General features: G+C 53.4%; 9 protein-coding genes, 1 long non-coding RNA gene and 1 other non-coding gene across 35 annotated transcripts; 5 read left to right on the top strand and 6 right to left on the bottom strand.

Moving 5' to 3' along the window:
- Positions 1-35,155: 35,155 nt before the first annotated feature.
- On the bottom strand, positions 35,156-36,813 carry LOC118658091. Its single transcript, XR_004968208.1, has 2 exons — positions 36,244-36,813; positions 35,156-35,366 (listed from the first exon to the last, which is right to left on the bottom strand). It is a non-coding gene; the product is annotated as an uncharacterized LOC118658091 (long non-coding RNA).
- Positions 36,814-36,819: 6 nt separating this feature from the next.
- PWWP3A (PWWP domain containing 3A, DNA repair factor) lies at positions 36,820-60,834 on the top strand. 8 transcript variants are annotated; one of them, XR_004968206.1, is made up of 15 exons: positions 36,820-36,975; positions 37,933-38,058; positions 39,215-39,297; positions 41,117-41,187; positions 42,305-42,958; positions 44,356-44,460; positions 47,028-47,098; positions 48,928-49,004; positions 49,637-49,697; positions 54,022-54,097; positions 54,557-54,607; positions 55,148-55,584; positions 56,520-56,667; positions 57,003-57,091; positions 60,484-60,535. XR_004968206.1 is itself a non-coding variant. In XM_036313046.1 (14 exons), the coding sequence occupies exons 2-14, from the start codon at positions 38,002-38,004 to the stop codon at positions 60,536-60,538; spliced, it is 1,887 nt and encodes a 628-aa protein (XP_036168939.1). In that variant the 5' UTR covers positions 36,821-36,843; positions 37,933-38,001; the 3' UTR covers positions 60,539-60,834. The 8 variants fall into 8 exon arrangements, 5 of the variants coding, with proteins under 5 accessions (XP_036168939.1, XP_036168937.1, XP_036168941.1 ...); XR_004968207.1 differs by lacking the exon at positions 60,484-60,535 and having other exon boundaries at positions 57,003-57,092; XR_004968205.1 differs by lacking the exon at positions 56,520-56,667 and having other exon boundaries at positions 36,821-36,975; positions 57,003-57,217; positions 60,484-60,834.
- Positions 60,835-67,064: 6,230 nt separating this feature from the next.
- TRNAN-GUU lies at positions 67,065-67,138 on the top strand. The gene has a single exon. It is a non-coding gene; the product is annotated as a tRNA-Asn (tRNA).
- A 170-nt stretch (positions 67,139-67,308) lies between these two features.
- Positions 67,309-76,199, top strand: NDUFS7 (NADH:ubiquinone oxidoreductase core subunit S7). The gene is made up of 8 exons (XM_036314190.1): positions 67,309-67,410; positions 68,579-68,612; positions 69,696-69,764; positions 70,290-70,407; positions 72,433-72,612; positions 72,686-72,732; positions 73,602-73,690; positions 76,027-76,199. Exons 1-8 carry the CDS (start codon positions 67,395-67,397, stop codon positions 76,122-76,124), a joined length of 651 nt encoding a protein of 216 aa, XP_036170083.1. The 5' UTR covers positions 67,309-67,394; the 3' UTR covers positions 76,125-76,199.
- A 750-nt stretch (positions 76,200-76,949) lies between these two features.
- GAMT (guanidinoacetate N-methyltransferase) lies at positions 76,950-80,192 on the bottom strand. Of its 2 annotated transcripts, XM_036314187.1 has the most exons (6): positions 79,924-80,189; positions 78,899-79,044; positions 78,669-78,732; positions 78,268-78,335; positions 78,018-78,128; positions 76,950-77,479 (listed from the first exon to the last, which is right to left on the bottom strand). In XM_036314187.1, exons 1-6 carry the CDS (start codon positions 80,102-80,104, stop codon positions 77,339-77,341), a joined length of 711 nt encoding a protein of 236 aa, XP_036170080.1. In that variant the 5' UTR covers positions 80,105-80,189; the 3' UTR covers positions 76,950-77,338. The 2 variants fall into 2 exon arrangements, with proteins under 2 accessions (XP_036170080.1, XP_036170081.1); XM_036314188.1 differs by lacking the exon at positions 78,018-78,128 and having other exon boundaries at positions 79,924-80,192.
- A 13,183-nt stretch (positions 80,193-93,375) lies between these two features.
- On the top strand, positions 93,376-148,346 carry SBNO2 (strawberry notch homolog 2). 11 transcript variants are annotated; one of them, XM_036315662.1, is made up of 32 exons: positions 93,376-93,521; positions 106,729-106,920; positions 114,305-114,366; positions 114,990-115,086; positions 130,687-130,848; positions 134,143-134,226; positions 134,523-134,619; positions 135,048-135,202; positions 135,386-135,519; positions 135,602-135,692; positions 135,781-135,923; positions 138,330-138,448; positions 138,815-138,920; positions 139,608-139,761; positions 140,616-140,792; positions 141,312-141,409; positions 142,072-142,154; positions 142,549-142,740; positions 142,998-143,167; positions 143,557-143,688; positions 144,165-144,300; positions 144,415-144,527; positions 144,644-144,715; positions 144,796-144,904; positions 145,085-145,159; positions 145,240-145,383; positions 145,760-145,854; positions 145,931-146,023; positions 146,203-146,334; positions 146,607-146,683; positions 146,942-147,132; positions 147,226-148,346. In XM_036315662.1, exons 2-32 carry the CDS (start codon positions 106,801-106,803, stop codon positions 147,693-147,695), a joined length of 4,083 nt encoding a protein of 1,360 aa, XP_036171555.1. In that variant the 5' UTR covers positions 93,376-93,521; positions 106,729-106,800; the 3' UTR covers positions 147,696-148,346. The 11 variants fall into 11 exon arrangements, 10 of the variants coding, with proteins under 10 accessions (XP_036171555.1, XP_036171554.1, XP_036171553.1 ...); XM_036315661.1 differs by having other exon boundaries at positions 134,101-134,226; XR_004968500.1 differs by lacking the exon at positions 146,607-146,683 and having other exon boundaries at positions 134,101-134,226; positions 147,226-147,368.
- A 1,154-nt stretch (positions 148,347-149,500) lies between these two features.
- On the bottom strand, positions 149,501-151,919 carry GPX4 (glutathione peroxidase 4). Its single transcript, XM_036315669.1, has 7 exons — positions 151,766-151,919; positions 150,702-150,796; positions 150,484-150,628; positions 150,201-150,352; positions 150,071-150,095; positions 149,828-149,887; positions 149,501-149,754 (listed from the first exon to the last, which is right to left on the bottom strand). The coding sequence occupies exons 1-7, from the start codon at positions 151,847-151,849 to the stop codon at positions 149,722-149,724; spliced, it is 594 nt and encodes a 197-aa protein (XP_036171562.1). The 5' UTR covers positions 151,850-151,919; the 3' UTR covers positions 149,501-149,721.
- Positions 151,920-160,901: 8,982 nt separating this feature from the next.
- Positions 160,902-168,146, top strand: POLR2E (RNA polymerase II, I and III subunit E). 3 transcript variants are annotated; one of them, XM_036313957.1, is made up of 8 exons: positions 160,909-161,125; positions 163,629-163,803; positions 165,596-165,711; positions 166,361-166,441; positions 166,772-166,830; positions 166,934-167,012; positions 167,242-167,326; positions 167,643-167,785. In XM_036313957.1, exons 1-7 carry the CDS (start codon positions 161,069-161,071, stop codon positions 167,305-167,307), a joined length of 633 nt encoding a protein of 210 aa, XP_036169850.1. In that variant the 5' UTR covers positions 160,909-161,068; the 3' UTR covers positions 167,308-167,326; positions 167,643-167,785. The 3 variants fall into 3 exon arrangements, with proteins under 3 accessions (XP_036169849.1, XP_036169848.1, XP_036169850.1); XM_036313955.1 differs by lacking the exon at positions 167,242-167,326 and having other exon boundaries at positions 160,905-161,125; positions 167,643-168,146; XM_036313956.1 differs by lacking the exons at positions 166,361-166,441; positions 167,242-167,326 and having other exon boundaries at positions 160,902-161,125; positions 167,643-168,146.
- A 9,063-nt stretch (positions 168,147-177,209) lies between these two features.
- ARHGAP45 (Rho GTPase activating protein 45) lies at positions 177,210-190,610 on the bottom strand. Of its 4 annotated transcripts, none has more exons than XM_036314211.1 (23): positions 190,197-190,319; positions 189,229-189,559; positions 185,794-185,937; positions 185,494-185,578; positions 185,341-185,413; positions 185,165-185,231; positions 184,907-185,044; positions 184,741-184,805; positions 184,462-184,572; positions 184,307-184,387; positions 182,624-182,812; positions 182,329-182,466; positions 182,042-182,232; positions 181,807-181,925; positions 181,614-181,697; positions 181,370-181,474; positions 181,090-181,262; positions 180,731-180,919; positions 180,500-180,637; positions 180,011-180,237; positions 179,720-179,927; positions 178,692-178,800; positions 177,210-178,600 (listed from the first exon to the last, which is right to left on the bottom strand). In XM_036314211.1, the coding sequence occupies exons 1-23, from the start codon at positions 190,296-190,298 to the stop codon at positions 178,278-178,280; spliced, it is 3,390 nt and encodes a 1,129-aa protein (XP_036170104.1). In that variant the 5' UTR covers positions 190,299-190,319; the 3' UTR covers positions 177,210-178,277. The 4 variants fall into 4 exon arrangements, with proteins under 4 accessions (XP_036170104.1, XP_036170103.1, XP_036170102.1 ...); XM_036314212.1 differs by lacking the exon at positions 190,197-190,319 and adding an exon at positions 190,384-190,610 and having other exon boundaries at positions 177,211-178,600; XM_036314210.1 differs by lacking the exon at positions 190,197-190,319 and adding an exon at positions 190,384-190,610 and having other exon boundaries at positions 184,907-185,231.
- Positions 190,611-192,116: 1,506 nt separating this feature from the next.
- On the bottom strand, positions 192,117-211,982 carry ABCA7 (ATP binding cassette subfamily A member 7). Of its 2 annotated transcripts, none has more exons than XM_036315027.1 (46): positions 211,787-211,982; positions 211,606-211,699; positions 211,288-211,429; positions 211,067-211,200; positions 210,873-210,949; positions 210,462-210,542; positions 210,023-210,227; positions 209,815-209,942; positions 209,528-209,644; positions 209,141-209,308; positions 208,767-208,984; positions 207,989-208,165; positions 207,417-207,639; positions 207,060-207,281; positions 206,778-206,979; positions 206,416-206,526; positions 206,031-206,202; positions 205,097-205,228; positions 204,858-204,997; positions 204,486-204,623; positions 202,832-203,016; positions 202,669-202,741; positions 202,150-202,352; positions 201,894-201,954; positions 201,625-201,729; positions 201,386-201,540; positions 201,072-201,196; positions 200,895-200,993; positions 200,422-200,709; positions 200,183-200,215; positions 199,886-200,063; positions 199,630-199,799; positions 199,180-199,357; positions 198,840-198,955; positions 198,394-198,538; positions 198,183-198,306; positions 197,700-197,829; positions 197,507-197,627; positions 197,370-197,432; positions 196,435-196,541; positions 196,107-196,248; positions 193,929-194,063; positions 193,736-193,839; positions 193,320-193,412; positions 192,500-192,740; positions 192,117-192,393 (listed from the first exon to the last, which is right to left on the bottom strand). In XM_036315027.1, the coding sequence occupies exons 1-46, from the start codon at positions 211,850-211,852 to the stop codon at positions 192,238-192,240; spliced, it is 6,477 nt and encodes a 2,158-aa protein (XP_036170920.1). In that variant the 5' UTR covers positions 211,853-211,982; the 3' UTR covers positions 192,117-192,237. The 2 variants fall into 2 exon arrangements, with proteins under 2 accessions (XP_036170920.1, XP_036170918.1); XM_036315025.1 differs by having other exon boundaries at positions 198,394-198,562; positions 211,787-211,852.
- A 3,278-nt stretch (positions 211,983-215,260) lies between these two features.
- On the bottom strand, positions 215,261-223,611 carry CNN2 (calponin 2). The gene is made up of 7 exons (XM_036314259.1): positions 223,456-223,611; positions 219,638-219,759; positions 219,033-219,099; positions 218,794-218,931; positions 216,986-217,102; positions 216,727-216,873; positions 215,261-216,239 (listed from the first exon to the last, which is right to left on the bottom strand). The coding sequence occupies exons 1-7, from the start codon at positions 223,516-223,518 to the stop codon at positions 215,964-215,966; spliced, it is 930 nt and encodes a 309-aa protein (XP_036170152.1). The 5' UTR covers positions 223,519-223,611; the 3' UTR covers positions 215,261-215,963.
- Positions 223,612-225,081: the final 1,470 nt, after the last annotated feature.

The following is a 225,081-nucleotide window of genomic DNA, read 5'->3' as shown; positions in this document are numbered from 1 at the left end:
CCGTGTGTTAATGACCCAGCACCACCCGGGGCCATTATTAGCATCATTCATCGTGCACAGCCCAGGCTTCAGCTCTGGACGCCCTGTGGCCTGGGTGGGAAAATGAGGCACAGAGAGGTTCCTTATGCTCTTGGCTGAGTTTCAGCACCCGCCTTCAGTGAGTGACGAATGACTGAAGTACGTTTTGGACATGGACTCCATATTAAGTGCTCTTTGTCACCAGCTAGGTAAGGCTGGAGGCACTGGCCTCATTCTCCAGCGCTCCCTCCTCAAGCAAGGCTGGGTTGTGGGGGTTGGTGGGGCACCCCACGAGTCAGTGTGCTGGCTGGCAGGTCTTTAAATTAAAATACATATATATTCCAGATAAATAAATGCGACGCCACATCCTGGTGACAGGCAGAATTAAGTCCCTTGGATGGGGACTGGCAATGAGGGGTATGGGGTGGAGATGTATCATTGGCTCTCAGCTCCCCATAGCCCCCCCCTTCTATCCATGACTGTCCAGCACCCCTGCAGCCTGGTGAGGGTGTGGGAAGGAGTATAGGGGGTCAGAGAGTGAGGTCTGGGATCCCAGGCCTGAATTGTGAGGCCCAGGGTCCCATGGCCCTGAGTTTAAGAGCAAATCCAGCCCTGGCCAGTCTGACTCAGTGGATAGAACATCGGCCCGAGAACTGAAGGGTCCCAGGTTCGATTCCAGTCAAGGGCACAGACCTTGGTTGCAGGCTCAATCCCTGGCCCAGGGGTGTATAGGAGGCCACCAAGTGATGTGTCTCCCTCACATTAGTGTTTCTCTCTCTGTCTGTCCCCCTCCCTTCCACTCTCTCTAAAAATCAACGGATAAATATCCTTGGGTGAAGATTAACAACAATAAAAAAAGAGCAAGTGCAGCTTTTTAGCGAGGTGCCCCTGAGAGTCAAGCGCCCCCCACCTGAACGAGGAGACCATGCTGCTCTCAGGGCTGTGGTGGCACTGGGCACTGGGCAGTGGGCATGGCGCAGAGCAGGCTGGAGTCCTGGCCCACCCCGGCTCCTCGCTGGCTGGGGTTAGCAGTGGATCTTTCTTGTGAGGTTCTGGCAGTCCCTGTCTTGTTGGACGCCAGGGAGACCCCATTCCAGCACATGGGAAGGCCCCATGGCCCATGCACAGCTGTGGAGTCCTCCCTGGCCCCTTCCCTCCACCGGAGCCCCAGTGGAGATGGGGGAAGGGGTTGGGAAGGGAGCTTTCAACTAAGGAGCAGCTAATCGCCTGGCGAGGACCTTTCTGGGGTCCAGTAAATCTATTATGAAAAGCCGCTAAATGTATGTAAAACCGGCCTCAGACAATCTGGGGATTAGGCCTTGGGGAGGGGAAACCGAGATGCGGGCTGGCTGGTAGATCTGTGGAACTGGGGCCCCTGGAGGGTCGGGGGAAGTGGCCCACAGGGCTTGGGGCAGAAGAAGAGAGGTCTTCCTCGGTAGAGGCCAGCACCTATTTTATTTTATTTGTAATTTTTATTTTAAAAATACTTTTATTGATTTCAGAGAGGAAGGGAGAGATAGAAACACCAATGATGAGAGGAAATCATTGATTGGCTGCCTCCTGCATGTGGGACCGAGCCCGCAACCCAGGCACGTGCCCTTGACCAGCATCGAACCTGGGACGCTTCTGTCCGCAGGCCGACACTTTATCCACCGAGCCAAACCGGCTAGGGCAACCAGCACCCCTTTTATAGTTGGGAAAACTGAGGCCTAGACCCAGAATAAAGGGGCCCCTCCCAGGGTACCCTCAGACCCCCACCCAAAGGTGAACAGGGGTGCTGTTCACTGCCATTCCTTCCCTCACATATGGTGGTGGATTTTCCCATGGCTTCAGTGGGTCTGAAAGATCGGGGGCCAGAGACGGGGGGTCTTTGTCCTGACAAAGGCGCTAGTGAGCCCAGATCCCAGCAGTGAGGAGGAGTCCCTCTGGGGAGGCGTAGGGTCCCAGGGCTATGATTTCAGGGTCCCAGTCGAAGTCACCATGGAGAGGCCCACACCCTTCACAGAGCAGACACGCCAGGTAGAGGCACTGCCTGAGCCAAGGCTTGGTGGTCAGAGGGAGAAGGCTGAGGCTGGGATGGGAGGAGGCTAGCAGAGGGGATTTTATTTTCTTCTGAGAGCAGCAGGGGCTCTGGGTGAGCTTTTAGCCCAAGTGGCCCTGGCTTCCCTCCCAGGACGCATTGAGGGAACGTTGACCCTAAGATCACCTTCCTCTGGAGCCTAGTTCCCCCAGCTCGGCCCCCACCCTGCTTCACGGGTCCTGCCACCGGGTCCTGCTTAAGCTGTTCCCTCCTTCTGGGAGGTCATGCCCCCACCCCCATCCCCTGTGGAAATCCTTCCATTGGCTCCAGTTAGGTGCCTGGGGAGGAGGGAGAAGACATGCCCTGCACCCCCCACTAGCGGAGCTCAGGGCTGCCCTGCGGTGGCCCTGACAGCAGAAAGACTGAGGCACCGGGCAGACAGCCGCTTCTACGGACTCAGGCATAGCTGGTGGGGCCTTTCCTGGGTCCCTGGCATGGTCTTGGTCCAGCACCTACGTGTACCTGCTGAGCACACCCAGATGCTGAGAAATGATCAGGCGGGTCATTCCCATGACTCAGCCGGGCCCAGCCTCCAAATTCCTTCAGGTCACAGGTGAGGTTGTGTGGCCGGGGCGGGGATCAGGGCCTTTGTAGGCTGCCAGGCCTCGCTGTGTATGTACCTTCAGGATGTGTGTACCTTCAAGTGACTGAACTCACTCATCATCATTCTCAACGATGGCTCGTGCTGTTCCCAGCATGGAGGGGAGTGATGGGGGCTCCAGGTGACCCCCCCACCCCCGCCTGTCTACCAGTCAGGCCTGCCGGGCCCCTTCAAGTCGTCACAGCCCAGCAGCTGTAGCAGGGGGCATCATTCTGGCCTGTCCAGGATGGACTCAAGTGGAACTGACGCTGACCAGTGGGATGCCCCCACCGGCCCAGCCTGCTCACCTTGGGCCACCGCTGGGGCCCCCACCCACTTGCCCTCATGGACACCACCTCCAGTGCTGTATTGTACAGCTTCCGTCCTGGTCACACAGCTATGGACCCTGCCTGGCCGAGACCGGCACAAAAAGCCATTGGACCCTCAGCAGAGATGCCCCCGTGCCCTGCCTCACTTTCCCCATCTGTAGCATGGGCATGCCTGTAGTGGCTGCCTGCTGGTCCTTTGAGGATTGAATGGGAGCTGTGTGAGCAGAGGTGGGAGGGTGGGCAGAGAAACTCCCAGGACTTTCCCAGGGGTGCTTGGCTGGTCCTCTGCCCATTCCCTCTGCTGAGCCTTTGTCCAGGAAATTCGATGTGGCAGGGAGAACGGATCTGCTCATGGCATGAAACAAGCAGAGGCAAATGCTGTTGACCCCTGACCTCGGCCCCCTAATCCCAGTTAAGACCCTCACTGGGAAGGGGCCCTGCGAGATGGCTGGGGTGTGGCCCCTGCCCCAGGCTCTGAGGGGGGGCTTCCAGGTCGGGGTTGCAGGGGCTTGGGGGAGCACAGCTGCCCCACCGGCCACGTGTCTATCACTGCCCTGAAGAGGCCCACAGGCAGCGCCCTCAGAAGCTCCCAGGCCTAGGGTAGAATTAGGCCCTGCCAGCTCTAGGCTGGGTGACTAGGGCCAGCTGCCAGCCTCTCTGAGCCTCAGAACAGGAAGTTCACAGGAGGTCTGGCCTGACGTGGAAGTCAGCCCACAGCCATGCAGGGTCTCTGCTTCTAACTGGCCTTGGGCCTCAGTGCACTCCTCTGGGTTGGGGGATGTCTAAGGGGATACATGGCCCAGGGGTCCCCTCGCCTGCACTGTGGGGACAGCTTTCTGACCTGACCGCCCTCCCCTGCTATAGACTCCTCCATAGCTCCCAGGTCTTTGAGGCAGTGTTTCTGACCTGGACAAGGGCCACAGCGATGGTGGTAACAGTTCTGACCACGGAGCTTCATGACCTGAATTCAAATCTCAGCGCCCCCTCCCTTGGGGGAGCCGTCTTTCCTCTGGGCCTTTCCCAGTGGACAAGGAGGATATTAACACCAGGGCTGTTTCAAATATAAAATGAGGGACCCCATTCATCAGGTTGAGCCCAGGGCCGGTCATATAGCAGGCTCTCAACACATGCAACTCAGGGTGGTGCTGGACTTCAGCCTGGTTCTGGCCCTAACCTTGGGCCGCCAGGAACAAGACTGCTGCCACCGACCCAGCAGGGCTAGCTGAGGAGCTGCTAAGACAGTTAATATCAGGGTTCGCACACGGTGATATTGCCCGAGAAATGCTCCAGGAAGAAAGCAGTGAGTGAGTGAATGAATGAATGAATGAATGAATGAATAAAGGGAGGGAGGAGGTGTTCTCACTTCTGCTAGCTGTGGTGACTTAGCCTCTTGCCTTCCAGCTCCTTGGAGGCTGCTGCTAGAAGCTTCCACTGAAGATTAAACTGTTCTCCCTCAATGGCTGGGATGTGTTCTCATGCTTGGGTACCCCTGGGTTCCCTGGAGGCCCTGTGTCTGTTCCACCCTGCTGAGCCGTTCCCCATGATCCGTTTCAATTTGGCCTGCTCTTTGCCTCTGCAGTGTGACCCTCCCTGGAGGCCGGGTTTGGGAGGGGGAGGCAGTGGCTTTCACAGCTGACCCCACCATGTCCTGAGACCTGCCTCTGGTAACAAGAGGGGCCTACTGTTGCTCCCCCTTTCTGGGCCTCAGTTTCCTCAGGGACGGGGTGAGGAGGGAAGGAAGGGAAGTCTGGGGCCAACCCTGTTTTCATCCAACCTCTAACTTTTCTTGAGAGCCAGCTGGATGCCTAGTCCTATGTTGGATGCCAGGGACGCAGTGGGAACCAAAGCAGACAAACCTGAGTTCAAGTTACTCAGGGGCAGGGGAAGGGTAGGGCGTTCCCGGCAGGGGGAGAGCAATGCAAAGGCCCTGAGGCAGCAGGGAGCGTCATGCTGTGGAGGAACGCAGGAGCCCTGCGTGGTGGGAGCAGAAACGGAGAAAGGACCAGGGTGGAGGGTGGCTGAGCCTTGGTAACAATATTGCTCAGTGTTAACTCTCAATATCTATTAGTGCCTACTCTGTACCGAACATCGACCTATGGGTTTTACCTGCCTCACCTTCCTGGAACCTTACAACTGCCCTATAAGTATACTCACCTTACAGACAAGGAAACTGAGGCCACGGAGGGGAGGTTGCTGGTCAAGGTTACTGAGCAGGTGGGCAGCAGAGCTGGGGTTTGGTCCTGGGGTTCCAGTGTGACACTGGTATGGATGGTCCCTTCCTCAGCAGTAGACCCTCAGCCACTGCCCTTACCACCCATGCCCCCCATCATCCCCCCAACTTCACTCCAGGACTCAGGCCCTGCTCCACTTTCGTGGGGTGAAGAGGAAGGACATCTATGGGTTCTGATGCCTGGAGTTTGGTTTGAACCCACCTGCCCTTCTCTGTGACCTTGGGGGCAGGCCTGTCCCTCTGGCCTCAGACTCCTAGCCTGTAACAGGGGCCTGTGGCGGACACTTCTCTCTCAGACAAGGTGAGCAGGGGCAGGGATGAGGCCTCACCTGTAATGGCTGGGAGCTCCCTGTGCCTCACACCCTCTCTGGGCCCAACCCTGCTGTGTACCCCCATAGCCCTATTCAGGCCCCAACTCTCACTATGCTGGCGGGGGGGGCGGGGTGTGAAGCGGGGGGGGATCTGCTGTGCTCCCTGTGGCCCTTTGCCTCCTCCTTGGGCCCAACCCAGCAGTGCGTTCCCGTGACCTTTCTGGGTCCTGATCCCCACTGTGTACTCCCTGTGCCCTGCACCCTCTCTGTGCCCCATCCCCTCTGTGTGCCCCTACACCCCAAGCCCTCTCTGGGCCTCAATCCCACTGTGCGTTTAGTGGGTCCCATGCTCTCCCCCCTCCACCCACCCCCACACACTCAGCTCCAGCCACCACTAGGTGGAGTGCGGAGGCCAGTGGAGACCCAGCACAGGCAGAGTCACGCTCTGAGTCTCCTGGGCGCTGCTAGGTGGATGCCTCAGACACCGGCAAGCTCAAGCCTCCTGCCTGACGGACAGTGGCCCTTGCAGGGAAGCACCAGTTGTGGCCAGACAGATGTGAACCAGATGCCCAAGGGCTGGTGTCCAAAGCACCTGAACTGCGCACAACTGTGACCTTGACCCCCAACCTCTGACCCTGCTGCTGCACCCGAGATGCCCATGTGGAGTTCAGAATCTCCACCTCCTGATGCCTATCCTTAGTCTGGCAGCCGGGCATATGGGCAGCTGGGGAAACTGAGGCTGGATGCCTGGCCAGGGGGTGTGAGCTGTGAGCACCCCTTGAGTTAGGGCGCGGTTGAGGCTAAGCGAGAGTTCTGAGTCTGAGGATAACCTCCCACCCACAGGCAAGGCCTCAGTGACCCGGGAGGCAGGTAGGCTTCTCTGAGGGGGTGATGGTCCAGCTTAAATCTGAAGTATGAGAAGTATCGGGCAGGGGTGAGCACTAAGGGACGGTTTGCTGTGGCCCCAAGGTAGGGTCCAGCATGTTTTGGGAAATGGCGACCAGGTAAAGGTGGGTCAGGGCCAGCTCCCACTCCCAGGCCTTTATAGGCCAATTGGGGGAACTTGAGCTTTTTGCAGAGGGTGCTGGGGAGCCATGGTGAGTGAGAGCAGGAGAGTGACATAATCTAAATTACTTTGTTCCACAGCTCCCTGAAGCTGCCTGGGACGGGCTCTGGGGCAGTCATGGAGGCTGGGGAGGACCAGGGAGTAGGCTGGGTGGGGGTCCAGGTGAGGTCTGTGTAGGAAGTGGCTGGGGCCCTGGTTCAGGAGGAGAGGAGGAAGCTCAGAGATGGGGGTGACCTGAGTGGGCTCAGGCGCCAGGCAAGCCCTCAGGCTGGGCCCATCAGTCCCAGGCTGTTCCCCAGCCCCCCAGAGTCTCCTCCTGTGTCTGCCAGCTTCTCATCAGCTGCCTGATGAATGGCTTCTGGCTTAATTTTCTTGGGTTACTCCATTTCCAGAAAAGAAAACGAAGGCACAGAGGGTTGGTCAGTCTAGCACATTTGGGGCCCCTTCTGTGTAATTAGCCCATCAGGGTCTCTCCCCCACCCCCATGTAATTAGCACATCTTCTATGTCTATGTAATTAGCACATCTGGGAGCTACTTCTGTGTAGTTAGCATATCTACCTCTGTTTCTGTATAATTAGCAATGTGCCCTGGGCCACAGAAAGACCACATGCTTTGGAACCCATTCTTGTTTTTTAAAAAAATCTCTTGTTGATAGTATTACAGATGTCCCCCATTTTCCACCATCCCCCACTTGCCCCCCTCCACCCAGCCACCCCCACCCAGGCCTTCCCGCAGTATTGTCTGTGTCCTTGTGCTATGCATACATGTTCTTTGGGTAATCTCCTCGAGCCCCACCCACCTCCTCCCCCATGAGATCTGTCCGTCTGTTCCATGCTTCCATGCCTCTGGACCTATTTTGTTCCACAGTCTATTTTGTTCATTAGGTTCCACATGTAAGTGAGGTCATGTGATATTTGTCTTTCTCTGACTGGCTTATTTTGCTTAGCATCATGCTCTCTAGGCCCATCTGTGCTGTCACAAAGGGTAAGCGATCCTTCTTTTTAGAGCTGCATAGCGTTCCATGGTGTGAATGTACCACAGCTTTTCTATCCACTCATCTGCTGATGGGCACCTGGCTGTTTCTAGATCTCAGCTACAGTAAATAATGCTGCTATGAGCGTAGGGATGCATCTATTTGTTCTGATTTGTGTTTCAGAATTTTTAGGATATATTCCCAGAAGTGGGATCACTGATTTCCATTTTTAGTTTTTTGAGGAAACTCCATACTGTTCTCCACAGTGGCTGCACCAGTCTGCATTCCCACCAGCAGTGCACGAGGGTTCCTTTTTCTCCACATCCTCGCCAGCACTTGTTGTTTTTTATTGATTTTTTAGAGAAAGAGGAATGAAGAGGGAGAGAGAGAGAGAAGCATTGATGTGAGAGAGAAACATCGATCAGTTGCCTCCCATACACATCCCAACCCGGGACTGAAACTGCAACCTGGGCGCGTGCTCTGACTGGGAATCAAAATGGCCACCCTACTGGCTGGTTTGGCTCAGTGGATAGAGCGTCGGCCTGTGGATTGAAGGGTCCCGGGTTCGATTCCGGTCAAGGGCACATACCTGGGTTGTGGGCTCGATCCCCAGTTGGGAGCGTGCAGGAGGCAGCCAATTGGTGATTCTCTCTCATCATTGATGTCTCTGTCTCTCTCTCCCTCTCTTTTCCTCTCTGAAATCAATAAAAATATATTTAAAACAAAACAAAACAAAACAAAATGTCCACCTTCGGTGCAAGGCACAGTGACCAACCAACTGAGCCACACCAGCCAAAGCCGTTGTTTGTTGATTTATTGATGACAGCCATTCTGATAGGTGTGAGACGATATCTCATTGTAGTTTTAATTTGCATCTCTCTGACGATTGGTGACCTTGAACATTTTGTCATATGTCTATTGGCCACCTGTATGTCCTCTTTGGACAAGTGTCTATTCAAGTCCTTTGCCCATTTTTTTTTATTGGATCATTTGTCTTCCTGGTGTTGAATTGTATGCATTCCTTATATTTTTTGGAAATTAACCCCTTATCAGATGTATCATTGGTGAATATGTTGTCCCATAGAGTGGGTTCCCTTTTCATTTTGTTGATGGTTTTGTGTGTGTGTGTGTGTTGCTGTGCAGAAGCTCTTTAGTTGATGTAGTCCCATTTATTTATATTTTCCTTTGTTTCTTTTGCCATAGGAGATGTATTGGCAAAAATACCACTATGTGAGATGTCTGAGATTTTACTGCTTACGTTTGCTTCTAGAATTTTTATGGTTTCGAGACTTACATTTAAGTGTTTTACCAATTTTGAGTTTATCTTGTAAATGGTGTAAGTTATTGGTCTAGTTTCTTTTTTTTTTTTTTGCATGTACCTGTCCAATTTTCCCAACACCATTTAAATCTCCATAAAAAGAAACTACTAGACTTAATAAATGAATTCAGTAATGTAGCAGGATACAAAATTAACACCCAGAAATCTATGGCTTTATTATACACCAATAATGAACTCAGAGAAACTAAAAAAAACAATCCCATTTACTATTGCACCAAAAAAATTAAGATACCTAGGAATAAACTTAACTAAGGAGGTAAAATGTATTCAGAAAATTACAGGACTTTGAAAAAAGAGATAGAGGAAGACATAAACAAATGGAAGAATATACCATGTTCATGGATTGGTAGAATCAACATCATTAAAATGTCCAAACTACCCAAAGCAATCTATAGATTCAATGCAATCCCCATTAAGATACCAACAGAATATTTCACAGACCCAGAACAAACTCTCCAATACCATTTTTTGAAGAGACTGTCTTTACTCCATTGTATGCTCTTGTCTCCTTTGTCAAATATTAATTGACCAGAATGACATGGGTTGATTTCTGGGGTCTTTGTTCTGTTCTATTGGTCTCTATGCCAGTTCTTGTGTCAATACCAGGCTATTTTGATTACAATGGCTTTGTAATATCCGGTATACTACAAATAGTTTGATATCTGGTATTGTGATGCCTCCAACTTTGTTCTTCTTTCTCAAGATTGTTGAGGATATTTGTCTTTTTTTGGTTCCATATAAATTTTGGAATAGTTGTTCTAGATCTTGAAATATACCGTTGGTATTTTAACAGGGATTGCATTGAATCTGTATATTGTTTTAAGTAGTATGGACGTTTTAATGATGTTAATTCCTCCAATCCATGAACATGGTATATGCTTGCACTTGTTTTGTGTCTTCCTCTATTTCTTTTTTCTATGTCCTATAGTTTTCCGAGTACAGGTGTTTTTTTTTTTTTTTTTTTTTTACCTCCTTGGATAAGTTTATTCCTAGGTAGCTTTGTTGTTGTTGTTGCAATGGTAAATGGGATTTTTTTTTAAAGTTTCTCTTTCTAAGAGTTCATTATTGGTGTATAAAAATGCCATTGAGCCCTGGCCAGTTTGTCTCAGTGTATAGAGCATCAGCCTGTGGACCGAAGGGTCCCAGGTTTGATTCTGGTCAAGGCCATGTACCTTGGTTGCAGGCTCCTCCCCAGCCTGGGCTCTGGTCAGGGCTCATACAGGAGGCAACCAATTGATGTGTTTCTCTCACATCACATCTGTCTTTCCCTCTTTCTTCCACTCTCTCTGAAAATCAATGGAAAAATATCCTCAGGAGAGGATTTTTTAAAAAAAAATTCCTATCACCTATAAAGTATAATTTTAAAAAATGCCATTGATTTCTGGATGTTAATTTTGTATCCTACTACTTTGCCAAATTCATTTATTAAATCTAGCAGTTTTCTGTGTGTGGAGTCTTTAGGGTTTTCTATGTACAATATCATATGATCTGTGAATAATGACAGTTTTACTTCCTCCTTTTCAATGGATGCCTTTTATTTTTTCTTCTTCTCTGATCACTGTGGCTAGGACTTCCAGTACTGTGTTGAATAAGAATGGTGAAAGTGGACATCCTTGTCTTGTTTCTGATCTTAAAGGAAAAGCTTTTAGTTTTTGCCCATTGAGTAATGATGTTGGCTATAGGTTTGTCACATATGGTCTTTATTATATTGAGATATGGTTCCTCTGTTTCCACTTTGCTGAGAGTTTTTATCATAGATGGGGGCTAGATTTTGTTGAATGCTTTTTCTGAGTCTATTGACATGATTATGTGATTTTTTTAATTCTTCATCTTATTTATGCGTTGTATCATGTTTATTGATTTGTGAATATTGTACCAGCCTTGCAGCCCCAAAATAAATTCCACTTGGTCATGGTGTATGATCTTTTTAATGTATTGCTGGATCTGATCTGCTAATATTTTGTTGAGGATTTTAGCACCTGTGTTCATCAGGGATATTGGCCTGTAAGTTTCTTTCTTCGTAGTGTCTTTGTCTGGTTTTGGAATTAGGATAATGCTAGGCTTATCAAAAGAGTTTGGAAGTCTTTCCCCATTTGGGTTCAAGGCACCAAGAGTCATGAATCTGGCCCTACATCTCCCCCTTGCTCCCTACAACCCAGTCACTTTGTTCTTCTTGGAAACAAACCAATCTTGTTCTTGCCACAGGGCCTGTGCACAGACCATTTTCTTCTCCCTTGATCGGCCAGGCAAAGAGTAGCACCGCCTACCTGCTGCCCACCTGTGATCACGCACCCCCCCCCCCCCCCCGCCTGCTGATACAGGCTTTTATTTTCAGGTCAACAATGTTTATCACAAACGGGTCAGGTATTGTGCACCTTGGGTGAAGGAGGCACCGTCCCTTCCCTCCGGAAAGTCACAACTGAGCACAGGAGGCAAATGCTCTAAAAAGGTGGAGTCTACACTAATAGAATAAGTCAGTTCTTACCCAGAGAGCAGTGGGTTTTTTATTTTATTTTTCAGATATAATTCAAGTACCATGAAGTTCACCCATTTAAAGTTTACAGTTCAGTGGTTTTTAGTACCTTCACAGAGAGTCATGCAACTACTATCTAACTCTAGAACATTCCATTACCCCAAAAGAAATCCCATCTCCACCAGCAGCCACTCCCTATCCTCCGCCCTAACCCTATGTCAGCCATGAATCTACTGTCTGTCTGTGGATGTGCCTGTTCTGGACATTTCACATACATGGAATTACACACCGTGTGGCCTTTTGTGTCTGGCTTCTCTCACTGAGCGTCCTGTGTTCAGGGTTCATTCATGCTCTAGTGGGTGTCGGTGCTTCGCTCCTTTTCGTGGCCGAGAAATATTCTGCTATGTGGATATTTCCACTGTTTGTTTCTTTCCTGTTCTTTTCTCCATATTGGTCAGGGCCAACATCAGGGTCCTGAGGAGATATGTGTGAACATTGTCTGTAGACAGCTGGATTTGCCCCTTCTTCCCTCTGGGCCAGCTCTGCCCTTGAACCGTGCCTCTGGCCACTTTTCCCATATGGGATCCACCTTCTCCCTGATTCCCCATCTGTCCCACCCTGAACAACACACATGGCATCTGCCACTCCCCTCACCCCAGCCTCTGCTCCGGGCCAGGCCTTGTTCACTGCTCCATGCTCCCTCCTTCCTGGAGCAACCAGTGGAAAATTTCAAAACCAAAATCAGACCAGGACCCGCCCCTGCCTAAACCCCCCTATGGCTCCCCGTCACCCTGAAGGTTAGTGTGAATTCCGGGGCATGGCCAGACCTCTCTGTGGGCTACATGGTGAGGCTGGAAGATTCTCAGAAGGTTGAAGAAAGGGGGTGCTCCTTCTCCCAGGGGTAGGAGCCACGAGAGTCGGGGAAGTGGGCAGTGGGATTGTCCCCATTTTCTGGGTAAGGAAACTGCGGCTCTGGGGATGAGATGTAGGTTGGGGCTGCAGTGAGTCCTGTTCTCAGCCACGTGAAGTGATGCCACAGCTGCCTGGCATTCCTGCCCAGAGGCCCTTTCTGGTGGCTCAGGGACTCGACTGTTGCTTCTGGGCTGTCAGTGAGTTGGGGAGGGTCATTGCCAGAGACCCTGAGACCTGCGGGAACCACACCAGCCCAATGAGGGTCCCCAGGGCCCCTGCCCAGCCTGGGTTGGGACTAAAGGCCACCTCTTCCTCGCCACTGCTCTGTCTCTGCTGTAATAGGATTGGGACTTTTGAAGTCAATAGGAAATGAAGAGGCTTCCAATAGAGAATACAGTGCAAAGGGCTCAGAGGGGCCTTTATGTGCCTAGCTGGCGATGATGAAAGTACCATGAAATCAACAGTGTCACCAGTGCCCCAAGACCATGACAGGCCCCTTTACTTGAAGAAAAGGAGGCGGAGGGGCGGGGGATCCCCAAACAGGGATATCGCTGCATGTGAACATACGTGTGTATGCAGGGCTCTGGCTGAGGCTGAGGCCCCCGGGTCCCTGAGGCTCCAGCCACAAGGTGCCATCTCAGGCAGGAGAGTCTGAGAAGCCAGAATGTTTTATCAGCAAAAAACGTTTCTGGCCCTGGCTGGGTAGCTCAGCCGGTTAGAGTGTCATCCCAATACACCAAGCGGGTCCGGTCCTCTGTCAGGGCACACACAAGAATCAGCCAATGAATGCACACACAAGTGGAACAACAAACCAGTGTTTCAATTTTTAAAAAGTTTCTGGATTTTCAGCACTGGGTCTAAGAATCAGAAGCCGGTTCTCACACAGGGCAGGGAGCCCCAGCCATGGCTTGGAGCTCTCTGCTTACATGCCTCCGGAGATGGGAAGCTCACTATCTTTTTATTTTTTTTTAATATATTTTATTGATTTTTTTTTTTTACAGAGAGGAAGCGAGAGGGATAGAGAGTTAGAAACATCGATGAGAGAGAAACATCGATCAGCTGCCTCCTGCACATCTCCTACTGGGGATGTGCCCACAACCAAGGTACATGCCCTTGACCGGAATCGAACCTGGGACCTTTCAGTCCGCAGGCCGACGCTCTATCCAGTGAGCCAAACCAGTTAGGGCAGGAAGCTCACTACCTTGCAAGGCTTCCAGACAAGGCTTCCTTGTGTGTGGCCCCAGATGAATGGGAAATTATAGCTTACCTGGGAGTGGACTTTAAAAGTCAAGGAGGAAAGCTGACCTAGATGGGAGGGACTGTCATGTTTTTATTTATTTATTTATTTATTTATTTTTTATTGATTTTTTACAGAGAAGAAGGGCGAGGGATAGAAAGTCAGAAACATCGATGAGAGAGATCGATCAGCTGCCTCCTGCACACCCCCTACTGGGGATGTGCCCGCAACCAACGTACATGCCCTTGGCCGGAATCGAACCTGGGACCCTTGAGTCCGCAGGCCGACGCTCTATCCACTGAGCCAAACCGGTTCGGCGATGTTTTTAAACAGCTTGACTGAGCTGTTCACATACCTTACAGTTTATTCACTTAAAGCGTACAATTCATTTGCTTTAGTATATTCACAGAGTTATGTGTCCATCAATATACTCGATTCTAGAATATTTTTCAGCCTCCTCAAAAGAAACTCTGTCCCCAGCAAATGTCATACCTCGCCTTTCCCAGCCCCGGTGACCATGAACCCACTTGCTGAGTGTGTGGGTGTGCCTGTTCTGGGCATTTCACATAAATGGAACCCCACCCTGTGTGGCCTTCTGTGCCCGGCTTCTCTCACTGACTGTCATGTGTTCAAGTACCATCCATGCTGGAGCAAGTGCCAGAGCTTCACGCCTTTTCCTGGCTGAGTCACATTCTACTGTGTGGACGGACATTGTGTGTGTCCATTCCTCCAGGGATGGGCAATTGGTTGTTTCCTCTCTTTTGGTGTTTACGAAGGGAATGATTCTAGAAGAAAACCTTTCATTGGACCTCCTGGTGGGCATTAAACCCTCACACAAGTTGAACGCCCACTGAAGCCCAAAGCAAAGGGCAGGTCCCCCTCCAATCCATCTGGGGCACCAGGGTGGGTGGAGGGAGGTGGCAGGTACAGGGTTGCTCCTTGGAAGCTGCCCTGCTCTGCCCGGGGAGGTCTGGGGAGGCCTGACCCTCCCAGGGCCCTAATCACCCATGTCCCCTCCGTTCCTCAGTGAGTAGGGGGATGTGTAGGTCCCGGCCTTTGCTCACCCCGAAATGGTTCCATCCCCTTCTTTCCTGAAGAAGTTCTATGAGACGGAGCAGAGGCGGCATTGGTTCAGCCCAAAGGTACTGGGGAGCCACAGCAAGGTTTATAGCAGGGGAGGGATGTGATGGAGGCATGTACCTATCAGGAGGACCAGGCCTGCCTGGAGTTAAGGAAGGGGCTCAGGGTGGAAACCCCACCAAAGAGAACTTGAAGGGAAATTCCTTCTCTTGTCCTCTTTTCCTTTGTTTCTGCCTCTGGTTGAGAAATTGGCAGGAAGGACTTAGACAGTGGATTCCCGTGCCCAGATGTCCAGGGTCCAGGTGCCCCAAATCCACCTCTCAATGGAGCTGTGCCCAGCTGAGCCAGCACCGTCATCCTGCCTGGCATTCCTTATCTGACCCCGAGAGACCACTCAGGCCCAGTGATGACCTCTGACCTGGACAGGTGTCCAGCCATGGGAGGCATGTCCTTGTAGGGCCCCCCAATTACTCCTTCCTGTCCCTGGGTGGGACAGTATAGTGTGGTTTCTACAGTGGGACAAGCAGGTCCCATGCCATAGTATGTCTATAACTCTGGTCTGGGGAACTGCCTGTCATGGCCCCAGCCTGGTCAGCTGGCCACTTCTTCCCATTAGGTCTTTGCAGCATCCCACCTTCCAAATGGGGAAACTGAGGCTGGGGCGCTGATGTTAGCCGACTGAGTCACGTTTGCTGATTCCCAGGCCCTTCCCCCCAATATGCCTGTCTGACACCCTCCCCTGACACTGTTACCTCCTCAAGTTTAAGAGAGGTTGAGGCACAGGATTAAAATTCTTGGGTCAGTGTCCCAGCATTCTGCCAACCACGGCATCTGTGGGCAGAGCCCAGGAGGAAGAGCTGGGGCCTGGGGGATGCGGGGTTCCATGCCCCTCCCCTGAGCCCACGCAGGGACCAGAAGCCCCTCTGGACCTGAACCAGACCTGAAGCTCAGATTTGCAAACCAAAGAGCCTTGATCCCCAAGGAGAAGGCCCGGGAGGGACGGGACTGGGTGGCCACTTCCTATTCTGCAGCATCTGAGGACCTTCACAGCCAGCCAGGGGTTGGACATGAGCTGACCTCAGCTTCGGTGACCATCCTTGTTGGCTGTCACTGCTTCCCTCAGTAGTCGCATAAAAACAGCGCTGTCCCCATGGACCTCGCTCCCTGAAGGAGACTTTGAACAGTGCATTCCTCACTGCAGGCTACTGTCTTTTATTGCTTTAGTTAACAGTGACCACGCCTGACTTTTGCAATATAAAGAAGGACGTTAGGAAGGTAACTTTGTCATTGAGATGAAATTTACACCGGCTAAAATCAGTAAACATATCCTCGGGTGAGGATTAAAAAACATGCATATGTTGCCCTGACCGGTTTGGCTCAGTGGATAGAGCATCGGCCTGCGAACTGAAGGGTCTCAGGTTCGATTCCGGTCAAGGGCATGTACCTTGGTTGCAGGCACATCCCCAGTAGGGGCTGTGCAGGAGGCAGCTGATTGATGTTTCTCTCTCATCGATGTTTCTAACTCTCTATCCCTCTCCCTTCCTCTCTGTAAAAAAAAAATCAATAAAATATATTAAAAACAAAACAAAAAAAACCCCACAAACAAACATACATATGTTTTAGGGTCATTCATAGAACCATAAAGTCCTAGAAGAAATTCTAGGTAAAATTTTTTTAAGTCTTGAGGTGAGGAAACCCTTTCTAAACACACTCTCAAATCCAGAAACTAAGAGAGAAAACCTGCACAGATGGGAGCTCTGAAAAGTTTTTGAAAATTACATTGTGTAAAAGTTGGGATAATTAATATCCTTAATATAAAAGCATTTGCCGCCGAAACCGGTTTGGCTCAGTGGATAGAGCGTCGGCCTGCGGACTGAAGGGTCCCAGGTTCGATTCCGGTCAAGGGCATGTACCTGGGTTGCGGGCACATCCCCAGTGGGGGGTGTGCAGGAGGCAGCTGATCGATGTTTCTCTCTCATCGATGTTTCTCTCTCATCGATGTTTCTAACTCTCTATCTCTCTCCCTTTCTCTCTGTAAAAAATCAATAAAATATATTAAAAAAAAAAAAAAAAAGCATTTGCCACTCACCAACAAAGACCAACAACCCAGGAGAAAAATGGGCAAAGTCGGTAAAAATGCAGTTGTAACGGACACGTGGAAGTGACAATCAGCACCAAAAAGCAGAGAATTCACCTGAGAGCAAATGCCTTTTTCTGGTCTTGGAGACCAGTACCTTCTTGCTGCTATGAAACAGGACATGGCATCACAGAAAATGTGCAAAACACAGAGAAGCACCCAAACCAAACCCCCAATCCTCACCCTGAGTCCCTCTGGCACCAAGAGGCGCCTCTCCAAGCCTCAGGCACATGCGTGTGTTCTGGCACATGTGTACGCTGATCTGTTGTTGCTTTGCTTGTTGGTTTGTGACCTGTTATCACTGGACAGTGTATCACTCCACGGCCCTCTTCCTGTGCAGATTCTTCTTCCGGGACAGAGTCTGTGATGCTTGCACTGTGCTTCCAGGCGGGGCCGTGGTTGTCATTCGCTGTGGCTTCTCCCAGGGGGCAGACCCCTCTGGGGCAGGCCCTGGACAGATGTGGCCTAACTGCCCCTCCAGGAGGGCCTGCTGGTGTCCACACATTAACCCACAGGAAGCAGACAGAGCCTTTCCCAACCGGGTGCTGCTCGGAGGGAGTCCCTGGAGGGGAGACAGGGGCTGAGGCCTGGAGGGTGGGGCGGAATGACCTGCTGGGGGGACCCACGGAAGCCGGTGGTGTGACACATGGGGAAGGCCGAGGCCTTCACACTGGATCCCGGGCACTCACTGTGGGGTCACTCTCTGCACCCCAACATGCCTTCCCATCTCTGGCCCTGTCCCAGCTGTGCCCAGGGGTCCTGGTGGGGGAGGCAGGGGCTGCACAGGCCAGCTGAACGCTCTCCTGGGAGCCCGTTGGTCACGGCTGCAGAGAGCTGAGGCCTCTTGTGGGGCAAGGCTTCGAGCACACAATGCTCCTGTCATCTGCGTTTTCTGCCGTCCCAGGGCCACTGTGGAAACTGGGGGCTGGGAGCCCTTCCAGAAAGGCTGTCTTTGTCGCTATTTTGTGGTCCCTTTGGGGAGACAATAGGGGGTACTTTCCTCTTTACCCTCTGGACAAGGCGGGCGATGGCTTTCGGCTGACGGCGGCACGGTCAGACCCTAATCCATCTGGGCACCTGAGGAACGGGGCCCGCGTCCCCTGCTCACACCCGCTCTTCCCATGGCAGGCTCCCCGGCGACCAGCCTCCTCCTGACCAGGGGCATTCTCACTGTGGCTGGTGTCTGACTCCTTGGGGGACACGGGGTGCCCCTCAATGCCAGGTGACTGAGGACAGTGTAGGCATAACCCAGCTAGAGAGGGGCCGAGGGGTGGGAGGCGAGCAGCCACTTGGCCTGCGAGGTGCCAGGTGGGAGAGGGGCTCAGGACCACCCCCGCAGAGCCACATGTGTTGTCATGGTTGGACGGGGGTGGGGATTTCGGGGAGGAGCCCCAGTCCAGGCCGTTTCTGGGAGTTCTTTCGTGAACGTGTGGGGTCACTCATCCTGCTCTTTTGGACTCAGATCCTGGGGGGCGATCTCAGGACCCCCAGCACCTCCTCCATATTCCCCATCATGGAACACTGGGCTGTTCCGTTTTCTAAAATTATTTCGTTTTGGAGTTTTGTGTGTTCTGCTCGTTTTATGACCTTTAAAAATTAAATTATACTACATGTTCTGTAATGTCTACTTCATCTTGCTTTTAAACTTTAAGTAAAGGAATCCTACTCTGGAAAAAGAACAAACTCAGCTCCCAGAATCTAAAACCAAAAGTAACAGTTTTGTGTGTGTGTTTTTTTTAAATACTCAACTGTTTTGGCTGTTTGCATTAAAAAAAAAATGTATGCCCTTTTCTGGATTTCAGAAGGAAATAATTCTTTGTTAAAAAATAAGATTTTTTATTGATTTCAGAGAGGAAGAGAGAGGGAGAGAGAGAGATAGAAACATCAATGATGAGAGAGAATCATCGATCAGCTGCCTCCTGCATGTCCCACACTGGGGATCGAGCCCACAACCTGACCAGGAATCAACCCACGGCCTCCTCCTGATTCACATGTCAATGCTCAACCACTGAGCAACTCTGGCTGGGCAGGAAGTAATTCGTTTAATAGCTGGTGGCTTCTCTCTAGGACCATATTTTAAAATTGTTCTTGCCCTGGCCAGTGTGGCTCAGTTGGTTGAGCATCATCCAGTGAACCAAAAGGTTGCAAGTTCAATTCCCGGTCAGGGCACAAGCCTGGGTTTCGGGCTTGATCCCCAATGCGGGGCGTGTAGGAGCCAGCCGATTGACTGATGTTTCTCTCTAAAAATCAATTTAAAAAAATTCTGTGTTCTTTTACCCGAAAAAGGCATAGAGATTTACACACAGCAGGGACTCTCTACTGGTTATCCTGTCCCCAGGGGACACTGGGCCATGTCTGGGGACTTCTGTGGTTATTACTTGTGGTTGTCAGGACTGCTGGCATCAAGTGGGTGGGGGCCAGGGATGCTGCTTAACACCCCCTGGTTCCCAGGATGGCCCCGCAGAGATACTCCACCCAGTGACCCCAGCATTCGAGGGGCACCCTGCCCTACACTGAGCATTCCCTTGTATGTGTGTCTGTGTTCAAATTTCTTTCTTTCTTTTTAAAAATAAGGTAAGGACTATGATTGCTCCCATTAAAAAAAATATATTGATTTCAGAGAGAAAGTGAGAGGGAGAGAAAGAGAAAAATTAATGATAAGAGAGAATCATTGATTGGCTGCCTCCTGCACACCCCCCACTGGGGATCAAGCTGCAACCCAGGCATGTGCCCTTGACCGGAATTGAACCTGGGACCCTTCAGTCAAAGGCTGACTCTCTATCCACTGAGCCGAACCAGCTAGGGCTTTTTTTTTTTTTTTTTTTTTTAATTTAAATAAGGACACTGTCTCATTGGATTAGGGGCCACCCTGCTCCATTATGACCTTATCTGAGTAAATAACACTGCTTCCAAATCAGGTCACATTCTAAGGTCCTGGGGGCTAGGACTCCAGCATGTGAACTGGAGGTCACAACTCAAGCCCCGGGCCCGCCTTCTCTTTATGCAAAGGAGTTTTAACTGATAACTTGTCAGGGTCATTTGAATTCTAGTCCTATCCTCCCGCGAGTCTTTGTGTTGGGACCGTTTGCTTCAGGAGGCAGGCACACTGCTTAAAATCGTCCTTTCAACTCATCCCCTCCATCCTGGGGACTGGCACTGTTTTCCACGCTGGGAAGGATTTTTGAGTTCCGAGGGCACCGTCCTGCCCTGGCCTGGGGACCAGTGGGCCTTTCATCCTTGGGGGAGCAGCCTGGAGTGGCTGCCTGTTTCCTGGTTTAGGGAGACAGTGTCATCGGATGCAACAGTCTCTTTTAGGGAGCCACCATAGCCCCACTGCTCTGCAGTTCCCAGGCCCCCCCACCCCACCCCAAATGAGCAGGGGTATGTGACAGCCATGGGGCCCTAGGGCTCCTGGGTTGCTGCAAGTTATTGGGAACTTTATTTTAAGCCACTGTACCACCCCCTTCTCTCCCCCGCCCCCGCCTTCCTGCCCCCCAGAGCACAGCAGTAGCCTCACTCCAGCCTGGGGATCCTGTGGATCCATTCTGTCCATGTTTTCCCAATCCTTCTGAAACGTTTGCTTATGCCGTGGAATATTAACACCCTCCTTCATTCTAACAAAGACACGTGCTGTCTGTCTCTCACGCAGGTGACGAGTTTGCAGAAACACCGTGTACTGTGGGTTTTTTTTTTTAATTAAATCTTTATTGTTCAGATTATTACATTTGTTCCTCTTTTTTCCCCCCCATAACTCCCCTCCTCCCAGTTCCCGCCCCACCCTCCGCCCTCACTCCCCACCCACTGTCCTCATCCATAGGTGCACGATTTTTGTCTAGTCTCTTCCCGCATCTCCCACACCCCTTTCCCCCCCAAGAATAGTCAGCCCATTCCCTTTCTATGTCCCTGATTCTATTATAATCACCAGTTCATTCTGTTCATCAGATTATTTATTCACTTGATTCTTAGATTCACTTGTTGATAGATGCATATTTGTTGTTCATAATTTGTATCTTTACCTTTTTCTTCCTCTTCCTCTTCTTAAAGGATACCTTTCAGCATTTCATATAATCCTGGTTTGGTGGTGATGAACTCCTTTAGCTTTTCCTTATCTGTGAAGCTCTTTATCTGACCTTCAATTCTGAATGATAGCTTTGCTGGATAAAGTAATCTTGGTTGTAGGTTCTTGGTATTCATCACTTTGAATATTTCTTGCCACTCCCTTCTGGCCTGCAAAGTTTCTGTTGAGAAATCAGCTGACAGTCGTATGGGTATTCCCTTGTAGGTAACTGAGTTTCTTTCTCTTGCTGCTTTTAAGATTCTCTCTTTATCTTTTGCTCTTGGCATTTTAATTATGATGTGTCTTGGTGTGGTCCTCTTTGGATTCCTTTTGTTTGGGGTTCTCCGCGCTTCTTGGACCTGTAAGTCCATTTCTTTCACCAGGTGGGGGAAGTTTTCTGTCATTATTTCTTCAAATAAGTTTTCAATATCTTGCTCTCTCTCATCTTCTGGCACCCCTATAATTCTGATGTTGGTACGCTTGAAGCTGTCCCAGAGGCTCCTTACACTATCCTCGCATTTTTGGATTCTTTTTTCATTTTGCTTTTCCGGTTGGGTGTTTTTTGCTTCCTCGCATTTCAAATCATTGACTTGATTCTTGCGCTCCTCTGGTCTGCTGTTGGGAGTCTGTATAATATTCTTTATTTCAGTCAGTGTATGCTTAATTTCTAGTTGGTTCCCCAATATAACATCGAGGGTCTCATTAGTTTTCTTGTAGATCTCATTAAGTTTATCGGCGGCTTCTAAACAGTTCTTGAGAGACCTTAAAAGTGTGGTTCTGAACTCTATATCTTCCATTGACAATTTTGTCCTGTTTCTTTGTCTCCACATTTTGTTATGCTTCCTTGGTGCACCCCCTAGTGGTCTTTGTGCGAAGTCTTATAGTTAAACCTTGATTGTTGTAGCTAATACCAGGGAGGGTTTGACCTCCAGGCCAAGTGGCTATGAGAATCAGCTGTGTCTGCAGTGAGAGAACTTCTGTCCTCTAGGGAGGTGCTAATCTGGCATTTGCCTGAGGCTATCCGGTAAATGCCTCTGTGCAGGGCTTGGGCGGGGCGGGTCGCACAGGATCAACAGGGTGGGCCGGAGAGAGCAGTTATGGCGACTCTCAGTCCTGTCCCCAGGGGCTCTGCCTCTCTGAGTCCCAGCACCCGCTGCAAAGCTCAGAGCGAAAGCTGCACTCGCTCTGACCGAAGCCAGACAGTCCCGCTTCTCCTGTTTGAGTCTGGGTCCCTAAAGACTCGCCCGTATCTGGAGCTCAGAGTCTGCGACTCCCTCCCGATTGAAAACGCCAACCGCGCCCTCCGCCGCCAGCCTGCTCCGCGCACTCCGCACCTCAGAATTTGACTTCAGCACTGCGCCTCCTCTGAGTGTCCGTATGCGTTTCTCTTTCCTCCTAGTTGTAGGACTTCCACTCAGCCAGCGTTCCTGTGGTTCTGGGTGATGTCCGTTCCGTTTTTTAGTTTCACTTTTGAAGTAGTTGTTCAAGGCAGCAAACTCCTGCGTTAACCTATGCCGCCATCTTGGTTCTCTCTCACACCTTCTTGACCCTGTGGGGTTTTTAAATACAGTGGGGCCTTGACTTATGAGTGTCCCCACTAACGAGTTTTTTGAGATACCAGCTGTCTCTCAGCCGATTTTTTTGCATTGAGTTGCTAGAGTAATTTGAGTTAATGAGCTCCTTAACGAGCTCCTTAACAAGCTCGGTCTCGGAACGAATTAAACTCGTAAGTCAAGGCCCCACTGTATATTGCAAGGCTTCTGTCCCTGCTGAGCTGGGGCCATCAGTGAACACACACAGTCCTCATCCCCCTGAGCTGGTCACTCCTGTGCCTGGGAATGGTGAGGTCAGCGAGTCTGCTGGACAGATGGGAATTCGTCCTCATCGAATGGGGTGTGTGTGGCAGGACACAGAATCCGGAAACAGGGCAGCTCTCCGAGTGGGAAGGACCTGCCTGCATCCCCATAGCCTCCCTCCACTCCCTGCCCCCTGAGGGGGCTCAGGGCTTGGTCTTCTACATGGTGTGAGGCCAGATAGGCACCACTTGTCTCTATCCACCGTGCAGCCCCACCAGCTTGGGGAGAGAACATGTTTCTAGAGCACTTCCTTTTTTGTGTTTTTAAATGTACTTTTACACACTTTATTTTTCAATTAGAGTCGCTGAAAAGTGCAAAAAAATATAAAGGGAGGTCCAGTGTACCTTTCACCCAGCCTCCTCCAGTGGTAACATCTTAACTAGAGTACCACGATGCCAGAGTACCTGGGTACCAGCTACAGTGCCTGGATACTAGAGTACCTGGATACCAGGGTGCCTGGATACCAGGGTGCCTGGATTCTAGCGTGTCTAGGCACCGGAGTGCCTGAACACTTGAGTGCCTAGATTCTAGAATGCCTGCATTCTAAAGAGCCTAGAAACCTGAGTATCAAGGTACCAGAGTGCCGGGATTCTAGACTGCCTAGATACCAGATACCAGAGTTCCTAGACACTAGAGTATCTGGATACCAGAGCACCTAGGAATTGGAGTATCTAGGTATTAGAGTTACAAAGCCACAGCACCGAGCCTATTGATATCATGCCAATCTTACACACGTGCATTTATCTGTTTCCATGCTATCCGATCACATACTCAGATACAAGTCACTGCTCCTGCAGTCAAGTTACTGAAGGGGCCCCAACCGGTGTTAACACGTATGTTTACAGCTATATTGCACCCAAGAAAGGATGATGGCAAGCGGTGACACTTGGGGCTCCGGCAGCCAGGCAGAGCCTAACAGGTGTTTGATGTGCTGAACTCCCTAACGAGGGGGAGGGGCCCTAATGATGGGAGGGGTGTTCTACAAACAGACCCCCAGCACACTGAGTGATCCCCATTGCACACGGGGAGACACACACAGCGGGAAACAGCGGGTTTCTCTTCTTGACATCCTCATCGTCATCTTGGAAACCTTCTGTGTCTCCAGCTTTTATCTCACTGACACAGGCTTGTGGGTTTTAGACATTTTTTTATCCATCAGTTTCACATGCAGAGAAAGATGTTCATGGCACCGACACCTCCTGGTGTCATGTTGCACTTCGTTTCAGTGAGATGGTAAAGTGAATTCATCTGGCCCTCATGAAAAGAATGAAAAAAAACCCCAAGACACCATGGTTCATATCATGAGCTGGTCCTGGAACTGCAGCAAATATAAAATACGAGTCAACTCAAAGAAATGCCTGTGGGGCCCTGGCCAGGTAGCTTAGTGGGTTAAAGTATCATCCCAATACGCTAGGGTTGCGGTTTCGATTCTCAGTTGGGGGCACATACAAGAAGCAACCAATGAATGCATAAATAAGTGGAATAACAAATCAATATTTCCTTCTCTCTCAAGTCAATTAAATAGATAGATAGATAGATGATAGATAGATAGATAGATAGATAGATAGATAAACAAATAAATAAGAGAAATTTCTTAGTCTGTGATGGGACTGCTCTGTCCATATGACAGATATGGGAGAACACAGAAAGTATAACTCAGCTTTCAAAACTGTCCCGTGTCTGGGGGAGGGAAGGGGAGTTAGTGTTTCATGTGGTCAGAGTTTTAGTTTGGGATGATGAGGAAGTCCTAGAGATGATGGTTGCACAACAACGTGAATATACTTAGTAACACTGAACTGTGCCTTTAAAAATGGTTAACATGGCCCTGCTGGTGTGGTTCAGTGATTGAGCATTGACCCATGAACCAAGCAGTCACCAGTTTGATTCTGGGTTGGGGCACATGCCCAAGTTTTGGGCTCGATCCCCAGTGGGGAGACGTGCAGGAGGCAGCTGATCAATGATTCTCTTTCATCACTGATGTTTCTATCTCTCTCTCCCTTCCTTTCTGAAATCAGTAAAAAAAAAAAAAATTTATATATATATATATATATATATATATATATATATATATATATGTATATATATTAAAAATGGTTAAGATGGGCCCTGGCCAGATGGCTCAGTTGATTGGAGTCCTGTACACCAAATGGTTGATTCGATTCCCAGTGGGTATACAGGTGTCTAGGAGGCAACCAATGCTTCCCTCTCACATCAATGTTTCTCTCTCTTTCCCTTCCTCTCTGTCTAAAAATAAATAAAAACAGAAGAAAACCCCCCCAAAAAATAAAAATAAATAAAAACATATCCTCTGATGATGATCAAAAGAAATAGTTAAAATGGTCAGTTTTATAATATGTGTCTTTTACCACAATTTTTAAAACTGCCCCTCTGTAAGAATGAGATAGGAATAAACAAGGTTCTTTGGAAACCGTTTCAAATCCAAACTGCTGAGCGGAGGCACGTCTTTCCCGGGTGGGATGGAGGTGACAGTCAATATGATTAAGGTCCAGGTGATTTGTCCTGGCTGGGGTGCAGCCTGCAGGGAAAAGCTGGACTGTGTGCGTACAGCCTCAGTGCTCTGGCGTGGGGCCCAGGTTCTGGAGGGCTTAACAACGCAGAATCCTTACTTCCATTCAGTGCGTTTTAGGTGGAACCGGAACAGGGTTATAGTGACCCTGAGAAATTCGAGTTCTTGATGGCAGGTGGGGTGAGGGAGGTGCTGGTTTGTATGCTGGTGGGGGACTGGGCGGGGTGGTTGTGTGGGGGTTGTCAGCTGTGTCCATGTGTAAAAGTTTCAGACAAAGAGGAAATGTATGCCTGGGAACAATGTGAGGTAATATGAGAGAGGACCTTGAAGAAAACAAATAAAAGATGGTTGTAGATTACCCTCAGTCTGGGAGAAGAAAGGAAAGGAAAAAAGGAAGAAAATAAATCCTTGTGAGGCGCTTTTTTGAAATGCAGATGACGTTGTGTAGCTTGCCCTGAAATGCCTAATAGTTAAAATGAAAGGCTTGCTTTAAAAAATCAAAGGCAAACAGGATGGAAACTCAGTGGGCCTAATCCTTGACTCTGTTGAAGAGACACTGCAGCGCTTGCCCTTTTCTGGTTGGGGAGGACACAGAGATAGGAAAACAATTTAGGAAGGGGGGTGCATGGGGGGGGGGTGTTCCTGGTGGGGTCACATTCCTGGCAGACTGCCTGTCACTCTCTGATCTGAACAGTGAACACCTTGGGAAACATCCCACATGGTGTGGGAAATGTTTGCTTGTATGAATGGGGTGTAAAACAATTTTTTAATGTGTCAAAATCAGTACAACATAAAATTTTAACCATTTGTTACCATTTTGAAGCGTACAGTTCAGTGGAATTAAGCACATTCACGTTGTTATGCAGCTGTCACCGCCACCCACCTCCAGAACTTTCTCATCTTCCCAAACTAAAACTCCATCCTCATTAAACATGAATCCCCCCCTTCCCCTCCCTCAGTCCCTGGTTCCTACCAGCTACTTTCTATCTCTATGAATCTGACTCCTCTAGGGACCTCCTGTGAGTGGGATCACACAGTATATGTCCTTCTGTGTCTGGCTTATTTCACTGAGCCCAGTGTCCTCCAGGTTCGTCCATGTTGTAGCAGGTGTCAGAATGACCTTCCTTTTCACGGCTGAATGATACTCCTTTATGTCGATGGGACCATGTTTCATTTGTCCGTTCATTTGTTGATGGACACTTGGGTTGTTTCCACCTTTGGGAGGTTATAAATTGTGCTGCTGTGAACATGGGTGTGCATGTATGGGTGTCTTGCTTTTATGCTCTGGGTATGGACCCAGCAGTGGAATTTCTGGGTCATATGGTGAACCGTGTCCAGCAGTGAAGGAGGGGTGATGAAGGATTAAAGAAGACAGACAAGAGAATACAGTTGGGACCACGTGGATCACTGTGCCTGGATGAGGAAACAGTGACACAGCCTGTAAGCGGAAGCCTTATTGTATAGTCAGAGCACACAAAGCAAAACAAGGGCAAGATGTTTACAATGTTCTTGCGAGTTTCAAATCTATTTTGCTACTCAAGCCTTGTTTTGGCAGCACTTGCTGCACCTCCCACAGCCCATTAGCTACCTAGGAACAAGGGAGGACTATGAGGTCAAGCTTAATTGTGCTAGGAGGGCTCTGCCCTCCAAGCTGGGACTTGTATGTAGCTCTGCCACAGGTCAGTCCAAGGCTTGACCCTATAGCCGCTCCCTACAATATGGTAATTCTGTGGTTCCTTTTTGGAGAACCCCCACACTGTTTTTCACACCCGTTGTCCTATTTTACCTCTGCGCCTGCCGGTCAGCCCCCAGCCGAGTCCAACAGAGGGTGGACTCCAGCACTGGAACGTGCATATAGCGTCCTCTAAAGATCAGGGGCATGTTGTCTGGAGAGCTCACTGGGAACAGCCTGGCAATGAGGACTCTGGGCACAGACAGGTCTGGTGGCAGCAGGGGCAACAGAAACAACCTGGTATTCGTTACCTAGGGCTCCGGTGTTGGTCTGCTCTGGCTGCCATAGGAAACACCACTGACAGGGCAACTTAAACTACAATTTATGGTTCCCAGAGCTGGAGGCGAGAATTACAAGACAAGTGTTGGTGGGGCTGGCTGCCCCTGAGGCCTCTCTCCTGGGCGTGTAGACAGCCGCCTTCTCCTGTGTCCTCACCTGCTGGTCCTGTGTGTTTTTGTGTCGTGTTCTTCTCTTCTTATAAGGATACCAATCTCCTTGAATGAGAGCCCACCCTAGTGACCTCATCTTAACCTAATCACCCCTTTAAAGACACCTTTCAAATACCGGACATTTCCAGGTCCTGGGGGTTAGGACTCCAACATATGGATTTTTGAAAAATAAATTTTTATTGATTACAGAGAGGAAGGGAGAAGGAGAAAGAAATAGAAACATCAATGATGAGATAGAAGCATTGATCGACTGTCTCCTGCACACTCCCTACCGGGGCTCAAGCCCACAACCTGGGCCTGTGCCCTGACCGGGAATTGAATCATGACCTCCTGGTTCATAGGTCAATGCGTAACCACTGAGCCATGCTGGCTGGGCCATATGGATTTTTGAGGAGACACTTTTGTAGCAGTTGCTGAAACAAATTACCACAAACTGGGTGATTAAAACAACCTAATTTGTTCTTTTTCACTTCTGGGACCAGATGACTGAGATCAATGTGTTGCAGGGCCCCCCTCCCACTGGAGGCTCCTGGAGGGGTCCTTCCCGCCTCTTTCCGCTTCAGGTTCTCCCAGCGTTCTTGGGCTTGTGGCCACATTACCCCAGTCCCCGCCTCTGTCTTCACGTGGCTTTTCCTCTTCTCTAAGTGTCTAATCTCCCCACCTCCCTCTTATAAGGACACTTGTGGCAGACAATCCAGGGTCATCTTTCATCTCAAGATCCTTAACTTAATCACATATGTAATTACTTTTTTTCCCCCCAAACAAGAAAACACTCACAGGTGCAGAGATTGGGATGTGGATATATATTCGGGCCCGTATTTAGCCTCCCACACCACAGAGTGAAACATTACTCAGCCATGGAAAGGGGTGAAGCATTGACACTCCCTATACAGTGGTTCTCAACCTGTGGGTCCAACCCCTTCGGCGGTCAAACGACCCTTTCACAGGGGTCGCCTAAGACCATCCTGCATATCAGATATTTACATTACGATTCGTAACAGTAGCAACATTACAGTTATGAAGTAGCAACGAAAATAATTTTATGGCTGGGTCACAACATGGGGAACTGTATTTAAAGGGCCAGAAGGTTGAGAACCACTGCGCTACAACATGGATGGACCTTGAACACATGACACTCAGTGAGAGAAGCCAGACACAAAAGGCCACACAGTGTGTAAGTCCATTTATGTGAAATGTTCAGACCAGGCAAACCCACAGAAACAGGAAGTGGATTAGTGGTTGTCAGGGTCTGAGGAGGGTGACTGACAGCTGATGGAGACGGGGTTTTATTTTGGATGATGGTAATGTCCTAGAGAAGATTATAATGATAGCTGTAACTTTGTGAACATACTGGAAGCCAGTGAATCGCACACTTTAAATGGGTGAATTGTATGGTATGTAAATTATAACAACACTAGAGGACCGGTGCATGAATTCGTGCATGGGTGGGGTCCCTCAGGGTGACCTGCAGAGATCAGGTCCCAGCTTATGCCCCCAGCCTCGAAGCCCCACATCCCTGCTTGGCACCCAGCCTTGGCCTGCCACTGCCTCCTCACCTGCTCCACCATCCCGCCTGCGGGGCGATCAGTCAGAGCCGGGCCCCTGCTCGCACCCGCCTTGGCCTGGTGCCACCCACTCACCTGCTCCACCACCCCGCCACGGTCCTGCTCTCATCGGGACCCATCAGGGTGGCAGTGGAGGCACTGCCAGCACTGTGTCGCTTTCACCTGCCATGCTCTGCGCCGCCCCCTGATGGCCAGCACACGTCATAACGGGCAGTGGAACTCCCGGTCTCCTGGTGGAACTCATGGTCGAACGACTGCCTGAGGGGAAAATTTGTATATTAGGCTTTTATTATATAGGATAAGCCTATTTAACAAATTTCAATAAACTTAGTTTTAAGTGTTTGGTAGAAAAAAAGAGCAGCCAACATCTGTGTTTTTTTGTTGCTGTTGGTGTTCTTTTTAATTCTTTATTAGTTAAGGTATTACAAATGTGTCCTTATCCCCCCAACATCTGTTTTTAAGAAATGTATCTCTTTACCAGTTTTCCTCAGTTTCTGGGACACACACACACACACACACACACGCACGCACACGCGCACACACACATTCACACATATTGTTGAAAACTTCTCTGTTTTTGACAAGACTCCAACTTTAGTGCCTGTCAAAGGTTCTTGCAGAACAGAAAAATCAACATTATGCTTCCAAGTTCCACTTGTACCTCTCCATATAAGTTCTCTATGGCCCCAGTGCTGGGGGGACAGACCCTGCTCTGAGGCGTTAAAGCAGGTCAGTGACAGGGTCAGTGGAGAGAAGGAGGTGCCTTCACAGCCATCATCAGAGCCATCGGTGAGCCCTGAAGGCCACACTAGGAGCCTGGGCTCCTGTGATGACCCATGTACAGCGTGGTTCAGGGTTCAGGCTCCGGAGAAGTGCTGTGCGCAAATGACTGACACAAGACAAGAAATAATAATATAGAAATTGGGGAGCCAAATTATTATTTCTTGCCCAACGCAAGAAGAAGGACTCCACTTGTGCTCAGGCCTTGCCATCCTTTTATTCAGTTTGGGATACACCTATAGCCCTTAGGCAGGCAATTCCCAGTAACAGACAGACTATCTTGTCAGTAAGGATTTACATGACTATCTGGTGGGGAAATTGCTTCAGTACCATTGTCTGGACTAAACAGTCAGCACATAGCTTTGACCTTTGCCAGGGCTCAAGGTTCACCAGCATTCCAGGCTCCTTGTCCACACCTCTCTGCTATTGAAGACAATGGGCGGCTTCCCACAGGCTCCTGAGACAGCTGGTGGTCAGGCAGCTGTGTGGGTAGGGGTCATACTGTGTGGCGAAGTGTGGTTAGTTTGGTGGCACTAGATGATCCCTCGAGACCAGAGGGAGGCAGTCCCAGATCAGAGAAGGGTTAGCATTCTGTAGATGGTTTTAAATTTAACGTTTTTGGTCTTGAAAAAACACACAGAAGTCATACAGATCCCAGATAACCAAAGGAAACTAAGGAACACGACAGAACCCTGCCTAACCCCTCCTCCAGGACAGCCCACACCCTCTGTCCGCCAATGTCAGCACAAAGTGGTCGTGACTGGGCCAGGTCTACAGCCTTGGTTCCTTGGTGACCTGAGCATGTTGGGGTTTTGTTTTAATTAGCAGCTTGGTTCTCCTTGGGTTTCTTGTGAATTGCAGGCATTTTCTGATAATCATGTTAGTTTTCATCCCTTTTGGCTGACACTGTCCATCCACTGGATGCTGGCTGGGCCCTGGGTGGCTGGCTCCCCCTGGCTGGCAGGCTCCGGGCTGTGGAGGCTTGTTCTCTGCTTTGGCTGAGTGTGTCCAGATCAGAGAGGATGTGGCCGAGCCTGCTTCATGGTGCAGAGGTCCTGAATGGGATGTCGTTCACCCTGGACTCCCACTTTACCCCCTGGGTTGTCTGTCTGTCTCTTGATCTCCACGCTCCCCTGTCTCACAGTGTCTCTCCCTCTCTTCCTAAACAGCAGTTACCTGTCATCAGGGCCTCCCTTACTGTTCCCTCATAGTAATTAAGGTATTTTCCTAAACAAGCTTTATAATGAGTCTCTAAAATGAGTTGTGGTGACAGCTGGTCAAAGTAATATTTCCCATCTTCTTATTATACAACTAGGGGCCCAGTGCATGAATTCATGCATCTTGAAAGGAACTGTGGGCCGAGAGACTGTGGTAGGCATAGGGGCAGGTCTTGGCCCATCCTCCGCACCCCCTGCCCAGCCCCTCTGGCTGCGGCCCCTGGTCCCCTGTCTGCGGGCAGCCCCACTCCCGCCGCTGCCACTCCCACACGCTGATGGTGCCAGCCCCGCTCACACCTGCTGATGGCACAAAGCGATTGGGGCAGGCGCCAGCAGTGGGTGCGAGCGGCAGCTGCTGCCCCGATCACCCCTCAGTAGCAGGGGGAGGTGGAGAAGCCCTCAGGGGCAATCGGGGCTGGCAGCTGCCACTTGCACCCGCTGACGGGATCTAGTGATTGGAACTGGCACCGGGCACCAGCAGCAGGTGTGAGTGGCGGCTCTGGCGCCAGCTGTGGGTGCGAGTGGGGCCGGCACCAGCAGCAGGTGCGAGTACTGGGTGGGACCGCAGTGTGTGGGAGCAAAGAATTTTCAGTAACCACCAGAGGCTTGCCCCGATGACAGCAACCGGCGCCTCGCCTTGGTCTGGCACTCCCGCTCACCTGCTCCACCATCCCGCCGCATCCAACACCCACCATGTTCTGCACATGCCCCTGGTGGTCATGCATGTCATAGCGACCGGTTGTTCAGTTGTTCTGCTGTTCGGTCTATTTGCATATCAGCCTTTTATTATATAGGATCGTGAATGATACACCATCTCTCATCAGCGTGAGGTCAGCATCTGGGGAAAGACAAGTGTGTAGACAAATAATTACATACAATGAAATTAACCCTACTTTCTGAGGCAAAGCTGCAGTGATTAAACACCCTAACCATCAGGATCATGACAAAAGAATATGCATGCTGGCCACAGCATTTTGGCCCAGGCAAGTGGAAGTAAATTCACCATATACTCCCACCTCCCAGGAGAGAGAACCAAACAGACAGGAACAGCTCCAGTGGCCACCATAATTTAGGTACAGTCTGGCCGTGGGCTCAGAAGGAGGCGTGCATGGAAGAGTGAAAACTTGAGCGTGGCCATGGAGCACAAAATGAAAACTGAGGAAAGCAGGAGAGGGAACTGGTAATCTCACCAGGGTGGACGAAGGCTCTCCCTAATATTTGTTTCCTACTGTGGGTGGGGCTGGGGCCTCTGTTCAGGGTCTCCAGGGTGAAAATCCATGTGTAGGCGAGGCTGTGTCTCCTCTGAGAGTAGGCTAGGGCCTCTCCTAAGCTCACAGGTTGTTGGCGGAATTCCCTTCCTGGCAGCTGCATAACCCATGGAATCCTGCTTCTCTGTGGCCCACAGGAGAGCTTCTGTGACCTTAGGAGGACCCCTGTCTCTCTTCTGAAGGTTTCCTTGACTAGGCCAGGCCTACTTTTGATTAACTAAAGGTCAATTCATTAGGGACTTTAATTTCATCCGGAAAGTCCCTTTGCCTTTGCCATGTAATCCTATATAATAAAAGCTTAATATGCTAAATGTCCAACCATTCAACCAGTTGCTATGATGCACACTGACCACCAGGGGGCAGACGCTCCGACCAGTAGGTTAGCTTGCTGCTGGTTCCAACTGATCGGGGACTGGGCAAGATGGGCCAGACACGCCCTGGAGCCCTCCCCTGGTCCCTCCCTGGCACCAATCATGCACCTGTAGGGTCCCTTGGCCTGGCCTGCGCCCACTCACAATCTGGGACCCCTTAGGTAATGTTGGAGAGCCAGTTTCGGCCCAATCCCCTCAGGCCAGGCTGAGAGACCCCACAGGTGCACAAATTCGTGCACCAGGCCTCTAGTATCATATAATCAGGGGTGCAACCCCCATCACATCACAGGTTCTACCCACACCCAAGGGAAGAAGAGTGAGCCCTAACCACACCTCTATTGTTGGATGTTCAGGTGACTTCTGATTTTTTACACAAATCATGTGCAGAAAACCTGCTGCCCACACATTTTGGGGCACGTTTGTCTGTGTCCTTATGATAAATCACTGGAAGTAGAAATGGCAAGGCTGGAGGGTGAAACATTTTCAAGGCATTTGACAGATAAGTTGCTTTTCAGAAAGTTACCAAGTCACATTTCCAAGCTGCCCTGTGTTACAAAGGCCCGCCTAACCCTGTGCTAGGGCCAGGTGTGATTATTCCTCTCCTCTTTGTTAATTTGATGGTGGGTGAAAAATGTATAAATCTGTTATTGAACCATGAACTGAATCAAAGATTAAAACCTACTCATTTATGCACACCTAGTGAGCCAGCCTGAACCAGAACTGAATCTGTATTTTCTAAAATGATTGAAATGTAACATCAAAATAGCCTCTGAACTGAGACTCTCCCCGTGTTTCAGTCCATTCAAATACCTAACTTCAATCCATTCCAGTACCTCATAAGGGGACCACACTGGAAACCTTGACCAAGCCTCGACCTTGTTAACACCGACTATAATCCAATCAGCAGCCAAAGCCCTACGGGAGCTTTACAGGTGATGATGACAGTCCCCTTTACAGCATCCAGGTTTAACACAAGAAATTCAGAAAACAAGAGGTGGGTTTGACACCCCAGGAGTCAGATGGGTGAGCAGACAAAGGCCTCAGGGTTCAGGCTCTGGGATACAGCTCCTTCCCTTCCCACTCACCCCCACAGTGCAGCCCTGGGGCCACATTAGGACCTGAAAGTCCCTAAACCCTGAACCCCCACTCACCAATTTTCGTTTTCCACCTGACGTAACACTTCCACACTGGGCCCTTGTTAGCACAAGATTAAAATATGTCAAGAAGTGACAGAAAATACATATATGTATTAAATCATTACATTGTACACCTGACACTAATATACAAGAGTCCCCCCTTGTGAGTGGTTTGTTACCCAAGGACAACTACAGTCTGAAAATATTACATAGAAAATTCCAGAAATAAACAATACATAAGTTTTAAATTGTGCGCCGTTTAAGTAGCAGGGTGAATTTTCTCGCTGCCTGTCCCATCCCCACCATCCCCTCCAGGTGAACCATCACATTGTTCTGCACACCCTCCACCCCAGTCACTTAGCAGCCATCTTGGTTGTCAGAGGGACTCAGTCGAATTGTGTTCAAGTCACACTTATTTTACTTAACAACAGCCATAATGGCTCTCACATAACTTTTATTACAGCCTATCGTTATCATTGTAACATTTCATTATTATTGTTGTTAGTCTCTTACTGTACCTAATTTCTAACTTAAACTTCATGTACTGCTGATGTTTGTAAGAGATAAAGCGAGCCCCAGATTCCGGGGTCCTGGGGGAACACAACACATCAAGGCAAACATCTTCACGTCTGCAGGCGGGTGCACACGCACATGGACTGGGAGCACGCTCACATCGCCCAGCTTTTTAATCCTTCCCAAGGTGACCGTCCCTTGCTCTTGATTGGAGCTCAGGTGCACAGTCTTTCGCGATTGGCTGATTTAAAGGGGGGGGGGGTTGGCCTTTGCCATTTCAAGATGGCGACCCCCGGGGGCGCTGCAAGGTATGCGGCCAAAATGGCGGCTGTCTAAACCTCCAGCATGCGGCCCACCAGCCGACAGTTTGACATGCTTGGCTTAAACCAGCGGTTCTCAACCTGTGGAAAGCACATACAGAAAACATATTGTTTTTGTGATTAACCACTATGCTTTAATTATGTTCAATTGGTAACAATGAAATTGGGTTCACCACAGAAAGATCAGACAGAGGCCAAAAACCAGGACTACAGGCTTTATTAGAGGAGAAGGACCCGCTGGGCTGTCTCGCAGGGGAGGACAGCCGCACTGCAGGGGTGGGCACGCCTTTTGAGGGGCGGAGTGGGAAGGGGTGGGGCTTAGTGTACTCCGCGCACGCTGATTGGTGGCTTACTGTATGGTCCATAAGGACAAGGGCTTAGGGTATTTGGCAGGTGAGGATTGGTGGTCCAATGTATAGTCCATATAGGGTACCTGCTTAGTCACTCAGGTATTTCCTGGCTGCGGTTACGTCGTACTCCGCCCACCAGTTGGGGGAAGGGAGGATCTATCAACCACAACATGAGGAACTGCATTAAAGGGTGTTTAACTGTATTAAACTGCATTAGGAAGGTTGAGAACCATTGGTTTAAACTGTTCTTTGACAGAAAAGATTACTTGTTTATTCTCACATCTTGAACAACATCAGTTTGGACTGCACAAGTCCATGTATTCATGGATTTTTTTCAATAAACACACTTGGCCTTCACGGATTTCACATCGGCGAATTCAGTCAACTGCAGATTGAAACCAGTATTTCCACATTCCCAACGGCAGATTTTTTTACTTTCTTCTGGCCAGCTTGCCCAAACTGTGGGGACAAAAAAATAATATTTCTCCTCTCACCCTGTAACCTCTTCCAGCTGTTATAGTAATCAAATTAATAGGGACAGATTAACAGGAGAAAATCAAATTTCAATACATACACGTGGGGAATTCACATAAGCAAGAAAATTCCAAAGACAGTGAGGCAGCATTGGGTATGTGACATTTTGGACAAAGGAGAAAAGCGGGGGATAGGGTCTCAGATTTTAGAAGTAATTGAGGAAGAGCAGAACACATGGCAGATAAATTCTTACAAACAACCCAGAAACAATGGGACAGGGGGTAGCAAACAGGTCCCCATCAGACACCTTCCCACCCACCACACTCAATGCAAATTAGGCTGCTAGGGCGACATCCTAAGATTTCCCCCCCATGGAGCTGGTCTTTGCCTCTTGAATCTCTGGGGCAGGAAGTGGGAGGGTCAAAGGTTCTTTCTGAGACTTGTTTCTTAATTAGCTTCACATTAATATCCCAAAAGGCAGCTTCAGGTGGCAAGTTTTGGTCCCCTTCAGTCCCAACCCCGGTTGTTGAATCCACAGATAGAAAGGGCCACAGGTGGAGCCAAAAGGTCTAGGAAGGAGCCCGGGCCAGCCTGGCTGAATGGTGAGAGCGTGAGGGTCCCGGCTTCGAGTCCCTTAAGGGCGGGGCGGGGGGGGGGGGGAATGAAGGTATAGGATCGGTGGCACAGGGTCTGCACACCTCACCCCCACCCGCCTGGGTCAAGGGCCAACCGCATGGGGGGAAAATATCTGTGTGGAGGGCTGGGCACTCCCGCGGTTTCAGGCCTCAGTGGGGGGTCTTGGCAGGCCAAGGATGAGGAGGGGCACGGACAAGGGGAGACCATCATGTTCTGAGTCGTTTACCTCCGTTTAACATCATCATAGGAAGAGGCAGGGGTCCTTTGGATCGACTGCACAGAGCGCCGGCCTCCCAGGCTCCGCGCAGGAGCCCTCCTTCCCAGGTACCGGACTAAGCAAGCAGGTGATTTGCAACAGGCGCGGCCCCCTTTTGTGGGTGTGCGCGGACGGGGGGTGGGGGGGTTCTGAACTTGAATGTTTCAGCAGAGGATCTTCAGGTATAAGAAGGCGCTGCAAGGTTCTGGAAAGTTCCCTCGGTCCGCTGAGGCTACGGGCGCCCCGAGGCGGGTTTACAAACTGCCTTGGTCCAAAGCCCCTCACAAACGGAGGCGGAGAAGTGGCCGGGAAAGATGGAGGCCGCCCGCCAGTCAGCCTCGTGCGCTCCTGCCCACCCGCGCCCGTCACTCACTCTGCGCCCGCCAGTCCCGCGCCCACCTGTCAGTCAAGCCAGCCTGGCGCGGGGCCTGGCGGAAGGGGCGGGGCGAAGACGCGGCCGCACACGATTCATTGGTCCGCTGGCGGGGAAACTCAGCGGCGCCGCGAAGCCGGCCCCGCCCCCGACCCGGGGGAACGGCGGCGGCGGCGGCGGCCCGGTCTGCGGAGGTGGTGAGCGCAGGCGTGGGCCGCGGCCGCGGCGGCGGCTGGGGCGGCGCGGGTGCGACCGCCGTTGGGCCGCCGCGGCCTTCTAGCTCTCCACGCCGGGCTGGGAGACGCCGCGCTCGCGAGGCCAGGGGTCCGGTGAGCCCCCGGCGGGCTGTACCTTTCGGGTCGGCAGGGACCGGGGATTGAGGCGGCCGTGCCTGGTGGGGGAGGAGCGAACCCCGAAAGAGGCTTCTCGGGGCGTTGACCCCGCGCTGCCGCGGGAATCCCCTCCCCCTGCTGCGTGAGCCTCTGTTCCCTACTACCCTCTGCAGCCTGAGCTTCCCTGCTGCCCGAACCCCTCTGCTGCGTGAGCCCCTCTCTGCTGACCGACACCCCCCACTCTGCTGCCTGCAACCCTTCCGTTGCTGCCCCCAAGCCCCTTCCTCTGTCGCCTGTACCCCTCCTCTGCTGCTCGAACCCGCTCCTTTACTGCCTGAATTCCTTCTGATCAAACCGCTTTCCTGCTGCCTTAAGCTCCGTCTCTGCCTGAACCCCCACCCTTGCTGACTGGCCGCCCGTCGCTGCTGTGGTGAACCTCCCTTTGCACAGACGATGCCCCCTCTTCCCCTTTCCGTTTGTGCTGACAGCCCAACCAGCGTTCCCATTGATGGAAGGAGCGTCTGCAGCTGTCCCATCCTTCAGGGACATGGCGGCTGAAAGAGCAGGCCTTTCCCTCCGATTTTATTTATTTATTGCTCTGCGGTCAACTGTTAGCATCCCAAATGGGGGAGGGTTGTGGATTTTGTTTGTTTAAAATGCTTCCCCTGCTGAAGTCCCGAGGCAGCCTTCAACATAGAGATGTTTTTCTTTAGGAGCCTTTAAAAAACAATCTAGACACAGCCTTTGGGGAGGGAATTTGGCTATTTTATTTGTGAAAACAAACAACAGGTGCCTTCCTGGGTGCCAGGGCCAGTCATCTCTTTTCGGTATCAAGTATCTCTGTGCAGGGTTACACGTGAGGATAAGCCCCTATAAAGTGGGCCTTAAGGGTTGTGTCTGTGTAAAAACCACCAGCAAACCACGTTAGAAACCACCCTGAAAATTCTGTTGCAGGGCCCTTTGCACCAGACCTTTAAGCACGTTGTGTCAAATCTTTACCACTTGCCACATGAGTCCCAAATCATGACGGACGCCAAGTATGTCCTCTGCAGATGGAAAGAGCGATTATGGCCTGCAAAGGTGACAGCATTATTTTCTAATTTCAGGAATAGAAATGACTTTTGGGTGACAAGCAAAATATTTATCAAGAGAGATTTAGGAGTTGCTTCAGTGGAGTAATTGAGCCTGAACAGTTGGCTGCTGTTTCTGTTGGCACCAGATCTCATTCCCCATTTAATGGGGTTTTGGTGGAGTGCTTACAAGGTTAAACTGCTGGAAATGTGTGGTGTTTTGTTTTTCACACTGAAAAAAAATTAACAGCTCTAAAAGGCATGTATGGCAGTAACTCAAGGAGATTTCTGGCAGGGAGTCCTGTGGTAGTAAATGATGGGAGGATCCGGGGAGGCCTTCCAGCCCAGCCGTAGGAAGAGAGGCAAACCTGAAGGTAGAAACCCATCCTTGTCAGGGTCTGCCACGGACCTCTAGTGCCTGTTTTCCCACCTGCAAAATAAGGAAGATTAGACAGATTATCTTTGAAGTTCTATGCTTTTATACTTTAAGAATTAATTATCTGCTACAACATAAACTGATGAACAAAAATTGGTCCAGAGACAAAGAAACACTGAACAGACCGTCTAACCTCAGAGAGAAGGCAGGGGAGGGGGCAAGGGGTAAGAGATCAACCAAAGGACTTGTATGCACGCATATTAGCATAACTAGTGGAAACGGACACTGGGGCGGTGGGGGTCAATTGGAAAAAGGACACATATGTAATACTTTAATCAATAAAAAAAAACCATAATAGAAACAAAAAAATGGATATGTAACATTATGTTAGAAGTCCATACATGTTATGGAAAAAGAAAAATAGAACAAGTAAGGGGATTGTGGTGATTGTTTTAGTAAATGGGAGAGTGGGGAAAGTGGGGTTATCAAGGAGAGATTCGAACAAAAACTTAAAAGAAGTGGAGTTAGCCAAGCCAATAAGTGGGAAAGAGGTTTCCAGCAGAAGAAGCAGCTATTAAGATCCTAGTGCAGGAATGGGTCTATTATGTTAATAAAACAGGAAGGAAATCAGTATGGTTGGGGTTGTGTGAGCAAAAGGAAAAGTATAGTAAAAAGTTAAACGTGCAAAAAAAATTTATCTGCTACATTTGTACCTGTTGTCACTGCTTCTTACTATGTGTCAATTGTTTGTTGTGTCTTAATAACAAGGATTTTTTTTTTTTAAACATAGGTTTTGGCCAGAACTGAGATGTCAACAACTAAGAAAAAAAAGAGATTTTTTCTAAATGTTCAAATACTCTCCTTAGACAAAAAGTTAAGTGTTACAGTTTTTTTAAGACTTTTATTTCCTTACCTGGCCCAGTGCAAGAACTCATGTACCTCAAAAGAAACTGTGGGCTGCGAGGCTGCAGTGGGCACAGGGGTGTCCCCACCTGGCCCCTCCTGCTGCGGTCCCTGGTCCCCTGTCTGCTGGCAGCTCCGCTCCCACCGCTGCCACTCTCATGCGCTGACAGCACCAACCACACTTGCATCCACTGACAGCACAGAGTGATTGGGGCTGGTGCCGTCAGTGGTGCAAGCGGTGGCTGCTTCCCCGATCGCCCCTCAGGAGTAGGGGGAGGTAGAGAAGCCCTCAGGGGTGATGGGACCAGCAGCCACAGCGTGCACTCGCTGATGGCACCGAGTGATCAAGACGCGCCAGGCACCAGCAGTGGGTGCGAGTGGCGGTGCCGGGAGTGGGTGCGAGTGGGGCTGGCACCGGGAGCAGGTATGAGTGCTGGGAGCAGGTGAGAGTGCCACGGCATGCGGGAGCAAAGAATTTTCAGTAACCACCAGAGGCTTGGCCCAATGACAGCGACTGGTGCCCTGCCTTGGTCTGGCGCCCCCACTACCTGCTCCACCATCCCAGCGCAGCCAACACCCGCCATGTTCCGCACATGCCCCCTGTGGTTGGCGCACCTCATAGTGACCGGTTGTTTGGTGTTTTGGTTCCGCTGTTTGGTCTATTTGCATATTAGCCTTTTATTATATAGGATAGGATGGGATTTCTGATTACCATGCCCCCAGAAAAGTGAAGTGCATGCCTAAAGGCTTATTATATTAACCCCCCCCCCCATTTGTGTAATAGACCCATCAGTTCTGAAATATTTGATTTTGAGTCAGTCCCTCTAATAAACTTTCTTTTCTTTTCTTTTTTTTTAAATATATTTTATTGATTTTTCACAGAGAGGAAGGGAGAGAGAGATAAAGAGTTAGAAACATCGACGGGAGAGAAACATCGATCAGCCGCCTCCTGCACATCTCCCACTGGGGATGTGCCCGCAACCCAGGTACATGCCCTTGACCGGAATCGAACCTGGGACTCTTCAGTCCGCAGGCCGACGCTCTAAGCACTGAGCCAAACCGGCTTCGGCTCTAATAAACTATTATTTAGAACTCAAGGCACACCCATGATTTTGGCAGCACATTACTGTTCTCTTGATTACCTGGAATGGAAGGACGTAAGATTATCTAGAAAGAAGATAAAAATACTCAGATCGAGTAGGACTGGCATCGTGTGTCTGGTGGAAGAATTCCCACTTCTAAATAGAGAATTAAAATAAAACCGAGGGGGCTCCCTTTGCAGCTCCCCACCCCTCTTTCTTCAGCGCCTCTAAGCTTGTTTAGTCCCCAGCTCACACTTTCCCTGCAGCTAGGGAGGTAATTGAATACTGGAATTTGAAAGGAGAGCACATCCTTTTAAACTAAAACACACCTGCCGAGCTGTAAACATCTATTAGTGACATTATCTGTACTCTGAAAATCTAACTGAAGGAGTTATTTGTGCAGTTGAAAGTAGGATGTGCTTTATTAAAGTCACAATTTGAATTCATTTTTACCCTTAAATCCAGCCAACCTTTTCTGTCTTTTTAAAAGGGGAAACAACCCCACATAAAATATTCACTAGGGTCCTTGCTGACTCAAACCTCAGGCACATGGATTCCTAGTTGGCTGTAGCTTGGTTTAAGTGTAAAGTTGAGAAGGAAGAAAACAAGCCTAATTCTTTTGTAATCTGAAGAAAACATGTTTGAAAGTATCTCCATGGCCTTGGTGGGTAGCAGGGAGTGTATAACAGTCATTTCTTTCCCTGCAGGGTGAGAGTGAAAAGCACAGAAGCCAAGATTCTGAGGAAGTCCCACATCGAGGACATCGCTGCCTTATTGGGTAAGGAACTGTGAGGCCTTAACAAAGGACACGTAGACACTCACCAGTTAGTCTTGTCATCCAGAATTCCTTACCATGGTGTTTATAAAATAGGGTCTGTGTTCCTGTACCTTTGGAAAAGCAGCTGTTTATTTTTCAAAGCAGGTTTCACCCTTGCACACCCTGGGCCTGTCAACCATCACCTCTCAGTTGCCACCATCTGTTTGCTCAGGTTGTGTTGGAGGCCAGTTGTTGGTGGGTGCTTTTATATGAAACACAGGAAGTCCTGTGTTGATGGAGGTTATACCCGCTGAGCTGGGAGATTGCATTTGTCACTAGTTTCCATGAATAGCATCAGGTCTGTGTGTTGGAATGAATAAATGACGCTGTTTCAGCAGAGAGGCCAGGCTAAACTCAATGCCCAGAGTGCTCTTTCCTGCCTTTGAGATACCCTTGCAGAAAAGTATGGAAAATTGACCTGCCAACAAGGAGTCCTTTCAGTCGGCTATTTCCCACCCTACCCTCCACCCCAGAATGCATTCCTCCCAAGTTCTCTTTTTAATATATTTTTGTTGATTACAGAGAGGAAGGGAGAGAGCGAGATAGAAACATCAGTGATGGGAGAGAATCGTTGATCGGCTGCCTCCTGCATGCCCTCCCACTGGTAATCGTGCCTGTGCTCTGACCAGGAATAGAACCGTTCATAGGTCGATGCTCAACCCCTGAGCCACACTGGCGGGGCCCTCCGAATTTTTTATTTCCTTGGAGTGGGTTCTCCTTGACCTTGATTGAATTGGAAGTTGTCAGACTACAAGAGGATTTGTGAAACATTTGAATATGTTTTGCTGGCAAGATTATTTTGTAATCTGGAGGAATTTATTTTTGTCACTCAATCAAGTTAGGGTTATTCAATTTGTTCTTTTAAAAAACTGAGCCCTGCAGCCCTGAATGCAGACCACAGCCAGTTATGGTTTTGCAGCTCTGTCCCTCTTTGGGGAAGACAGAGAGGAGAAGTGTCAGTTCTCCCTTGCGGTGGAAAACTAGCTATAGAATGAGACGGAGCCTGTAAAGTGATGCTCTGATGGCAGTGCCCGGGCACCTGGACGTCACCAGACTTTGTTTATTTACCATCCTTCAGCCTCACAGAACAAGGTTTCCGCCAAACCTGTGGAGGAGTTGACCTACAGACGGTCACTTAGAGTGGCTCTGGATATTTTGAATGAGAAAACCCATTCTCATCAAGAAAACTCTTCAAGGGAAGAAAGAACTGCTGTGTCTGCAGGAGAGAAGCACATGGAACTGGCATCCTCACTCTGTGATCCCAACCCTTCATCTCTTCTCCATGAGGGGGTGTTGGGCAGTTCCGGATCTGAGAGGAGGCTACGCGGACACCAGAAGCTGTCGGGCTCGTCCGCTAGTGAAAATGAGATCAAGTGCCAAATGGACAACAAGAAGGGGGTTGGGGAAAGTGAAAGCCCACTTATCCGGGTGGTCTCAGCTGGAGGTGGCTCTCGGGACCGGAGTAGGTCAAGAATACACCTCAAAAATGGGACGACCCTGAGTGAAAGGGGAAGGAATTTGGCACAGGAGCCCAGCAGGTGTCAGAATGGCTCTTCACTTTCAGTGGGAGAGCAGGAAAGAGAGAGTGAGGAAAAGACGGACAGCCCTGCAGTCCTGAGCTCACCTTCTGCAGCTACGGAGCAGGGTCTGTGTGCCAAAGGTCGCCACTCAGTTTCGCCATCAGGCAGCCCCACTGGGCACCCAGCCTGCCCGGATGCTCACGGCCCACCCGGTAAGCAGCTGTGCTCTGGCAGCCAGAGGTCAGGGCTAAGGGGATGCATGGCTCTGGGAAGCACCAGTAGACTTGGCCCTGCCATCCTCTTCACTCAGATAACACAGGTCTTCCTGTCCTGGAGGAAGGTAGGTCTGTTCCGGCGCTGGGACAGGGTGGGGCTCTGACCTTCCCTCAGCCAGAGCCAGAGCCAGGCCCCATGTATTTTTAACCAGATCTTAATGAGATCAGTACCAGAAGAGATCCAGAACAAAGATTTCCCAGTTCCTTTTTTGTCTGACTCTTGAACTGGGCTTTAATGACTCCACTTGTCCCCATATTTGTGTTGTTGTTTGTGTTTTGAAGGGAGGGAGGAGTTGGAGTGGGCCTGGGGCAGTGTGCCTGCAGACCTGTTGTGGGCGGCACTGTATTTGTGAGAATGCTCCCTTCCAGGATTGACTCCTTTTTTCTTAAAAGGTTGCAGAAGTGAGAACACAGGAATCTCTTAAGTCAGTGGTTCTCAACTTTCCTAATGCCGTGACCCTTTAATACAGTTCCTCGTGTTGTGGTGACCCCTAACCATAAAATTATTTTCGTTACTGTTATGAATCATAGTGTAAATATCTGATATGCAGGATGTATTTTCATTGTTACAAATTGAACATAATTAAAGCATAGTGATTAATCACAAAAACAATATGTAATTATATATGTGTTTTCCGATGGTCTTAGGCAACCCCTGTGAAAGGGTTGTTCGACCCCCAAAGGGGTCGCGACCCACAGGTTGAGAACCGCTGCTCTAAGTGATGAACTCACTATAGAGGTTCCTGACTTCCCGTGTAGACACATTTCTATGCAGCTGCAGTCAGGATCTATGATTTTTTCCATTTTCACATCGTAACGTCCCACTCATTTTTGAAACGCTAATTGAGAACTCTTCATTTCTGCTTGCTGGGGTGTCTCAAGTTCTCACTACCCACCTACTGCCCAGGGTTCTGCCCTGAGTCTAAACTTCCTTCATGAGGCCCATACCCTGGCATATTTGCAGGCTGCAGGGAACTGTTTGCAACTTCCCTGTGTTGTGACTACAGCCCTGCCTTGTCTCCCAGTTGTGTCACTGTCCCTGCATATCCACTGAGTGCTTCGCACCTGAAAGGGATCCTGCCCAGAATCCAGTCAATCTCTTGTGACTTCCATTGTTTTTTTGCCTTCTAACCTCGACATCCCCTCTCTGTCTCAGCCTCTGTCTCATGTGTTTGTCTTTTAAATGCCCTCTAATGGACATGTGCCCCACTCGAATCGGGCACTGTGGAAGTCTGTGTAACATGGATCTGTTTTCACTTATGGTCACAGATCACAAAGTGTTTCTTGGGGGATGAGTCATTCACCATGAAAGCCTAATCTGACATTTTTGGCAGACCATCAGTCTTCTGAAGAGTCAATGGAGTTTGATCCTGTTAATTCCATCCTGGAGGAGGATGAGGAGGAGGAGGAGGAGCCCCCAAGAATCCTTTTATATCACGGTAAGGCTTGAGAATGACCCAGGGGTGGGGGAACACCCTCGGATGTCTCAATCCTCTGGAAGGAAATATGAGTTCCTGGACCACTGACACCTTTGCCTGAAGGTCCATTGCTCTTTCATTTTTCTCCTACTGAGCCAACACCTTGGAAAGTGCCTAATTTTTGGTTCCCTGCCTTAAGCTTAACCACACAAAGGAAGGAGGGACTCTGTCAGCACGGGGCTTTCTTTCCTTGTCCCTCGTGGGAACAGGACAATCAAGTAAACAGGTGGGCTCCCCAGCCACCGTCGGAGTGTGGCCTGGCCCCTCATAGGCCTTTGGAGATGGCGCCTGTGTGTGTCGTTTAGAGGCGGGAGTTCTCTCCTCCCACACATGTTGCCTGCTCTCAACAGACCACCCTGGACAGATAAGAGCTGGGGACCCAGAATGTACACCACCACCACCAGGTCCTTTAGTTTTCTGAAATAATTGATTGAGAACCAGTTCCCTTGTTAGACTTGCCCATTACCCTCTCAGCTTAACAGAATCTAGTGTTTTTGTCTTTTTTTTTTTTTTAACCTTTTGATTTTGAAAGAATTGTAGATTCACAGGATATTGCAGAACTAGCACAGGAAAGGATGGAGACCTGCCCCCTAGCCTTCCAATGGCAACAGCTTGCAGGACAAGGAGGCCACGTGGGCACAGCCCCAGGGTGTCCCATGTCTCCCATGCCGCCTACATACCCTTGTGACGCAGTCTTTTCCCAGAAGTCACCAAGTGCTTTTCTCTCGCTGTCACTGTACTTATAGGTTTGCATTTTCCTTATTTTTACTTGATAACTCAGACTTTTTTATTAATCCTCCTCTGAGGATATTTTTTCCATTGATTTCTAGAGAGAGTGGAAGGGAGAGAGAGAAACATCAATTGGTTGCCTCCTGCCCATGCCTCAACTGGGGTTAAGGAACCTGCAACCAAGGTATGCGCCTTTGACCAGAAATGGAACTGTGACCCTTCAGTCTGTAGGCCAACGCTCTAACCTCTGAGCACTGGCCAGGGCATAATTCGGACATTTCTTACATTTCCACATGGTGCTCTGATTATTCTCAGTGGAAACTAGTTACTATTTACTAGGAGTGATGGGTGATCACATACTGAGCCTTCGCTACCGTCAGTGTCTAGATCAGGGGTGGGCAAACTTTTTGACTCGAGGGCCACAATGGGTTCTTAAACTGGACCAGAGGGCCGGAACAAAAGCATGGATGGAGTGTTTGTGTGAACTAATATAAATTCAAAGTAAACATCGTTACATAAAAGGGTACGGTCTTCTTTTTTTTTTTTTTTTTTTTTTTTAGTTTTATTCATTTCAAATGGCCGGATCCGGCCCGCGGTCCGTAGTTTGCCCACGGCTGGCCTAGATTGTCCCACAGCTCTGGGGCCACAGTGTCTGTGGCACATGCTTCTGGGAAATAACTCCGTAGCATCAGCTCCTGGAGCAGGGCTTCCTGGGCCACAGAAGGGACACTGCCTTCTTCCAGAGGAGCACGTCCATCCCCACAGCCACCAGCAGGGGGTCAGGTTGCCGTGGCCCCCAAACTTGGGTATTTGCTTTTTCTCCTGGTTTCTGCTTCCATTTGGTGGGGGTTGTTCCCTGTCACCATGATCGTCTGTCTGGATGTTTACTGTTGGTCTCTTAGTTGGCCGTCTGCACCTGGACCCATTGTCCTCTGAGAAAGGGAGGCTTCTCAGGGGAAGACAGCCCCTCACAGACCTGTGGAAGGTGGTTTCCAAGATTGCCTCTGTCCTCCCTCGGCCTCGCTTCTCACTCTGTAAACTTTAACTGTTAGATAGTTGGACAGCACGCCTTCCCTTCTACCACAGTAGTGTCAGACAAAGGATCTTGGCTCTTTGTCAGATACCAGCCTTTCTTCTCCAAGGTTTTGTTACCTGATTTTTTTTTTCTTTTTAAAACTGTTACCCGATTTTTTAAACATTTAAGTTATTTACTCATTTGGGAGTTTTTGGTGGAAAATAGTTTAATTTTGTTCAGAAATAACTTTATAGTTCTCTGATGGGTATTTAAATAATTCTCTTTCTTTTCCCTTAAAGTCTCCAGTTCCTCAGACAGATGAGCTTCTCAGAAACTGAGTTCTCACGTTGGGTCTTCATTGCGTGCTATTGGCTCCTTTCTGGTTTCTATCAACACTTTTAAAAAAAGTTTATTTTGGAGTAATTTGAGATTTACAGAGACGTTAACATGGTACAGAGTCCCTGCTACCAGCTTCCCCTGTTTCACAAACACTGTGTGACTATGGCATGTTGTCACCATTTGGAAACTAACATGGTGCCTCACTCTTAACTGCTCGGTGTGCTTGACCAAAATCGAACCCATGACCCTTCAGTTCTCGGGCTGACAGTCTATCCACTGAGCCAAACCAGCTAGGGCAGTCCTTAAGATCTTTTAAGTGAACTGTGGTAACATCATATTTAAACATTATCACAGTAACTGTTTTCTCAAGCTGATGCATTTGCTGCTTGCCGTGGGTCTGACTCATCTGTTCTGTCTTTTTGTTTATCTTTCTTTTTAATTCTAGAACCAAGTTCGTTTGAAGTAGGAATGCTGGTCTGGCTTAAATACCAGAAGTACCCCTTCTGGCCCGCAGTGGTAAGGACTCTATCTCCTAAGTGCAGTTACTTGGCCCCCTCAATGTTGAACCTGGCAAATGTTTTCACATTATTTCTAGGAGAAGTGTTGGGCGTAGAGGCAGGTTTTCTGAAGACATGTGTACCTGAATAAAGGGAGTGTAGTCATGGTGTCACCACTGATAACGTTTACCGGGCGGATTTTCACCACCAGGCTCAGAAAACCTGCTTGAAAAAAATATCCACCATTTGTTCATTTTAAGTGTGCATTTCAGAGTTTTTCCTCTGTAGGAGCTTTTTAATCTTTTAGATTTGGGGGTAGGAAGCCATTGTGCATATGAAAAAAGGCATTTGAGGTTCTGCCAAGTAGCTCATTTGGTTAGAGCATCAACCTGATAATGCCAAGGTTGCAGGTTCAATCCCCGATCAGGGCACATCTAAGTATCAACCAATAATGCATAAATAGTGGAACAACAAATCAATGTTTTGTGGGGTTTTTTTCCTCTCTCTTTTCCTCCTCCCTCTCTCTGTCTAAAATAAATCAAATCGGTAAATAATAAATAAATAAAAACAGGCATTTGAGATCCTGCCCAGTGCCCCACTGAGGTGAATAAGCTCAAATGTAGCCAAGTTTGAGGATTTGCTTTTAAGCTGGATGTTGCAAACAATCAGTTTATTGTTTAGGCAAAGGCACTGTCTTGGCTACTCTTTGTCCTTCTTCAGCTGAGACAGGATCTGCATAATTCTAGCCAGAGTTCTTTAATTTTTAGTGAGAGACAGTGGCCTTTAAGTTGGAAAGGTATTAGTCGTAGTCAGGAGCAGCTGTGTTGTCTGGATGAGTCTGACCTGCAGTCAGCTGGGCCTCCTTGCACAGGGCAGCAGCATGGCTTCAGGAAGGGCAGACCCTGCAGTGTTTGTGGATAGAATTTGTAGCTAGAACACATATCTGGTGAGTGGCGTTTCAGAAAGCCCCTGGCACAATTGTGGTAGCCTTTATCGGGGCCCCCTCCTCCCTCCAGTACCCCCTTCCCAAGAGATGCCACAGCCTGCTTATAGTAGGCACCCTTTTCTCTGCCCTTTCAGCCCTTTCCTCATTTCCACCAGTTCCCTGGGGGCCCTGCTGGTTAACGGGTTACCACCATGACATTCTTGGGGCATGGGTGTCCACACCCACCCTTGTCAGTGAACCTTGTGTGCAGTCTGTGAGGCAATACAGAAAGGGGCTCCTTGGCCTTTTGTCCAAGGACATGGGTTTGAGTCAGGCCCTGCCTCTATCTCGTGCCCTTGGCTGGTCCTGAACTAGCCCTGCTTGGCCACAGGTCAATCAGCCATGGCAGTTACATAGAGGTGACTGCTAACAGCAGAAGTAGTTGCTTTTATTTAAAATTTTAAGAAAACCCTGCCTGATTCTGCTCAGTTGTCAAACCCCTTAGAGCAGCGGTTCTCAACCTGTGGGTCGCGACCCTTTTGGTGGTCAAACGACCCTTTCACAGGGGTCGCCTAAGACCATCCTGCATATCAGATATTTACATTATGATTCATAAGAGTAGCAACATTACAGTTATGAAGTAGCAACGAAGACAATTTTATGGTTGGGTCACAACATGAGGAACTGTATTTAAAGGGCCAGAAGGTTGAGAACCACTGCCTTAGAGCCATGCATGCAGCAAAACTTGGGCAGTTCCTAAGCATGTTACCATGTGGACTTCACTTCAGTCCCCCAGCCAGCGGCATTCCCTGTCACAGGTGTCAGTTGGTCACCTCTTGCTCGGTGAGATGGTCAAAAAAGGATTTAAAACCCATGGCTTTTCCTGGGTTCTTGATGCTTTGTTTTCTTGGCTTTGCCCGTAGGTCAAGAACGTGAAGCGGAGAGAAAAGAAAGCGAGTGTGCTTTTCATTGAAGGACACATGGACCCGAAAGGGCGAGGGTGAGCCATCATCCCTGGCTCTTCACGGACGCTTCCCGGAATAGGAGCTGGGGAGCAGGCTTCCGGGGCCTGCCAGGTCACACAGCTCAGTTTTCCAACCTTTATTTGCGGGCTTTGAAAGGCCACCCAGCTAGACATGCACCAGACCCCCATTTCCCAGAAACTAGCAAAGGTGGCTCCCTCCATGCAGGTTGTGAACAGGGACCCTGCCTCAGTCTGAGTTTTGTCCTGTGGATAGTTGTCAGTCTTTCTCAACTCGCCCTTCGTCCTGGGATGAGAATACACACAATGTGTCACTCTGCTCCCCGCGAGCTCAGCAGGCACCACGCCACTCTGCACCGAGGCTACTGTAGAGCTTCCTGTCTGATCCTCTGGCACTTCGGTGCTGCCACCCCTCCTTTGGTCACCAGCAGTGTAGAGATTGGGCCCTGGCATCTCTGTCCCCTTAGGGACCCATGCAAGGGTACCTGTCACTCCAGGGCATGGCTCCAAGGGGCTTCCTTGGGCACCTGGGCACAGCAGTTGCCTTGGGTGACCTGGTCTGGCAGAGGCCTCTCCTAACTGTCAGAGGAAGACAATGTCTGTTCACGTGGTGCCTTATGTCTCTGTTACCTTGCCTCTGCTTTCTGCAGCATCACAGTGCCTCTCAAGAGGCTGAAGCACTTCGACTGTAAAGAGAAGCAGGCGCTTCTGGTAGGTTGCTTGTTATCTGTGCTTCACTAAATAGCTCCCTTATTCCTGTGTCCTTTGTGTAGCCTTTGAAACCACTATCATAGGGTACTACTAGCACCTGCCCTGCCTGCTTTGGCCACTACCCTCGGGTTCCTGCAGGGGCCCTCAACTACCCAGGAGCTTGCCACCTGTCTGTCTTGTGGTTCAGGGGTGGAAACAGGATGTGGCAGGGGAACTGTTTGTCCTAGGCTAGGGGCTAAGGTGGCAGAGAGGCTGGACATGAGGCCTGTTCCCTCTGGCTCCTTCTGAGGCCGCCCCTTGCGATGAGGCACAGGGCCTCTTGGAGTAAGGACCCTGCCCACCCGGTGCCTGAGCACAGCATGAGTTGGGGTCAGGACACTCCCCAGGCTACCTGCTCTGCTTCCAGTGGCCAAGTCCCCACAATTCTGTGATCAGCTTTGTTATACGTGAATCCATGAGCCATGAGGTGTTGCTCCTTCAAAACCCTGTCCAGTTTTGAAACACTGTTCTTTGTTATTCCAGCTTTCAAAAACACAAACCAAAACTGGGCAGGGAGGTGAGGCTTCTGCCTGCACCCCACTCGGGGGGTTCCCATGGCAGTTGCCTGGGTTTCCAGGTTGGGAAGCAGTCTGTGTCTGAGCTGTATCCTCAAGAGTGCTGGGATCTGGGAAGCCCGCTGCCCACTCCTGTGTTGTTTCCTGAGGCATCAGGCCTCAGGCTGCAGGGACAGGTGGGCGTTTGGAAGATTGGCACCCATACCAGACTCTTCCCTTCCTTTTCCCCCCTGATTTGCCCATCTCCACAATGTGAGCCTTGCTCCATCTGTTTTGTCTGCTACATCTAACCCACAACCAGCGCTGGGTGCCCGATCCCCATCAGAGTGCGTGTCGGTGGGGCCTGGTTCTAGTCTTTTTTTTTATTAAATCTTTATTGTTCAGATTATTACAGTTGTTCCTCTTTTTTCCCCCATAACTCCCCTCCACCCGGTTCCCACCCCACCCTCTGCCCTTACCCCTCCCACTGTCCTCATCCATAGGTGTACGATTTTTGTCCAGTCTCTTCCTGCACCCCCACACCTCTTTCCCCCCAAGAATTGTCAGTCTACTCCCTTTCCATGCCCCTGATTCTATTATATTCACCAGTTTATTCTGTTCATCAGATTATTTATTCACTTGATTTTTAGATTCACTTGTTGATAGATGTGTATTTGTTGTTCATAATTTGTATCTTTACCTTTGTCGTCTTCTTCCTCTTCTTAAAGGATACCTTTCAGCATTTCATATAATACTGGTTTGGTGGTGATGAACTCCTTTAGCTTTTTCTTATCTGTGAAGCTCTTTATCTGACCTTCAATTCTGAATGATAGCTTTGCTGGGTAAAGTAATCTTGGTTGTAGGTTCTTGCTATTCATCACTTTGAATATTTCTGGCCTGCATAGTTTCTGTTGAGAAATCAGCTAACAATCTTATGGGTACTCCCTTGTAGGTAACTGACTGCTTTTCTCTTGCTGCTTTTAAGATTCTCTCTTTGTCTTTTGCTCTTGGCATTTTAATGATGATGTGTCTTGGTGTGGGTCCTCTTTGGATTCCTTTTGTTTGGGGTTCTCTGTGCTTCCTGGACTTGTAAGTCTATTTCTTTCACCAGGTAGGGGAAGTTTTCTGTCACTATTTCTTCAAATAGGTTTTCAATATCTTGCTTTCTCTCTTCTTCTGGCACCCCCATAATTCGGATATTGGTATGTTTGAAGTTGTCCCAGAGGCTCCTTACACTCTCTTCATATTTTTGGATTCTTTTTTCATTTTGTTTTTCCGGTTGGGTGTTTTTTGCTTCTTCGTATTTCAAATCTTTAACTTGATTCTTGCGATCCTCTAGTCTGCTGTTGGGAGTCTGTATAATATTCTTTATTTCAGTCAGTGTATGCTTAATTTCTAGTTGGTTCTTTATCATAACCTCGAGGGTCTCATTAGATTTCTTGAGGGTCTCACTAAATTTATTGGCAGTTTCACTAGACTTATTGAGGGTCTCACTAAATTTATCGGCGGTTTCTAGAAAATTCTTGAAAAACCTTAAAAGTGTGGTTTTGAACTCTATATCCAGTAGTTTGCTTTTCTCCATTTCTGTCATTTGTGACCTGTTTCTTTGTCTCCGCATTTTTTATGCTTCCCTGTGTTGATAGAGTGGTTTTCTGTGCTAAGTGTCCTACAGGGCCCAGTGGCTCAGCCTCCCCAATTACCTGAGGAGGACACTCTTGGTGCACCCCTTTGTGGGCTTTGTGCACAGTCTTGTTGTAGTTAAGCCTTGATTGTTGTAGGTATCACTGGGAGGAATTGACCTCCAGGCCAATTGGCTGTGAGAATCAGCTGTGTCTGCAGTGGGAGAACTTCTGTGCTGGAGACACCCTTCTGGGGCAAGACTTGCTTCAATGGGGCTTTGGTGCTCACTGAGTCTGCCCCCTGAGTGTGTCCCTTATGGATCTGAGGAGTTGTAATCTGGATGGTCCCACTCTGACCACTGGGTACACTGGCTCTTGGATCTCTAAGGAGGTGCTAATTTAGCCTCTGCCTGAGGCTACCCAGCAGGAGCTATGGAGAGGTTCCCCTTCCTTGTTTGGGGTTTGGAGGTGCCCAGATGAGGCCCAGCTGTGAAGCAATGCAAGCTGCTGTGGGGCCTTGGGCCTTTTGGAAGTTCTGTGTCTCTCTGACCCAGCTGCAATTTGTTAGGTAATTTTCAGATTGCAAAGGGCCAGGCCTTTAATATGCAAAAAACTCTGCGCACAGCTTGGGTGGGGCAGAGTCTCAAGGGATCAACTGGGTGGAGCAAGCAGCTATGGCTGCTCCTCAGTCCTACCCTAAGAGGCCCTGGGTCTCAGTGTCCCGGTAATCGCTGCAAGCACCTCTGAGAGAAAGCCGCCCTCGCGTTCTGCCCGATGCCAGACAGTCCAGTTTCTCCCCATATGAGTCTGGGTCCCCAGAGACTCAGAACTGGAGTTCAGAGCAGTCGAGAGCTTGAGACTCCCTCCTGATTGAAAAAGACACCTGCGTCCTCAGTTGCCAGCCCTTGCTACGTGTACCTCCATACCTCTGCACTTCCTCACCTCCTCTGAGTCTCAGTGTGCTTTTCTCTTTCCTTCTGGTTGTAGAATTTCCACTCAGCCAGCCTTCCTGTGGTTCTGGATGATGTCCATTTTGTCTTTTAGTTGTATTTTTGAAGTGGTTGTGCGAGGCAGCAATTTCTGGTGTTTACCTATGCCGCCATCTTGGTTTCTCTCTGGTTCTAGTCTTATAGGGTTCTGTGCTCCCTGCATGCCAATCTGTAAGTACAGGGAGCCACTCACCTAGCCTTCAAGGCCACTGACTCCTCTAAGTGCTATGTGTATTCTTAGGGTCCTGGTAGCTTTCCCATGGTGGGGAGGAGGAGAGGCTGCCATGGTGCAGAAAGCAGAGTAGGAATCTTGCTTTAGGATCTGTTACAAGAAGATGATGTGTGAGCCTCTTGTGGTCTAGATTCCTGGAGGGCACCTGTGGCCAGCTTCCTGTTCCCCATATTCCCCTGTGAGATGAGTGTGTAGGGAAGCATGAAGTGGGTCCTCTGAGTAGCAGTGAGCAGCACAGCCAAGGGGTGGATGTGTCGCCTGTTCTAAATGTTGATGGATTGGCTCTCACGGTCTCTGCTGGCCCGTGGGTGACTATCACTGCTTGGTGGCATCTGTAGGCTCCTGTGTGTCTCCTTCCCTGGTGCTACACTGTCTGCCACCCCAGGTGCCAGTTAGTTTGGCCTTCTCCCGCTAGTGCTGCTTGCTGTGCTTGCATCCCTTGCCTGCTTCATGTGGTGACCACAGGAGGGTGGCCAGGCCAAGGCAGCAGTAACGCAGGACGTGGGTTCGTCTTGAGTCTGTGGACATTTCCTGGGAACTCGTCCCAGCTCAGGGAGCCTTGCCGGTTATATTGTTCTTGGTTTGGTGGTGGCCAGATGTCACTCTCTTTAGGCTTAGACTGCCCCTCTAAGTGCTGGGCACAAAGACGTCTCTTAAAAGGATTTATTTCTCACTTGAAGGTCCTCTCCCTATGATGGTCATGGCAACTGCAATTCGGGGTGTTTATCCACCTTCTCTTTGAGTCTTCAGGCCTCTGGCCTAGAGACAGGCTCACAAGGCACTATGTTCTGAGCAGCCTGGCCCCAGAGCTGGGCCTTGCCAGGCATTCCCTGCCAGCCTTGGGAGCCTGCCCGAGGGCATCTGCTGGGTGCCCTCCTAGATAAGGGGACTGAGCAGGCAAGAGGAGTCCCAGCAGACTCCTGTTGACACCTGCTGTCTCTCTTGTTGCAGAATGAGGCTAAGGAGGACTTCGACCAGGCTATTGGCTGGTGTGTCTCCCTGATCACTGATTACAGGGTCCGGCTCGGTAGGTGGGACCTCCACAGCTTGGACAGAGGGAGTGGGTGGGGGCAGCAGCATGGGGGCCTCCTCTGCAGACCCTCTGGTGGTCAGGGCTGAGCGCAGCCCATTCCCCATGGTAGTCTGGCCTAGCCCTTGACAGTTGTGTTCCAGTACAGGTGTACAAGCAGGCACCCAGGAAGAGGTGGTGATGTTGGACATGGGCAAAAGAAGGGGCCTCCTTTGAACCAGAGCTGGTTTCTGTCCACCCCAAGTTGGGCCGTTGGGAATTGGGAATCTGAATCAGGCTTGTTAGCAGAAACTCCTGGCCTTTTCGTGGCCTCGGGCTCCATGCTGCACCAGCCCTTCCACTAGAAGGGGTCTCATTGGGGCTGATGTGTTGTCAGAGCATCCAGACCCTACAACCTGAAAGGGGTTTCTAGAGCCTACCTCATGTGCACCTTCTCCCCTTCTCCCTCCTCTGCAGGCTGTGGTTCCTTCTCTGGCTCTTTCCTGGAATATTATGCAGCGAATATAAGTAAGTCCACCAGCTCCTCTTGAAAAGTGTGGCCTGCTTTTTAGTCTAAAAGTGACAGGTCCCCAGGCCTTCTCCTGGATTGTGGGATCGTTTAGCTAGCATGGTATCCACAGGGCACCCCCAGGTCTCCTTTCCCTCCCTGCCATAGGGGCCTGGACAGCAGGTCCACTTCTAAAACTGCCCTGTCAGTGATAACGCCCAAACGTTAAAATATATGAACAGTGCTTTTTGTCTTCCTTGTCTCTCTGTTTTCATTTAGTGACAGTCGCACATACATACTTTCCTCCCATCCTTAAAGAGGGAGGTAGATGAATTAATGCTGCTTTTGGGGACTGGAGGGGCTCTGCTCTTTCAAGTTAAACTTGGCTAAAGGGCAGAGTTGAGGGAATGATGAGGGCTTCTGCCAGAGGAAGAACCCTTTAGGAATGTGGCTGCCCCAGTGTCCGCATGGCCTGGGGTCTGCCCCATACCCCCAGGACATAGTGAAGGGATCCCACCTGGCCGGCAGGCCCACAGACGCATGCCTTGCCTTCTCTTTAGGCTATCCTGTCCGCAAGTCCATCCAGCAGGATGTCTTGGGGACCCGATTCCCTCGGCTCTGCCATGAGGATCCTGAGATGCCTCTGGCTGGGAGTCCCTGGGGCAGGAGGCAACCCTGCAGAAAAGTCTTGCCCGATCGATCACGAGCTGCCCGGGACCGGGCCAACCAAAAGCTGGTGGAGTACATCGTGAAGACGAGGGGCGCTGAGAACCACCTGCGGGCCATCTTGAAGAACAGGAAGCCATCCAGGTGGCTGCAGACGTTTCTGAACTCGGGGCAGTATGTGACGTGTGTAGAGACGTACCTGGAAGATGAGGAACAGCTGGACCTGGTGGTGAAATACTTGCAAGGGGTCTACCAGGAAACAGGCAGCAGGATGCTGACGCAGATCAATGGTGACCAAATCCGCTTCATCCTGGACGTCCTTCTGCCTGAAGTGAGTGGCCAGCAAGACATCCTGTGCATGAGGGTGGTGGGGGCCTGTGGTGCGGGCCCAACTATAGACCCAGCCCACTTTTGCCCAGGCATGGGCTGTACCAGGCATAGGGCATGGGGTGGTTTGATGCTAGAATGTCACCCTTCCAAAATCTGCCTGGAGGGTATTCATGGAGTCCCAGCCCTCCTGGCCATTCCGTGGGCAGTGGCACAGGGCTAGGGTGTTCTGATCTCATCGCCAGCCCTGGGGGAAGAAGATGCAGGCTTCATCTGCATGTACTGGTAGTGACTGTTCCAGAATTTACTCTGGAAACGGTAGTTTTAACTTCCCTCAGTACTGGGGCTGGGCTGGCTGGGCAAGGAGCAGACACAGCTCTAGGTTACTGTGAAATTCAGAGTGGTCACTGCTGGGTGTGTGTGCACAGTGTGGACAAGATACTGACAAATGGAAATATGTTGAACTTTACAATTGTCGCAAGTCCCAAATATATATATATTTTAAAGAATATCGTAAACCCTTATGTGCTCATCACCTGGCTGGAATGGTGACCTCAGTCCATATGTGCCTCCAGTCCTTCCCCCAAATTAGTTTTTTTTGGCGGAGGGGAACCCCAAACATGTAAAAAAAAATTGGGAGATACACACACACACACACACACACACACACACAAATTGAGTTTAGAGAGAGAGAGAGGAAAGGGGAAAGAGAGAGAAACATCAACTTGTTGTTACAACTATTTATGCATTTATTAGTTGATTCTTGTATGTGCCCTGACTGGGGATTGAACCTGCAACCTTAGCACATTGGGATGATGCTCTAACCAACTGAGCTACTTGGCCAGGGCCCAAATGTTTTTTATTAATAAATACTTCCTTGTGTATCTTTAAAATGGGATAATCCTGCTTCCTGGGAACATTTGGGGTTGTCACTCTAAGTGCTCCTGGCATCAAGAAGGTGGGGCCAAGATACTGCTCAGCAACCCAAGAAAGCCCCACAAAGAATGACCTGGCCCTGATGTCTTTTGATATAACCACAATGCTCTTCTTTCACCTAAAAAAATTGACAACGATTCCTTGATATCAGGTATCTATTATGTATTCAAATCATCACTATTGTACCTTTTTATTTTTAACAGTAAACTCAAAATTTTTCTAAAATGCACTTGTTGGTTTGGGTGCTGCCTTTTGTTATTATATGCTTTTAATGACAGGAACTCTCGTCTTTAGAAGATAATGTTACTGATTTAATTCATAAACTTTATTACAGCAGAGATGTCACGGGTTCCATACATATCTTTTAGACCATAAATGGGGACGTGTCTGGAGGCCAGCATGTGGTCGAACTGGCCCCTTGCTAATTCTTCATAGCTTGGCGCCGAGAGTGGCCTGACCTGGTGTTGACCTGTTCCCCTCTTGCAGGCCATCATCTGCGCGATTTCTGCGGTGGACGCGGTAGATTACAAGACGGCTGAGGAGAAGTACATCAGAGGACCTTTGCTGAGCTACCGGTAGGCTGCTCAGAGCCTTGCCCCAACCATTCTACAACGTACCTTCCAAGGCTTGTATTTGCACACATGCTAGCAGCTGGGACTGAGGCCCCTCTTCTTGATCTGTTGGACTAGATACCCACTCTGGTAAATGAGTCACATAAACTTGAAAGTATACATTAGCACTTGGCAGTTGCAATGCCAGACGAACCCGGTGAAGCCAGCAGTGGACATTCTTGTCCTCTGTCGAGTTTGGGCTATGGGCCCTGGGCACTGTACTGGATACATACCGAGGACCCATGTAGCACCCTAGAGGGGCAGCCAGGGTGACCCCGGACGTGTACTCGGCCTCTCTGCCTAATCTCTGGTTGCTGAGGGCTGATACTGTATTTTCAACTCTCCCCTGTGCTGCAATGGCATGGCTGTTTGAGAACAGAAGCACTCGTCCTGATGGGTATTCACCAGTCAGAGAAGGCTCTGATCAAGACGTTTCTCTCACATTGGTGTGGTGAGCTGCCCTTGGAATTCTGGCCCTGGAGCCCCTAATCCCTTCTGGGCTTGTTGCCAGGTCTTGCTGGAAACAGGCGTGGCTGCGTGCCAGTGACAAGCTGAAGACTCAACTAGAGTCACAGGCTAGGGGCTCCCTCCAGGGCTGACTGGGCACTGTCACAGGACACTTGGTGAAGGCGCTCGGCATCCTTCCCAGGCAGGGCCCCAGTGTGTGCAGGGAGGGTAGGAGGGCTGCCTGCCGGCCTCAGTGGATGACAGGCCTCCTGTGCAGCTGCCCACAGAAGAGTCAATTGGCTCTGCGTGCAGCTCACTTAACAGGACAAGAAGGGCCTTCGGAAACAAATTCGGCATCTCGGTTCCTGGATCTCAGGCCTGGCGCGATCCATATACAGTCAAGATAGTGTTCTTGGGGGAAGCTGGGCAGAGCAGCTATGTCTGGGAGCTCAAACTTCTGCTCCTGTGATCCTGTCTCCATCTCCACACTCTTCCCTCTGCTGGGCTGCCAGCATTTCTTCACAGCCTCTGCCTGCCCTGAACATGTCAAATGCCCACTGGAAATGAGGTTCACCGGCTAACATAACTGAATTAGGGTGAAAACACCGGCCCCATTTTATTCCTCAGGGATGTGGTCTAAGGAACACAATTAGTGATTAGCCTCTGTTTCTGTTCTTTTGCCCCAATTTTTAGCCACATGGTCTGTCTGTCATGATATACACCCGTGTCCCTCTTGTTTTATAAGTTAAGAGGTTGTGCACAAAATGGACTTTACTGTGCATCGCTAAGATGTGTGTGCTGTTTCTGTTGTGCTCATTTTCAGGCTGCCGTGTTTCTTGTTTTGAACTGACGTGTGCACATTTACCTCCAAGGTTCCTGTGTTTACCTGAGCCACCTCTGAGTTAATGTGTTTATTTATATCCTGAATGCAGTGGCCAACCAAGTGGTTGTTGACACAGTTTTTCTTAACTGGGAATCACTTAAAAAGGACAATTTGGCCCAGCCGGGTGTGGCACAGCGGTTGAGCTTCAACCTAGGAACCAGGAGGTCACCCGTTCGATCCCCGGTCAGGGCATATGCCCAGGTTGCAGGCTTGATCCCCAGTGGGGGGCGTGCGGGAGGCAGCCGATCCATGATTCTCTCTCATCATGGATGTTTCTATCTCTCTCTCCCTCTTCCTTCCTTCCTCTCTGAAATCAGTAAAAATATATATTAAAAAAAAGGACAATTTGATCCCTAAACGGTTTGGCTCAGTAGATAGAGTGTCAGCCTGCAGACCCAACGTCCCAGGTTCGATTCCTGTCAAGGGCAAATACCTTGGTTTTAGGGTCCTCCCCGGCTCAGGCCCTGGTAGGGGCTTGTGCAGGAGGCAACCAATCAATGTGTTTCTCTCTCATTGATAATTCTCTCTGTCTTTTTCTTCCACTCTCCCTAGGGATCAATGGAAAAATATCCTTGGGCCCTAACTGGTTTGGCTCAGTGGATAGAGCGTCGGCCTGCGGACTGAAGGGTCCCAGGTTCAAATCCAGTCAAGGGCATGTACCTTGGTTGTGGGCACATCCCCAGTAGGGGGTGTGCAGGAGGCAACTGACTGATGTTTCTCTCTCATCGATGTTTCTAACTCTCTAACCCTCTCCCTTCCTCTCTGTAAAAAAGTCAATAAAATATATTTTTTTAAAAATTAAAAGAAAAGGAAAGAAAAATATCCTCGGGTGAGGATTAACACCCTCTCCGACCGCTCAAAAAAGGACAATTTGATATTTCATACTTTTAAAAATTATTTTTTGCCCTGGCTGGGTTGTTTAGTGGTTAGAGTGTTGGCCTTCAGACCCAAGGGTTGTGGGTTTGATTCCCTGTCAAAGGCACATACCATACCTCGGATGCAGGTTCCTCAGCCCCGGTAGGAGTGCCTGTGGCAGGCAACCAATCAATATGTCTCTCTCCCCGCTCCCCTTCCACTCTCTAGAAATCAGTGGAAAAAATATCCTTGGGTGAGGATTAATTATTTTTTAAAATATATTTTATTGATTTCAAGAGGAAAGGAGAGGGAGAGAGAGAGAGAAACATCATTGATGAGAAAGAATCATTGATTGGCTACCTCCTGCATGCCTCCCACTGGAGATTGAGCCTGCAACCCGGGCATGTGCCCTGACCAGGAATCAAACTTTGACCTCCTGATTCATAGGTTGATGTTCAACCACTGAGCCATGCTGGTCGGGCAAGGATTAATTAATTTTTTAAAAATTTTCTTTATATAGTTGTGGTAAAATATGCATAATACAACTTTACCATCTTAAATCATTTAAACCTTTTTTTTTTTTTTTTTAATATATTTTATTGATTTTCTACAGAGAGGAAGGGAGAGAGACAGAGAGTCAGAAACATCGATGAGAGAGAAACATCAACCAGCTGCCTCTTGCACATCTCCCACTGGGGACGTGCCCGCAACCCAAGTACATGCCCTTGACCGGAATCGAACCCGGGACCTCTCAGTCCGCAGGCCGACGCTCTATCCACTGAGCCAAACCGGTTTCGGCTAAACCTTTTCTTTTACTATGATTTTAATGTGGAGAGGGGAAAGAGAGAAAACATCAGTTTATTTTTCCACTTATGTATGTATTCATTAGTTGACTCTTGTATATGCCCTGACTGAGGATAGAACCCACAACCTGGGGGTATCCGGACAAGGCTCTCACCAACTGCACTTTCTGGCCAGGGCCATCTTAACCATTTTTAAGTGGACAATTCAGCAGCATTGGACACATTCACATTGTCGTCCAAACCATCCCCACCATCCTCCAGGACTTTCCACACTGAAACTGCCCCCATCATACATCAACTCCTCTGTTTCATGCTTTTTAAACACAATTAATTACTAAAATGAAGCTGTCGTTTTTTATCTTCTGAAGGGAAAAAGAAATATTTGACAACCAGCTCCTAGAAGAAAGGAACCAGCGATGCTGATGGGGAGGCGCCCCCGTGTGTAGTGAGAGTTGCCGGAGGTCCCTGGGCTGTGGCACACGGGCTCTGAAGATGGAACTGGAGAGATGTGAACCTCAGATCTGTCCATGGGTTTTATTTTCCTGGCTTTTCAGGGAAGATACAGTTCCTGAAAGGTTTTTGAAAGGACAAAACTGACTCATTTTGCATTATTTCATTACTTGCGACTGTACAGAATAGTTTAATATAAGGTACACATTTGTCTTTTTATGTTAAAAAGCATTGTATCCGATATTAAACAGGAGTTGTTGTTTTTTAAAGAGTCTGATATGAATGTATAGCTCCAGATAATCATGTGTTTTTCCATTTCCCCCTCCTTTGTGTGGTTTCCTCTTAAGATGGTTCCTGAGTTTGCTGTGCCTCCTTATACATTTTTTAGGAAAACAGTATTTGTAAAAGGCAGAAACGTGCTTTAGCATTTGCTATGTTGCTCATGCAGGACAAGAGACAGACATAAATCTTTCTTAGCCTCTTTCTGCTCGGACTCAGGTCGGTGAGTCTCCGCTCCAGACGGATGTCGAGGCTGCCTGTCCCTGTGGATTTCCATGCATGTCCCAGCGCTGAGCATTGTCACAGCCCAGCCAGCCCTATTGTCTCAGTAACCTACGTGGGTAGCTGTGATGATGCCGTGTTTTCACTGCTCCCACATGGGCAACTAAGGCCATTGTGTACATGCCCTGTACCCAGCTCTTGGTCTGGGAGTCACAGGATTGGGCTTGTTCCTGTCCAAAGCATGAGACGGGTCCCAGGGCCTCTGGCTTGGAATTCTAGCTGTATACAAACCCATGCCCCATTTTTACTTGGCCAGGCCTTGAACACATACCAGTTAGAGCCCCACACCAATGAGTTATTTATTCTAAGCTGGTGCAACACTGTTACAGTAAACATTGGCGATGTTAACGTCAAGGTCCTGCCCCTTCATTATTACCCTGGCTTCGTTGTCACCCATGACGACACGCCCTCTCTCCTGGTTGTCCCCCTTACCCGATGGGGATTACTGCAGGGGACAGTCTGAAGGAGACTCCTGGCATGTGTGAGAGTGGGTGCCCTGGTGCCCTGAGATGTTGAACAGGAAGGAGCTACACAATCACTTCTGGTTGGTTAACAGGATGTGCTGGGGAGATGGCACAATATGTTGGGGGCCTCAAAACCCTGCCAGCGATCTTTGTCTCAGTTTATTTTGCTCAAATCTAAGAGCAGGAAATTGTTACATGTGGCTCTAACAGACCTGCTGTCATCCCTCCTGAGTTGGCCAGAGGGGTGACAGTATAGGGCCAAGCTTGGGGGAGAGGGATTGGTGGCCCAAAGCTACGACCATAGTGGGTGGGGGTCTGCATCTCATGGGGAAGGCTCCTGATGCCTAGTAGCTTGGCCCTGCACAGGTCACTCTTTCTGGACCGAGTCCTCTATCCTCACACTGGAGGGCCCCAGCAGCACTGCCAAATGGGCCTGGCTCCCTTCCAAAAGTTTGATGGCATTGACAGTGAACAAATACACAGGCTGTACTTTTTGGATAACAAATGTCCATGAGGCCCCATGGAAACCCTGTGGTCCACATGGGCCTATTCCACTATTGTTAAGCATTTTTAAATGTCTGTTTCTTTGCTCATCTTCACTGTGTTTCAAGGCTGTGCTGTAGACTTGAACCGTTCAGACCGGAAGTAAATGCCATTTTGGAGCTCTGACTGCTTTCCTGGGCTCCGCGTGCGTCTTCCTCAGGTCGTTTTGGAGCTTGTGGGGTCCAGCCCCAGCCCCATCTGGGGAGGCTTCTAACCACATCCTGGCCCCATGTCCCAACAGGTGTTTTCAGCACTTGCTGTGTTTTTGTGGATTCTGGGTGTTTGTCTGGAGGCAAGGTTGCAGTGGTGGCTAGTGGGATGGGTGGAGGTCTGTTCTCCCTCTAAATGGGTGGTGGTAGTCGTTCAGGAAGTCACAACCCGCTTACCTGCCAAGTGAGAAATTTCCTAGAAGGCCTGAGAGGTGGTCACTGCCCCTGGGGAAGCCAGTGCCACTCAGCTGCTTCTCAAGTATGAAGAAGATGGACTTCACCCAGCACAAGGCGGGGCTGCAGCTGGGCACCCCACCCACCCACACTCCCCTGCACCCATCAGTCAATGGCGATGGCATCCCTCCAGTGTTCCGGCAGCTAAGCCTGTATATCTCTTACAGCAGGCTCTCTCCTCTGTACTGTTGACATGGGGCGGGGGTGGGGGAACGTTCTGGGCACTGGAGGAGGGTTTTTGTTTCTGTTTTTTTAAAAATATTTTTTAGTTATTTTTTTTACAGAGAGGAAGGGGATAGAGAGTTAGGAACACTGATGAGAGAGAAACATCAATCAGCTGCCTCCTGCACACTCCCTGCTGGGGATGTGCCCGCAACCAAGGTACATGCCCTTGACCGGAATCAAACCTGGGACCCTTCAGTCTGCAGGCTGACACTCTATCCACTGAGCCAAACCGGTTAGGGTTGGAGGAGGGTTTTGAGCAGCATCCTTGGCCCCTGCCGCTTGCCAGGAGCACCCCCATAAACTGACGGGGATCTTGCTACCTTTCCCTGTCACCATACCTACAGAGGCAGTGACTCCTGCCTGCCTCCTCCACCCTTTCCCCATGGGCTTTGTGTAGCTAGTTGCTCTAAGCTGCCAGCACCTCTGCTGAGTTTTCTCTGCCCCCTTGTCCTCTCCCAGGACCTCCTGAGACACTTTCCTCCAGCCCAGCCCTCCACTGAACCTCATCCAGACCCTGGGACCCTGCAACCACACAGGTGCCTTCCCTATGGTCAGTTGACTCCCAGCACCATCCTCTACAGCAGAGCAGTCAACCTCACCCTCAGGGAAGTAGCCATTTTCTACAGAACCACTTCCTGGAAAGGAGATTTCATTGCATGTGTTGGCACCTTTGCAAGTCTGTTACTTTAGAAATGATTTTTTTTTTAAATATATTTTATTGATTGTTTACAGAGAGGAAGGGAGAGAGATAGAGAGCTAGAAACATCGATGAGAGAGAATCATCGATCAGCTGCCTCCTGCACATCCCCCACTGGGGATATGCCCGCAACCCAGGTACATGCCCTTGACCGGAATCGAACCCGGGACCTCTCAGTCCGCAGGCCGACGCTCTATCCACTGAGCCAAACCAGTTTTGGCTAGAAATGATTTTTTTTAAAGTAGCATATTCACAGGGTAAGAACCTCAAGCCACAGAGAAGCCTGTCTGCACAATGAACACGGGTCACTCTGGCACCAGGTTCACAGCCTGTACTGCCCCACATTTCCTGTGCTCCCTCTCTCCGCCCCCGTCCCATGTATCTCCTCTCCCTCCCCCCTCCCTTCTCTCCCCTCCCCTTTCCCAGAAGACCTGGGTTCCTGAGGCAGGCTCTTTCTTCCCCATTTATTGCTGTTTAACAAATTGCACCAGATACCCGGGAGTTGGAAACAACATTCTGATTTCTGTGGGTTAAAAATTCAGGAGCAGTTTGGCGGGGAGGCTCTGTGGTCCCCTGAGGTCTCTCTCAGTCAGGTGTGAGCCTAGGTCGGGGGCTCAGCTCCCAAGATGCCATGCTCACAGGGTGGGAACTTTGGGGGAAGGGAAACCCAATAAAGGCGGGTGTCCTTAATGTATCCATATTGGTTCAGGAGTTGTGATAATACATCAGATCAGTGTAACATGTTAACCACAGGTATGGGGCACATCCTATATAATAAAAGGCTAATATGCAAATTGACAGAATGGGGGAATGACCAGTCGCTATAACACATATTGACCACCAGGGGGCAGACGCTCAATGCAGGAGCTGCCACCTGGTGGTCAGTGAGCCAGGAGCCGGCTCATGGCTGGTGAGCATAGTGGTGGTGGCCGGAGCCTCTCCCGCCTCTGCAGCAGCATTAAGGGTGTCTGACTGCTGGCTTAGGCCTGCTCCCCAGGCATAAGCTGTCAGTCGGACATCCCTCGAGGGCTCCTGGACTGTGAGAGGGCCCAGGTCTGGCTGAGGACCACCCCCCTCCCCCCCGCCCAGTGCACAAATTTTGAATTTCATGTACCAGGCCTCTAGTTGGAACTATAATATCTTTGTAACTTTTCTATAAATCAAAACCTTGATGTGTCTAAGATACAAAGTCAATTTAAATATGAAAATGCAGCCCTGGCCAGTTTTGCTCAGGAGGCAGTGACCGTTTGCTCAGTGGGTAGAGTGTTGGCCCAAGGACTGAAGGGGCACGGGTTTGATTACTGGCCAACGGTTTATACCTTGGCTGTGGTTCAATCTCTGGCCCTGGTCAGGGTTTGTGCAGGAGGCAATCAAGCCATGTGCCTCTTACGTTGATGTTACTCTCTCCCCCTCTCTTCCCTTCCACTCTCTCTAAAAAAAAAGAAAAGAAAAAAAAAGAAAAGAAAAGAAAAAAAAAGAAAAGAAAAAAAAAAAAAAAAGAAAAAATATTCTCAGGTGAGGATAAAACAACAACAACAAAAATAAATACAAAAATCCAACTGTACATCATGGCCAGTTGTGGGAACTACAAGGAAAGGTTATTTGTGCATCTGCCAGAATTTTAGAGTCCTGTCAGAGTGGCCACGCTTTTATTATTATTGTTTTATTTTTTTTAATTTTTAAAATTTAAGACAGAAAAAAATTGACTTGTTCCACTTATTTATGTATTCATTGGTTGAGTCTTGTATGTGCCCTGACCGGGGATCGAACTTCACAACCTTGATATGTCAGAACAATGCTCTATCCAGATGAGCTACTCAGTTGGTTTGGCTGTGCCTCATCTACTCTTTCCCCACCTGTGTGTCATCCCTTTAGCAACAGGGTTTTGGCCTAACCCCACACCTCTCATTCCCAAGGGACCTTGAGCTCCTTAAGAACAGGGACCAGGCCTTGCTTTGCTCAGTACCAGCACAGACCAGGGAGTGGTCCTGCTAGGAGACCAGCTCTGTCACTTACCTGCCTTTGCCTGTTTGGGCCTCAGTTTCACTGTACATAAAATGGACAGAACAGCTACATAGCAGGATTGTCAAAATGAAATGATATACAAGGGGAAAGTGTTCTTGAAATCTATTTTGCCAGTTTTGATGTTCAGTAATGTTTGGTTTTACAATTAACACTGGTTCTAATGCTATCACTTTTTTTAAAAATTGGGTTGCCCTGGCCTGTTTGGCTCAGTGGATGGAGCGTCAGCCTGCGGACTGAAGGGTCCCGGGTTTCATTCCGGCCAAGGGCACATGCCTGGGTTGCGGGCTCGATCCCCAGTGGGGGGCGTGCAGGAGGCAGTCAACAATGATTCGCTCTCATCATTGATGTTTCTCTCTCTCCCTCTCCTTTCCTCTCTGAAATAAATAAAGAAATATATATTTTTTAAAAAAGAAAGAAAGAAAAAAATTGGGTTGCACCCTAGCCTGTTTGGCTCAGTGGCTAGAGCATCGGCCTGCAAACTGAAAGGTCCCAGGTTTGATGCTAGTCAAGGGCACATGCCCGGGGTTGTGGGCTGATCCTCAGTGGGGGACTTGCAGGAGATAGCTGATCAATGATTCTCATCATGGATGTTTCTATATCTCTCTCCCTCTTCCTTCCTCTTTATATTAAAAAAAAAAAAAAAATCGGGTTGCCCTGGCGGGTGTAGCCAGTTTATTGAGCATCATCAGCTCTTGCACCCAAGTTTCAGATTCCCGGTCAGGGCACATGCCAGGGTTTCAGGCTCAATCCCAGGTAGGGGGCGTGCAGGAGGCAGCCAATTGATGTTTTCAATCTCTCACATGTATGTTTCTCTCTCCCTTCCTCTCTCTCTAAAAATCAGTAAAAATATTTAAACAGAAAAAACCTAATCATTGATTTTTAAAAAATCGGGTTGATGAAAGGGAACGTTTAGGTTGGAATCATAGTCTTGGAGGTGGGGACAAGGGGTTTTGAGTGCGGGATTTGAGTTCCTTGCTCTGTCCTTCCCACGTTGGCATGAGTGGCAGCCCTGCTCTTCATCTGCAGAATGAAGACACATTCTGGTGAAAGGACAAACTGCACCAGCTGCGAAAAAGGGTAATGATGCCCCCTGGCGGCTGGCTGGCGGGGCTCAATGATTGAGCGGCGACCTATGAACCAGGAGATCACGGCTCGATTCCCAGTCGGGCCACATCCCGGGTTGCAGGCTCGATCCACAGTGTGGGGCATTCGGGAGGCAGCCGATCAATGATTCTCTCTCATCATTGATGTTTCTATCTATCTCTCCCTCTCCCTTCCTCTCTGAAATCAAAATATGTTAAAAACAAAAACAAAAACACACGATGCTCCGGGGCACTGAAACGCTCGCCGAAACTCGGGATTGAACCAGGGACCTTTAATCTGCCATCCAGCTCTTTTCCAACTGAGCTTTTCGTGGGCGTGGAAGGGTCCCTGTCATCTTCATTTCACTCCATTCAGCGGCGCACGCAGGCGTGGTTCGCCCTGCGCTTACCGACCGCGCATGCCTTGTAAGGCCCTGTCTGAAGCAGGGTTATAACTCAGTCTCTGTGGCGCAATCGGTTAGCGCGTTCGGCTGTTAACCGAAAGGTTGGTGGTTCGAGCCCACCCAGGGACGCAATCTTACTTTTGCCTCTCTGGTGAGGGGGGAAAAATGGTGCGGGCACCTGCTTTTTTGGAGGCGGACTCCCCTGTCCTTTTATCCCTCGTGGGGCGTTGGGGGCGCACAGTGTCGGGGACGTCCACACAGGCGGAACGTTCTGAGCCTGGGTTCCGTTTTCCCTCAGCAGCCGAACCGCTTTGGGTGACGGCCCCGGGCACTCGGAGAGCTAAAACGGACGGACTGCAGAGGTTATCTGAAGGCCGAGGCCAAGATGGCGGCGTTGGCGGGTGAGCGGTCCGGGGCGCCTGGGTCAGGGGCCCCTGGGGAAACTGAGGTCGGGGTAGCGACGCAGGACGCCCCCCCCCCGCAGCCTCGGGAGGGCCCCGGAACGGGCCCTGGAGGAGCCCAAGGGTCGGCCCGGGGAGCTGCCCTGCAAGTTCCCGAGAGAGAGGTGGCCTGAGATTGCAACCCGGACCGGCGGGGAAACTGAGGCCCGGACTTGCCTGCTCCCGGGACCTTCGTCCCGAGATTAGTGATTAAACGCATAGGATGAAACCCGCAGGGTTGCAAAGGAAAGCAGTTATCCCGAAATCCAGCGGCAGGTCCGAGTAGTGGTGTAGGGATGGGTGAGATGTGTGCAGCCCTGGTGACACCGTTGGGAAACGTCCGTGATTTCTGTTGGTGAAAACCAGGGGTCCTGCCAAAAGGGGCCCTGTGGTTTGTTGGCGACAGGATGGAAAGGAAGGCCAGTTTTCAGTAAGACGGCGACCAAGAGGGTATTTATTCTTTCCCGCGCAGGTTCACAGGTCTGCTGACCTGTGAAGGACATTTACTGGGCTCAGTGTATGCAAAGCCCTACGTTTTCAGGCGGGGAAACAGGCTCGGAGAGGGGCAGCTCCAGCAGGAGTCGGGCTGGGCAGTCAGCCCGCCTTCCGTGCTGGTGCCAGTAGGTTTGTTTACTCAACACACACCTCCCAAGGCCGAGGCTGTGGGGAACCTGGAGGCGCTCGCAGTGCCGAGGAGGCAGGCACCACAGCAGCAGGCACAGGTGGTGATCGGACCCGGTGCCAGGATCGAGGGGGCCTCGGGGGGCGGGTGCTGCTGTGAAACCGGCCCCTGAGGCGCTGGCCTGTGCACATGTGGGGCGCAGGGTGCTCCCCGCGGCCGGCATAGCCCGCGGCCGCACCGAGGCAGGGAAGGGGGCCTGGTGAGGAGCCTGGCTTGGCTTCCAGGGGCCGTGGGTTTAAGCAGGGGATTGGCACTACCCGGTTCATATTCTGAAAGACCCCTCTTCACCAAACGTTGGTTAAAGTAGAATTTAGAGAGACCGAGGGTCGAGGGGAGGCCACCAGGCAGGAGGCCTGAGGGGCAAAGACCTGGCGGGCCCAGGCCCCGGGGCGTGTGGCCTCTGGTGCTGTCCAAACTCACGCCTGCGCCCTGTGGTTCTTTCTGCAGCTCCCGGCCTGCTCCGCCCAGTCCTTGCGCTGCGGTGAGTGCCTGCGTCTGCGTCTCTGGCCCTGGCCTCCATGCAGAGGCCCTGGAAGGGAAGGGGGGTGGGACCAGAGTACCCCTGAGCTGGGAAGGGTGAGCAGCTCCGGTCGGGTCCTGCCTGCCGACGGTCACACGCGAGCGAGTTGGGGCAGCCCTGGGACTGGCAGCTGCCCTCCAGCAGGTGGTGGGCCGGCCCCTCTGTCCATGTTGTGGCAGAGCCTGGGTCCAGACCCTTGTCCACCTGCCCTACTGCCCTCAGGACTCACTTGCTGCCAAAAGTAATCAGTGTGTTTGCTCAGGTGACAGCCCCACGCAGGCGCCTTCAGGACAGGAAGGCTGGTAGCACGGGGGCCTCGTTAAGGGCAGAGCCTGGAAATCAAACCCCCAGGTCCACAGGATCCGGGACATGACAGATCCAAGGAGAGGGTTTTCCTAGGGGAGAGAAGTCGGGGGCTTTGTGGTGGGCACAGATTTGGGCTGAGTGTGGTTTGGTTTGATAAAGTCTTTTCCCTAAGGATAAACCACATATTCACCATAAAATGAAGGGAAAAGGGGAAAATGAAAACCAGGCACTTTGTCTCTGGAGGGCCAGATGGTTAATGTCTTTGGCTGTGCAAGCCAGGTGGTCTCTGCTGAGACTGATAGCTGTGATTTGTGAAAACAGCTGCAGACCACACAGAGACAGATGAGTGTGGCTGTGTCAGTAAAACTTTATTTACAAAAACAGGTGGCCCTGGCCAGTTTGGGTCAGTGGATAGCACGTTGGCCTGGGGACCGAAGGGTTCTGGATTCGATTCTGGACAAAGAATCGAATCCTTGGTCGCAGGCTCGATCCCCGGCCCTGGTCGGGGCGCATCCAGGAGGCAGTCAATTGATGCTGTCACATCGATGTTTCTCTATGTCTCACCCTCTTTCTTCCACTCTCTCTAAAATTCAGTGGGAAGATATCCTCGGGTGAGAACTAACAAACATAGGTGGAGGGCTGAATTTGGCCACTAGCCCCACCCCTGCTACGGTGCAGCCCCTGTAACAGCATCTCAGGTGCCCCAGGCTCCTCTTCATGTGTGCTCTCTCTCTGCAGCTCCTGCGTGGGTGCGGCTGTTCAGGGACGATGTGTCCATGCCAGTTTGGCTGCTGACAGCCCAAGCAGGTGAGGCCAGCCTTCCCAGTGGCCCGGACACCCTGAAGCACCCACCCCCTCCAGCACAGTGTACCCGCGGTTACTCCAGGGCCCCCCACAGCCAGCAGAGCTCTGAGGTCCCTGCCCTTGGAGCTCTGTCCAGACCAGTGGCTGCACATCCCCAATCCAGAAGGGCCTTTGCTTAAGAGTGGGTCAGTTGGCCCCTGTTTTCCACATGAGGACACTGAGTCCCTGAGAAAACAGAGGCCTCTTGGGGCCACAGCCAGGCAGGCTGAGGCACATCCATGCCATCTTTAATTCCTTTGTTTAGCAGACCCAGACCTGGGTACTGAGATGCTGCAGCCCCAGGGTAATCCCTGGCCCCGTGGCTCCTCCCATTACTGCCCTCAGGACCAGCTGTGACCATAGCTTTGACCTGTGCTCTGCGAGTTGCTCTGTGTTAGGTTACAGGGTAGAGGCTGTGGGGGTAGCCAGCATTCCTTTCTTGGGACTCCTGCCTGGCTAATACCTCCCTGTGCCATGTCCCATGCCCAGCACTCAGCCTGCCATGTCCAAGGCCGGAGCCGTGGTCTCCAAGCCCAGCTCACTTCCCAGCAGCCGGGGCGAGTATGTGGTGGCCAAGCTGGATGACCTGGTCAACTGGGCCCGCCGGGTGAGCCCCCAACCCTCCTCCGTCTCTCCAACCTCTGCTCTTTGCTTGCACACTGCACACGGACAGCACGCACGCTCACTGCCCCTTTGGTTCAGGGAGCCCAAGAGGCTGGTGATTATGTCAGGATTCATCCTCTGCACCTCCTGCCCCGCCAGCTCCTGGCTCTGACATCCCCTCAGTGTCTCTGTCCCATCCCCTTGTCTCTCCCCCAACCCTTGGTGAGGACTGCCACTTCCCTTCTATAGTTGTCTTCTGTTCGTGCCTCTTTTTTCTCTTAATGTAAAAGTAATCTTTTTAGCTAGAGAAGTAATGTGTGCTGAAAACAGTAACTCCTTCCTGGCAAAAATTTAAAAAGCCTGCCCTGCCCCTAGCATCAGCCACGAAACAGTTTTTGTCTTGTATCCATCCCTTAGGTCGTGTCCATGGCATGTCTCCCATTGGACATATGTCCTGTCTCCCAAGACAGAGGCTCCTTTCAGTGCCCACGGGGTGCTGGGCTGGCTAGGCCACCTGAACAATCTCTCATGGACGGCTCTGCACTCGCACAGTCTTTTGTGTGTCTGTGTGTCTCACACAGCACCACAGCAAACATCCTACTAGAGCAGTGATGGCGAACCTATGACACGCATGTCAGAGGTGACACGCGAACTCATTTTTTTGGTTGATTTTTCTTTGTTAAATGGCATTTAAATATATAAAATAAATATCAAAAATATAAATCTTTGTTTTACTATGGTTGCAAATATCAAAAAATTTCTATATGTGACACGGCACCAGAGTTAAGTTAGGGTTTTTCAAAATGCTGACACGCCGAGCTCAAAAGGTTCACCATCACTGGCCTAGAGCCTCCAGCTCCATGACAGAAATGTCCACTGCAGCCTTGTTTATGACCGAACACCCAGAAATGAGGTCAGGGTCAGGCAGCTCAGGTGCTTGGTCAGTCAGGTGGCCTAGCCATGTTGGGCAACACTTGGACTGTCCCCTGCACTCGCACATCAGTAGGGCAGTGGGGGGCCACTTCGTAGTCCCAGATTCGATGCAGAGCAGCAGAGAAAGGTCTAGCCAAGGAGCACGGCTGTGGGGAAATCAGACACCAAACAGATGAGGAGTCAGACGGTGCTCAAGGCCAACCAGGAGGACTTCCTGGAGGAATCGGCATTTGGAGATCTTAGACACCAGGGGTGTCCAGAACAAGATCCTCAGAGTTAGGCCTATGCCACATGTGGCTGCCAGGCACTCAGAGCAGCAAGTGCCCACATTGGAAGGATGGGGTTTAGGATGTACTAGGTTACATCAGTGGTATTAAAACTAATTTTACCTTTTAAAAAAATTTATTTGTTTTTTAAAGATTTTATTGACTTCAAAGAGGAAGGGAAAGGGGGAGAGAGAAACATCAATGATGAGAGAGAATTGTTGATCAGCTGCCTCCTGCATGCCCCCTACTGGGGATTGAGACCACAACCCAGGTACATGCCCTTGACCAGAATTGAACCTGGGACCATTCAGTACGCAGGACGACGCTCTATCCACTGAGCCAAACTGGCTGGGGCTGTTTTTTATTTTTTTTAGAGGGAGGAAGGGAGAAGGAGAGAGAAAGAGAAACATCGATGCAAGAGCTGAACATCTATCAGCTGCCTCCTGCATGTCCCCTACTGGGGATCAAGCCTGCAACTCAGGCATGAACTGGCAACCTTTCCTTGCTCGGGATGATGCCCAAGGAGCTGCCCACACTGGCTAGGACAACTTTTTTTTGTAACGTGGCTATTGGCAAGTGCTGACCCACAGGCCTAGCTCCCTTTACCTTCTTATCAGGCAGCCCTGGGCTGGGGCAGGCAGCAAGCTCAGGCTAGGACTGAGGGGCCTGGAGGACACGTGGTTGCTGTGTGGGGAAGGGGGTGGGGAATAGCTGATGTGTCGTTTTTCAAGAAAGGCTAGAAATCTGTTTTTCTCTGTGAAATTGCCCAGTTTCTTTAAACATGATGGGCCAACTGTCCACTCACGGGTTAACCACCCTGGCCCCCTCAGAGTTCCCTGTGGCCTATGACCTTTGGCCTGGCCTGCTGTGCAGTGGAGATGATGCATATGGCAGCACCCCGCTACGACATGGACCGCTTTGGCGTGGTCTTCCGAGCCAGCCCACGCCAGTCAGACGTCATGATTGTGGCCGGGACACTCACCAACAAGATGGCCCCTGCACTCCGCAAGGTAGGCCTGGCCCAGACCCCACCCCTCCACCGCCCAGGATTGAGCTGCACATAGACCCTGTCGTCTCTTCCAGGTCTATGACCAGATGCCAGAGCCTCGCTATGTTGTGTCCATGGGGAGGTGAGTTCCAGTGGGGCCGGGGGCCATAATCTGGCTCCAGGGACGAGACATACCTGTGACACACGGTTGTGTTTCCCCCCAGTGTTTTATCTGGGCTTCTGTCTGATCAAGGTCATGGAGGTATAATTTATACTCAGTAAAATCCCACACCTGCAGGGAGCCGAACAGTGACTCTGACACTCTGCTGTGTAGACTACCCCCTCCCCAGAATGTCCCTTCCTGTGGGTTATTATTGCTCTCCACCCCCACAGCCCCTCTGATTTGTCTGTTTCTTTTGAATACATAAATGATATCACCCTCTTAGACTGTACATTCTCCTTGCCTTTTTAACTTGTAGTCACTCTCTCCATTGTTAAAACCTGTTTCATCACTTACTTTTTTTGTTGAGATAGAATTCACATAACAGAAAGTTCACTCTTTTAAAGTGTGCGGTTCAGTGGGCTTTAATGCAGTCACAATGTGTAAAACTACCCAACTGTCTAGTTCCAGATGATTCCATTATCCCACAGTAAGCCCTGTCCCCCCCTCAGCACTCACCTCCCACCCTCTTTCCCAGCCCCTGGCAGCCACACCCGTTTCCTGTCCTGTGCCTGTTCTGGGCATTTCATATAAAGGTATCGCACACTGTGGCCTTTTGAGCCTGGCTCCTCACTGAGCCTCATGTTTTCAAGGTCCGTCCATTCATTCCTGCTCTGCCTGGTCTCGGGTGACTGTTGTCTTTCCTGTGACTTCATATCCCTTCTTGTCATTTTTGGCAGGCTAGGCACCTGCCTGCAGTTGAAGGCGGGTGTGGGTTAGGGAAAGGGCCCTGAGGAGGGAGCAAGGCCAGGATGGCCAGCGAGGCCCTCACACCACTCTTCCCACTCCAGCTGCGCCAACGGAGGAGGTTACTACCACTACTCGTACTCCGTCGTGAGGGGCTGTGACCGCATCGTGCCTGTGGACATCTACGTCCCAGGTAAGTCCACTGCCTTGACTCTGGGCAGCCAGGCCTTCAAGTCCCCACAAAGGAGTCCCAATACCCTATAGACATGGTGGGCTCTCCCTGTTTTAAGAATGAGCAGATTTGGCCTGGCTGACGTGGCTCAGTGGTTGAGCATTGACCTATGAACCAGGAGGTCACAGTTCGATTCCAGGTCAGGGCATGTAGGAGGCAGCCAATCAATGATTCTCTCTCATTGATGTTTCTATCTCTCTCTCCTCCTTACCTCTCTGAAATAAAAAAATATATGTTTTTGAAGAACAAAAAAGAGCAGATTTGGGTCTAAGAAGAGTGACACCCCATTCTCTCCTTTTTGTCGTTTCTTCATGGGCTCCCCAGTTTCATCCAGATGTTGGACCAGGCCAACATCAAAAGGGTCAGGGTGAGCTGTACAAAATTGCTGATATTTGGCCATTTTTAAGCTGCAGTTTTATATGATTCCACCTAATAGAAACCAAACCCAATAAATGCAATTAAAAAACAGAAAAAAGTTCCTGGAGGACATGAATAGCGTCTGCGAGGTCTCATACTCATGATGGGTGGTGAGACCCCACCCTGCTTAGACCCAGGATCATCAGGGTGTCCAAGTTCAGCAAATAAAAATGCAGGGATCCAGTTAAATTTGAATGTCAGAGAAACAATAATATCTTTTTCATTATAAAAATATCCCATGATATTTGGGATATAGTTATACTAAAACAAAGTATCAGTGGTTTGTCTGAAGTTTACATGTAACTGGGTGTCTATTGTATCAAACTATCCTGCAGAACTCCCTCCTCACCATGCCAATCAGCAGGGGGTGGCCTCCTGGGCATGTGCTGGCACCTCCCAGAGGCAGAGAAACAGGTTTCCACATTGGATTAGAGCTCATTGGAAAATGGCATTGATTTGTTTAACATTCTGCAAATATTTATTTTTAATCTTGAACATCAGATTCTTTTCTTTTTATTTAAATACTAGTAGCCCTGCGCACAAATCTGCGCCAGTAGCTTGCTGCCGCCCTCCAGTAGCTCTCCACCCGCTGCCCCACCCTCCTGTAGCTCCCCCTCCCCCCGCCCCCTCTCATAGCTTGCTGCCCTGCCCCCTCCTATAGCTCTCCGCTGCCTCGCTGCCCCACCCTCCTGCTGGCTGTGATCCAGTCTTTAAGCAGTTGGTTACTCTTCACAGGGTAACAGCCATTTGCATATTTCATCTTTATTATATAGGATATTTTTGTTGATTTCAGAGAGGAAGGGAGAAGGAGAGAGAGAGAGAAACATCAATGATGAGAAAGAATCATTGATTGGCTGCCTCTAGCACGCTCCACACTGGGGATTGAGCCCGCAACTGGGGCATGTGCCCTGACTGGGAATCGAACCACGATCTCCTGGTTCACAGGTCGATGCTCAATCACTGAGCCAGACCAGCTGGGCTGCAAATATTGAGGGCATTTTCTAGGCCTGGGCCTGGCTTGGGCAGCACTGGGCCCTAGAAAGGTCCCATCACCAGACCAGGCCCTGGGGAACCCCCAGGTTGGGGGGGATGGAGCCTGACACAGACATGCCCCACCCCACCTATTGTGTAAGACTTTGAAAGATGCATAGAAGTCTATCCTGCAGGCTTGTTAACCTTCACCAGGAGCCAGACCCTTGGTCAGTCACTGCTTGTTTGACCCATGACCTCAGGCAAATCTCTCCAAGCCTCAGTTTCCCCATCTATCAAATGGCCATTGTGATCCTACTGTCAGGCACTGAGCACCCCAGAGTCAGCTGGAAGTAAATGACTGACAGTTCTTCATCCAGCCTCCCGAGGTGGCGGGCCTGTCAGGTCCTGGCATGTCCTCCAGGTGGCAAAGTGTCTCTCTGCTTCTTCCACCTGAGACACTCGGGATGGAGACTGTGAGGACTATTTCTCTGGGAGTTTCCTTCTCAGTCTGTGAGCCGCCCCGCCCTGCCCACCTTGCTGGCTACTTCCAGTGATGGGCCAAGCTATCCACCTCCTTTGTGCATTCTTTGGATGCTGGGGTGAGGGTTCTCAGCCCTCCCCACCATGGGAAGGCGTCAGCCAGCCCTTAGCCCACCTGCAGCTCCCAGGTCACTCTTCCTAGGGCCTTGGGTAGCCCAGGCCTTTCTGCTCCATGTGGCCGGTAGTTGCTGCCCCCAGCCGGACCCTTTGACTTTCCTTCCGTTTCATGTGCCCTTTGCCAGGCAGCAGGGAGAGGGGTGGTGCCCCAGTAGGGCCCAGATCCAGTCACTGGTCAAGGGCTCCTGGCAGAGCCAGAGCTGTGGGCCCCCTCCCCATGGGCAGACACTGAGGCAAGGTCCCGCCCCCAGGCTGCCCACCTACCGCCGAGGCCCTACTCTATGGCATCCTGCAGCTGCAGAAGAAAATCAAGCGAGAGAAGAGACTCAAGATCTGGTACCGAAGGTAGTGCCACCCGACTGCCACCCTGTATCCTCTTCGTCATCCTGAGAGATGGTCAATAAACCTGAGAAACCCACTGGCATGGAAGCCTGCCCTCAGTGTGTGTGGGCAGGGGGTCCTGGAAAGTAGAGAGGTGCCCACAGGGCAGAGAGTACCCCTTGTGCTGGGTGTAGGTGGGCGAGTGCTTCCTTGGTCAGGGTCAGTCCTTAGAGATGCTGAGGCCCTGGAGGCAGGTGGCTCGGTCCACATCAGCCCCTCTTAGGGGCCCTACACCTCATCTCCTAAGACCCCACCGTGGGGAAGGAGAACCCAGAGCATCCCCTGGAGCCAGGTGGGGGCTGGGCTGCCTCTGCACTGACTGAAGGGGATGTTGAGTCAGAGGAAACGAGACAGTGGGAGAGTGTCAGGCCTCAGCAAATGACACTGCACTTCACGAGTGGCTGAGGGTCCTGAGTCCAGATGTAAAAATGTTGCTTTATTTTGAAGTTCAGCCTGACTTGGTGGGACCAGAAAATCCTCCTCAGTAGCCTGAGGACCTGGGCCTAGAGCTGCTACCCTCCTTGCAGTCCTGACCTAGTTCTGCACCCCCCCTGGACCCCAGGTGCCAAGCACAGGGAAGGGAGGGGCAACCGCCCTGGATGTCTGAGGGACTAGACCATAGGTGATTGATTGATTGGTGATGTCTCCTTTGGGCAGGATTGGGTTCACTGACTTGTACACAATGGAGCATATAGCTCACGGATCAGCAGATGCTCCTCATGTAGCTTGCCCACTGAAAGTCCAATAACAGATTGCTTTTTTAAAAATATGTTTTTATTGATTTTAGAGAGAGGGGGAGATAGAAATAGAAACATTGATGAGAAACACCCCTCCGCTGGCTTGCACACCCCCTACTGGGGTTTGAGCCCACAACCCAGGCATGTGTCCTAACCAGAAATCTTGGTGCATGGGACACTCCAATTGATTGACACAAGCCGTGCAACAGATTTTTCTTTTTGGAGGAGTGAGAGCACACTTTTGCAATGTGTGCTGATTGGCCAGCCTAGTGTTAGCATTTATTTCATCCCTGTGACCCCAGAAGAAGGCTGATACTGGTACTCTTGCAGAGGTTAGGGAAGGTAGCTGGGGTCTTACAGCTGGTGCTGCTTCAACTAGAAGCTGGGCTGAAGCCAGAGCCTGAGCTCCTGGCCACGAAGGCACTCAGAGGGTGGTGCGCCAGACCTAGTGCTTGGTGACCAGGGGTGTGATCATCTGTGGGAAGGCATAGTAGCGGCAGTCAGCAGGCGGGACCAGCTCCATCACCTGTGTGTGGATGTTCTCCCGGCGGAAGCCCGACTCCAGCAGCGCCGGTACTTGTGTCTCCTGAGACAGGGAAGCGCCAGGTTATGTCCAGGCTCTGAGGACTCACACACGCACACCCGGTGCCTACCCTTCCTTGCACAGCATTGTTAGTGCCAAGGCCCCAGGGCTGCAGGAACCTCTACCCCAGGCCCAAATGCTGAGACAACGTGGGAGCCCACGTCTGAGTGGCAGTCTCCAGGTGTCTAAACTCGGGCAGCAGCTTCCTGGCTGTCACAGGCCGTCACCAGGCTGCCCAACTGCTCCTCCTGGCAGGCAGAGGAAGAGTTTGGTCAAAGGCCCTGCACAACAGGGGCATCCTGGGTAGAGGAAAGCCTAGTGAGGAGTATGGGGCCTGTCAGCCAGGGGGAGAGCTTGGGTTGAGTCCTATGTCCCAAGGGCACTGGGGAGTACCTTGCCTGATTGCCACACAGAGCACACAATCCACCTAAGAGCAGTCCGGAAGCAAGGGACCTTCCCAGTCCAAGGTGACTGCAGCTGCCTCCCCAACCTGCCCGGGGTGAGTGGGGGAAGGGAGGCCCGGGGAGCTAGGCTGCTGCACCTCAAACATGGTACTGATGTTGGAGTACTTGGACTTCATCAGTTCCCCCCAGGAGGTGAGGTTGCAGTAGGTGAGGATGCCCCCAGGCTTCAGCAGGCGAAAAGCATGGCCCTGAGAGGGGGACAGAGGTGGGGAGGAAGATCAGAGAACCAAGTGGAAGGAGGGGTGCCCTGTGTGGGTGGCAGATGCCCCCACCCAGCTGAACTCCCATGCTGGTGGCTGCAGACCCTATCCCTCCGTGGGGTCCTACCCTGATGAAATTGAACTGGTGCGTGTGCCAGGTTTCCTCAGACAGTGGATACGTGTCGTACAGGATCCCTGCGTGGGAGGATGGAAGTCACATGGTCAGGGCCAGGGGCAGCCACACCAGGACAATGGCTCCACGCGAAGGTGGAACTTGAACATGGCCCAGGAACCCCAGCAGCCATACTCCAAGTTCACTATGCTGCCACCACCTCTAGGTATCATGTGCAATTCAGCGATTCCTTCAGGCATCCTGCTGAGTGTCAGGTCTGTGTGTCTGTGCCCCCTTCCCAGACTCCGTTGGCCCAGTGACATGTCAGCCCCTGTGTTCTTTACAAGGTCCCTCAGCAAGTGAGGAGGAGATTCAGGCAGAGGCTCCCCCTCACCCAGTACCGAGAGTCCCCTCACCATCAAAGTGACCATCTGGTAGGGTGGGTGCCACCTCTTCCCACAGGCCTTTCAGGGGAACCACCTTGAGGTAGGGGAGAAAAAGAAGGCTGAGGGTCAGAGGGATCCCCGGGACTTCTCCGCTGTAAGAAGGAGGGCAGAGGAACTCCCACGGAGGACACTTCCCCCATCCCATGCCCGAGACTGCCCCAGGAGTGGGAGGGGGCCTGCAGGCAGAGGTAGCACCTTACCTTGTGTGGCTGCCGCTGGGCCCAGTCCTGGAGCCGCTGGAAGACACCATCGTTGCACTCAATGATCCAGTGCTCGTCGATGGCAGCTTCCTGCACCTTGGTTGCTGCGATGGCCATGCCAAAGCCCACCTCCAGGACCCGGCCCCCTGGACACAGAAAAGGCGGGGGCTGGGGAGACTATCTAGACGAGGAGGCTCAGGGGCAGCGCCTCGGCACAGAGAAACTAGGACAGGAGGGCACAGCAGACATAGGGACACAGTGGCCCTGAGAGGGAACAGTGTGGGCCCTGGCCGGCGGCCAAAAAGGGATGACCTGCCAGGGAGGCAGCAGAGCAGCTTTTGGGTCGGGTATTTGCGGGGGGGAGGGGTCAAAACTTGGACTTTGAGCCTGATTCTGGCTGTGTGCACCAGTGGCACTGATGGCATGCCACTGGTGCAGCTTATCTTTTGGTTACTTTTCTCTCCCCCTCCCACGTCCCCACAATGAAGTTCACAAGAGAAGGGCAAGGGAGGACGAGGATCCCAGGCCAGGGCCTGGAACAATTGGGGTAGGGGTGGGGGGTGGTACCCACTGCACTACAGCCAGAGGCCTACAGGCCAGAAGCCCAGCCCTTGGGGGACCTGAGCACTCTTAGGGCCCTGACACCGGAGGGCAGGGTCACCCCGTCACAGCTGTCTCCCAGCCTCAGCTTTCCCAGAGCTATTCTTAGCTGGGGCGGGTGGGATGTCCAGCCAGGGAGGCTCCCCACGTGTGTCTGGGCAGCGACCTTCGCCAGGCCCCCTGTTCCCGATCTCAGGGGGGATGCGGGCGGCCGGCACCTCATTTCTCCTGGAGAGGAAGTTCTCGATACTTAGGGGGCGCCTACTGGGTACATGCCCCGTGCCTGTAGCACCCCTTTTAGTTCCCCATTGTCGTCCCCCAGTAGCAGCCCCATTCTCCAGGCTAGGAAAGAGGCTCCGATGCGCATCAGCCAGAGAGCTGGCTGGCATGGGCCTGGTCACCCTCGGGCCGGACGCAGAGCTAACCTCTGGAGGCGGCGGCGGCCGCCAACGCGTGCATGTAGGGAGTCTCCCAGCGCTCCATCACTGGCTTGCCCAGGATCTGCAGGTGCATGTCCGACGCGTCGTAGGACGCGGGCGCCGCCAGCCACTCAGGCCTGCAGTTCTCTCCAGGCGCGAAGATGGGGGTCGCGGCGGGGGCGCTCATATTGCAGGCGGACGGGCAATCCTGACTGTTCCCGAGGCGAAGGGTTGGTCCCTGCAGAGCCTTCTGGGCCGGAGGGTGTGACCATGACTGGCGGGGGCGTGGCCGAGGGCGTGAGGTGTTGAGGACCCGCCTGGAACCCGTGAGCGGACTGCACTGCGCGAAGACTCCAGTGCCCTCTAGCGGCCGTAGAGCAGAAGACGGCTCCACATGGGTCGGGCCCGCTCTTCGCTGAAACTTCAGCGCCTGCTGGCGAACTAGGCACAACAGCTGAGAGCCCTCAAGGTCTGTAGCCTCGCCTTTTCACTCTCCTGCCTCAATTTCCTCATCTGTCACTGCCGCAGAAAAGCCCCCTTTCCTTGCTGGGGTGGGAGGATCTAATGATTTTCCTGGCGCTGTTGGAAGTGCTTTAGGTATTTTAAAAAAATCATTCAGCCCTAGCCGGTTTGGCTCAGTGGATACAGTGTCGGCCTGCAGACTGAAGGGTCACAGGTTGGATTCCGGTCAAGGGCATGTACCTTGGTTGCAGGCACATCCCCAGCAGGGGGTGTGCAGGAGGCAGCCGATCGGTGTTTCTAATTATCCCTCTCCTTTCCTCTCCGTAAAAAATCAATAAAATATATTTTTTAAAAATCATTCAATCTTCAGAGATGTCGCAGTGGGTTTTTATTGTCCTCATGTCACAGATGGGTAAACTGAGGCACCAAGAGGCACAGCCAGCAGTCTCATGGCCATGGATGTGGGTGGGTGAGGACTCAGGATTAGAGCCCTGATAGTCCCCACTTCGACCACATGCCCAGCTGCCTCTCCTCTTTCAGGAGCTCACTTCACATCCCCATAAGCTGGTGGTCACCCAGGATCCTGATGGGGGTGATCACCATGCAGAGGCTTGCAGTCCTGGGGACCCAAATGTGATCCCAGCAGTCTGCTGTCCCTTACACCCAGGAAGTTGGATAGGGCAGCCCTGCCGGGACATGGGGTTGAGGCCTTGTCCCAGCCCAGGACAGCCCTTGAAGTCAGCTGCATCTTCTGCCTGCCTGCCTGCCTGGGACCTACCCACAAGCACTGGCCTCCAGGCTCTGTAATGTGACTTCCCTTTTCCAATTCTTTGCACATCAGGCCATGAGCCCTAAACATTCCATTCCTGCCTTCCCACTGAAAAACTGAGGCCCAGAGACGCTGTGGTCACAGGGTTTGAACCCAGGCAGCATCTTTTTTATTTTTTAAAATATATAAACATATCTTTATTTTTATTTTAGCAAGAGAGTAAGGGGAGAGACATCAGTTTGTTGTTCCACTTTTTTTGTTTGATTGTTTTTTGTTAATCCTCACCTGAGGATAGTTTCCCATTGATTTTTAGGGAAAGTGGAAGAGAGAGCAAAAGAAAGAGAGAAATATGGATGTGAGATAAACACATCGATTAGTTGCCTCCTGCATGCTCCCCAACCAGGGCCAGGGCCAGGGAGGAGCCTGCAACCAAGGTACGGGCCCTTGACCAGAATTGAACCCAGGACCCTTTGGTCCACAGGCCGACACTCTATCCACTGAACCAAACTGGCTAGGGCTGTTCCACTTATTTATCCATCCATTGGTTGATTCTTGTATGTGCCCTGACCGGGGATCAAACCTGCAACCTTTGAGACAGTGCTCTAACTAACCAACTGAACTACCCGACCAGGGCCCAGGCAGCCTCTTAAACAGTTCTCGAGTTTGGTCACTTCCCTGCATCTCTGTGACCATCTCTCGTAGTCCTGACTGACTGAGCTTCAGTCTACTCCCCACAACCCCTGCCCACCATCTGCAAAGTGCTCCTGTGTCACTCCTGCCCCCGGACCTTTGCACATGCTCTTCCCTTGACCTGGACAGCTTCTCCTTTCTCCTGACTTGGTGTGGGCATCATGCTTGAGCCCATACCTCCTCTGGAAGGCCCCCAAGTCCCCCCAGGCTCTCTTATCTCTGAGTACTTCTCCTTGGCATTTCTCTAGCTGAAGGTATTTATTTCTTCATGGCTCTATTGTCTGTCTGATGGGCTTGGTGCATAGAAAGTGCCTGCTTGATAAATCCTGAGGGCACATTGGGATCTAATATAGTCTAGATATAACAAGTCTGATTTCACAAGAATCTCAGGAGTAGGCGGGATGAGTAGATGCCATCAGACTTCTGAGTTGGTCTCATGCTGCTTTTTGCCTCACATGAGTCCTTTTGGTCTGGTTTCCCCATCACCAGCCACCACCATGGGCACCAGGATGGACACTTTGTGGGCCTATATTCCAACATCCTTGTGCTGCCCAAAGGGCATGTCCCAGGATGCTCCCTTGTGCATCCCATGTAAATAGGTGGCACTCGTTAAATGTCACCCAACTCAAAGAATACCCTGGAATGCCTGCCTGAGACAGGAGGAGGCTGTGTTCATTAGCACTTGCTATGTAACAAATCACCCCAAATGTAGCCGCTAAAACAAGGCACATTTATGAGCTCAGTTTCTATAGTCAGGAATCCAGGTGCAGCCCAGCTCAGTCTTCTGCTTCTCAACGTCTCACAGGCTGCAGTCAAGGTGCCACTGGTGCTGAGGACTCATGTGAAGGCTCAGCCAAGGAAGGGTCCTTTCCAAGCTCACTCACTGGTTATTGGCAGCATTCAGTTCCTTTTGGGCAATGGGCCCCCAGGCCTGAGTTCTTGGTCATGTGGGCCTCCCCTGTGTAACAATGGGCTTCATCAGAGCCAGAAAGAGAGAGCCTGCTAGCAACAAGAACTGGCACCCTTTTAAAAAAATATTTTTATTGATTTCAGAGAGGAAGGGATAGGGGGAGAGAGAGATAGAAACATCAATAATGAGAGAGAATCATTGATTGGCTGCCTCCTGCACACCCCCTACTGGGGATTGAGCCTGCAACCTGGACATGTGCCCTTGACCAGAATCAAACCTGGGACCCTTCAGTCTGTGGCCATTGCTCTATTCACTGAGCCAAACCAGCTAGGGCAAGAACTGGCACCCTTTATGAATTCATAAGCAGCAAACTCTAGCAGGTGTTAGGTGAAAAGGCAGGGTGGAGGGGAAATGTAGAGAGTGCCACACTGTGTGACAGGGGTGTGTGTGTGTGTGTGTGTGTGTGTTTGTATGTGTATAGACTGGAGCATTGTCTCACATAGATTACCCTGGAAGGACACTCAAGGATCTGGTCATCATTGATAGGGCACTGTGAGGGGAGATTTTAACCCAGGTACACATTTATTGTGGTAAAACACACGTAACATAAAATTCATCATCTTGCCCTTACTGGTGTGGCTCAGTTGGTTAAGCATCATTCCATGCACCAAGCAGTCACCAGTTTGATTCCAGGTCAGGGCACATGCCCAGGTTTCTGGCTTGATCCCCAGTAGGGGGCATGCAGGAGGCAGTTGATTGATGTTTCTCTCTCTCTCTCTCTCCCTCTCCCTCTCTCTCTAAAATCAATACAAACATATTTTTTAAAAAGTTTACCATTTTTAAAAAAATATATTTTATTGATTTTTTACAGAGAGGAAGGGAGAGAGATAGAGAGTTAGAAACATCGATGAGCCCTGGCCGGCTTGGCTCAGTGGATAGAGCGTCAGCCTGCGGACTGAAGGGTCCCAGGTTCGATTCTGGCCAAGGGCACATGCCTGAATCGATGGGAGAGAAACATTGATCAGCCGCCTCCTGCACATCTCCCACTGGGGATGTGCCCGCAACCCAGGTACATGCCCTTGACCGGAATCAAACCCGGGACCCCTCAGTCCACAGGCCGACGCTCTATCCACTGAGCCAAACCGGTTTCGGCGAAAAGTTTACCATCTTTTTAAAAAATATATTTTTATTGATTTCAGAGAGGAAGGGAGAGGGAGAGAGAGAGAGAAACATCAATGATGAGAGAGAATCATCAATTGGCTACTCCACACTGGGGATCAAGCCTGCAACCTGGACATGTGCCCTTGACAGGAATCAAACCTGGGACTCTTCAGTCCACAGACTGACGCTCTATCCACTGAGCCAAACCGGCTACTCACCATCTTAACCATTGTTTTGTTTGTTTGTTTGTTTTTTAAATATTTTTTTTTATTGAATGATTTTTTACAGAGAGGAAGGGAGAGGGATAGAGAGCTAGAAACATCAATGAGAGAGAAACATCAATCAGCTGCCTCCTGCACGCCCCCCACTGGGGATGTGCCCACAACCAAGGCACATGCCCTTGACTGGAATCGAACCCGGGATCCCTCAGTCCGCAGGCCAACGCTCTATCCACTGAGCCAAACTGGTTAGGGCCTTAACCATTGTTAAGTGCATGGCTCAGTGGTATTAAGTACACTCATTGTTGTGCAACCATCAGGATCATCCATTAAACACCAAGTCCCCATCCCCTACTCCAACCCCTGGTTCCCACTATTTTCTGTCTGTATGAACTTGACTCCTCTAGGGATCTCCTATGAGTGGAACCACACAGTATTTGTCTGGCTTACATCACTGAGCATCATGTTCATCCACATTGTAGCAAGTGTCAGATTGTCCTTCCTTTTATATTTTGTATTTTTTAAAATGTGTTTTTAATAGATAGAGAGGAAGGGAGAAAGATAGATAGAAGCATCGATGAGAAACATCATTGATCAGCTGCCTCCTGCATGCCCCCTACCAGGGATCGAGCCTGCAACCTGGGCATGTGCCCTTACCGGGAATCAAACCAGCAACCTCTTGGTGCATGCATGGGTTGATGCTTAACCACTGAGCAACACCGGCTGGGCAGAATGACCTTTTTATTTTTATTTATTTATTTACTTATTTACTACTTATTATTGATTTCAGAGAGGAAAGGAGAGGGAGAGAGAGATAGAAACATCAATAATGAGAGAGAATCATTGATTGGCTGCCTCCTGCACGCCCCACCCTGGGGCTCGAGCCCGCAACCCAGGCATGTGCCCTAACCAGAATCTAACGATGACTTCTGGTTCATAGGTCGATGCTCAACCACTGAGCCACCCCGGTTGGGCTGTCCTTCCTTTTAAAGGCTGACTAATATTCCAGTGTATGGATGGACCATGTTTTGTTTGTCCGTTCATTTGTCCATGGACTCACCTTTGGCTGTTGTGAATCGGGATGCTGTGAATAGTTAGTTATGTACAGGTAGGTATCCAAGTCCCTGCTTTTAGTTCTCTGAATTTGAAAGGAGTGGAGCTGTTGGATCATATGGTGATTCTATATTAACATTTTAACCAACCCAAATTTTCTGCCCAGGGTTACTCCTCATGCTTCCAATCCAGTCCAGAGGGTTCTCACGCTAATGGCTAACTGCATATTCCACATTGACTGACATCATAGGGTACTCACTCCATTGGCTAACTCCATATAACCATGTGACCTCCCACCTTATCCAATCAGAGCTTTCCATTGCTTGGTCACAACAATCGATTGAACAAGGACATGTGACCAAGGTTGGGCCAATCAGAACCTTCCCTTGAATTTTTGCTACCTCTTTTTGGGAAGAAGTGCTGACCTGCTGGGGCTGTTAAGCTAATGGAACTGATGGCTCCATCTTTGTCCCCACAAGAAGTGAGACTGTTGAGGTAAAAGCCAAGAGAGAGGATGACAGAGCCAAGAGATGGAGAGATGGATGAACCTTCATGCACTGTTTGAAGGTCCTGGATCCAGTCAAGCCTGAAACTAGTCAGCCAGTGTGTCTCAGCCAGGGATGATTCTACCCCCCAGGGAACACTGGGCAATATCTGGGGACATTTGTGGTTGTCACGACTGGGGGTTCTCCTGGCATTGAGCGGGTGTGGGTCAGGGGTGCTGCTTAACACAAAGAAATATCTGATCCTGCCCAGCTGGTGTGGCTCAGTGGTTTAGCATCAACCCATGAGCCAAGAGGTCTCTGGTTCAATTCCTAGTCAGGGCACATGCCCAGGTTGCAGGCTCCATCCCCAGCAGGGCGGGTGTAGACAGCAGCCAATTGATGATGTTTCTCTCATCAATGTTTCTATCCCTTTATCCCTCTCACTTCCTCTCTCTCTAAAATAAATAAAAATGTATTTTTTTTTAGAAAAAAAGAAAGTAACATCTAATCACAAATGTCAGCCACGCTGAGGGGAAAAACCCTGATTTACATCTATCCCTGGACCTTTCAGTTCTATGAGCAAAAAGTTCCCATTAAAGGAAAAAAAACAATAATACACTTTCAGTTTCTGTGAGATGCAACAAAAGATTCTAACCAAATTGGGAGGTAAGACACATGCAGGGGGTTTGTGAGATGGAAGCTGCAGACGGTTGGCCTGGGGCTTCACCTCCATAAGCAGAGCATCCTGGATGGGATCAAGAACCAGGTGGAAGGACATGGGTCAGGCCCTATACTTGGATTATTTTTTAACGTAGGCTTAGTTTCAGATTTATAGAAAAGTTGCAAAAAATATGGAGAAATGCCTGGTACCCACTTTCCTCTCTTAACATCTCATGTTAGTGTGGAACATCTGTCATTTATACATTATTATTACCAAAAGTTCTCAGTTTATTTGTGTGTGTTAAATATATTTTTATTGACTTCAGAGAGGATGGGAGAGGGAGAGAAAGATAGAAACATCAATGATGAGAGAGAATCATTGTTCTGCTGCCTCCTGTAAGCCCCCTACTGGGGATCAAGCCCCCAACCTGGGCATGTGCCCTGACCGGGACCTCCTGGTTCATAGGCCGATGCTGAACCATTGAGCCACGCTGGCCAGGCTGTTTTTTCAAGTTTCTTTAGTTTTCCCTTAATGTCCCATTTCTGACCCAGAACTGCACCTGACATTTAGTCGTCATGTTGCCTTAGGCCCCTCTGGGGCGTGACGGTTTCTCAGACTTTCCTTGTTTTTGATGATCTGGACAGACTTGAGGAGTGGTTGGTAGTTTATAGAATTTTCCTTCATTGGGGTTTGCCTGGTGTTTGTCTCAGGGTTAGTTAGACAATGTGATGGGTTTTGAGGGCAAGACCCCTTTCTCATTCCATCAGATCAAGAGTCCCTGCTGTCCAGACGGCTGATCGCAATCAATGGCCACGGAACCTCTCTGGTGTGTAGCCTGTCCATCAGAACCAGAGCCCTAATCTGAACATTAGCAGGTCTGCAGCATTAGTATCAGATGCCAGGAAAAGCCAGCTGTGACATTTATCACTCCTTTAATGGCCAGGGTTGATTACCTTCTTTTTTTATTTTGGTGAAATCACATACAATTAACCATTTTAAAGTGTACAGTTTAGTGGCATTTAGTACAGTCACAATGTTGTGCAGCCACCACCTCCCTCTAGTTCCAGATCATTCCACCACCCCAAAAAGAAGCCCCTTCCCCATCAGCAGTCATTCCCTTTCCCCTCCCCCAGGCCCTGACGACCACTAACTTGTGTCCCTGTGGATGTGCCTCTTCTGGACATTTCACATAAATGGAATCGCACACGGTGTGGCCTTTTGTGTCTGGCTTCTCTCCCTGAGCATCATGTGTTCAAGGTCCTTCACATTGTAGTGAGCGTCAGTGCTTTGCTCCTCTTCATGGTCGAGTGATATTCCAGTGTGTGGTAGGCACATTGTGTTTTTCTGTTCATCTGCTGAGGTACATTTGGGTTGTTTGCACTTCTTGACTGTTATGAGTACGGTTGCTATGAATTTGTCTCTTTAAACATTTTGCCATGAAGTCCTCACCACATCCCAAGTCTCACTCCAAACACTTAACACATACTGGTCCTCACCAAATTCTCACAAAAACTCTCCAAGAGAGCCCAGCTGGTATGGCATAGTGGTTGATCATCGACCTATGACCCAGGAGGTCATGGTTCGATTCCCAGTCAGGGCACATGCCTGAGTTGTGGGCTCAGTCCCTAGTGTGGGGCATGCAGGAGGCAGCTGATCAATGATTCTATCTCATCATTGATGTTTCTATGTCTCTCTCCCTCTCCCTTCCTCTCTGAGATCAATAAAATATATACATATATATTTTTAAAACCCTCCAAGTGAATTACTATGGTTGTCCTCATTTTGTAGATGGGAAAACTGCGGCACAGAGAGGTTAAGTAACTTGCCAGGGGTCACACAGCTACTGGGTGGCAGAGCTGGATTTTGAGCCCTCCAGGTCTTAACCCTGGTACTCTGCTGCTGAAGCTCCACTCTGCAGAGCATACTTGCAGCCCTGGGGACACAGAGATGACCAACAGGGGCGGAAAAACATTGTAAACCAGCTCCAATACTCATCCCCAATAGCTCCCCTGTTGGAACCCAGATTCTGGCCTTTGCTCTGTAGATTGTGATGGGGACGCCCTGACTGGGACTGGGGAGTCTGGCTTCTTTCCCGCCACTGGGACCTGATGTGAGTCACCCAGCCCGGCTGCCCTGGAATTTCCCGTGGGGCCAGGCAGATCCAAGGTGAAGGTTCAGGAAGTCCCAGTGCGGGCGACGTCAGTGCTCAGGGAAAAGGGGTGGGGGTGGGGTACAGCCTGGGAGAACAGGGAGGCTCCATTCACCTTCTCAGATCCTCACCTGGTACTCAGGTTACAGGGACTGGCCAACATATCAATGGAAGGACCAGGAAGGACCAACATATCAATGTCCTGTCCTGCAGGGCTGTTCCACTCCCTGTGGGCCAGGAACATCATGGGGTAGGCTCTGTTCTCCACTGTGTCCCTGGGGACTGGCCCCAAAAGGCACCCAGTAAATGCTTCTCAGATGGATGTGTGGCCTTCCCTACCTTTTGACCCACCTCTTCCTGTGATCATCTCCCCCTCTCCCCCCAACCTCTACACACACCCTAGCTCCATCTCCCCTGGTGCTCTAAATCCCCCCATAACTCCCCATTGTTCAGTTACAAAGCCAAGTCAATTCCCTCTCTGGCGTGGGGTTGGGGGTGAGGGGACATCCTGAGGGTCCTCCCTCCTCCCCCACCTCATCCTTTCAGTTCCAGCCTGGTTCACAATGGGCCCTTGATAGAAAGAAATCCAAAGTCTGACCGCTTCTCTTGGCTTCAGGCAGCAGGTCAACTTCCATGGCCTCAGTCTTGCCACCAGATGAGCTTCAGAGATGTGGCCCCTCAGTCCCACCCAGCCCAACCATGTGGGCAGATCCAGTGACCTCCAATCCCATCCTGACCATACCACTCCATTGCTCCATAACCTTCCGTGGCTCCCTACTGCCCTAAGGATAAAGGCCTCCTAGTTCTCTGGGCCCCCCCATGATCCCACCACTTCCTTCCCAGCCTTAATGCCCTACTCCCTGATGCATTTCCCCCTGAGGTACTGTGCCCTATTCTTAACAGTCCCCCTCCTCTGGGCTTGACTGGTGGACTGCTGATCTTTCTTCTTTCCCACCTGCTTCCCACCCTCAGGGCCCAGCCGTGACCCAACCTGGGGGGTGCCCTGTCAGGTGTCACCCTCCTGCAGCCTGGGTGTCCCAGCCTCAGGCAGAAGCAGTAAGGCCTGTCTGGGGTGGATCTCAAACCCAAACCCGTTGGACGGGTTAGCTGTTCCCTGAAGCTGCCCTGGCTCAGAGGCAGCCTTGGCCGGGCCTGGCAGGATCCTGCTAGGGGCTCAGGCTAGGCCAGAATGGTGTCAAGGGAGCTGCAACCTGCCAGCCAGAGCCACCTGAGGAAACCTCAGGGCAGGTGGCAGGCCAGGGTACAGGGACAGTGTGGTGGCTGAAACAGGTGGGGCAGACTTGGTTAGGAGAGGGGAGGGTGGCTAGCCAAAGACTGAGATCGAGGTTTGAACAAACTGACAGAGATGGTGAGAGAGAAAGAGGTGGGGAGGGAAAAAAGGCAAGTGAGGTCAGGGGACATAGAATAGCTTGTGCGACCTGGGCAGGCCCTGAAGCTCTTGCCTCAATCTCCTCTTCTGCACCATGGGAGGGGTGTGATTAAGGCTAGAGAAGGAGAAAAAAGAGGGCCATGGGAGAAGAGACTGGAAAGAAGGGGAGAAGAAGAAGGACTGGGAAGAGGCGGGCAGGAATGGAGCCACTGGCCAGGGTAGCGGGGTGGCAGTGAGGGGAAGTGGGTGTGGAAAGGAGAAGTGGTGAGGGAACCAGGCCTGGGAGCGGCTGGGAGGGAGGTGCTCCCACTGATCAGGAAGGCTTGGGGCTTTCCAGAATGTGGAGAAACAGGAAGTGGCTTTGTCCCCTCCCCCACTTGGGCCAGGCCCACCTGCCCTGCCTCACCTGCCCAGGTCTGAGAGTCTCGCCTCCCTAGACGGGCCCTCAGTTTGCCTCTATCTCCTTGACTGCAAGATGGGCATAGCCCCAGAGTGCTCCCCAGAAGAGAAACTGAGGCTGGGAGTGGGAGGAGCTCCAGGGTGGCACTTCTCAGAAGGGAAACTGAGGCTGGGGGTTTAGTCAGTGGCACCTCCCAGATGGGAAAACTGAGGCTAGCCCAAGAATCTTGTGGGTTCACAGGGAAGCCCCAGGGGACCTGACCTTCGGGTCTGTCTTAAGTTTTCCGCTGTTTGAAGTCATTAGAACAGCTGAGCTGCACTTCAAGCTCACTGCACACCCTCTCCTGTGTGTTGTGTCTTCTATGTCCCTTTAGCAGGGGTGACACTGAGGCTCAGAGAGAGGCAGCTGTTCCCCAAGCCTCCCTGTCCTGGCTCTGGGACTTTCTTTCTTTCTTTCTTTCTTTCTTTCTTTCTTTCTTTCTTTCTTTCTTTCTTTCTTCTTTCTTTCTTTCTCTCTTTCTTTCTTCTTTCTTTCTTTCTCTCTTTCTTTTTCTTTCTTTTCTTTCTTTCTCTTTCTTTTTTTCTTTCTTTCTTTCTCTCTTTCTTTCTTACTTTTTAAAATTGTTTAAAGTTTTACATATGTCTCCTTTTCCCCCAATTGACCCCCACCCCCCGGGCCCCATTTCTGTCTGTGATCTCCCCACATTGGGTCTCCCAGTTTCATCAATGAAAATACAGCACTCCTGGGTAGATGTGAATTTAGATATACGAAGGCTGCTTCTTTAATGTAACTATGTTCCAAACATTGACCGGGACATGCTTACACTAAAAAAGTATTCTTCGTGCACCTGCAATTCAAATGTAACCGGGCATCTTGTGTTTCATCTGGCAACCCTACTTCCACGAGCCTGGTCACAGTGTCTAGGGGCACCTCTGGCCTGTGTGAGCACTGTCCCCCCTGCTGATGGGGCCCTGGGCACACATGATCCGTGAATGTTCACTTCGGTGACCCTGTGGTCCAGAGGCGTCACATGCAGACACTCTAATGGCATACTAGACACTGTTCACTTAGCTGTTTAAACAACTTAAAAGGCAACTACTGTTATCATCATCATCCCCACTTTACCGGTGGGGAGACAGAGGCACAGAGAGATTAAGTAACTTTCTAGGGCCTCATAGCATGAAAACATAGCTGCACCGGTGCTGGGGCTAGAGCTCCAGAACTGTGCCCCTTCTGCTCTCTCATGCGATTCCCTGGAAATCCCCGAATCTGACTAATTCTCTAGACATCCCCAGACTTGGCAGATTCCTCCATGAGATGGCTGGACCCACCCTGGCTTGGGCAAATTGCCCCCACTTCAGGCGAAATTACCGGTAAAGACGGTAAAGACCTCATGGTTTCCCAAGGTAGACATGGCAGAGTTCAAGTCCACGCCTGCTTGCCACTCAGTTCTGCACTTCAGTTTCCCCACTAGCGAAATGTAGGTAACACCAGTCCCTGCCTCTGAGGGACTTGAATTTCACTCAGGCCCTGCACTCAGGGGTCAGGAGCCTTGGTTCAGTTTAATCTCTGCTGCCACCACCTTAAAATTCTGAACCCTTTTTGAACAAGGGGCCCCACATTGTCATTCTTCATTGGTCCCTGAAAATTGTGTGGTTGGTGTTGTGTAGGAGGAACTGGGAAAATGCAGCTGGGCACCCTCCATCCCCCAAATCTGCTTGTTCACCCTTTTGAATCTTCAGTGCCTGTTGCTCAGTTGGATTTTTTTTGATTAGTTCTGAAAAACAGTTCCAAAGTCAGGGTTAGAACCCAGATTGCCAAAGCAATACTCACTCTGGATAAATCACTTCTATCTGGGTCTCAGTTTCCCCATCTGCTCTCCTGTGCTTGTGGGCTTGGACACAGTGGGTCTTTGGCCTGAGTTTTGTAGGGCAAACAGGTTTTAAACATACTCTTCTCCCTTACCAGACCAGTCATTTGAACAGCTTTTATACTTTGCCTGGACTACCCTTCCTATTCTTGTGTGTCTAACAAACTCCTACTTAAACTTCAAAGCCCTAGCATCAATATCCCCTCCTCCCTGCAGCCCTCCATGATGCCTTAGGCAGAGACATCACACCTCCCTGGGCCCCAGGCCTGATCTTGCAGATGAGTGTCTGGCTCTGTCTCCCCTAATCTGGGGGCTTCCTGAGGCCAGGGCTGAGAACTGCATTCTCTCGGGCCCCAGCTTTGCTTAGCTCAAGGCCAGGCACAAAGTAGCATCCAGTAGAGTTCACTGAATAAATAAACAAATACATGGAGAGGTGACCTGTCATTTCAGGGGGTTGGAATGGGTTCAAGAGGCACTGGCTGGTGGTAAGGTGGGTCCAGGGAAAGAGTTGTAGCCCCTTCATTGCTGATAACCTACCTGGGGAGGGAGTTGTGCCTTCTGCACTGAATCTGCCTGAACCAGCCAGCCCTCCCCACAGTGAGGCAGGTGGGCTCAAGTCACAGGAAAACTGCTTTCTGTGCCAAAGCCTGGCCCCACCCTCTTCTTGGCAGTGCCCAAATCTCATGTTTCAGCCCCTGGAAGCCCTAATGGGAAGGGAGCCACTCAGAACCCTCAGGTCCCGCACAAGAGGATTCTGCTCTCTCTCCGCGGGCCCCTGAGACACCTCCCCCACACACACAACAGACACCCAAGTGACAGGCTCCGTGTGGGGTGTCGAGGGCGGGTCCTAGAACTCCTATTGGGATGGGAAACAGATCAATGAGCCGACTACTATTGATGGGGAGGCGGTCAAGGGAGGGAGCATGACTGGGTGGTCAGGGGCCACTTCAGATGGTTGCAAGGAAGTCTCTGAGGAGGGGCTTTCCAGGCAAGATCTGGGCTGTACAAGAACTCCAGTGGCTTACGGTCAGGGGTGAGAGTGCTGAGGGCACCGTCCGCACAAACGGCCAGGAAGTCGGAGTGGTTGGTCCTAAACTCATGTTATAGAGGAGGAAACCGAGGTTCGCAAGGGTAAGCTCCGCGCCAGGGTCTCAACAGCAGGTGGCGGGGTCGGAATTGAAATTCAGAGCCTACGGAGCGTGCCAGCCCCTCCTCAGGCTCGGGAGCCAGGAGCCGCGCCACGCCCGCAAGGCCCCGCCCCCCAGGCCCCGCCCCCCCGGCATCACCGGAAGTGCGCGGTCCCCAAGATGGCGCCCGGGGAACCAGGAAGTGAGCCAGGCCGCGGCGAAGCTCAGAGAACCGGAGGCGGCCGGACCCGGCTATGAGGTGAGGTGCGTCCAGCCGGACCCCCGGTCCTACCCCGCCGCCCCTGCTTGGCCCGAGTCTCGCTCCCCGGCCCGCGTTGGCCCGGGCTCGCCGGGCCGGGGTTTCCGGGATTCCGGGAGTCGCGGGCCGGGCGGGGGGAGCGCGGCGGCTTGTCCCCGCCCTTTCCCGCGACCCCCGACCCTGCGCTGCTCTCTGACCCCAGCCCGACGCGCCGGAGCGGCGAGCCCCTCCCCAGCTCGGCGGTGATTCCCTGACCCCTTCCTTCTTGATGACCCGCTATCCCGTGCTTTTTGCTGACCCCGAACTTTACTTCTTTGGTGACTCCTACATCGCGGTGACATCCCAGAACCTGTGGCCCTCACTGCCTAATCTCCTCCGCGACTCCCTTCTGGTGGCCCTCAACCTCCGGGACCCCAGCCCCTCCCTTTCGGAGGGGCCCCGATCTCACCCATCTTGGTGACTCCTGACCCCAGACTCCTTGGAGTTTCCCTGGACCCTCCAGCGCTCCAAGAAGGGCAGACACCCTCGCTCTGGGATAGGGCCTTGCTGGTACCAGCTGACCTGGCAGAGCATGTGGGGTGGGAGTGTCACCCAGAGTTGGTAATGAAACCCGGCAGACAAGGACAGGGCGGGGGTGGGGGTGGGGGTGCAAAGGTGGCCCCCACCCCACAGGTGAGCGGAGGAGCAGCCTGTGTGGGTGGATGGGGAAGGCAAGACTGCCAGGCGGGTCCTGCCCACCAGAGCTTCCCAGCAACTCAGAACCCCAGAGCAGGAGGCTGGTGGGGCCTGGAGGGACTGGGCGTGGACAGCCAGGCAGGCAGGAGCCAGCGAGGCGGTGGGGTGTCTCCCTGCATAACATTATGAAGATTCTACAAAGGGAAAAAGAATTGAGTAAAAGGTGTGTCTAGTCTAGGGCAAACCCAGCGTCTGCTTCCCTGAATTTGCCTTGGACCCACCTGCCCTGCTGCCCTTTCTCCCTGTGCACTAGCCTCCCAGGCTGGGTTTAGGGCCATCTGCTTGCACGGAGTACGGGAGAGCTCCTGGTTGGAAGCTGACTGTGATGAAGCTTGCTGGCAGTTTGGGGGTGGTGGTGAGTGTTTCAGGGTGTAACAAGGGAGCTGGTGTTGGACTGAATGTAGCCGGGAACCTGCTTACCTGCTGCCGGGCATGGTGAGTCTGTCCCAGTAGGCGCTTCAGAAAGGTTCAAGGCAGATGGGGCTGGGCCTGGGGGCTGGGGGGCCAGGCTCCACAGCCCCTGGAGGGCAGAAAGGCTGCCTGTCACAGGCATTGAAACCCCAGAGGCGGGTTGGAGGCCGGCCTCAGCCAGCAGCTGTGAGGCTGGCCCCTTCTCCAGGCCAGGCAGTACCCTGCAGTGGCTTTCTCTGCTGGGGGCGATGTGCCCTTTCGGACCCTGTGAGCAGAGGAGTGGCGCTTTCTTTGTGACTGAGACCTGGGACCCCATTGGTCAGCCAATTTGTGTCCTTTCTTCCAAGCACCCTGGATTTTCCCAGGGGAGGCCCCAGGAGTGGTGGTGGTTGCTGTCTGGTTGGTGCCACTGGCCTTGTAGTGCCTTCTGCCTTGAGTCCCTGTGGAGAACACTGTGAAATCTGGGCTGATGGGTGGGTGAGACCAGGGGAGGGGGGCCCAGGGTTCTCCATGGTGGGGGAGACACATGCAGGTGCCCATCGGACCCTGAGGAGCCGTGTGAGTGCTGTCCACAGGGGAAAACCAGTGCTGGTACCTGGGGGAAGGTGCTCCGGAGTTTTAGAAGACATGAGGTGCTTTTGTTTAGCTGAGTGTCTTAGCAGACATCTGCTCACACCTGCCTGGAGTGAGGACCCGAGTGAGGACCTGCCCAGTGTGTGTGTGTGTGTGTGTGTGTGTGTGTGTGTGTGTGAGAGACATCTATGTTCTCACAGAGGGTGGGAAGTCCTGGAGTCAGACAAGGGTCTGGGTTTCTAGGGAAGGCCATTGGTTTTCAAGTTGGGGCTGGCAAAGCAGGCTGCAGGGGGCAGCCCAGGATTAGTGCTCTCCAGGCTGTGTGATCTTGGGCCAGTCACTGCCCCCACCTGGGCAAAACCACAACCAGACCTTTGCAGCTCATACCCCTGTCCCACCCCAGGGGTTTGACCAATCCGGGCAGGCCCAGCTCTGTTTTAGCAGTCTCAGATGCCCCTCCAGCCAGGGCTGGCTAGAACTGCTGACCCAGCTCAGGACTCTGGCCGCATGAGCGAGCTTGGTCGGGAATAAAGAGGCAACTGTGTTCAGGTCCCCGGAGGCGGCCACCCCCCAGGATGGCCTCTGCCTTTACTGCCAGCATGGGGGGGGGGGGGGGGGAGTAACGTAATCTCAAAGTGTAAACACAGCACGAGGCTGACATGGTTGAGTTAGGACGGCAGTTTCCCATGGTGCCAATACAATCCCAGGGTCTGAATATGTATGCAGGTGCAGGTTTTATATGAAAATGTATGTCACACTGCATGTTGTATGTGGTCATGTGTGTGTTTTGTGCTGAGTACATGCATGTTTGTGTCCATGTCTGTTGTATGCATGTATGCATGAGTGGGCTCTCGTGTGTATGAGTGTGCAGGTTTGGGTGTGCAGGTGGGTTGCATGTGTACACTTGAGATTGGACGCAAGCATATGTGTCATACATGAGTGCACATATGTGTGCATGTGTGTGTGTGCGGTTCATTGTGGACAGGTTTGGCACATCTCCATCACTTTTTCCCCAGCATAGGACAGCGTGGTCACACTTCAGGAAGGCTGCTGGGTGTAGCCAGAGAATGCAGTCACCCAGACCCCGTCTAGGCCTGGTCTGAATACTGCTCACCCAGCTTTGGCCTCAAGTGCTGGTGTCCCTGAGTGCCTAGCAAGTGTAGGTCACCTCTCCCCTGAGTGGGATCTCCAGTCCTTGTCCTTTGGAACTACCCTCTCCCTTCTCCTGCCACTGGCAGGTCAGTCCCACATGAGTGGCCTGAGCAGAGCTAAGACAGAAAGCAAACTTCCTTTATCGTCCTGCCATCCTGCCGATGGTGACAACTGCTCTGAGGTCTCCTGCTTTTCTCACTGGGAGGGTTGGCTGCCCTGCTAGCAGGCGGGTGACTCAAGTGAGGGCCTGAACTGTGGTTTCTGATGCTGGGGCTCCATCACCTGTTGCCCTGGGCTTGACAGTGGTGGCCGAGACAAGACCTGTTGTTTGTATTCTAAAACAATAGATGAATAGATGAATCTTCAAAATTATGTTCATTGATAAGCCAGACACAAAAGGCCACACAGTGTGTGATCCCATTTATGTAAAATGTTGAGAACAGGCAAATCCACAGATTTAGGAAGTGAGTTTTTGGTATTCAGGGACTGGGAGGGTGATGGAGGTGACTGTAGATGGGAATGGGGCTTCTTTTAGGGTGATGGAATGTTCTGGAACTACATAGTGATACTGGTTTCACAACCCTGTGAATGTACTAGAAACCACTGAGATGTGCATTGTAATGGATGAAGTATGTGGCATGTGAATTGTGTCTCTACAAAACAAAGTGTTAAAAAAGGAAAAGAAAGAAAGTCCAGCCTGTCCTTCCTCCTCCGATGCCCACATGCTGTGGCCTGGGGTGGGTGCAGGTATACATGGGTGGGCTGAGCCTGCCTTCCGCTGCCAGCTCATACATGGGTACTGGATGGTTTGCCAGGCATCTTCTCTGTGCCCCACACGGGGATGGCAGAGGAGGTGCTATCTGTTTTATGGAAGGTGAACAGAGCTCCCCAGGGGCCCCTCACTAAGCCCCTACTCTGTCCCGAACCAGTGCATCCTGCAAGACGTGGTCCTAGGGGATCTGGACTCCTGGTACAGGGGCGTGGGGTGGGATGCGAGTGGGTGGGGTTGGGGGGCTCAGAGAGCACCTCCTCCCCGAAGGTTACTCAGTGGGAGGTGGTGGGTTGAGGGCTGGCACTTCTGTGAGCCTCCTGTAGGTTTCCCTGATTGGCTGGCTGGGACCCTCCCGCCACTGAGGCCAGGTGACAGCAGGGAGGAGAGTGATCCCAGAGAGTCAGTGCTGAGCGCCCCTCCCTCCCCAAGTCACCCATTTACATGTAACTCTTCCTGGGTCAGTCGCTGGGGGAGAGGGTCCCCTCCTCTGCTACACACAGGGCAGAAGGAGTGCCCATGGTGTCGATGGCAGGGACACAGCCCACGGAGGCCAGCGAGGTTGTGAAGGAAAGGTTCGCTTATGGTCTCTGATGTTCTGACACCTCTGAGCATGTCACCTGCAGCAGGAAACCTTCCCAGGCTGTGCTTAGGCAGAGTTCCCTTAACTTCCAGAACATGCTCCAGAGGTAACCTCTAGCCACATTGTGCCTCTCAGTGGGCGTGTAGACCAGACCCCCAGTTTCCGGTCAGATTGGCCTCAGTCCTCTTAGGATAAATACCAAGTGAAACTGAAAGAGGCCTCAATCCTTTTGCTCCAAGGTCTTGGAAGCGAAGTGTCCACACCCACCAGGAAGGCTGTCTGTCCCCCATTTCCTGGGAGTCCACCCTGAGGGTGAAAGGTCGCTGACACAGGAAGCGTCCATGGTGGGAAGGAGGGGTCCGGCTGGGGTCCTAGCGGGCAGTAAACTTTTATGGCCCTGACTCATCTGCAGCAGAGATGGCCCACAGGCACTGGGAGTGTCTGCTGTCCTTGCCACCCAGGGCTCTGAGTCTGGCCGTAGCGAGAAGGCATCTTCCGCCCCACACGAGGTAAACCGAGGAATGGCTCCCTCCCGGGCACTGGGACAGCACAGGCGTCGGTGGGGAAGTTGTGCTCAGGCTCCCTCATGCCCTTGGCTGCTCCTGTGGCCAAGTCTGTGTGGCCAGAGCTCAGCAGGGCTGCTCCAGGGCCTGGGATGGTCTTGGCATTTTGGAAGGTGCCCTGGAGGCTGTAAAGTGGGGGTGTAGGGCCCCTTCCTGCCCCCACCCAGTCTAGGGTGGGTGCTGGTGACACAGGGTGTGGGAGCCTCTCCTGGTGTCCAAGCATATATGTGAGCTGGCCCGCGGGGGGGAAGGGGGGGCGTTGTTCATTAGATTCTGGTCCTCCAGGAACTTGACCCACTAATTTTGGGGGACTCAGGGTGAATGAGATCCCAAGTAGATATGGGGGGCTGTAAGGGACAGCCCTGGAGGAGTAACAGAGGGTCTGGGAAGCTCCGCTCTTAGCACCATGGGAACTTGGAGGAAGGTGCCCCACAGGGAGGGTTGGGCATGATGGCTGGACTTTCAGTTTTGAGAAATCAGACTTGATTTCTCCAAATCCAGACTTGCCGCTTCTCTTGAAAAACCAGCCCTTCTGGAAGCCTGGACCACATTCCTGCGCCAGCCGGCCCCCCACTGCCCGGCCCCTCCAAGGGCCCTGGGGGGGCTTCCGGGAGAAGGGGCCACGTGGGCTTTGCGTCTATGGGGAGCAAGACCTTCATCCCCAGAGCCTGTCACTGGGGGGGGGAGGGGCGGGGGGGGGTGCTTGCTGCCTGCTGGTCTACTCTTGAGCTGTGTCCTATCTCAGTAACACCCCACACCTGTCCCCATCCTGGTCCTGGGACCTGCGGACATGTCACCTCATGTGGCAGAGGGGTTTTGCAGATGGAATCAAGTTGAAGATCCTGAGATGGGGGTGACTGTGGATTCCTGGGAGGCCCAGTGTCATCACAGGGTCCTCATAAGCGGAGAACTTTCTCCACTGGAGGCTGAAGAGAAGTGAGAGACTTGAAGTTTGAGGGGACACATGTGCTGCTGCTGCTGACTATGAAAATGGGGGCAGAACATCTCGGGGGAGGGGACATGGGCAGACGGCCTTCCAAAGCCAAGACCCAGCCCTGCTGGCAGCTACGTGAGCTCAGAAACAGCTTTTCCCCAGAGGACGCAGCATAGAGCCTGGCCTGGGAGCCCCAGGGCTGAGGTGGCGGTCTGGCCTGGACTTTCAGCCCACAGAACCGTGGGAGGGCCTACTGTGCCATTTTAAGCTGCCAAGTTTGTGGTCACTCGTCATGGCAAGAGTAACGGATCCAGCCCTAGCCAGTTTGGCTCAGTGGATAGAGTGTTGGCCTGCATACCAAAGGCTTCCGGGTTTGATTCCGGTTAAGGGCAAGTACCTTGGTTGCAGGCTCCTCCCTGGCCTGGGCGCTGGTCAGGGCTCCTGCAGGAAGCAACCAATCGATGTGTTTCTCTCACATTGATGTTTCTCTGTCTTTTCCTCTCCCTAAAAATCAACGGAAAGATATCCTCAGGTGAGGATAAACAAACAAACAAAATCAATGGGAAAATATCCTTGGGTAAGGATAAAAAAAGAAGAGAGAAATGGGCCCAGGTTCTGTTGATAGGTCTTGGGATTCTTGCTACTGTGATTTGGAGGCCTCTGCCTTTTCCCCAAAGAGGGCACAGGGTCTAACCCAGCCCAAAGCCAGGAAGGACCTCCTCTTCCTGTAGGACACCGATGCCCTTCAGGCTGGGACAAAGGCCCTAATGATGTTCTTGGCACCAAGATGGACAGAAGGAGCCCAAGGAGAGTGCTGACTGCTCAGACCACTCACCTAGGATTAGTGTGAGTAGTAGCTGCTCGGGGCTCTCTGAGGAATTGGGTAGAAAGACCTGGCATGCTGGCCAGACCAAGGAATGCCCAACATCAAATAGGGACAGCAGCAAGTGGCAGAAGGGACAGTCACTCTCTGCATGGACTCCAGAAGACTGCTCAAGTAGGTGTCAAAGGACAACCAGGGGGGATTTGGCTTAACATTTATTCAGGAGAAGAAGACCTGAGGTCAGAGGAGACCACAAGCTCAGCGTGTCTAAAACTTCCTAAAGACCACAAGCAAGCACAAGACCTCAGTAGGCATTTACCAGAAGAGGATGCCCGCACGAAGATGCTAGGCCTCCTGAAGGCTGCACAACTCTGCTGTGTCCTTATAAACTCAGAGGCTGCCCTGGAATCTAAGTTGCTTTATAAAGCACCCACCTCACCAAACAGCTGTCAGAACATCATCATTCTGCCCTGCCCTACACGGGACCATCACAGTGGCCAGCTGGTCTGTCCTGGACAAGTGGATGGGTCTGTGGGCCCACAGTTGGCAGACGCATTGGCTGGAGACAGCCAGCCACGGTTAGCCCTAATAGGTGCCCCTGGAACCTAGTCTGAGGGTCTCCTTTTCTGCATAAGTGTCTGTTTCACCAAATACCAATGGCTGGGTTCTGCTTCCCCAGGTGCAGTTTCTCCTAATAGGCCTTCTTTCCCTTCTGGCTCTTTGCCTTTCAGAGGTGTGTGTGTAGGGGGAGCATCAACACTCGCCACGTGCTTTGCCAGTTGGGTCTATCCTTAGGCATGTACCTGTCCACTGTCCCGGGCTCCTATGCCAATAGCATTGTCCCTGGGGTGGCATGTGGAGTCACAGTGAGTGTCCCCCCCCCCTTGCTTGTCCCACATGGTCCAGCTCTGCAGCTTTCACTCTTGGGAGTGAAGGCTGGGGTAACAGGCTGTGCGGTCGCCCCCCCCACCTGAGTCTCCTCCATTCATTGTTTGCTTACCGGTCCTCTGTTCAGCCAGGTGTTCAGGGCCAGGGTATCAGTTGAACAATCTCCCTCCTCAGCCTGGAGAGGAGCTGTGGGGTCCCTGTCCTGCTGGGTGGCCACCTGGTGTCTTGAACTGGAGCATGGGGGACTGGGGCTTCATGTCTAACGGGTTGGGAGGTTTTGCAAAAGATGGTTGCATTAGTTCAGACACCCTCTGTGGGTGAAGTGTGTGAGCTCCACCCAGGTGGGGGCCGGAGGGGAGTCCTGGGGTCCTGTAGGCTACCTTTTACCACATTGAGTGCAGAACTGGAAGTTCAGTCTGTCTTCCTGCACTCTTAGATGGGGCTTCCTTGTGGCCCACCTTGTTCTCCTTGTTCCAGAGGGATGGGCTCCCCACTCCCGCCCGCCCAGCATGTGCCTGGGGCTGGCGCCCCTGCCATCTTTGGCATCCCAGAGCTGCCATGTTCCAGACACCTCTTGGGGCTTTGTAGAAATTTGAGGTCATATGCTTGGTGCCAACCTGGCCCCAGTCAGTGGAGGTTCTGGTCCCCAGGCATCACAGGGATTTGGGCCAGGGGTCAGGGTGGCTCCAGCTGGGGTTTGCCTCCTGGTACAGCTTTACTGACCACACATTGGGTGGCTGAAATCACAGAGATTTGTGCTCTCCCAGTTCTAGAGGCCAGAAGTCTAAGATGTAGGTGCCACAGAGCCATGCTCGCTCTGAAGGCCTTATGAGAGTCTTTCCTGCCTCTTCCAGCTTCTGGGTGCTCCAGGTGTCACTTAGCTTGTTGCTCCATCTTGACATGGCTTTACTTCCGCGTGTCTGTGTCCAAATCTGGGGGTCGGGGGTGGGGGGTGGGGGGTGGGGGGTGGGGGAGGAGCAAGATATCAGTTTGTATTAGGCTCACTCTGATCCAGCGTGACCCCAGCTTAACTAATTTCACCTACAAATTTCCTAATAAGGATCCATTCAAAGGTTCCCAGTGGATGTGAGTTTGGTGGACACTGATTGCCCCAGTACACCTCCTCTGCCCGCCCCCCCCCCCCCCCCTTGCTCCTGAACCACTTCTCTTCCCAAGTCCCAAATCCCCTATTATTCCCAGCTGGTGTCCATCCCTTTGTTGGCCCTTGAGCCTTGGGGTCTCACCCTGGTCTTGTGTCCTCCCTTTGCTGCCTTGTCCCCATGCATCTGACCCAAGTATTCCTCAGTGGTCAGTAGCTAAGGAATGGGCTCCCGAGGCTTTTGGTGAGGAAAGAGCCACAGCTGTCACATCCCTCAGGACCCTCCCCTCACAATCTCCTTTTGTCCTTGGGTCTAGCCCATCCATGGAGGTGGCTGTCCAGGTGCGAGTGCCCCATTGGAGGTCTTGGAAGAGCAAATGCCCCATTGGGGGTCCTGGAAGAGCTGAGCTGAGCCCAGGCAGGACCTTAGTACAGAGCTGGTGCCCCCAAGTCAGGCTGCTGGGTCTCACCCCACGCTGATCTCTGCTGGCTTGACCCCTCTGCCTGCAGCTGCCCATTTCTCCCCCTGACTCCAGCATGCCCTATTTCAGCCCAGCACCTCCATCTAGGAGCAGGGCAACCTCTTCAGGATGCCCCCACTCTTTTTCCTTTCTGGGTCTCTCATTAAGGACTGACCCCAGACTGGGCCTGAATAGTGAGGCAAGGAGAGGGCTCCCTACACCCAGCTGTCAACTTCATTGACGGCCCTCCCCCCAGACAGTCCTGGTCTGCCAAGTCAGGCCCAGCCAGGCTTCAGGAACCACTGGGGCCTCTGTCCTAATAGCTGAGCCTCGTGGAGCCCTGGCAGCCCTGCTCCGCTGTGTCTGGATCTCAGGGCCCTCACTTGGAGCCTGAGGAGGGATGGCTGGAATGGCTACTGTCCTATATCCAGCATGTCCCTGCCAGCCACAGATGTTGTTCCAGGGGGACAGCCTCGCCCTGGCCTGGGAGGACACAGAATAGGTAACGAGTGGCCAGCAGGGTCCAGGTGCCAGTTGGAGAGTCTGGGCAGATGGAGTGTGTTTGGGGGCTGAACCAACACAACAGCTCAGTATGAGGTGAGACCCTTGGCCTGTCCTGGGGCTCAGGCTTTCGCAAACCTTCCACCGCGAATGGTCGTGTGCAGGCCACTGATTCCTTGATCTTTGTCTTCTGTGATGATTCATGAAAACCTGATCTCAAAAGGAAATCCTGTGAACATAAATCATGATGGCGACTGCAGGCCCCTACCTGCCGAGAGCACTGACGCTTCTGTAATGAGACTTGCATCTAAAAATACTCACCAGGACCACTGCACACTGGCTCTGATCTTTGTGCTCCAAGATCCCACACTGTGCCCCCTGGGGTGGGTGCCCTTTGAGACGTGACATGTTCACACTCAGGGGCTGGGGGCAGGGTCCAGAGCTCAGGACTAAGGAGTGGGGCAGTGGCAGTTAACAGAGGCCAGAAAGTGAGGGGATGGTACAGCCTGTGTTTGGGGGGACAGGGGAGCAGGAAGCCTGAGGCTGTGGAGGCGCCAGGGCACTGAGAGGTGATGTTGGACCTGGGCACTGTAGGAAGGGGCACCATAGGGATGGCTCCTGGGGGCTTGTGGATGGTAGTGGGCACAGTGTCCCTCCTTCCTTCCCAGCCTCCTCTCCCACACCTGGCACCCACTCATCCACTTCCTGTCTCTGTGGGTCTCCCTGTTCTGGACATTTCACATAAATGGAATCACACACTCTAGCCTTTTGTGTCTGGCTTCTCTCATCAACTCTCATGTTCCAGGTTCATCCGCGTTACAGTGAGTGTCAGTGCGCCACTCCTTTTCATGGCTGAGCAATATCCCTAGTGCAGTGATTTTTGCCCTTTTCATCTCGTGGCACACATAAACTAATGGCTAAAATTCTGTGGCACACCAAAACATCTATTTCTTGCCGATCTGACAAAATTAATTATAATTTTGATTCATTCATACCGGACGGCTGCTGTTGTGTTGGCTGTTGTAATTATTTTTATTTGACATTCTAAGGGAAAAGAGGTCGGTGCCCCTGACTAAACAGTCAGGTATTGCATGTTTTAAGAAATCTTGTGGCACACCAGTTGAAAATCGGTGTTCTAGTGTGTTTGTCTATTTATTAGCTGTGGACACTTTGGTTGTTTCTGCTTTTTGGCTGTTGTGAATCACGTCACTATGGACATCTAGGTCCAGGTTTTATGTGGACAGGAGTCTTCCTTTCTCCTGGGTGGACACCTAGGAACAGAATTGCTTATTCTGTGGCGACTAGGTTTAACTGTTTGCGGAACTGCTGATGTCTAAGCAGCCATACCCGCCTGCTCTGTGTTCCAGGGAACCCTAACTCTGTCTGCGAAAGGAGAGGATGCACATGCTCCCCAGGATCTTAGCTCCCTGGGTCTCAGTCCTTTGGGTCCTGGCTCCCAGTGGAGCCTGGAGCCCTCCACACAGGTGACAAACCTCTTTCTCTGAAGGAATGTGATGGCTGGACCATGGGTGAAGGAGGACATAGTGCTTGAGCCTTCTAGGGCTGCCACACAGGTTCCCTGAGGGGTTTGTGGACACGACTGATTCTGGTTCCTGGGACAGGGGCTTCTGGGGCTCTGGAGGGGCAGGAGGAGCCATGCAGGCCAGTTGGACATGGATGAGGAGTGAGCGTGGGGAGGGGGGGATATGCTGCGGGTGAGTCCCTTGGGCACAGTGCAACCTGAGGGCCAGCCGTGGTGACACCCCCACCCCACATGCTCATTGGCTGCAGGCTTTGGACAGTGCTTTCCAAGGAAGCAGCCGAGCCCTGTGGTCACAGCCCAGAAGCACCCTGTGTAGATTGGGGTCTGCTTTGTTCGGGGATGTGGCTGCTGTAAGGGGGAGCCGTGGTGGGGAGAGTCTTGGGCCAGGGACATGTCCTGTCCTGAGTGTTTGCTGCAGAGACGGGACAAGAGTGTGCCAGCCAGTGCCTTTGGTCAGCTTTGTGAGCTTTCTCTGTTGAGTAGAAGTGGTTTCCACCTGCCTGCTGTCCCAGGTGCTGAGAGCACACTTTTCCTTAAGGTATGTCCCCTGAAGCAAGGCAATTCCTGGGGCCACCAGATTGCAGAGGCCTCTGGCTCTGCTAAGGGCCTGATGAGCCTTGTCCACAGAGCCCTGACCAACCAACCCATTCTCCAGATAAGCAGGTGGAGGCTTCAGGAGCTGGGGTGCCCCGAGGTGCCCAATTATCCAACCATTCAAATCTTCAACTTGTCTGCCTGACCCCAGAACTTTTATAAATACCAGCCAAGACCACAATCAGAGTAGGTGTGTGTTCATCGCAGGCAATCCCAGGGCTTCCCACTTGCAGCGTCCAAGCCTGTGTCCCACCAGGTCTTGTCTGCGGGAACCTAGAGGGTGCATTCTGGAGGTGACTGGCATCTCCCAGGGTCCAGGCCTCTGGGGGGTGTGGGAAAGGTTATCCTGCCAGCAGACATGAGCCTGAGAGCCTGAGGGCGGAGGCTGGAGCAGGGCCGAAGGATGAGGGGTGCATGGCCAGCAGGATACAGAGTAACCCCCCCCCCCCACCCCCCAGGATTGCACAAGCTGCTCTTTCGACTGTGATTACTGGAAGTCCTTAGGATTTCTTCACTCAGGGCTTGGCTGGGAGTGGCGGCTGCCTCCCCTTCCTGCCTGCCTCCCTGAGTGATTAATGTCCTGAGGTGGCCTCTTTCCTGAGGAGCATGCTGGCCCGCTTAGGGTCCCTGCTCATAGTGAGGGGTGGGGCCCAGGGTGGGGGTGCTCTGTCACAGGGAAGGTGGAAGTCATGGGGAGCTAGGGTCACTCCTGTGCCTTTTCCTGGCCGGTATGCCTGCCCTAAAGAATGGGGACATTCTTAGTGGGAACACTGTGTGTCCTTAATCCGAACCAGGTCTGGGGAACTCTTCCTGGCTCAGCTTGGCCCTGACTCCCCAGAGACCCTCTGGGAAGCCTCTCATGGCTACAGAGGGGCAGGGCTGGCCCATGGGCCTGGTAGGCATCCCCAACTCAGAGGTGCCAGCTGGTTGGACTCTGCCTCCCAGGCATACGTGCTGGTCACAAAGCCAGGTCCTCAGGGGTCACCCCTCATATCAGGGGTCCCAGAGCTCATGGCTCTCTATGTGGGTATCAGGAGTGCTCTTTAGAGCCCACATATTTGTTATTTAGGGGGCCTGGCTGCCTGAGATGGTGCTGTGACCAGCAGGGAGGGAATGAAGCGGGGTCAGCTGGCCTTGCTGAAGAGGCTGCCCTCATCCCCCCAGAGGTCCAGACCCAGTTGGCCCCAGGAGGGGGCCCAGGGTAGTGGGTGGGGCCCCCTATAGGCTTTGAGCATGGAGGCCAAGTGGGGGTTCTGCCCTGAATTCTAAGGGGCCCCCTCCCCAGAATAGCTGCTGGGGAGAGGCTGGGGACTGAGGGGCATCCCCGGCAGCACTGTGGTGTTTGGGGAGCCTCCGCTCACATCCTCCCATTGAGGTGGGGTAGTCAGGTGGGTGAGGGTGTGGTGCATGGCCCATGGGGCTCTGTGGCTGAGACAGAGCCAGGGGAGAGGGAGGGCTGATCCCTCTGTGTAAGCCCTGCCTAGCTGTCCCTCACCCACTGTCCCTTGTCCCTAGGGAAGGGGTCTTTGCCCACTGAGGTTAGAGGCTGACCTCAGGACATGTCGTGTCTCTCCCCAGCTCATGATGCCTCCACCTTGGAGCAAGAAGCCCAGATAGACGCCCCCGTGGCCCAGGTCGAGGAGCTGCCTGATGCTGGCAGTGGGGTCCACCATGGACAGGGAGTTCCCACAGCATGAAGCCCAGCCAGCTGGCAACATGATGTGCAGCCTGTCACCTCTGCAGAGCCCACGGTGTGGGCCCAGCGTCCAGGTGAGCCCCTCCCCCCAGGATTGGCCTTGGGGTGGGACGCTGCCTTCAGCGGGGAATCCTGTCTGCCACCAAGTTCCTCACTGTGAGCTACTCGGTTTCTTCTGCAAAGATCATGACTGGCCCTCGGGGAGCTACCTGGGCCTAGTGGCTACCTTCACCTGTGGGACTGGGGCCCCTGCAGTGGGTCATGGTTGTTTATTTTTCTTCAATATTTGTTCTTTGTAATTCAATAGACTATATTTTTTTTAAATATATTTTTATTGATTTCAGAGAGGAAGGGAGAGAGAAGAGAGAGGGAAACATCAATGATGAGAGAGAATCATTGATCGGCTGCCTCCTGCACACCCCCTACTGGGGATTGAGCCCGCGACTTGGGCATGTGCCCTTGACCAGAATCGAACCTGAGACCCTTCAGTCTGCAGGCCGATGCTCTAGCCATTGAGCCAAACCAGCTAGGGCTAGACTTTTTTTTTTTATTGTTACATTTTTTAACATATTTTTATTTTATTTTATTTTTTAAAATATATTTTATTGAATTTTTACAGAGAGGAAGGAAGAGGGTAGAGAGTTAGAAACATCAATGAGAGAGAGACATCGATCAGCTGCCTCCTGCACACCCCCTGCTGGGGATGTGCCCGCAACCAAGGTACATGCCCTTGACCAGAATCGAACCTGGGACCCTTCAGTCAGCAGGCCGACGCTCTATCCACTGAGCCAGACCGGTTAGAGCTAATATATTTTTATTGATTTCAGAGAGGAAGGGAGAGGGAGGGAGAGAGATAGAAACATCATCGATGAGAGAGAATCATGGATCGGCTGCTTCCTGCTCGCCCCCTAGTGGGGATCGAGCCTGCGACCTGGGCATGTCCCCTTGACTGGAATCGAACCCAGGGCCCTTCAGTCCACAGGCCAATGCTCTATCCACTGAGCCAAACTGGCTAGGCCAGAGAAGCCAATATTGACACACATTGTGATCCACAGTGGACATCACGGTTCTCTCTTGGACACTCTATATGTTTGTTCCAATGTACAATGAACCACCATTACAGCATCATTCAGAGTAGTGTCACTGCCCTAAAACCCTCTGTGCTCTGCCGGGGTATCCCTCTCCAATCCTGGCATCCTTCTTAGAAGAATGACAAGTCTGTGCTCGTAGCCTGAGGGTTTTTTTTTGTTGGTTTTTTCAGAATATCCCAGAGTTGGGACCATATAGTATGCAGGCTTTTCAGATTGGCTTCCTTCACTCAATAATATGCATTTCAGGATCTTCCATGCCTTTTCATGGCTCCATAGCTCATTCTTTTTAGTGCTGAGTAATGTCCCGTAGTCTGGATGGACCACAATTTTATCCATCACCTCCTGAAGGTTGCTCCCAGGTTTTAACAACTGCAATCTAAATATATAAAAGCCTAATATGCAAATTGTTTGACTGGGCGTTTGATTGGGAATTCAACTGCTTGCTATGACATGTGCTGACCACTATGGGACGGTGTGGAACATGGCGGGCAATGCGGCGCTGGCAGCAGGCAGCAGTGGAGGCACTGCCAGTCCCAATGGGCCCTGACAAGAGTGGGACCACGGTGGGATGGTGGAGCAGGTGAGCGGGCCGTGCCAGTCCAAGGCGGGTGCAAGCAAGGGCTCGATTGCCTAGCCCAATGGTCGGCAAACTCATTAGTCAACAGAGCCAAATATCAACAGTACTTCAAAATAGACTCGCCCAGGCCAAAAACCGACTTCTGCACATGGGCCATGAAGTTTCAATCGCACTATATGTGTGCCCACACGTGGTATTTTGTGGAAGAGCCACACTCAAGGGACCAAAGAGCTGTATGTGGCTTGCGAGCCGCAGTTTGCCGACCACAGGCCTAGCCGATTGCCCCACAGATGGCGGCCAGCAGCAGCGGGCGGAGCCATTGCCCAGCTCCCAGGCTCTGAAGGAGCCAGGCAGGGAGCCCAGCCCTGATCGACTGCCCTGCAGGTGGGATGATGGAGCAGGTGAGGGGCAGCGCCAGGCCACAGTGAGGTGCCAGGTAGGGCTGCGAGGCTAGGGGCGCGAGCTGGGGCTCAATCTCTACAGGCCACCCTGAGGGACCCCACCTGTGCATGAATTCGTGCACCAGGCCTCTAGTAAGTAACATAAGTAACAAAACCACTACAGGTGCCAGCCTAAGTAACAAAGCCATCACAGGTGTTGGGCTCTCATGTCACAGAGGCACAAGTGGCCCCAGGAGAAGGGTCCAGAATTCTCCAGAAAGTCAGGCCTGGCATCTCTTTCCTGGGTGGAAGCAGAGCTCCTCTTCCACTGTAGAGAGAAAAACTGCATTTTTCGCCCTAACTGGTTTGGCTCAGTGGATAGAGTGTTAGTCTGCGGACTGAAGGGTCCCAGGTTTGATTCTGGTCAAGGGCACATGCCTGGGTTGCGGGCTTGATCCCCAATGGGGGTTGTGCAGGAGGCAGCTGATCAATGGTTTTCTTTCATCACTGATGTTCCTATCTCTTTCCCCCTCTCCCTTCCTCTCTGAAATCAATAAAAATTGTATTTAAAAAACAACAACAACAAAACTGCATTTCTCAGTGGGGAGACTGGTGAGGAGAGCAGGTGTGGTGCTGAGTGGCAGAGAACAGCCTGAGAAGCAGCAGGGATGGGCAGAAGGCTAGGTGGGCAGAGGGAGCAAGATTCAACCTCAGGGTTAAGAGGAGCTGGGAAATGGGCCACAGATCAGGTGGAGGTTCTAGTGCTAGAAACCACCGAGAGGCATCAGGCCTATAACCGGAGCATCAGAAAGGGCTGGGAGGACTCGGACCCTGAATTCCCTCCAAACTCAGCTGTGCCCACATGATGTCTTAATATGACAGGGCATGGAATCCAAACTTACTCAGAGTTGGCCTTGAATACTGGCAGGCAGTGAGTTGATATACCACCTGCAGCTCAAAGCCTAGCTGAGGTCCAGCAGGGCCTCTCCAAGGTCCAGGTCGCGCCATGAGCTGGTGTAATCTCTCTCCTTTTTTTTTTTTTTTTTTTTTTTAATATATTTTATTGATCTTCCACAGAGAGGAAGGGAGAGAGACAGAGAGTCAGAAATATCGGTCAGCTGCCTCCCACACATCTCCTGCTGGGGATGTGCCCGCAACCCAGGCACATGCCCCCGGCCGGAATCGAACCTGGGACCTTTCAGTCCGCAGGCCGACGCTCTATCCACTGAGCCAAGCGGTTTCAGCCTGTCTCCTTCTTATTGAAGCTGTGTCCACATGTCCCCTGACCCTCTTGAGCCTCTGCTCATGTTGTCATAGCTCATACCTTCCTGTTCCTCCTCTGACCCCCTTCATTGTCCCTTCATGCCACCCCTTGAGTGGCATCGTGTCTGTTTCTGGGGATCCATTGTGCCTGTTTCATAGGCTCAGCACAGGCTTGCCATTCTTCTAACACACAGGATTCTTCCTTCTCAGTGTCTCATAATTTGCTTAATTATTTCCGTAGTGTTGGGCCTTGGAAGCGGTTCCAATTTTCTGTTAGTATATATAGCGCCCTGTGTTTTCCTTCCCCTCCTTGATTTGTCCCACAGCTGTTTCTGGAATACAGTTCCTGGGTCAGAATGTGCACTGACTGGGTAGCCGAGGACAGAAATGTGGGTTCTTGCCACGTCCCCTTTATGGTGACTCAGGAAGCCAGCAGAAGGCCAGGATGTGAGCTTTGCCTGAACAGCCTGTGAGGACCTGAGGGGTTCAGAAACTGGCATATAGGGCAGCCATAGGGACCGTGGTGCAAGGAAGGCTTTGGATCTGGGTTCCCCTCTGGGCAGTCAGATCTATCTGACCAAGACTGGGCCACCCCTCCCCAGGCTGTGCACTCAGCCTGTTCCTCTTGGGCCACCAATTGTGGGGGTTGCTCCTCAGGCCACATCAGGTCTGGCCAGGGAGCTACTGACCTGTACAGTCTTCAGGTTTGCAAGAGTCGGTGTGGGTAACATGCTTCTTTCTTCTGCCTCCTAGCTGGGTGGAACCAAGCTCAGGACAGGGAAGCAGAGTGGACCAGGTGAGAGGTGGAGCTGGCCCCAGGATATTCAGTGTCACTAAAGTAGCCAGATTTAGCAAATAAAACCACAGCTGTCCAGTGAAATTTATGTTTCACATAAACACACATAATTTTTATTGTGTGTGTCTCATGTAATACTTCACACTAAAAATCACTTACTTGTTGCTTATCAGAAATTCCAATTTCACTAGATGTTCTGTATTTTATCTGCCTCCCTGGCAGGAGTTTTATCTTCCTAGTCAGATTACAGGTGGCCTGGGCAGCCAGGGCTAATGACCCAAGGCCTGCCCCTCCCCAGGAAGAGGGCTAGCTTCTGTCCACAGATGGAGAATCCCAGGCAGGCTCTGAATGGCTGGCTAGAGTCAGGTGCTTGTCTCTGGACCAGTCATATCCCAGGGGCCTGCCCTCAGAAGGCAGAGCCACCATTTCTGGCTGCACTGGAAAATCCCAAGGAAGACTCTGATTGGCTGATTTATGGTGCCACCTCTGGGGGGCGGGTGTTTGAAACTGGGTTCCCCCTTTTTTTCATTTATTTATTTATTTTAAATCCTCGCCTAAGGATATGTTTTGTGTATATCTTGTTTTTTAATCCTCACCTGAGGATATTTTTTCCATTGATTTCTAGAGAGAGCGAAGGAAGGGAGGGAGGGGGGAGAGAGAGAGAGAGAGAAAGAGACAGAAAAATTCTGAGAGAGACATATCGATTGGTTGCCTCCTGCATGGGCCCCTACCAGGGCTGGGGAACCTGCAGCCGAGGTACGTGCCCCTGACCAGGAATTGAACCAGAGACATCTTTGATCCGAGGGCCAGCGCTCTAACGACTGAGCAAACTAGCCAGGGCAGTTTTGTATGTTCTTTAATTGATTTTTTTAGAGAGAGAGGAAGAGAGAAAAAAAAATCCATGTGAGACAGAAACATCCATTGGTTGCCTCCCATATGTGTCCTGACTGGGGGGATTGAACCTGCAACCTAGGTATGTGCCCTGATCGGGAATCGAACCCCCAACCTTTTGGTGTATGGGACGACATTCCAATCAATTGAGCCACCCGACCTGGGCCAAACTGGGTTGTTCTTAATTGGCAGCCTTACTAGAGCGGAGTACTGGGGAGGAGGTTGGGGTTACTGGGTAGACAAAACCAGGAGTGACCCCCACCACTCTGCCTCCCCTGCTGAGGCCTTGAGTACCTCGAGAACCTAGGGGTCCCCTGGCCTAGGACCTCCACCAGGCTCCCCAGACCTGATCTAGGTGTAGGCAGAGCGGGTTGGGGAATGAACAACCCCCTTGGTCCTCCCCACCCCAGACACCCACAGCCCCCAGGCCAGCTGTGCCCCTTGTGAGCCCATAGTATAGGCACCCACTCCCTGAACTGGCCTGGCTGAGGTGCTATCCACACGCCCTGTTTATGCTAGTTCATCTAAGGAGGCCGAGCTTGGTCTAGAGTAGAATGTTCCAGAAGTGGTGGTGACCTTGGGAAGTTCATGTCCCTCTGGAGCTGTATTTCTCTTTTCAAATAGGGCCACAGGGGTTAAGTGACCTTGGACCAGGGCCTTAGGGAGAAATGGGGTTCCTGGAGACCCCATCTTCTCCAGGCCACAGCATGGCTTCCTTCTGGAGGCTTCCACAGCGGATTCATTGTAAGAGTGTTTGTGCTGCTGGTATTCATGCTGGGGAGAGGCCTTGTGCTTCTTCTTCCCCAAATTTTTTATTTATTTATTTATTTATTTTTATTGATTTCAGATAGAGGAAGGGAGAGGGAGAGAGAGATAGAAACATCAATGATGAGAGAAAATCATCGATTGGCTGCCTCTTGCATGCCCCCTACTGGGGATAGAGCCTGAAACTTGAGCATGTGCCCTGACTGGGAATCGAACCAGTGACCTCCTGGTTCCTAGGTTGATGCTCAACCACTGAGCCACACCGGCTGGGCCAAATTTTTTATTTTTATTATATTTTTAAATTTTGCAGCCTGTGCAAAAACAGAACGGGCAGACCACCCTAGGCCTCTGCCAGTCAATAATGTCTCGATGTGTCTCTCTCCTCTTCTTCCTTGCATTGATTCTCTGGGACTGGACATCTGAACACTGGAAGGCCCCTTAGGGGTCAGGGGTGGGGCATAGTGCTGGGAATTCATGGCTGGCTCCCCCCTTGGCATGGAGGGGACACAGAAGAATAGCGCTGTGGTGGTTTCAGACATCTGGGCTGGTTCTGTGCCAGATTTGGGTCAGGGTCTCAGAGAGGGAGGGCACGGTGGCCTAGGGAGTTGCATCCAGCCACTTTACCAAGGACCAGGACCTGTGTGGGCCAAGTGGTGGGAGGCTGCCGTCTGCTGGGCTCCTGCCTTGGACTTGCCATCCAGCTGGGCCAGCTGGGACCACTGGAGACCCTGACTGCAGCCAGTAGGCCTCTCCCCAGGGGCAGCCTTCCTGATGGGGTCCTATGTGGGCTTCATTGCTGGTGAGGCTGTGGCTTGTTTTAGGGGAGGGGACTCCTGCCCAACTGACCTGTGTGTCATTGTAGGACATGCCACTTCCTTGTACAGAGGGGCTGGCGTGTTCACGGTCCCACACTTTCAAGCTAGTCCTGTCAAATCCCAGTGCAAGGCCTCTTGTATACCCACTGACCTCAGGCTCACTCTTCCTGCCACCCATTGGTGTTTCCCAAAGCAGGTTCCTTGGAACCCCTACCCATACACTCTTGGACCAGACAGAGTTGGCTGATGCTGGTAGCTCCCTTGGCCCATGGGAGCTCTGATAAGTGTGACCCCCCGCCCCAACTTGACTAGGAGGGGTTTGACCATGAGGGTTTTGCTATGGCAGGGGCCAGTTCATGGTGCTGGAGGAAGCCCCTTGCCCTGGCCTTTGCCCCCACCCCTCTGAGAAGTTCTATCTCCCTGGGTAAGCCACACATCTTCCCCATGGGGCCTGGCCCTGCAGGGACTTGCGCTATCTCGCTTTGCGTCTGGTCTTATCCTTCACTTTGTAGAATGGGGGTGGGGAGCCTCCAAGCATGGTCTTGGATCACCAACGCGCAGGCTGTTAAATACAGTTTCCCAGGCCTCTGGGATTCTGGGACCACACCCACCCATCCCCACCCGGTCCTGTACGTGTATTGATCAATACCTTCATCTTTGCTGCAACCGTCTCAGTGGGTTCTCCCATGCACGTGGAGAAACTGAGACACACAGCGGTTCAGTGAGTCCCAGGTGACCCAGCTAGGGGCCAAGGGTGGGCTTGTACCCTGACCTTGGAGGCCCTAACTCTGGACCACTGGAACCCTACCCAGTGAGTGAGGCAGGTTCCCTCTTCTCCTATCCCCTCGAGTCCCCTTATGATGCACTTGCTCTTTTGCAGAACGCCATGCTACACTACCCGTGGTGGAACACCCAATATCCAGTCTTCTCCAGTGAAAGCCAGTAAGTGCCTCAGCCCGGGTCTCAGCCAGCCCCACCACATTCCATAGCCCCATCTCGCTCAGGGCTTCACTCTGCCTTCCTGTTCTGTAGTCATGAATTAAATAAAATTCAAACTCGCACCTGGAGGGCTTCAACCTCCTGCCAAGTGGGCCATGGGCTTGGTCTTGGCTGCTTAGAAGCAGTTGAGATCAACCAGCTATGATTTGTCTTAGTGAGAACCCACTAGGGAAAAGGGCAGAGGTGGTGGGATGAGCTAGGGGGGCTCCACTGTGGGAGGTGACAATAGGTGGGAGAGGGTGAGAAACTTTGGGGGCAAAAAGAACCAGGCATGCATCTTCTTCCAGAGGGCATCAGGAGCTGGGTTTTGTAGGGCAAATAGGAGTTTGCAGGGGAGCATGCCTGGAACCAGGTCAAGGAATAGCGTATGGAAAGCCTTGAAGCACATGTAGCTTGACCCTCTTTTTCTGGGGCATGGGTGCTTGGGCCCCTCTCTGAACCGAGTTTCCCAGAGACCCGAGTTCTTCCTGTTGGTGGGTGTCCCCACTCCTGTTCTGCACTCAAAGTGGGGAGCACAGTGGCCCTACTACACCCAAAAGCTCACCTTCTTTCCTGTCTCTCTCCAGCCCTTATATGAACATTGTGGGCCAATCCTGCACAGACACCAGCTACAGCCCCACGGCCACCACTCCCAGCTTCCTGCCAAAGAGTGACTTTCCTCAGGTAGGAGACTCAAGTTCGAGCAGCCCCTCAATCCCAGTGTCTACCCACGGGATCCCTGCTGCATCTCAGGTTGGCGCCAATAATCTCTGTTGAGCCGTGTGCCATGTGGAAATATGGCTTATTTGGGGGGAATAGCAATGCTCCTGGCCCTGCCAGCCTGAACTACAGCCTCACTGTTCTGATCTGTCAGAGGCAATTTCACCAAGTGGAGAGCTGGGTCAGAGGTCATGTAACAAAGGATGGGGGCTGTCCCCATCGCTCCTTTGCTTACATCCCGTGTATGGGTGGTGTGGCAGCCTTTTAGAGCTGCTCCTGATTTGCTTTCCCCAAACCTCGCTGCCTTCTTCCTTCTCCTAGCGTAGGCCCTGTGTTCACCTTAGTGTCTAGGAGAGGATCCTCCGTCCCTGTGCCCCCAGGCAAAGCGGTGCCCATCAGGTGCAAACACCACAGTGAGTGTCTGTGGCCTCAAACCTAGCGGCCATTTGAAAACATGACACACACCAGTCAAAGGAAGATAATGTTTGATTTATTCTCTTGGGGTACATGGGGCAGCTTAGCTCCCAAGGAATCAGGCAGACCCTGCCTTCCTGGCCTCACCATCAGAATTCTTGCGTAGCGCCCCATCTCTTCATGGCAGCTCTGGAAAACTGAGCTCCATGGAGATGATTTTCAGGAAGAAGCCCACCTTCAGTCTAATGTTGGCACCTTTGCTCGAACGTGATTACGTGGGACCGCCGGAGCCACGGCACTGCATTTCCCTGGGAAACTTTTTTTTTTAAATATATTTTATTGATTTTTCAGAGAGGAAGGGAGAGGGATAGAGAGTTAGAAACATCAATGAGAGAGGAACATCGATCAGCTGCCTCCTGCACACCTCCTACTGGGGATGTGCCCGCAACCAAGGTACATGCCCTTGGCCGGAATCGAACCTGGGACCTTTCAGTCCACAGGCCGACGCTCTATCCACTGAGCCAAACCGGTTAGGGCTCCCTGGGAAACTTCAAATACTCCCTGAGCCTGTTCTTTGTGGCAGGGGACGTGGAGGCCTTGGCATATGGTTTGGGAACCACCCAGGTGTAAGGGGGCAGCAGCTGCTCAGCTCCCAGCCTCAGTCTCCCCCTGTGAAGTGGGGGATGTGAGGCCTGCAAGAGGACAGGCTGTGGCGGGATGCAGCATAAATCAGTCAGTTCAAAACCACTGGACTTGCTTGGATCCAGACAGGCCATTCATCCGCCTCATACCCACTGGAGCCAGCCATTCTCCACACTCAGGGCTTCAGCTGGACCGGGGGGGGGGTCTGTACTGTGATAGGCAGTGCCCCCCCTCAAATCCACATCCACCTGGATCCTCAAAATGGGTCCTTCTTCAGAACTAGGGTCTTGGCAGGAATAATTAGCTGAAAGTGGAGTTGAGAGGATGCTGGTTATCTCAGCTGGCCCTAAACCCGGCGAGTCCTTAGACAGAAGAGGAGACACAGAGGACAAAAGCATGTGACCCTAGAGGCAGAGACTGGACCATGTGGCCAAGGACATTGGGAGTAGGAGAGGCAGGATGGACCCTCCTGGGATGTTTGCCCTCCACAGCTGTAGGAGCAAGTGTCTGTTCTTTAAGCTGCCCCTTCGTGACCCTTGTGGCCACCCAGGAAAAGACGAGGCTGGGCCTCGTGGAGATGGGAGCCTGTGGCTTACCTGCCCCTCGGGGGCCTGCAGAAGAAATTTGGGCCCCCAGGTGTCCCAGGATAAAGGCAGTGATGCTAGAGACGAGAGGCCCTATGGACACGGCCCGCCACTCTTTCCAAGTGGGTTCGAAGTTTCTTCCTTCAGCTCTGGAGCATGAGGACACCCTGGGCCCCTGGTTTAGCAGGTGCCATTGCACAACCTTGGGAGGTGCCATGGTCCGGAGAGGAAGGTCCAGTGGGGGTCAACCTCTCAGGGTGCTCTGGCTGTCAGCTTAAGACCCTCCCCCATTTTCTGCGTCTCTGGGTATTGGCCTGTCCTACAGGGCTGGTGACCTTCTCAGAGCTCTGATTAAGTTCCTCTCCACTCGTCTCGGACATGCCTCCTTGTTAGTTCCTGACGCTGTTTCCCCAGTTGGGGTATCACCTGACATGTGAATGAGGAAACTGAGGCATGGGGTGTGCAGAGTCCACAGCCCTTGGAAGCCTCCCAACCCTTGTGGCCACCCACCTGGCCTTACTCCCCCATCTCTCTCTCTCTAATGCATTCAGCTCCCACCACCTCCCCTGCTCTGCCAAGAAATGGTGCGGTTTCTCAGCCTAGAACCCCTTGGGACACCACCGCCGCCTTTCCTAGCACTCAGAGTTCATGTATCCATCCCACAGATGTTTATTGAGCGCCTGCTGAACACGTAGCGCCCTGCCCCTACTCTAGTCTCCTTGTTAGGGCACTTGGACCCAGTTCTCCCTTTTAAAGCAGCAGAACTGCCCTGGCCCGATGGCTCAGTTGGTTGGAGCATCGTCCAGTGCATCAAAAGATTGCGTGTTCAATTCCTGGTCAGGGCACATTCCCAGGTTGCAGATTCTATCCCCGATTGGAGTGCCTACAGGAAGCAACCGATCATGGGAGGTAGCCGATCAATGTTTCTCTCTCCCATCAATGTTTCTGTCTGTCTCTCTCTCTCCCTTCCTGTCTCTAAAATCAATTAAAACAAACACACACATTGCCCTAACCAGTTTGGCTCAGTGGGTAGAGTGTCGGCGTGCGGACTCAAGGGTCCCGGGTTCGATTCCGGTCAAGGGCATGTACCTTGGTTGCGGGCACATCCCCAGTAGGGGGTGTGCAGGAGGCAGCTGATCGATGTTTCTTTCTCATCGATGTGTCTAACTATCCTTCTCCCTTCCTCTTTGTAAAAAATCAATAAAAATATATATTTTAAAAACACACACCAAAACAAACAAACAAAAAAACCACCGTATCCCCCAGCCAGCGTGGTGGCTTAGTGGTTGAGCATTGACCTATGAACCAGGAGGGTTTCAGGCTCGATCCCCAGTGGGGGGCATGCAGGAGGCAGTCAACCATGATTCGCTCTCATCATTGATGTATCTAGCTCTCTCTCCCTCTCCCTTCCTCTCTGAAATAAATAAAAAAATATTTTAAGCCCTAGCTGGTTTGGATCAGTGGATAGAGTGTTGCCCTGCAGACTGAAGGGTCCCAGGTTGGATTCCGGGCAAGGGCACATGCTAGAGTTGCAGGCTCAATCCCCGGCAGGGGGCGTGTAGGAGGCAGCTCATTGATGTTTCTCTCTCATCATTGATGTTTCTGTCTCTCTCCCTCTCCCTTCCTCTCTGAAATCAATTAAAAAAAAATACACACACACACACACCAGATCCTTGGGTGAGGTTTTAAATAAATAAATAAGTAAGTAAGTAAGTAAGTAAGTAAATAAAGCAGACCCTTCCTCCAGCAAAATCTCACCCCAGTGCTGAGTGTGGGATCAGACAAACATGAAACCTTTGCTCAGGGTAAGGGGTCCTGAGGCCCTGTTGGTCAACCTCAGGTACCTCCCACATGAGTCCCATGAGCCCTAGGCCTGTGATCCAAGCCAAGAAGAAGTCCAGACAGAGCTTAGTATTCGAGACCCTTTATAGCCTGCCCCTTCCCACTGGGCCCACCACAAGCACCCTCTGCTCCTGATTCAGGCTGTGACATCAGCATGGTGGCTGGCTTGAAGACAGCTCCAAAGATGTCCCCATCCTGGTCCTGGGGCTATGGACATGCCTCCTCATATGGCAGAGGGACTTTGCAGGTGAGATTAAGTCAAGGATCCTGACATAGGATTGAGCCTGGGTTACCCAAGGAGCCCAGGACCCTCCCTTCTGAGGCACCTGGGCCTCTGTCTGGGCCCCTGGAGGAAGCTTAGTGCTGGAAAGCTTCTCTGTGTCTTGCCCCATGGCCAAGCCAAGTGCTCCTCAGACCCTTCTGACCCTCTGACACCCAGCTCTCTTCTTTATTTTATTTATTTTTAAAATATATTTTATTGATTTTTTTACAGAGAGGAAGGGAAAGGGATAGAGAGTTAGAAAGATCGATGAGAGAGAAACATCGATCAGCTGCCTCCTGCACACTCCCTACTGGGGATGTGCCCGCACCAAGGTACATGCCCTTGACCGGAATTGAACCTGGCCCCGTGAGTCCGCAGGCTGACGCTCTATCCACTGAGCGAAACTGGTTAGGGCAAGCTCTCTCTTTTTTAAAGATTTTGAAATTGAATTGATTTTTAGAGAGAGAGAAAGAGAAACATGGATATGAAAGCAAAACATCGATCCGCTGCCTCCTGTATGCCCTATACTAAGGATTGAGCCCACAACCAGCCATGTGCCCTGACAGGGAATTGAACTGGTAGCCTTGTGGAGCTTGGGATGACCCCCAACCAACTGAGCAACAATGGCAGGGCAGAGACACCTGGCCTCTAAAACCCTGTGTATACAGTTTGTTTTAGAGTCCCTGACAAGGGAGCTGGGGGGAGCCCAAAAGAAAGAAAGAATGCATTTCACTGAGCGGGTGTTAGAACGCAAGCCCAAAGATGTCCCCATCATGGTCCCTGCACCTGTGGATATTACTTTGCAGATGGGATTAAGTCTAGGACCCTGAGATGGAGACAACCCTGGATTCCCCATGGGGCCCAGTGTCCTTATACTAGTTGGGTCCTCATAAGAGGAAGGCAAGAGGGTCAGAGTCAGAGAGATGGAAGAGGCTGTGCTGCTGGCTGTGAAGATGGAGGAAGGGGCCAGGGGTGCGGTGCCTCTAGAAGCTAGAAAAGGTCAGAAAGTATTCTCTCCGGAGCCTCCAGAAGGACCAGCCCTGCCACATCTGTGTTTAGATCCGTGAGACCCATGTCGAACTCTTAACCTCTAGAACCATGAGGTAATAAACTTGTGTTGTTTTAAGCTAGGAAGTTTGTGGTAATTTATTACAGCAGTGAAAGGAGACCGATACACCAGGCAGAGCCCTCCTGAGGCCCAGGGCACACTCTAGAAATGTTCCCCACTGTTGTGTAAGTCAGAAGGAATTGGGATGGAAAATCTAGAGAGGGATTGGGGTGAAGAGTAAATATAAACCCATAGGCCTTGATGTGCTTCCTAGTAACTAAACTTGATTCCCAAGTTTCCTGGCAGCCAAAGCAAAAAAAGCAAGATGAACTCTGATTCCTGTTACCTACAAGGAGAAAGCTTCTTCCACTTTCCCTTTAGGGCACAGAGCAATTCCCCGGGGTCAGCATTCTGCCCACACCTCCGCAGGGAATACATCCAGACCTGTGGTTCTCCAGCCTGTGGTTGGTCTCGGCCTGGCTTTGCTGTCTGAGGTCTTTGCTCTTCTCTTGTCTCCTGGCATGGAATCCCAGGGGTATTGGGTCCCTCTCTTGATTCCAAACAGGAGCCAATCCAGGCCCAGGAACAATGGAGGCAGGGCGGCCATGCCTCTGTGGGCTGCCACTTCACAGATACCAGGGGTCCTCCCGCCTGGGGGATTCTGCAGTTCATATGCCTCCCGGTGGTAGCTGTGCTGGGTATCACCCTTCCCTGCCCTGCCCAGGGCCTGAGACCCAGGTCTCTGAAAATTTAAGCTCTGACACCTTTTTTTTTTTTTAATGTTTGAATGTTTTCACAACAAAACAAATTTTAAAATATTTTATATTTACAGAAAAGTTGCAAAAACAGTACTGAGAATTCCTGGCCACCCTCATTCACCTAGCTTCTGTGCATGTCATCATCTTGTATAACCTTGGCCTATGTGTCACAGGTCAGAAATGAGCTTGATTCAGTGCTGGTGACAGACCCGAGTGCCAGGTGGACACAGGCCTCTGAAGAGTTTGCCTGGGCACCTCTTGCTGAGACTGGGGCTCTGTGCTTATGGCAGGAGTCGCACAGACGAGACCCTGTGTCTCCTCATTGCTTTGTCTCTGAGACCCTGGTATTGATGTATCTCATTGCCATTGGGATTGACCTTGACCCCTGTTGGGGCGGGCTCCACCGGGTCCCTCCACTGCCCACTGTCAGGCTGCTGCTTGTCCCTCATCCTGTGAGAGAGACACAAGGCTGTGCAGGTATCCTGGCCCCGTGTGGTGGCGGTGGGAATGACCTTGTCATCTGTCGGGATTGTCGGCTACAGCAATTGTAACCGAGGTGTCCATCTAACAGAGATTGTTGTCTTTCCTGCTGTAATGATAGCTAGCATTCTGTAGGGACAGCTGCCCCCTCCCCTTAGCTATTCATTCATTCATTTGTATCAATGTGGGCTATAATCAGGAGTGTCTACTCGGGATTTCCTGTGTCCCCATTGGAGCACTTCCTCCCTTGTAGCCACTCAGGCTGGCCCAGGCTCATGCTGTGCCTTCCCTGCCTTGGCCCTTGCATCACCCACCTCCTGGAGGAAGGGCCTCCTGGCCTTCCAACTCCTATTGGCAGGAAGCCACTCAGGTCCCAAGTCCCTGGTTGGTGACCTGAATAGCTCAAGGGGCCCCACATGAGGTCTCACACCGGGGTGTGCTGAGCACTGGGGGATGTGAACATGCAGCTTTTCTTTCATCATTTTATTTATATTTTTTATTGATTTCAGAGAGGAAGGGAGAGGGAGAGAAAGATAGAAACATCCATGATGAAAGAGAATCATTGGTTAGCTGCCACCTGCACACCCCTAACTGGGGATCCAGCCTGCAAGCTGGGCATGTGCCCTGATCAGAATCGAACCTTGACCTCCTGGTTCATAGGTTCGAAGCTCAATCACTGAGCCACGCCAGCCGGGCTATTTTTAAATTGAGATACAATTTGCATATCATACGATTCAGTGGCTTTTAGTACACTCATTATGTTGTGCACCCATTACCTCTGACTTCTATCAGAACATTCCATCACCACAAAAAGAAACCCCATCCCCATCAGCAGTTATCCCCCCATTCCCATCCCCCAGCCCCTGACAACCACAAATCCACTTCCTGGATTTGCCTGTTCTGGACATTTCACATAAATGGAATCACACTGCGTGGCCTTTTGTGTCTGAATCACACTGTGTGGCCTTTTGTGTCTGGCTTCTCTCACTGAGCGTCATGTTTTCAGTGTTCGTCCACGCTGTCGGGAGTATCAGCACTTCACTCCTTTTCATGGCTGGGTACTATTTTACTGTGTGAATGGACCATGTCGTGTTTATTCATCCATTGGAGCTGTGTCTACCTTTTGGCTGTTGTGAATCCTGCTGCTGTGAACGTCGTGTACAGGCCTTTGTGTGGACATGTGTTCCAGATGTAGCTGAATCTGATTGGGGACATGTCAGAAATGGATTGGGGGCGAGAGGCTTCGCATTCCATCCCCCTGCCGTCCCACATGCTCATTTTCTGGAGTAGATGCTGCCCTGACACCTCCTCCCAAGACCACCTGGACCTTGGCCAGGCTCTAGAGACGTCTCTTTCCCACATGCTAAACACACACACACACACACAGGAAGCATTGCATCTCGGGGCTTCTGGGAAGCCAAGATGAGGTCATGGCTCAGAAAATACTTCGAAAACTCTCGGCAGCTCCCTATTTGGGGAGGGGCGAGTGGCCTCAACTGACTGGCAAATGGATTTCATGGGGTCAGAGGTCTTGGCTTACAGCGTGTTCTTAGCAGTTACCAGCATTGACAAAAAGAGAGTGTAAGGGTTTTTTTCACAAGAGCCTGTTGGTTTACACTCGGCCATGGCCAGAAACCCCTCCAAGGTCTGTGCTGAGGGCCAGGACCCTGTGGGAGCAGGAGCGTGCGTGGTATCTCTAGAGGGTCTCTGTGTGGAAGTCGGGGTACACAGACACCAGGGAACAAAGAGGTGAGGGAGGTTTGGGAGTCCAGGGGCTGTCCCACAGATTCTTAGAGGGTCCAGCCCCTCCTGATTGCACTGCTGGAAAGCAGTCAAGGGTGGCGTGCTGGTGAGGCCACTGGGCCCACTCCAGGCAGCCGTTCCTTTGATGGGCTGACAGAGCAGAGCTTTCTATAGGGTTGTAGGGGTGAGTGTCCTGGGCTATCCCACCAAAGTACCACAAACCTGGCAGCTTAAAACCATAGAGATTTACACCCTCCCATTTCTGCGGCCAGATGTCTGAGAAGGAGGTGTCGCAGGGCTACTTTCCCCGCTGAGGCTTCAGAGAAGGGTGCTTCCTGCCCCTCCCAGCTTCTGGGGGCTCCAGGCATCCTGGGCTGTGGTTGCATCACGGTAGTGTCTGCCTCTGTCTTCATGTTGCCTCTCCCTGTGTGTCTGTGTCCAAATTTCCCTATTCTTGTAAGTCATTGCGTTAGGGCCACCCTAATCCAGTGTGACCCCATCTTAGCTAATTACATCTGCAGAGACCCTATTTCCAAATAAGGACCAGTTCACAGGTTAGGACTCAAACCTGTCATTTTGGGGGACACAATTGAGCCCTCAACAGGAATATTCTAGCAGTGAGGTGTGCTGCTCACTCGCCAGCCTCAACTGAACTTCCTGTAACTCGGGGACAGACAGACCATCTGTGGCCCAGGCATGTGGTCGCCCAAGCACTTGAGTGTATGTAAAGAAACTGGTGGCATAGGTGGAGAAGGTAAGGAGTGAGACCTCAAAAACAGATGGGGGTGGGAGGATTCTCAGGAAACCTGGGGCAGTTGGGCCACGCCTACCCTTCTGTACTCAGCCATGTGATGGAGGGTCAACCTAGGGAACACTAGCTGGGCAACCCCACAGCTCAGAGAGACACTAGACAGGAACCAGCCACACTCATGGGGCTGGATCCACAGCCATCCATGTCCTCAAGCGTGACTGGCACCCAGGTCACCCGTTTCACCTTCACAGGACCTCTGCTCTGACCTGACTCAGCACCCTCCCCCCTATGCCCCTTTCCAGTCCCATCCAAGACCCACAGCCCTTGGTGGCCAGGGTGGTAGGGCCATTGGCAGGCCAGACTGAGGGGTGGATGAGGTGGCCAGGAACCCAGTGGGTGATGACTTCCCTAGAGAGGGGCCCTTCCTTGTCCTGGGACGCCCAGCTACAGCCTGGGCTTCCCTGTCTCCTTCAGGTCACCTTTGCCAGTTGGTCAGCCATCTGGTGACGAGATAATGAGAGGCAGAGGTTACAAACTTTGCTAGCAACTTGACAAATTTTATGCCCATTAAATCTAGTAATAAAAAGTTTGGTGTGGGTTTTTTATTTTGTTTATAATTATGTTTCCCTTTCATTCCAGATTCCAAATAATTCTGTTTAAAATTGAGACAGAATTCACATACCTTAAGACTCACCCTTTTAGCCAAAACCGGTTTGGCTCAGTGGATAGAGCGTCGGCCTGCGGACTGAAAGGTCCCAGGTTCGATTCCGGTCAAGGGCATGTACCTGGGTTGCGGGCACATCCCCAGTGGGGGATGTGCAGGAGGCGGCTGATCGATGTTTCTCTCTCATCGATGTTTCTGACTCTCTATCTCTCTCCCTTCCTCTCTGTCAAAAATCAATAAAATATATTAAAAAAAAAAAAAAGACTCACCCTTTTAAAGTATATTCACAATGTTTGTGCAACCATCACCTCTCTTTTTTAATATAAATATATTTTAATGATTTCAGAGAGGAAGGGAGAGAGGGGGAGAGATAGAACATCAATAATGAGAGAGAATCATTGATTAGCTGCCTCCTGTACGCCCAGGCATATACCCTGACTGGGAATCAAACCGTGACCTCCCGGTTCATAGGTTGACACTCAACCACTGAGCCACGATGGCCAGGCCCATTACCTCTCTCCCATCACCTCTCTCCCATCACCTCTCTCTTGTAGAACATTTCTTCGCCTCATCCCCCTTAACAGTCATCCCCAGCCCCTGACAACCACTAACCCACTTCCTGTCCCTGTGGATTTGCCTGTTCTGGACATTTCACATAAATGGAATCACACATTGTGTGGCCTTTTGTGTCTGGCTTCTCTCACTGAGCATCATGTTTTCAAGGTCCATCCAAGTTGTAGCAAGTGTCAGTGCTTTACTCTTTTGTTCTTTTAATTGATTTTAAAGAGAGAGGAAAGGTGAGAAGGAGAGAGGAACATCATGTGAGAGAGAAACACTGGTTGCCTCCTGCACACAACCCAACCGGGGATCGAACCCACAACATGGGTATGTGCCCTGACTGGGACTCAAACTCGCCACCTTTTGGTGTATGGGACAACACTCCAACCAACTAAGACACACCAACCAGGGCACTTCACTCCTTTTGACGGCTGAGTAATATTGCAGCGTGTGCTTGGGTCGCATTCATCTGTTGCTGGACATTTGGGTTGTTTCCAGCTTGTGGCTGTTGTGACTGGCCTCAGTGGATGTGTGTACAGGTTCTGTTGGCATGCTTGCATTTCTTTTGGATGGACACCTAACAGTGGCATTGCCGGGTCATGTGGTGACTGTGATCTTTGGAGGAACTGGGCGTTGTTTTACAGAGAGATGCTTATTGCATATTCTCACCAGTTTGTTGGAGGTTCCGACTCTGCTGCGTCTTCACCAGCACTGTCACTGTCGTTTGTTTGAGTTGAGCAGTCCCTTGGATGTGCAGTGTATCTCATCTCACTTGTGACCTCCCTTTCCCTGTTGCCCTGTGGTGTTGAGTATCTTCTCATGAACTTACTGCCATATGTACCCTTTCCTCCCACCCATGGCAGCCAGGGCCTGATGGGGCATCCCACAACTTGCTCTGTTGTTGGGGTCTGTGTTGCCCTCTGGCTGTATGGGGAGACAGGATAGGGGCTGCTGTGGGGGCCTCATTGGACTGCAGGGTTGGACCCTGTGACTGTTCATTCTCCCTGACTCGGTGGGAGGCCCAGGGTCCCTCTTCTCAGCCTGTGAGGAGTGATCTAAACAATCATTCCCCCTGGGTGGGTACCTGTGCCTAGGCTCTGAGCCCACAGGGTATGATGGTTTTGCATACCCTGCCCACCAGCCCTTCCTGGTCCTACTGTGCTGGACTGAGGGAGGCAGGGGTAGGTGGCATGGGGAGGAATGGAGCTTCGGGGGCAGGCAGAGCCCTTGGCAAGTCTGGAGGGTAAGGAGCAGGGTGGGCCTGGGTGCCAAAAGGAGGAGCTCTAGGCAGAGTCCTAGCATGGAAAAGGCCTTGGGGTGCCCAGGAGGCACTGGTGATGGCTCCGGGGTGGCAGGTGAAGGCCATGGACCTGGGTCCAGGCTGAAGAACTGGGGTGCTGGGCCTGCGAGGGTGTGGGGGGATGTGTAAGAGTGGGATGGACCTGTCTCCTCCCCGTGTTCTGGGGACCTATGCCCCTTAGGATCACTGCCGTGGGCATCTCAGGAGCAGCAGAGGGTCCCTACCAGGCCCAACTGTCAAGGGGAGGAGGCCAGGTAGAACAGAACCCAGTACACCACCAGTGTGGGAAAACTGAGGGAGTTGGGGAGGGTCTGCCTGGGGGTCCCAGCTGTGCCCCCCAACATCCCATCTGAACCCTGAGTCCCTGCAGAGGAGCCTGGCCACAGTGGATGGGGCACCCGGGACCAGCAGGGCGCAACCTGGCGGGCTGGTGCATTGTTGTTAGCGTCTGTGGCTAGATTCCGCCCTGTACAGTAATTGTCCCTGCACTGCCAGTAATCGCCCTGACTTACCAGGCAGGCATCATTTCCTGAAAGTCAGCAGGCCTTAGGGGAAGTAGGCGCTGGTGGTGACTAAACCAACATGCAAATGCAGCCGGGCTGAGGGCTGAGAGCAGAGCCATCTGCGGGCCCAGCACCGAAGGTCATGAGGGAGTGCTCCTTCCAGGGGACCCACCGGTGGCCAAGCCATGTCCCAGCTGCAGTTCTGGCTGCAGTTTGCAGCACTCAACAAGGTAACCCTCCCGCTTTGCCTCAGGGGTCAATCGGTCCCCTCCCACCTGGCAGGCAGGTCAGGCCACTGTGAGGACTGACTGGATCCACCAGACCTGGGGCGTCCCCTCCCCCTGGTTCTCCTGGCTCCCTTTGGCTTTTTTGGCAGGGGCAGTGGATCTGCAGGAGTTTTCTGAGAACTGTGGGTTGGGACGAGGGGAGGGATCAGGGAGGCGCTGCAAAATGAAAGTGCTTGTGGCCAGCGGGGGAGGTGGGAAGGGCTGTGTCTGTGTGCCTGCTCTGATCTGGGTGTTCCTGGCGTTGGACCTTGAGAGTTTTGTGGGCTCTGGGATGTCCTGGGGCAGCCATCAGAGTCTCTGCCAGCAGCAGCGGACACGGTTTGGGATGGGGTCTGACTGGACAGGTAGGAATGGGTATCTAACTCCTCCTCTCCCTATGACCCAGGCAAGTGGTTAGTCCCTGCGGGGGGGGGGGGGGGTGGGGGAGGGGCCGGGGGAGACAGTGAAAGAACCCATTTGAAGATCATTTCCTAGAGGAGGCCCACAGCCCGGTCAGGTGGAGGGGCCGTCCTGTCCCATCCAGCTGGGCTGGGAGGAGGGTTCCTGTCTAGACAGCTCCTCACCTGGTCCAGGGGACCCCCAAAATGCTGCAGATATGGTAACCACAGCGAGTGACCCCACACTCTCCTGGGTAACCAGCCGGCTCCCTCTCCATTCAGGGGCTGCAGCAGGAAGAACAGTCTGGGGTCTGGGGAGCAGGTGTTCCAGGTGGGGACCCAGGGAGGGCGGTTCTGGGTTTGAGTGGTCTTGGGGGTCTGCTGGTAGCTGCTGGGAATCAGGTCCCCACACAAGCTGGTGGGCAGGCAGCCCACCAGGGAGAGGTCCCTTCTCACCCCCATCCAGCTGCCCACCCTGCACAGGGAGTGGAGCTTACCTCCCCCTGATCTGTGGTGACCTGCATGAGGCCCCTCCTCACTTTGCCTGAGAATCTGGGAGCCCCCACATTGCTAGCTGTTGGTCTGGGCATCTGGAGGTGGTGTCCACAGAGTGGGGCAAAAGCACCCACTTAACAGATATTTTTAAAACAGTTTTAGATTCACAGAATTATTACAGATGGTGTATATTCCAGTGTGCGCTGCCCAGTCCCCCTGCCCACACTGATGTCACTGCAGTACCTTTGTCACAGCTAATGAGCCAGGACTGAGACATCATTAATAACCAAAGTCTATATTTAGTAGATTGTCTCAGTTTCCCCTGATGGCCTCTCTCTGCCCCAGAACCCCATCAGGATCCCCTGTGATAACTCAATCATCGTGTCCCCTTAGCCCCCCGCCCCCCAACTGAGTCGGTTTCTCCTCTTTCCTATGTGGATGCCCTGGGCTGTTGTGTCCTACAGGATGTCCCCGTCAGGGTTTTCTGGTCTTTCTCATGTTTGCACTGAGGGATGTGCCCTACTCATTTGCCACATCAGGGTTCCTGTGTCCCCATGGCTCCTCATGGCTAACTAACATTGATCCTCATCTCCTGGCTGGGGCACTAATCAGGCTTTTCCACTGGGAAGTCCCCTCCCCTTCCACTGTCCGCTCAGGAGGGGATCTCTGCACACCCACATTTTGCCAGGACCAGTCTTCCTTCTCTGACCCCCAGCCTTGCCCACTGCTCAGGGACCCTTTACCTTCAGAAAGCAGGGCCACCTCTCAGGGTCTCAGGAGCTAGCATCACTCTGACCAGGCTCAGGCAGTACCCATCATGGACCTGCTCAGATGTGGCCCCAGAGGGATTTCAGCCAAGATATCTGGCCACCTCACCTGCACCCAGACCCCATCCTGTCCAGCCTGCTGGAGTCTCTGGCCCTGTCACTTATAGAGACCAGGTTGAAAGACTTACAGCCTGGCTCTCCTTGGCATTGGCCACCAGGCTTGGGCTGGGCCATCTCTGACCACCCCTGACCTGGGAGGGGTAGAGCCCAAGGGAGGTCCAGCCTGAGGGTTGTAGGGCCAGGCTCACCCATAGTTGTCTCCATTTCCCCTGAGACAGCTGTGCTGGTCTGAGTTGCTAGGCTCTTGCATGAGTGGGCTAGACACCCCAGGAGCCTCAAAGTGCACCCCCTTCGGTTCCTGCCTCTGTCCTGGAACTTGGAGCTTTTATTAACCTACCCACGCCACCATCTGTGGTGCCTGAGCAGGTCCTGCCTTCTATGGGGCAGCCGAAGGCCCCGCCTCTTCCTCTGTCCAGGTCATAGTCCTGCCAGCTGGAGGGGGGCAGAGGGGGGGGCTGGATCTTCACTGCCTCCTGCTCCCACCCCCACATGGATCCAGGCTGCTTGCAGCTGGGGGGCAGGCAGGGGTGAGGAATGGCCTGGTTGGTGGTCTGAGCTCTCTCCTTGCACACCATGGGTATGTGTGGCTGGCCCCTATGGCTCCCTGTGTGCACAGATGGCCAGGGCTCTGAAGGGTAGGTAGCAGGAGGCTCATTCAGGGCCCCCTGACTCCTGGTTGGCACCAGGACCGATCTTGTCCAGCAGATGGGTAAGACTGAGCCCTTGCGTCCAGCCATCTCAGGGGAGACTGCTGGGTGGAACCCAGTTCTATCCCCTCCCCACCCATTCCCTTGGAGCTGCCTCTTCCTGGGACTGTATATACACTGGTGTCAGAGTCAGAACTTCTGGGAAGCTGATGAGGTTGCCTGCAGATCCCCCCAACCCCCACCCCCCGGAATAGGAATCTGATTCAGATTGCTGAGAGGGGAGCCAGGAAAATAGGCCTCACAGGGGCATGGGTTAGGCCTGGGCACTGGCTGAGACCCAGACCAGTTAATTGTGGCATCACAGGTGCGTTAGGGTAGGTTCCAGGGTCCCCTTCCTCCCTGGAGTCCATCAAACTGAGCCCTGAGTCCCCCCACACATCAGCCATTCTTCTGTCTTCACCCATGTATCCCAGCACACCTGGCCATAGCTCTTCAGTGCCTCCAATGTGTAAGTGGTGCACAGGGTCTGGGGCTCCAGGAGGGCAGCCCTGCCTGGATCCTCACTGTGGCCTCTACCAAGGCCACTGGCCCTGCCTGCTCGGGAAATGCTCCCACAGACTGACTGAAATGCTTAGGGCCTGATGTCAGTGTGCCTGGCCCTCTATGGCTTCGGCTGAGCAGGCTGGAGGGGAGGTGCGCATCTGGGAGGTGCTTGTAGGGCTTTCTCCTGGTAGTGCTGGCTGAGGGCTGCTCGCCTGCACCCTCCCCAGCTCCTGGTCTTTCCAGGTCCCTGTCTGCAAAACAGATACCCACTGCAGGGAAGTCTGGTTGGGGGCTTGCTCCCTGCCTGTCCAGGACCCCTGAGGGCTGGTCTCCACATGTCCCGATGTCCAGTGCAAGCCAGGCACTTGGTGCCTCTGACTGAGGGATGGGGGTGTGGGGCAGCACGAATGCCTGACATTCCTGTTTTTCTTTAAATTTACATTTATAAACTGTGTGTAAACTCCATGCAGCAGGCTTCTCCCAAAGGTGCAGGGCCCCTTAGTCCTGACAAATCCCTACATTAGTGTCACCCACACAGGAATGGTCCAGAGAAGGCATGAAGCGGGTGTCACCTTCTAGTGTCACTCAGTGGGGTCAGTGCACAGCTCATGGGGTCTGGCTTCTCTCATAAGTGTCGTGTTTTCAGGATTCATCCACGTTGTGGCCAGTGTCAGAGCCTTGTTCCTCTCGTGGCTGAGCAGCATCTGCCCCTTGGCTAACCCCTCCTGCACCTGTCATGGGGCTGCTCTGGCTGTGCCCTCACCCAGCCTGTCTTCCAGGAATCCTCGTACCTCGATGACCTCTCTAACGCCTCCATCTTCTCTTCATCTGTGGACTCCCTCTCGGACATCGCAGATACCCCTGACTTCCTGCCCGCCGACAGCCTCAGCCAGGTGCCCACCATCTGGGACGTGAGCACCGGCCCCTCCGCCCAAGACAAGGTCAGTTCACCCTAAGGCCTCCATGCCAGTAGACAGGTCAGGGCTGTTCAGACGCTGATGAGGCTGTTGGTCCAGGGTCCTCACGTTTCCTGTACAGCCCAGAAAATGCAAGTGTTTGTGGAGGAAGCTCCTATGTTGGGCACCTTGCCCCTCCTTCTGTGTAGGTGCTGTCATAGCCAGGCACCACCCCTCCTGTGCCTCCAGTGGCTCAGTCTCCACGCTCTGCTCTGTGTTGGGCCTGCTAGGGAGATGGGGGTCCCCAGGATATGAGCAAAACATCATTTCTCATGGTTCTTACCCAGGATGGTCCTGCCCCCAGGGAATACTGGGCCATGTCTGGGGACATCTGTTGTTGTCACAACTGGGGGTGCTCCTGGCACCAAGAGGGTGGGGGCCAGGGATGCTGCTCTATCCTCCATAGTACTTGGATCAGCCCCCTACAGAGAATGACTCAGCCCCAATTTCAGCTGTGCTGAGGGGGAAAGATCCTGGGCTTGCTAAACATAAAGTCACATGATGGGATAGAAAGGTGGTGGGAATCCCTCTATAGAGGCCATTTGGGGCTGCGGGCTGGAGGAGTCATTGGCCAGGACAGGTGGCAGGAACAGCTCCTGCAAGGACCCTGTGATGCCCAGCCGGTGTAACATGCTCAGTGGTTGAGTGTCGACCTATGAACCAGGAGGTCACGGTTCAATTCCTGGTCAGGGCACATGCCCAGGTTTCTGGCTAGGTCCCCAGTAGGGGGTGTGCAGGAGGCAGGCAGCCAATCAATGATTCTCATCATTGATGTTTCTATCTTTCTCCCCCTCTCCCTTCCTCTCTGAAATCAATAAAAATGTATTTTATATATATAGTAGAGGCCCGATGCACGAAATCCATGCAAGCGTAGGCTTTTGCAGCCCTGGCTGCTGGGGCCCTCACAGCCTATGGCACTGCCCATGTCCGCCACCACACACCCCCGATTTCCTGGTTTTGCGGAGCCCCCCCTGATCAGTCATCCCCCAGCCAGTGACCTGGGCCTCCCTCTTTGGGGCGATTGTGGAGCCCCCTAGTTGATTGCCCCACTGGCTGGTGGCCTGGGCGATGGTGGGCCCCCTGACCAATCACATCGCACCTGCCTTGGCTGGCCTGGTCCCAGTGCGTGTCATAGCATGGTCGTCTGGACAGTCGTTCTGCTGTTCGGCCATTCGGTCAATTTGCATATTACACTTTTTTTTATTATAAATATATATTTTAAAAAAACAGACCCTATGATAGGAACTAGCCTGATGGACCCCAAGGTCAGTAGTGGGCCCTGTGCGTGGCCAGGTGGGAACCAGGAGATGAGGCCAGCCCAGAGCTGTCACAGGTGAGCAGGGTCCCCAGGTATGCCAGGCCCAGACTCCAGCATATGCCCAGGACCAGGCAGTGGGGGCACCAAGCATGGAGCCTGCAGGGGGACAGGGAGTGCCCAGAGCAGCCCAGGGAGGTCCCTGTCGTTGGCAGCTTTGGTAGACAATTCAGGCCCATCTCTGTCTGGGTGAAAGGGCCCAGCAGGACAGGGGCATTACTCATGCCTTCCAGGGCCCTTGGGTGGCTTCCTGCTCCTGGGAAGAGGGTGTGAGGGCAGCCGAAACCCAACACTCACACCATGCAGCGAGCCAGCCCACCCTCCCGGAACCCTGACTCAGCCTTCTGGGAACCTGGCTGAGGTTGTTTGTTTTGTTAGTTTAAAGAAAAAAAATGGAGAGGGACTTGAGCAAAGGTTTCTAACTTCCCTGAGGACACTTTCACTGATTTTTAGAGAGGTGAGGGGAGAGGGAGTGGGAGAAAGAGAGATAAACATTGATGTGAGAGAGAAACATGGGCCGGCTGTCTCCTGAATGTGCCCCAACCAGGGCCAGGAATCCAACCCACAACCGAAGCACATAGCCTTTCAGTGCACAGGACCACACTCCCACCAACTGAGCCAGGGCATTTTAGTTTCTTAAAAAGAAAATTTTTTTGAGAAACAGCAATCAGGCCGAAACCGGTTTGGCTCAGTGGATAGAGCGTCAGCCTGCGGACTGAAGGGTCCCGGGTTCGATTCCGGTCAAGGGCATGTACCTGGGTTGCGGGCATATCCCCAGTGGGAGATGTGCAGGAGGCAGCTGATCGATTCTTCTCTCTCATCGATGTTTCTAACTCTCTATCTCTCTCCCTTCCTCTCTGTAAAAAATCAATAAAATATATTTAAAAAAAGAAACAGCGATCAGGCTATCAATCCCCAGAAGGAAAGTAGGGGAGGGCGGGGGTAAGGGGAAGAGATCAACCGAAGGACTTGTATACATGTATATAAGCCAAACCAATGGACATGGACAACAGGGGGATGGGAGCATGAGTGTGCGGGGCGGGGGCGAGGGGGGAGGTTGGGGTTAATGGGGGGGATGAGGACACATTTGTAATACCTTAACTAATAATAAAAAAAAAAAGAAAATTTTTGCCCTAGCTGGTTTGGCTCAGTGGATAGAGTGTCGGCCTATGGACTGAAAGGTCCCAGGTTCGATTCCAGTCAAGGGCATGTACCTTGGTTGCAGGCATATCCCCAGTGGGGGGTGTGCAGGAGGCAGCTGATCGATGTTTCTAACTCTCTATTCCTCTCCCTTCCTTTCTGTAAAAAATCAATAAAATATATTTTTTTAAAAAAAGAAAAGAAAATTTTGGCCGTAGCCAGTTTGGCTCAGTGGATAGAGTGTTGGCCTGCAGACAGAAGGGTCCCGAATTCAATTCTGGTCAAGGGCATATGCCTGGGTTGTGGGCTTAATCCCCAGTAAGGGGCATGCAGGAGGCAGCCAATCAATGATTTTCTCTCATTGATGTTTCCGTCTCTCTCCCTCTCCTTTCCTCTAATATATATATATGAAAACTTTGGCCATGTTCTTAGCCTTTGGAAAAAACTGGAATCATAAAATCAAGTTGGTTATCACATTACTGAATCCCCTGGTGACCCTTGTCCCTCTGAGACTGTAAATGACACTCGTGGTCCAGGGCATCCAGCACTCACAGTCATCGGTCTTGAGATGGTGGGGGTCTGTGTGGGGCTGGGGAGGATGGCCCATGTTACTTCCATGAAGCATGTTTTGTAGCCACATAGTAGGTCTTGGCCACCAGAACTAGCTGGCAGGCAGCAGGAAGGAGGCAGACAGCGAGTCCTGGGCAGAGGGCATGAGGATGGCATGGAAAACCTGAGTCTAGGCCAGTGGTCCTATCCAGGTGTTTCCTTGGCATGTCCAGCCTGCAGGCGCATGTCCACTCTCCCCTTCATCTCTCCTCCAGTTGTTCCTGCCCGGTGGGCCATTCACCGGCCTTGAGGACCCTGTGTCCTCCCTCTCCAGCACCCCACTTCTCGTCAGCTACCAGGTGAGCTGGGCCCTTCCCCAACCCTGCCCACCCCTCCTGGGACTAGGGAGGGCCATTCACACTCAGGCACCTACTATGTGTCAGACCCTGGGCTGGCTTAGAAGCAAGGTCTGCCCATTTCACAGGTGGGAAAACTGAGGTCCTGGGAGGTACCATATTGGGGCAGGAGACAGGTGGGCTCTCTCCCCACCACCCCCGTCACTGGTCTGGCTGGTGGACCAGGCCCCTGCCCCTTGGGGGAGGCTGGCCATGCTGGGCGACAGGACTGTCCCCACTATGACGACACCGGCCTTCAGTCTCAGAGTCAGCCAGAGGAGGAGGAGGAGGCGGAGGAGGAGGAGGCAGAGGAGCTGGGCCACACGGAGATCTATGCAGACTATGTGCCATCTAAGTGTGAGTGCACGGCCTCCCCTAGCCCCTGGCATGTGGGAGGAGACCCCTGGAGGACACCCCTAGCAGGCACCACAGGTCTACACAGACCCACTGAGCCTCATGGCTCCTGCAGGGAGGTGCCCAGTTCCAGGGTCCCTGAAGCAGCGAAGGTGGGCCTGTTAGGGGTGGAGGGAGGGGTGGTTCTATAATTGTGGTAATCTGAACCTTGCCTGAAACTGAGAAGGCTCAGAGGTTGCGATGGAAAGTAAGCCCACCTCCTCCCAGCCCAGCATCCCCCCTGCCCAGCCAGAGTGTTATGGGTCTGCCCCCTTCTCCTTTGTGCAAAACTCTGATGGGCCCCCTTCCCCCACCCTGCTCTGCTGGCCCCCATCCCGGTCCCTCCCACATCCTGGTCCAGCCCAGCTAAGACCCTGACCACACCCTTCCAGCCAAGGTCGGGAAGCAGCATCCAGACCGTGTTGTGGAGACCAGCACACTGTCCAGCGTCCCACCACCAGACATCACCTACACCCTTGCCCTGCCTACCTCGGACAGCGGGGTCCTGTCTGCCTTGCAACTGGAGGCCATCACCTATGCCTGCCAGGTGACTCCAGAGTCTCCCACCGACCCATCCCTAGTTGGATGGTGTCAATGCCCCACCTGACTCTGTACCCCATGGGGGGTTTTTGGTGCCTACCCAATCCATCCCATAGGGCGGGGGTGTCTTGGTGCCCACCTGACTCCGTCCTGTGGGGGGGGTCCTGATCATTGCCCCACACACCTACAGCAACACGAGGTCCTGCTCCCCAGTGGGCAGCGTGCAGGCTTCCTCATCGGCGATGGTGCTGGAGTGGGCAAAGGGCGCACTGTGGCTGGCATCATCCTTGAGAACTACCTTCGGGGCCGCAAGAAGTCCCTGTGGTAAGTGTCCCCCCTGTACATGGGGTGGACGGGACCAGGGGGTGTGGGGGATAGCTGACACCCACCAGCCTGCACCCTCCAGGTTCAGCGTCTCCAACGATCTGAAGTACGATGCTGAGCGTGACCTGCGTGACATCAATGCCCCTGACATTTCGGTGCACGCGCTGAGCAAGGTGGGTGGGTGGCCCTCTCCCCCATCTCCTGGCGAGGGGTGGGTCCTGGTGACCTTGCAAACGTGCCTATACCCACCCCTCTCCCCAGATCAAGTACGGTGACAACACTACCTCAGAGGGTGTCCTGTTCGCTACCTACTCCGCCCTGATTGGGGAGAGCCAGGCTGGTGGGCAGCATCGCACTCGAATCAGGCAGATCCTAGAATGGTGTGGGGCGGCCTTTGATGGCGTGGTATCCTAGCCCACTGAGGGGTGGGAAGGAAGGAGGGGGCAGAGGGGCACCGGAGGGTGGGAGGGGGTTGGAGGGAACAGGTACAGTAGAGGAGGGGGCAAGGTGGGCACCAAGGGGGGGAGGAGGAGGGGACTGGAGTGGTCAAAGGAGGGGGAGGAATGAGGGTGGGACTGGGCTGGAGGGGGCAGGGCCTAGGGGCGAGGAGGGTGGGGGTAAGGGGAGGGAGGTGTGGCTGCAGGGGTAGGGTTTAGGGTAGGGGCCTGTGAGTAGGAGGAGCAGGGTTGAGGGAGGCGCTGGAGGGGCTCCGGGAGTCCTGGAGGCCAGGGCGTGAAGCTGGTGGGGGAGGAATTCCTGTGAGAGGACCCTGTGCCTGGGAGACTCGTCCCCAGGGGAGGCTCCCTCTCAGTGACCTCTGCTGTCTGCCCCTCACCATCTGGCTGGGCCCCCTGGTTCCAGCCCACAGGACTGTGACCACAGGCTCTGGGTGGTGTTTGGTAGTGGGAAGGTGCCACCTGGGCAGGCGTGTGGAGTGCGGACCTCTTCCTCCTGTCCCCACCCCAAGATTTGGGGGTCTGTAACTTTCCCTCCTTCGCTCTCAAAACTTGGATACTCAGATAACTTCATCTTCCACTCCTACCGACTAGAAGAGCAAAGAATAGGAAAGTGGCAGCAAGAGCACAGACAGTTTAACATGTCTTCGTTAACTTTTGCAAACCCCAGCCCCCAGGTTCACCCCGTAAGTGGGGCACCAGGTGGGAGGCCCTCAGTTCTGGGGATTTGTGCAAACCACCCCCCCACCCCTCCCCAAACTCCCCTGTACTCACAGGATCTGCCCCTGGCATGGAGGCTGCTTCCCATGTCCCTTCTGTGCAGCCCTGGGCTGGCTTGGTGCTATGGGCATCCTGTGGGTGCTCATCCTCCATCGTGCCACCTTCCCAGGTTGTCCTCTGTGTGCCATCTCATGTTGCTGTTCTCCCCACCTTAGCCGGGGCAGGTTTGCTTGTCACTGTGCAGCATGCTGCTCTGTTCTGTCCTTGCTCAGCCATTTCCCTGTCACAGGGGCATTCTGGGGGTTTCCAGCTTCTGTGTTATATGCAGCCCTGTGTGAGCCCCATCACCCCTTCTCATTGTGTCTTGGGTCATTCAGAAGGGGGGTGACCAGCTCTGGTGCTCCTGGTCCCAGTCAGAGATAAGAAGGGAGACGTGGGCCCTGTGTGTCCTTTCTGGTCACGTGGGCAAGTGTATGGATTTACTGGTTAAGTAATGCAGAACAGCTGGGTGCCCAAAGAAGAAACAAGGTTATTGGTGCGTCCTGGGCACCCAGATGACACCTTGCACAGCCTGGGGGAGAGGATAGTGTAAAAAAATGTGTTCGACCCCAGGGGCTGCATGCTTAGCCCCAAACTCACCTTTTCATTTGGATTTCACAAATCCTCTGTCCCCCCTTTACATGCACTTCACGTGTACATGTGCACCTGTGTAAACCTTGTTTTTAAAATAGGCTCAGTATAGGCATACTTGTCTGTAACTTTTGGTTTTCAAATTGTAAGTGAAAGTTTAGAAAGTTACAGAGGCAGGAGAAGTGAGCCAGCTGGGCTGCATAGGCTCAAGAAAGAGGTTTCAGAAGCAAAAGAAGGGCCCTTGTAGCTTAGGAGAGGGAAGGGCAAAGGTAATGTGCTGGGGGCTGGGGGAGGGTGGAGAAGAGGGAGGTGGGACAGGTGAGGGCATGCTCCTGAGAGGGAGAGGGCCTGCCTGTAACTTTTTCCCCCTTAAAATATTAAGAACTTTCTACATCGTATGATAATTTGTTTCTTCAATATATATTTTTTAATATATTTTTATTGATTTCAGAGAGGGAGGGAGAGGGAGGGAGAGAGATAGAAACATCATCGATTAGAGGGAATCATGGATCGACTGCCTCCTGCACACCCCCTAGTGGGGATTGAGCCTGTGACCCAGGCATATGCCCTTGATCGGAATTGAACCCAGGACCCTTCAGTCCGCAGGCTGACACTATCCACTGAGCCCAACCAGCCAGGGCTGTTTCTTCAATATATTTTTTTTAAATGGGATTAGTGTAGATTTGTGAGAAGTCATAGAGACCCCAGCTTCTGGTGGGAAGTCATGGCCCCCCTCTCTTTTCCAGAGGCTCCTGTGATTGGTGCCCGTATGTGTCAGTGTCATCTGTAAGCTCTTCAAAAGGCTGTCACACTCATTTCCGTCAGTAGTTGTGTAGGGGCCAAGAGGCTGCTTCTCACTTATTCTGGTGGCTTCACATACTCCAAGGCCCCCATCTGTGGTCAGACACACATATACCCCGGGCACCTTGCGGAGCTCCCTGAACCAGGAGGGGGCAGGCTGGGATGATCACCTTCCAGAACAGCCCTTAACTCGCACCTACCAACGATCGTGTTTGATGAGTGCCACAAAGCCAAGAATGCCAGCTCCACCAAGATGGGCAAGGCCGTGCTGGACCTACAGAACAAGCTGCCCCTGGCCAGGGTGGTCTATGCCAGTGCCACAGGTGAGGGGGCAGCTGCCAGGGGCAAGGAGGAAGCCTGATCACGTACACACTCAGTGCTGTCTGGCCTGGTGTAGCCATAGTGGGGGTATCACAAGTGCCATCCACACATTGACCTCGAAGCCTGGCCCAAAGGTGGAGCTCACTCTCCCTGGGCCAGTGGTAACTTCCACATCTTCGTGGATGCCAGCCCCTATCAGGGACTCCCCTCTGCCAACTGGCTCCAGCTCCTTGGCTGTGGGTGCTTTCTTGGGACCTTCAGGTCCCTGTACCTGGTCCCTGGGTCATTTCCGGTGCCATGTCCCTTATCCCCCCCAAACCTTGCTGGGTTGGAGGAGCTGATGGTGACTCCCACCTCCAACTCCCCAGGCGCCTCTGAACCCCGAAACATGATCTACATGAGCCGTCTGGGCATCTGGGGTGAGGGTACACCTTTCCGGACCTTTGAGGACTTTCTGCACGCCATTGAGAAGAGGTGAGTGCCCCTCCCTGCCTGTGTCAGGGGCAGCTAAGAGGCCCACAAGGGGACTCATCACATGCAGAGGCCTGGCATCAGTGTGCTCAGTCCACATCCGGGCCCACACTCCTCCAGCAACCAGAGTGAACTTAAAACACAAATCCTGCCCTTTCTCTGTCTACACTTTCCATCGTTCTGGGACAGGGGTGGGCAAACTTTTTGACTCGAGGGCCACAATGGGTTCTTAAACTGGACCGGAGGGCCGGAACAAAAGCATGGATGGAGTGTTTGTGTGAACTAATACATGTTAATACTGCTGCTGGCGAAGGAGCGGAGGGGAGAGCAAGAGAACCCTCCGCTCTTTCGGCTCCGCGGGCTGGATAGAAGAGCCGAACAGGCCGGATCCGGCCCGCGGGCCGTAGTTTGCCCACGGCTGTTCTAGGAGAAAGGGCCCCTCCCTGCTTTTCCCCCCGCAAACCCTCCCCCCCCAACCCCTCCTCAGCCCAGGAGGGTCAGGAAGATGGGAGCAAAGGGCCTTTGCACCTGCTGTCTGCATTCCCTCTGTGCACCTGTCCCTTCCTTGCCCTCCAGGGCTCAGCTCCAGATGTCAGCCCTTCCACAGAACAGCTCCACCACTTGATGGGACTCAGCATGTGGTCAGGCAGGTCCCTGCCAATGCTCAGGCAACCTTGTCTCCATCCACAGGGGCGTGGGTGCCATGGAGATCGTGGCCATGGACATGAAGGTCAGTGGCATGTACATTGCTCGCCAGCTCAGCTTCAGTGGTGTTACTTTTCGAATTGAGGAGATCCCGCTGGACCCGACCTTCGAGCGGGTCTATAACCGTGCAGCCCTATTGGTGAGCAGTGTGCCCAGGGGTCTCTAACTGCATAGACACACATTCATTTCCTCTTGGAATTACATCCCTGTCACCTTCAGCATCTGTCTTTAAAAACACTACAGTGATTTGTCAGGTTACAGAAAGGAGGAAGCAGCCAGCCCTCCTGTCAAGGTCTGTGGCTGGAGCCTAGCGACTCAGTTCTGTTCAAGGCGGGGATTCTTATGTGACTGTGGTGATGTGGGCATGCAGCTGGGCCTCACCAACCTCCCCATGATGTCATGAGTACTTTCTAAGCTGTTTCCAGTGTCCACATCTCTGTACACTGTGGCCTGGCCCTCATCTTCACCATCTTCTCCATGTGTGGAGGGTTCCTGTGTCCTCACTGTCAGAACACACCTACATGAGACAACCCTGAACACTGGCTCTGCCTGTGCTGTATCCTTACCTCCAACCAAGACAGGGTCTCCCCCTCAGCACTGCTGACATCAGAACCAGGTCATCCTATGTGGGCGTCCGTCCTGGGTGCTGAGCAGCATGACTGGCTCCCACCCACTTGATGCCAGGAGAACCCCAGCTCCCAGTCATGACAACTACAGATGTCGCAGACATGGCCCAGTGTCTCCTGGGAGCAGGATCTCTGATAACTGCCGCAAGAGTCACCGCAGATGCCCTTTCCCTTTGTGAAATCATGGCCCACAGGCGGAACCACATGTTTTGTTTTTTTAACATTTCTGACTGTTCAGGTATCGGCAGAGCCTTTGTGTTGCTCTGCACACAAGCCTCCCCCACCCTGGCCCCACATTCCAGCAGGGTGGGGCCTAGGGGACAGTCGGACAGTAGTGAGTTGGGCCGCGTGTGGTGTGTCGTTGCAGTGGGCCGAGGCCCTGAGCGTGTTCCAGCAGGCAGCTGACTGGATTGGCCTGGAGTCCCGCAAGTCCCTGTGGGGTCAGTTCTGGTCGGCCCACCAGCGCTTCTTCAAGTATCTGTGCATTGCCGCCAAGGTGCGCCGGCTGGTGGAGCTGGCCCGGGAGGAACTGGCCCAGGACAAGGTGAGTGGGCGGCAGTGGTAGCTGGGCCTCATGGCTGCACCCCAGATGCCTACACTGGTGCCTGAGGGAGTGAGTTGGTGGGACAGGCACCAATATCCATCTCACAATTGCAGACAAGCCCTAATGTAGCTGGACTGAGTCCAGGAGAACAAAGGTGAGCTGAGGTCCGAAAGGTTCTGGTCCCACCTGACCCCAGCTCCCTGCAGCAGCGGGCAGGAGTGGCCTTGCCCTGGGCTCTCCATGTCCAGAACGGGCAGGTCCCCAGAAGAAACAAGACATAGTAATGAGGGAGTTTGGAGAGCTGAGGTCAGATGTTAGCTTCAATGCAGAGTTCCTTCATGGGTCTGGGTGTGTGAGGCCCTGGCAGCCAACGGCACCCAAAGGGAGAAAGGAAGGAAGGAGAAACTGAGGCAGGCTGGGTTTCTGACTTCAGGGGCTTCCCTCTGGCCCCCTGGGGCCATGCTCCAGAGCTATGGGTGGGGGTTCCAAGTGGGCTCACCCCCACCTCATCCCCCACAGTGCGTGGTCATTGGGCTGCAGTCCACAGGCGAGGCACGGACGCGGGAGGTGCTGGATGAAAGAGATGGGCAGCTTGACTGCTTCGTCTCAGCCGCCGAGTGAGTGATGCAAGCGGGGGTGGGCAGGGTGGCCACACCAGGGAATCCCTCACTCTGTGGCTCGCTGGGCCTCCCCACCAGTGACCTGTGGCCTGGCCCTGCCCCATGACTTCACTTGCTGATCCCTGTCCTTACACCTCAGGCGCAGCTTAGCTTTAAAGCCACAAGGGTTAACTGTGGTGACTTGGGGATCAGAGGGTGGAGGGTACCAAGATTTCAGAATGAAGCTTCTAGGAGCCTGTCCCCCCATGTGGGGATAGTGCTGTTTTAAGAAGGACTCCTCAAAATTTAGGGAGTGGCCTTCAGGGTCCCCAAAACCCCAAGCCTCTCTTCCCAGCCCATGGGAAGCATGGGTTTCAATGTGCCGCCCCCCCTCATTCTGGCTTATCCCCATGGCCCAGCATTGCCTCCTTTCTCCAGGAGCCCCCAGCCCCACATACCCAGCCCACCTACCCTGATCTTGGGAGTTACCAGATGTGTCCACCCCCTTGTCCCTCAGAGGTAGTCAGCTCCACCCAGACCCCCAGCCCTACACCCAGTCCATCGCAGCAAAACTGCCCCTTGAGACTCTGCCCCACTGTCCTCTGGACCTAATCGCACTCGGCGGACAGGACAGCTTGCTCTTCTTCGTAGTGAGAATAAACTCTGCTTCTCACTTTCAGGGGCGTCTTCCTGTCACTAATTCAGAAGCACTTTCCTTCAACCAAAAGAAAGCGAGACAGAGGGGCCGGCAGTAAGAGAAAACGTAAGCACCCACCTGCCTGCAGCTTTGGCTTGTGGCCCTCCTGGGCCTCCCTCCCATCTTTCCTGCTGCCTCTCTCCAGCCCCTCCTTTCTGAGCATCATCCCAGGTCAGCTGGTCACTCTTGCTGCTCCCTCTGTTGCACAGGGTGCCCTTCCCCAGCATCCGCCTGCAAAGGTGGGCTAGGGAGGCGTGAACTCACAGGCATCCTGGAAGGAGGGCATCCAGGGGGCAGTAAGAAGGGTGCCCCGACCGCAGGTTCCCAAGACGAACTGGTGGGGGCAACTTCTGGCCACACTGCCTGCTCATGTGTTGCCATGTGCTGGACCCCAGGCCAGACCCCCACAGGATGGAGAAGCAGGGCTGGGCCAAGGTGACCCCTGGCTCCTCCCCTTCAGGGCGGCCGAGGGGCCGTGGGGCCAAGGCGTGCAGGCCAACATATGAGGCAGCAGGTGTGATCCGAATCAGCGACGACAGCAGTACCGAGTCGGATGCTGGCCTGGACAGTGACTTCCACTCCTCCCCCGAATCCCTGGTGGACGATGACGTGGTCATCGTGGATGCCATTGGGCTTCCTGCCGACGACCGCGGTGAGGCCTGTGACCCACATTTCCCTTCTTTACTTATGGGGAATAGGTTCAGAGAAGGGAAGTCAGCACCCCACAGCTGGTCAGCAACGAAGCTGTGTTCATACAGTCGGGTTAGGGAGAATGTCGGGGCCCCCCACCTACCCTGTACCTGGCTGTCCCCAAGGCTGGCGGGGACCACTCTTGAGTAGGCTGAGTCCTGTGAGTGGGGTTGTGGGCAGGTCACCTAGCCAGTCCCTCCTGACTCTGTGGCCCCACAGGCCCTCTGTGCCCCCCACAGCGGGACCCCCATGGCCCCGGCATCCTAGAGCAGGTGGAGCGGCTGAAGCAGGACCTGCTAGCCAAGGTGCTAGTGCTGGGCCGGGAACTGCCAGTCAACACCCTGGATGAGCTCATCGACCAACTAGGGGGCCCTGAGCATGTGGCGGAGGTGAGCTCTGGGGCCCCCCCACCCAAACTGAGGCTTTGGTGCCCCCTGGTGGCCACTCCAGGTCCCTGCCAACACTGTGAGATGGGGGACAACTGCAGGGTCCAGCATGGGGCAGGGGGGCAGAAAGTGCCTATCTCCCATGACGCCTTGTGTGCCCCTGGGCCTGCCGGTTCTGGGTGCAGCCCTCAGGCCCCAGGCTGGACCCCCATCCCCAGTTTTCCCTGCAAGTCCTTCCTTCCCACCCAACTCTGCTCTTTCCTGGGCTGTGCCTCTGGTGCCACCTCATATCCTTTGTAGCCCCAGGTTGTTGGTCTCAGGGCAGAGACCTTGTTCTGACCCCTCCCCTCACACACAGCCTGTTCCTTGCCCTTGTCCCTGCCCTGCCACAGATGACCGGTAGGAAGGGCCGTGTGGTGTCCAGGTCTGACGGGACTGTTGCCTTCGAGTCTCGGGCAGAGCAGGGCCTCTCCATCGACCATGTGAACCTCAGGGAAAAGGAGCGCTTCATGAAAGGGGAAAAGGTGAGGGGGCACGGGGGCAGGGTACCCCTGTGTGCCAGTGCACATGGGCAGGGAGGAAAAGCTTAAGAGAGGCCCCGGACAGGGGAGGCGCAGGGGTCTTGAGTCCTAAGGGGCTACCTCTGGACCACTAACCACCCCATCCCTGTTATGGCTGTGTGCATGCGAGTGTGCATGTGTGCCTGAGTCGGGGGGCTGGGAGGGGACACAGAGCTCCTGGCTGTCCTGCCTTTGGTCCGGGTGGAAGCCGCCCGAGGAAACAGGGAAAGTGGGCATCGGTGGGGCAGCCACTTGCTTCAGGAGTGACCCAGGGATGGTCCACACTCCATTCTAAGCCCATGTGGCCAACCCCTGCCCCCAGATGGAAGGTACCTCAACTTGCTGTGTGGGTCACCCTAAATACATCAGGGTGACCCAGGGCATAGGTACATGGGAAAGTAAGAGAAAGCCACCAACCAGACCCGTATGCATTCCCCCAGCTCGTGGCCATCATCTCAGAGGCCTCCAGTTCTGGAGTCTCCCTCCAAGCTGACCGTCGGGTCCAGAACCAGCGGCGCCGGGTCCACATGACACTTGAGCTGCCCTGGAGTGCAGACCGTGCCATCCAGCAGTTTGGTGAGCCCTGCCCCTCCCCAGGATACCCGGCTCTTCCCTGTCCCTGCCCTAAGCCTGCCCTAGCCTTGGTCCTGCCCCACTGGGGCAGCCCCTGAGAGCCCCCTCTGTCTCCAGGCCGAACCCATCGATCCAACCAGGTCTCTGCACCAGAATACATCTTCCTCATCTCAGAGCTGGCTGGGGAGCGCAGGTTCGCCTCCATTGTCGCCAAGCGACTAGAGAGCCTGGTGAGTGGTTGAGCTGGACCAGGATGAGCTAGGCGAGAGCTGGTCAGGGGGGCTGTTGAGGGAGCTCCCTGAGGAGGGGAGTGGAGAAGGGTGTGACAGTTCCCCATCCCTGGCAGGGGGCTCTGACACACGGGGATCGCCGCGCCACTGAATCCCGAGACCTGAGCAAGTACAACTTTGAGAACAAGGTACCAGGGCGGTTGGGTGCTTGGAGAGGAGGGGTTTCTGGATACCCAAGTCCAACCTCTGATCTGGCCTCTCTGCTCAGTATGGTGCCCGGGCTCTCAGCTGCGTCCTCAACACCATCCTGAGCCAGATGGAGAACAAGGTGCCCCTGCCCCAGGGCTACCCAGGAGGGGACGCTGCCTTCTTCCGGGGTGAGCTGGGGATGTGGCACATGGGGGGTGTCACTGAGGACTAGTGCGGGGCACTGGGATTGCTAGACTGAATTTGTGTCCAGATAACCCTCTGACACATACCAAAGGGACACTAGTGGCAGAGGGACCTGGGGCGGGCTTGGGGCAAGAGGCACGTGTGAAAGCCCTCCCTTTCTGCAGACATGAAGCAGGGCCTGCTATCGGTTGGCATCGGTGGGCGGGAGTCCAGGACCGGCTGCCTAGATGTGGAGAAGGGTGAGTCCCCCTCACCTTCCAGTGGGCTGGGTAGGGAGTGGGTGGAGTTGACGCAGCCTGAGGCCCTCCTGCCCCCGCAGACTGCTCCATCACCAAGTTCCTCAACCGCATTCTGGGACTGGAGGTGCACAAGCAGAACGCACTGTTCCAGTACTTCTCTGACACCTTCGACCACCTCATTGAGGTCGACAAGAAGGAGGGGAAATATGACATGGGCATCCTGGGTGAGTGCCACCAAGGGAGAGGGAAGGGCCTAAAGGAACCGACAGCCAGCACCCACACACCAGGCCCTCACCAAGAACACCAAGGGCCAAGGGAGCCTCGTACCAATAAAGCTTTTATTCATAAATTTTACAGAGAGCATAGACCCCTACTTTACTTAACTGCCCCCAGGACAGCTGTGTGGAGAGGGTTCTGAGGGGTTCATTGTCTGTTGGGCCAGGCTTACTCTGCTGGGGAACCTCTCCCTCTGCGGGGCACCTGAGAACTTGGGGTTGATGGCCCCCCCCCCCCCCCAAAGCCCAGAACTAGAGCCAGCTGAGCAGCACCAGGCACCTGCCCTCCGGGTGGCACCCATCTCACCTGGTGTCCTCTCCCCAGACCTGGCTCCGGGCATTGAGGAGATCTACGAGGAGAGCCAGCAGGTGTTTCTGGCCCCCGGCCACCCGCAGGACGGGCAGGTGATCTTCTACAAGGTGAGCAGACACCGGCCTCCCCTGACCCTGGCCTCATGCCCCCACCCCCATCCTTAACACCCACATGCCGTGGCAGATCACTGTGGACCGTGGCCTGAAGTGGGAGGAGGCATACACCAGATCACTGGAGCTGACAGGCCCCCATGATGGCTTCTATCTCTCCTACAAGGTGGGCAGACCTGGGGGCAGAACCCCAGGCTTAGGGAAATGGGGACAGTGCTGGAAGCAGGGTACAGCAGAGGGGGAGGGTCCAGCTTCCAGCCTCCTCCCCTCCAGCACACCCACCATGGGAACCCCCACCTGGGTTGTGTCCCTGTCTGCCCCAACCTCACAAGACCCCCTGCCCAGGCTCGTGGCAACAAACCGAGCTGCCTCCTGGCTGAGCAGAATCGCAGCAATCTCTTCACCGTGTACAAGCCCAACATCGGCCGGCAGAGTCAGCTGGAGACCTTCGACAGCCTGTGCCGGAAGTTCTACCGGGTAGGGATGGGGGCGGGGAGGAGGCAGGCAGAGAGGCCCCCAGGATGCTCATGTCCCTGGGCTTATGTATCCCTATTATGTGACCCTTCCCTGCTGGGGCTTCTGCAGCCCCAGGCCTGCCCTCTCTGCCCAGCCCAGCTGGCCACCAGGAGAGGGCTGCCAAATTTGAGATGAGCTGGCCTGGGGCACTGCAGGCTTCAGTTTCCCCAATTGTGCACTAGAAGTGTGGACGGGTCTCTCATTCAGGGTCTCACATGACTGTGTTCCCCTAGGTGACGGCGGAGGAGGCCAGGGAGCTCTGGGAGAGTAACTACACCTTGTCACTGAAGCACTGCAGCCACACTTCGTGGTGAGGGCCCAGGTTGGACTGAGTGGGTGGGGGCACACTGCATTAGACAGTCCTGCTCCATTTCTCTGGGCAGCTCTACTAGGGATGGTCCCACACACCACACAGGGTACGGGGCCCTTTGGGCATCTGGGGCATCTCAGGACCCCCAAGAGGTGGCACAGAGATGAGCTGAGCTAGAATGGGGGAGGAGCCTGCAGGTCATCATGGGTAGGTGTGGGGCACTGAGTGTCTGAGCCGCCCTGCCTGCCTGCCACGCAGGAACCGGCAATGCCGGCTGGTGCAGGAAGGCAAGGACTGTGTGCAGGGCCTGAGGCTGCGGCACCACTACATGCTGTGCGGGGCACTGTTGCGCGTGTGGGGCCGCATCGCTGCTGTCATGGCTGATGTCACCAGCAGCAGCTACCTGCAGATTGTTCGCCTCAAGACCAAGGACAAGAAGAAGCAAGTTGGTGAGTGGGTGGGTGTGCCAGTGGAAAGGGGGTTATGGGGATTGGTGGGCTCTGCACCCGAGGCCCTGACCTGCCACCCCATACACCCTGCAGGCATCAAGATCCCTGAGGGCTGCGTGTCCCGTGTGCTACAGGAGCTACAACACATGGACGCAGACGTGAAGCGCAAGAGAGCGCATGGCCAGGGCTTCCCTGTGCCATCAACTGCCCTGTGCCCACTTGCACTGCCCTGTGGTCCTGGAGAGGTCCTGGACCTCACATACAGCCCACCAGCCCAGGTCTTCCCACCGCCCTCACCCTTCACCTTTCCACTGCCCCAGGACCCTGCGCCCACTCTGCTACTGGGTACCCCTGATGCCTCAGCTGACCCTGCTACCCTCGTGCACCAGGGCTGCGACATCAACTTCAAGGAGGTGCTAGAGGACATGCTGCGTTCCCTCAATGCTGTGCCGCCCCCAGAGCCCCCTGGCCCCCTGGGTGGCGGTGCAGGGGTGCCAGGGGGTGGGGGGGGCCCCGAGCGGCAGAGCGTCATCCAGTTCAGCCCCCCTTTTCCCAATTCTTAGGCCTGGGCTGTGCCCCCAGCCAGGTGTTCTTTCTGGATGAAACTTATCTGTAATACACCAGGTCTATACAGATAAGGTCTTGTACCAAAGTGGGTGGTGAGCAGGGCTCGGTCCCCCTGCCAACTACTGAAAGGAAGGGGGGCTAGGGTGCCCCTCATCCAGCTAAGCAAGGCCTCCACTGTAGTGCCTTCCTGGTCGGTGCCTGGGCAGATCGAGATGCTGCCACTCTGCCCAGGGCGGCAGCAGGTGTGTATGTCCCACTCAGGGCTCAGGCAGGGCCTGGGGGTGGAGCTGCCCTCTTTGTGCCTCTCCTATCCTGCCCTCCAGCCCACCTTTTCAGGCCTAGAAATGCCAGAACCCCTGAAATACACAAAACTGGGTGGCCCCTAGAGCTGGAAACTCAGGAAACCCCCAGTTCTCAGGGCCTTGTCTCTGGGAGGTTGTGTGAGGCAGACCCCCCATTAATATATGCAATTCCCCCTCTACCTGCTCTCTGCTCCCTAAATTATTGCCCAGCTGCCTCTTCCAGACCTCAGAATCTGCCTGTGGAGCTGGAGGGAGGGGTGGGCGGCCCCTGGTTTCTATGTGTATTTATAATTCAGTGTATATATGTAAAAATATCTTTTTTAAAATATATGTGCCTTTTCACTACTTCCTAGACTGTCTGCTCCTCTGGCCCGCAAGGGCGGGAAGGAGGGAAGGTGGGGGTGGTGGGGGGTGCCTGATCCCACTTTGGGCAATGAGGTCAGGGATGGCTACCATCTGCAGGGCATAGGGGAATGTGTGTGAAACTGGCCCACTCTTTGCCCAGACACCCCTCCCATTGCTTTCAGTCACAAGGGCTCATCCCACTCACTGGCCTTATGGCTGAGGGCCAGGCAGGAGAAATACATCCACCCACTGGGGGCATTGCCCACTGTGTTCCTGGCACCAGCATAAGTCAGCTGCCTCTGGACCGGCTGAGCCAGGCTCGTGATGTCTTGGAACAGACCCTGCCTCCTGCCCACTAGAGATATGAAGCCCATCTGGGACCCTCATGGTGGTGAGGCTCCCTCCCCTCTGTGTGCAGGGCTTTGGCCTCAGTTTTCTCCCAGGGTTTCCTTCCAAGCAGGCAGGGCAGCCCAGAGACAGGAGAGCTCAGGAGCTGGGGTCCGGTCTTGAAGGCAGGAATGGATACCAGGCCCCTCCTTAGAGCTGTGGGGAGCACATCAAGCCTCTGGTCCAGGGGCAGGGGACTGCCCCCAGCCAAGAAGGTGGCAGAACCCACCTCCTCCTGCAGGTACCCACTCCCTACTTCGGGCTTTCCCTGAGGCTACCAGAAGATGGGGGCCCACTTTCCAGCAATACCACTCCCCAACAGCTGGCCTCAAATTATTCCCCGTCCTCTTAGGGAAGACTGTGGACTACTCCGCCCCGATTACACCAAATGAGGACCACGCGCAGGCTTGGGTGCCCTGCCTGGTTCAGGGTCCATACAATGAGGCCAGTCGATTGAGCAGGCCCTGCCTAGCATGGCTCTGAGCCAGGAGCAGCTCTCGGATGCTGGGCTCCAAGTGCCTGCCTCCCTCACCCTCCCACCTTGGCCCACTTGGGAAGACCACTGCCCTGGGCAGGTCCCGAAAAGAGGCCTCAAATCATGGCTCAGGGCCAGGAATAGCACCAGTTAAGAATTATCAGCTCTGCCAGTGCCTAAGGGGTGGGGCTGTCAATATTAGAATCAGGGCTGCAGGGTGAATTGCAGGCATCTGAACCTCAAGGGAACTCCACCCCCATGACCTCCCAGGGAGGCAGAAGCACCCAGCAAGCCAATTTGTATGTTTTATTCCCACAAGGCAGCCAGGGGTGGGGGTGCAGAGCTGCGAGCCAGGCCGGGCCGAGGGGCCTTCCTCCGGCAGAGGTGCACGCCGGGTTCTCGGGTCTGCCCCACCAGCAGGCTGGTTTTTAGACAGACTGTCATGAGTGCCGGGTGGAAGGCTCCGAGGGGCGCAGGCGGTGGGCTCAGATGTGGGGGTGCACACTTGTGGAGCTAAAGGTAGCAGGGCAGGTCCTTCTCTATGACCTGTGGGAGAGGCAGGGTCAGAACATCTCTTCCCAAGGCACCACCCCAGCAGGCTCCCTGGAAAGGCACCTACCTGGGGCTCTTCCATGGGACCATACCTCTTCACCACACAACCATTCTTGTCAATGAGGAACTGCCGAGACATGGGGTGTTAGCAGAAGAGTCCACTGGGGGGCCCCTGCAAGAGGACTGAGGGCAAGCAAGCAGCCCACCTGCTGCCCCATTAGGGCCAGGCCTAGGGCCTCTTGGGATGGGGGCACTGAGCTGGCCTTGGACACAGTCCTGGCCTATTCTATCCCCCAAAACCCTTCCTTACCTTGGTGAAGTTCCATTTGATGGCACTAAAAAAAAAGAAAGAATTCATGAGGAAACCCCATGGCAACTACAGCGCCCCCCTCAGCCCCTAGGGAGCCATTCTGCCCTGCCCTCTCCTCCCCCCCACTTACTTTCCCAGGATGCCCCTCCCCTTGGGCTGGGCTTTCATCCACTTCCACAGAGGGTGGGCATCATCTCCGTTCACACAGATCTTGCTATACATATCGAATTTGACATTATAGCCGGCAGCGAACTCTTTGATCTCGGCATTAGTCCCTGGCTCCTGTGGCAAGCAAAGGAAGGTACTGGGGTCAATGTGTGTGGGGAGGGGAGCGTGTACCCCATTTTAGTCCTCCCTTCCACGGGCAGACCTTCTCCCCACGCCCGCACAACAGGGACACTGGGGCCACGCACCTGCCTCCCGAACTGGTTGCAAGGGAAAGCCAGGATCCGTAAACCGCACTCAGCATATCGGGCGTGCAGGTCGACAAGCTGAGTGTAGTTTACGTCTGTTTTGCCTCATTGCGAGGCCACGTTGGTGACGATGCACACGAAGCCCCTGGAGGTGGGATGGGGTGGTCAGAGTTGCTGACCCTCCCTCTGCCTCCCCCACCAGGCAGGTAGGTACCCACCGGTACTTGTCCAGGTTAACCATGCGCCCGTCGATGTCCTTGGCTGAGAACTCGTGCATTGACTGAGCACAGCGCCAGTCGTCACGGGAGGCGCACTGCAAGACACAGACACGGGAGCGGCTGAGCGGATGGGGGACCTCGAGGCCCGAAGACCCCGGCCCACTCGTCCAGCCATGTCCCCACCGCAGGAGATCCCAAATGGATCCCTGCTGAGACAGACGGGGCGGGGGGGACCTCAAAGATGCATGCAACCTTCGCGGGGCACATTTAACTGCAGACATCGAGGCCCAGGGAGGATTGGGGATCCCACCAGGTGCCCCAGCGGGCGGGGGACACCGCCAGCGTGTGTGGAGGCCCCCGCGCGCACCGGATCCTGATACTCGGCATAACAGCCACTCTTCCAGGCCGCGGGCTGTGCCTGCCTCCCACACTCGGGACAAAGCTCCTTCCGCTGGGGGCGCGTCCTCCTGCGACCGTAAGCTGGAGCCTTCCGCCGCCCGAGGGCGCGGCGCCGCCGCCGCCTGCCCGGCAACCGGCGCCGCTGCCTGCAGCGACCCGGGGAGCCGGCGGCTGCGCGGCCCATGCCAACCTTTCGGACGCTCCAGTGCCCACCAAGTGCGGCATCCGGGGGACAAAGGGCCGGTAGCCAGGACTCCCGGCCGCCCATCTGTGACGCCACCGCTCAGTGTCCCAGGGCGTACAGGGCGGGGGAGGGGCGGTGACGCCCCGAGGCGCATGACCCCGGATTAACCAGCCCAAGGGGCTCCCCCACTCTCCGGGCCCCAGTCTGGGGGCCAGTGGCCGAGAGGCCCCCAGCTGTCCCGACGCAGCAGCCCCTGCACGGCCCGAGGGTCCCGACCGCTCAACCCTTCACATCTAGCCAAGACCCCCAGCCATGACCCTGTCTGTACCCCAGCCCGCGCGCTACCCACAGTCCCGACGGCCGCCCGCCTGCGTCCGGCCAGCGAGTTCCCACCCAAGGTCACCATGGCCCTGCGCGCCACGGTGAAGGCCGCGCGCCCGCCCCAACGGCCCGCCGACCCGGCCGCCGGCACCGCACTCACCATGGTGCTGGCCACACCGGGCACGGCAAGAGCACCACACAGAAGCGCTGGCTTCAGCAGGCGGCACAGGCGGCTGAAGCTCATCTCGGCGGCGGGGGCACCCCGGAGGCAGCAGCTCCTCCCCTCGCCGAGCCGACCAATGGACGCGCGCCGGCGCGCCTGGCCTCCCATCCTGCAGCCACGCCCACCAGCGCCCTCATTGGTCAGCCGCTAGGGCGCTGTGACGCGTGACAGCGACAGCCATTGGGAGGCTGGGATGAGGGGTATGTGGGGGCGGGGCCTGAGCGGGCTGCGGTTTTGTTGTTGTCTGTGACTGCGCATGCTCGCTGGCGGGTGGGCGGCCGCCTCCACGCAGGCGGCTCGTTGGTGGCCCGTTAACAGTTACCCGGTAGTTGACCACGGCGCCGCGGGGTGCCACACCACTTGAGGAACTACTGGAAACCCGAAGGGAGGGGTTTTGAACTTGCAGAAAAATCGCTCCAGCTCATTTGAAACTGGGGGTTTTGTTTTTAATGTCAATAAAACCAAACTGGGGTCCAGACACCCGTTATCTTGGGACTGCGGGAGGCGCCTCGGCCCCATCTGGGCGCCCAGCGAGGGCCTGGGGTCACCTAGAGGCGGGTGTCCCGGCCAGAGTCGTCCACTGCTGCAGTGTCCGCCAGCGGGGGGCGGGGGAGCATCACGGTCCTTTAGCCACTTACATAAGTCACACCTGAGCCCTGGCGGGCGGGGGGAGGCGGAGTCATTAAAACAGGCTCCGTGGGATCCCGCCCCCGGGAGAACACGCGGGGGTGCCCAGGTGTGTGCTTGCAGGGAAAACAACCCCAGAGCGACGCCTCCACTTCTAACATTACAGGCGGTGTGTGCACAGCTCGCAGCACGGGAGGCCCCCACCTCTGGGCTCAGGCACTTGGCCACAAGGGCAGAAAAATGACCCACCTCATTCTTGGGACCTGAGTCATGGAATTCCACAGCAGGCCTGGCTGCCCCATCCCCCAGCCATGACTGGAGCTTGACCCTGGGACTGCATAGTGGTTGCAGCATTTTTGTGCTTTGGCAACTTCTTATCCCTTTGTTGGGCCCTCCCATGATCATTTCTGCAAAATCCAGGGCAGGGGGCAGGATTCTTGGGGCTGGGTTCATTTGGGAGAACCATTGAGCCCCCTCCCTCTGCCCCTGACCCAGACCTGTCAGAGGGTAGAGCAGGGAGCTTACGGTGGAGCTGGGAAGTAAAGTCAGTAGAGGGAGAATGTTCCCCTGCCCCCTGCCGGGTTGCTACGTGCCCCTTCTTGCACAATGGTCTTCATCATGGCTTCTTTCCTCCAGCCCAGCCTCCATAGTTCTGCGAGTCACCCCAGGGGGTGGGGGCATTGTTTCAGCTGCGCCTCCTCACTTCTCAGGAAACCCCCCTCCGTTCCTCCTCTTGGCAGCACTGGGTATCCCAGACTGTCTGTCCTTAGGAAGACGCAGCTGTTTCCACTTTTGTTTAAGTTGGGATCCTTTGTTATTTGCTGTTACCCATTTCAGAGTTGCCAGAAAAACAGCGCAGGGTGAGGCCCCCAGGGAGTACACCAAGGGTAAGAGACGGAGGGTGGGGGCTTCACCCCATTCCTGACTTCCTCCCAGATACACAGGCGATAAGAACAGCGGTGGAGGCAAGCCTGTGGGGCCCAGCTGCCCTGTGGGGAAAGTGCACCCCAGGCTCTGGGAGGGGTTTGCCTTTGAGGTTTCACAGCTTTTGCCAGAGGGACCCCATTTTACAGATGGAATTCATGGGGACTTGGGGCAGTCTCAGGCTTCAGAGAGGCTCCCCTGTGGCGGCTGAGGTCCCTCAGTAAGGAAGGTGAGTTGCCCACTGGCCAGAGGCCTTTCCAGGGTGACAACCAGTTCCAGGAAGGACTCGATCCCCAGTGTGGGTCATGCAGGAGGCAGCCAGTCAATGATTCTCTCGCATCATTGATGTTTCTACCTCTCTCCCCTCTCTCTTCCTCTCTGAAATCAATTTAAAAATTTTATATAAAAAAGAAACCCTGTCCCCATTAGCAGTCACTCCCCATTATCATTAACAATCATTAACCCATGTCCTGTCTGTGCATTTGCCTGTGTATGGTAAATGAGAACATGGGCCCCTCCCCCTCCCACCCCTAGGAAATAAAGTGAAGGCTATCAGTCAGCAGACTGTGAGACCTTGTGTTACAGGCACCGCTCACAGAAGGCCAGAGCGGTCTTATCAAACAGCACCTTGAGACAGGAGAGAGCTGTCCCACCCTGGTTCTTGTCTTCTCATATAAATGAATTTAAATGAGAGACCCTGATTGTGTTGTGATAAAACCAATTTATTAAGGGGATCAAATTTATTAAAGAAGCAAGGCAGCCCTAACTGGTTTGGCTCAGTGAATAGAGCAGCAGTTCTCAACCTGTGGGTCACGACCCCTTTGGCGGTCGAACGACCCTTTCACAGGGGTCGCCTAAGACCATCCTGCATATCAGATATTTACATTACGATTCATAACAGTAGCAACATTACAGTGATGAAGTAGCAACGAAAATAATTTTATGGTTGGGTCACAACATGAGGAACTGTATTTAAAGGGCCAGAAGGTTGAGAACCACTGGGATAGAGCTTCACCTGCGGACTGAAGGGTCCCAGGTTCAATTCCGGTCAAGGGCATGTACGTTGGTTTCCGGCACATCCCCAATAGGGGGTGTGCAGGAGGCAGCTGATCGATGTTTCTCTCTCATCAATGTTTCTAACTATCCCTCTCCCTTCCTCTCTGTAAAAAATCAATAATTTTTTTTTTTTTTTAAAGCAAAGCAAGCAAATCTATCATCCGGCATAACATGCACGAATGGGCTCTCAACTAATCTGAAGAGCAAGTTGGTTGGGGTTTGAGGCATTATATACCCTCTTGTCTATAGGTTTAAAAACTCCTCTGCTGAGCCTGGCTGGTGTGGCTCAGTTGGTTGAGCACTGTCCTATGCACCGAAAGGTGGTTCAAATCCCAATAGGAGGTCACCCGGGTTGTGGGCTTGATCCCCAGTAGGGGGCGTGCAGGAGGCAGCCGATCCATGTTTCTCTCCATTGATGTTCTTCTCTCTCTCCCTCTCCCTTCCACTCTCTCTAAAATCAAAAACATTTTTTAAAAGTCCCCTGCTGAGTGTTTTGGTACAGATTAATTCTCAAGGTCCCTTTTTACTTTGTTGTGGCCTTCCCAGAAATCATGAGAAGCACCTGGCATTTTTATCTTGTTAAGCCTTGAGACTGCTGGGTTCTCTGCGTAGGCACAGTGGTTCTCAACCTTCTGATCCTTTAAATACAGTTCCTCATGTTGTGACCCAACCATAAAATTATTTTCGTTGCTACTTCATCACTGTAATGTTGCTACTGTTATGAATCGTAATGTAAATATCTGATATGCAGGATGGTCTTAGGCGACCCCTGTGAAAGGGTCATTCGACTGCCAAAGGGGTCGCGACCCACAGGTTGAGAACCGCTGGCTAGGGAGTTTTAAAAAAAAAAAACTGCCCTTTTTCCTTTTCCCATCCTCAAACAGCTGATTCCTTTGTTTAGTGGGTGAGAAAGACTTCCCCATCTCTCCCCCTTTCCTGCATTCTCTCGTTGGGGAGGCTTTTAACCATTTCTCTCCTGTCCTTGGCTGGGGAAGATAATGGCTTGTTATTTGCAAGCTGGCTGCAAATTGCCCACACTGTTTGGCCTTGTTTTAACTTTCTTGTCTCAGTTTCCCTATTCCTCTTGCCATGGAATTTTCCTAGCTTTTCACTGCCCTGTAACACTTGTGAGCCTGGCTAGCTCCTCAGTCAAGAACACATTGTTTGGTCTCACACAGCCTTTTACACATTCCCCGCCTCCTGCCTGTCCTGTTTTTCTCTGTTTTCTGTCCTCTATAAAAACATTGTATTTGGAAAGTCTGGGTGTCATGCAAAACAATAGCACCAGGGCCCCCTGGTTCAGCCAGGCCTCAGGCTGGATGGGGCTTCGCTGGTAGCAGCCTAGAAGTCCTAATAAACCTATGTCTTTCACAGCCAGTCTTCTGGGTTATTTCTTTGGAATCTGAAAACAATATGCTGAGGTTTTCTGGGACGTCAAACTTTGTATAACAATCTGTTCTGGCCGAGACCGGTTTGGCTTGGTGGATGGAGCGTCGACCTGCGGACTGAGGGGTCCCGGGTTCGATTCCGGTCGGGGGCATGTGCGTTGGTTGCGGGCACATCCCCAGTAGGAGGTGTGCAGGAGGCAGCTGATCGATGTTTCTAACTCTCTATCTCTCTCCCTTCCTCTCTGTAGGAAATCAATAAAATATATTTAAAAAAACAAAAAAACAATCTGTTCTGGACATCTATATATATAAAACACTAATATGCAAATAGACAGAACAGCAAAACAACCAAACAACTGGTCGCTATGACATGCGATGACCACCAGGGGACGTGCATGGAACATGGAGAGCATCGGCCGTGGCAGGATGGTGGAGCAGGTGAGCGGGGGCGCCAGACCAAAGTGGGGCGCCGGTCACTGTCATGGGACGAGCCTCTGGTGGATACTGAAAATTCTTTGCTCCTGTCCTCCGTGGTCCCACCTGGCACTCACACCTGCGCCAGCACGGGCCCCAATTACCCCTCAGGGCTTCTCCACCTCCCCCTGCTCCTGAGGGGCAATCAGGACCAGCAGCTGCCTCTCACACCCGTTGCCAGCACTGGACCGCCACTTGCACCCACTGCTGGCACATGGCACTGGTCCCAACTGCTCAGTGCCAGTCAGCGGGTGGGAGCAGCGGCTGCCAGCCCTGATCACCCCTGAAGGCTTCTCCATCTCCCCCTGCTCCTGAGGGGTGACTGGGGCAGCAGCCACTGCTCACACCCACTGCTGGCGCTGGCCCCAATGGCTCCGCGCCCGTCAACAGGTGCAAGCAGGGCTGGCACCACCCAACAGCATGTGGGAGCAGAGGCAGCAGGAGCGGGGTTGCCAGCAGAGAGAGGACCGGGCTATGCAGCAAGAGGGGCTGGGTGGGGGAGTGGAGAATGGGCCAAAACCTGCCCCTGTACTGACTGCAGCCTTGCAGCCCACAGTTCCTTTCAAGGTGCACAAATTGGTGCACTGGGCCCCTAGCTTTACATAAATGGAATCACATACTCTGTAGCCTCTTGTATCTGGCTTCTCTCATTGAGTGTCATGCTTTCAAATTTCACTCATGTTGTAGCGAGTGTTAGTGCTTCACTCCTTTTCATGGCTGAGTAACATTCCAGTGTGTGGATGGACACTTTCTTTATCCGTTCATCCCTTGATATACATTTGGGTTGTTTTCACCTGTTGGCTTTGTAATGCTGTACAAGTTTTTGTGTGGGCATGTTTTCACTTCTCCTGATGTTAAGGGCAGAAATAGAATAGGAGGAACGCACAAGGCCAAAATGGTGAGGGATGACAAATTTATTCGATCACCCGCACACCAGGTGGCTGAGCCCCAAATGGCTCCAGCATCCTGTGACAGGAATCAGCGGTTTTTAAAGGACTTTTGGCTGGCTTTTTCTGGGCGGAGAATTCTCTGTGCAGGTCCAGAGGGGAGAGATAATGGAATGTGGTCTCAGCAAAAAGGAATGACCATAGTGAAATGGCCTAAAGGTGGGTTCCAGGGGACGGGGTATCAATTCAATTATTTGATCAGACCTCACAGGGACTAGCTATAATTATAAATTATAAGAAATATTAATTATGCTCTGTTAACCGTGATTGTTCTGTTCTGATTAGAGAAGGCACATTCTACCTGGCTGAGAACTCTATGCCCCGGGAAATAGAAATTAACCTAGGAATGCAGTCAGTCCCGTTCTCCTTTCCCAAGAACTGCCTGTCATCATGGAAAGATTAACAGCCTTGTTGCTGAAACAACGTGGCCCAGGAGGCACCTGCCCTTTGCCAGCCCGTTGGACCCCAGCCCGCGTGGCCTGTAACCTAGTAACCATTATACCTTGCCAACTTCCCCATATATATAAGTGGCTGGCTTATGGGAAGGAGCAGAGCAGATTTTTGTGGATGACCTGCTGCTCTCACATACAGCTGCCATTTTTGGAATAAATGCTCATGTATGATTCAACCCCGTCTCTGTTTAACTGGCTCAAATAGAGACAGGCAGCTCAGACCCATTGCATGTCCCGTTTCACTTGTGCACCTAGGAGTAAAAATGCTGGGTCCCGTGGTGACTGTTTGAGGAGCGGCCCCATTTTACATGCCCACCCATGAGTGTGTGGGTGGGGGCCTGGTCTCTGGGCCTCAGGCTCTACGAGGTGGCACAGCATGGGGAGGGGTGTGAAGGAGCAGGTTGCTACTCTGCGTCCTGGTGCTGAGGCCACTTGATCGGTGGCAGGACTCTGAGTCGTCAGCACTGTGGTGTGGCTCTGCCAGCCTCTCTGCTGTCCTGAGGCCTCCCTGCCCTTGTGAGCCCTTTTTCCTATTAAAACCCACCCTGACCTTCTCACTCTCCAACTTTGGCCCCCGTTCCCCTTTGCATCTAGCCACATCCCCAGTTCCTTTCCTCCTGCAAACCTGCCCCATCCAGGCATTCAGTTCACCTGTTCCTTGGATCTGTTCGCCTCATGGTCATGAACAACACCTACTTAACTAACCTTTGCCCAATCCTCAGGCCTGTTCAGACTCATTGCTTGGTGGCTTTGATGGCTGCTCCCTATTCCTCCTCCAGACACCTTTTCACCTGGTTCCAGAACACCTGGCCACCTCTCGCTGCCCTTATTCTATGTAAGAGAACTTACATAACATTAGTGTCAGGTGCTGAGTCATTAGCAGGTCACCCTAGGAAGTGGGTGCTGCTTGTGGCACGGGGGAGGGAGGCAGTGAGGCACAGAGAGGTTAAATAATTGTGCTTGGGTCACATAGCCAAGATCGGAGCCCATGCAGCCGGTGCAGGGTCTGTGCACACTTCTGCCTTCTGCAGCTCCCTTTTCTCCTCCTGGCCTCTGGTCTGGATCTGCTCAGTGAACTCATTCAGGCTCCCAACTCCAACCTCCACCCTGTGCCCATCGTGCCCGCATGTCTGTCTCCACTTGAACCTCACCTTGAATTCCAGACTCGGATCCTCCCCATTTCCTCAGTGTCTCCCCTTGGGGTCTTACCAGAGCCCCCTAAGCTCTGCACATCAAAGAGTCCTTCCCTACCTGCCCACTGAGTCTTTCCATCCCAGTCAGGGCAGCTCTGTTTTCCCCCATCTCCACGTCCTGTCCTGCAAATCCTGCGGGACACCTGGATCCGGACCACTGCTCCCCACTCTCTGGTTAGGACATCCTCCCCAGCCCCTTCCTTGGTCTCCCTGAATATAAAACCCAAATGTTTCAATTCAATCAACAAGGCCTCCCAGATTTGACCACTCCACCCTCTGACCTCCTCTCCTACCCTGCCTGCACAGGCCTGCTGCCAACCAGGCAAGATGCAACCGCAGAGCCTTGGTACAGGCTGTGCCCTCCGCCTGATAACGCCTTCCTCCAGACAGCCACACCCCGCTCCTGCTCCTCCTTTGGGCCTTTGCTGGAACTGCTCCTCCCCTTTCCTAACCTCCTGTGTGATACTGCAAACCTCCCATTTCCCATAGCCGGCCTGCTCTTCTTACAAAGCATTGTCACTTCTCACATTATTGTCTGATACGTTCACCGTGTCTATCCTGTCTCTTCTTGGAACCTAAGGGGGTGCTTGCCCTGTGGTTGTTCAGTAAATATCTGAATAAATGTGTCACTGAATGAGAAGTTACCGATGCCTCCAGAGTGACAGGGGCTGGGTTGGGTGAGCCTCCTGTATGAACTCAGGGAGAGATCCAGGCAGAGACAGGGCTGGAGCTCAGGGGTCGGGAAGGGGAGAGGACAGAGGTGGGAGACTTCATACACAGGAGGACCGATGCCAACCTCCTTCCAGACATGGTTGTCCCTTTGGATTCTCAACTAACCCGCTCTCTCTCTCTCTCTCTTTTTTTTAAGTTTATGATTTTTTTAGAGAGAGAGGAAGGGGGGGGGGAGAGAGAGAAACATTGATTTATTGTTCCACTTATTTATGTATTCATTGATTTTTTTTTTTGCTAAATATGGTTGTCTTTATTTTCTTTTTCCTTGCCCAGCCCTATCTAAACAAAATAAAACTACAGGACTGAAATTAACAACCCATTGAAATCAGCAGTAAGTTATTAAAATCATAAAGCTTTTTTAAAAAATATATTTTATTGATTTTTTTACAGAGGAGGGGAGAGGGATAGAGTCAGAAACATCGATGAGAAACATCGATCAGCTGCCTCTTGCACGCCCCCTACTGGGGATGTGCCCGCAACCTAGGTACATGCCCTTGACCGGAATCGAACCTGGGACCCTTGAGTCCGCAGGTCGACGCTCTATCCACTGAGCCAAACCGGTTAGGGCCATAAAGCTTTTTTAAAAGTAATTATGGGTAAATTATTTAAAGCATACAAAGTTCAAAGAGCCAGGGGTAAGGAGGTCTCCAAGAAGGCTTCCTGGGGTAAGGGAGAGGCGAGGCCAGGGAGAAAACTTGGGAATTTGAAGGACAAAGGGAACACATGACATCAAAGTGCAGGAATTTCACTTAAAATAACATTTCTGAAAATACTGATAAGAGCAACAATAGCACCTGCACAGTGGGACTGTGAGGGGAGTATTCATTGATTCTTGTATGTGCCCTGACCAGGGATCAAACCCACAATCTTGGCTTATCTGAATGACACTCTAACCAACTGATCTGCCCAGCCAGGGTCAGCCAACGCTCTTAAATGGGGACAGTTCATTATTTCCATTGTACAGATGGGAAAACTGAGGCTGGGACCATTAGGTTGCACATGGCCCAGAACCAACTGAGAGGACCCCCTACAGTTGAACGCACAACATTTATGGGGGGACTGCTACGCAGCCCCCCGGGTCCTGAGAGGAGAGCAGGCCTCCGTCTCCTCACTTCAACTAGTTGGGATTCTAAACTGCCGCCCCAAGCGGGTGTTGAGGGGAAACTGGAACTCCAGAGCAGCAGCCAAAGCCGCGCGAGAGCTCCCAAAGCCACGCGAGAGCTTCCAAAGCGCGAGTGGGCGGTGCCATTCGCACTCCTCAGGCACAGCCACAGCCGCTCGGGCTGCCCTTGGCACTGCCTGTCCCAGAGGTCGTTGCATTCAGGCGTTCGCTGGCGACAGCCCTAAACGGAGAGGCTGAGGGGGCCTGAACGGGGCTTCGCAGCAGCTCAGTCGGCTCTGGTCCTGGCGGCGGGCACAGGCGCAGTGAGTGTGAGCGGCGGCCGGCATGGATGACGAGGAGGAGACGTACCGGCTGTGGAAGATTCGCAAGACCATTATGCAGGTGAGAGCGCGCGGGGCTTGGCGAGCGCAGAGGGCGGGCCTCGGGGCCCAGCCGTGAGTCCGAGCGGGGCAGGGAGGCGGAAACGGGAGGCTGGGGTCTCTCTACCCGGATGTTAGCTGCCTCTCGTGTCGCGGTGTTGTCCACGTGAAGAGTGCCGAAACCTTAGAGAACTTTTAAAAGAGTTTATTTGAGCCCTGGCCGAGTGGGGCGTTGTCGTCCTGTACACCAAAAGGTTGCGTGTTCTAGTCCTGGTCAGGGCACTGACCTAGGTTGTGGGTTGATCTCGGTCCGGCGCTCGCTCGCGCTCTCCCCCTTCCCATCCTCTCTCCCCCTCCCCCCTCCCCCATACCCTTGGCCCAGCTGGTGTGGTCCAGTGATTGAGCCTCAACCGATGAACCAGGAGATCACGGTTGGATTCCCAGTCAGGGCACATGCCCAGGTTTCGGCTGAATCCCCCTTGCGGGGCGTGCAGGAAGCAGCTGATGGATGTGTCTTTCTCATCAATGCTTCTTTTTCCTCCGTCTCTCTCTCTTTCTCAAAATCAATAAAAGTCATAAATAATAAAAATTTTATTTGAAGCAAAAATAACGACTTGCTGGGAAGCAAGATCTCAAATACCCTAGAGAATAACGGTTTTGCAGTTTCTTTTTTTATTGATTAAGGTATTACATATGCGTCCTTATCCCCCCATTGCCCCCCACCCCCCTGCAGTTTCTTTTATGCACTTTCAATGAAGGAAGGAGTGTAAGGACGGTTACAGGAAGGCGGGAGGAAGCCATGCAGGGACTGGATCACAGGGAGTTGTCTGTAGTTGAAGGCGGTCATGCGTATTTCAAAGGTGTGTTATCCTGGGCTCACAAGAACAGACAGGGCTCGCTTAAGACAAAAGTAAACCTTTTACTAAACAAGTTCTAGGTCTGGAACGTGACTGCCCACCATGACCTGCCCAGTTAGGGATTTATGATCAGGTTACCTTATGAGGTTACTTTCCATGGAACCCCCTTTTTTTTGTCTACAGTCTCTTGGTTATTTCCTGGAAGGCTTCCACACTACCCCAGTGCATAAGACAGAATCACAGGATTACGGGACTGCAAGGAACCTGGGCCAGCTGTCTACCTGCCACCATCCAGTGCAGACATCTCTCTCTGACCTCTCTGTCTGGTGGCTACTTCAATGCTGTACCCACCAACTTTGAGTTACTCGGGATGGAGCGAAGCAGCAAGCTGGCTGAGCATCACTACACGCCATGTGCTTTAAGCCGCCCTATGGGAGGGGGCCACTGTGACCCCCAGAAGCCCACCTTTGCCTTTGCACTCCCCTTGTAGGAATCCTGCCAGGTTTAAGGGTTTAGGGCTGGGCAGCCAAACCCAGCCCCTTCACTCGTTTGCAAAGCTACCCCAAAGATAGGGACTGAAACAGCTGTGCTACAGGCCGGCAGTGTTGTGGGTCCTGAGAGAAAACCAGGCTGTGGGGACTTCACAGAGGAAAGAGAGTGTAGGAGGCCTCAGGCAGGCCAGGCTGAGTAGCAGCTCGGACCTCCCCTTTCTTTACGTTTTTAAAAATATTTTTATTGATTTCAGAGAGGAAGGGAGAGGGATAGAGAGAAACATCAATGATGAGAGAGAATCGTTGATTGCCTGCCTCCTGCACAACCACTACTGGGGGGATCGAGCTGGCAACCTGGGCATGTGCCCTTGGCCGGAATCGAACCTGGGACCCTTCAGTCCGTAGGCCGATGCTCTATCCACTGAGCCAAACCAGCTAGGGCCCCTTTCTTTCTTTTTTTTTAAATATATTTTATTGATTTTTTTACAGAGAGGAAGGGAGAAAGATAGAGAGTTAGAAACATCGATGAGAGAGAAACATCGATCAGCTGCCTCCTGCACATCTCCTACTGGGGATGTGCCCGCAACCCAGGTACATGCCCTTGACCGGAATCGAACCTGGGACCTTTCAGTCCGCAGGCCGACGCTCTATCCACTGAGCCAAACCGGTTTTGGCAAGGGCCCCTTTCTTTACTTGGATCTTCTTCCTACCAGCCCACTAAAGAGCCTCATTTTCCGAGATGAGTCCTAGAACTCCTGGCCCTCAAGCTTTTGCCTGGTTTTCAACTAAGGTCTGTCCAGGCAGCCTAGCAGTGCCCCTCCCACCTAACTGTCTTTTTCTGCCCCAGACCCCAGGGCCCCAACTCTAGGCTCAAATGGCTCCAACCCAAGTCCCAGTTCTGCAGCTGCTTCCCAATCACAGCCTCTCACGGCCTCAGTTTTCAGAATAAAATGACAGCACCCATGGCAACTGATTAACTGGATTGACACAATGGCTGTCTTGGGGTGTGCCCCGTATTTGTCTCTACCTGCTTCGTCCCTCTTTTCTGGGTTCTACACACACCTGCCACACTGAGCCCCAAACTCCCTGTATTGTCCTCACGGTGCCCTCATTCGGCCCAAGCTCTTGCTGCCATTCCTCCTCTCCCCTGGGGTCACCTGGCTCTTTCTGTCCGCAGCTGTGCCATGACCGAGGCTACCTGGTGACTCAGGATGAGCTGGACCAGACACTAGAGGAGTTCAAGGCCCAGTTTGGGGACAAGCCAAGTGAAGGGCGGCCACGGCGCACGGACCTCACAGTGCTGGTGGCCCACAATGATGACCCCACTGACCAGATGTTTGTCTTTTTCCCAGGTGAGTGTCTTGCTGGTGCCTGAGGGGTCACTGAGAGCCATTTGATGGCCTGTTTAGGATCCAGCTTGTAACATTCCCCTGCTTATAACATTGACCCAGAAGAGAGAGTTCCCCCTCACCTTATGTGCTGTGGGCGACGTCATTGATCTCTGACCCTTCTGAGTACCTTTTCCTTCTTGGTCGTCTTCCCCATTCTCTATTCCTTGGCTGTTTTCTCTGACCACGATTATCATAGGCCTTCCAGGAGAGCCCCCAGCTCCTAACCTCAGACCCACTGTTTCCTCCTCTGTCCACCACCAGCCCAGCTTCCACTCTCAGCGCCTGTGTTCCCTGCAGCTCCTTCCTGCACCGTTGCAGAGTTATTGCCTCATATTGCCTAACCCCCGCCTCACCACACCCTTTCCTCCTTACTGTGCCTCCTCAGTGTCCAGTCATTGTCCCCGGAGACTACACTCAGGTGCCTCCTATTTCAGGATCCCCACTGAGCCCTGGGTTGAGCTAAGAGCCTTCTGAGGGGTGTCCTGGGATCCCTGTGTTCCTCTCTTTTAGCACCTAACCCATTGAGGCAGCCTCGCTCTCAGGCCTGCAAAAGTTGGGGGATCAGGCTGTGTTCAGCACCTTGGTATCAACTACATGCCTAGAATGAAGGGGGTGGGCAGAAAACATTTGCAGAGCAGAACCTGGTGACACTTTTTAAGGTAAACGTCCCTGTGTATGAGATATGATTATTTGAGACCTTAATGCCTAATCACAGGCCTCCCACAGAGCCATCTCCAGACCTGTCGGGGATTAGCTTCTCCCTGGAGTAGTAGTCTCCATGCATTTCCTGGTGTTCGGTGACATGGAGGTGTCACTGCTCCTCTGGGACATGCTTCAGGACAGGGCTTAAGTTTCTGCCTGTATTGGTTTGCTGAGGCCGCCATAACAAAGCACTATAGATGAGTCCTAAAACAACTGACATTTATTGTCTCCAGCTCTGGGGGCTGGAAGTTCAAGATCAAGTTGTCTGCTGGGTTGGTTCCCCCTTATGTTTCTGTCCTTACCATGTTAGACGGTGGCTCTCTCCTCCCTGTGTCCTCACAGGGTCCCTAATGTCTGTCTCAATCTCTTAGAAGGACACCAGTCAGATTGGATCAGGGTTCACATGACCTCATGTTACCTTAATTATCTCTTGGAAGGCCCCTTTACCAAACACAGTAGTTATTAGTTACCTTCTGAGGTACTGGGGATTAGGACTCAAACCTGGGGATTTGGGAGGACTCAGCCCAGGATACTGGTCATCGGTGGAGTGATTTGCACTGCAGAAGACAGAGGCCCAGCTAGGAGCCTCACGTGAATCCTGGTGGCCAGAGCCCTGTGGCTGAAGCTCGTAGGGTCCAGTGTTTCTCTGGTGACAAAGCCCCAGGCCCCTAATGCTACTGAAAAAGTAACAACTTCTACCGCTGGGGATGGGCGGTCTGTCTCCATGGCAGGTCAGCCAACCTCATCTCACCTCTGGACACCCAGCCATGCACTTTGTGGGGTCCCAGATTAAACAAGCCACTTAGCTTGGGGGTTCTCAAACCTTGGAACCAGTGAGGCACCCAACTAAACCCAGATTTCATACCCCACTTCAGACAGGGACCTTTGAAGTCCAGGGGCATAGGCACCTTTCAGCTGCTTGGTGACCTGGAAGCAGCCAGCTCCCTGTTCTACAAACTGAAAAACTGAGGCCTCAGAGAGGTGCCACACATGCCTGGAAACGGGTCGGTAAGGCCCTGGCATTGTGGACCCGCATGCACTCTGTCCACAGAGGAGCCCAAAGTGGGGATCAAGACCATCAAGGTGTACTGCCAGCGCATGCAGGAGGAAAACATCACCCGAGCCCTCATCGTGGTGCAGCAGGGCATGACACCCTCTGCCAAGCAGGTGGGTGTCCCCACAGCAAAGAGCCTGACCACTTCCCTTCCTGTTCTGTCCTGAGCCTCACTTTCCTATGGCACCTAAGAGGCCCCGCCGCTATCTTCACCCAGGGCACCCACTGCACCCTCGGCAGCACTTGCCTCTGGCCCCACGTTCTAATGTGGGAGCTCAGGGTCTGAGAAGGAGCTGCTGTCCTTTGTGGGCAGCATGGGGCATCCCCAGAGCAGGCCCAGCATCCCCCGTCTGTGTTTGGAGAGGCCTAAGTGGGATGGGAGGAGCAGTGAGCACACTCTTCCCTGTGCCTGTGGTCTTTGCCCAGAGTCCTTGCCATCTTGGTCCTCTCTTGGGGAGTGGCCTCCATGCCAGCTCAGGGACCAACCTCCGGACTCATTTGACTGATAAACTCATTTCCTGACACCAGGCTGAGGTCTGGAGATGTGCCAGGGGCCAAGGCAGTGGGGAGAAACCCATGCATGCTATGGGAATGCCTAGCTTATGATGCCTGGCTTCTTGTTGAGGTACAAGATCAAACCCATTCATCTTTCCCATCTGCCATGGCCTCTGAGGAAGAAACGAGCCAGGTCTCCAGTCCTGTGTGTGTGTGTGGTGGGGGGGTTGGGGGGGGCATGGCCATATCTGAGGATCTCTCTTCCAGTCCCTGGTCGACATGGCCCCCAAATACATCCTGGAACAGTTTCTGCAGCAGGAGCTGCTCATCAACATCACGGAGCACGAGGTGGGGCCTAGGGAAGTTGGGGGGAGTTGGGTGGTAGGGAGTGGGGAGATGGTAAAGAAAGTAGAGCCAGGCTCTCAAAGTGTGGCCCCCAGGTCCAGAGCAGCAGCAGCAGCAGCAGCATTACCTGAGCCTTGCTGAGAATGTGGGTTCCCAGTCCACACTGCTGACCTGGGGGATGGGGATCCCAGGTTGTGTCCCAAGGTCCCTCTGCATGACAGTTGTGGGTGGGGTGTAGACTAGCTGAGGACACTGTACCCCTCCCCCGTGTGGGCGTGTGGGGCAGAGCGGGGTCCTGGCCCTCTGGAGACACAGGTTCTGTTCTCTTGGCAGCTGGTCCCAGAGCATGTCGTCATGACCAAGGAGGAGGTGACGGAGCTGCTGGCCAGATAGTATCCTTTCTGGACCTCCCATCCTCTCCCCTCCCCAATCCTCTGGGCTTCTCCATCCCTCCCAGTCAGCCCTGCATGGCTTTTTCCTGACTGAGCTTCCCAGTAAACTCCGAGAAAACCAGCTGCCCAGGATCCAGGCTGGAGACCCCGTGGCACGCTACTTTGGGATAAAGCGAGGACAGGTGAGAGACCACCCTGGCAGGAGAGCCCTACCCCCAGCCTTTTTCCTCTTGGGCAGGAGCCTCAGCACTCACCCCCCTCCCCCAGCTTTTTGAAGAATCAGGGCTACCCCCAAGTCTCTTTTCCTGGTCGGGGTCCTGGTGCCACCTGCCCCGCTGCTGCCCCCACCAATCCCACACACACCTGGGTCCCTGGGGAGGCCCTCCCAGCCCTGCTCTCACTCTGATGCAGGTAGTGAAGATCATCCGGCCCAGCGAAACCGCAGGCAGATACATCACCTACCGGCTGGTGCAGTAGCCATCCTACCACCTAGCAGGTGAGATAGATGCCACCCCAGCTGTGGCGGGGAAGGGGGGTCTGTATACACTGGTGGTGCAGGAAAGACCGAAGTCTTTGCCTGAGTGGGCCCATCTGTTACCTGCCCCACTAATGTTCTGACCCGGAGCCCTGAGCTCAGCCCCTTCTTTCCAGACCTGCTTTCCTCTTCGTTGCCCTAACCTTCTCCTTCCAGGTTCCACCACAGCCTGTCACTCTCCACTTCCCGTGGGGCCCAGGAGTGGCATCTGCCCCCTGGGTATGTCTAACCCACGTGATAGACTAATCACATGATGGCCTTTTCTTCTCTCCTCCAGCCCCTGGGAGACAGACAAATGGACTGTAACCACCTTACCCGGGCAGTTGGCCTGCTGGCCGCTTGCCCTGCTGTGATCTGCTCAACCCTGGAAACCTACCTGCTGCTTCTTTGGAACCCAGGGCAGGCTGTGTGCTTGCCCTCCTGGGCTGAGGGCCCTTGTGGCCACACAGGGACACTGAGCCCCACCTGGGATCCTGTGCAAATGGTTCCTCAAGAGGACAGGATGCTGAGGGGAGGCCAGTGAGCCAGCCAGCAACCAAGGTAGTCCTAGGTTCTTGCCTGTCCCCCGAGGCACTCCAAGCTGGCTCCCCACAAATGGGACCTGGGTCCAAGTCTCCGGGTAAGCCCCCACTTCCAGCTTCCCTCCTCCATGCTCCTCACAGTGGCCCTATCCCTGACCCGTTGAGGACTCTGAGGTCAGCAGGCAGGGAGATTAAAATACCTCTGGATTTGAGTTGGTATTGAAGCTGGGTGTTTTTAAATTAAAGGTGTTTTGAGTAAACAGTTTCACTTGTCTAAAAAAACGGTGGGAGGATAGGTTTGTTGTGGTTTCAAGACAGAGTCTCTGTGACCCTTCCCTGCTCCCCACCTGCAAACTGCCACAGCCATACCTGGCTTTCTGTCCAGTGTTCACAATGCAAAGGTGCATCTGTCCTCTCCCTTCACCCAAAAGGCAGGATTAATGTCCGGTGCTCACTTGTAGCTGTGCTCCCTTATGCTTTTCTTGCCTAGAAGTTTGGGGTCCAACGAGCCTCTCCCCCGCCTAGAGTGTCTGGTTCCAGAAGACACAGTCCCTCCCCCCCCAAGTTAAAAGAAATCATGTATATTCTTTAACCCTTTGCGGTCGTATTAAATTTGGACATGGGTGTCATACTGGTCGGAATTAATTTCCATTGAAAGAGCAGTGATACATAACATGCAAGATTATGAAGGACAAACAAGATTTATTAATTCTTTTTTGGAACTACGTCACTACTAGTAGAATCACTACAAACGTTGTCACTTTCTACGTCAGAGTCAGTATTCAAGGTGCCAAAATAAAACTCTTCATCGTTACTTTCAGATTCGCAGTACACTTCTTTCGGTAACCTTCTTTTTGCCATTTTGGAGTAGTATTTTGAAATATCTTAACAAGCGAGAATGCCTAATTACAGTTAAACGTAATTTGTAAAGCTTTATTTGAAATTCTGCGAAGTATCTCCGAAGCTTGTCGATTTCTTCACTCAAAAGGCGACTGACTCGCCACGGTGTTTTGCATGGCGAGTGTGGAACAACCGCGTCTGTTTATATTGAGTTTCGATATCTCCGATTTGTCGGGGCAATGTTTTGGTTCGTGACAAGGTCGCTTAGACACTTAAGAGCTTTCAGAGAAATTATGAACTGATACATGAATGAATAGAGTTAAGATTCGTACGGTTCCTTGCTGTGGTGGCTGAGAGCAGACTTACAACCGGAACGGTAAAAAAGCTTTGGTGGCTGAGAGTAGACAAACGACCGCAAAGGGTTAATAGCTTTATTGAGACATAATCACCATACAATTCACCCATTTGCAGTATATAGTTTAGTGATTTTTAGTGTGTTCCCAGCTGTGCACACATTACCACCAGTTCTGGAACATTACATCATCCGCAAAAGCAACCCCAACTCCAACAACCACCCCCTGTTCCCCACTTCACTTCCACTGTCACTTTGGTTGGCTATATAGGTTAACTTTTTATTTTAAATTGAATTTATTGGGGTGGCAATGGTACCCGCCTTGGCCTGGCGCCACCCGCTTACCTCCACCATCCCGCTGTGGTCCCACTCTTCAGGGCCAGCCACACCTCGTCACCGACACCCACCGTGTTCCGCACCGCCCCCTGGTGGTCAGCGCACATCATAGTGAGCTGATGAGCTCCAGGTCGAGCAATTTGCATATTAGGCTTTTGTTATAAAAGACTAGAGGCCCGGTGAATGAAATTGGTGTAAGGGGTCGGAGCTGTTCCTCAGCCCTGAATGTGTATTCAGGTCTTTGCCTTTAGTTTAGTTGGCTTGTTTGTGTTTTTATTATCCTCGCAATCTGGGACCCCTCTGGGGATGTCGGGCCTAAACTGGCAGTTGGACATCCCTCACAATCCAGGATGCTGCATGCACCAGTGACCATACTTTTTTTAAAAATTTTTTTTAAAAATATATTTTATTGATTTTTTTTTTACAGAGAGGTAGGGAGAGGGATAGAGAGTTAGAAGCATCAGTGAGAGAGAAACATCGATCAGCTGCCTCCTGCACAGCCCCCACTGGGGATGTGCCCGCAACCAGGGTACATGCCCTTGACCGGAATTTAACCTGGGACCTTTCAGTCCGCAGGCCGACGCTCTATCCACTGAGCCAAACCGGTTAGGACGACCATACTTTTCATACAGGTGAAAGGCATCTTGCTGTTGTATGGGCAGCTACATTTTTTTTGCCTTGATTATAAAAAGTAGTACATAACATGATTCTTCTGAGGCAGTAGTACCATTTTCCCCATCTTATGGGTGGAAAAACTGAAGCAGAGAGAAGTTAAGTAATTGGCTTTGTCACACCGTTATAAGTGTCAGAATCAGGGCTGACCACAAAAGGTGCAAGCCACAGTCCATGCATGTCATCGCTGCATCATCCTGTTTTTTCAGTGTTGGAGTACCCTTGCCAGGTTTTAAGTTTTAAATCTAAGAGACCATTCCCAATATATAGATAGGTAGGGTCCCTAGGCCTGGCTGGTGATCAGGGCAATCTGTAGGGTGACCGGTGGGGGGGAGCGATGTGGGAGGGGCTCCACTAGCACCCGCCTTGGCTGGTGGCCGCTGGCTGGCCCCACCCCTGATTGCCGCTGCTGGTCGCCTCCCTTGGCGGGGGACAAACACTCAGTGCAGGAGCTGCCCCCTGGTGGTCAGTTCACGTCATGGTGACCAGTCATTCAGCCGTTCAGTGGTTTTATTATATAGGATTGGGCCATTTAGCTCTGCCCTCCCTGAATCAATTCGTTTGCCTAGTCTGCTCTCTTTTGCAAAATACATGTGTGTTCCTGAGGCTTTACGTAAGGACCATGTATGGCTGCTTTGGTGACCGCTTGTTATGCTTAAAGTAAAACAAATGCTCCGAGATCCATTTGTGCGGTGTCCTTCTGAAGAAAAGGCTTATTGAAGCTGAGGTCAGGCTTAGTGTGTACACTTTAATTCATTTTCTAGTTACTTCATGGTAGCACTGAGTATACCAATAAATTAATTGATAATTGTTTTATTTATTGATTTTAGAGAAAGGAGGGGAGAGAGAGAAACATCAATGTGTTGTTCCACTTATTGGTGCATTAATTGGTTGCTTGTGTGTGCCCTGACCAGAGATCGAACCCGCAACCTTGGTATCGGGATGGCTATCTAACCAACTGAGCTACCTGGCCAAGGCCTTAATAATTTTTGAAAACTAGGAAGCAAATTGGGAATTTTTATTTCCTAGTGGCTGGAAAACTAGGACTTGAAGTGTAACAGTAAGCCAGAAACTAGGCAATAAGCCATTGGCTATGATGTTACAAATCATCTTGTTTCCCATTTGGGATTTTTGGACAAGAAAATACAGTGTTGCCCTGGCCAGTGTGGCTCAGTTGGTTGGAACATTGTCCTGTACACCGATCATACAATTTAAAAAGTGGTTTCAATGCATATCAGAGTATTTATTTAATCAAGTAGCATTTTGTGCCGGAACCGGTTTGGCTCAGTGGATGGAGCGTCAGCTTGTGGACTGAGAGGTCCCAGGTTCGATTCCAGTCGGGGGCGTGTGCCTGGGTTGCGGTCACATCCCCAGTGGGAGATGTGCAGGAGGCAGCTGATCGATGTTTCTCTCTCATCGATGTTTCTGGCTCTCTATCTCTCTCCCTTCCTCTCTGTGAAAAATCAATAAAATATATATTTTTTTAAAAAGTAGCATTTTGCTTGCCTAAATTTAAGGATCCAAGTTGAGATCTTGTGCAGAATCCATTAACCAAATCTTGGTGTCTTCTTGATTTCATTGTCAGGTTTCTTTGTGGGGTTTTTTTGGTGGGGGCGGGGTGTTAATACTTTTCTGAGCACTATTAATTTATTTTGCTCTTAAATTTTTTCAATCTTTATGTCTAAAATCAGTTGGCTTGGCCCTGGCCAGTGTGTCTCGGTTGGGCGTCGTCCCGTGCACCAGGAGGTTGCCCATTCGATTCCCAGTCAGGGTACATACCCACATTTTGGGTTCAATCCCCAGTAGGGGCACTTGCAGGAGGCAAACAATTAATGTTTTGTTTTAAAAAAAAAAAAAATATATATATATATATATATATATATATATATATTTTATTGATTTTCCACAGAGTGGAACGGAGAGGGATAGAGAGCCAGAAACATCGATGATAGAGAAACACCGATCAGCTGCCTCCTGCACACTCCCCACTGGGGATGTGCCCGCAACCAAGGTACATGCCCTTGACTGGAATCGAACCTGGGACCCTTGAGTCCGCAGGCCGGTGCTCTATCCACTGAGCCAAATCAGCCAGGGCTTAAAAATATATTATTGATTTTTCACAGAGAGGAAGGGAGAGGGATAGAGAGTTAGAAACATCAATGAGAGAGAAACATTGATCAGCTGCCTCCTGCACTCCCCCTACTGGGGATGTACCCGCAACCAAGGTACATGTCCTTGACTGGAATCAAACCTGGGACCCTTCAGTCCAATGCTCTATCCACTAAGCCAAACCGGTTAGGGCTAATGTTTTGTTTTTTTTCTCTCTCTCCCCCGCCCTCTAAAATTAATTTGAAAATAAAAAATAAAATTGGTTAGTTTATAGAAGCCTTCTATTTCATTATGTTCTTGATTTGTCAGTTCTTAATTTGTAGGATAGCTCAACAATATTGAGCTAATATTGCCACCTTGCTGTAAGTGCTGAGTTCACTACTCATTTTATTTGCCAAGGATACATGCCCGCATGTATTCTTGATTGATAAATTGCAGAAGATTTTGGAACAAAAAAACCATCCTCATCAGCAGTCACCCCCATTCTCCAGAACCTGACAACCTTGGACCCACTTTTTGTCTGGATTTGCCTGTTCTGGACATTTCACATAAAAGGAATCACACTGTATAGTCTTTTGTGTCTGGCTTCTCTCACTGAGCATCATATTTTCAAAGTTCATTCACGTAGCGAGTGTCAGTGCTTCACTCCTTTTCATGACTGAGTAATATTCCAGTGTGTGGATTGACCACGTGGTGTTTGTTCATTAACTGTTGTACATTTGGGTAGTGTCCACCTTTTGACCATGCTGCTGTGAACAGGTTTTGTGCAGACATGTGTTCAGTACCCTGGATGTGCACCTACAAGGGGAATTACAGGGCTATATGGAAACTCTGGATAATCTTTCCAGAAACTGCCAGATTGTTTTCCAAAGTGGCTGCCCCGTTTTGCATTCCCATGAGCCCCATACAAAGATTCCAGCTTCACATCTGTGTGTCCATCCCAGTGTGGGTGAGCGAGGCCGAGTCTTTCTGTGGTTAGGAGTCATTTTCCCCAATGACTGATGTATCTTTCACATCCTCATAGCTGTTTTGCATATTATCATTGGATAAATGTTTATTCTTTGCCTTTAGTTTAGTTGGGTTGTTTGTGTTTTTATTATTGAGGTGTAAGAGTTCTTTATTCTAGATACAAGTCCCTTAATAGATACATAATTTGCAAAAATTACCTCAATTTGTTTATTTCTTAAATTCCCAGTTCTAGGTATATTTACATAGGCCTTAAATCAGTGGTTCTCAACCTTCTGGCCCTTTAAATACAGTTTCTCATGTTGTGACCCAACCAGAGAATTATATTCGTTGCTACTTCATAACTGTAATGTTGCTACTGTTATGAATCGTCATGTAAATATCTGATATGCAGGATGGTCTTAGGCGACCCCTGGGAAAGGGTCGTTCGACCGCCAAAGGGGTCGCGACCCACAGGTTGAGAACCGCTGCCTTAAATCCTGGGGTTTGCTTTTGGGCACCCTGTGATCCAGGATGTCATTCCCCTCCCTCCCCCCAAACAGTGATCTCAGCACCATGGAGTATGTGGAGGGCCTGGCAGATCCTTTGATGGCCTCCCTGGATTACCTCTTCCATGTAGACTCACAGACGGTTTGTTTCAAGATTCTTCCAATGCTCAATTTAGGTTTTAAAAAGCAGTGTTTTGTAATGTGTCTAATGGTAAAACAAGTCTCCTTTTCCTCCAGATATCCACATTCCAAAATGAGCCAGGCACAGAGCACTGTGATTCCACTCACAGGAAGTCCCTAGAGGAGTCAGACTTAGAGACAGAAAGTAGATGGTGGGAGCCAGGGGCTGGGGGAGAGGGAAAGAGATTTAGTGTTTAATGGGACCGAGCTCCAGTTTGGGAAGATGAAAAAGTTCTAAGATGGATGGTGGTGATGGCGGCACCATGTGAATGTGCTAATGTTATTGAGCTGTGCACTTAAAAATGGTTAATATGGTAAATTTTATGTATATTTTGCCACACACAAAACATCTTGGTTATTCCTTAGTATTTACTCTTTGAATGAATAGAATCGGCTCATGAGTGTCTGTGGAGAGTCCTTTGCTGTGTGGTTGGTGTGCTCTCTCTGAAGCTGCTGCTGTCCCTTTGTGAAAAGTCCCAGGCGCCCTTGGTTAGGTTTCCAGCTGCAGAGGCATGGGCATTATTGTCACCTGTGGGGGCACTGTGATCTCTGTGCCCTCCTCCCAGCAGCACCTGGCTCCCCTTTATTTCTTAGAGACCTCATTCTGCCTATGCCACCAAGCACAGCCTGTCCCAAGTTCTGAGATGGGCTCAGGGTGGCTCCCTGCTCTGTGACACCCACCGTGGGATTCCTGGGGGTCAGGTGGGATGAGGTCGAGACCTGGCACTTACATAGTTCCCCACCACCAGGACATGAAATTGGCCCACCCTGTGAAGGTGCCTCTAACAAGTTGGAGGCCAGTGTTTGCAGACCCATTAGGTTCCAGAGATGCTTTTGCATCTAAGAATGGGGTTCTTTACATGACATTTGCTTTCTGACTAATGCCGATAGTGAAAAGCCGCTGTCTAGCTGAACTCTTGACTATTAGTTTCAGCTGTTAATTCTTCTGTCCTTTAAAAAATGTAGATTTAAAAAAAAAAAAAGTAGATCAAAATGTACATGTCTTTTGTGTAAAGGGCCAGATAAGTGTTTTCAGAGTTCAGTGACCCACCTCTCTAGGGCACAAGTGACGTACAAGGTGGCATGTCACAGGAGTGTGTGGCTATGTGCCAACTAATCTTTGCCCCAAAACGGTGCCGGGCTGCAGTGTGCTGGCGTGTGGTCTCCTTTTCTGGCTTTCTTAGGGAGTTTCTGCAGAGACGAGGCCTGCTGTTGCAGTGCCCTGACTGACTCGTCACGGCCACTTCTTAGCTATGCCTGGGGTGTGCTGTGGTTTTGGGGTCTGTTTTGTATCAGGAGGGGAAGCCCTTGCTCCCTGGCTGCTTTTGTTACAACTGGGTGTGGATTCTGCCTAATTCTCCTGCACTGAATTAAAAGTTGGGGCTCTTCCACACACTCTGACTCCATAGCCCGATGGTACCAATGTCAGGCCATTGGGCTGTGGAGTCGGTGTGTGGTGACTGTCAACAAATGTAGCTTCTCAAAAACTCAGTTGGGGTGGAAACTGAATAGTGAATGTCCTGCCTCTTCTTAGTAAATGCCTGTCAAAATCATTCAGAAGCTCTAACTTATAGATTTTGTTATTTGTAAATCACAGAAGATAGAACATATTCAGAATTTTTCACCCCAGGATTTTAAAGTGACTTTTCAATGTATTTACAGGTATTTTCATAACTTCTTGTGGAGAGATTATAAAAATAAAAATAATTACTTAATGAGAAAAGCTTAAAGCAAAATTACTCTTAACAGCATACATATACATTTTGTATGTTAACATTAAGTTCTTCATTTGTACACCGCAAACCGCTGAAATTTAAACGAGAGCCAGGGATGTGTTTTTGCCTCCAGTGGAGTAGGGAGCAGCACTTTAAGAGATTTCCAGACAAAAGGGAAATGCCACCCGAAGAGTTTTAGATTTTGTTTCTGGTAAAAATGGTAGGGCAGACTAGTCAACTCATCAGAGACAAACTAAAGGGAAGGACCAAGTTCTGTTGTTTAATACATTTTAACCCTTTGGAAAATCTTGTTTGACCTCAAGTGATATTTATGCAGAAACTCAAATAAAGCTTATATATTTGTTAATATATATTGAAAATTTGGAGCTCTTCTCTGCTGAGCTGCCCTCCAGTATAAACCTGGCTGTGGGGAGGTAATATGCATTGGGGGGAGTCCTTACCTGTCCCCCCTCTGCTGTCCCAGATGGTGGCCACCACCCTCCTGATGCTCTTCCATCTAAATAAACTAAATGAAATGTGTAAGAGCTCCTCAGGTTAGTCGGGCCTAATTTCAAGTGCTGAGAACCCATGGGAAATGCAGCCAGCCCTGGCTGGGTAGCTCAGTTGGTTAAAGCATCCCAATGTGCCAAGGTTTCGAGTTCGATGCCTGGTCAGGGCACATACAAGAATCAACCAATGAGTGCAGAAGTAGGTGGAACAACAAACCCATGTTCTCTCCATCTCGCCAATCAAATTTTGTTAGCCCTCACCTGAGGATATTTTTTCCATTGATTGTTCAGAGAGAGTGAGACGGGGAGAGAGATCAACTGGTTGCCTCCTGCACGTGCCCAACCAGGGGCAGGGAGCGAACCACTAACCCCGGTAAGTGCTCCTGATTAGGAATGGAACCCGCGACCCTTCAGTCCATGGGCCGGCGCTCTAACCACCGAGAACACCGCCAGGGCTCAAATCAACACTTCTTTTATTTGTTTGTTTTTTTCTTTCTTTTTTTTTTTTTTTTAAATATATTTTATTGATTTTTTACAGAGAGGAAGGGAGAGAGATAGAGAGTTAGAAACATCGATGAGAGAGAAACATCGATCAGCTGCCTCCTGCACATCTCCTACTGGAGATATGCCCGCAACCCAGGTACATGCCCTTGACCGGAATCGAACCTGGGACCTTTCAGTCCGCAGGCCGACGCTCTATCCACTGAGCCAAACCGGTTTCGGCTGTTTGTTTTTTTCTTTATTGATTAAGGTATTACCTATGTGTCCTTATCCTCCCCATTGCCCCCCCACCCCACCCCCCAACTCATGCCCTCCCCCCGCCTGGTGTCTATGTCCATGGTCTCATCGATGCTTCTCTGTATCTGGATCTGTTTTTGTTCATCAGTTTATGTTGTTCATTATATTCCACAAATGAGTGAGATCCTGTGGTATTTCTCTTTCTCCGACTGGCTTATTTTGCTTAGCATAATGCTCTCCAGGTCCATCCATGCTGTTGCAAATGGTAAGAATTCCTTCTTTTTTACCAGTGTAGTATTCCATTGTGTAGATGTACCACAGTTTTTTTAATCCACTCATCTGCTGATTGGCACTTAGGCTGTTTCCAAATCTTAGCTATTGTAAATTGTGCTGCTATGAACATAGGGGTGCATATATCCTTCCTGATTGGTGTTTCTAGTTTCTTGGGATATATTCCTAGAAGTGGGATCACTGGGTCAAACGGGAGTTCCATTTTTAATTTTTTCAATACATTTTTTTAAAAAGGAAATGCAGCTGGTACTTGAACAGCACAGATGAAGAGTGTTTTTTGTCTTCTGGAAGGTTCTACTGGATAGTGCTGATGCAGCGTTTATTGAGGTGGTTATCTAACATGTACATGTTTGCACAGCTTACCTCAAAGGCTCCCTGGGCTCACACACCTCACTGGGCCATTTGGGGTAGACTTTCCTTCCTCACACCCTCCCCAGCGAGGAAGCAAAGGAACCCCGTGTCCCGTCCCCCAAGTTGCCATTCAGATTAACAACTTTATTTTAAATGTTTTTTAAAATATACATTTTTTTTATTTGAGAGAGGGAGAGAGAGAAACATCAATGAGAGATAAACATCTATCGGCTGCCTCCTACATGCTCCCTACTGGGAATTGAGCCCACAATCTGGGCATGTGCCCTGACCAGAAATTGAAATGTGGCCTCCTGGTTCATGGGTCAACACTCAACCACTGAGCCACACCAGCTGGGCAACTTTATTTTAAGCAAAATATGTACACATGTGAAGGGAGATCCCCTCATGTACCTAAACCCCAGATGTCCAAACCCAATTCTGCCATCTGGTCCCTGACATTTATCTGGCTGTCAGAGTGGCCTTCCACAGCCCGGCAACCAAAAGTTATAGGTCAGGGCAGGTCCAAGGAGTGGCCAGCCCTGAGCAGAATGCTGGGGTCACTCAGGCAATTCCTCTGTCCACAAAGCCCCATGGTGACTCCTGAGAGCAAAGTCCCCAGCTCAGCCAAGCGGGTCATGCAAAGGGACACTGGATGGACCATGGACTTGCTCCTGGAAGCTTGTGGAAAAGGTGGCTGTTGATGCCCTCGCCACTGTGGGCCATTGCAGCCTAGGCACAGAGCCTGGCACAGTATGGCCAGGCCTGGGGACATGCACAGTGACAGGAGCCAGGAACAGGGTGGTGCTCGGCCCTCAGCCACAGCACAGGCCACCCGAGGTCCCAGCTAGACAAACTCGGGCCTGCTCTCCGGGCCAGTGCCTGCTATGACATGCCTGTCACCATGCTTCATGGCGGGCAGCAGACTCTCAGCTACATTGTTGGACTGGTTGGTGTTGTACTGGGACAGCCCCTCCCAGTCACCATCCTCCCCAGCTGAGGGTCCCAGCTGCTCCTCACTGCCGCTGTCCTCCACGCTGGCCTCACTGCCCTGCTTCTCCAAGAAGCTGAGGCGGTGCAAGGCTTCCCCCTCTGCCGGGGACAGCAGCTCTGGGGCCTCCTCCAGTTCTGAGTCAGAGTCGTTGGAGGCAACATGGGATTCTGGTAGGTCTGTGAGAGGGAGAGACAGAGGTAGAGACATGAGACAGGGAGAGACAGGGAGAGGTATCTCCCATTGCGCTCCCTAGGCCGATCCACTCACCTGGGCCTCCGTCCTCAGCTTCTTCCTGCGGGGGGAAGGCAGCCTCCTCGTTGGTCTCCGAGTAGGGTACCTGGAGCAACACCTCAGCCCGCTGGGTTGGCATCCCATACTGCAGGGGTGGCAGGGAGGTCAGGGAGGGGCCTGGAATCCAGCCCATCCAAGCTCCATTTTCTGGCTTGTAAATTAGCCACATTTTTAAAATCTCTAACAGTTGTCACCACCCGCTGCGTCTGAGGCTGAGGGCCCCGTTTCCATGTCATGAGTGACAGCTCTCCCAGCAGGGGCAGCAGACTCTAGCAGTTGGGTTGGGTCCTGCAGGGACAGCCAGCAAGGACACTGATCCTGAGGCCACACCCAATCTTGCCTCTGGAGACCAGGGACCTGTTGCCCAAACCCCAAGAGATGCCTAAAGACAGATAAAGACTCAGGCAAAGGGACTGAATGCTAGAGCAGGGCCCTGGCCAGGTGGCTTGGTTGGTTGGAGCATTGTCTTGTATGCCAAAAAGTTGTGGATTTAATTCCCAGTCAGGATGTGTATGAGAGGCAACTGATGTTTCTCACATCGATGTTTCTCTTAAGAGTTGCAGGCTCGATCTCCCCATAGGGGGCATGCAGGAGGCAGCCAATGAATGATTCTCATCATTGATGTTTCTCTTTCTCCCTCTCCCTTCCTCTCTGAAATCAGTAACAAAACATATCCTCAGGTAAGAATTTAAAAATATATATACTAGAGCAGGGGGCTGTTTGGACACACAAACCTGCAGAAACAAAAACTGTTGGCTTAAAATTAAGACCCAGCAGCCAGGTAAAGTAGCAAGTTGGACCCAGCCAAGGGTCTGGCTGTACGACACAGGATGAGCCAACTCCTCTGCACTGAGTGGGGTATCCCCCAGATTTGAGCCCACACTTTGCTTAAAGGACCCCTCGGAGGCTGTCCCTGTGGAAACCAGACACTCCCAGTCCTCCTCCATCTGCATCCCCCCATGAGCAGACCCTTGCACCTCCCCCTGATCCACCTGCCACCTCACCTGTCCCCTGTTCTCCTCAGGCTTTTCCTCGAAAATCAGGTCATAGTGGGTGATGAGGGTCTCCACGATGCGGGCCTGGTGGGGGTAATCGACCAGGGAGGAGAGGGACACGGTGGCCTCTGTGGGCCGTGGCCGCAGCAGCGTAGGCCCGAACACAATGCCGAGATTCCCGGGGGTCATCTTGTTGTCCTGCTCTACCTCCACAATCCTGAGGAGTCGAGGGGTGCAGAAGCAGGTGAGGGTGGCTCCCTGGACCCAGCCACCCTGGACCCCTGCCTGGCTGACCCTCACCTGCGCAGGTGCTGCAGCAGGTACTGCAGTGAGGCCTTGTTCTCGGATGGCAGGTCACGCAGGAGCTCCCGCAACCGGCCTACCATAGCCATGGCCACAGCCTCGCTCTCAGCCACATCCGGACAATTCCGGGACGCTGCCTTCGCTTCAGCCTCTGCCTTCAGACTGTCCTTGGCCAGCCCCACAAGCTCATGGTAGAGGCGGAAGGAGATGAGTGGCTCAGGCAGCTGCCAAGTGACAGGTGGGGGCAGGAGGAGTGGGGATGGGGGGTGTCATGAGTGATCCTGGCCCAGTCCCCTCCTGTCCTTCCCTGGCCATGCCCCTAGCATCAGCCCGACCTCTGTCAGGTGCTGGTCCCACCCCAACCCATAACCAGATCTGCTCTTGCCCTGGCCACATCCCTGGCCTAGCAGCCCACAACCCCAAGAAGCCCCGCCCCTGCCAGGCACAGGTCCTGCCCAGTATCTGCTCTTCCCCCATGGGGCTCACCTGGCGCAGGTAGAGTTTAAGGACATTGCTGATGTCGTGAGGCGAGGCCTGTGACAGCTCCACCAGCTCCTTGCCGTTTTCAAAGGCCTGGCACAGCTTCTCCACACGCGTCTTCACCCCATTCACCCGGTATATGCCCTGTGGGGGTCCACGGTCAGCCTCAGCCCACACCTGCCTCCCCTCCCTGTGCTTCTGGGATGAAGCCCCTGCTGCTGTCCCAACAGTAGTCACCTTCGTGCGCAGAGCCCGCCGCTCGATCTCACAAACACACTTCTTGACAATGAAGGGCACGCCATCGGGAGTGGCACGGGCTGCCTGGCCAAAGTCCTGGCCAAAGAGCTGCAGGCGGCCCTGAAGCTTCTTGTGTCCACACTGGATGGCCAGGGTCTCCAGACACTTCTTGTGGCAGGCCAGGCAGCACTGGGGGCAGTGCATAGTGAGCAGAGAGCCTGGGTCCCCCTTCCTTCCCTGAAGCCCCCATGACCCACTCCCCCACAGGGCAGTTTCTGAAAGACAGTCCCGATGGTCTCTCCCAGAGTCCCCTGTGCTCCACATGGGACCTTCCAGCCATCCCTGGGGCCCCCACTCACCTCCTCGCACTCAGCGCCATGGAAGTAGACATAGCTGTTGCACTCCCGGCACTTGGCTGGGGAACGGAGCTTTCGGAGCCTGTGAGTTCGGGCTGCCTTGGAAAGTCCCATGTGGCGGAAGGGCCCACTGGGCACAGCCACTGGAAGCTCAGGGGTCATGCCGTTGAGGTCAGCTGGGGGGGGGGACAGGTGGTCATTGTCGCCAAGGCAGGTCAGGACCAGGCCCACAGGCAGAGTCTAAACCCCTCTCCCCTTACTGCCGGGGTCAGAGGCCCCTTACCCTGCTCAAAGGCTGATGCCCCTGCACTGCCCTCCTGGTCCACCAGCTCCTCGCTGGATGACATGGTGCCGCTGGACGACATCCGTTCAAACTTCTTAAAGTCCCCTGAGCAGGAAATAGGGGTGTCAGATACCCCAAGCCCAGAGGGAGCAGCACCCGGTTGGCCAGCTGCTCCCCCAAGGGCCCTTTCCATCACCCTGACCACATGGTGAGCTGTCCCCGGCCAGCAGGGCAGGTCCTTCACCTGAACCAGGACTGGGGTCCAGACTGCCATCAGAGTCTGGGATGGAGGTTGGCCATGACTTGTGCACCTGGTGTCCACGCCCACCTGCAGAATGGCGCATCTAGTGAAGGGCTGAGTGGGGCTGAGAAGGGCTGGAGGGAGGCCTCACCCACCCCACAATCCTGCCAGGCACCCACCCCCACTGGGCACTCACCCCTGCGCTCCTTGGCAAGCGTCCCATCGCTGGGCCCACCTTCATCAGGGGGGCCGCTAGCAGCCTCCGCAGTGTCACCAACATTGAAGCTGCCTTTTCGGGCACGCATGACAGGGGACCTGGTGGGAGTAAAAGCCGGGAGGAGGAGCCATGATGGGGGTCAGAGGGGCCTCCTCATGCTTACCCCCATCTCAGGTGCGAAGCCGGCTCCCAGGGCGCATGCACACAGCCGTACCAGTTGCTGGTGGGGACATGAGGCTCAAAGTCATAGTGCACATCGGGCTCCTCCTCACGCTGCAACTGGCGCACGTGGGAGGCGTACTGCTGGCCCGGATCATAGAGCTTGCTGCTCTCACACAGCATCTGGAAGTGCACAGGCAGCGGGGCGGTCTGCATGTGCATCATCTGGTAGTAGGAGATGGTCGCCTGAGGGAGACGGGGCATAGGCAGTGAGGTCAGCAGTTTGCACGGGTAGCTGCGCAGCCTGCCAGCAGCCAGAGCCTGGGAGCGCCTGGCACCCACCGACTTGATGGTCTGGTCACTCTGCCGGATGACCTCCTGGATCTGTCGAAGCGCCGTCACCTTGGTGTCCTCCAGCTCCTGCTTCTGTGTCTTGGCATCCGCCACACATGTGCGGTATGTGGCCATGGCTTCCTCTGCCTGGGGTGGGGGTCGGGGGCGCACAGAGAGACCTCAGCCTGGGATGCAAGACCCACACAGAAACCCAGCCAGCAGAACGGTGGGAGGGCTTTCCCGGCCGAACAGAGGTGGGGAACTTCACACAGTGTGTCAGAACTGCCCCCCCACTCACACCCACCTTGTTCTTGGCCTCCTCTTCCAAGCGCCGCCGCTTGTCCAGGGCCTTGGAGACAGTGCCCCCTGCTCCAGGCCCAGTGCCCACCTGCTCCTCCTCCGTCTTGGCCACCAGCAGGCGGGCCTTGTCATGGTCCTCACAGCGCTGCACGTAGCCCTGTTTGGCCTTGCGAAGGTTGGACTCTGCCTCTTGCTGTGGGCGTGGAAGCAAAGAGACCATTTCCAAACTGTCCTTCAACTGAGCTGGGTCCTGGCTTTCCCCACTTCCCACTCCAGCAACCAGACACCGAGTCAGGCACCACCACCACCACGTCCCATGGTAACATCCCATGACCCAGTGGGCAAACAGGCACCTGTCCAAGAAATGACAGTAGAAGAATAGGAGGTGACACCTATCATGGGACTCCAGGAGGAACTGGATCGATCTGGTGTGCCCATTTGACAGCCCAGGAAGCTGAGGCATAGCTAAGCTCTGAACGAGGCACAGCCTTCATCAGCCCCTGACACCTATACCCACCCCCGTCAGAGCGGCTGGTGACGCACACGCTCTTTCACTTCCCCTCTCAGAGAGAACAGTGCAGCCGCCCAGGCAGGAAGTCAAGCACCCTCTGGGTGGGCAGGAAGGCACTTAGTCAAAACCCATGGGCCTTCTGGGGCCACACCTTGCAGCCTGCACCTTCAAAGGCTTAAAGGTAAAGAACTGGTATAGGTACTAGGAGAAACCACGGGGGAATTTTTTAAATTAAAAATTTTGGTGCAAGACACAAAACCCAGAAACCATAAAAGAAAAGACTATTGCCCTGGCCAGTGTTGCTTAGTGCTTAGAGCATCAGCCCATGCACCAAAGGGTCATGGGTTTGAGTCCCAGTCAAGGGCACATATCTGAGTTGCAGATTCGATACCTGGCCCCAGTTGGGGCGTGTGCAGGAGGCAACCAATTGGTGTACCTCTCTCACATGGATGTTTCTCTCCCTGCCCCCCTCTCTCTCTCACCATCCCTCCCTCCCTTGCTACTCTCTGTAAAAATCAATGGAAAAAATATCTTCGGGTGAGGATTAACAAAAGAAAAGACTACTGCTGGCAATCACAGGTTTCTACCTGGTAAAACAGGCCAAGGAGTGGATCTTAACACACACCATCAGAGGCTGAGTTCTTTAATATGTAAAGAGTTCTGGCAAATCAATAAGAAACAGACCACAGTCCAATCCAAAGGGAGCAAAGGATATGGACCGAGCTTCACAAAGGGGGGGAAAGTGCAGCTCTGGTTCAAGGGGGTAGCTCGTACTCTCACACCCCAACCCAGCCATTCCTTTTCAGGCAGAGATCTGAAATAAATGCTTGATCACATATCCAAAAGAGGGGACAGGCTTGTCACAGCAGTGGTGTTTGAAACAGCAACAGCTCAGCAACAACTAAAAGGCCCATCAATAGAGATTTAGTGAAGTAAGTCACATGATCTCCACAGCTAAGCACCTGTAAAGGGCCTGGGAAGAGGGAGGAGAGTGGATTGAGGTGGAGCACTCCTCTGGATGTGGGGTGAGTGTAAGAGACAAGACAGGTGCTCAATAAGATGTCAACGAGTGTACAAGAGGCAGGAAACCACAGTTTGGTGTAGGTCCATGCCTGGGACTGCAGCTCAGAGGCCAGCCCGCCCCACCCTTACCCGCCCGCCTGCCTCCCAAGGTACCAGCTTTCTCTGGGCACGGTGCCAGGACTCCTTGATTTCCTTCCTGCGCTTCTCGTGCTCAAGCCGCCGCAGGTTCAGGGGCTGGGGTGAGATTTGCCGTGAGCAGGAGACCCTGGTAACCCCACTCCTCACCCAGCCTCCGGGGGGCAGCCCACCTGCATGAAGGTCTGGGTCTGCAGCGTGATCACTGCCTGCACCAAGCCGTGGCCGAACTCCAGGTCCTGCTCCAGGGCCAGCGAGTAGATGGACAGGAGGGGCATGTGGGGCTTTTGGAGAGGGCGGCAGTTAGAGGGGTGGGACAGCACCCAGGCCTTCCTGGAAGCCCTCCCTGGTTCCCTCGGGTTCCCTCAGCCACCACCATAGCATAGACAGGGAGCCCCTTCCTTTTGGCCCTTCTCAGTTGCAGGGACTCACACCCAGGCACGTGGCCCCACCTCCTGCATGACGCTCTGTCTGCAGTTGTGGACAATCTTCTGCAGGCCTTTGGCAAAGTCCATCTCTGCAGGGCAGAGAAGAGGAGTCAGTGCAGAGGGGAGGGGAGCAAGGGGTACGTGAGCGGAGGGGGTCCCCTGGCAGATCTCACCCCAGGCCAGCACTCACCCAGGGCAGTCCGCTTCTCCAGGTAGCCAATGAGGTCCTTCATGTACTTCGCCATGTTCTTAGCATAGTTCAGGGCCACATCTACGCCTCCCTCACAGCGTTGCAGCAGCATGTCCACCTCCTCGGGCAGCAGGCAGCCTGCAGAGTGGCCTCTCAGCCCGGGCTCCACCCTCCAGCACACCCTCAGTCCCAGTCCTCTGCCCCTCCACCCACCAATCAAGCACATGCCCGCCCAGCGTGTGTGGCTCAGAGACTCACCAGCATCACAGTCCTCGGCGCAAGGGAGGGCGCCCTCACTGCCCTGTCCGTACAGGTTCTCCATGGACTGTGCAGGGGGAGTCCAGGTGAGCCCAGCCCTGGGCTGGGTCCCAGGTGATGTCCACCCATCAGGAGACCATCATCGCCCCCAGACAGAGAAGGCCATCCCTGCTCACCTGGCTCGAGTCCCCGGGGGGCACTGACAGGAGGGTGCTGCTGTCCACTTCACCCATGAGGAACTCAGACACCCTGCAGGGTCAGGGCTGTCAGTATCCAGAGGTACAAGGGCCCCACACACCCCTGCTCCCGCTCACAGGGCCCGCGCTCACGTGCTGCTGAAGGAGACGGCAATGGTCTCCAAGGCCTTCTCAAACTCCTGCTTGTCTGCCTCATTGTTGCACTCGTAATGGAAGGCTGGCGGGCGGAGACAAGGACGAGGAGGCTTGGCTCACTTTGGGATGTGACCACCCCTACAACTAAGTGCAGGGGGCCCTGAGCCCAGGGAAATCACTGGAGCAAGTGTGCCCATCAAACTCCTCGCTATCCTTCAAAACCCACTTCAAACATCCCCTCCTCCAGGAAGCCCTTCTAGGCAGAGAGCCCTTGCTGCTCTGTCCTGGCCAGCTGACCTTTGACCTTGGCAATGAGGGTGCCCGCAGCTGTGAGCGTTTCCACAGTGTTCAGCAGTGGGTACTTGCAGATGACCTGGCGCATCACTCGTAAGGCCTCGCCCAGGCACTCATGGGCCAGCGGCCGGCGGGCCTCCAGGAGGTCTGCGGGCAGAGCAGGTATGAGCAGGGAGGGAGTGGGTGGCCCCAGAGACAACCTGCCCACGTATTCCTCAAAGATCCTGTCCCCAGGTGGGAAAACTGAGGCAGAGGTGGGAGGGGGCAGCTGCCCGAGGCTTCCTATGGGACGTCAGGTAGGGCACTGTCCCTCTCTTGGGTGCTGGCCAGGGCAACAAAGGCCAGACCTTGGCCTAGGCAGTCCCTTCTGCTCAGAACACTTCCCTCATCCCTCCAGAAAGTAAACTGCTTGTCCTTCAAGTTGCAGTCCTGGTACCTCCTCCTTCCTGCAGCCCACCTGGCCCCTTCCCTGCCCCAACCCTTCAGGGCTGCTCAAGGCTCTATCCAGCTCTCTCCTTTCCCTGCCTGCCTGGATACCAGGCCTCAAGCACCCTGTTATCTCGCACTCTCCCAACAGCCACCCCATGACACAGGCACTGTCATCATCCCCATTTTGCAGATGAAGAAACTGAAGCACAGAGAGGGAAAGTCATTTCTCAAGGATCGCACAGCTTTTCCACCTACACTATGTTTGAAGGCATGAGAACGACACACAGAAGGACCCTGCCTGGCTTTATCTCCAGGGAAAAGGGGAACCCTAGGCCAGGGATGGTGAACCTATACACGCGTGTCAGAGGTGACACGCAAACTCATTTTTTTGGTTGACTTTTCTTTGTTAAATGGCATTTAAATATATAAAATAAATATCAAAAATATAAATCTTTAACTATGGTCGCAAATATCAAAAAATTTCTATATGTGACACGGCACCAGAGTTAAGTTAGGGTTTTTCTTTTTCTTTTTAATATATTTTATTGAGTTTTTACAGAGAGGAAAGGAGAGAGATAGAGAGTTAGAAACATTGATGAGAGAGAAACATCGATCAGCTGCCTCCTGCACACTCCCCACTGGGGATGTGCCTGCAACCCAGGTACATGCCCTTGACCGGAATCAAACCTGGGACCCTTCAGTCCGCAGGCCGACTCTCCATCCACTGAGCCAAACCGGTTTCGGCAAGTTAGGGTTTTTCAAAATGCTGACACGCCGAGCTCAAAAGGTTCGCCATCACTGCCCTAGGCGGTGATGGAGCATAGGGGGTCAAGGTTAGCTCTGTATCTTAGAACTGTGGTTTTATTTTATTTTGTTTTTTTTATTAAAAAATATATTTTATTGATTTTTTACAGAGAGGAAAGGAGAGAGATAGAGAGTCAGAAACATCGATGAGAGAGAAACATCGATCAGCCGCCTCCTGCACATCCCCCACTGGGGATGTGCCCGCAACCCAGGTACATGCCCTTGACCGGAATCGAACCTGGGACCTTCCAGTCCGCAGGCCGACGCTCTAGCCACTGAGCCAAACCGGTTTTGGCAGAACTGCGGTTTTAGATGCTCTCTTCAGATGTTCCGAAAAGCAGCATGTGCAGGCAGAACAGTGTGTGCAAAACACACCAATAAAAACAAAACCATAGCAGTGTCTGTAAGAGGAGGGGACAACTAGGTGCTAAGACCCAGGAGGCCTGGGGGCCGGCTGGGATGACAGCTTTGACACCTGTTTGCCTTCTGTCTCTGCCTGGTGGGCCTGCTCAGAACATACGTGGAACCTGAAAATAGCCTGACCCTTTTCAGCACTGAGGACCCCTTTGGATGGCCCTCGTGCCTTGAAACCTGGGGGGTCCTGACACCGAAGCCAACTCGGAGGCATAAAGGGGCTTCAGGAATCCAGGGAAGACGCTGGGGAAAGGCCAGGCCAGGCCCCTTCCCAGGACATTCCTTCCACACACCTGGCCCCTCGCCCCTTGTGTTGCCTGGCCTCAGCCACCTGCAGCACCCCCACCGGGAAGCTGACGCCAGGGAAGCCGACTCCAGAGAAGCCTGGACGTGTTCAGCTTGGCACGGCCAAGCCAAGTCCAGCAGCTGCTGCGTCCCCAAGCGCCATGTGCTCCCAGAGGGCTGGGGACCCCGCACCCTGCTCTGTCCCTTCACCGCGGGGCCCCATGCAGCAGCATACTGGTCCCCAAGACCACACACAATACGCTGAGAACACCTGGTAACAGTCACTATAAGCCTCAGGTATCTTATCTTGAATCAGGGCAACCATAAGCCCTGAGCGTATAGATGCCCTGATTCACAGATAAGACACCTGAGGCTTAGAGAGGCAGGCAGCTGGTCCAAGGTCTCACAGCTGGACAAGCAGGGGCAGCACAGGATTCAAACCCACATCCCCTCTGCTCCAGTCTCTTCCCCAGGCCCAGGACGCCTGAGGCATGATGAAGTGTGTCCCCAACCCTATCCCAACCGCCTCCAGGACTCAGCCCCACCCAGACCAGGCCTCCAAGGAAGTGCCAGAATAGGAAAGGAACCGAGATTAGCGAGTTTCCCCAGGAAAGAGCTCAGGCCCTGCCTCTGTGACCAGATAACCTTGGGGGTTCCCACTCCCACCCAGAAGGGGCTGGGCCTCTACACAGAGCTCCTCATTAGCTCCCTGAAGACACAGAGGCCACTGCAGGCTGAGGTTGGATCTGGCCCTGACCCCTCCTTAGCTGGGTGAGCCAGAGATCAGTGCCCCACTCCTGGCCTTAGTTTACCCATCTATAAAATGGGTGCCTACGGCAAGCTGGTCAGAGCACTTGGTGTGGTCTTGGCACTGTGGTTTCCGGGAGGAGCAGGCAGCACACAAGGTGCTGTGCCTGCCTGGTTTGAGGTGCCTGCTAGGGACAAACAGGAAACAGATGAAAATAACTCAGCAGGAAGCCAGGCTGTCAGTCTTGTGGAGGAGAAAACGGAACTGCCATCCCACAAGCTGCTCCCTCCTGCAGCTCACATGCTATCCTTCCTGCCCCTTGTCCCTTCTGACGCCCCATCAGACCTCAGCCTGCCTCTAGCCCACCTCGGCCCAACACACAAGTCCGACCTCTGCTCTAACACCTTCTGTGGATCCCCACTGCCCTCAGGATAATGTCCAGGATCCTTCTCCCTGTCATCCTCAATCCCTTCAGCTTCACACACTTCATATACCAGCAAATCTCGTTCCTCCAAACACAACTCCATTTCATGTTTCTGAGCCAGTGCACATGACGTCTCCTCTGCTGCAATGCCTTTCCCTCCTAGTTTCCACCAAACTCCTACACATCCCTGAAAGCCCTAGCTGCAGTGGTTGCTTCCATAAAGATGCCCTTCTGATCCTTCTCTTTACCTTGCCTGGACCCCACGGGGTTTGGGATATCTGTATCTACTTCAGTCCCCCCCGCCCCAGGCCTCAGTGTCCCTGCCGGCTCTCACCATCACGTAGAACATACTCCTTGAGCTTCTCCAGGCCCTCGGCGAAGCGGGCCACATCAACCAGGAGCTGGGAGATGTCCTCCACGGCATCGGGCCAGGGCCCCTCAACGGGTGGTTCCGCGGGGCTGGCGGCTGTCAGGGGGCTTCGGTGGCTCCGGCCAAGCGTCCAGGAAGTGGCACCGGGCAGCGGGAAGCCGGCAGCGCTGGCATGGCGGCTCAGGCTGGTGGGCCTCTTGAGCGTGCCTGTGGCCTTGGTGTTGGAGGTCACACTCAGTGGCTCCAGGCTGGGTCCCTGGTACAGAGCATCCGCCCCATCTTTCCTGGGCAGCTCCTGGAGGTGGGTGGGGGGGATGGAGGGGTAAGGCAGGTGCTCTGGCCCAGGTACTACTTCAGTTTCTTCAAAAGTGAAATGGGGTTCTGGGGGGGGTCTTCAACCTGACCTCATGAGGGTCAGAGGCCAGAGGTCAGAGGGCTGAGATTTGGGGCCATGCCCCTCCCACACCTGTTACCCAACATCCTCTTCCCCAGAGCTTTCACAAACAACGTCTACCCAAACCACAGCCAGGGGCGGGGCCTGCGGGGGCGCGGGTACCCCACTTCCTGGTGGGGGAGGGCGGGCCAGAAGAGGGTCCCAGCCCCTGTAGCCCACCTCAGGCTGTGGCAGACGCACCCAATCCCTGGTAACGACACCTCTGTCAACTCCTGGAGACCCCTGAGCCCCATAAACACACGAGGCTGTGTACACCCCCTGGGCCGGAAGGCCCTACACCCAGGGACCCTGTTAGATACTCCGCTGTACCATCGCTCTCACATCCAACAGCACCGGAGCCCCCAAATTCTGAGCCCCATCCTACAGAGCCCACACCCAAAGGTTGCCCCCACGCTGGCACCGCCACCCCACCCCCTGGGCCCCACAGCCGGCCGTGGGCCAGATGAGGGAGGCCATGGCCACCCCAAAGGCCTCCTACCATGAGCCGAATGCCAGGGTCCTGGCTGGACCTGCGCGGCCCCTGCAGCCCTGCCTGGTGGGGGCTGTAGCTGGCGTGCGCCCCCCATCGCAGGCCCGGCATGTTGCTTCTGGGCAGAGGGCACACCCTGTCCCCCTGTGGCCCCAAGGTCCCCACCCGCTCCTCCTCCCCATAGAGGCTCACTCACTCCCGAGGGCTGCGGGCTGGGGCTTCCCGCCCGGTTCTTTTTCGAGATCGAAGGGGTTTTCATGAGTTCGCGCTTCTTCCTGGAGAACATGGTGGGGCCAGCAGAGCAGCGCAGGCAGCAGGCGCGGGTGGAGCAGCCGGGGGTCTCGGCGCCGCAGCTCCGGGAGCTGACCACCTCAGGACCACATAGTCCCCAGCCACCCCCTCCCCAGCTGTCAGGCCCACGTGACAGGCCCAGCCCTCATTGGCCCGCCCTCCCCCCACAGGAAAAGGCCTCCGGAGGTGGTGACGCAGACCCACCCCTCCAACCTCCAACCTCCCGGGCCTCAGCCTGCCCCTCCACAGAGTGGGCTTGAAGGAGGGGTCCCAGGCCCCGCCCCCGCCCCGCCCCCAGCCCAGGCCCCGCCCCCAGTTTCCACTTTTAGGAGCTCTGCGTGTGCATTGGACTGAGCGCCCCCTGTTGGCATGGTGGGGCACAAGGAAGCACAGGCTGACTGTTCAGACTCCGACCCTTATTCAGACACACCCAGATGCAGGCAGGAGTACACTGACAGGGGCAGGAGCAGCACAGGGACACCGAGCCATGGGCTCAGTGACATGGGAATAGACTCGCTCTCGGGCACAGTGACATGCAGGGACACGGATGCACACGCATGCTCAGACGACAAAGCTCTGCAGATGAAATGGATGACCTGGAGCTTTGCAGTCAGACCTGGGACACAGACACCCTCCCTCCAGTCCCCACCCTATGTCCCTGGCAACCCCTCACCTTCGTAGGCCCCAGGGCCTGGGCTCCACAGGGCATAGCAGGTCACTCCCTCAGCCTGGCGTCTGCACTGGCCTCGGCTCATCTCCCTACCCCCATGCCCCACCCTACCTTCCAGGGACACACAGGCTGATCGCGGACATGCTGGGTAGCGGGGCTGATGACACTCCTGAGGCCACCCCGCACCTCCTCACATCCTGGTATCAGCCATGTGTCCAGAACCCCGCCTCCCTCCCTCTGCCCTCCCTGGACCCCCTTCCCCTCCCCCATGACCACCTGTTCTTTTGGAGCCTCCCCAGCCTGGGTCCTCTCCCCCACACTTCCAGAGACCCACCCCCCAACCCCCAACTCCCTTACCCAACACCAACCCTCATTGACCTCAGGCAGGAAGAGTGGATCTCCTGGGCACAGGGCATGTGGGCTGCAGCTCCTTATGCCAAACCCAGCCTCCAGGCCCAGGCCCATCTGCACACCCAGCTGAGAAGTCCCTTCTGCCCACCACTCATTGCTCCAGGGGCCAAGACCAGGTGGTAGGGGCAGACTGGCTAGCTGGCGAGCTTCCGGCCTGGGCAGCAAGCCTGAGGTCCCGATATCCCAGCCCGCTTCCCTCCCACCCCCACTGGACTTCTCTAAGCTGCTCTGGACATTCCCACGCCCTGCCTCATGCCCACTTCATGGCCAGGCACTCACTGGGACTGTCCTCAGGCACCAGACCCACGTGGGCACTAGGGACCCTGGGACTAGTGTCCAGGTTCTATGAAGCCCACATGAAACCCACTTCCCAGGCCCACCAGACGCCTTCCCAGCTGGGGGCCCAGGCAGCTGGAGCTGGGTTCTCGCCTGTGCCCTATGAGTTGCATGTGTCCACAAGCCCATGCATGCACACACTCCAGCTGGATCCAGATGAGTGCACAGAGCCATCTGTGGACACACGTGCAGCCCAGCACACAGACATACGTGCACAGTTCCACAGGATAGCTTCTTTTTATTTCCTCCGGCAGAACAGGCCCTCTGGGAGCCAGCTCCAGGCCCTCTGTCCTGCCTTTGTCACTCCCAGGGCCTCCCTCCAGGCCCACAGAGGAGGGAGGCTCAGAGCACTGTCTCCGTCATGTGGCGGTCATCCAGGAACCGGGTGAGGAGTTTGGGGACCTGTGGGCCTAACCCAGGGTCCACCCCCACGCCTGCTTCCTGGTGATCCGCCTCGGTCTCCTCCTTGCCCTGGTTCTCAGAGAAGTACAGGAATACCTAGCAGGTGGGTAGCCCGAGGGAACAAGAGGGGAAGTCAGCTTGAGAGCCCAGCCCCCAGCCCCACCGTGGCCTCCAGCCCCTCCCGGGCGGGCGCTTTGGGCACCTCCTCCAGCTTGGTCTGGTTCACTGAGAAGTCCTCCACGCCTTGCTCTGCCCCGTGTGCAGCCAGCTCTTCAAAGACATGCGCTAGGGTGCAGCGCCCCCCTGGTGGCAGCTGGAAGCGCAGGCGACTTCCGTGAGCCTCCCGCAGCTCAGCCCCTGGGAACGCAGCTGCCACGAAGGCCATCACTGGCTCAGACTTCCCCATGGGCACTCGCAGGGTCAGCGTGTGGCCGGCACCGAATCTGGTGGTGAAGAAGGTGGTGGTGAAGGGAGGGTTGTGGGAGGTCATGGGGGATGGGGGATTGTGAAGGCGGGAGTTGTGGAGGTTGGGGGAGGGGGAGGACACACCTACAGCCCAGCCCACCCATCCCACCCTCCTCCTCTCTTCTGGCCCCACCCTCAATGCCAGGCCCCTCTTGACCCCCTACCCAGCACACGTGACCCCAACCCTGATCCTCCATGTCCTTTAACCAGTTGACTGCCACGCATCCCCACTGCGTCTATAGACGCTCGTGGCGTACAAAGGGTTAAAATGCTCATTCCCTTCTCCAACCCTTCCTCTCCCACGGCTCCACCTCCACCTGACTCCCCTACTCACCTGACCCTCCTCAACCTCAACCCATGGGCCCACCCTTACCCATAAGACTCCAGCCCACCTGGCCCTGACATGCCCCCTCAACATCTCCCCTGGACAGTCCATGACCCTCAGCTCCTCACCTGTTAGAGCCAAGCCAGCCCTAACCTTAGTCTCTCTCCTGGCCCCACCCTCCTCTAGCCTCTTCCTGCCCCAACACCAGCCCTTGAGGGCTGGCCCAGCTCACCTGCCCTTGAGGTGCTGCGGGCTCCCCAGGCAGTGGAACCGCCCATTCACCATGATGGCCAGGCGTGTGCAGAGTGCCTCACACTCCTCCATGCTGTCAGGGCCAAGTGCTGTGAGCTCCGGCCGGGCCCAGACCACCCACCCTCCCGGCCAGGGCCAGGCTTCCACTCTGAACACGTGCAGCTGGGCCCAGACCGCTCAGTTCCCGGGTTTGCCCCGTGTCCTCACACCCGCCCCAGGGTCAGGACCACCCATCCCGTGTAGCCCTAAGCCCTGAGTGACAGCCTCTCACTGGGGTCTGCCTCGCTCCCCAGAGCCTGGATGGGGGGGTGGGGGGGGTGAAGGTGGGGAGTTGTGGGGGTTGGGGAAGGGTGACTAGACACCCTGACCCACAGCCCCGACTCACGCAGGGCCCACCTGTGCGAGGTGAGCACCACGGAGCGGCCCTTCCGCACCACAGCCAGGAGGCTGTTCCAGAGGAAGCGCCTTGCACTGGGGTCCATGCCGGTGGTCGGCTCATCCTGGGAGGAGGCAGGGGTAGACTCAATAAGACTGGCCCTGCCCCGCCCCGCCCCGCTCCACCCTCACCCAGGCCTCAGTGCACACCCACCAGAAAGACCATCGTCGGATCTCCCACCAGGGCCACAGCTGTTGCCAGTTTCCGCTTGTAGCCGCCACTGTAGGTACCCACGGGCTGGTCGGCATAATGCTGGAGCCCCAGATTCGCCAGGCTCAAGCTTACTGTCTGTGGGCAGGCAGGGGAGGGGAAGTGTGACTGTGGGAGGACCAATTAAAGTTGAGGGGGCCAGAGTAAGCAGGGAAGGCCAGTTAGCACGGAGAGCCAGAGTTAGCATGGGGGCGGGGGGGCGAGTAATTGTGGGGGACCAGAGTCAGAAGGGGGCCAGCGTGAATGTGGAGGGACCAGGGTAAGCAGGTAGGACCAGAGTAAGTGTGGGGACCCAAGTGAGCAGGGGGGACCAGAGTGAGCCAGGAGGGCTAAAGCGAACTGGGGGGGAGGGGGCAGATGAACAGGGGGGGCCAGAATGAGGGTGGGGCCAAAGTTAACAGGAGGATCAGCGTGAGCAAGGTAACCAGAGTGAGTGGGGGACCAATGTAAGGAGGAGACCAGAGTGAATGAGGGGGAACCAGAGTGAGCAGGTGGGGCCAGAGTTAACGTGGGTGAGGGAGCCTGAGTGGTGGGTCCGTGTGAGCCAGGGGGATCCCGCGTGTATGTGGCAGGGATCAGAGTGTGTGGGGGGGACCAGAGAGAACAGGGCGGACCAGAGAGAACTGAGTAGATGGGGTCCTACCCAGGTAGCTCAGTTGGTTAGAGCATCGTCCCAATAAACCACGGTTGTGGGTTCAATACCTGGTCTGGGTATACATAAGAATCAACCAATGAGTTGGTAGAGAAAACTGGTAAATCCACCCACCGATTTTTGGAATGTCTCTAGCTGGGTACATTTTTTCTTCTCTTCATGTAGTTACAGAGGTACCTAGTTTATATAGCTGGTATATTGTGCGCTGCTTGCTGGAAAGTTTAGTTTGGGCTCAGTTTGCTGGGGGTTGGATGGAGTGCTAAAACTACCTTTCTCCTAAAACACTAGCCGGTTGCTCAGTGGTTAGATCGTTGGCCTGAAGACTGAAGGGTCGCTGGTTCTCTTCTGGTCAAGGACACGTATCTCAGGATTTTAGGCTTGATCCCCAGCCAGGAGGCAACCAATTAATGTCTCTCTCTCTCTCTCTGTATCTCCCCCTCCCTTCCACTCTCTCTAAAAATCATTGAAAAAAATATACTCAGGTGAGGAATGACAAAAAAAAGAACAACTCACAAAACACTCGACAGGCAAAGGCAGGTAAGGGGGAGGAAGGAATGGTCACTCTCGTACTTCAGAGAAGTGTGGTGCACCAAGCCTATGGGAAAATGTCATTCTTCAGGGGGGTAGGTGTGGTAGCAGGTGGATTCATTCTTGCCAGGTATTCATTCCTTCGTGTACACATCTGACAGGTATTTATTGATTGCCTACTGTGTACATGTTACTGTGCCCTACGATGCCAGATTTCATACTCAACCAGTTCTGGATCCAAATATTAATAAAATAGACTTTCTCCTCTTAAATAAAAAAGAATTAACTAATGAGTACATAAATAAGTAGAATAACAAACCAATGTTTCTCTCTCTAAAATAAATTTTGAAAAAAGTGAGCAGTGAGAATGGGGGGAACCATGTAAGGAGGGGACCAAAATGAGTATGGGGGGTCAGGACGAGAGTGAATGGGTAGGGGGAGCGTTGGGGGCCTTTGGTGGATCAGAGTGAATGTTGGATGACCAAAGTGAGGGTGGGACCAGGTGGGGGAAGCACAGTGAATGGGTGGAACCTCCTCAGGGCGGGACCAGAGAGAGGATAGGAATGGTCAATAAAGGGGGCAGGACCAGAATGAGAACAGGGTGGGACTGACACGTGGGTTGGGGCCACAGTGAATGAAAGATGGGACCTGACCCAGGGGCAGAAAGGCTCAAAGTCCTCAGTCAGAGGTGGAGTCACGGAGAGTGGAGACAGGAGAGAAGGGGCAGCTTCTGAGCAGCGGGGGGGGGGGGGGGGGGCATCCCAGAGCAGGGAGGTGGCAGATGCAGCTTGGATGACAGTGGAAAGCACAGTAGACCCACACGGATGTAGGAGCTGGGGGAGGAGAGAGAGGGCCAGTGGACCTGGGCTCCAGGCATGGCCAAGCAGAGCCAGTGTGGGCAGGGAACCAGAGGTCCCAGTAGAATAAGGGGCAGCGGTCACCTCGACAATCTTGGCCTCGGGGATACCACGCAGACGTGCAAACAGCTCCACGTGCTCCCGGCCTGTCAGCAGCTCAAAGATGGCATCCGACTGAGGACAGTAGCCCGTGCGACAGAGCGCTGCGGCTGGTTCCTGAGTCACGCTGAAGATAGAGGACAAGGGGCTCAGGGAACTGGCTAGGCCCCAGGCATGCTGGGGCAAACAGGGGTCTCATTCACCACCCAAGACCACTCTGTTAAGGGAAAAGGGTGTCTCCGGGCCCACCCTGTCCATGTTTGGGGGTGTGGAGGCTCACAGCCTGCCCCACCCCTACCCAGAAGCCCCTTACCTGTGGCCTGCCAGTATGACCTCGCCGCTGCTGGGCAGTATGTCCCCAGTCACCATGCGAAATGTGGATGTCTTCCCTGCTCCATTCACGCCCAGCAGCCCAAAACACTGCAATGGCACCCACAGAGGGAGTTCGACAAGCAAGGCCTCATTCCCTGTGTCCCAGCACTTCTGATTCTGGGTGAATTTCTAAGTTTCTGTGTGTTGGGCTGTGAGCAAGGGAAACTCCTGAGTGTGTGGGGAGGCAGAGGCTTTTGCTAGCAAACAAGGGTTGTTGGCACATGGGATGTGTTTAATCAATCCTGGAGCACAGTAGGCGTCCTACAGCAATTGTCCATTCATAGAGGGCACAAGATTTCCAAATATTTCCTGCCATATGGGGAGTACTCAGGCTGGGTGCACAGTCAGCCCAAGGCGGAGAGGTTGGCTAGCACACAGTAATTACTTCATAACGGTTCCTGGCACATGTGTGGACACCCGATAGGTGCTCAATAATGAATATGCTTGTCCTCAGTAGGGGCTTACTAATACCTTATTGCACACAGGAGGGTTCAATAAATGTAAGCATGCAGTAGGAGTTTAATGAGAGTTTGTTGGCTCAAAATAGGAGCTCAAGTGTTGAGCTCAATAGGTAGGTATTCAATAAAGGGCAGTGGGGCCCAGCCAGTGTGGCTCAGCGGTTAAGCGTCAACTATGAACCAGAAGGTCACGGTTTCATTCCCGGTCGGGGCACATGCCCAGGTTTTGGGCTCAATCCTCAGTAGGGGGCATTCAGAAGGCAGTCAATCAATGATTCTCTCTCATCACTGATGTTTCTCTCTCTCTCCTTTCCTCTCTGAAATCAATCAATCAATCAATCAATCAATCAATGGCAGTGGGTGCACAGTAGGGCAATCTCTCACTGCACCTGCACCAGGACCTCTATTCTGGACTCACCTCACCGGGGGGGATCCCCAAGCATAGACGGTCAACAGCTGGTATCTTCTGCCAGGGGTACACCTGGGAGAAGTGCAGGACCCTGAGAAATGTGAGTGGGCCAATGGGAGCCCCCCCACCTAGCACTCTGCACCCACCTTGGTTAGGTCCCGCAGCACCAACACGTCGCCCTGGGTGGCCCCTTCAACCACCCGCTCCCGCTCCCGAGCCACATCCTCATCCTCCTTTCCCAGTGGAAGCAGTGGTCTCAGCTTGGGTCTAAGAACAGAGACATCAGTGGGCCCAAAGCTGGACCCCAGCCCCTGCCACCCTTCCCTGGTCCCCACTGACTGTGGCAGGAGGCGGGTGCGGTGCTGCAGCAAAACTGTAAAGAGGAGGAAGAGGGGCCCCTGTACCACCATGGCCAAGAGGTTCTTGCCAACCACCTCCCAGTGCAGGGGCGACTGGAACCGCCCATCTCCTGTGGGAAAAGGAAGGAGAGACTGGGTCCTTGGAGGGGCTTGGCTTCTGAGCCCCTTTTCATCTAAGTCACCTTCAGTTCTTAAGGGGTCAGAAACTGGTTAGGCCACTCAATTGGGGTCTAATTGTTATAGAAAACAATGATATCACCACCTCCCTTATTTAGGGCTTTAGACTTCTTGTGATATAACCCAAGATGGAATTAGCTTTTGTGGCTGCTTTTCTGAATCTCTAACTTGAGCCAAACTTGGGGCCACCTCAGCCCTCCAACTCTCTTCCTGGGGTCTGCTGTTTATCCTTACCCTGTATAACTGATTCTTGGCTGACACTCCCCACCTGGAGGAAAGTTCTCACCTAAGAGCTCAAAGGCATCAGCCATGGCCTGATTCCTCACCATATCGATGAGCCCCCGACCCAAGCAGAAGTGGGGGAAGATAAGGAAAACCTGTTTCAGGATCCGGCTCACATTCTGCAGTTTCTGCTCAGGGGCAGGAAGGAGGAGGTGGGTCAGAGGCCAAGGCCCCAGCCCCACCCCAGCCTGAGGCCTAGCCTTGCAGAGTCCCACCTGATCAGAGAAGAGCTCAAGCACAAAGGTGGCCATGCTGCCATTGATGCCAATAAATAGGTTGATGCAGGTGAGCACCACGTAGGCCGTGCTGGGCACAGAGAAGAAGAAGGAGGCTGGATACATGAGTGGTGTGATCGACCAGCTGCAGGGAAGCAACAGGAGTTGCCTGGTAACCACACAGATGGGGGCTGAGTAGCCCTGAGAGGAATACATATCTTCCCTCCCATAGTCTGCATTGTAGACCTTTATTAATATGAGTTGGGACAAGATGAGCTTTTAAGGCCACTCTGACACCCCACTGAATAAGATCTCACTTGGAGTTACCTCAGACCCCATATTCTTTCTTCTCCTTGGGAGCTACTGCAGAGTCCCATTTCCCTCAGCAGTATTGGGGGAGGGGGTGTGGTCAGTAAGAACAGGCCCTGAGGGTCTGGGGGCCTCACCCATATAGTATTAGCAATAGCAGGAGGGCAGGCAGGTTGGCAGGGGACACATATGCCTTCCGCTGAAAGGCCAGAAATATGAGCACCACGATGCATGCTGGCACCAAGTAGTTACACTGCATAGGAGACGGCAGTTACTCCATCAGTGTGCAGGGTTGGGAGCTGCCATCCTTAGCCCTGTAACCCACCCTAACCTCTCTGCATTCTTCTCGGTATCAGGACATGAAGTCCCACAATCCCCAAAACTTCACCCCAGGCATCCTGGACAAGTCCCTGCCCAGAGGGGCCAGAAGGGAAATAGCAGCAGCTGGGCCCCCACCCCTCTGGGGAGTCCCCGCACCATGTCCCAGAGAAAGTTGCCAAGCCAGTAAAGAGTGGGGGATAGGCCCCCCATGAACTGCAGGTGTTTGGCTCTGGTGACACGCTCCTCAATGAGGACAAGGATGAAACTGGCCGGGATGAAGGACATGGCGAAGACCACGCAGATGGAGACAAGCACGTCCACTGAGGAGGCCATCCTGGGGGCAGAGGCACATGAGCTGCTCAGGGCAGAGCTGCATTCCACTGATGGAACCAAGATCCACAGGGCCGGTTCCAGCCATTTTGGGATGAGGGTGGCTGGGTCATTTGGCAGGGAGAGGTTTCACAAGTCTCCAGTAAGATAAAGGTTTATGTGATGAGTACACATGGGCCATTGGGGGAGACTTGAGCTCCCCCTGAACTCCTCCCATCACCCAAAATTAACAGGGAAACTGAGGCGGGAGAGAATATGCAGGGCAGAAAGACTCACAGGGTGGCCTTAGATAGCTGCTCCTTAGTGAGGTTCAGGGGGTGGTTGAGTGTGGTGATACTGTGAGCATGGCGGGTGGGGCCTGGTGGCAGGCGGGCATGTAGGAGTGCATTGTGGGCTCGGTTGACAAAGGCCACCATGGCATGCCAGCCCTTGTTGTTGAACCAGATCTAAGATGGGGTCAAGGCCGAGGGTTAAGGGTGACAAAGTCAGCCCTGCCCCCACTAGCCACCTGTCCACTACCCCCAGTTCCCACCTTGAGGCTGTGCTGAGCATCCAGGCCATGAGCCCATGCTATGAGGTTGTTCAGAAAGCGGTCGACGGCCCCACCAGGTTGGGGGCTCAGCAGCACACGCAGCACCTCCAGTGAGCGCCCCACCTCACGCCCTGAGGGTAGGCCCACATCTGGGGCCCCCAAGGAGATGCCCCCGTACCTATGGGACATTGGGGGCAGGGAGGGGCAGCTGAGGGCCAGCAAGAATGGAATGGGAGAGCCCACGAGTGGAACGACACGGATGTAGGAAGGGAACCCAAGGCAGAGGCCCCTCCTCACCTGACCTCATCCACCCATTTCTTAGTCTTCAGGCTGAGAGAGAGACAGACAAAAAGACAGAGATGTGAGTGAGACAGAGTGCAAGATGCTGGAGGGTCTGGTGAGACAGCGAAAAGGGGGTTGGGCAGGGAGGGCACTCAAGCCCAGGCGTCCACCCTGACCTCCCTGTGGACCAGACTACCTCCTTGACCTGAGGACCCACACAACAGCCAGGCACACCAAGTCCTCCTGCTGCTCACCCCTGGTGCACTAGGCGTGGGTAGGTCTTGACCAGAAAGTCAGACAGGTTCCGGCCCGTCAGGTTCTGCACAATTTCGCCCGAGTCAGTCAGAGCCTGAGGTGGTGGGGGGCCACCGGCTGCAGCTGGGCAGTTGGGAAGCAGGTGGCGGGTGCCAGCCTGGCTGCACTGGCAGGCAGGGGATGGAAATTCCGGGGTCCAGTTGCCACTGGCCAAGACCTCCGCCACTTCTGTGGGAATCTTGGGCACGGAGAACCAGCAGACGGTGGGCTGCATACACTTGGGGGGCCTGTGGAACGGGGCAGAACTGTGGGCATGCAGCTTCCAGGGGGGGCCGGAACATGGAGGTTCCCAGGTCCCAAGAAGGCATATAGGGTGCCTGCTTGGGACCCGGGCACCCCTGAGCCCACTGGCCAGAGCCCAGATAGGGAAGCCAAGGCTAGAAAAGAGCTAGGTCCTGGCTGAGGAACTCACTTTTGGGAGCTGTTATGCAAGTAGGGGTTCTCCAATCCTGCCTCCTCCAGCAGTGCCTCCAGCAGGCGGGCCCCCTCGGGACTCCCTGAAGCATCCTCACTGTGGGGGGTGCTGGGTCAGGGCTGCATCCATGGTCCCTGGTCCTCCCACCACCAGCTCCCTCTTCTCTGCACCAACCTGAAGAAGGATACCTGGGCGCCATACATGCTGGGACTGAGCTGCAGAGCTGGGTAGTACTGGAAAGGCGGCACGATGAGGCTGAACATCAAAGCCAGGACCACAAACAGGGCAGGCAGCAGGATCTGAAGGACCGGCCATTAGCTGCCCTCCCCACCTACCCGCCAGTCTCGCCACACCTTTTCCTGCTCCCACTCTACAACCATCCGTGGCTCCCCAGTGCTTTCAATAAAGGCGTGCAGGGCAGGAGATATGCCTGGGGTTAGGCAGTTGAATTAGGCCGAGTATCCTCCCTAGTGTCCATCCCCTTTCACCTGTGAGAACAGACCACGGCGGCTACGGGAGGCAAGCAGAAAGCGCTTGAGAAGCAGGGCTCGGAGCTGCTGGCAGGTCAGTGTCCAGCCCTGTACCCGGCCCACGATGTCCGGCCCAGAGACCTGCAGGGCCTGTGTCTCTGGGGCAGAGCCAGCTGTGGGGATGGGAGGGTCAAGTGTTCGTGCTATGGGGACTGGAAGAGGCCATGGTGCCACGGGGTCAGGGTGGGGCAACTCACCCAGGTCCCTATCCTCCAGGGCTGACTCCTCTGGCAGAATCCTGAGCCCCTGGGTCACCTTTGGTTGAGTAACGCCTACACGGGGGTGTTGTCTGAGGCGACCATCTGTGGGACCACCAGGGGACCAGGTCAGGGGGCACAGATGAAGGGATTCAGGAGTCAGAGATGGAGGTCAGGGTCATGCCTTGGGCCAGACTCAGCCAGGAATTTGGACTTGGTATAAAGTGAGGTCCAACTCTGGGCCAGTGTTAGGGGTCTAGGACAGAGACCTGCAGCCGCACCCTCTGGGTCTGTGTCCACAGCACAGTCTTCTACCACCTTCAGGAAGATCTGGGGAGACAGAATAGGGGCTCAAAGCCTGAGGATCCACAGGAGGGAGCCAGGGACTCAACCCCCTCCAATCCTCAGTTTCTCCAAGGGACTCCAAGTCTCCAGGCATCCACCAGGGCCCTGCCTCCTCCCTGGAGTGCTTGCTGTAGATCAGACTCCTCCTCAATCCAGGCAGCCCTCCCCCAGCAGCCGCACCTCCTCGAGGCTGGTGTCGGAGATGCCATAGCCGGTCAGCCCCAGCTCCCCCAGTCGCTGGTCCAGCTCATGGAAGAGCTTGGCGAAGCTGCCATCCAGGGCTCCCTCATAGGGCAGCACCAGCAGCAGCTCATGCGATAGGTCCTCGACCACCCGTGCCCCGGGCACCTGGTGCTGCACCACTGCCAGCAGCCGGGGTGTACCTGGGTGAGCAGGGGTGCGTATCAGGGGCCCTGGCTCCTGCCTCACCCGTCTCATCCCAGCCTCCCTGGGGAAGGGACTTGGGTGACTCACAAGGGACTGAGCCTGTGGACAGAGGAGGTCAGGGTTAAGCACCTGAGGGCAGGATTTGATCTGGGATCAGAGCTGGAGTGCACCCAAGGTCAGAGGTCAGAGGTAGGTTTCTGGGCTCAGCCCAGGGTCAGGGGTCCAGTCTGGGGTCATAAAGCCCTGTTGCCCTGAACCAAGCCACTGCCACCCACCGGCCCCTCCCTCTGGTTCTCCTACCCCGGGCCTCACCAGCCCTGCTGCCATGACTGCCCAGCTCCCTCTCCTGCCTGGCATCCACGCTGTCCTTCAAGTCAGTGTCACCCTGCAGGCAGAGGGGCACCAATTGACATGGCCTTTGGGGCTGGATAGAGCCATCAGGGGTTGGGGGTCGAAGGTCAGCCCCAGCCCTTACCTTTGTGCTGGTGGCCAGGGACTGGGGACCCTTCGCCAGCCTCAGGTAGTAGCCAGATCCCAAGCGACGGCGCAGGAAGAGTGGGGAGCCACAGCAGCGTAGGCGGCCCCCTGCCACCACTGCTATTCGGTCTCCCAGTAGCTCTGCCTCATCCAGGTGGTGGGTAGAAAGGATCAGTGTGTGACCTGGGCATAGAAACCCAACATACATGTATCATCAGGGCATCCGGTCTTTGCCTATGTTGTAGCCTCTGACAAGAATTGCCTGCCTCATGTGGCAAACTCCTACTCATATCTCAAAACCCATCCCGCCGGAACCGGTTTGGCTCAGTGGATAGAGCGTCGGCCTGCGGACTGAAGGGTCCCAGGTTCGATTCCGGTCAAGGGCATATACCTGGGTTGCGGGCACATCCCCAGTAGGAGATGTGCAGGAGGCAGCTGATCGATGTTTCTCTCTCATCGATGTTTCTAACTCTCTATCCCTCTCCCTTCCTCTCTGTAAAAAATCAATAAAATATATTTAAAAAAAAAAAAAAAGTTAAAAAAAAAAAACCATCCCTGTCCGCCAGCAAGGCTCAGTGGTTGAGCGTCGACCTATGAACCAATGCCCGATCAGGGTACATGCTGGGTTGTGGGCTTGATCCCCAGTGTGGGGCATGTAGAAGGCAGCCGATCAACGATCCTCTCTCATCATTGATGTTTCTATCTCTCTCATCCTCTCCCTTCCTCTCTCTAAAAGCATTAATAAAAACATTTAAAAACAAAACAAATAAAAAAACTACCTCCCTAACACTTCCTCCTGAGAAGCCTTTTCTCCTTGTCAGAAACCTTTTTAAAAAATATATATATTTTTATTGATTTCAGAGAAGAAGGGAGAGGGAGAGAGAGATTGAAACATCAATGATGAGAATCATTGATCAGCTGCCTGCGCACCCCTACTGGGGATCAAGCCCGAAACCCAGGCATGTGCCCTTGACCAGAATTGAACCCGGGACCCTTCAGTCCTCAGGCCGATGCTCTATCCACTGAGCCAAAGCAGCCAGGGATTTTGTGAGAATTTTTATAAGCCTTTATTTGAGCCAAACTGAGGATATATGCCAGAGAGCTTGCCAGGGAACAAGGACTCAAATGTTCCTCTCCTGTTTTTTAGTCAAGCTAGTTTCCCAGTCGGCAGAGCCTTTGAAGATATCCAGTTAAAACTTCGCACCCTTGCCCTGGCCGGTTTGGCTCAGTGCATAGAGTGTTGACCTGCGGACTGAAAGGTCCTAGGTTCGATTCTGGTCAAGGGCACATTCCCAGGTTGTGGGCTCGATCCCCAGTGGGGGGGGTGCGGTGCAGGAGGCAGCTGATCAATGACTCATCATTGATGTTTCTACCTCTCTCTCCCTCTCCTTTCCTCTCCGGGGTCAATAAAAGTATATTAAAAACAAACAAACGGGGGTGGGGGTGAGGGCATGAGCGGGGGGGTGCGGATAATGTGGGGATAAGGACACATATGTAATATCTTAATCAATAAAAAATATATTAAAAACAAAACAAAACAAAACAAAGAACAAACAAACCACTTCAAGCGGCAACCCGCAGAGAACAACCAGAAACCTTTTCTGGCCCCTCAAGCAGAATCCAGGAGAACCTGTGCTGCCCCCAACTTTTACCTTCCCGGTATTTAAGCAGCAGCTCCCAAATGCTGCGACGGGAAGCAGGGTCCACACCAGCTGTAGGCTCATCCAGGATAACGACTCGGGAGCCACCCACAAAAGCAATGGCCACTGACAGCTTTCGTTGCATCCCTCCTGGGCGGGGACAAGGGCCTGGATTTCAGCGGGACCCCCCAGTCTTGAACAGGGCTGCCTCCCCTTTCCATGCCCCGTTCCTCACCCTCCTTGACCTCAGCACCTGGCTTACTCTGGGTGCCCCAGATCTCCTCTGGCTGCCTACTACCTTTGGCTAAAGTCCCAACCCCCTCTCCAGTCTCATCTCCACCCACCGGACCTGGACCTGGAGGCCCCTCCCCAGGCTGGGCTCACCTGAGAGGTGGCGTGTCTGTGCGTGCCGCTTGGGGACAAGCCCTACATCCCGCAGCAGAAGGTCCTGCTCTGGGCCCACGGCAGCCGCACTCAGACCCTTCAACCGACCGTAGAACCAGATGTGCTCGTCCACAGTCAGCCTGCAGCCACAGGCAAAAACAGTGGCCACCATAGCAGGCGGGGTCTTAGAGGACACCCAGCCCCTCCCTCCGTTGTACCCCAGGCCTCTCAGGACTCACATGTCAAACAGCACATTGTACTGAGGGCAGACGCCCAGGTGGGGCCGGATGGCTGCCATGCCGGACTGGACGTTATGGCCCAGGACATAGGCGGAGCCAGCAGTGGGTGGAAAGAGGCCACTCAGGATGGACCTGGGGGTGCAGGGGTCTCAGAGCATCTGTTCCTTCAGAAGTGGAAACTGAGGCCCCCAAAGAAGGGGCACCAGCATGTATGCAGCACTGTGGTGAGCCGGCACGGCCATGGCAGACTCAGCCCCAGGGCGCCTGATGTGCCATGCCAGCTCAGCCTGGTTCAGTGACCCTGAGTCAAGGGGTGAAAGGCTTAGAAAAGACAGACAAGAGAATGAAAGCTGGGTCTCGGTGGGACGCTGCTCCCTGATGAGGAGACAGCGCCAGCGCCCACAGCCGTGTCTTTATTTTATAGCAGATGCCACGAGGCAGAGGAGGGGCGCGATCAAGTTGTTTACAGCATTCTCGTGAGTTTCAACCTCACTTAACTACATGCACCCAAACTCTATCACAAGGCACGTGGGGCCACGTGTTCAGACCATCGGATCAAGCTTACAACCACAACCACAGCCGCTGGCTATGATTGTGCTGGGAGGGCCCTGCCCTCCAGCTGGGACTTGCAGTGGCAATGAGAGGACCCCCGTCCTTTCGTTAGTCGGAGGCTTGAACCTGGCCAAAACACCGTAGCCGCGCCCTATAGAGCACCTATTGCATGCCCAGGCCAAGGTGGAGTTATATCTCTATTTTATAGGAGGGAAACTGAGGATCAAAGGAAATACTTGTTACCTGCCCATCACGCACCCAAAGTGATCTGGGGGGATCACACTCCCAATGCAGAGATGGGAACCTTCTGGCCCCAGATGCCTTTCACTTTAACCAGATAAGCAAACAGGCCCAGGGGGGGTAAAAGGGTGTGGCCACTCACATTGTAGTTGTCTTGCCAGCACCGTTGGGGCCCAGGAAGGCGGTGATGTGGCTCTGGTAGAAGTCCAGGCTGAGCCCGTAGAGGGCCGGTGTTGGGTTGCCAGGAAAGCGCTTTTCTAGGCCCCGTATGGAGACCCCTGGAATCAGGCCGGACGGGGCCTCCTCCACCAGCTCTGGGGAAAGAGGGCAGTCAGCGGCAGAGCCCTTGGGCAGCCATTAGAACCTGTCTGTATAGTCAGGGACCTGTCAGGCTCCAGTTTACGGGAGGTAGGGAAGCCACCAGGGATTCGGAGAGCTGAAGGTGTCCAGAGATGGGGATCTGATTGGGTTTTGGAGGGGCCTTAGGGTCCAGCTGGGGAAGCAGCTAGTAAGGCTTGTTTCCTCACCCTGTGGGTCCTGCCAGGCTGGGGGCAGGTCAGAACTCTTGGGGGGTCTAGGCCCAAACCAGTAGCTCCTCCGAAAGGGAAAGTTCCATGGTTCAGGGATCCCATACTGCCCTGGGGGAAGCAGTGCTCAGTTATCCTTTGAGCCTCGTTCCCCTGGAGGATTCCAGGCATCCAGGAAAGGAGGTGACTGGGAGACCCCGCCCACCTTCCCCAGGCTGTCCTCAAATGCAGCCACCTGGGTGCAAGTGTCAGGAAGCCCCACCCTCTCACCTGGGAGGTCCCATCCTGAGCAGACCCGCCCCTCCGCCCAGCCTCCCTGGTACAGGGGAACACAGTCAGGAGTCCCTACTCATAGAGTCCACCTGGGCACACAGTCTCCAGGTACCAAGTGGTGAGACCATAGAGCACGGCATCCAGCAGCAGAAGGCCCGAGACCTGGGCCAGGCTGAAGACATCAGCTGCAGGCCCAGTGCCCATGTTGTGCCACTGTGCGCCCTCGCCTTGCTCCTCCAGCAGCGCCAGGCTCTCACAGCCAAAGCCAAAGGCCACAGGTGACAGAATGCTCTGCGGGTGGGGGCAGAGGCAGGTGGGTCAGAGAGTGAAGGCGGCGACCGTCCTGCTCCTCACCCCGGCCCAGCTCTCACCATGGCCACGCGGCCGCCCGCGGGCAGCTGGTCCCTCCAGGCCACGCACAGCACGTAGGGCAGATAGAGCACGAAGTACATGAGGCCCCCGCAGGCAGCTGCCAGGTTGGCCTGGGAGAAGAAGACGCTCAGCAAGAAGCTCTGGACCACCGTGGCCACAGCGAAGGCCGCCAAGAACAAGAAGAGTACGACTGGGTGGCTATAGGGGAGGATGTCCCCAAGCTGCAGGAGACAGAGGGGACTCGGATGAGACCCAGGTTTGCCCAGGGGTACGCACCCGCACAGGGCTCCTCCTGCGGTTACCCTCCTCTGTGTGCACACCCCCACCCTGCAGCCAGGAAGACATGGCACCCCCACCTTGAGCACCATCACCAGCAGTGCAGTGCTGAGAAGGAAGGGCCCAAGGCAGCTGAGGAACCAGCCCAGCCACAGCACAGCACGGCTGAGCCCCATGGCGTGCATGGTATAGCGCAGCCGCGTCTCCTTCTCCCGCACCAGGGCCTTCACGGTCAGTGACACTGAGTAGATCCAGGCCAGTGTCAGGAAGAGTGGCAGCGACTGGCTCAGCACACGCAGGAACCTGGAGCAGCAGGGGTGGAGGCTGGAGACCCTGTGCAGCCCCCATCTGACACTATGGTTCCCGCCCCACGATTCTAAGGCATAGGCAGCTATGAACATTTGTCCTCTCTTATCCTCGGACCCTTCATTCAGCCTAAGGGTCCCAGCCGTCAGCATAGGCTACATTCTCTCTGTGCCAGGGGACCCCAAACCCTTAGGGGTCCCTGTTCCTTCCTCTACAGGTCTCTGGGGGTGGCCCACCTAAGCCAGCTATTCACAGCCTTGACTTCATGAATGTTCCAAATGGAGACCAGCTCCCACCTGAGACCTGGTATCTGCAGCTGGCGAATGAGTGGGGAGGGGGCACTCACCCGTCATCCACATAGCACGGGTAGGGCATCTGCTGCAGGTAGAGGCTGGCACGGGGTGCATTGCCACTGAGCACACGCACTGCTGCATGCTCCAGCAGGTCCTGCAGGTACACGAAGCCACCCCACACATAGCGCAGGTCTGTCAAGGGGTCAGCGTCCGGGCCAGGTTCCCAAAACCTGCAAGGAGCACAGTAGTTGGCTGCAGGGACTGGCTGGAAACACCACCCTCCACCCTGTGCCCATTTTACAAATTTAGTTCTGTCCACATCCACAGGCTCAATCAACTACAGGCCTGGCCGGGCCTGCCACCCAATTGTCCTAACACCCACTCCCATGTACCACAGAAGCCAAGGCATTAAGCCCACCCACCAACCCCTTCAGCAGGCCCATTACACAACCTAGGCCCCGCCAACCATGGACCCCCAATTGGTCTAAGGGAGTGGTTCTCAACCTTCTGGCCCTTTAAATACAGTTCCTCATGTTGTGACCCAACCATTAAATTATTTTCGTTGCTACTTCATAACTGCAATGTTGCTACTGTTATGAATTGTAATGTAAATATCTCATATGCAGGATGGTCTTAGGCGACCCCTGGGAAAGGGTGGTTCGACCGCCAAAGGGGTCGCGACCCACAGTTTGAGAACCGCTGGTCTAAGGAATCAATCAGACACTGCCTGCCTGGTCTCTAATGGGTGATGGGGGATGAGTGATGGGCCGAATGCCCTGGCCTCATCCATCATGCTCTTGGTCCCACTCCAACACATGGCCACACTCCCACCTGTCCCTGATCTTATTGGTTTTGACGACATTGTCAATGTCCATGCGGATCTTGATGCGCACGTGGCCTGGGCCGCGGAGCAGCTCTTCATCCCGGGAATCATTGGGGCCCAGGAAGACAACCCCTGCCCAGAAGCGGTGCTCGGCAAGCAGCTCCAGAGCCCGCTCTACCAGGGCCGCCTCTGAGGGTGCTGCCTCCAGCTTGTCCAGGCTCACGCACTGGAGAGGGTACAAGGCCTGGGTCAGAGGGGCCCTGGTCCTGTCCTGGACCTTGGGGCTGAGCCGGGCTTTCTCCCAGGGCAGGGCCCACCCCTCCAGCAGATCCCCCCACAGGACAGGCTAGCTCTCCCCATTCCCAAGTGGATGGCCTCTCACCTCCATAGCACGGCCCAGTATGCCCACCAGAAGCTCCACATCTGCATAAGCTTCCTGCCAGTTATAGCCACCGCTAGAGGGATCCAGAAAGGCTTGAAGAGCCTCCTCCTGGTGCAGGCCTCTGGGTCCTGGCTGCCTCTTTCCTTTGTTCTGAATTTGCAGGAGCCTCTGGGGAATGGCAAGGGAACATGGCGGTCTGCACGGGGCACTCCTTGTCTTGTTACCCCTCTTCCCATCCCTGGGGCCTGTCCTCAACATGGAGGTCACATCGCACCTCCACACCCCTGCCCAGGAGGCCCTGACCTGCCTTTTGCCCTAATTCTCAGCAGGGGGTGATAAGACCGGGCAGGCTGTAGATAACTCTGCCACCCTCCGTTCTGGGCCCACCTGCAGCATGGCTATATTTGCACTGTCATTCAGGAAGTTGAAGAGCTGGGGTCCCAGCACCCCCCACACCTCCTGGAGATCCTTCAATACAGTCAGCTCCTGGAAGGTCCGGTTCACCTGGGGGAGGCAGGAGCCCAGATCAATGCCATGCTCACCCATTCACGACCCGTCTTCTGACAGAGGACCCCTGTCCACTTCTTTCTCCTCCACTTTGTTCCATCCTTCTCTCAGGCCTGGCCCTCATCCCCTGAGCTGAGGAAGGGACCAGGGACCCCTCCTACCCTAACCTGTGCCATGAGCTGCCGAGTGAAGGGCGTGTCAGGTGCAAACAGCAGTTTCCCCAGAACCAGTGGCTTCAGGCGCCTCCAGAGCAGCTGCATGTCCAGGATCCCCATCATCTCAGCACAGGCAGGGCCTGGTCAGAGGTGCCATGAGGCCATGCCCCCACACCCACACTCCACTTCCCAAACTGGGCAGCCAAGGTCAATCACTCACTCAGGCCATGGTCAGGTAGGGCTGGCTCCTGCATCACCACCTCCTCCGGGTCACTGGCCTCATACCTGTTGAGGGAGGGCCTCCTAGGGACTCTAGGCCCCTTGTCCCCACAGAAGGCTTCTAACACTGCTTCCAGGGGGCCATCTGTCTGCCGGGGTCTCCGCAGTAGTGCCTGAAGCTCTGCCAGGCTGGGCAGCACCAGGAGCTGGAGAGAGGTCACCAGAGGGTGCTGGCAGTCCTCCCTCCAGCACAGTCCCACTGCCAATCCTTAACCAGGGCAGGACATCCCACCAGGAGCACCTTCTCCCTCTCTTTCTGCCCAAATTCCCCCCAAAAAATCTTACTCAAGGTGAGTACCCAGGACTACCCTGTCACCTCCCCATCTGGCAGCCTGCCCCTCTAGTTTCCGGCATGGGGTGGAGGATGAGGGGCCTCTTACTTGCTGGGCCAAGTCCCCTGCTGCTTCCACAATGCTGCCCACTGACTCTTGGGCTTGGTCTAGCAGAGACCTCAGGGACTCCTGGGAAGAAAGATAACAGGGTGACAATGACCTTGTTTGAGGTCTCACCAAGAGGGCACTTTGCCAGGCAGCTTATACTACGGGTACAGACCCCATTTTATAAATGGGGAAACTGAGGCTCCAAGAGGCACTTGGACTTGCTCAAGGTCTCAAAGCCTAGAGTCCACCACCATGCCAGACACAGCCTGTCCAGGTTCCAGGGACAGACCAGACAAAAGCCCGGAGGCTGGAATCAACTGCCCTGGGAGGGAGTCACCCGGCCTGAATGGGGCAGTGCTGAGACTTCCTGAGATCAGGGTCTCAGAGTCATTTCACCCAGCCCCACCTCACCCCTCGCAGCAGTGTTCCCAGCAGCTCAGTAGCCAGGGATGGTCTCTCCTGCAGCTGATCACTTGACTGGGGCCAGACTGTAGGAGGCACACAGGAAGCACAGGGTTAGGCAATGTTTAGCCTGAAACATCACCACCTGTGCCCATTTCACAGCCAGGCAGGCAGGTGGAAGCTCCAAGCTCACCACCACCTACCAGAAGACTCTGGCCTCCCACTTGCTCCTAGTGCAGTCCTTAACTTGGGTATCAGCTTCCCCAGGCTGGCCAGCATCCTGTGGGCCCTGGGGCTCCCCAGCATAGCACGGACATCTGCCAGGAGCCGGGAGACCCTGGGGACACAGAGAGGGCGGGAAGCAGGGGCTCAGTGGGCATCCCCGCACCCACCAGTGGCCTCCGGACCCACAGCGCTTGCTCACAGGGAGTCATTAAAGTTGTTGAGGACACCTGGCTCCTCACTGGGCGTGTGCCGAGGGAAGCAGGTGTTGTTCAGGTTGCAGATGAGACCCTGGAGCCAGGGTACGGTGCCTGCAGAGGGCAGCGGCTTGCTGGGGAAGTGGCCTGCGGGAATGCCAGGTGTTACGGGCCTTGTCAGAGTCTTCACCATGATCCCACTCAGCCATTTATTGGGTGCTGGGTCTGTGCTCTCTGGCGTTTGCTCACTGGGGCCCCTGTGCATAGGGTGACTCCCTTGCCTCCCCCGCTACGAAAGCACCTGGACCCTGGAGGGGGCTTACATTCATGCTGCTCCAACGGGGGGTGGGAAGAGCGGACGGCCACCAGGATAAAGAAGAGGAAGAGAGGCCACAACAACTCCACCAGGAGCTGGATCTGGGGTAGAGAGAACAAGCAGGACAGTGGGGAACAGTGGGGAGCGCTTGGGCCGTGCCCAACCTGTCCCAAACGCCTGGGCGTTACCGGCTGTCTCTTGCGATACAGGAAATTCTTCCAAAGCAGCAGCATCAGCTGTGTCCAGAAGGCCATGGTGGAAATAGACAGGAGACAGGACCGCGGGGTCAGACTGAAGAATGTGCTGTGCAGCTGCGGGCAACTCCCTGTCCCTCTCGGAACTTCATTTCTCTATCCCATTGTGCAGAATTTTCTGGACATCTGCTTAGAGCTAGGCAAACAGTAAGCACTTATTAAAGTGCTTACTCCCCGAAGGGAACCAATGGGAGCCCTGCCTGAAGTCATCCTTACATCTGATTGGTTGCCAGGGCTGTCACTCCCTGTAGTGCGGGTGGAAAAGGCTAGCAACTAATTATTGGGGGAGGGGCCTTAGCGTAACTCTTTCATCACCAGGCTCTACCCTAAGCCCACTTGGGGACCTCCAGATCCTGGCCTCCAATCTTATCCTTGACCAGGGGAAGGATCCCCCTCCTCTTCCCCAAGGATAATAGCAAAGTATTTACTGTGAACATTCACACGCCTGGCTGGAAGAGGGGGCAAGTCAGGAGCCCAGAGACAGGCAGTCATCCAGCGGGAGGCGGATCCCCGCTCTACCTACCCCTCACGTATTATTTATCGCTCAGGAGACCCCCCAAGATCTAGGAGAAGGGACAGTGATGGAGGCTCCTGGAACCAGTGATCCTGACCCCATCACTTGCTGTGCAGATGGGGAAACTGAGGTCGCCAGGAGGACAGGGAGTGGCCACAGCTCACATACAAAGGGGCTGCAGGTGTACCTCCCACCCTCACTCTAGAACGCTCCTTTACCTAAAGCGGGACCTGGGGGAGCGGCCTCCGTTTCTCCATTGGTACAGCGGGGGCAGGTGTGGAGGGGTTCCAACGAGGAAAGGGGCTGCAGGTGTACGTTGGCCACGCCCCTCTCAGGTGAGTCTAATGCCCAAACTTCCCCTTAAAAATTAATGGCAAATTCTGCCGTCCCCTAATACTCATCCGCAGGGATCAAAGGTGAGTGAGAGCCTGGACTCCGCCCGCACCCCCTAGTTCCCAGGGAACCTGCCTCCGTACCACCCATCCCCACACCCGCACCCTCCTGGGGCTTCCTCTCTCCCGGGACCCTCTCACCGTCCCAGCCCCCAGCGTCAGCCGCCTTCGCTCTACCCAACAGCAGACCTGAAAGCGCGGCCCTTTAAAGAAAGGCCCCCTAGCGGGCGCCGGGCCCTGAACTTGTGGTGTCAGCACCTGGGGCGCCCCCTCCCCGCCCCCCCCCCACCGCCCCGGGCCCCCCCCCCCGCCCCCGCCCCCGCCCCCGCAGAGCCTGGCCTGTCTCCACCCACTGCTATTGGCCGCCGAACCGCCACGCACCGCGGGGCCAGCGGGAGCGCCGCGCTCCGAGGAAGCAGGTGGAGTGACCGCAGGGCCTCGCCGAGCGGGTTTTCTAAAAAGGACCCCTCGCCTCCGGCTGCGCCCCTGTGAGGTGCGGCGGCTGCAGGCTTACCTCCCCCGGGCCAGCCTCCACCCCCGCCGGCCGGGCTGCAGTACCGCCGCTCCCGGTCGCAGGAGACCGCTTTCCCCCCACTCTCCCCTGCAGGATCCCGGCCCTCGCCAGACTCGCCCGATTACCCTGAGACTGTATTTGTCCATCAGGAAAAAGGGGCTTCTATTTATTCATCATTCATCCCACAAACAATCGTTGGTCCCTGGGATGATACAAGTGATGGCAGAAAGGGGAGGGGGGCCCCAACATTCTAAGATTAGAGTCCTGGGTCCTAACGGTCACCCCGACTGTTTCCCACTCCGTTAAAGTGGGTGTGTTTCACACGATCGTCAAGATGAAAGGAGGTGCTGGGAAGAGTGAGCAATGTGGGGGGAAGGCTCTATGGAGGAAGGTGGTTTTGCAGTTGGGGCTTTGCAGATGAATAGGAGTTTGTCGTCAGGGAGAGAACTCCAGGTAGGGTGAATGCACAAGCAAAGGCCTGGAGGTTGGATGCTGGCGCACTGGGTGGAGCCCCAACTCTGTGTGTGTGTGATGGAGGTGGCGGTTTGGCTTGAGTTCCCACCTCCTTTCAGAACCAGGCAGGAGGTCCAGCCTCTTCCCCTATCCCAGGTCCTAGCCCTCAAATCATTTTTTCAACCCAGACTGATCTGTGCCCTTGGCCTCAGCTTCTTCTCCCAAGCTGTGAGGACCAGCTATCTGTCCCATTGTCCCACCCCCCAGGCCCCTCAGGCCCCCAGAAAGTGTCCCAAGCCAACACCTCCTGACTGCCAACTATCCCAGCACCTTCTTTTCCTTTTATTATTTTTTCCCTCCACCCTGCAGCTCAGGGCTCAACTCTTCCTGGCTAAGTTGGGCTCTTTGGGGCAATGGTCACCCGTTGGGGACTAGCTTTACCTCTTCAGGCCTCTCAACTCCTTGGGGATATAGTAGGCTCTTAGGGGCTAGGCCAGTGATGGTGAACCTTTTGAGCTCGGCGTGTCAGCATTTTGAAAAACCCTAACTTTACTCTGGTGCCGTGTCACATATAGAAATTTTTTGATATTTGCAACAATAGTAAAACAAAGATGTATATTTTTGATATTTGCGGGTCAGAGGTGTCATAGGTTCGCCATCACTGGGCTAGGCTCTGCCCTTCAGGATTTGGCTCCGCCTTCCGGACTAAGCTGGGCTCTTTGAGCCGAGGCTCTTAGGAACTAGGGTGGGGCCATCCCTTCAGGACTATCTTCAGCTCTTAGGGCAGCGTTTCTCAACCTGTGGGTCGCAACCCCTTTGGGGGTCAAACGACCCTTTCACAGGGGTTGCCTAAAACCATCAGAAAACACATATATAATTACATACTGTTTTTTGTGATCAATCACTATGCTTTATGTTCAATTTGTAACAATGAAAATACATCCTGCATATCAGATATTTACATTACAATTCATAACAGTAGCAAAATTACAGTTACGAAGTAGCCACGAAAATAATTTTATGGTTGGGGGTCACCACATGAGGAGCTGTGTTAAAGGGTCACGGCATTAGGAAGGTTGAGAACCACTGTCTTGGGGCCAGTCTCTGCCCTTCGGGGCTCAGCTTGGCTCTTCTCTGAAGAGAGCTGAGACTAGCCCAGGAGGTGGGAGCCTATCTCTCTGCTCGTATAAGTAATCAAATGAAGTAAAACATTCCGTAACAGAGCGCAAGGCTCTGCAGACTCAGGCTCTGCCGTTTGGGACTGGCTTCAGCTATTTGGGTCTTGGTGGGGCTCCTGGGGCCTGGCTCTGCCCTCCGGGACTGGCTCTGGCTACACTGACTCTTAGGGTCTAGGCTGGCTCTTTGGAACTGGTGTCAGCCGTTTGGGACTGGATTCAGCTCTTTGGCCTTGACTAGGCTAGGTCCATGAAAACCAAACTGAGAGAATAAGGAGAGAAGACAGAGGTCTGAGAAAAGTGAGAGGTGAGAGAAAATTGAGAGGACGAGGAGAGAGAAATGAGAGAAAATTCACCTTCTTTTCCTTTTAAAAAGAGGTTTTTATTGCCTTTGGTCCACAGTTGGTATTTCACATTATCTCTTGGTCCCAGGGCTCCTGGGTGGGGCTGGTCCCAGGGAGGGCCTCCTAGTGGGGGTCCCTGTGCAGTACTTGTCCGGGGAGAGGGGACAAGCATGGAAGAGGTGGGGGTCTGGCTTTGCCTCAACCACTCAGAACTCTATTGTCCTGTCTGCCTGTTTCCTCGCGGGTGCCCTGTGAGGGTCCTGGGGAAACGCGGTCCCTCACAATGCCTAAAATATCTGGGGACTATGGTCCAGCCCTCTCCCAAGAAACTTCCTTCCTTCCCACCGCACCCCCGCCCCCCAAAAATTACTTTTGTTAAAACTGCCTGAAACTTCTGTTGGTACAGAAACCACAAACTGATCAGCAGAAAAAAGAGAAGAGGGGCAGAAGCAACCGGAAGCATTTGGGGCCAGTTTCCCTCCCTGCATAGGTTTCTCCCTCTCCCCACCCCCCCCCCCACCCCCCCGCTTGGCCCTAAGCCTGCTGGGAAATTTGCTACCTGGGTGTGCCCTAGCAGGGACCCCCACCCTATATGCATTTGGCTCTGGCTTTCACAGACCCTCAACTTAAACACACAGAAAAACAAGATGAAAACGTAGAAAACCCCCAAATTCCCGACGGGACGATGGCGTGAGGAGACACTCTGCAAGGATGGGGCCTCAGTAGCCCGCCTCCTCTTGGTAGTACGGAGGGTACTCCGGGGCCTTCCCTGGGCTTGGGCAGTCGCCAACTGACCCTGGAGCCCCGTCAGCCATTGGGCCTTGTGGGCAGTACTTGGGGTCGTATATCTGCCGGCCCAGGCCAAAGACCTGGCCGCTCTGGTTGGCACCCTGTGTGTAGCCCATCTGCAGAGACATGGAGGAATTGTCACACTTGTCGGTCCCCAGCTTGGTGTCATAGATGTGCCGCCGGGTCCCAGGAGCCGTCATGCCCACCTGGAGAGGGAAGAGAGAGCATCAGGATGGGAGGGACGAGGGGCCCCAAAATTTCCACCCCATCTCCCATCTCCCTTTACAGTCACAGGACACACTCCTCTGCGTCCTTCCAAGCCCGGCTCAGACACCGTCCGTTCTGACCCTGCTGAGATGATTCATTACCAGTGACCCCCTCCTTTGGAACCAGGGGTATTTGGGTCCAGCTCTCCCTGCCAGTCAGGAAGCTTCCTAGTCTGGAGCCAAGGCCTCCTGAAAACCCGAAGGCTCCAAACCCCCATCACATGTGACACAGCAGAAAAAGTGAGAACCACAGGGTCTAAACATTTCAGAGTTGAATGGGCCTCAGGTCAATCCCTTGAGGGAAACTGAGGCACAGGGCTAGGTCGAAACTTCCTTAGGGACACACAGTAAGCTGAGGCAGAGACAGAGAAGGCAGGAGGGAAGCCCAGGGTGGGGGCGTGCCTGAGGGGGACTGGGTGAGGCCCACCTGGCTGGCACACTTGTTGGTGCCCATTTGCAGGCTGATGGTTGAGTGGTCCATGGGTGGCAGGATATGGTTCTTGGGGTCGTACAGATGCCTTCTTGTACCATAGGCCGTCATGCCTGACTGGCTGGCACACTTGTTGGTACCCATCTGCAGAAAGACGGGCAGGAGAGGTCAGGCTGCCCGAAACTCCAGAGGCCACTGAGGGGACAGGGCTTGGGTCACAGCATCTCCCCTACCCCCGATGGGCCCTGGTGCCCACCTGGAGCCCGATGACACACTGGCCCGCCTTCATGGTGGCGTCATCAAAATTCCGCTCCTGCTTCTCTGAGTACTTGATGCCAATGTCCACGCCACTCTGCAGCCCCTTAGTCTTGGCCTGGAGGGAAGGGGGGCTGGGAGTATCAGGGAGGGGCAGCCTGGACTCCTGAGCCAGTCCCAGAGTGTGTGACCCTGGAGGAGGATTGGGCTGCAACCTGTCCCCTTCGCCTGCTGCCCAATGACTTAGGCGTCAGAGTCAGAGGTCCTTTTGGCCCCCAGCCTTCCTATTGCTCAGGCCAAGCATTCTGGGGGTCTCATCTTTCATCACCTTCTACCCAACTCTCACTTGGAAACTTGCCCCTGCCTCCTCCCTGATGTCCCCGTCCCTGGTCCTCCTGGGGCAGCCCTTGAAAACACCACTCAGAACACCATTCCTGACATGAGAGCTCCTCCCTATTCCTACATCAGGGCCTTGCTATTCCTTCCTCTGGAAACACTGTTCCAAACTACCCTGGTCTTTAAGGGTCACTAGACCCCACACATTGGTCTAATTCTTTTTTTTTTTTAATTTTTATTGATTTCAGAGAAGGAGAGGGAGAGAGACAGAAACATCATTGATGAGAGAGAATCATTGATCGGCTGCCTCCTGCATGCCCCCTACTGGGGATCGAGCCTGCAACCCGGGTATGTGTCCTTGACCAGAATCAAACCCAGGACCCTTCAGTCCGCAGGCCGACACTCTATCCACTGAGCCAAACCGGCCAGGGCTGGTCTAATTCTTTCTTCTTCCTCCAGGCATGTCTCACAATCTATGACTTATAGCTTATAAGAAAACTTGAGGCCTAGTGCACGAAATTCATGCACTGGGGGGCGGGGGGTCCCTCACCCTGGCCTGCACCTTCTAGCAGTCTGGGAGCCCTCGGGGGGGGAGGGGGGGGATGTCCAACTGCCACGGAGGCAGGAGAGGCTCCCACCACCACTGCTGCCAGCCTTGAGTCTGGCTCAGAGCTTCTGGCTGAGTGGCGCGCCCCCTGTGAGAGTGCACTGACCACCGGGGGGCAGCTCCTGTGTTGAGCGTCTGCCCCCTGGTGGTCAGTGCACAACATAGCAACTGGTTATTCTGCCATTCGGTCAATTTGCATATTAGCATTTTATTATATAGGATGACTTGAAGAGGGAACCCTCTTGTAAACTCTAGGCTCTGGGTACTGAGGAGATGTGCTTGGCCGAATGGTAACAAATGGTTCAAATTCCAGTGAGGATGTGGATGGTGGGGAGGCTGTGCCTGAGTGGGGGTGGGCTGCACCTGGCCAGGGGGCATATGGGAAAGCTCTGTAGCTTCCTCTCAATTTTGGTGTGAACCTAAAACTGCTCTAAAACAAAGTTTTGCCCTGGCCAGTGTTTCTCAGTGGTTGGGGCATCACCTGTGCACCAAAGGGCCTTGGGTCCAATTCCCAGTCACGGGCACATACCTAGGTTGCAGGTTCAATCCCTGGCCCCGGTCAACCAATTGATGTGTCTCTCTCACATCAATATTTCTCTTTCTCTCTCTCCCCACCTCCCTCCCTTCCACTCTCTCTAAAAATCAATGAAAAAATATCCTTGTTGATGATTAACAAAAAATACAAAAAAATTAAAACTTTTAAATATAAAGACTTTTTAAACAAACAAAAATATTTTTGGTTTATAGTCTGCTTCCTCCCTCAGACTGTGAGCCCAAGAAGGGGTAGACTGTGTCTGTCAGCGTCTTTAATCTGTACCGTCTGCTGTGTGGCTTTGGGCAAGTTGCTGCCCCTCTCTGGGCCTCACCTTCCCTGCCAGAGCCAGAAGAGACACCTGCACCTGTGTCATGTTTCCACTCTCAAACAGGTCATTGGCCTCGAACAGGTCCACAGGGTTCATGCCGTAGCTGACCATGGCCTTGATGAAGTTGGAGAGGTTTTCTAGCTGGGAGGAGACACAAAAGAGGCTGTGAGAGGACCTCAGACGGCCCACAGGTCAGATGGGGTCCCCCAGCCCCATCCTTACTGTACCCGACAGTCCCTCACCTGGTGCCAGTTTTGCATGGAGCGGTTGATCTTGGGGACTGAGCCCGGCTGCAGCTTATTCATGAGTCTGGGGGGAGGGAAAACATGGGTGGGGAGGAATCAGGAACCTCCATTAGCATAGGTGAACCTGAAGCTCACAGACCCAAGAGGCTAATTCTCCTCTTAGCCACTTTCCTTGTCAACCTCACTGCTTCTTTCTGGGCCTTAGTTTCCCCTCTTGCAATGTCATCTTCACCCACAAAGCAAAGATGCTAAAGAGTGACAATAATGGGTGTTGGGAGTATAATCCAGAAGCCCTGATTTCTGGGAGTGAATCTGAGCATTTCCATTCAAATGTGCAAACCACGGAATGTCTGAACTACAGTCGAGTAGGATGCAGCAGAGAAAGGCCTCCGGAAACTTTAGAGGCTGTCCCATGAAAGGAAGGGCATAAGACAAGGATGCTTCCTGCTAGAGATCCTCAACAAAGCAATCACACACACACACAAAGGGAAAGACACAGACTCCTCGAGGGAAGAGCAAGCAGGCTCCCAACGGCAAGTGGAGCACGACCACACTGTGCAGGACATTCCGGATGACAAGCCTGTGCCAACACCCACACTCACGTGCACAGGATAATTCCATCCTTCAGACCCTTCTGGAAGTCGGGACCGATAGACAGGCCTGTGAGTCCCTCGATCCAGCCTCGGAGCTCCGCCTCCTTCTGAGGGTCATACTTGGACAGAAGCTGCAGGAGCAGAGGGCATAAGATTGGGATGAGGACACACCCAGCAGAAGTTCTCTGAAGCTGCTGATGGGGGGAGGCTGGCGGCTCCATAGGAAGGAGACAGAGGGGTCTGGCCGGCCACGCACTGTGGAGCTGTGTCCCATCAGCAGGGACACTCACAGGCACAGATAAACCACCCTCCACAGACGCGCTCCTCTCTCTCACTGACAAACTTTGGCTCTAATCCACTTCCCATGGTGCCAAACCCTCATCTCCTGCTCAACCTGCACTAGAGACAAACCCTCCTGTTTCCACTTCCTGTCTCTGGACTTGCCTGTTCTGGACATTTCACATAAATGGAATCGCGCACTCTGCGGCCTTTTGTGCCTGACTTCTCTCACTAGTAGCATGTGTTCAAGGTCTGTCCATCCATGTTGTAGCGTGTCAGTGCCTCATTCCTTTCCACGGCTGAGTAATATTCCACTGTGTGGATGGACCACATTGTGTGTATCCATTGACCAGTTGATGGGCATTTAGGCCGTTTCCATCTCTTGGCCATTGTGAATCCTGCTGCTGTGAATATCCATGTACAGGTTTTCTGAAACACCTATTTTAATTAATTTGGGAACATATCTAGGAGTGGAATTGATGGGTCATGTGGTGATTCTGTTTAACTTACTGAGGGACCACCAAACCATTCTCTGTGCCTAGCACTGGCCATACCAGTTACTGGCTCAGGGCCTTTGCATGTGCTGTCACTTTTGACTTAGATGTTTGCATGGCTGGGTCCCTACCTTCCATCTAGTCACAGCTTGAAGGTCACCTGTTTGGAGAGGAGTTCCCTGACCACGCTAGCTATGACGGCCCTCCTCTGGTACCCCTCTCTCCCTGGCCCTGCCTTATTTTCTTTCTGTCTTTTTTTTTTTTTTAATGTTTTATTGATTTTTTACAGAGAGGAAGGGAGAGGGATAGAGAGAAACATCGATCAGCTGCCTCCTGCACATCTTCTACTGGAGATGTGCCCGCAACCAAGATACACGCCCTTGACTGGAATCGAACCTGGGACCCCTCAGTCCGCAGGCCGACGCTCTATCCACTGAGCCAAACCGGTTAGGGCTTCCTTCTGTCTTTTATCTCCACCTTCTGTTATAACATAGCTTCTTGCTTATGATGCATCCCCCACCCCCCTTGAGCTTTGCTGACCAGCTTAGTGCTGTCCTGGATAAATGTGCTCCTGGTCCCCCATCACCCACAAACATACACACACACACACACCATTTCCAGCAGCAGCATCCCAGAGCACTGACGGCTGAGAAAGTCAGAATGGCTGAAGCCCAGGGCAGCCCCAAGAAGTCAGGGAGACCCAGGCCAAAATGGGCAGAGTTGGTCAGCCCCAGGGCAGCTCCTTGGGGGTGGTAGAAAGCTGAGTCCAGCCCCCGTTCAGGACCAGACTGTCCCACTGGGTGAGTTTTCTACCCCAGACCCCCTGCCCACCTTTACTCACAGATCCCCACGGGGGAGGCCCTTTCTTTTCCTCTCCTCCCATCCCCCAGGGGACTGAAACCTTGTGCAGACCTAATTCCTACTCGGCTCTGCCCCAACTCCCCCATGATTTCTCTTCCCTGTACCTCAGTTTCCCATCAGTGTCTGGAATGGTTTGGATAGGGGTCTCCTGAACCCTGGCCTGCCTCCTGGTAACTGCATAGAAACCCTCGGGGATACGATATGGAATCACCCGCCCAGAGCCCGGGGGAGACAAAGGCAGGAGGCTGATCGGCTAACCCGATCCGCTTGGCCCACCCCTCGGGCTGCAGTCTCCTGGTTCCCAGGGCTGGGGGAGCAGCCCAGCCCAGATGAAGCTTTGTTCAGCTTGAGGAATGAGCAGGGTCACGTCCTGATGGCTGAGCTTGAGGCAGATGGGCTGGTCTGGATGCCTGGAACGCCTGCCCAGCTGGGACCCGTCCATGACGGCTCAAGGGGGCCAGGGTCCTGGGCAAAGGCGCCTGGCCCTCCCCACAGTGGCCTGAAGCATTCTTCACCACCGCAAACTGCCAGGAATGCAGCCACCGCCTTCTGCGCAATCTGCTAAATTGGGACCAGCTGTTCCCAATGGTCTAAAAGTCAGTCACCCGGCCCAGAATCAAGTGGCCAGAGCTGCTCAGAGGGACACAAGGGACAACCGCCTGCCTCAGGCCAATCAGCTGGGGATAAACTGAGGCACGTGGGCCAGACAGAGGTCTCTGGGTCTCCCCTGTCTTAAGTAGCTGGAAAAGTGGGCAGGGCCTGGGCTCCAAGCCATAGGAAGAGGGACAAGCGACTGTGGCAAGCTGGTCGGTGGCCAACTCACACTCCAAACTTACAAACTGAGGCCTGACGTCAGGGAGCCTCTGACCTTACCGGCCCATGCAGGTATCAACCTGCCCCTGTCTCACTCCATCTCCGAAGCTTCCCGGTTCTCACACACTTCCTGGGATAAACGCCAGGTCCAGGAGGACCAGTGGCTGTCAGGCGCTGGATGCAACAGGTCCGGTTCTAGTCCTGACTCTGCTGTTTGCAAGCTGTGTGGTCCTGGGCAGCTCTGAGCCCTGTGTGCAAACTGGGGCCTTGAAACTGCCTTGGGCGTGTGGGACAGCATGCACAGGCAGTCTGTCAACGTTCACTGCTCACTCTATGGGACTATTGCTGGAGGGGGGATTCTTGGGGGGGGGGGGGCGCAGAGCCAGCTGAGTGACCATTCTCTATCTCATGGCTTCCTAAGCTTCAGCTTCCCCTTTTGTCAAAGGGATGGAGGGAGGCTCCAAGGAGCCCGCTGGAGGCTGGAGAATTCTCCCTCCTGTCACGGGTCCTAGGGTGCCAACTGCAGGCCCCCGTCCGGGGCTGGCCGGACTGTGTCCTCAGCATGCCCAGGCAGGCTTCCTTCCCAGATGTCTGCTGGGAGGATGTGTGTGTGTGTGTGGGGGGGGGGGGGGGTGAGCACCCCTCAGCTGGAAAGGCCCTTGCTTATCAGGCCTGAGACCTCCCCATGGATCTGGGTCACCCCCTGTGCTCCCCCTTCCCGAGATGGGCCCGGCTGTGTGACCCTCCAAAAGTGTCTGCCCCTCTCTGAGCCAGAACCACACGAGTTTTCTTAAAAAGTGTCTCCCACTGGCCCCACCCCGTGTTTCTAGGTTACGAAACACACCTGTTAGGGGGCTGGGGCGCCGTGTGGACCCCTCTGCTGTTCCTTTGTCAGACGGAGACAAAGAGAACATACAAGGGAACAGCCCAAGCAGGCGGCCTCCTCCTCCAACAACTTCCCCTTGTCCTCCTCCCAGGTGTGAGAGGTTGGGAAATTCCTGTGGGGGTGGCCACACCCTAATTAAAAAGACACCTGGTCCACCCGCTTCCCCTCCTAGAGCTTGTGCGGCCCCCAAACAGACGTGTGGCCAGGGGAGGAGGGGCTGCCGGGGTCCTCTCGGAGCCTCAGTTTTCCCTCGGCTGCAGCGCTGGAAGGGCCCAGGGCTGGGGAGGGTCAGACCCAACCGCTCCCGGACGCTGGGCAGTGCCAGGTCGCAGACCTCTCTGCTCCCCCAGAACTGAGGGAGTCTCGGCGGGCGCCCCCAGAACCGGGATGTTGGGGACGAGGAGGGCCACTTTCATCCCAGGTCTCAGAGCCACTGCGCCCAGATGTCGGGGAGCCTAGACGGCGCAGGATCCCCGGGGGCGCCCCTCACTCACCCGGTTCTTGACCTCAGCCGAGAGCCCGTACGAGGGCCCCTTGTTGAACTGCGTGGAGCTCATGCCGGCGGCGGCGGCGACGGCGGGACCCAGACCCGGCGGGTGCGCTGGCGGGACGGGGTCCGCCCCCGCCCCCGCCGCTGATTGGCCCCCGGCGCACTTGCCCTTATAAGGCCGGGATGCGCCGGATTCCTGCGGCCGCGGACTTCCTGACTCCGGCCGCCGCGCCTACGCCCGCCCCGGCGGACGCCCCGTTCCCGGGAGTCCCGGAGGGAAACTGAGGGAGGGAGGGAGGGGCGGGGGCTTTCGACTGCCAAGGCGTGGCACGCCCGCCCTCTCCCTGCTGCGGGGCCAGTAAGTGGCTCTCGCACCCTTTCTCGGCCTCAGTTTCCCTTTCTGCAGCGATGGCAGACGGGATTGTTGGATGGAACCCTAGTTCCCTTGGTGCACGAGTGAGGACTCCGCCCTGCCACTTAGAAGCACCTCCCAATTTAGCCTCCCTCCCGGAACTCCACAGCTGGGTGGTGGACAAGGGAACTAGAGGAGTCCTCAGAGGAAGGGGCCATGGGAGATGGGGCTCTGATGGATGAGTAGGAGTTTGCCAGTCCAAAAGGGATTCGTGTCCCTGGCAGAAAAAAGAAAAAAGGTGCAAAGGACTAGAGCAGTGGTTCTCAACCTTCTGGCCCTTTAAATACAGTTTCTCATGTTGTGACCCAACCAGAGAATTATATTCGTTGCTACTTCATAACTGTAATGTTGCTACTGTTATGAATCGTCATGTAAATATCTGATATGCAGGATGGTCTTAGGCGACCCCTGGGAAAGGGTCGTTCGACCGCCAAAGGGGTCTTGACCCACAGGTTGAGAACCGCTGGACTAGAGGGACCATCAGCGAGCATGTAGAGATCAATCAGATAGATTGGGGGATGGGGGATGAGAAGGGACCTTGAATTCTGGGCTGAGGAATGATGGGGGATGGAGGGGTGTATGAAATAGCAGAGAGTTGAAGTCAGGAGATGTCTTGGGGTTAAGGCTGAGGCTACCAAGCTACCAGACCAGACACACAGTTGGTGCTCAATAGGTGATGTTTGCTTGTACAGATAAACCAATAAATTAATAAATAACAGAATAAATTAATTCACTTATTCAGTAATTTGTTCATTCATCAAAAGTTCCCTGACACGGCTCTGGGCCAGTTCCTTGCTAGGCAACCCTGGCTTCCAGGAGACCTTAGCTCCTGCCCATCCTTGGGAAGACAGAGCCAGGCACCAAGTCCCCTGTCCCATGTGAACAAGCACAGTACAGTAAAAGGGGCCTGGGGTAGAGGAACCTGGAAGGGAAGTCGAGGCTCCACTGGCTGGACGGATCAAGGAAAGGTGCACATAAGAGGAGACATGAGATGGGGTTCTGAAGCATGTATAGGAGTTTGACACATGTGACAAGTGGCTGGTTGGACTCTGTGAGGGCTCAGAAATGACTTACCGATGCCCCTTCCCTGGCGAGCACTCATCGCTGGCCCCCCACTCTCTTGATGTTTGCTTCCTCTTTCTCTGCCTGTCATTCTCCCATTCCATCCATCTGAAGACGCCTTTCTTCAGGGTTCAAGTCCTAGCTGGATGGTCTTGG

Source organism: Myotis myotis, unplaced genomic scaffold (assembly GCF_014108235.1).
Source record: "Myotis myotis isolate mMyoMyo1 unplaced genomic scaffold, mMyoMyo1.p scaffold_m19_p_6, whole genome shotgun sequence".
In the NCBI taxonomy this organism is placed as follows: domain Eukaryota; kingdom Metazoa; phylum Chordata; class Mammalia; order Chiroptera; family Vespertilionidae; genus Myotis; species Myotis myotis.
Note: the sequence above shows the minus strand (reverse complement) of the source record. Positions and strands in the feature narration are given on the sequence as shown.

Excerpts from the sequence above, each read along its gene's own strand:
- PWWP3A (XM_036313046.1), top strand. The coding sequence starts at position 38,002 with ATGACGGACGCCAAGTATGTCCTCTGCAGATGGAAAGAGCGATTATGG. Across the intron at positions 38,059-39,214 it reads AGCGATTATGGCCTGCAAAG|GTTTTGGCCAGAACTGAGAT; the intron begins GTGACAGCATTA and ends TTTTAAACATAG. Across the intron at positions 41,188-42,304 it reads GGACATCGCTGCCTTATTGG|CCTCACAGAACAAGGTTTCC; the intron begins GTAAGGAACTGT and ends ACCATCCTTCAG.
- NDUFS7 (XM_036314190.1), top strand. Across the intron at positions 72,733-73,601 it reads TATGTTGTGTCCATGGGGAG|CTGCGCCAACGGAGGAGGTT; the intron begins GTGAGTTCCAGT and ends TTCCCACTCCAG. Across the intron at positions 73,691-76,026 it reads TGTGGACATCTACGTCCCAG|GCTGCCCACCTACCGCCGAG; the intron begins GTAAGTCCACTG and ends TCCCGCCCCCAG.
- GAMT (XM_036314187.1), bottom strand. The coding sequence starts at position 80,104 with ATGAGCGCCCCCGCCGCGACCCCCATCTTCGCGCCTGGAGAGAACTGC. Across the intron at positions 78,733-78,898 it reads CCCAGCGGCAGCCACACAAG|GTGGTTCCCCTGAAAGGCCT; the intron begins GTAAGGTGCTAC and ends CCCTACCTCAAG. Across the intron at positions 78,129-78,267 it reads ACCAGTTCAATTTCATCAGG|GGCCATGCTTTTCGCCTGCT; the intron begins GTAGGACCCCAC and ends TCCCCCTCTCAG.
- SBNO2 (XM_036315657.1), top strand. The coding sequence starts at position 106,801 with ATGCTGGCAGTGGGGTCCACCATGGACAGGGAGTTCCCACAGCATGAA. Across the intron at positions 145,855-145,930 it reads GGCAGGTGATCTTCTACAAG|ATCACTGTGGACCGTGGCCT; the intron begins GTGAGCAGACAC and ends ATGCCGTGGCAG. Across the intron at positions 146,335-146,941 it reads TGTGCCGGAAGTTCTACCGG|GAACCGGCAATGCCGGCTGG; the intron begins GTAGGGATGGGG and ends CCTGCCACGCAG.
- POLR2E (XM_036313955.1), top strand. The coding sequence starts at position 161,069 with ATGGATGACGAGGAGGAGACGTACCGGCTGTGGAAGATTCGCAAGACC. Across the intron at positions 161,126-163,628 it reads TTCGCAAGACCATTATGCAG|CTGTGCCATGACCGAGGCTA; the intron begins GTGAGAGCGCGC and ends TTCTGTCCGCAG. Across the intron at positions 163,804-165,595 it reads GATGTTTGTCTTTTTCCCAG|AGGAGCCCAAAGTGGGGATC; the intron begins GTGAGTGTCTTG and ends CTCTGTCCACAG.
- ARHGAP45 (XM_036314209.1), bottom strand. The coding sequence starts at position 190,298 with ATGCCGGGCCTGCGATGGGGGGCGCACGCCAGCTACAGCCCCCACCAG. Across the intron at positions 185,579-185,793 it reads CCTCATTGCCAAGGTCAAAG|CCTTCCATTACGAGTGCAAC; the intron begins GTCAGCTGGCCA and ends TCCGCCCGCCAG. Across the intron at positions 180,238-180,499 it reads TTAAACTCTACCTGCGCCAG|CTGCCTGAGCCACTCATCTC; the intron begins GTGAGCCCCATG and ends GTCACTTGGCAG.
- ABCA7 (XM_036315025.1), bottom strand. The coding sequence starts at position 211,852 with ATGGCCTTCTGGACACAGCTGATGCTGCTGCTTTGGAAGAATTTCCTG. Across the intron at positions 208,166-208,766 it reads ACCAATAAGATCAGGGACAG|GTTTTGGGAACCTGGCCCGG; the intron begins GTGGGAGTGTGG and ends TGCTCCTTGCAG. Across the intron at positions 204,624-204,857 it reads ACAGACACGCCACCTCTCAG|GAGGGATGCAACGAAAGCTG; the intron begins GTGAGCCCAGCC and ends GTCCCCGCCCAG.
- CNN2 (XM_036314259.1), bottom strand. The coding sequence starts at position 223,518 with ATGAGCTCCACGCAGTTCAACAAGGGGCCCTCGTACGGGCTCTCGGCT. Across the intron at positions 219,760-223,455 it reads CGGCTGAGGTCAAGAACCGG|CTTCTGTCCAAGTATGACCC; the intron begins GTGAGTGAGGGG and ends CTGCTCCTGCAG. Across the intron at positions 219,100-219,637 it reads GATGGAATTATCCTGTGCAC|ACTCATGAATAAGCTGCAGC; the intron begins GTGAGTGTGGGT and ends CCCTCCCCCCAG.